Source organism: Ictalurus punctatus, chromosome 12 (assembly GCF_001660625.3).
Source record: "Ictalurus punctatus breed USDA103 chromosome 12, Coco_2.0, whole genome shotgun sequence".
Lineage (NCBI taxonomy): Eukaryota > Metazoa > Chordata > Actinopteri > Siluriformes > Ictaluridae > Ictalurus > Ictalurus punctatus.
Genome location: NC_030427.2, coordinates 6811211 through 7047909, shown reverse-complemented (window position 1 = coordinate 7047909; position 236699 = coordinate 6811211). Strand labels below are relative to the sequence as shown.

General features: G+C 39.1%; 5 protein-coding genes across 17 annotated transcripts; 3 read left to right on the top strand and 2 right to left on the bottom strand.

Annotated features, from left to right (window-relative positions):
- Positions 1-315: 315 nt before the first annotated feature.
- cldn10d (claudin 10d) lies at positions 316-11489 on the top strand. 2 transcript variants are annotated; one of them, XM_053684199.1, is made up of 5 exons: positions 316-722; positions 3964-4077; positions 4155-4236; positions 10626-10733; positions 10888-11489. In XM_053684199.1, the coding sequence occupies exons 1-5, from the start codon at positions 494-496 to the stop codon at positions 11126-11128; spliced, it is 774 nt and encodes a 257-aa protein (XP_053540174.1). In that variant the 5' UTR covers positions 316-493; the 3' UTR covers positions 11129-11489. The 2 variants fall into 2 exon arrangements, with proteins under 2 accessions (XP_053540174.1, XP_017337861.1); XM_017482372.3 differs by having other exon boundaries at positions 3916-4077.
- On the bottom strand, positions 11483-63030 carry dzip1 (DAZ interacting zinc finger protein 1). The gene is made up of 21 exons (XM_053684061.1): positions 62981-63030; positions 61596-61752; positions 60627-60711; positions 58255-58850; positions 54777-54861; positions 50080-50210; positions 49311-49469; positions 48759-48896; positions 41922-42059; positions 41341-41403; positions 41115-41243; positions 40461-40509; positions 40210-40263; positions 36354-36413; positions 35833-35984; positions 35534-35720; positions 28692-28845; positions 26263-26561; positions 18020-18153; positions 15890-16058; positions 11483-12897 (listed from the first exon to the last, which is right to left on the bottom strand). The coding sequence occupies exons 1-21, from the start codon at positions 63028-63030 to the stop codon at positions 12827-12829; spliced, it is 3060 nt and encodes a 1019-aa protein (XP_053540036.1). The 3' UTR covers positions 11483-12826.
- Positions 63031-73312: 10282 nt separating this feature from the next.
- Positions 73313-114003, top strand: stx16 (syntaxin 16). 6 transcript variants are annotated; one of them, XM_053684263.1, is made up of 9 exons: positions 73313-73786; positions 79198-79209; positions 79344-79451; positions 79932-80072; positions 80535-80697; positions 82866-82954; positions 87618-87761; positions 90926-91006; positions 112578-114003. In XM_053684263.1, the coding sequence occupies exons 1-9, from the start codon at positions 73655-73657 to the stop codon at positions 112686-112688; spliced, it is 981 nt and encodes a 326-aa protein (XP_053540238.1). In that variant the 5' UTR covers positions 73313-73654; the 3' UTR covers positions 112689-114003. The 6 variants fall into 6 exon arrangements, with proteins under 6 accessions (XP_053540238.1, XP_053540240.1, XP_053540239.1 ...); XM_017482216.3 differs by lacking the exon at positions 112578-114003 and adding an exon at positions 91162-94339 and having other exon boundaries at positions 73314-73786; XM_053684265.1 differs by lacking the exon at positions 79198-79209 and having other exon boundaries at positions 73313-73735.
- On the bottom strand, positions 102504-197734 carry gnas (GNAS complex locus). Of its 4 annotated transcripts, XM_053684261.1 has the most exons (13): positions 196237-196311; positions 187161-187197; positions 170437-170509; positions 158561-158615; positions 158336-158455; positions 150810-150907; positions 124630-124684; positions 124398-124471; positions 123995-124053; positions 114472-114592; positions 114207-114337; positions 114015-114082; positions 102504-103961 (listed from the first exon to the last, which is right to left on the bottom strand). In XM_053684261.1, exons 2-13 carry the CDS (start codon positions 187180-187182, stop codon positions 103815-103817), a joined length of 1023 nt encoding a protein of 340 aa, XP_053540236.1. In that variant the 5' UTR covers positions 187183-187197; positions 196237-196311; the 3' UTR covers positions 102504-103814. The 4 variants fall into 4 exon arrangements, with proteins under 4 accessions (XP_053540236.1, XP_053540235.1, XP_017336693.1 ...); XM_053684260.1 differs by lacking the exons at positions 187161-187197; positions 196237-196311 and adding an exon at positions 197566-197734; XM_017481204.3 differs by lacking the exon at positions 187161-187197 and having other exon boundaries at positions 196237-196696.
- A 16047-nt stretch (positions 197735-213781) lies between these two features.
- Positions 213782-221412, top strand: tubb1 (tubulin, beta 1 class VI). Of its 4 annotated transcripts, XM_053684259.1 has the most exons (5): positions 213782-213872; positions 214153-214261; positions 215759-215803; positions 217743-217853; positions 218186-221412. In XM_053684259.1, the coding sequence occupies exon 5, from the start codon at positions 218347-218349 to the stop codon at positions 219304-219306; it is 960 nt and encodes a 319-aa protein (XP_053540234.1). In that variant the 5' UTR covers positions 213782-213872; positions 214153-214261; positions 215759-215803; positions 217743-217853; positions 218186-218346; the 3' UTR covers positions 219307-221412. The 4 variants fall into 4 exon arrangements, with proteins under 4 accessions (XP_053540234.1, XP_017336691.1, XP_047014944.1 ...); XM_017481202.3 differs by lacking the exon at positions 215759-215803; XM_053684258.1 differs by lacking the exon at positions 215759-215803 and having other exon boundaries at positions 213810-213872; positions 214188-214261.
- Positions 221413-236699: the final 15287 nt, after the last annotated feature.

The window sequence follows — 236699 nt, the reverse complement described above, 5'->3', positions numbered from 1 at the left end:
AACAAAAACTCAAGTCACAGCTTAACATATACTATCTAAAGCTGGGGCTGATATCCAAAATCAAACTATGTGCATAACTTTTCTTCTTAGAGGACACTGACGGGTTGGTTCCATGGGAAAGAAATAGGTAATCTTGGCCCCTTCTCTGACCCCTATGATATCCTATACGATAGGGGTAATGTCCTTTTGTCATACTAAACAAGTGGTAATTAGAGAAACTGCCCTCATCAGAAAGTCTAGCTCAGTTTTGGGTAGATACACCCAGATATGAGTATCTGCTTACTATGCAATACTACAGACAAAGTCCAGTTTCAGCTTAAGCATACATAACAACCTAAAGGAGGTTGTCTTTCAGAGCCAGATGCCTCAGTGTTCTTTTCTCTTCCATTATCATGCTTTTTTGGCAATTCATTTACAGCTTTGTTTGAAAAACTTAAGCAGGATATTTGCGTCTCTTGGAGTCTTTCTTAGATTGTAGTATGAAGCCAGCAAAATGAGTCGCACAGCTGTGATGTACATAGAAATTGGGTGTTTAGTGTGTTGCATTTGTGGATGGATACTGATCTGTTCTACTCTGCCTACTGAGTACTGGAATTTCTCTGAGGTAGGTGATGCTGTACTCACCACGGTCAACTACTACTCCAACCTGTGGATGGATTGTGCATCTGACACGACTGGTGTTTCTGACTGCAAGTACTATCCTTCCCTGATGGCCCTTCCAGGTAAAGACCTGCATAATACTTGAATTCTCACAATACATTATATTAGCATCTTATTCAAATGAAGTCTTAAAATAATATACATTCTGGTCCATAAATACTTGGACATCGACAAAGGTATTGTTATTTTAGCTATGTATCACAGTATATTGGTGTTTAAATAATTAATAAAAAATAAAGAAAGAATATGGCCCCAACATACATAAGTCTTTCAGCTTTAATTTAAGAGAATTCTAAAATTCTAACAGGGTGAACAGTGCAGGAATTACAGCACTTATTGTATGTGGTCTCCAACTTTTTAAGTGACCAAAAGTAATTGGACAACTAAGAATCATAAATGAAATTGTCATTTTCAATACTTGGTTGCCAATCCTGATGTCTGGAACCTGTAGGCATCACCAGATGCTGGGTGTTTTTCTTAGTGATGCTGTCAGGCATTTACGGAATAACTTGGGATATTTTTGAACTAGGCTTTGAGTCACTGTCCATCTACAGTCATGTTACTATGGCAACCAGTAGAAGTCATGCCTACTCTCCATCACAGATGTTTGCTCTACTCTGAGCAAGGTGAATGCACGGAAGGCAGCCGGCCCGGAAGGAATACCGGGGCGAGTGCTCAGAGCCTGTGCGGTGCAGCTGGCTGGGGTCTTTATGGACATTTTCAATCTGTCCCTGTCTCAGACAACGGTCCTCACCAGTTTGAAGACTGACACCATTGTGCCAGTACCAAAGCACTCCACTGCCTCAGACCTCAATGACTTCCGTCCGGTTGCACTCACCTCTATCATTGCAAAGTGCTTTGAGAAACTGGTCCAATCACACTTAAAATCCTGTCTCCCTGCCACATTGGATCCACATCAGTTTGTCTATCGACACAATAAGTCAACAGAGAACACCATCTCTACGGCACTCCACTCTGCATTGACCCATCTAGACAGTCGAAACTCATTCGTCAGAATGCTGTTCATTGACTTCAGTTCAGCATTTAAAACTGTAATACCCTCCAAGTTGATCTCCAAGCTCAGCCAGCTTGGTATCAGCACTTCACTCTGCAACTGGACTCTGGACTTTCTAACTAACAGGCCCCAGTCCGTTAAGTTAGACAACCTCTCCTCCTCCGTCATCACCCTGAATACCGGCGTGCCACAAGGCTGCGTGCTGAGCCCACTTCTGTACTCCCTGTTCACCCATGACTGTGCTACTGTTTATGGCTCCAACTCCATAATCAAGTTCGCAGATGACGCCACGGTGATAGGCCTGATCAAGGACGATAATGAGACGGCCTATAGGGATGAGGTTCAGCACTTGGCCAGATCGACTGCCACAAATAACCTGGAACTTAACATCAAGAAGATGAAAGAGATCATCGTGGACTTCAGGCAGACTGGAAGCGAAGCACTCACTCCCATCTACATCAACGGAGCTGTAGTGGAACATGTGCCTGGTTTCAAGTTATCACCTGGTCCCTTAACACCTCCACCATAGTCAAAAAGGCACGGCAGTGCCTTTACTTCCTAAGGTGCCTCAAGAAAGCACACCTGTGTCCTAGGATCCTGGTGGACTTCTATCGTTGTACCATTGAAAGCATACTCACTAACCGCATCTCAGTCTGGTACGGCAACTGCTCCGCTTCCGAGCGCAAAGCACTCCAGCGCAAGCGTTGCCTGGGACGGGCAAAAAACATCATTAAGGATGCCTCCTAATGGCATCCTAACAATGCACTTTTCACCCTCCTCCCTTCCGGCAGGCACTACAGGAGTCTACATTCCCGCACAAGTAGGCTCAGGAAGAGCTCCTTCCCCGAGGCTGTGACCCTGCTAAACTCAAACCCTCCACTCTAAAATTCCACATCTTGCACTATACTGCAGTGTTCAGTACTTTATTGGACAGTTATTTATTGGATAGTTACTTGCACTATTTATATTTGCACTTTCTGTACATTCACACTATTCAACAATGTTCTGTATATATAACATGTTACTTGCACTATTCATATTTGCACTATCTGAACAACCTCGCTGTTTAACTATGTTCTGTATATACGTTGATGTTCGTAGTGTACATACCTCTCATCTGCAATCCCTATTGTTTATATTTAATATATTCACTGATACTGTATTTTCATAACTCCACTGTACATATTACTTGTATTGCACTTACGCTGCAATACTTACTCCTGCACTTTCTGTATATATATATATATATATATATATATATATATATATATATATATATATATATATATATATATATATATATATATATATATATTCTTGCACTTCTGGTTAGATGCTAACTACATTTCATTAGCTCTGTACTTGTATTCTGCTTAATGACAATAAAGTTGAATCTGATCTAATCTAATCTCATCTAATCTACCTGCAACTTCATAGTACAACGACCGGCGACTTGCTGCGATAAAATCGCTGTATGTATGAACATAGCATAATGCACCATCCAATGCATTTTGAGGCATTTTGAGGCCTGCAGCTGAGCAGATAATACAATGCATAAAATATGCACTTCATCCTGCTGCTTGTGTTAGCAGTGACATCATCAAAAAAAATACAAGGGAACCACTGGCAGCCATACATGCCCACGCCATAAGATGAGGTGGAATGCTTCAGATCAAACACAGTTCCTTCCCCTCTCCATACTCTTCTCTTCCCACCATTCTGGTACATGTTGATCAGAAATGTATACAGAACTGTATATATATATATATATATATATATATATATATATATATATATATATATATATATATATATATAACATTTTTTATTTTATTTTTTATATTAACTCCCCTGGTGAAGAATTCTCTTGATTGTTGACACAGATATGCCTAGCTCCTGGAGGGTGTTCTTGATCTGGCCAACTGTTTTCTTTCACCATGGAAAAAATTGTTCTGTCATCCACCACAGTTTTTCTGTGCTCTTCTGGGCCTTTTGCTGTTCCACCTTTTTTGTGGCCGCGCTTGTCCAATTACTTTTGCTCCCTTAAAACTTGCCCAAATTACAGCTGAAAGTCTGCACTTTGAGCTCATATTCGTTACGTAATTTAAACTTAAATATACTGTGGTAAACAGTTAAAATAACGTTCACTGTACAAATATTCATGGGGCTGAAAATATATGTAATGTTATAATAGTTGTATTTTGTGGATTTCTTGCTTAAGCCCTGCACCCTTTCTTCAGTTTTCTTGCATGTCTGCCGTGCCCTGGCCATTGGCTCTGTAATTCTAGGATTTTGGGGGGCTGTGCTCACCTTTATTGGAATGAAGTGCACGAAGATTGGGGGTTCTGAACTTGTTAATGCAAGAATAACATTAGCAGCTGCCTTTACCTATATGGCATCAGGTAGGACATCGTATTTCATTTTAGATATTGTGCTATTCTGTTTATGAATACACTGATGCAAAACCTTTTTATCATAGGAGTCAGTGGTATGGCAGTGTACTCCATATGGGCAAATAGAATCCGGGATGAATTTCTGGATGCAAACTTTAAGCCACAGAAGTAAGTGATTGCAAAAACTTGGAAATAGTTTCAAGCTATTGTAATTAGTGGTTGAATTGATAGGCCAGGGCAATTAATTAGTCAGATCGCAAACATTTCATGGTAATAAGCATCAGCTGATCAGCCTGGCCGCAGTTGATTAATAAAAGTGCTTGAGCACCCCCTTTGTCCTCCCCTGCAATCGCATACTGCCTTCAAACGCAATGAAGAATCTCAGAGAAAGCACTGGCATTGGAGTTCCCAAAGAACAAATGGTAAGGCTAAATTCTTAGCTCTCAAAAAATTCATTGATTTAATTCATTTTACAACCCCTGGCAAAAATGATGGACTCACCAGACAGAGGATGTTCACTTTGCTTTTTTACTTTGTAGCAAATAAACAATTCACAGATATGACACAAAACTATTTTTGCTTAATAGCTGAACATTCTGGCTTCATAAAACATACCTCAAATGAGTTTAATTAATGGCAAAAAAAAATAATTCCAGACCAAGTAGAGGAAAAAAATATGGAATTACACAATGGAAAAAAATATGGAAGCACCTTGTAATAACCCAAAAAGAGTTGTCAACAGAAAGGATTATAAAACTCCTTCAAGAAGGAAATCCAACACAGAGTGTGGTAAAAGATGTCGATTGTTCCCAGTCAGCTGTGTCTAAACTTTGGCGCAAATATAAACAAAATGGGAAGGTTATAAAAGGAAAACATACCAAGGAAGACGGCAAACATCAGGATAGGAATCGTCGGGGTTACGCATGTAACCCTGTTCCCTGAGAAAGGAACGAGACGTTGTATTTAGCATAACAGTATAGGAGCGCCTTGTGTGCATGACCGGTATCTGAAGCTTGTGTAAGATCATGCCTCTACTTATAGGCCTGCCATGATCAGGTGACGTGGCAAGTAAGCATGTCGCATGATATATATAACCACGCCGCCAGCCTCTATTATCTGAATAAGACGCAATTCACAGGCCTGCCCTGGTATGACAGTGCTATGCATTGTCTCGTTCCCTTCTCAGGGAACAGGGTTACCCCGACGTTCCCTTTCAAAGGGAACTTCGACGTTGCATTTAGCATAACAGTATGGGAACGGGAATACCCACTCCGTCATACAGAGGGTACGGCCTGTTCAAAAATACCCAAACCCGAGGGTCACTGAAGACACTCGGTGGAATGAATATCCAGGCTATAATAACGAATGAATGTGTGTGGTGTAGACCACCCTGCCACCGCACACACATCCTGCAAGGATACCCTTTTGGAGGAAAGCCTTCGAGGAATGAGCTCTTATGCCCAGAGGCATGGCGAGACCACGCGCCTCGTAAGCCATAGAGATTGCTTCCACTATCCAATTCGAGATGCGCTTCTTTGACACAGCATCACCTTTACTGTTGCCACCAAAGCAGACCAGCAGCTGCTCCGACTTACGCCACTGGCCGGAGCGGTGGACGTAAGTACAGAGAGCCCTTACTGGACAGAGCAGGTGCATCCTCTCTCGTTCCGGTGTGAGGAACGGAGGAGTGCAGAAAGCCTGCAAGACCACAGGGTGGGCAGCCAATGTAGGCACTTTAGGAATATAATCCGGCCTAGGATACAGGAAGACCTTGGCTAATCCAGGGGCAAAGTCAAGGCAGGAGGGAGCAACAGAGAGAGCTTGTAGAGCTCCCACTTGCTTGAGAGATACCAGGGCCAGTAGGAGAGCTACCTTTAGAGTCAGAAGCTTCTCAGAGGCTGACTCTAAGGGCTCAAATGGGGCCCCTGACAGACCTTCCAAGACCACAGAAAGGTCCCAGGAAGGTATGCACGGACCTCAGCCGTCTGATACCACGCATGAACCTCGAAGTTAGAGGATGTTGCCCCACAGAGGCTCCATCAACTGGGGCATGGCTGGCCAAAACAGTGGCCACGTAAACCTTGACTGTAGAAGGAGCCAACCCTGCTGAGAAACGTTATTGTAAGAACTCCAGGACTGTAGCTATTGCGCAGTTCACTGGGTCTAGTTGACGTTCCTCACACCACAAGACAAAAAGCTGCCACTTGAGCGCATACAATTTGCTTGTGGATAGTGCTCTAGCGTTTAGTTTAACATGGTCTCTACAATCTCAGTTGTCTCCTCGGAGGCGAACACATCCACTTCCGCTTGTCCGAACCTCCGCCATATGGACTCCATCACTTTCGGATGGAGCCTCCAACCCCTGGGCCTCAGCCCCTGCCATGACAGGATGTCTGCCCCTACATTCCGGCTGCCCGGAATGTACATTGCACTCACTGACAAGAACTTTCCCTCTGCCCAGAAAAGGATTAGTTGCGCCTGCCTGAACAGGGAGCATGAATGTAACCCTCCCTGGTGGTTGATATGAGACCACCGCTGTGTTGTCTGACACAACTAGTACATGGTGACCTCTCAACTGAGGAAGAAAGAATTTCAGTGCCAGGAATATGGCCCGCATCTCTAGGTGATTTATATGCCACTCCAGATGAGGGCCGCTCCAAAGACCGTGAGCTGGACAGCCATTTAAGACTGCACCCAAGCCCGTGAGGGACGCATCTGTCATTACCGTCTTGCGGTAAGGAAACACCCCTAGAGTGTGACCCGAGGCTAGAAACTGCGGGCACCCCCAAATACTCAGAGCACCTAGGCATCTCCGCGTGACACTGATTACACTCAAAGTTTTCATCCTCGGATGAAACCCCCAACTTTTCAGCCATCACTGAAACGGTCTCATGTGCATTAGGTCCAACGGTATGACGTTGGCTGCTGCTGCCATAAGGCCCAACAGTCTCTCATAGAGACTGGAGGGGATGGCCAGACCAAGCTTTATCTTGCTCAAAGTTTATAGGATCGATCCTACGCGTGTTGGGGATAGAAACGCCCTCATCATAGTAGAATCCCATATAACAACTAGAAAAGTTGTCCTCTGCACTGGAGAAAGCATACTTTTCTTGAGGTTCAACCTGAGCCCCAAGCTCCTCATGTGGGCGAGAACAACATCTCGATGTTGAATCACCTGTTCCCTGGATCGTGCTAGAATTAACCAGTCATCCAGGTAGTTCAGTACATGGATGCCCTGGAATTGCAAGGGAGCCAGAGCAGCATCCATGCACTTTGTGAAGGCGTGAGGGATAAAGCTAGCCCGAAGGGAAAAACACGAAATTGGTATGTGTTGTCTCCAAACGCAAACCTCAGGAACTTCCTCTGACTGGGTGATATTCCTATGTGGAAATATGCATCTTTCAGATCTATCGTCACAAACCAGTCCTCGGACTGAATCTGTGTCACAATACGTTTGAGTGTCAGCATCTTGAACTTGTATGTCCGAAGAGTATGTTTCAGATCACGCAGATCTAAAATTGGCCGCATACTCCCATCTTTTTTGCAGGCCAGGAAATAACGGCTGTAAAAACCTCCCTCCCTTAGGGAATGGGGTACAAGTTCTATGGCCCCTTTGTCCAAAATGGAACTTACTTCCTGCGCTAACATTGGGCTCTGCTCTGTGCTAACAACTGTGGTGAGCACACCTCTGAACCGGGGGTGGTCGAGCTCTGAACTGGACCGGTAACCCTTTTCTATGGTAGACAGAACCCATGGAAACACATTTGGCAGTAGGTTCCATGCTGCCAAATGGTTTTTCAGTGATGTTAGCTTTTCCACATTTTGTTGGAGGGAAAGCATCAGATTTCTGTCGCCCTGTGACAGCTCGCTGACCAGAGAAGGCTGAAAACGTGGGATGGCCTTGGCCAGGGCAGGCCCTAAAGTAGCACTGGGGGCTAGTTGCCCTAACAACCTCATGTCCCCTGATACATCCCTCTGTGGCCCATCAGGACCGTTCCACCCTTGCCTGCTTTGCTTTTATGATCATTCTTAGATCAGGCCTCTTAGCAGGCTGTGGCTGTGGCCGCCTGGTCCCCCTGGCTTTCTGCGGGGGGAGGCGGGCCACCACACTCGCCTTCTACGCCTCCCTCGCATTAGTGTTGGCTCGGGCTACACTCATGGAGGCCCGGGTGAACTTGACAAGACAGGGAAGGAACTGGCTGAATGCTGCCGTTTACTGTTTTGCCTCGCGAAACCTGTCGGCGATGGCATTAACCGCGCCACCAAACAGGCTGGAAGGTTTAACAGGGGCATTCAGCAAGGAGACCTTATCTTTGTCCCCCGTCCCTGAGAGGCTGAGCCATAGGTGCCTCTCCGCCACAACCAGGCTACCCATTGAACAGCTGATATGACGGGCCGTTTGTTTGGTCGCCTGGAGAGATAAATCTGTGGCGCGGTGCATTTGGTGCAATGGCACCCTCTACCGACTCCTCGGAGTCAGTGAAAGTGTTTTGGCTTTCCATCGGGGAAGGAGGATTCGCGATGCAAGCTCCAAAGTCAGGCGGAGAGCCGGACCCGGAAGACAAAGCAAGAGATAGAGCAGTGCTCGTCTCCTGCTCCACTTCTGAATCCATATGAGAACCCCACGATCTTAGATCCGCGAGGCTCTGAAACCCAACTCCCTTTGGAAGAGAAGAGAGCAAGCCGAGAGCGGAGCTGCCTAATTGTGAAATGTTCACAGTCCTGACAGTCAGACCCCTCAAGGGCTGCTGTCACATGCTCTACACCCAAACACTTCACACAGAAAGCATATCCATCTCCTCCCGTGATGAACCGGAAGCAAGGCGTAACACACTTCCTGAAATCTTTCTCGCTTTTTATTTCCCTCTCTTTTCTTTTCTTTTTTCTAAAAAAGGGATACAAAAGTTTAGAGATTTTGAGAAAATATCAAGTACAAATGAAGCGTTTTGTGTCACACAAACAACAGACATGCAGTCTCGCTGAAGATAATAAGGCTGGCGGCGTGGTTCACAAGTGCCATATTTATATCATGCGACGCGCATAATTGCCACGTCACCTGATCATGGCAGGCCTATAAGTAGAGGCATGATTTTACACAAGCTTCAGATGCTGGTCACGCACGCAAGGCGTTCCCATACTGTTATGCTAAATGCAACATCGAAGTTCCCTTTGAAAGGGAACTCAAAGCAATAGGGCTTGAAAAATAGAAAATGCACAACAAAAATGAAAAACAAATGGTCAGAACAAAGAGTCAATGTTTGCGACAGAACTGTAAGAAATCAGCTGAATGAAATGGGATTTACATACAGAAAACCAGCACTAAAACCTAAATGAAAGAAAACAAGGTTATAGAGAAGCAATCATGGAGTGTGGAGGATTGGATGAAAGTGATATCAGTGATGAATCACGAATCTGCATTGGCTAAGGAGATGATGCTGGAACTTTTGTCTGGTGCCGTTCTAATGAAACATAATAAAGAAAACCATCAAATTTCCCTCCTCATGTATGATATGAGGTTACCTCTCAGGTAAAGGACCAGACGAGACCTCTACAGACCATGCACAGGTGTACACTGAAATTTTGGACACTTTTCTCATTCCATCAGTAGAAAATAGTTTTGGTGATGAAGTCATTTTTCAGGATGATGATGCATCTTGCTACAGAGCAAAAAGTGTTAAAGCTTTTCTTCAGGAAAGGCAGATTAACTCAATGACACGATCAGCAAACAGTCCAGATCTCAATCTGATTCAGATTTATGGGGGAAATTAAAAAAATCGGTCCACGATGAGGCCCCATACTGCAGAGCTGAGATGTCAACTGCTATTCAAGGAAGTTCAGAGAACTTGATGGAGATGGATATTGTTCATCACTAGTGAAGTCCATGCTTCAAAGAATTCAGGCCGTTATTAAAGCATGATGAGGAGCAACAAAGTGCTAATTGTAAAAAAAAATTTTTTAAAAATGATTCCATAACTTTTTTCCTCAACATTGAGTGATTCCATAATTTTCCCTCTACTTGAAAAAAATATGCCATTAATTAAATCAATTTAATTGAACTTGTTTGAGGTATGTTTCATGAAGAATGTTCAGCTATTAAACAATAATTGTTTTGTGACATATGTGTGATTTGTTTATTAGTTACGAAGTAAAAAAACCAGATGAACATCCTCCAAGTGTGGTGATTCCATAATTTTTGCCAGGGGTTATAAACTACCATTTATAATATAAGCAGTGTATACTCTAGCCTCTATATAATTTGTTTTAACCTTGTCTTTTAGTGAGATATTTCGTGAGTTTAATCTAAGATAGCTTACAACACCAAAGCAACAAAAGCATAAAGCTTTGCAGACGGCAGACCACATACTTGCATAGCACAGGCATGCTCATTGTAGATTAGGGCTGAGTGATAGCAGCTGCCATGAAAATAAAATATCTAATCCACATGAAAGCTCAATTAAACTGAAATTGAAATTAATAAGTGTCACTGGTTTTGCACAACCTGTGCATGCTCTTCATATGAACTCGTCTGAGACTTAATATTTTTCTTTTTTTTTCAGATTTGAACTTGGTGCAGCATTATATATAGGATGGGGAGGCTCCAGTTTGGTTATATGTGGAGGTGCAGTTTTGTGTTATTTCTCTGGGAGAGAGGGGTTCAGCTCAGGGTAAGGTTAATAGACAGTAAACTAAAGAACAGTAGTACACAGAAATAATATAACATTAATAAAACAGATATTCTTGGTGCATCTGACAATTCACCATGACAATTCCTTCATGACAAAAAGATTCCCTAATGGCACTTTTCAATACTCTCCTCAGATCAAATGACACACTGCTTCAGGCAGATGATTACACAAGAGCTCGATCAAGAGGGACATATGTGACAGCTCGAACCAGAGGGACCTATATGTTGTCCGCTTACTCCAAGCCCACTACAGCAATCATGCCCCCCTTATTCCATTCAGGCAGAGAGAGCAAGGGAACCAGGAGGACACAAAGGACATACAGAACCCGCAAGGCAACAGCCTCCATGCAGTTCAACATGGATTCATACGTGTGAAGCCCATGTTTCGGAAACAATATATTGAGTGTCTCTGATTTAGGTGCTTAAAGGTGTGATGCAGTCACAGAAAACTCATCAAGAACAGATATCCAGGAAAAGATAAAGGGGCAGTGGTGGCTTGGCGGTTCAGGCTTTGGATTACTGATCGGAAGGTCGGGGGTTCAAGCCCCAGCACTGCCAAACTGCCACTGTTGGGCCCTTGAGCAAGGCCCATAACCCTCTCTCCTCCAGGGGCGCTGTATCATAGTTGACCCTGTGGTCTGACCCCAGCTTCCTAACATGCTGGGGTATGTGAAGAAAATAACTTCACTATGCTGTATTGTATATGTGACCAATAAAGACTCATTATCATAACTTGGGATGAAATTTAATGGTGTTTTTATAGTAAACTCCAAAAAATTGTATAAAAGCATGCATCATTCTCTGAAAATATAATAAGCCCATTCAGTACAAACAAAAAACAAAACCCTCCATGTAGTGCATGCCATTCGATAGACAGACAGATAGACTTTTTAACATTTACAAAAAGAGTAAGTGTACTTTAATTGCACCACATACAGCATATGTAAGATGCAAGATGTTTAAACCGCTCTCCTTAAAGGGAGAACCCTCTCTTTTTCCCAGGCCTAACATCATTTTTAGTTGCCCTTACAAGACTTTACAAATTTCTGTTAATCACTTCTTGCTGCAGGTGACTAATAACTACAGCTCTTGTAATTAAAGAAGTGTTATGTTTTTTTTTTTTATCAGTACATGTATGTTGCCAAAGGGAAACAATGTACAATAAAAAGTTCACATAATCCATTCACAGAAATTTTTTTGATTTTTTTAAATATAATTGTTCCTGTGATGTTGAAATTATGGTAATAGCAGGATCTTTTCTTAAAAAAGATGTACATGACCATGTTCTGTGGCCAGTGGACTGGGATTCCATGGGACCCAGCAAAAGATTTGCACAATCGTATGTTTTTTCTTCTCACATGGCCAGGGAGATATGAAGCTTGCGGGACAAAGGGAGGGCACATTAACAAGAAAGCATATTAGTCACAGAGGCATGTTCACACAGTGCTGCACAATGCGTTTAAATGTTTACTCATTCATCTTTAGTAACTGCTTCATCCTGCTCAGGGTCACTGGGGTCTAAATTACTTGTTTGTTTACAGGTGCCAACAAAAAATACAACTGTGGGACAAATTTTTGCGAGAGCAGTGGGCGATAAGTCAGAATTCATTTTGGGAGTCAATGGGGTAAAAACAGTTCCATGTACACATCAACAGATACATAATATTATACCTGCATGGTCTTAGAAATAGAAAGTAAAGCACAATTTAACTGTTTACACACTTTTTCTATGGAAAAAAAAATCCCTTAATATACACTGTGAATTCACATGTTTCAATTTTATGTATAAAAAAAAAAAAAAGTTTAACAGTATATATATCAAGGACATTGTTGAGTACAAAGAAAAGATATTGCTTTTGTGGTCCCTGAATTGTTTTGAACTTCACCACACATATTAAGCATCTTGAGTATTATTACAGTTACTTGAATATTTATGTGTATGACTTGCAGCATATTAGCACAACATCTCCAAACATGCTCAATCAGCAGCATTCATAATAAAGAAATCTGTTTAGTCCATTTTATTCCATGTGTTAACTTTTGGAATTATCATTGTTTATTACTAAATGGTATTTATGTGCCATCTAAATCGTCCCAGTCACTAATTGTCTTCAGAGTGCTGCCAGTGCCAGTAGATTTAAGACCTGAAAAACATACAAAAGCACACAAAAACTCAAATGCATATAAATACAATCAAAATAGTCTCATGTGAGGGATTATAAATACTCGCTATAGTATTTATAACTAGCCCCCAAACACAACAACAAAAATTTACATTTGGGGTACAGGTATACAGGGGTCTACATTAATGATCCTGTACATACAGTAGGTAGTCAAAGAGAATACCTATTAACAAACCAGTCACATGTTTGTCAGTCACAAAATTACCACCAGGTGGCGAAAAGAGATAGCTTGCAAAAGACTGTGGTTGTGTCCCAAATGATGCACTATGCACTAATACACTTCGCACTAATACACTATACACTATGTACTCAACGGTGTAGTGTATGAGTTATATAAGGTTATTTTTTCATTCAACATTGAAATCAGATAGCCCCTCCCCCTACCGCTACGTAATTAAAGCTGCGACAGCCGAGTACATGAAGTGTTCAACACTCCACACTTCGTTTTTTCCGGTCTATTAAGTGCATCATCTGGGTATTTGAAGTGTACTTTTTCTATTTTGAATTTTCAGTGTGAACACACTATTCGTACTATTTATACTACAAAACGGCAAAGAATAGTGACTCGGGACGCAAATTGGGATGCACCTTGGAATTGTGACGCTTTCACGTTATGATGACTGTAAATGGAGGTAAAATATAACGGAATAAATTAATAGTAATAAAATGACTTATTTTGCCAAATAAAAAAATCAGCAGTGACTGGTTTCATGTTATTGTTATTTTCAATGCTTATTAGAACAACACAGTCGACTCAGAAGGAAAGTATGGCTTATATAAGTGTTACACAAGTTGACTTTTTTGGTTCAGTGTTGAGAAAACGGCTGTTAAAGATACTGATTGTAGAATTTCACCTTTGCTGATTAGAAATAACACTTTTTTGTAACAGTAACTAATTTATCATTATTTACCCGAAAACTCTACTACACAATTGACTACATATAAACTGGATGTGACTTCTTTGTGTGAATTATATTATAGACAGAGATGTGATGAGAGGAGGGCAGATAGTGGAGATATTCCTATTGTTCTTCATTGCACGTATTTTACACCTCAATGCATTAACGCTTCTTTTATCTTTTTTCATGTACTTTCCTTATTTAATCGAGCTATGGGTAGCTGGTTACGTCTGTTTTATATGGTTGGTAAATAATAATATGGCACGCTCTCCTTTACCTTAGCTAATGAGTTTATCTGAGTTCTCCCTCTCTGACACTGAACTTTTTCTCGTCTCTGACAATTTGGATCACAGGAATGCGTCGTTCTCTCCTAGTTTCTCTTATCTTGCAAAAACATGCTACCGATGTACCCAGAGCCCCACCGTTTTTACCTTGTACGATGATCACATTGTTGCTGAGGCACCTGACTGTCTGATAAATAAACTCGTCTTTTTAAATAAACTGAGAGACTTTGCTATCTGCCCTTGTGTATGTGTCTTATGTCAACTCTCCCGAGCGCTCGAAATAACGCTTTTTATTCTCATCCTCATCAATTTCATATTCGATATTATCTACAACCTCAAAAGACTTTCAAACAATGGTTTTGCACGGAATTTTCCCTCCATGTCTTTTTACTGTATTAATTTCTCTGTTGTAAGCTAGCGTAACACATCGTGTGACACATTCTGACGAATCACATTGCCAGAAATGAACTTTTAACTTCTTCAGTCAATGAAATTCTGTCTCCTTGTTTAGGTCGTCCTGTAGTTTCTCACTTTTGGTGAGCTCTAAAAAGGAAATGACCGTATTTAGACTAGCTATCATGATGCTCAATGATATCAAGAGCAGAGGTTCTCAACCTTTTGTAACTAACTCTAGTGTTGAGTCATGTCTTTGTGTAAGAACAAAGACACAGCATTTTCTCATTTGCACTGAATGAGCTGTTGTGTTGCTAATTCCTGTTGTTATTGGCTTCCTCTCACTCAGGTTTACTAGTGGGGTAGGGTAATTAGTTCATGCCTAACACAGTGAATAATACTTGATCAATGGTTTGATCAATGGCACACCGGTACACCTATACATTCATGCAATTATCTAATCAGCCAATCATGTGGTAGCAGTGCAATGCATAAAATCAGGTAGATATGGGCCAGCAGCTTCCGGTAATGTTAAAAATGTGCTCTCTGTGAGCACAGACGAGCTGGTTTGAGTATTTCTAGAACTGCTGATCTCCTGATATTTTCACGCACAACAGTCTCTAGACTTTAGAGAAATTAGAAATTAGAATTTAGTGAAAATTATGTCCATGTGCTACTGGGGACACCTGTGCACCCATTTCGGAGGATGACATGGAGCATGACTGAGATAAGTGTATGTGTGTTGCCAGTGCTGCTAACTTCATCACACCTTCCTTGTGTCAACAGTCCAGGCTGGTGAAGGTGGTGTAATGCTGTGGGGAATGTTTTCTTGAATGTTCACTTTGGGACCGTTATTATCAATCAGTTATCGACTGAATGCCACAGTCTATTTGAGTATCCTGCTGACCATGTGCATCCCTTCATGGCCACAATCTACCTAACTTCTAATACCTAACTTCTAGCATGACCATGCACCATGTCACAAAGCAAAAGGCATCTCAAACATGCTGTGTCTTTCCCAATTACCGGATCTGAACCCAATCGAACACCTCTTGGATGTAGTAGAATGGGAGATGCACAGCATAAAAGTGCACCTGAAAAATCTACAGGAATTGGGTGATGCAATCATGTCAGCATGGACCAGAATCTCAAACCAATGTTTCCAACATCATCTGGAATCCACGCCATGAAGAACTGAGGCTGTTTTAAGAGCACAGGGAGGCTCTACAGTGATTTACAATTCCTCACCGTTATAGCGTAATTATTTACAATTCCACTCTGTGAGAGTGCAATGATTTATCATTTTTTCTTAAAAACGTATCGACGTAGTCATTTTTTGTTTTTGCAATTATTTAATAAGTTATAAGCTGTACATACCTGACTCTTGTCCTTTGCCAGTGAGAGTTCCCCACACACTAGTACTGGTGTCAAGACTCTTGTCTATGCTCTTTCTCACAGGGGCAGGACTGGATGTGTGTGCAGCAGAAACATCCTCTAGAGAAGAAATTTCCCAGTCATCATTGTTATCATCCTCGAAATCAGTGCGCTGTAACACATGAAGTAACAAAGTTTTGTCCAATAGAATCACATTAAAACATCCTGCATAATAATAATAATAATAATATTTTATTATAGGTGCCTTTCATGGGACTCAAGGACACATTAATAGCAATAAAACATAAAATGACAGGAGGCCATCACTTTGGCCTAAAAACACAGAGGCCCTCAAAGCAGGCTTAAAAACACCACAAACAATAAAAAAAAATACATAGACACAGTCACTGGAAAGCCTGTCTGAAAAGGTGTGTTTTGAGGCCAGATTTAAAAACAGAAAGAGTTTCAAAGTTTCGGATATCCTGCGGAAGCAGGCTCCATAATTGAGGGGCTGTGTAGCAAAAGCTTGAGAAGCCATAGAGGGCAAACGCATGCGAGGGAGAAGTAAATTAAAAGAAGATGATGATCTAAGAGTACGGCTGGGAATATATATGGAACGAAGATCAGACAAATAGGAAGGAGCCAGGTTGTGCCTTATAGATAAGAAGTAAAATCTTAAATTCAATGTGGTGTTTAACAGGAAGCCAGTGCAAATGTTGAAGGACAGGGGAAATGTGCTCAACTGACAGAGTTCTATACATGAGTCGTGCAGCCAAGTTCTAAACTAACTGAAGTTTATGTAAAAGTTTGAGAGGAAGACCATAGAGTAGAGAATTACTGTAATCAATGCCTGATGTGACTAGGGCATGGACCATTATGGTAGTGCACCTTGTTGAGAGCTGGACGAAGATGGTTAATGTTATGTATATGGCAGTATGCTGTTCGAGTGATATTATTAATGTGAGCTTTAGATGACAAAGTATTGTCAAAGATAACACCCAAGCTCTTAACCTGTGTAGAGAGGGAGACTGGAGAGTTGTCAATAGATATAGAGAAACCATTTGACTTTGCAAGATTATTTTTTGAACCAACAAGTAGAATTTCAGTTTTGTTGTTTAAGGAAGTTTAAGGAAGTTGTTTGAAAACCAAGTTTTAATTTCAAACATACAATTAGAAAGAGAGGGCAGAGGAAGAACACAAGTGGGCTTAGTAGACAGGCAGAGCTGGGGGTCATCAGCGTAACTCTAGAAATGGATGCCAAATTTTCTGAAAATACTATAAAGCGGAAGGAGATAAATAATAAATAGCAGGGGGCTCAAGACTGATCTCTGCGGGACACCAGTAGTGACTTGGGATGGTTTTCATCTGAACTGCCTTAATTGTACAGATTGAGCGCAACCCGAGAGATAGGATTTAAACCAAGCCAAGGCAGTACCAATCATTCCTATAGATTGTAATTTATCTAATAGGATATTGTGAGAAATAGTGTAGAATGCCACAGTTAAATCCAGAAGAATTAATATACCATAGATAGAAGCCCTGAATCAGCTGTTACCAGTAAGTCATTAGAGATTTTAACAAGGGCAGTCTCAGTACTATTATATAAATGAAAACCAAATTGAAATTGTTCGTATAGGTTCATATGAACCTGAGTAGCAAAAACTTTGTCCAGAATTTTAGATAGAAACAAAAAATTTTAAATTGGGCAGAAATTATCAAAGCTATTTGGGTCAGCACCCGGCTTCTTGAGTACAGGAGTTACTATAGCAGTTTTAAGTGTATGTGGAGCTATAGCATTAATTATTGAAGAATGAATAATATCAGTGATTAAAGAAGAAAGAACTGATATTGTCTAAGTGGGTTGGGGTATTTCACTCTTTAAAAAAAAAAAAAAAACCCAAATAAGCCTCAGTAACTAGAACTCCAGACTAAAATGATGGTAATTTTCTTGAACAGACTAACTCTGATTTTGATTATTGCAGTTCCAGCCGAAACCTATTTTGACAAACATACTGGAATTTATTGATATACCTTTGCATTAAAGTACATCAAAATAATCAATATTTTTTGTAGATCTAATTATAGAGTTTGGTGCTGATGATATACCACTTAAAATAAACTAACAGGTCTTACTTTAATCTCCCACACTGCATCATTTGTTTTAGTGAGTCCAGTAGGTATATCTGGGATGGCAACTCCAGCTGTCTTTTTATGGCCTTGGTCTCCAGGCTGCTGCTTGAGATTATTGCTTAGTGCCTTCATATAACCTATGGAGAAAAACACTGGATTAGACACACATACATTTCAGCATCTGTGTCCCTCAACTCTGTCTTAATGAGGAATGTGTTGAATTTTGTATTACAAAGTTCCAGAAATTAATTGTTTCACATTCGCTTTAACACAGATGAGAATACTATACAATGCTGAAGCCACTTCCAGATATGATTGTAAATGGAATAAGGTATCTGCAATGCAAACATAGTACAGTGAGGGAAAAAAAGTATTTGATCCCCTGCTGATTTTGTACGTTTGCCCACTGACAAAGAAATGATCAGTCTATAATTTTAATGGTAGATTTATTTGAACAGTGAGAGACAGAATAACAACAAGAAAATCCAGAAAAACGCATGTCAAAAATGTTATGAATTGATTTGCATTTTAATGAGGGAAATAAGTATTTGACCCCGTCTCAATCAGAAAGATTTCTGGCTCCCAGGTGTCTTTTATACAGGTAACGAGCTGAGATTAGGAGCACACTCTTAAAGGGAGTTCTCCTAATCTCAGCTTGTTACCTGTATAAAAGACACCTGTCCACAGAAGCAATCGATCAATCAGATTCCAAACTCTCCACCATGGCCAAGACCAAAGAGCTCTCCAAGGATGTCAGGGACAAGATTGTAGACCTACACAAGTCTGGAATGGGCTACAAGACCATTGCCAAGCAGCTTGGAGAGAAGGTGACAACAGTTGGTGCGATTATTTGCAAATGGAAGAAACACAAAAGAACTGTTGATCTCCCTCGGCCTGGGGCTCCATGCAAGATCTCACCTCATGGAGTTGCAATAATCATGAGAACAGTGAGGAATCAGCCCAGAACTACACGGGAGGATCTTGTCAATGATCTCAAGGCAGCTGGGACCATAGTCACCAAGGAAACAATTGGTAACACATTACGCCGTGAAGGACTGAAATCCTGCAGCGCCCGCAAGATCCAATGCTCAAGAAAGCACATATACATGCCCGTCTGAAGTTTGCCAATGAACATCTGAATAATTCAGAGGACATCTGGGTGAAAGTGTTGTGGTCAGATGAGACCAAAATGGAGCTCTTTGGCATCAACTCAACTCGCCGTGCTTGGAGGAGGAGGAATGCTGCCTATGATCCCAAGAACACCATCCCCACCGTCAAACACGGAGGTGGAAACATTATGCTTTGGGGGTGTTTTTCTGCTAAGGGGACAGGACAACTTCACCGCATCAAAGGGACGATGGACGGGGCCATGCACCGTCAAATCTTGGGTGAGAACCTCCTTCCCTCAGCAAGGGCATTCAAAATGGGTCGTGGATGGGTATTCCAGCATGACAATGACCCAAAACACACGGCCAAGGCAACAAAGGAGTGGCTCAAGAAGAAGCACATTAAGGTCCTGGAGTGGCCTAGCCAGTCTCCAGACCTAAATCCCATAGAAAATCTGTGGAGGGAGCTGAAGGTTCGAGTTGCCAAACGTCAGCCTTGAAACCTTAATGACTTGGAGAAGATCTGCAAAGAGGAGTGGGACAAAATCCCTCCTGAGATGTGTGCAAACCTGGTGGCCAACTACAAGAAACGTCTGACCTCTGTGATTGCCAACAAGGGTTTTGCCACCAAGTACTAAGTCATGTTTTGCAGAGGGGTCAAATACTTATTTCCACTCATTAAAATGCAAATCAATTTATAACATTTTTGACATGCGTTTTTCTGGATTTTCTTGTTGTTATTCTGTCTCTCACTGTTCAAATAAATCTACCATTAAAATTATAGACTGATCATTTCTTTGTCAGTAGGCAAACATACAAAATCAGCAGGGGATCAAATACTTTTTTCCCTCACTGTAATGATTTAGAACTCAACACTGTTTCCGTGTAATTATATAGAACTCTGCACTGTTACAAGATAATAATTTAATACTCTGCACTGTTACGGCACGAACTACAACTCCACACTCTTAGAGGGTTATTATTAAGAAAGTTGCACAGTTACAGCATAATGATTTAGAATTCTGCATTGTTTAAAACTGACTGATTTAGAATTAAATTAGATCCTTCTGACACACTTACAGTTGCAATCAAAATTATTCAACCCCAACTGCAAATCAGGTTTATTTAAAAAATTTACAGACGTTCAGCTGTTTGCAATGAACAAATCAAACGAAAGTAATTGAAATAGTTCAACACAATGAATGCTTCAAGTGGTTTCCACAAATTCAACTAAAAATGCAACTTATGACTACTCCAGTCTCAAAATTATTCAACCCCCTGAGTAGAATCCCTCACAGAAGCACAAATATGTAAAACAGGTGTTGTCTCAAGCACACCTGATGCAACTAATCAATGACTTCATTAGTTGCACTAGGTGTGCTTGAGCTGGAAGACATGAAATACCTGAATTGGCTAGGAGTTTGTTCAGAGCACACTATCTGGACGGGGCAGAAAAAGGAAGCTATCAACGGCTGCAACCAGATTTCTGAGAAGGCAGGTTGCGAAAAACCCTCAAATAACTGTAAAAGACCTGCAGCAAGATTTTGTGGCAACAGGCACTGAGGTTTCAGTGAGCACAGTAAGGTGCGTAACTAAACACAGAAGGTTTCCATGCCAGAACTCCAAGACGAACACCACTACTGACCCAAAAGCACAAGAAAAGTCGCTCAAAATCATATAAATAAGCCACAGAAGTTTTGGGATTCTGTTCTGTGGAGCAATGAAATAAAACTGGAACTTTTTGGCATGATGGATCAGCAGTATGTCTGGAGGAAGAACAATGAAGAAAAGTACACTGTCCACAGTCAAGCATGACGGTGGCTTGGTGATGCTCTGGGGCTGCTTTGCATCCTCTGGCACTGGAAACCTGCAGCATGTGGAAGGTGAGATGGATTCACTGAAGTATCAGGAAATCCTAGGAGAAAACAGCATGTTGTCTGTGAGGAAGCTGAATCTTGGGCGTCATTGGAACTTCCGACAGGACAGTGATCCCAGCATACCTCAAATTACACCAAGGCTTGGTTACAGAAGAAGTCCTGCAAGATTCTACAGGGCCATCATAGTCACCTGACTTGAACCCCATAGAAAGTCTCTGGTGGGATTTGAAGAAGGGGGTTGCAGCACGCAAACCCAAGAATATTACTGGACTGGAGGCCATTGCTCATGAGGAATGGGTTAAGATTCCTCAGGAATGGTGTCAGAAGCTGGCTATGCATCAGGCTATGCATCTCGTTTGCAGCAGGTCATAACAGCAAAAGGGTGCTCTACTAAGTACTAAAGATGCTTGCCATGAAGGGGTTGAATAATTTTGAGACTAGAGAAGTCATTATAAGTTGCATTTTCAGTTGAATTTGGGGAAACCACTTGAAGAATTTGTTGTGTTGAACTATCTGTGAAATAGAAGCAGTATTTTGATATGAAAGTGATTTTATTTACACCTATATATATATATATATATATATATATATATATATATATATATATATATATATATATATATATATATATATATATATATATATATATATATATATACACACACACACATACATACACATATATATATATATACACACACACACACACACACACACACACACACACACACATATATATATATATATATATATATATATATATATATATATATATATATATATATATATATATATACATATATATATATATATATACATATACATACATATACATACACACACCCAGTATCTCACAGGAGTAGACCCCTCACATTTTTGTAAATATCTTTATATGTGACAACACTGAAGAAATGACACTTTGCTACAGTGTAAAGTAGTGAGTGTACAGCTTGTGTAACAGTGTAAATTTGCTGTCCCCTCAAAATAACTCAACACACAGCCATTAATGTCTAAACCGCTGGCAACAAAAGTGAGTACACCCCTGAGTTAACCCTCTTGGGCATGGAGTTCACCAGAGCTTCACAGGTTGCCACTGGAGTCCTCTTCCACTCCTCCATGATGACATCACGGAGCTGGTGGATGTTAGAGAACTTATGCTCCTCCACCTTCTGTTTGAGGATGCCCCACAGATGCTCAATAGGGTTTAGGTCTGGAGACATGCTTGGCCAGTCCATCACCTTCACCCTCAGCTTCTTTAGTAGGGCAGTGATCGTCTTGGAGGTGTGTTTGGGGTCATTATCATGCTGGAATACTGCATACTGATCATGCTCTGCTTCAGTATGTCACAGTACATGCTGGCATTCACGGTTCCCTCAATGAACTGTAGCTCCCCAGTGCCAGCGGCACTCATGCAGCCCCAGACCATGACACTCCCACCACCACGCTGTCTGTAGGCAAGACACACTTGTCTTTGTACTCCTCACCTGGTTGCCGCCACACGCTTGACACCATCTGAACCAAATAAGTTTATCTCGGTCTCATCAGACCACAGGACATGGTTCCAGTAAGCAATGTCCTTAGTCTGCTTGTCTTCAGCAAACTGTTTGTGGGCTTTCTTGTGCATCATCTTTAGAAGAGGCTTCCTTCTGGGACGACAGCCATGCAGACCAATTTGATGCAGTGTGCGGTGTATGGTCTGAGCACTGTCAGGCCGACCCCCCACCCCTTCAACCTCTGCAGCAATGCTAGCAGCACTCGTACGCCTATTTCCCAAAGACAACCTCTGGATATGACACTGAGCACGTGCACTCAACTTCTTTGGTCGACCATGGCGAGGCCTGTTCTGAGTGGAACCTGTCCTGTTAAACCACTGTGTGGTCTTGGCCACCGTGCTACAGCTCAATGTCAGGGTCTCGGCAATCTTCTTATAGCCTAGGCCATCTTTATGTAGAGCAACAATTCTTTTTTTCAGATCCTCAGAGTTCTTTGCCATGAGGTGCCATGATGAACTTCCAGTGACCAGTATGAGGGAGTGTGAGAGCGATGACACCAAATTTAACACACCTGCTCCCCATTCATACCTGAGACCTTGTAACACTAACAAGTCACATGACACCGGGGAGGGAAAATGGCTAATTGGGCCCAATTTGGACATTTTCACTTAGGGGTGTACTCACTTTTGTTGCCAGTGGTTTCAGGCCTGATAGGTGGAGTTCTGCAGAGATGGTTGTTCTTCTGGAAGGTTCTCATCTCTCCACAGAGACACGCTGGAGCTCTGTCAGAGTGACCATCGGGTTTTTGGTCACCTGCCCGACTAATGCCATTCTCCCCGATCGCTCAGTTTGGCTGGGCGGCCAGCTCTAGGAAGAGTCCTGCTGGTTCCAGACTTCTTCCATTTACGGTGATGGAGGCCACTGTGCTCGCTGGGACCTTCAATGCTGGAGAAATGTTTCTGTACCCTTCCCCAGATCTGTGCCTTGATACAATCCTATCTCGGCGGTCTCCAAACAATTCCTTGGACTTCATGGCTTGGTTTGTGCTCTGACATTAACTGTGGGACCTTATATAGACAGGTGTGTGCCTTTCCAAATCATGTCCGATCAACTGAATTTACCACAGGTGGACTCCAATCAAGTTGTAGAAACATCTCAAGGATGATCAGTGGAAACAGGATGCACCTGAGCTCAATTTTGAGTGTCATGGCAAAGGCTGTGAATACTTATGCACGTGTTTTTTTTGTTTTTTTTTAAAATAAATTTGCAAAGATTTCAAACAAACTTCTTTCACGTTGTCATTATGGGGTATTGTTTGTAGAATTGAGGAAAATAAAGAATTTAATGCATTTTGGAATAAGGCTGTAACATAATAAAATGTGGAAAAAGAGAAGCGCTGTGAATACTTTCCGTATGCACTGTATATATATATATATATATATATATATATATATATATATATATATATATATATATATATATATATATATATACACACACACACACACACACACACACACACACACACATACACAGTGCATATGGAAAGTATTCATATATATATTATATATATGATTATATATATTTATATATTTATATATATATATATATATAAAATGTATGTATGTTGTGGCAACAGGCCGGTAGCCGGCGCACAGGAAACAAAGATCGCTCCTCCCACGACTGCCGTGGTGGCGCTGAAGAGACAGCGTCGCTCCAGCGCCACCAATGTATTGGATGGCCAGAGAGCACGTGGCGGTGGGGCAGGGCCGCCGACACACGCACGGCTCATGAATGATGCACCACGCGGAAAAAATTCCACCATCCATCGGGCGAGGGGAGGATATAAAAGGGCGATATTCCACTCACAAGGGGAGAAGAAGATCTCTGAGCACGTGCGCAAGTAGCTGGCGTGTGTTACGCATTATTTTGCAACACGTGCATGTCCGCTAACCACAGCTGTGTGTTTTTCTGTTTTTTCAGATGAAGTCGACGTGAGTGAAGGCTCCGCCCCCTGGTTGTAACCGAAGATGGCTGAGGCCCTCACCGCACGATCGCACTTCAACACACACACACGCGCGCATAGGCACTTGACCCTCCTTCGGTGTTCCACGATACAGTTTCAGCGGCCTGGACTCCACCTGGGGTGTCTCGTAAGCGGGGTGGTCCGTGTGACCTCTTTTCCTTCGGCAGCATGCTGGCGGTTGGGCCGATGTGGCAGCCCCCTTCTGGGCAGGCTATGCCCATCCCGGCCCTCACCGTCTGTCTCAAATAAAGATCCCTCCACGAATAACCCTAAAACGGCCTCCTGTGTGTCATCCCACCGCGGGCTAAATTTCCTACAGTGTGAATAAAAACACTCTGATTTCAAAATACTGCTTCTATTTCACCAGCTGATCACCTGTCCACATATTTTGATTCTGGCACAAGATTTACACTGGATGCATTTCCTGATGCAACCCTCCCCATTGGCTTGGGGGAGGGTTGTAAATATAAGTTGCTCTGGATAAGGACATCTGCCAAATGCAATAAATGCAAATGGTTTTTGAGACTGTATCATCTGCTAGCTTCCTGATAAGTCACACAACCGCTTCCGTACACATGATGTCATGACCCAGTCTGTATCATGGTAAATGGTCTATGGTCTGCAGTTATATAGCACTTTTTTAACCTTAGCGGTTCCAAAGTTTCACCCATTGGTGCTAGCTTGCCTTTGGGAGCAACTTGGGGTTCAGTGTCTTGCCCCCCAAGAGTCCCAGTGACACTTCGGTGGAGTCATGTGGGCCGGGAATCGAGCCTCCAACCCTACAATTAGTGGACAACCCGCTCTACCACCTGAGCCACAGCCGCCCACAATCTACAGTCATCTACAGCACCCTGCAAAGCTGCCACCGATTGGCCCGTCCAGAGCACGACCTCCCTCTGAACTGAACCTGCCTGTTTCAACCTTTTTTTTGTATCTAGGCAGGGGAGCACAATGTGCCTGAGCCCTTAGACTTGACGCCAGCTCATTTTCCTTGGGGCCGCCACTTTGGTTGTGTCCTTTGTTTTTCCTAAGGATCTCACTTGGACAGCATGGATCTGGTATTAAAAACACTAATAGGTGAGTGGATTGTAGACCAAAGGAAATAAGAGTGCTTCTATCATATCTGTTAATAGCCATGGTGAAAAAAAGAGGGTTGTAATCTAAAGGGGAATGATATCTATAGGACATTGTTGACTTTGACACAGGTACGCCTACATCCTGGAGGGTGTTCTTGGCCAACTATTGTGAAGGGGTTTTTCTTCACCTGGGAAAGAATTATTTTGTCATGCACAACAGTTGTTTCTGTCATCATCATGAGCTCACCAGTGTGTTTTTCAAAATGTACCAAATGGCTGATCTGACCACACCTAATGTTTTTGCTTTCTTGCTGATGGATTTGCCAGCCTAACAAAGGCTTGCTTCACTGGCAGTGGCCACGCTATGGACTTCATAGTAAGAGTTAACAGCATTAGAGTCCAAATACCACACTCGAAATCAACCATAGACCTTTTTTTATGCTTCCTATTTTACAAAATATTGAGTGAATAACACAAACTTGGCAAAGTTATTATTTAAGTAGCTGGTTGTTTTCTTCTATTTTCCTGTTTCAATAAATGAACATGCCACCTTGTTGTGGTTTATTACTTTGATACTACAAAAAGCCTAATTATTTTAGAGCTCTAATCCTTCAGAACCCAAGCCACTGAAACAAGTTTCTTACTGCACTAAGTCTTTGGCATAATACCATTCTGGTTTGTGTGCTTCTGCAGTTGATCTAGGGAAATCTCCTCCATCTCGCTGCCTTCTGTCCACTCCTTCTCGCTTTCCAGCACAGTCCCTTTTATCTTGCTAATGCTAAACACTGGGGTCTGTTGAGAACCAGAGATCTGTGCTGCTTTCTGAATTGAGGCTGGAGCTGGGCAAGCAGTGCACTTCTGAACTCCTGGGGAGTGGCTTTTCACTGTGGCTTTCTGTGCCTGAGGAGAGTCTTTGGTAGACTCCTCTTCTTCTGAAGAGTCTTCATCAAGACTGAATTGAGAGATTCTGTTGAAGCAAGGGAGACGGTGGATAATAAATCTTTTATATTCTTATATATATATATATATATACACACACACACACACACACACACACACACACACACAGTATCTCACAAAAGTGAGTACACCCCTCACATTTTTGTAAATATTTGATTATATCTTTTCATGTGACAACACTGAAGAAATGACACTTTGCTACAATGTAAAGTAGTGAGTGTACAGCTTGTGTAACAGTGTAAATTTGCTGTCCGGTCAAAATAACTCAACACACAGCCATTAATGTCTAAACCGCTGGCAACATAAGTGAGTACACCCCTAAGTGAAAATGTCCAAATTGGGCCCAATTAGCCATTTTCCCTCCCTGATGTCATGTGACTTGTTAGTGTTACAAGGTCTCAGGTGTGAATGGGGAGCAGGTGTGATAAATTTGGTGTCATCGCTCTCACACTCCCTCATTCTGGTCACTGGAAGTTCAACATGGCACCTCATGGCAAAGAACTCTCTGAGGATCTGAAAAAAAGAATTGTTGCTCTACATAAAGATGGCCTAGGCTATAAGAAGATTGCCAAGACCCTGACACTGAGCTGCAGCACGGTGGCCAAGACCATACAGCGGTTTAACAGGACAGGTTCCACAGGACAGGCCTCGCCATGGTCGACCAAAGAAGTTGAGTGCACGTGCTCAGCGTCATATCCAGAGGTTGTGTTTGGGAAATAGGCGTATGAGTGCTGCCGGCATTGCTGCAGAGGTTGAAGGGGTGGGGGGTCGGCCTGTCAGTGCTCAGACCATATGCCGCACACTGCATCAAATTGGTCTGCATGGCTGTCGTCCCAGAAGGAAGCCTCTTCTAAAGATGATGCACAAGAAAGCCCGCAAACAGTTTGCTGAAGACAAGCAGACTAAGGACATGGATTACTGGAACCATGTCCTGTGGTCTGATGAGACCAAGGTAAACTTATTTGGTTCAGATGGTGTCACGCATGTGTGGTGGCAACCAGGTGAGGAGTACAAAGACAAGTGTGTCTTCTACAGTCAAGCATGCTGGTGGGAGTGTCATGGTCTGGGGCTGCATGAGTGCTGCCGGCACTGGGGAGCTACAGTTCATTGAGGGAACCGTGAATGCCAGCATGTACTGTGACATCCTGAAGCAGAGCATGATCAGTATGCAGTATTCCAGCATGATAACGACCCCAAACACACCTCCAAGACGATCACTGCCCTACTAAAGAAGCTGAGGGTGAAGGTGATGGACTGGCCGAGCACGTCTCCAGACCTAAACCCTATTGAGGATCTGTGGGGCATCCTCAAACCGAAGGTGGAGGAGCACAAGGTCTCTAACATCCACCAGCTCCGTGATGTCGTCATGGAGGAGTGGAAGAAGACTCTAGTGGCAACCTGTGAAGCTCTGGTGAACTCCATGCCCAAGAGGATTAAGGCAGTGCTGGAAAATAATGGTGGCCACACAAAATATTTACACTTTGGGCCCAATTTGGACATTTTCACTTAGGGGTGTACTCACTTTTGTTGCCAGCGGTTTAGACATTAATGGCTGTGTGTCGAGTTATTTTGAGCGGACAGCAAATTTACACTGTTACACAAGCTGTACACTCACTACTTTACATTGTAGCACAGTGTCATTTCTTCAGTGTTGTCACATGAAAAGATATAAAATATTTACAAAAATGTGAGGGGTCTACTCACTTTTGTGAGATACTGTGTGTGTGTGTGTGTGTGTGTGTGTGTGTGTATATATATATATATATATATATATATATATATATATATATATATATATATATATATATATATACACACACACACATACACATATATACACATACACACGTATACACACACACATACGTATATATACATACACATATATATATATATATATATATATATATATATATATATATATATATATATATATATATACACATATACATACATATATATATATATATATATTTTTATATATATATATATATATATATATATATATATTTATATATATATATATATATATATATATATATATATATATATATATATATATAAAATGATCTTTCTGACAACTTCCTCAAAAGAAAATCATGCATACTGTACACGTGCTGATGCCGAATCTGCTTACTTGTGAGGTGCCATTTGTGTGGGATGATTGGCAGTGTCGTTTTCATGAGCTGGCTGCATTGTGTACTGCTGTCTGGCAGGAGGACCTGACACTACTTGGGTGACTATAACAGGAAGACTGTTGGACTGTGGCCTGGATTGAGGTAGTGATGGAACTGAAAACAAAACAATTTTAAGTCAGAATTTTAAGTCTTCCCAAAGCCAAAAAAGAACCAGAGTGAATAAACGCAAAACTTACAAAACAATTTGTCATTTGCTAATGGGCATTCAGTATTGGTCTCCATGCTATTCATTTTTGAGATGGCTTCAATATGCAAAATAACACTAAGAAATCACAAAAATACTACTGTCTGCTATGAGCAAATCTTAAATGTTCATGAAAAATAAATTCCCTAGCAAAATATCGGCACATCAATGTACAATGCCATTAAGACCTAGATCAGGGCAAAGGGCCGCAGTGGCTGCAGGCTTTCATTACAGCCCAGGCTTGATAGTTGCTTTGATAGCACTCAATAGTTGTTGCGACACTAAGATGAACTGATAAGTGAAGTCAGGTGTGGCTCCTGCTTGGTGGGAATGAAAGTCTACAGCCACACCGGCCCTTTGAGGATAAGATTGAAGACCTGTAGCTGAACATACAGTGGTGCTTGATAGTTTGTGAACCCTTTAGAATTTCCTCTATATCTTCCGAAATACGACCTAAATCATCATCCCATTTTCATCAGAAGTCCTAAAAGTAGATAAAGAGCACCCAATTAAACAAATGAGACAAACATATTACATATCCATGAGTGGTAAAAGTATGCGAACCACATACTTTCCACATAATGTCTATTGGATTAAGGTCATGACTTTGACTTGGCCATTCAAAAACATTAACTTTATTCTTCTTTAAGCATTCTTTGGTAGAACGGTTGCTGCATGGCCCACCTTCTCTTCAGATTCAGTTCACAGACAGATGTCGACATTTTCCTTTAGAATTCACTGGTATAATTCAGAATTTGTTGTTCCATCAATGATGGCATAAAACTGGGCGGTCATTCGCACCTTATTGTCATCCCCTTGTATTGAAAACAACTGACTCTAATTTCACCTTCAAATTAACTGCTAATCCTAGAGGTTCACATACTTTTCACTTACAGATATGAATATTAGATCATTTCCTTCAATAAATAAATGACCAAATATATTTTTCATCTCTTTTGTTTAATTTGGTTCTCTTTGTCTACTTTTGGGACATCTGATGATGTTTTAGGTCATATTTATGAAAATATATAGAAAATTCACAAACTTTCAAGCACCACTGTACCTTTGTCTTAGGTTGTATTTTATGCTGCATGTGCAAGTATTCATTTGCTTTTGTTCTTCATGTTTACTCCCCTGGTGTAGGATGACAGTTGTAGAGTGCACATCTGTACAACTGTATGACCTGTTTCAGAGCATGACAGAACACTGGCATGCATTTGCTGGCCTGTAAATCAATGGACTTCAATCCTATAGAAAATGTGTAGGATTATTTGGAATAGCCATGAACTCTGAACTCTCAGAGTTCCCATGAACTCTGAAATGAAGCCTGAAATTGACAAGCATTCTTAGCTGACAGAATTGGCACTATTATTAAAGTATGGGTATAACCAAGGGAAAGAAATGTGATTTCACCTTCTGTTACTGAACGTTATATACACTGAGTCGCCACTTTATTAGTTACATTGACCTTACACTCATTATCAATGTTATCATGTACACCTACAGTATTCCTTAAATGTTCAAGTTACAAAGTTGTCACTCTTTTGCTATGTACAATTTGTCAGCCACCCGGTACCATGTTCATCAGTGGGTAGGAATCACCTCAAGACTATTGCTGACATACACTAACCATCCACTTATCATGCAGATACAGGTATATTTAATTAAAATACAGTTGCGCTGTTATTCGTAGTGGGTCAATAATACAGTCAGCATGTGAAGACCTCATGTTTGAGAAGTCTGTATACACCCACTAGAAATGCAGTGCTCAGTCATTATAGAGAATATAGAGACCAGAAGACAGTCCATTAATTCAAATTTGTCTGAAATTGAAACAAAGATGTTCTCATAAGAAGAATAAGATAATGAGAGCATAAAACATAAGAAACTATGACCAAATGCATACAGTATCCATTAGTAAAACAAAAATAAGGCATTTACTCTAATATGAAAGGCCATGGTTTGGGAATACATGCACACAAAATAAAAAGTATTTCACATAGTTTCCACATTTTCTTTTTAACATCCTAGCTCAATGTCTGATGAAAATGCTGATCTTTACTGATGTCAATTCATCTTTTGTATCTGCCTCAAAATGTCAGTTTGATGCTCATCACACCACCAATCCCATTTAACAATTATTTTAAATTGATTAAAATGAGTAACATCAACTGTTCTCCTGCACAGTCTTTTTACCCCAGATGGGACACATCATGACACAAACGTTCCTCCACAGAACACAGGCACTGATTTTGATTGTAAAGTATTCGGATATAAAGGTCACATGCATGCATGCTTGAATCATGATGCACTGATTCAATACAATGTCATACACAAAAACACAGTTCATCTTATTGACTTCAACAGGGCGAAGTTAGATTCAAATCACTGTTTCTCAGGCTGTAAGTCCAATAAAGTTGCAGTACTGCATTGTTGTGCTAATCTCTGAATGGATTTTTAGATTTTTACTATTGACTATGTTACATCAAAAACATGGGGGAATAAGCCAATCGTACAGCAACACATGTTTCACAATTTTGGCATAAAGCTACCATGACCAAATTTTAAAAGCACATTCATCTATGGTTCCTTAATGTTCTACACAATTGGCAATAACTAGCTACCTATGGTGCAGTCTGCACATGGTTCTTGGCTACTGCAGACTGCCACATGTGGTGCGCTATATAATTATACAGACGTACACCCCATATGGTGGGAGATTCTGTGACCTATTTGTGCTTGGGCAGATTTAGCTCCTCTTGAGCAGTTGCCAAATATTTCTGTTTTTACCATGGGATAGAGAAGGCATTGTCCAGTTTTGTTTTTTTTAAAACATACACCTAAGGCACTTACGTGAAACAAATATTTCAATGCACCGCTTTGTAGAACTTACCAATTGCTAGGTGATGGCAATGTCTAAAGCACTAGGTGGAGCTGCTTCGAAACTGTGCAGGTACCCTCAATTCATGATGGCTATGACATATACTAAGTTTGGTCTGAAAATGCTAAAGAGTTATGGAGATAGAGCCTGTTGAATCCGTTTGCATATTATTCGAGAACAGTTTGACTAATGAACTTGAATTCCATAAATTTTTTTCAGCCTGGACTGATGATGATCTGATTCGATTTTCATAAAAATTGGAATGGTCTAGGAGGAGATCAGAAAAGTAGGTTTTCAAAGCATTTCAAAATGGCGGACAGCAAGTTTGGCTTACCATGGCATAATTGTTCTTCGTATGATCGAAGGAATGTACCAGTATCATTATAATAAAAGTTTCTAAAAGATATTAGCATTTTTATAATTGCATTATAATTTTTTAATTATAATGAAACTTATGAATCTGTGCAGCTACACTCAAGCTATAGCTTATACTATGTTTGGTCTGAATATGATAAAGCGTTATGGAGATAAAATGCCACACTTATACAGCGCTTTTATCCAAAGCACTTTACACTGTGTCTCATCCACCCATTCACACACCAATGGTAGCAGAGCTGCCATGCAAGGCACTAACTTGCCATCAGGAGCAACTTGGGGTTCAGTGTCTTGCCCAAGGACAATTCGGCATGTGGAGTCATGCGGGCCGGGAATCGAACCGCCAACCCTACGATTAGTGGACAACCCACTCTATCAACTGAGCCACAGCCACCAGATATAGCCTCACGTCTATTTTGGTGTGCTTGCCATCAAATTCATTTGTGAATTATTTGAGAATGGTTTCACTAATCAACTTGAAATCCATAGCTTTTTGTCGGCATGCTCTGCTGATGATTTGGTTCGATTTTGGTGAAAATCGGACAGGAGTTTAAAAAAAAAGTAGGTTTTTTTTTTTAGATAATTCAAAATGGCAGAAAGAAATTAGGGCCGACCATGTAATGACTGGTATCAATGACCTCCTCATGACACAAGGAATCCATCAAGATCAGTCTCATTATAATACACAAAAGTAATTAAAAAAAAAATATAAGCAATTCGTAAAACTGCATCATAATTATTGAGCACAACGTGGTGCTGTTGCAAAGATACCCTCAGGTCATGATGGATATGGAAAAAGTTCCATCAAATCTAACGCAATCAGGTTCATGATTTTACAACAAACCATTCAGAAGTTATAAGCAAAAATGTGCTTTCACGTCTCGTGACCACTAGCTCGAAACTGTGCAGGTACCCTCATGTCATGATGGCTATGACATATACTAAGTTTGTACTGAATGCCCTAATGAGGTTCACTCAATCAGCACGAGCAAAGGAATCATCAGAAAAAAGAATTGTGTTTCTAACCCTTACGCTTCAAAAGTTATTAGCATAAACATGAGTGAAATTTTGACCTGTTGGTGGGACTAGAGGGTTTGAGACAGAAAATACAAATTTGCTATGGTAACATTTGAGACTGTCCTTTATCTGTGTGCCAAATTTCATAACTTTCCTATGTACGGTTCTATGGGCTTCCACAGTCTCAAGAGCGGAAGACGAAGAAGAAGATACTCAGATACTGTGAATTTTCATGTGTTTATTTTGCTGCTTATTTATTTAAAATGATCATTTTGTAGAAAGTTATGTTGCTTTGGTTGTGTAAGAGCTCACGGACGCTTGCTATCCACTTTCGATTTGAATTTGAATACCCTAAGCTTATCATTATCTAAAAAATCTTTATTGCAATACAAATCAAGATTGTTTAATCAACCAGCACTTGAATGTAATCCAAAGAACACTATCCCAACTGTGAAGCACATCAATGGGAACATTGTCTTGTGGGTTTTTTTTTTTCTTGCTGGAAAAGGGACTGGTGTACTTCAGAAAATAGATGACCTAATGAAGGAGGATGATTATCTAATATAGTTTTAATGTCTTTAGCCTAGATGTATGAACACCTTTCAAAGCAGCTGCAATGCTGACATGTTAGAAGCTAGTGAGCACATCAGGTGAAGTAGTGTTAATTAGTGGGATTTTTAAACACCTAAATGTCATTGCTAGGTTGAACACAAAACTGCTAAACCATCAGCAGTCCTGGGGTCACAAACTACTCACCGATAAAAGGTTGAACAAACAGAGCATGTAAAAAAGAGTCATTTGTCTCTAACTGTATACCCATTAAATGGATTAACAAATAAGACGTATCTAACAAAGTAGGCAATAAGAATACTCAATAAAAAAAACAAAACAGCATTGCTTCTTTGCCTTTAAAACGCAATGCAACATCCACTTAAACAAAAGTGCCATGTAAGGATTACTGTGATGCTGAGAATGGATCAACAACTACATAACATGCAACAACATTGGTCCAATGGTTGTCTCTGTACACTCATGTATGTGGTAGAGGAGGCTGACAATTTGTGTATGGCAAAAGGTAACCATCAGTGACTGCATCCATATGGTCACACGTGATTTTAAGTTGTATTATCTCCTACAGTATTTTGATCATTTCTAACTTACTGTTGTTGTTTTTTTTTTTAAATAAAACAGTTGAAGGTGAGTCACGAACCAACATCAACTCATCCAGGGAGAGTGGTCTCCATGCTTTCAAAACACTTCTTTATGTCGCACGAAATTAGATCTGAGATTTACAAAGAGCATTGTCTGATCACAATAAAACACAAAACATCCAATTCTAGCAACATAATTAGCTAGCATTAGGCGTACTAGGTAAAATATTTTCTTTTGAGGTTTTTCTTTTTACCTAGCACTCAGTAACTGTGAGAACTACAATGATGTTCACACTAAAGGTTTTATTCTCATAACACTTCTATTGAATACAGAGTAGACTTTACGTTAACTGCAGCAGATATGCTCTGGTAATATGCTCTGGTTTGGGGTGCTTTTCAAAATGCTTATTACCATAATAAATAGTACGTCAGTACATAAATGATGTGGTAAGGATTAGTGCGTAGAATGCAATTTGCAGTCCTAAATTAGAGGTATAAGTAAGCATAATGCAGCGTATTTTCTAACTTAGATATTTTCTAATGTAGGTAGTCCTATTTTCCAATATATAAACAAATTGTTCAGCTTAATATCTGGCAACATGCTCCCACCTTCAAGAAATTAAAAACCACCTGCTGTCATGACTTTTTCTTGGGGCCAGTGGGTTCCTAGTCCTGATATGCACCTCTACCCTGCATTCTCACTGGCAATACTGTTTGATTAATCCATATAATTGAGAAAGGACCCCATCAGCACACAAAATGAAATGTTCTTCTGCAAGTGGCTCACAATAGTATTTTAGACCACAAAATTCCAGAACCCTACCATCCAGCAGCATTAAAAAAAAAAAAAACAGTTTATGTTGTTCATGGGTAAATTTATCTTGTATTTTGATAGATACACTTTACCATAGTCAGGAATCTTTGACCCTTTCCTTTCTTGCCTCCTGACTACTACTGTAACTTTTCCTGGTTGCCCTGTAGCTATCCCTTAAGTGCCCGTGTGAACTAAGAAAGGAGCTTTAAATAAAATGTATTAGTATTTTATTATGTACAATGCTAAAAATATAAAATGCTATTTTTTTCAGTCTTGAAAAATATGTAGATAATAAATTAATGAAGTTCACATTTTAAAGCTCACTTCTCAGACATATACTCAAAATGCAGAATGCTGACCTTGTCCTGATTGCTTGGTCTTGGAGACTGGCTGTGTGGTCCTTTCCTTAACTCTCCTGTCTAGATTTTGGATGAGATCCTTCTGCATCTTACAGTACTTAGCATATTCCCTCTGCCTCTGCTGCCTCACAGAGACCACATGAGCCATGGCAGCCTCATATGTTGTCTTAGAGAGCCCATCAACAGTCTGAAGTGAGACCATAAACATACACATTTGTATACACATTTGAAGTAAAACACCAGAATGAAGATTTAGGCTAGTAGTGTCCATATGTATACAAGAGTAACAGAAGACTTACAGGCTCAATGCCTAAGTGTAACAGCTTGTCATGGAGGCTTTGCTGCAGCGCAAAGTGCATGTCCTTCTTGAGGCTGGTATTCTTCAATAGCTCATTCACTTTCTGCTGCCTTGACTGGCTGTCTTCAGGGTCTTCTGAGAAGTTTGATGAATCTGGGCAGAAAAAACAATGAACTGTCATTACTGCAAGACCAAATTTGACAAACGTATCTGTCACAGGAGAAGGCACAAACACCCAGAGCAAGGCACATACTCAGTTCTCGAACTTATGTTTCTTATAACGTATGCAAAGGAAGCATTTTCCCCCAAACATGCTCAAAACAGCTCTAAAGTTACAAAGCGTAAGGAAAGCGTTTGAATTCTGCTTCTCATGGAGTTGCATCTCGCTTTCCTGATTACAGCTTGAACATACTGGTACATGCATAATGACCGGACAACACAAACCGGAAAAAAAAACATGGCATCCATGCAGAGTACGTGCATGCATGCCAATGACATCTATGTGCCATCATTTGTTTTTACCTTTGTCCTCCTCTGAAAGCTCCATTATAGGATCCAATTTATAAACCAGGCTGGACTGCGCTAATAGCACATCACAAGGAGGCAAAGGATCAGACAAGATTGGTGGATTAAAGGTGGACTATTAGAAGCTAAATCCAGAACTATTACCTGAACCACTAAAGACTTTAGACATCACTAGACAAATTGTATGTACCTGTTTTAAGTGGATATATTCTCTCTTTCTCTAGCTCCCAAAGCATTGTCAAGATTTTACAGATTTAACATCATTAGTGTGATGATCTGTGTGAACATTTGAGCCCATCATGAAAAACAAGTTGATTTATATCATATCCATCAAGTAAATCATTAGAAAACAGTGCCCAAAATTTTACATGAGTCATTACTTTCAGTGCATTATTCTAGAACACTTTGGTCTATCAAAAAGCTTTTAATATATTTTTGCTAGCATGGTCTGGAGATAATCTTCATTGAAAATTGATTTTCGTAAAAAAAAAAAATCGGACGAACGGTCTAGGAGTTGGTAAAAGTTTTCAAATATTTCAAAATAGTGAACAGGAAGTTCGGCTGGATATAACATAATTGGAATCTTTGTTCTCGGCATGAGCCAAGGATGCTATGGTCGGCCAAACGTTTTGATATCTCAAACCATTTCCATATAACGCATCGATAGTGCCGCATTGTGTTTTATGCAATATCTTGACAACACTACTGCCTGTTGCACAGAAACCTGATATGTAAAATCATGACCATGCTCTGATGCTTACATAGCTCTTTATTTTACCTACATTGTGCCTCTAGTGTGCTTTTTATTTATTTTATTTAAATAAAATAAATATTTTTAATTATTATTATTATTTCTTGCAGAGTGGGGTCTTCACCACTCTAGCTGTGAGGGTAAATTGTCTGAATTCACATTTTCAACACATTTCCATTTAGAATCCTAAAAAATGCTTTCACCTAGAAACTCCATTCAAGCTTTATACAGTTGAGATACTCTCCCCTAGACAAGAGGTCAAATTTAAACAGGCAAAAATCAAGCGATTCTTGCTCCGTCAACACATTTTCTTTCTCCTTACACTAACTGTGCCTTTCGGTAAACAATGTGGTGAATGTTTTCTGGATTTTGAGCATAATTGGCACCCATTAAAAGTACATAAACCAGCTTTTTGTCAGTTAACAGTTCCAGAATTTCACAAAGGGCCAATCTCATACAAACACTGCATGGTGTGCAAGCCTGCACTTTATCGCAGGAAGGCATTTATCCTCAAAATTAATCGTCTGTCTATTGACTTGCATGCATGAAGATCAACGGTGCATGCTAGCTGCCCCAAACCCAGAAATCCCAAATTACTGCTAAATATACCTAAACCCCAAAATAAATATACCCCTCAATGCTTAACAACCCCATGACCCCTATTTACCACAAACCCAAATATAAATACCACCCTGGTTGTTAAAAATCATAAATTAAATTGCCATTTTTAATACTTGGTACCAAATCCTTAGCAGTCAATGACATCCCGAAGTCTGGAACCCATAGACATCACCAGACAGTGGGCTGGTGATGCTCTGGCAGGCCTTTACTGCAGCCGTCTTCAGTTTTTTTGCTGGTTATTGGGGCCTTCAGTTTCAGCAAGTGAAATGCATGCTCAAATAGATACTTGACCATTGTATTCCACTTATTTGTCTTGACAAATTTCGGTGGCTTTCAAAGTATGCCTCAGGTCATTGTCCAGTGTCAAGCACGGTCCAATGATGTTAGAAGCTTTTGGCTGAATCTGACTAGTTAGTTAGTTTGGAACATGGGTTTATATGATAGCAACAATTCAAAAGCAGAGGCCAAAGGATGCCTCTTGCCAATCACAATATTATTTGCCTTATTTAACACTCTCTATTTATACATATTTTCTATACCTGGGAACGTAATCCCTAATAATTGACTTGCCAATGTTACCACTTTCCTTACTGATTATATCTGTACCTTGGTTGCATTACCATACCAACAAATAAGACAGAATATCATAACACTTTCAATAAAAGCACCATAAAACATGAAAAGCATTCTGTTGTGGACATTAACGGAGGGTAAATTCCTTAGGAAATGCATTCTCTGTTGTGTCCTCTTACTCATATAATTGTTCCACATGTCCCACTTAAGCTTGTGATCAAGCACTTTTCCAAGGTATTTAGAATTTGTAACTAATTGAATTGGCTCCCCATTAATTAATGTACGATGTGATATTTTCTGCTCTATGAAATAAACATTCCTAAAAATTCCCTCTAAACTTCTCCTTTCAGAGAGCATACTCTGCTCTGATTGGTCAAATGTCTCAGACTGTTGTGATTGGTCTACTGCTGTTAGCGTGATTCATAAAGGAAACGCCCACTACCATAACGAAAATTATGGTAATACATTTACATGAGTCTAGACAAAAATGTATGTTATCAGTCACTGTCTCGACCTGTTCATTAATATCTACACTACTAAAGACACTGAACATTCAAAGCATCCCTGGAAAGTCATTGTACTGTCATCATCCCACCTCTGATAAACAGGATGCGGATAGACTACACTGTGATCAGACGCCCCCGGTGGAGGGAGATGAAATATAAGCTTTTTTTTTTTTTTTTTTTTTTACAGTTCCAGAACAAGTCTTAAGTCTTCTTTTTTTTCCCTAGTGGGACAGTCAACATATTGATAGTATACATGTACACAAACTCTTCTTAACATTGCAGTTATGAAAATCACCCAGAATAAGCTTAAGAGCATCAGGAGAAATGGTGTCAAGTCTGAGATGAATTGTAAGTAGCGTCATGCACCTTACTGAAATTTGCTTTAGGGTGAATATATACCACAGTAAAAAAAATCTGGGGAAACTCCCTTGGTAGATAATATGGTTGGAGTGAAATACACAACAGTTCAATGTCCGTGGTGCACAGGCTCTCTCACCGTGACTCCCCCAAACAAGAAGACATAACACCACCTCCACGAGTCTTCCCGGTGATGTTAGAATCTCGCTCAGTCCTAAACGACGCAAAACCAGAAGGTTCCACCTTGTTGGACATGACGTTGCTGTCCAGCCACATCTCAGTAATCGCCAGGATGCAGGAATTCTGGTACTCATATACGCAGTGAGTATTGGCTGACAATTCATCAGTTTTTGCTTGCAGGGATTGCACATTGATGAGGAAAGTAATAGCAAAGCAAAGCTTATTTTTATCTTTCAACCTTCTCAATTGATGACGAAGACCACCTCTACATCCCCATTTCCACTTAGTGTGAGCATTGACACCCTTCACGTTAGATTTAAAATGGTTCGGAATCAAATCCACTACAGTAGAAACACCCTGAGGATATAGAATTACAAAACAATTGTAAAAACTCTGTTGTAGCGGATTTCACTGACTACGATGCCAGCAGCATGGCCGAGGTTCAGACCGAGGAAAGATAGTTGTTTAAAACCACCATCAGCAGTCCAAACATGCACCATAATCCAGGATCCATAATCAATATCCACGTACAAGCAAGAACCAGCTGATACACAGAAAACAGTCACATATAAACAAACTATGCCAACGTGAAATGCTGTGTGGCAGCTATAGAGCAGCACCACCGGAAGTCTGACCAGACCATATAGCCATATACACTTAAAAATTCATCCTGCTGACTCATTTGGATGTAAATGCAAATTACAGCCGAAAGTCTGCACTTTGAGCTTACATTCATCACACAAATATACTATGGTAGACGGCATTGTCAATGGACCTGAATGTATAGTGATAGAAAACCAATAATTAACTCAGGGGCTTTGTGGAAAAATTAGGGGAAAAGAAATAAAAATAGGAAGAGGCATACCACTGTCCATCACTCTTGTTTTAGATTCTGGAGCTGCAGCAACAGCTGTAAACTCTACAAGAAAATGCAAGACACTTTATAAAACTCTGGGGTCAAAGCTAATTAGTAGTATTAGAAGTAAATATACAAAAAGAATATGTATAACTAGCTTTTATATATATATATATATATATATATATATATATATATATATATATATATATATATATATATATATACACACATCACTATAAATAATATATATATGTTACCTTCTTGTTGTACTGTTGATTTAGGTGAACTTGCAGTGAAATATTTTATCTGCAAAGCACACACAATTCAACAATAAATAATTTTTGTAAAAATGTTTCATAAGTGAAATAGAGCAATGAAGTATATAAACTACAGGGGTGGAAAATCAAATCTTGTGTGGAAACACTACTAGTATTGTTCTCTGCTTGATATATCGCTCTGCTTGTTTTTTCTCATTTGTAAGTGGCTTTGGATAAAAGAGTCTGCTAAATGAATAAATGTAAATGTAAATCTATCAGCTAGCTCACCGAGTATTTTGTTTAATTGAACATGCCAAATCAAACTTCTGTTCTGCAAAATCAATAGAACAGTTTTTTTTTCTCCCCTCCGGATATTGAATAAACCAATTTGTCCACGGTGGAACTATAAATAAACAACAAATAGTACGTATACGTAAATGTCTTGTCCTGGCCACAGATTCATTAGCTTCTGTACTATGTAAGGACAGGGAAAACAACCAAATGAAACTAAAAGTGCTACACTTGAACAAGTATCAGGAATATGGAAGCATTTGGAATCTAGTACAAAATAAAATGACTTCTTTCACTGTCCTACTGAAAACACCACAAATACTCAGAATAATGTGATTTCCTGAAATGCGCTACTGTACACACCTGCATGTTTTGGGATGTGATGAGCTGTTGCTGCTCTTCCAGCCTGAGTTCCAGTTCCTTCATCTGCCTCTCTATCATTTTCTTCTCCTTGAAGACAGTGGAGTGTGCCTGTGCCAGTGCTGTTTGGCGCTAAGCCATAAGCAAAGTGAAAACAAATTTTAAAAAGACAGACACTACACAGTAGACCATATTCAAACTAAAATAGTAAGATAGCTCTCGAACCTACCCGATTTTTCTCACTCTCATATTCTTCCTTTATTTTTTGCATTTTTGTTGTCCACCTAATTTCCTGTGAGAAATAAACACTTTATTTCAATGAGAGACAATCTGTGAAATAGACATATTTAACAGGGAGATATATATATATATGGAAACACACACACAAACATAGGAGTTCGTCCGTCGGTTTTGACGAAGACCGAAGTTTCCATTGCTGCCTCCATTATGGAGAACACAAACTGGGACTCGACTTGCGCGTGAATTGGATTATAGTGAGGAAGACTTGCGCAGCATCGGCTTCACGCTCACTTCCCGGTGACCGCCATGATGCAGTGGCAAGACTGAGTCAAGAGGACTGAAGATGGTTCCCGGGCACAGTGATTCATGTTTTTTAGTGTTTTAGTGATGTTTTAGTGTTAATGCGCTGCAGATGTTACAGGAATGGATTTGTGAATGGCAGCTGAAATTAAAGGTTAAGTCTAGTTAAATAGCAGATGGAACACTAGCTAAGCTTGGATGAAAAATAGAATCAAGTAGTAAACAAATGATTAATTTCCAATTCTACTCAGTGACCTTCATGAAGCTGACCTGACTGTGGACCTTCTGTCGGAGTTGAGCAACCTCCTGCTTTTGTTCGTCTTCACTGTTCTGCACAGAACTTGCCTGACCCTGCACAGACTGCATGTTCTCCTTCATCTTTCTACACTGCTGCAACTTCAATACTTGCTAGTGGACAAATGGAAATTAAATATTAACATTATTTCTGATAATTTGAGAGTATTCAGTTTTTGGTGGCCTAAAAAGGAAATCCTTTCTATATGACTTGGACATGTTCTAATAACATTTTATACAGTTATTTATATTACTGTTGTCATTCAGTAGACAAAGATCAATCAATCATGAAAACATATATATATGTTTTATATATTTATATATATATATTTTATACAGTGCATCCAGAAAGTATTCACAGTGCTTTACTTCTCCCACATTTTGGTATGGTACAGCCTTATTCCAAAAAGGATTAAATTCATTATTTTCCTCAAAATTCTACAAACAATACCCCATAATGACAACATGAAAGAAGTTTGTTTGAAATCTTTGCAAATTTATTAAAAATAAAACACAAAAAAGCACAGTTTCAGAAGTATTCTCAGCCTTTGCTCAATACTTTGTTGAAGCACCTTTGGCACCAATTACAGCCTCAAGTCTTTTTGAGTATGATGCTACAAGCTTGGCGCACCTATTTTTGGGCAGTTTCTCCCATTCTTCTTTGCAGGACCTCTCAAGCTCCATCAGGTTGGATGGGGAGCGTCGGTGCACAGCCATTTTCAGATCTCTCCAGAGATGTTCAATCGGGTTCAAGTCTGGGCTCTGGCTGGGCCACTCAAGGATATTCACAGAGTTGTCCTGTATCCACTCCTTCGTTATCTTGTCTGTGTGCTTAGGGTCGTTGTCCTGTTGGAAGATGAACCTTCGCCCCAGTCTGAGGTCCAGAGCGCTCTGGAGCAGGTTTTCTTCAAGGAAGTCTCTGTACATTGCTGCATTCATCTTTTCCTCGATCATGACTAGTCTCCCAGTTCCTGCCGCTGAAAAACATCCCCACAGCATGATGCTGCCTCCACCATGCTTCACTGTAGGGATGGTATTGGCCAGGTGATGACTGGTGCCTGGTTTCCTCCAGACATGATGCTTGCCATTCAGGCCAAAGAGTTCAATCTTTGTTCAATCTTTGGTCTGAGAGTCCTTCAGGTGCCTTTTGGCAAACTCCAGGCGGGCGGTCATGTGCCTTTTACTGAGGAGTGGCTTCTGTCTGGCCACTCTACCATTCAGGCCTGATTGGTGAAGTGCTGCAGAGATGGTTGTTCTTCTAAAAGGTTCTCCTCTCTCCACAGAGACACGCTGACCATCGGGTTTTTGGTCACCCCCCTGACTAAGGCCCTTCTCCCCCGATCGCTCAGTTTGGCTGGGCGGCCAGCTCTAGGAAGAGTCCTGCTGGTTCCAGACTTCTTCCATTTACGGATGATGGAGGCCACTGTGCTCATTGGGACCTTCAATGCTGCAGAAATGTTTCTGTACCCTTCCCCAGATCTGTGCCTCCATACAATCCGGTCTCGGAGGTCTACAGACAGTTCCTTGGACTTCATGGCTTGGTTTGTGCTCTGACATGCATTGTTAACTGTGGGACCTTATATAGACAGGTGTGTCCCTTTCCAAATGATGTCTAATCAACTGAATTTACCACAAGTGGACTCCAATCAAGTTGTAGAAACATCTGAAGGATGATCAGTGGAAACAGGATGCACCTGAGCTCAATTTTGAGTGTCATGGGAAAGGCTGTGAATACTTATATACATGTGCTTTTTTAGTTTTTTATTTTTAACAAATTTGCAAAGATTTCAAACAAACTTCTTTCACGTTGTCATTATGGGGTATTGTTTGTAGAATTTTGAGGAAAATAATGAATTTAATCCATTTTGGAATAAGGCTGTAACAACAAAATGTGGAAAAAGTGAAGCGCTGTGAATACTTTCCGGATGCACTGTGTGTGTGTGTGTGTGTGTGTGTGTGTGTGTGTGTGTGTGTGTAAATATATATATATATATATATATATATATATATATATATATATATATAGTGGCGGCCGGTGCACAGGAAACAAAGATCACTCCTCCCGTGACTGCCGCGGTGGCGCTGAAGAGACAGCTCCGCTTCAGAGCCACCAATGTTTTGGACAGCCAGAGAACACGTGGTGGCAGGGCGGGGCCGCCGACACACCTACGGCTCATGAATGGTGCACCGCGCGGAAGAATTCCACCATCCAGCGGGCGAGGGCAGAATATAAAAGGGCAATATTCCACCCGCAAGGGGAAAAGAAGGATCTCCGAGCATTTGCGCAAGTATCTGGCATGTGTTAGGTGATTTTTTTGCGACACGTGCCTGTCCACTAATCGCTGTTGTGTGTTTTTCTGGTTTTCAGACGAATCCGACGTGAGTGAAGGCTCCGCCCCCTGGCTGTAACCGCAGACGGATGAGACCCTCACCGCCCGATCGCACTTCAACACAAACATGCACGCATCCGCATTCCCTCACCGTCAGTCTTAAAAAAAGATCCCTCCACGAACAACACTAAAACGGCCTCCTATGTGTATGTGCTCCGCCCACCGCTGGCTAAATTCCCTACACTGGTGGAGGATGCAGGCATGGAAGCCTGGCTGCGCATCCTCGGCCGCTGAAACCGGGGGATGCCGAAGGAGGGTCAGGACTCCGAGCCTGCCAGAGGGGGCCCCCACACTCCAGACCCACCGAAACCAGCCCAGCGAAGGGCAAGAAGAACGCCCCGGCTGAAGGTAAGTCACACACACCCCCTAACCCACTCTCCTCTGTATTTCAACAGGTGAGCCGGCAAGGGAACTTCGGCCGGGAGCAGAAAGAGGATGACCGCCTGAAGCATTGCTGGGCCCAGGTGCGGCAGATTGACAGGGTCAACCAAAACCCAGAACTCAGGCTACCCACCTCCTACTTTTTAGTCAGGGGAGGCCTGCTATACCACTGAACCAAGCGCAGAGGGGAAAACATGGACCTGCTGGTAGTCCCCAAGACCCGAACCCAAACCCTGTTGTACCTGGCCCATACCCATCCGCTCGGGGGCCACCTGGGGAAAAACTGAAGAACCGTTTCACCTGGCCGGGGATGGACGCAGAGGTCCGGGCCTTTTGTCAACGGTGCCCTCAGTGTCAGCATACCACCCCCCGGAAGCCCCCACCGGCGCCCCTGATCCCACTTCCCATAATCAGCGTCCCCTTCGAAAGGATCAGCATGGACCTCGTAGGGCCGCTCCCCAAGTCCGCCCGGGGTCACGAGCACATACTCATCATCATGGACGATGCCACCTGGTACCCCGAGGCGGTGCCACTACGCAAAGCCACATCCCGCAACATCGCCAGAAAACTGGTACACCTGTTCAGTTGTGTGGGGATCCCAAAGGACATTCTGACCGACCAAGGTACGGCTAAATTCCCTAGAATATATATAATATATATGAATGTGTGTGTGTGTGTGTGTATATATATATATATATATATATATATATATATATATATATATATATATATATACACATATATACACACACACACCCAGAAATATAGAAAATTCTAAAGGATTCACAAACCTTCGACCACTACTGTATGTATTTCCTTTCCTGTTTGTCATGTAATCATTTATAATTCAGTTTAATTTGATCTTTATTTGACCAATAAGCATGAAGTCTTTTTTCTACTTCTAATAAATCACAACACACTAGCCCTTTCCAGTGAACTATTTAATTGCATGCAACACCTTGGTGGTGTTCTCCCTGGGCCCTGATGAGTTGTAATTTAATATCTGCATTTGATAGAGTCCATGATGCCATGTACAGTGAGGGAAAAAAAGTATTTGATCCCCTGCTGATTTTGTACGTTTGCCCACTGACAAAGAAATGATCAGTCTATAATTTTAATGGTAGATTTATTTGAACAGTGAGAGACAGAATAACAACAAGAAAATCCAGAAAAACGCATGTCAAAAATGTTATAAATTGATTTGCATTTTAATGAGGGAAATAAGTATTTGACCCCCTCTCAATCAGAAAGATTTCTGGCTCCCAGGTGTCTTTTATACAGGTAACGAGCTGAGATTAGGAGCACACTCTTAAAGGGAGTGTTCCTAATCTCAGCTTGTTACCTGTATAAAAGACACCTGTCCACAGAAGCAATCAATCAATCAGATTCCAAACTCTCCACCATGGCCAAGACCAAAGAGCTCTCCAAGGATGTCAGGGACAAGATTGTAGACCTACACAAGTCTGGAATGGGCTACAAGACCATTGCCAAGCAGCTTGGTGAGAAGGTGACAACAGTTGGTGCGATTATTCGCAAATGGAAGAAACACAAAAGAACTGTCGATCTCCCTCGTCCTGGGGCTCCATGCAAGATCTCACCTCGTGGAGTTGCAACGATCATGAGAACAGTGAGGAATCAGCCCAGAACTACACGGGAGGATCTTGTCAATGATCTCAAGGCAGCTGGGACCATAGTCACCAAGAAAACAATTGGTAACACACTACGCCGTGAAGGACTGAAATCCTGCAGCGCGCGCAAGGTCCGCTGCTCAAGAAAGCACATATACATGCCCGTCTGAAGTTTGCCAATGAACATGTGAATGATTCAGAGGACAACTGGGTGAAAGTGTTGTGGTCAGATGAGACCAAAATGGAGCTCTTTGGCATCAACTCAACTCGCCGTGTTTGGAGGAGGAGGAATGCTGCCTATGACCCCAAGAACACCATCCCCACCGTCAAACATGGAGGTGGAAACATTATGCTTTGGGGTGTTTTTCTGCTAAGGGCACAGGACAACTTCACTGCATCAAAGGGACGATGGACGGGGCCATGTACCGTCAAATCTTGGGTGAGAACCTCCTTCCCTCAGACAGGGCATTGAAAATGGGTCGTGGATGGGTATTCCAGCATGACAATGACCCAAAACAAAGGAGTGGCTCAAGAAGAAGCACATTAAGGTCCTGGAGTGGCCTAGCCAGTCTCCAGACCTTAATCCCATAGAAAATCTGTGGGGGGAGCTGAAGGTTCGAGTTGCCAAACGTCAGCCTCGAAACCTTAATGACTTGGAGAAGATCTGCAAAGAGGAGTGGGACAAAATCCCTCCGGAGATGTGTGCAAACCTGGTGGCCAACTACAAGAAACGTCTGACCTCTGTGATTGCCAACAAGGGTTTTGCCACCAAGTACTAAGTCATGTTTTGCAGAGGGGTCAAATACTTATTTCCCTCATTAAAATGCAAATCAATTTATAACATTTTTGACATGCGTTTTTCTGGATTTTCTTGTTGTTATTCTGTCTCTCACTGTTCAAATAAATCTACCATTAAAATTATAGACTGATCATTTCTTTGTCAGTGGCCAAACGTACAAAATCAGCAGGGGATCAAATACTTTTTTCCCTCACTGTATCCTAACAAAACGTCCAGGTCCTCTGGCAGAAAAAAACAGCCTCAAAACATTAAAGAGTCACCACGATGTTTAACCGTGGGCATGAGGTACTTTTCCACATGGCTACCTCTCTGTGTGCAACAAAACCACCTCTGGTGTTTATTGCCAAAAAGCTCGATGTTGGTTTCATCTGACCACAGAACCCGATCCCATTTGAAGTTCCAGTAGTGTCCGGGAAACTGAAGACGCTTGAGTTTGTTTTTGGATGAGAGTAGAGGCTTTTTTTCTTGAAACCCTTCCAAACAGCTTGTGGTGATGTCGGTGACTTCAGATTGTAGTTTTGGAGACTTTCTGACCCCAAGACACAACTAACATCTGCAGTTCTCCAGCTGTGATCTTCGGAAATTTTTTGGCCACTTGAACTGTCCTCTTGACAGTGTGAACACATCCTCTTCCAGGTTGATTCATAACACTTCCAGTTGACTGGAAATGGAAGAGACATCTTTACACACAGAATGAAATCGATGCGTTTTCCCGCCCTCTTTTGATTGACAGGATACAATTAGCCCTGATCATCGGATGTTTTTAAACTATCGGCCGATAGACGATAGCAGGAAAAACAGCCGATACATTGGTACATCTCTAGTAATAACATATCTAGTAATAACCAGCTCTATTATAAACTTTATTAGACCAATGAACCGCCACTCTAACGCTCAGTGGGAAGTAGCACTTTCACAAAATGTCAAATTATGACAAATGTACGGGCATCTGCAAGAAAGCGACAGGTTGAAATACTCATGAGAGGTTCTAGTCAGCACACTTCAGTATGAATATTGTATTATGTGGTGGTTCTACCTAGAAACAATTAGCATGCCATTCTTGATGAGCAACAAATTAGACTGTGAGTATAAAACAAAGCTTGTGTGACACTAAAGGACCTACAAGTATGCTAATGAAGCCAGGCTACCCTAGGATAAGACTATGTGCTTACCACATCGGGTACTTGAAAACTGGTAACTTTGTTAGCTAACAAAATGTGCTAACAAAGCTAGTTGTAAGCATGTTATCTGTACCTATCATAGGATGTAATATCATAGGAAACTTAGGTTAGCCAACTCTGGTACCAAGGCGAACAAAGTGAGCTAAGCTAAACAAGGAATTAAAAAAATTACTGGGACATAGTGATGTTTTAGTGTTAATGCTCTGCAGATGTTACACGACTGGATTTGTGAATGACAGCTGAAATTAAAGGTTAAGTCTAGTTAAATAGCAGATGGAACTAGCTAGCTAGTTAACTAATGCGGATGAACTCCACCTCCATGGCACATTCTGGGAGATGGCGTTTCGTGTACATGGGCTTGGATGAAAAATAGAATCAAGTAGTAAACAAATGATTAATTTCCAATTCTACTCAGTGACCTTCATGAAGCTGACCTGACTGTGGAGCTTCTGTCGGAGTTGAGCAACCTCCTGCTTTTGTTCGTCTTCACTGTTCTGCACAGAACTTGCCTGACCCTGCACAGGCTGCATGTTCTCCTTCATCTTTGTACATTGCTGCAACTTCAATACTTGCTAGTGGACAAAAGGAAATTAAATATTAACATTATTTCTGATAATTTGAGAGTATTCATTTTTGGTGGCCTAAAAAGGAAATCCTTTCTATATGACTTGGACATGTTCTAATAACATTTTATACAATTATTTATTTTACTGTTGTCATTCAGTAGACAAAGATTCAATCAATCATGAAAAAAAAATATATCATTTAAAACATTATTTCAATTTTCCAATCAACTAGAGAATCCAATATTCAAAATGGAAATACTGGATTCTCTAGTTGACGTTCATATAAAACATCAAATAATGTGTTTAATACAGGATGAATAGAATTTTTGTTTGTTTTTTTTGCATTTTCCATACTGTCCCAACTTTTTCAGAATCAGGGTTGTAAATTAACTGTCATTTTACATAAATATAAGAACTCACTTTCTCTAGGTTTCTGTTTTTCTGGTGCATGGAGTCCATTTCTCTTTGGCAGGCCTGCTTAACCTCATCTATTTTGCTGTTCATGCGCACATGCTCATTTTCCTTCCAGACTTCCAGCTGTTTCATAAAGTCCGCCTGTTTCCGAGTTAGATCGTTCTCCTGAATTACAAGGAACCAATATTGTTTAGATGACAATTTAAGCAATAGATGGATCTCCAATGTCATTCATGCATGTCTTCATACAAGTTATTATAACAATACATCAAGCAAAGATACACTCCTAGACGTACAAGCATGGCACAACCAGAAATATTTGCACTGTCATCCACTTGCTAGCTCATAGTAGGCAGACTGCTGTAGCTAGATAGCATTATTTATGCTATAGATTATTACAGTTGAGGCCGAAATTTAACATACACCTTGGCTAAAGACATTCAGACAAACCTTTTCACAATTCTGTATATATTTTGTTGCCATACATTTCCTGAGTCCCATGATGGCATTTATCACAATCATTATAAGATGAAAGAGAGATTGACTACAAAGGGGAAACCCCCCCACCAAAATTATATAGTTGATCGTTTGAAAAAGTCAACGATAAGTTAACCACCTGATCATACACAGACACACCATAACAACCCTATGTCCTGACAACCTACCATGTACACGTATCAAAAATGTGTAGTCAATCAGTAAGACTGGTCTTTGGAAAGATATGATGACATTAGGGAGTAAACCAGAGAATATACAAATCAGGCTATGGTCTGACCTGTTTGGTATTGTAATCTTTTTGCAGTGTCTCCATTTCAGATTTAGCCAAGGTTAGCTGATCCTGCAGCCTGATAATCTCTTCTTGTAACTTCATTGTCTGAAGATCCTTCTGATTATCAGTGATCAGTTCTAAGACAGAGAAATAGCAAAAACATTTTGAATGCAGTCAATGCCTATTAGGGATGGGTGATGTGACAAATTGTTGAACTTATATAACCACTATAAACTAAACATTACAAGTATCATTGTTACTTTTCTACCAATGACCAAATTCAGTGTTAAATCATAATGAATACCAGATGATAGGTTGTTAAAATATATTTTTGTACCCAACATTTCATATTCTATTACTTTCTTGTTTAATTAAATTTTTGTGATGTTAAACAATAGTACTGCTACGTTTATCTCTGCCATTCTAAATATCGTAAAAGTGTACTTGCGTATCAAAGTAGAGCAGCACAACGGAACTGTAATCGCAAATTGTGTTTTATGTGACCACTTATTTTGACCAATAAAGAAGCATTCTGTGAGTTTTGATAAATCAATCATGGCATTGGGCCAAAAAAGCAATTACTTTTGGTCAAAATATTTTTTGTTTGTTTGTTTGTAATTGAACATCATGCCAGCTACTATGGCTATTTTCATGGTGGGAAACAGGTTAAAATATAGTCAATTATAAAGAATTTACAAAAGTTTTTTTTTTTTTTTTTTTTAAGTTTATCTTCAATAAAACAAAACAAAAAATTAAATCTAAAACTAAATCTGGCTTCATTTCATTAAAAATCTTTTAATTTGAATCAGCCGAATACATTTATTTATTTATTTATTTTTCAATTAAGTCCTAGAGGAGTTGAAACCATCATAGTCCATTAAAATATGCTTCATACTGGACTTTGGCATAAGGGGCATAAAGGAGGCTCTTTACCCGTTAACAGAAACAAAAGAGTCTGGAGTGGCTTATTCAGCAACAGGTGTAGATGATCTGGCCCCAGCGATTATCCAAGTAGAAATGACATTTTCTGTCTACAACAGGGTTGATTTCATAAGTTTATCTGTATTGCATTGATGCCAATTAGTTTGCCATTTTTTGAAGACATAAGTATTTATAATGGCTCTGAGGTCTGAAGGTGGAATTAGGCATTTTTTGAGTTCTGAAGATGAGGCTTCCATAGCAGGAGCATCTGCTTGCCTAGGCCCTGAAATTCCACAATGCCCCAGTATCCAACAAAAAAAATCATTTTAAAATTCTGTGTCTCCTAAGACCGAAGTCCATTTAGGATTTATACAAAAGCTTGGTGTTCATTTTTATGGGATGCCAGAGTTTGAAAACACGACTGAGTCTGCTATTATTAGGAAATTCAGTTTTTGAGAAGTTTTAATATGATCCAGTACCAAAATAATATCATTGGCTTCTGCAGTAAAAACGGAATTATGGCTGGGAATCTGTATTCCACTTTTCTGATGGATGACCACAAAAGCGGCTGAGACATGATCTCCAAATTTTGATCCATCTGTACAGATCAAAGTGTATGAAAGTGCAGGGAAACTCTGATCTACAGTGCATCCAGAAAGTATTCACAGCACTTCACTTTTTCCACATTTTGTTATGTTACAGCCTTATTCCAAAATGGATTAAATTCATTATTTTCCTCAAAATTCTACAAACAATACCCCATAATGACAACGTTAAGTTGTCAACTTAAGTATTCCCAGCCTTTGCCATGACACTTAAAATTGAGCTCAGGTGCATCCTGTTTCCACTGATCATCCTTGAGATGTTTCTACAACTTGATTGGAGTCCACCTGTGCACACACCTGTCTATATAAGATCCCACAGTTAACAATGCATGTCAGAGCACAAACCAAGCCATGAAGTCCAAGGAATTGTCTGTAGACCTCCGAGACCGGATTGTATTGAGGCACAGATCTGGGGAAGGGTACAGAAACATTTCTGCAGCATTGAAGGTCCCAATGAGCACAGTGGCCGCCATCATCCGTAAATGGAAGAAGTCTGGAACCAGCAGGACTCTTCCTAGAGCTGGCCGCCTGGCCAAACTGAGCGACCGGGGGAGAAGGGCCTTAAGACAGGAAGGTGACCAAAAACCCAATGGTCACTCTGACAGAGCTCCAGCGTGTCTCTGTGGAGAGAGGAGAACCTTCCAGAAGAACAACCATCTCTGCAGAACTTCATAAATCAGGCCTGAATGGTAGAGTGGCCAGACAGAAGCCACTCCTCAGTAAAAGGCATGTGACCGCCCGCCTGGAGTTTGCCAAAAGGCACCTGAAGGACTCTCAAACCAAAGATTGAACAAAGATTGAACTCTTTGCCCTGAATGGTAAGCCTCATGTCTGGAGGAAACCAGGCACCAGTCATAACCTGGCCAATACCATCCCTACAGTGAAGCATGGTGGTGGCAGCATCATGCTGTGGGGATGTTTTTCAGCGGCAGGAACTGGGAGACTAGTCAGGATCGAGGAAAAGATGAATGCAGCAATGTACAGAGACTTCCTTGAGGAAAATCTGCTCCAGAGCACTCTGGACCTCTGACTGGGGTGAAGGTTCATCTTCCAACAGGACAACAACCCTAAGCACACAGAGAAGATAACAAAGGAGTGTCTACAGAACAACTCTGTGAATGTCCTTGAGTGGCCCAGCCAGAGCCCAGACTTGAACCCGATTGAACATCTCTGGAGAGATCTGAAAATGGCTGTGCACTGACGCTCCCCATCCAACCTGATGGAGCTTGAGAGGTCCTGCAAAGAATAATGGGAGAAACTGCCCAAAAATAGGTGTGCCAAGCTTGTAGCATCATTCTCAAAAAGACTTGAGGCTGTAATTGGTGCCAAAGGTGCTTCATCAAAGTATTGAGCAAAGGCTGTGAATACTTATGTACATGTGCTTTTTTTGTTATTTATTTTAAATAAATGTGCAAAGATTTCAAACAAACTTCTTTCATGTTGTCATTATGGGGTATTGTTTGTAGAATTTTGAGGAAAATAATTAATTTAATCCATTTTGGAATAAGGCTGTAACAACAAAATGTGGGAGAAGTGAAGCGATGTGAATACTTTCCGGATGCACTATAAGTGCCCATTACACAACAGAATGCTGTAACCCTAGAATGGGAGGCTCAATGGTTATTCTTTTTCTAGGGAGATGACCTAGCACTATGAAAGGAAGGAATGTGCCACTGTTCCTTTCACAAGCTGCCACAAAAAAGGTAGATCTTGTGGCGTACTCTGAATTTTGGTCAAAATAAAGTAGGGCAACTATAAAGCATTACAGGTTGCACTACAGGTTTAACCAGCTTGTTTCATTATATTGCACATCACAGTCACTGTATAGCAATATAGGACATTCACGAAGAAAACAGAATTTTTAAAATAAATAAATAAACATAAAATTTAAAAATAAAAAGGTACTGCGCATGTACATTCCTAAAACATTTCAGGCTGTGCCATTTTTAAATGTAAAGCTGCCAAAACATCCATCTCCCGACAAGCAAACAACAAAGATATATACAGAAATGAACAATAATCTATCGTTTAAATAATTTGAAAAAAAAAGTTTTTTTTTCTACAGACTTAAAACTTATGCCTGAAGTGACTTACACTGATGTGTATAATTACTTTGTTGATGGAGTGTGTTTAGACCGGAGAAGCATTGAAAGCGTATCACAGCATTCATTTTTCCACAGCTCTCTCAAAATCATTGTCCTTGGGATCACTGTCCTGTTGCAGGACCCATTTTTGGCCCAGCTTAAACTGCTGGACAGATGGCCTCACAGGATTGTCTCAAGAATATTCTGGCATAAAGTTGAATACATCATTGTCCCAATGACTGCAAGTAACCCCAGGTCATGTGGCCCAAATCATCACCCATCCACCACCATGCCTGGTAGTTGGTATGAGATGTTTGTGATGATACATTGTGCTTGGGTTTTGCCAAACATAGTGCTGTGTATGATGACCAAACATCTCTACTTTGGTCTCATCAGTCCAAAGAATAGTTTCAGAACTTTTGTGGTTTGTTCAAATGCAATTTTGCAAACCTAAGTCATGCTGCCATATTCTTCTTGGAGAGAAGGGGCTTTTTCCTAGTTACCCTTCCATGAAAGCCATACTTGTTCTGTATTTTTCTGATTGTGCTGTCATGAACAAACATTTATTGTGCTTACAGAAGGCCTGTCATGATAACTACTTTTGTTTGGGTGAGCCTGTGCCCATGATAGCCTCAGATTCCTGTTCTTGGCTGACAGGAGTGGAACCCAATGTGGTCTTCTGCTGTTATTGTGAATCCACCTCAAGGTATCAATGTTTTGTGCATGCTGAGATGGTTTTTTTTTTTGCTCACCAAAGTTGTAAATAGTGATCATATGAGTTACAATATCCTTCCTGGCAGGTCAAACTAATCTGTCACTCACTCAATGTTTTTTGTTTTCACACCATTCTGTGTAAACTCTGAGAAAAATCGCAGGAGATCAGCAGTTTCTGAAATTCTCATACCAGCTGATCTGGCACCAACAACCATGCCATGGTTCAAGTCACAAAGATTATTATTATTATTTTTATTTTTATTTTTTTACAAATGAATGTGTACATTTGTTCCTGTTAAAGTGACCAATAGGTGTATTTTCCCATACTTGCCACCCTTAGAACATGCTGTAAAGTTTGAAATATGCCACTGAAACTCACTAGTGTCATGCTCCACAGGATGCCTACGTTGCACGTGACTTTGCAGGAATGCAGTGCTCATGAAGGCCTTATCACAATGTTGGCACTGGAAGTCAAGAATATTGAAACATTGTCAAAAGCATCACAGGTAATAAATCACAGGTAATGTTTTATATTGTCCGAGCTAACAAGCAAAGTAGAGATGATACCCAGAATTAGCATCAGGTCGATGCTGATGTTGATAATGCTGATATTGAAGGAAAAAATAGGGGCTGGAAATTCAATCAGTTTCTATAACAAACTAGCATGAAATATCGCAATTACTTGTAGCATAATGGAACACAACAGCAAGTAGCTAGTAATTCAGCACTATTTTACAATAATAAGTTATTTTATTTTTAATTCTGTACTTTTGCAAACACGTGCACTGTGATATTTGAGGTTTTTCTCTTTTGTTTGTAAGAGTTTATTTGACTTTTTTTTTTTAAAAAACTGTGGTTTTGTGTTTTATGTTGTTGGCTACATATTGTTTATGGTAGGAGAGTATGGCAATTTTTAGCCATCTTAAGAGAAATTATCACTCATTTTAAAGCTTACTACTTAAATCAGGTGACTATCTGTGTCAGCTGTTAGTCAAGGTTTTAGTACTTGTATAGGTTTGGAAAAATGGTAGTGCAAAGCAGCAAAAACAATGTCTCTGAGCAGGTGATGGGGTCACAGCACAGGTTCATAAAGCCATCACTCATGACAAACATTCAGTAATTAAGTACTGCATAAGCAGGAGAATGCATTGTCCACCCCTATTTCCTCGTTCACTGGATGCTAGTTAAAAGTGTCAGCATTTGAAAGATCAGATTTAGGGCATTTTCAGACCTGTAGGTCTGTGCTGTGCTCTGAAAGGGACTTAAACTGTTACAATGTTGCATTTTCTCCTGGGCTCAGTTCACTTTCACAAGGCAACATTTCAAAGCATCCCAAAATGTGTTTATGCAAGTCACATGTGAGTAAACCGTCCTCTCATTGGTGCTCCTGTTTACATTCTGCGTTCATACATCAAAATGCATAGACAGCAGCTCTGCGAACTTGTTCTGCCTTTCTTTTTAGCCTTGTTATCAGGGTTGGGTATTGTGACCAATTTGGTGATTCGATTCGATTCTTATTTATATGGTTTGGATTCGATTGATTTCGATTCAATATCGAATAGTTATCAATATTTCATTTAAAATGTTAGTTTTGCAGACATGGAATCCATGTTTTAATATAAATGCTGGTAACTGAAAACCCTCCTACTTAGCTATATTACTGAAATACACGTTTACATTAACAATAGAGCCCACACGAGTATGTTTAATTACTTTTTACTTTTACTTTGAGTAACAAACGTTGTAACAGGAAATCGTAAATATGTGCATACAAGGTAAGCACAAACTGCACACGGAACATTACTGTAAAAATAAATAAAAACGTTGTAAATGTGCAACAGTGAAGTTCATTAACAACTTGAAACATGTTTAAGAAATGAAACGATGGCGACATGTTCAGGACGAGAGGTGAACTACAGATAATATTCACATCCTCTCAAGTAAAGCACACGCATTAAGAATCGATTCGGGGATTTCCCAAATAGATATCGTTTCGTTAAATTGAAGATTGATTAAAATCGGAGAATCGATATTTTTTACCCAGCCCTAGTAGTTATTATATTTGATCTAATTTATATGTTCCAGGGAATGATTAAATCCCACCTCCTCGAGATGCTTGTTAAACACCTTGTAAAACTCAGTGTTTTTATGCATTTTTGAAAGATGTTCAGAAATATGTTGGTCAGACCAAATTTCAATGAGGCATTTTACCTCATCTTTAGTCTAAGTTAAACTGCAATTCATGTTGTGAGTCATTCGCAAAACAAACGCACTTTTTACATAACACAATTCCAATCATGCATTGCTATACAGGTTGGTTCATTGGTCCATTGGGACGGATTGCTTTCTTGCCACAAGCGAACCGCTCCAGATCTGGCTTGCAATTGGGCTGAGACCACGTTCACGTCACAAAACACTGTCATTCTTAAAAGTAGGTCACACACACAACAAGGTTAAGAACCTCTGGTCTAATGGCAATTTTCCACTGCACGGTACGGCTCGACTCGGCTCGCTTTTTGGGGGCTTTCCACTGTGGATTATACATGGAACGTTTTTAATACCACCTCGGTCAAGGTTCCAAGTGGTCTGAGCCAATACTAAATGTGAGCCATGCACTGAGGGAGTAAGGATTCTCCTTAACAAGTGGTTCTGTATTGTGCCTGAATAATTGGGTCATTTAATACATACTTTGCGCATGATAGAATTGTATTAATTGAAAATTATGTATAATTTATATAACTACAGATAAACTTTCAACAAAAGGTTTCCGTCTTAGATTTTTAAATCTTGCTTGTTTACAAACAGGTATTGATCAGTCACTCCTGTCGCAGCTGAATCTAACTTAGTCATATTGAGCATTATGTAGGTTGTACAACGCCGTTATTTTATATCCTTAATAGGGTCCGTGTTCAGTGAACAGGAAAGGCGTTTGGAATACGGCCTGATCGTGTACTTGTACAGGGCTTCGATAATACAACGTTATTCCTGCGTGAAGGCGAGTGGAAGATGGCACCAACGTTGAGGCGGCACAAAACTGCAGTGGAAAAGCAAGCTCAGAAATGTAAAACGATCCGATTCGAACCATACCGTGCAGTGGAAAAGTGGCTTAATGAACTGAACCAAGGAAGAAAACACACCAGGTTCTGAAACAAGAGCTCCAAACGAGCCAGGTGTGAAAACACCCTAAGAATGAGTCTTGTGTTGAACTGTCTCTTGAGCTACATAGAGCGGTGGCACTTAAACACAGCGGTTATCCAAGCCTTCCCAGCACCTAGCAACCACTCCCACTCAGTACTTATGGTTCATTGTTAAGTAAAAATGTAGACAAGCAGAAAGAGCAAATGTGGCCACACTGCAAATTGCAGTGGCAAACCCCTGATCTGAAGGAGTGCCTTTTGTATTGGTTATTGCTCTTGCGGCTTGTGGATTGATGTCACTGTCACCACCTGACAATATTTGCTTGCATGAACACTGTCACAAGTTTATCATAATTCTGATCAATTATTATTATTATTACTAGTAGTAGTAGTAGTAGTAGAAGTAGTAGTAGTAGTAGTAGTAATAGTAGTAGTACCTGCCCATGATATTTCCTAACAAACTTTCTATTTACATTCCCCAAAACATAAAAAATATTTGTAATTTAAACCAGAGTTTAGTAGCATGCAGTAATGAAAGCAAAGGTACCACAGGATCCCAGTCCCAATGCACCCCACACTTCAACCCACAAAAATGGACTGACCCTTCACTTTCCTCACACTCAACAGAACAACAACAAACTATAAATGGGGGACAACAATGATCATTAATTTTGAACATGATTAATGAAGTCTCACATCCCAGCACCAGTTTGCACCAACCTTATGGTAATTAGCCAGGCCTGCACTTATCATGGCTTGCTGAGAGGCAATAATCTTCTTCCGATGCTTTAGCTCTTCTTTTAAGGACTTGGAATCCTGGCTCTGCTTCTGCAGCTGCGCCTGGAGATTCTGCTTCTCTTTGGCATTAGTCTGAAGCTGCTCCTCAGCAGCCTGCAGGCTGAGAGCCAGGTAGTCCTGTGAGTGCAGCAAGTATTCAATTGTGAGTTGGGCTAGGCGGAATAGCTTGAGCAGCGCCGGGTCCACTAGGCTCTGACAGTTCAGGCACCGCTCTCCTTCTAAGCTGCAGAATGTCACCTCCGCAATGTGCTCCTGGAGCAGCTGAAAGTCCAGCTCACAGGCCACCCGGTCCACATCAATTGCATTAATCTGACGCCAATCCACACTCTCACGGCGGGTACGAAACTTGAATGGTGCAGTAATGAAGGCTCCTGACATGGCCAAGCCGGCGGGTCTGCTCTGGTGCCCTGAGGATGGCTTGCACTCAGGAGAGTTTGTCAAAGATGGGATTGCCTGCTGTGGCACAAGCTTTGTTGGGTTCTGATAAAAAATGGGTGGTAGACACTGCTGTAAAATGGCTGCAGAGTAAAAAGAAAAGCTTTGTGAAACATATATTATATACATATCTAAATATATGTGTAATCAAACATAATGAAATGCACTAAGATGCTCAGGTACAGTGGGGAAAAAATACTCAAGCTGCAAAAGATATCGAGTCAGAACAAGAGCCATCACTATAGTAACAGCTGCACTAACAAGGAAGTAGGAAGCGTTTATTAATCCAGTGTTTTTCAAAGTGGGGGCTGCCAGGGGGCGCCTGGGGGGCCTCAACAATTTGGTGTGAAAAATAAATTATCACTCTCAGACAACCACACACACTCACAATCAATTCCTAATGTAATGTAATGTAAAGATGTAAGATGCAATTATTCATTTAAAAAAGGGGGATATATTCAGAAGTCTGTATTTTTAATGTGTTTTAAAGACATCTTGCTAAAGGGGGGCCTCGGTCAAATGTTAATGCCACTTGGGGGGCCTTGCCCTGGAAAAGTTTGGGAACCCCTGTACTAATCAATATAAAGGTTGCTTTCAACCATCAGTTCACATTATTTTGGGTCGTCGGCCACTCTCCTTACCATACTGTATTCTGACGACGCTTCAGAAAAACAGAACCTGCACAACAACAGCGGTTCCTGTGCGTGTTGAGTGACTGAACCGAACCGAACCGAACCAGCACGTCCTGTCCGTGTCCGCGGGGGAGGGGAAACGCGTGGTCCATGTTGTTGGCAAACGAGGAAGAGAAATTGGAATACTCGGTTCTGTAAACTGGAATAAAGTTGGTCTTTTGGTTGTCGTATGTAACTGTCTCTAAAGTTACATACGACATTGTTATACACGTTTCAAACTTCAATAGCATTTGAAGGGAATGACCTACAGTCATATAACCAACTGAAAAGTGTTCATCTCGGTGTCTGGTATGACGCATACCTTTTAGATTTTTGATACTTGTTAAAATAAGCTATTTAATCATATGTAAAATAAGACTACAGAATGGGCTCATACACAAAAGTTTGTTGTATGTCACTTTAGAGACGGTCCCTGAATTCCCGCATATCTGTGAATATCGAATGTCCAACCAACTTTATTCCAGTGTTCTACAGTGTAAACATTGACGCACTAAACCCACTGTGATAAACCAAAGTACACACAAAGCTCTAAAATATGCCTTTGGATTAAGAGGCGAGTGAACTCTAACCCAATGTACATCATTTCACTTCCCCGACACGATTCTTCGCCTTAGACACCCAATTAAACTGTTACATTGTAAAGCACTATAGTTAGTTTAGCTATCAACAGTTCAAATGAAACTATACACTGGTTAACCTATAATAAACGAATTTAACCGTATTTATTTCCTGCTGTTAATTGCATCCCTTGAATTTTGAGATTTAAAAACTAGCCTTTACCATTGGGTACATTTACTTGTTTTAACCTAACATTCGTTAAAGAGCTAGCCAAAAGACTGCTTAACAATTTTCAGAGGGTATGGCGTCTTAAAAACAAACTAAAAATCATACTACGACCTTTCATAGATGTATTCATACAATACCAGCTACTGTTACATATACTAAGGTTATATATATTTATATATAAATAACCTGGCAAAGGTTTTAAACAACGCTAACTAATGGTGAATGAATTAGCCTAGCCTTGAACAAAAAAACGTCTTATCTATTTTTCAAAGAACAACCACCGACTTAAAGCTGGTTTGGATTATTAAAAAAAAGAATAACAGGATAATATGGCGGTGATGCCGTTAAAAAGTCTAGCAACGAAAAAAACAAAAAGCGTACCTCTGTTAAGTGAGGAAGTCCGTTTACCCGAGATGATGTGACGCGGCCATGACGTCAGAGAGGAGGAGGAGGAGGAAGAGAGCCGCTACAGCAGGATGGGGGGCGGGGAGGGATGGGGGGGGGGGGGGGGGGGGGGGTGTTATTCCCATTGTTCCCCAAATTACACTGTAGGGATAAACGTTTAAAAAGCTGTTCCATTATTTTTGGTATAATAATAATCAATATTATTTCCACCACCGCAAGGAAACGCACTGAACAATGTTGGCCTATGACTTTATGTTGTCAATAAAGTTTAAAACATAGGCTATATGCATTCACTGTCCACTTTATTAGGAACACATGTACACCTAGAATCACTGTATATGTCATACAGTGAAGTCTATTTTATTTCACATTTAATTGCTTCATTCAATTTCTGTAGTATTTCTTACTTGAACACTACTGATAGACCGACCTGAGTAAACGTATCGTTACCGTGAAATAAGATTGTAATCATATCACCCCGACCTAAACATTAGCACTCGGTGATTCCAGTCTTGAATTTCACGAAATATGTGAAATGTACTTCTTAATGTAGTAAATATCATAAACCCTGCTGATAGGGATTTATTTTATAGTCAGGAAGGGTACTGTGAAGTGTAAGAACTCAACCCCATCACATAAAATTGAGATGGAAAATGGTTACTTTTCAAATTTTTATTTTGATCCATAAATATATAAAATATACTTATTTTATTGCTGCCATATGGTAAACCTTTTAATTACCTCTTAATGTAGTACATATCATAAACCCTGCTGATAGGGTCTGTAAGACACAGGGACAACTCGGTTGGAACTATGCCTTCTAAGACATCATGCATGATGTCAGGAGGGTAACCAGTGACCACATGAAAGTGATCAAGATTCTACGTTAATGGACAGGCTCCTTTCACGCCATAAGTCCTGACTCAATCCTTGATTCTCTCTCACCTCCTGCACCTGCCTATCATGGGAGTCTTTGTCTCTGAGTTGAAAGAAACCAGAACATACCTCTTGTTGCTGAACGTCACCACTGCTTGCCAAACAGAATCTGCAGAACTTTTCAACAGAGAAGCTCTCCAGGAATATCTTGCAAGGGAGTGGGCACCTAGATTATCAGCAGCAACAAAAAAGACTGTGCCTCTCACAGTGGTACCTAGTTTCTCCAGGTAGACACCATTTTTCCTAATGACTTTAGATCATAGATAAGAGGTTGCAGAACGTTTGCACAACCACACTTTTTGACTGTGGAGGTATTGCATAGTAGAGCAAGCTGGACTGAGTTGAGGGTTGACCTATATTTTGCAGGTATGTTGGCAATGACCCAGTTTACGACACACATTTTATGTTTCAGCTTTGATGTTCCTAGAGGTTTGCCGATTTCAAAGTCATCAGTGTAAAGGTCAAGCTCAATTGTGAACTCATCCCTTGTAAGAAGAGGGTTTTCATTAAAGTACTGCCCATCTACATATGATTGGTATTCCTGTAGCGCATGTAGCGCATGGGCTTTTTCTGACATAACTGTTTAACACATCAGTTTTGTTAAGCAACCTCTGGAGCATGGGAAGAATGGGGACATACGCAACTGTTTTTTGCCCTTTTTCCTGTGGGGTTTACCAGTGGAAACTCTCTGTGTACATAGGCTGCTCTCCTTTTAGCAGTTCCTAAGGGTCCATCTTTGGCACAAAAAGTCACTGTGTTACTTTCTGACACAGCACTTGTAACCTCTCTCACAACTGTTTCATCCATATCAGCATATTTTTTAGCACGACCCTGACTCTATTATGCATAAGTGGCTGTGATAGCTTATTAATTTGACAAAGCTGTTCTATAACTTCTTGCACAGAACTCTCTGGTGTGTAGAACTGTTTGCAGCTTTAACAGAAGAGATGCCAAGTTTTTCTAAATCATGAAGATTATTCTCACTGGCTTCTTCACTCAGCTCTTCTAACTCTTCTCCATATTGTCAGAATGTGATATTTGCTATTGTGCAGCATCACTGTCATGGCTTACATAATCATGACTGATACAGGGCTCTCAAGTCTCACACGTTCACCGTGAGACACACGCATTTCAACCACTTCACACACCACACCTTGTATTTTTCTCACTGAGAAAGACGGGATAACTAGTCCCGCTATATATAATTAATGGACGAGGCACAAGTATATGGAGGGAAGTTTTCTGCAAGTTTTCATAGCTGTATCTAGTTATACAGCCAATCAGACATTAGAATTTGTTGTTTCCAGGTAAATTACGTGATCAAGCACGTTCGTTACCAGGCAACATGGATGCGCATGCACACACGGAGTGGCCAAAGATTTGGTCACACTTGCCTGTGATCAAAGATCACGGAGCTGATGTTGGGGAATATAGCCAAATTCATGTTAAATTATTATTTTATATGAAGAATAGGGTGCGGTTTCCTCCCCCAGTCCAAAGACATGCATGGTAGGCTGATCGGCTTGTCTAAAGTGTCCGTAGTGTATGAATGGGTGTGTGAATGTGTATGTGAGTATGCCCTGCGATGGATTGGGGTACACCCTGTCCAGGGTGTACCCTGCCTTGTGCCCCATGCTCCCTGGGATAGGCTCTAGGTTCCCCGTGACCCTGAAAAGGATAAGCGGTATAGAAGATGGATGGATGGATGGATGGATGGATGAAGAATAGGGTAAGGGAGTTATTCTACACCCTTTGACATTTACTTAATCAATTTAATGAATGCCAAAAAAAAAATTTAAGCGAGTAATTAAGCCTCCTTGGTTAATTTTTTTTAGTTTTAGTTATTTAGTTCTTGAATGCAGATGCGGAGAGCGTGTTCTCCAAGGTGGGTTTGAAGAAAACCAAAACTAGGAACAGTTTGGCTCTGGACGGAACGCTATCATCCGTCATGACGGTGAAAATAGCTGGCCTTTAGCCACAGTGCTTTAAGTGGGAGCCCCCTACCCCTGTCATCAAGGCATCAAAATGTGCAACAAACACAAAACACCATTCATAAGCTGAAATGTGTACACACACACACACACACACACACACACACACACACACACATACACACACACATTATTTTTGATACATTTGTATATTTTAAATATATAAAACAATTTATTTTATTTGGATGAATTTGTCTGTCTTTTATCAGATTTACCAATTTGTTATAATTTCTATTTATGCTGGTCAATTATGAATAATAGGTTTAATTGTATTGCTAGCAAAAACTTGAGAGAATTGGGTGGGGTCAAGGGGCCGCTGCTGCAATATTTGAGTGGCTCCTCCCCTAACAGATCATCTCACTCCAAACTTTTGATAAAACTTGAGAGCCCTGTCGATAATCTCTGACTTGAACTTTTTCCAGTTCTGTTCCTTGTGTACTTTACTCTTGTGCGCTTTGAAAGTGGAGTAGACATAGCTTTCAAAGTTCCAGTCTTTATAAGGGCACCTGACTCTATGGTTTACTTTTAAATGTGCAGTATGCAGGTGAATAAAGTAATCAGCCAATATCAGAACAATATTCAGCAAACCCACAGGACAGACAGCAAAACTTAACTGATACAGCTACACTTGTATCACACAGCTACAGACTTTTTGATGTGAAGACGGGATAAGTGTACTTGTAGTGCACTGAGTGTTTTAAATGTACATAGACATTCCTGATGTAAACAAGGAAATGGTTCTGTTCTTGCATAACTTCCATGTTTCCACACCCATTCATACACTGCGGACACTTTGGACACGCCAATCAGCCTACCATGCATGTCTTTGGACTGGGGGAGGAAACCGGAGTACCTGGAGGAAACCCCCGCAGCACGGGGAGAACATGCAAACTCCACACACACAGGGTCATGGTGGGAATCGAACGTGCTAACCAGTAAGCCACCGTGCGCCCCAACTTCAACTCATTCTATTTAAATTAATGGCCATGTCAAAATAAAAGGTGGTTTCTAACGTTAAACTAAATCAATGCTTTCAATGCTCACAAACAACCCCTCGATGAAAAAAGAAAGCAAAAATTAATAAACAGACAAATGTCCCCTGAGCTCACCTGGCAGGGGTTCAAGTGGAAGAAAACGTCCAAAATAGTTTAAAACAATGTTTTTCATTACTCACAAACAGCCTCTCAATGGAAACTAACCACTAACCACTCACCAACAGCTCCTTGAATTTAGTTGCAACCACGAGAAAATGGCATCGCCTGAAGCCTGGTTTATACTTGACATGTCCACAATAGTGCAAGTGGTGATTTATGATGCTTTATGATGGTTTTTCCTTTAATTTGTCACCCATCTCTCAGTGGCTGGGATAAAAGTAAGAGATTGACTTTCACTGTCAATTTTTGACTTTTCATTCCCAGCCCTGCAGTATGAAATAACAAAGCCTATAATGATTTAACCATGTGGTTTTGGTCTAGGAACTGCTTGACTTAAAAGTCAAGATACTTGCTGACAAATTGGAGTATTTTAAGAAGATGAAGAAATGATGCAACAAGTTATATCAGTTATATTCAGGTACCTGATATTCGCCCTCAAATTTCACTGTCTTTGCTTTGAAACACACAATCCTAATGCTGTTCGTGGTGTATGAAGAGACTTTTGAGACAAGTTTTCAGTCTGTTTCAAGTCAGTGGGAGCAGAAAAGCAAATCAGACAGGTGTTTGAGAAGCTCCATCAGATTCTAAAGAAGAAGCTTCCAGAATTGCAGCCCTAAAGAAAGAAGAGGAGGAGAAGAAAAAGATGCTGAATGAGAAGATTGAAAGCGTCGGCCATGATATCACCTCTCTCACTGTGCTGATTCAATGACTGAGGAAGGAGATGATTGCAGAGGATTTGGTTGTCCTACAAGTATGAAATTTGTGTCTTTAAATGGAAATTAGTTAAGAATAGGCCAACTCACATGCCAAACATCCAAACGTTATGGCTATGTAAAATTTGAGAGGCACAAGGATGCACAGAGGGTGAGTGTACAATGCAGCCAAGTGTGCTTGGGTACAACCTTGCTGAAAGCTTCTTTACAGCAGGAAAACCTCTGGTTAATTTTGTGTGTGTGTGTGTTTTCCAGTCTCTCCATGGCTGTGTCACATACTACTGTACTATATAGTGTCTTAGCTTGCTAAATCAGGGTTTAGCATCCAGGTCACTCTGACTGAACCCCCCCCGAGGCTACTGAATGCTAGTGTACAGTGTACATACTGTTTTTCAAAACAGACAGGGTATTATGTGGGTAAATACCCTTTAGCAATCAGTGTTCGTTCCAAATGTGGTGTTTATGTGACTGAACTTTTTTATCCCTGTGTAAACTGTGTAAATTGTGATGTAATGATAAAATGAAACAAAATATTGTTGTGTATCAAATAAGCGATTATCATTTTCATTAAAGATCCTCACCGGCTTGTGTCTCGCCTTCAGGAGAGCATCCATTTCATCCACCTTCAAACAAAAACACATGAGGGATGAGGGATTGGTGTGTCCGGTTCTGCTTCCACATGGCCAAAGCTAATTTATCATCCATCCATCCATCCATCCATCCATCCATCCATCTTCTATACCGCTTATCCTTTCTTCAGGGTCACAGGGAACCTGGAGCCTATCCCAGGAAGCATAGGGCACAAGGCGGGGTACACCCTGAACAGGGTGCCAATCTATCGCAGGGCACACACCCATTCATACACTACAGACACTTTAGACACGCCAATCAGCCTACCATGCAAGTCTTTGGACTGGGGGAGGAAACCGGAGTACCCGGAGGAACCCCCGGAGCACAGGGAGAACATGCAAACACCGCATACACAGGGCCACGGTGGGAATCGAACCCCCGACCCTGGAGGAAGTGGGATTGAATCCCCCCAGTGGGATTGAAAATCGGGGTGCCGTCCTCGGCAGGACTGGAAAGCTGGGCGACATCACAATTATTGTTGAATGGTAAAACAATGAATTCAAATGTCTTTTTCAGTTTAAATGGTCTATAGAAACAGGTTTATAAAATTACAGGTGTTAAATTAGTGTGATGGTCATCGTTTTAAAACCATGTTTATATGATTTAGAAAAGCAGACTGCACTGAATAGTTTGAAATCACAGTTGTGAAGATAGATCAAGAATACTAGGAGGAGATGTCAAATGTAGTTTATGTGCATTGTGCAAATTAGCAACAACAAAAAAAAGTCAGAAATTAATGGACGGGATCAAGGTAAATACATATAAAGCCAAGAGATGAGCGGGATAAAGAATTTTTATTGTAGACATTATGGTTCTTGAGACATGGACCAAACCGTAAAAGCTTGTGCTCTAGCACCACCAAGAGGCACAATGCAATGATTTTTCTGAGGAGCAGTAAAAGTAGTAGCAGATACTGCACCTTGGTTAAAGTTTGATCCTAGGACTTGTTATGGTTTCATGCAGGATTTGTCTTAACAGAGAAAATTATTAATAATTAAAGCTGCAAGCAGCTTTTCGGGGGCCAAGCACCCAGAGTCAGTGAGCCACACATTCACAGAAGTGATACAATTGTTGCCTAAGCAATCACAGGAAAGCAGAGCCATAACTTTAGGCAAAGGGATTCAAGAGTGATTTGTAGTTTCACTAATGATGTGTCTGTTTTGACCACGGATAGTGGTGGAATTTTCTGACTGTAGCAGGAAGGTTCTAGATAAACAAATGAGCAGCAGGGTGGCATTTTTGCTGCAGCTGCCATTACTGCTGTAACCTGCATTGTTTTCTGTTTGGTCATGATTGCTACTGCTCTGACCTGAAAATTATTTTCTTCTTGTGCTTTAAAAACATCTAAGGTATTTATGTTTTTCCTCATCAGTTTGGGCCTTTTACCAAGTTTATGCAAGTATCTGCACCAAACATATATCTGTCTTTATATCTGTCATTATTTGTTTTTTTAATTGGAAATTGCACAATAAAATGCTTTTTTGATATTAAACCCTGTCAGTAGTGTGTTGTCTTTATAATAGCACACCGAATGACTAGAATGGCAGTAGACAGTTGTGAAGACACATCTCAAGATGATTTGAGTCAAATTTGGTGAAGATTGTACAAAATTCAGTGGAGGGGTATCAAGAATGGCACTTTTGGTATGGTAATGGAAGTATGTTATTGTAACTTTTGACCAGTAAGTGATGCTGTCATGAAATTTGTTGCATAGCCTCAGGGCATGGTCCTGAAGATGCCTACCAGATTTGTTGCTTAGTGTGCAGGTTGTTGCTGAGATATAGCCTTACCTCCTGATTGGCAGCTTTGCTGTCAGCTTTGCTGTCGGATTTGTTGGCCCATTACAGTCAAACTGGTTGGAGTATTCAAAATTCTTTTGACAACTTTTGTGAGGCTTACTCTGAAGATGATGGGTGCCACATTTGGTGATGATTGGACAATATTTGTAGGAGGAGTAACAACAAAATCTAAGATGACAGTGTTGGCAGCACTTAGCCCAAATTTGGTGAGAATGTTCCTTAGTCCCTCCCAATCAGTGTGCCAAATTTCACAACTTTTTACCAGACAGTTCTATGGGCTGCCATGTACAGCCTAGCCAGAAGTAGAAGAAATATAGCTGCAAGCAGCAATTATCAGGGTTCAAGTGCCTTTAAGGACATGCATAAAAAATGTTAAGTAATAGTGTGCAAATATATATTCAATTCAATTTTATTTGTATAGCGCTTTTTACAATAGACATTGTCTCAAAGCAGCTTTACAGAAATATCAACACGGTATACAGATATTAAAGGTGCGAATTTATCCCAACTGAGCAAGCCACTGAGTGGCGACGGTGGCAAGGAAAAACTCCCTAAGATGTTTTAAGAGGAAGAAACCTTGAGAGGAACCCGACTCAGAAGGGAACCCATGCTCATCTGGGTAACAACAAATAGTGTGAAAAAGTTCATTATGGATTTATATGAAGTCTGTATGGCCTTAGAAGCAGCCGTAGTCCCAGCAGTCTGGAATTAGAGAAGATTTGAGCTCCATCCAGAGGCAGGACATCCGAAACGGATAAGGCAGATCTGGAGATCAGAAAGGATCTGGATCTCTAGTATCTCCATAAAATCGTATGTGGCTCGGCAGAAGGAGAGAGGGAGAGAAAAGATTATTAGGACTGGGAATTAGCATAATAGAGAGATTAGTCAGGGTAGGCGTGAGTAAACAAATACGTTTTAAGCCTAGACTTAAACACTGAGACTGTGTCTGAGTCCCGAACACTAATTGGAAGACTGTTAAGCTCTCCCCCCTGCTGTAGCCTTCGCTATTCGAGGTACCATCAAATAGCCTGCATCTTTTGATCTAAGTAGGTGTAGCGGATCATAGAAAACCAAAAGGTCGATTATATACTATGATGCGAGACCGTTTAATGCTTTATAAAATACTTTTATTAACTTATAATCAATGCGAGATTTAACTGGGAGCCAATGCAGTATTGATAATATTGGTGTGATATGGTCGTATCTTCTGGTTCTAGTTAGGACTCTAGCAGCTGCATTCTGGACTAACTGGAGTTTATTTATATTCCTACTGGAACATCCAGACAGTAAGGCATTACAGTAATCTAATCTAGAGGTGACGAATGCATGAACTAGTATTTCTGCATCATGTAGTGACAATATGTTTCTTATTTTAGAAATATTTCTGAGATGAAAGAAGACTATCCTAGTAATATTATCTACATGAGCATCAAATGATAGACTGGAGTCAATAATCACTCCAAGGTCTTTTACTGCTGCACATGATGAAACAGAAAGACCATCCAGAGTAACCATGTGATCAGAAAGATTATTTCTAGCTACACATGGTCCTAATAAAAGTATTTCTGTTTTATCAGAATTAAGTAGAAGGAAGTTAGATAACATCCAACGTCTAATGTCCTTTACACAATCCTCAACTTTACTAAGCTTCTGTCTGTCCTCTGGCTTCGCTGAAACTCATAACTGTGTATCATCAGCATAACAGTGGAAGTTAATTCCATGTTTACAAATAATTTCACCCAGAGGTAGCATATATAAAGTAAAGAGCAGTGGGCCTAAAACAGAACCCTGTGGAACTCCAAAGGTAACCTCGGTATGCGCAGAGAAGTCTCCATTTACATCTATGAATTGATAACGATCGGTCAGATAAGACCTGAGCCAGGAGAGGACTGTTCCCTTAATGCCAATAACATTTTCTAATCTATCAAGGAGAATAGTATGATCTGTAGTATCAGAAGCTGCACGAAGGTCGAGAAACACAAGCAGCGAGACACAACCCTGAGGATCTCCGGGTGAATTTTTTTTTTGCACAGACCTCTGGGGCAGTAAGTCAAACGTTATATATATATAAACTTGGTTCTCACCAAGTTTTGTTCTGATCAGCTTTCATTAACTGGTGGAGTACTACTATGCCTCAAAGTTTCAGCTCTCCAGGCATGACAGTTTGGTTTGCTTTAGGTGATCAGATGTAGGGCAGAAAAAATATATATAATTATATATATATAATCCCAAATATAAATAATATATAATTATCAGGGTTCAAGCACTTTAAGAACTTTAATTGCATGCATAAAAAGATATTATGTACTATTTAGCAAGCATGTTAGCACTCAAATTGGAGATGAAACAAGACAATTTTCAGCTCTTCCATTTAACTTAAGAAAGGATAAAAATTATCATCAGAGCAGCAGAAAAATACTTAAAAGTAGAGGATGTTACAGTAGAATCAGTGAATGAAGCACTCAAAGGCGGAATAGCGGGAACTCAAGGAACGTATGGGGAAAGTATATGAAAGGATTAGGCATACTACAATGGAATGCACAAAGTCTTATAGCAAATGGACAAGAGTTGAAAAAGTTTATTCAGGATCTACAGCGGAAACCAGATGTTATATGTATACAGGAGACATGGCTTAAACCACATCTTGATTTTGGTATACTAGGATATGAGGGTATACGGAAGGATAAGAAATCAGGAAATGGGGGAGGAGTAACTTCTTTTATAAAAACAAGGCTTGAACTACAGAGAAATGAATAATAATGAAGAGGTGATATCTGTGGAAACATCCTTTGATAATAGGAGTATTAATGTTATCAAATATTATAATCAAAGCAATAAACTAAGGAAAGAAACCCTTGAAAACATTGGGAGTTTTAATGATAACGATACTTTGGTGTGGTGATTTTAATGGTGCTTTCACCGATGTTAATGGTAATACAATTGAGAAAGTGATGGGTGAACTTGGATTAGTTTGTCTAAATGATGGTAGGAGTACTAGACTGTATGTAGTTATGCGAAGAGAATCTGTGCGTGACCTTACTATAGCTTCTGAGGATGTGGTTTAAATCAGTTTTAAATCAGTCTACATTAGGTAGTGATCATTATCCTATGTATTGCACACTATGTTTGGAAGTACAAATGATTGAAGAAGAGCGTATGCCTAGATGGAAGATGAGAAATGTGGACTGGGATAAGTTTAGCACAATATGCAGTAATAGATTAATTTAATTCTCTGAATTACAAGGTGAAGTAAAGGAATGCAACTCAAGGATAAGCAATATAATATATAATACAGCAGAGGAGATCATTGGTAAGGTGTCAAAAGGTAGGAAATGGAAAGCAGTTACATGGTGGAATGATGAGTATGGAACAGCTGTTAGAAACAGAAACAGTGCATATAGGAAGGTGAAAACATCTCATTCACTCCCAGAGCTAATTAATTATAGGAGAGCACAAGCTATAGTCAGGAAAACTATAAGAATGGCAAAGCAAAATTACTGTAGAGAATTTTGCAACACAATAGGAAGGGAAACTTAGATCTCAGATATATGCGGTATGATAAGAAAGATGGGAGGTAATAGAAAGAATACCAATATGCCTGCTCTTCATAATGGAGTGGAGGTGGCAATTTCAAATAAAGAAAAAGCAGAAATGTTGGTGAAACTTTTTCGTTAAAGTGCATAGCAATAGTAATCTAACAGAGGAAGCTAGGGAAAGTAGAGAATCGGTCAGAAGAGAAAATCCTGGAGTATTGGAGAAAAGAAGCACAAACGAAAGGCCATTAGATATGACCTTCTCTAGATTTGAACTAAAAAGTGCTATTGCTAGGTAAAGAAAACATCTGCCAGTGAAGATGATATGCTATAGTATGATTGAACATCTGTCTGATGAGGCACTAACAGTTATACTGCAAGTGATTAACAAGGTGTGGATAACAGGCACACTACTCACATCATGGAAACACTCAATAATTATTCCAATCGTGAAACCAGGTAAAAATCATGCAGAAGCAACTAGTTACAGACCAATAGCATTCATTTCTTTAAACCTTTTGTAACTAAAGCACCCCCAAGCCTCCCTTATCCTTTGGCACCCCCACCAGGATTAATGATTATCTGTCTATCTATCTATATATATATATATATATATATATATATATATATATATATATATATATATATATAGATATAGATATATATATATAGATAGATAGATAGATAGATAGATAGATAGAGAGAGATATATATAGATAGATAGATAGAGAGAGAGAGAGAGATTTTTTGTACTTTTTAAATTACTTCTAACTTTTATTATTTAAAAAAAAATGTTTTATGACTTTTATAAAACTGTATAACGGACAGGTGTGGAACATGAATGATGAAAAATGTTTCTGAACACTAGAACTACTCTGATCAAGAGAACTAGGCTGTAATAACGTGTTCTATTTAACATGTAAAACATCTTGCATTCCATTCGTCTTGCGTTATATAAACATCCGCATAAGAATGATGTAGATTGGGAGGCAGGGCGCGTCTCGTTATCCACGACGGTGTTATCAATCTGCCCCCCCCAATATACAGCACAAAATATTTTCTATATGTGCCCATTTAATAAACCCTGCCAACGGATCTGTCTTTTTTCGTCTATTCTATTTATTTATGTTTATTCCTTTTTAATATATTTCCGTTTGGTAAGGAAAATAGGTGTGTTCCCCCCCCTCCAATTGTACACTTGGTTGCGTCCATACTCACTGCAAGTTGGTTGATCTATTTGAGCAGCTCAGTCTGTAAGAAATGGAGACCGCAGCCAAGCATAGAAAAGTGCAGCAGAACATACGAGCTTTTTTCCAGACAGTCAGTAACTAGATACCTAAATAGTAAGTGACCTTACTATGGCTTGGTTTGTTCTTAAGAACGTCAATTAACTGGTGATATTTGCACACCCACGAAGTAGGCTAGGCTAACGTCAGGTCCAGTTTTTGACCATTAACGTTACATTCACTTGCACCCCCCCCCAAAGTCCATACCATGGTTACGCTTTTGAGTACTGCCGACATTTGGAAAGTTGCTAAGTTTTGTCCAAAAAGTCGCTTTTTTCTCTGGGGAAAAAAAGTGACTAAGTTGGTAACACTGGTCTACATTGACAGCTAGATAAAAGTCAGACTAAGCTCCGCCTCTCCACAGCAAAAACAAAACAGAGGGAGAGGGAACGCGGGGTTTTTCATTTATGCACATTCTATTTGAAAAGCAATAAAATACACCGAGTACACAAATGATGCCCTGTCTGTGTTTTTCCTCTTGAAAACAATTTGCGCCCTCCTTCCGATCTCTCCACACGCCCCCCGTGTTAAGAACCACTGGAATAATTTAATATCCCATCGGTGCTCCACACTCCAGTCCACCAGGTGGCGCTAATGCACCAACAGTTGGTCTGCCAAACCCCAATAAACAAAAGAAGAGGAAGAAGAAGAAGGATATGATTGTGATCTCGTGTTTACGTGTTACACACCTTAGTGCTCTTTGCTCGATTTAATTTGAAAGGGACATTAGACCTGTTATATAATCGTTCTTTATTATTGTTTTAGTGTAGAAACTGCGGCACAGACGACGCCAGTGAGACTACCGCGGACATATTGTTAATCGGTGGCTGTCTGTTCTATTGCAGGCTAGGTCGCTAGCTTTGGGTAGCTACCTGCCCAAATCCGTAGCCCGAAAGCGAGCCAGAGGCAGTCAGCCATTATTTGATCGCGCGTACCTGCCCTCTTATGCACTGACAGTAGTCATGGCAACTAGGCGCCTGACCGATGCCTTCTTATTAATGCGGAACAATGCGATCCAAAACCGACAAATATTGGCTGAGCAAGTGAGTACATATGAGCCCCGTCGTACTCTGAATACACGTAGCAATGCTGCGGTGAGTCTCATGTTAATTGTCTGAATTGATTTGGTTTGATTGCGATTGTCATAGCTTGCTAGCTAGTAAAATCCTAGCTGGGTGCTTTGTTGAAAGGTGACACTGCTTTCAGAGAAGAACGCTGCCTAATATATTATTTACAATGTAGTACAACCAGCCAATGATCTGTCTGTCGTGTTGACCCTTTATTTACTTTTACGGGACATTTAGCTTTACCCTTAACCACCATGGTTTGAGGTCCAGTAGTGTGGAATGTGGCGAGGAATAATTGGTATTTGGATATATTTGACCTACCCACGATACATACCTATTACTTATAGGCAGGGGCGCGATGAACAGTTTTAAACGGGGTGTTGAAGACGGAATTGTGGACCCCCTCCTTTCAGATAAATGTGTTTTTTATTGTTATTTTTTTTGTAATAAAATAAAATAATTCATACTTTTTGCGAAATTAGATTCTTTGCTATTATACAACAATGCGCTACTTTAATGGTTTTCAAAGTGGGGGCCGCCAGGGGGCGCCCGGGGGCCTCAACAATTTGGTGTGAAAAGTAAATTTAAAAAAATTGAGAAATGATTCTCACGCTCAGACAACCCCCCCCCCCCCCCCCCCACACACACACACACACACACAATCAATTCCTAATGTAGTGTAATGTAAAGATGAAAGATGTAATTATTAATAATAAAAAAAGGGGGGGGGTATATTCAGAAGTCTGTATTTTTAATGTGTTTTAAAGACATCTTGCTAAAGGGCGGCCTCGGTCAAATGTTAATGCCATTTGGGGGGGCCTTGCCCTGGAAAAGTTTGGGAACCCCTGGGCTGGTCTCACTCAACTATATAATTCGTTGCCTTTTATTCAAATGTAAACACTTCCACCATTACAAAATTTCATATTTACCAACAACTTTTCCTATTTTCAAGAAGACATTACATTTCAGAAGAAATACTGATCAGAAGGTCGTGAGTTCAAACCCTAGTACCACCACTGTTGGGCCCCTGAGCAAGGCCCTTAACCCTCAACTCCTCAGTTTAAATAAATGTAAGTCGCTCTGGATAAGGGCATCTGCAAATGCCCTAAATGTAAATATACACTATCTAGCTAGACAAACCTCATTCTTTACATGGCCGGGAGGGCAAAAAAAGAACATGGTAATATATTTAGCAGGCATAAAAGATATTGCAGCTTGTCCTAAACTTTTCAGCCATAGAAAAGGTAACTCACGATTAAATTCGGACACGTCTTGATTTCATGATTGCCCATTTGTCTAAAATTTCCTCAAATGAATGGTGTAACTTTGTGCTCTATTGAATGGAATTTTTCATCCTTTTGAATTTTGAAGTGATGTGAGAGTGAGTTTACTTTCACTTATCGCAAGGGTTGTAGTAATGAGTTAACCGGTATACCCCAGTATGGAAAGTGGTATGAAATTTGTATGTATGAAAATTGACAATTATCATGCCATGTACATTTGCTTAATACTACAGTATTGAGGGGGAAAAAAGCAACTGGACGGAGAATCTCACCTGCGCATCTCCTTTACTCCTTGACTGCCTGTCAGACTCGTCATCTTGCTCCACACACACACACACACACACACACACACACATATATACATATACAGTGGAAAAAATGTCTGAGAGAAGCGAGGCTGGTATCACCAATCTCTATCCCCTGCCGAAAAAAAAAATTAAAATAAGTGTGGGATGTGTTCAAAACTGTCACTTCCAGGGAAACTAGCACAAAGTATCAATATAAATGGCCGTTGTTGAAAGCAGGGAAGCCACTGTGGCTCTTTTTTCCAATATAATAAATGACGTGCTTCAGAATGCGCAGACTAAATGCTATCACAAACCATGTTATTTTGGAATGGAATCATGTGAGACAGTTCTGGGAGGTAATTATATCAAATCATTTTGATGTCAGACTTTGGCTCAGGCATTTCAGAATGACAAAAACATTTGGGATGCTGTGCAATGAGCCTGGTCTGCTGGTTAGTCCAGTTATGCCGACCCACCGCACCCACAGTTCCCACAGAAAAACGCATTGCCATTGCGCTGTATAAGTTGGCCACATGAGGAATTAATTAGGTAAATGAGTTTACGTTGTAGTTTATGTGCACGTCTTCCTTAGGGGTGTATTTATTTTGGAGTTTGGGTGTATTTAACAGTCATGGGGGTGTTCATATGTAGGGTTTGTGGCAGTTAGCACTTGGGCTATTTATTGTTGGGGTTTGTGGCCAAAAGCAGTCAGGGGTATTTGAGTTTGGGTCAGTTAGAGGTCACTGGGATTTTCATTTTTGGATTTGGGGCAATTAGCAGTCAGGTGGTATTTTAATTTGTGTTTGTTTATATTTGGGGTTTGGGAAAATTGACAGTCAATGCTTGTGAGTGAATAGAGGATTTTCAAACATTAATTTTGATTAATTTTGCGGAGAAATTCCTGTATGTCAAAATGCAGGCCTGTGTACCTGTGCAATGTGTGTGAAATTGGCCCTTTGTGACATCACTTTAAAACATTTTTAAACTTGAATAGTCTAAAAACTATGAATGTCATCCAAGGCAAATATATATATATATATATATATATATATATATATATATATATATATATATATATATATATATATATAATCTCTTATCTCTTGTGCCAGAGAGAAACAGTTTGGACGGAGTCTGTATGTTAAGTGGTTTGGGTTGTATTCATTGAAATTGTTGAAGCATAAGAAGACGTATATTAGGTGCTATTAGGTGTTTTCACACTTGAGTCCTCTTTAAAAAAATCGAACTCAGACCACGTGAAGTGGACCATGAGGAGAACCAAGTGAAAAAGGACCCAGCTCTCTTTACATTCACATTGTCCCAGTTCCTTAAAGAGGAATCTGATCCTTTTTTTGGTCCACTTAAGCAGTAATGGGGTCTCAGACCTCTTTGTGTTCATACTGTTGCTTTTTGGCTACTAGTCCTCTTGCAATGCTGTGCATTGTGGGTACAGCAATATTGTGCAGCTAAATAGGTATAGCAAATTTCCAGTTATTGTACCATTATCATCCTCGCTGATGTCAACCCTTCCACCCTCTACAACATCCACTGGGTTCGCACAGAGGCTTGTACCAAGAATCTCAGCAGTCTATCCGCTGTTTTGGGGAGGAGTATAATCGATATTTATGGATTTTACAAGCAAATATGCCTGTATGTTGCTTGATTGTGTATATACTTCTATACTTGTATTTAAAAATAGAAGTTTACAGCTTATGTGTTGCACAGCCATGTTGCTTTGATGTCACTTGATGAACTAAGGATTCTTAGTTGAGGGGGTGTTTTCTTTTCTACTTTTTTTTTTACGGAGCCACTTCATAGTTAAACTCGCATAATCACTTACATTATATAGTCCGAATATGTCAAAATACCCCAACAATTTCCATTGGGTGTACTTATTTTTTCACATGACTGTATGGTTGTAAGGTTTAGGTGTCCACATACCTTTCAACATATAGTGTATGTTTTACATATGATCTTATTTATGATGCCCGGCATAGACTGTCAAATAATCCAGGAAAAAAGCTCTATAGTAGAAAGCATCATTGCCAAAAGAACACAAATAATAGTTTAAAACCCCTTTGCATATGTCTGTAAATGCAAATGTGTTTAACAAACATTTGAATGCTAAGCCCATTAATTGACCGTTTTTTAAAATGATTTTCCACTATTAAACATGTTAAACATAGTAAAAATTAACAGTTTAATTTCACTTATAGCTTGTAAGCACATTAATAATTAAGTAAAGCCAGAGAAACATTGAATACAGGGTAAAATAAAAATAAAGGGTAAAAGTGCAACCCAGTCACTAGCATTTAAGATGAGGCTTTGTTGTATTTATTTTCAATAAACTTCTATATATATATATATATATATATATATATATATATATATATATATATATATATATATATATATATATATATAAATATGGCTTTTATCTTTGCCTATATCCTCCTTGGTTCTAATGCCTATATGCTCTTGCTCTAATGTTCTTTTTGCTACAATCACGAAAGTCAGTAAAATCTTCAATAAAAGGCTACAACACTTCCAACACAACATTTCTCTGTTCCTTGAGTAGGCTATTGCAGTCAAGTTTAGGCTTAACATTTCTAGTTTCTACTACAGAGAGAAAGCGTTCTGCAGTATTTGTACAGTGCCAAAATTGTTATGATGATACAATAACCTTCAGGGCTTTAAAAAGCAAAGTTTACTGCAGAGGGCTTTACCCAGGTTTTGTATGTAAACCCTTACCCAGGTTTTTGTATGTAAATTGTTAATTTCATATTGTAATGTACAATGTTCATTTGCTTATCTGTCCTGTGTGTCATATTCAGTGAAGACAGTGTATCTCTAGCATTTAAAATTAGGTTACAATGAGTAATTTACAGTCATGTGAAAAAATAAGTAATGTTGGCTTTTTTGACATTTGGACAAGCAAACCTTGTGTTAATAGGCACAGTTTCAAAGATCAAATGTTTGCTTGTCCAAATATGTAAAAAAAAATAAATAAAAATAATAATAAAAAAGTAGCTACTGTCCTAAATGTGATAAGTATGTTCATGTATGTTCTCTTTATTGTTCTATGTCTCTCCCAATAGTTAAACCAGGCCTGCTTAGACGTGAACCAAATATTGACCTTGAAGCTTTATAAGTAAAAAATTCACTGTCATTTAAAGAGATTTTGTTGTGTGACCTTTCAAGTTAGTTTCAATCGGTTTCACTGTATTTTACCAAATTAAAAACAAACAAACAAAAAAGCTTTAGACCCTTAAATAATGGTTAAGGTGGCCATGCTTTGATAATTCCCGACCGAGGCTTTAACTTGAGTAGTTTTGTATGTCCGTGGTAATGGTGCTCTAGCAGCTCCTTCGCTTACTTCTGTGTGCTTGCTGCCTTTTTTTTTCCATAGGCACCCGCGTGGATCTTTTTGGAATTAGTTAGTTATGTGCTTGAAAATTGCGTGTCAATTGATCAGTATGTCATTTTTTTGGGGAAAAAAAAGTTTCGTTGTTTCTATTTTTTGATGTAGTTTGTTTCTTTAACATATGATTATAACAAAATTTCAAAGGTAGCAAAGATCTTCAGTATTTTTTCCATGATTTAGATGTTTTGGAATTTGATGAATATTTTGAATCTTTTGATTGAATCTTTTTTACATCACTAATAAACTGCAGGTGTTTTGTGATGTTTTTTTTTTGCATAGTAAATGATTTGCCTAATCATGATGCTGTTTGTGTGTTTTTGATGCTGATCGATCTCTTTTGCATTGGACTCATTTGCTGTCACTTCTCCACCTGTCCCCACCTGTCTACTTTCTCTTTCTTATCTCATTGGATGGGACTCTATTGCACTCTGTCAATCAAATTAGGAGTATGATGAGGTATCGTTCCACCATTTTGCCTCTCAATAGGAGTAATTTTGATATTGTTTAAGAATCAGTACAGTAAACTTCAGAACTAAAATTGATTGTTCAGATCACAAACTGACTCCCCTTCCCATGTCTTTTGTTAATAGCTGGTTGATGATCGAATGGCTCTGGTGTCTGGAATTAGTTTGGATCCAGAGGCTGGCATCAGTGTTACAAAAAGGCTATCACCCAAATGGATAGAGGGTGTGGATGAGGTAAAGTAGCTTTTTCTAAACAAACAAAAATGTGAAATGAGAGTATAATATTTTCTCTTTCCCAGAATGCCTTGTACATAGAATTCCATGCAAATTATTATACTCTGTAACATTTGTCATTATTGTGCAGTAATTGAAGTTCTACCCTTCAGCGCCTTCTTTTCCATGCTGTCTCAATGCTTTTATATAACCATTAGCCTTGCTGTATTTTGGTGTGCATGCACAATAATTGTGCACCTGCGTCAGGACATTATTTCAAGTTCCCTGTACACAATCCCCATTTTCGAGGACTACAGTCCTTAATATGTTGTTTATTATTGTTATGGCATGTCGTAGATTTAATTGAAGTAAAAATAAGAGGTAGTGTAAAATACTGTCTACTCATGTACTCAACCAAAGAATATTTCAGATGAATACAGTGGAAAGCTATTTGAAGACGTGGTAAAAATGGAGTTAATTTATGGCATTTTCTGCCCTCAGATTCAGTATGAGATCATACGTATACGGCAGAAAATGAAAGAGCTAGCAAGTCTGCATGATAGACACATGAACCGGCCGACACTGGATGACAGCACCAAGGAAGAGCATGCCATCGAGATCACTACACAGGAAATCACACAGGTTTAATCCCACTTACACAGAGGTTGCAATGGCTTTGTGTTTCCACAAATGATAGTTTGAGTGATAAGCAAATGCAGTAAATGAATTCAGCATAAATAATTTATTTGGTCATTAATCAAGAAGTTCTTATATATCTTATATAGCATGATAAATGGAAGTTGTTTGGATTTGTGCACTCAGGCATTTTGTTTTCTTTATAATGATCAACCAGTTTGCTGTTTCAAATTAATCACAGAGAATGCTCTCATTATTTTGTTCATAATTTAGTTATTAGAGCATGAAGTCTCGGCCAGCTATTCGCTGCTCAGCTATTTCTAATATAACATGCTGATGGAAAACTAATATTAATATTCCATTTTACTTCAGTTTCTCTGGATTAAGAATTATAAGCAGCTGATAGTAAATATTTCTTATTCATTTATGTGCGATAATGTGTTTGTGTGTTTGTTTGTGTGTGTGTAGATGTTCCATCGTTGTCAGCGTGCAATAGTGGGGCTGCAGTCTCGGTCTGGTCACTGTACAGAACAGGAGGGGAAGCTGCTCAGAAATGTCATCTCCTCATTGGCTCAGAGCCTTCAGGAGCTCTCAACCAACTTTAGACACACACAGTCCAGTTACCTGAAACGTAAGTGTGCATGCACACATTAACATAAATCTTCAATACTTAGAGAGAGTTCACCCAGAAATGAAAATTCTGTCATCAATTCCTCACCCTCATGTCGTTCCAAACCCATAAGACTTTCGTTCATCTTCGGAACACAAATGAAGATATTTTGAATGAAACCTGGGAGATTTCTGTCCCTCCGCTTATAGTCCAGTGACCAAAACTTTCAAGCTCCAGAAAGTTCATAAAGGCACCGTAACAGTAATCCATGTGACTCCAGTGGTTTATTCCCAATTTTATGAAGCGATACGAATGGTTCATAAATGCAAACTTGTCAGTTTATGCTCTAAACTGTTTAGCTAGTGTGCAAAAATAGGAAAGCTAGTGGCTTAGATGTGTTTTGGTGTGTTTTTCTTCACTTTCTATGTGTCAAGGGCATAGGTTTGATTTTGATATTGCTGGTGACAAAAAAGCATTCCGGAAGGGGCAACAACATGTGTCTATTCAAAGCTTTCATTTCATTCACACATGGGTGAATCATACAGCACATCAGCCTAACATTTGTCACAATACTGAATCTCACTACTAACACATCACCATGTCATCGTTTGACCTCACCTGTGACCCTGCCTCTCCACCTGCCTGTCTGAGATATTACCTGGCAGGACTGCTTCTGTGACCTGACAAAATAACACATTCCGATGCATGCCACATGAACACTGAGGAAAAACATGTATGGCTTAGTTAAGTATTATTATTACAATTATTGTTGACTCTTCACATTAGAAATTGAGAACATATTTTAAGTGATTTACACTTTGACTTGTTGTAAAGTAGCTCCTAATGTGCGTGCATGTGTGTGTTTGGCAGTTAGGCTAATTTGGTGATATGCTGAATCAGGATGGTGGCCAAAAAAGAAAGGTGGGCAATAGGAGCTACTTTACAAGTCAAAGTATACACACACACACACACACACACACACACACACACACACACACACACAAACAAACTAACGTTTAGGCTTGCCACTCATCCCGTTAATACGGGATTGTCACGCATTGAAAAAATACACTGTCCCTGAATCAATATGAGACGCAATTGATTTGTCCTGTATTTTCGTGCACAGAACAGAACTGTTAGTATAAGGTTGGTGTCTTCATCACGTACCGGTAGCCTTCATGATGTATAAGTTGATGGAGCTTTGGCACGTCGTACAACCAGATGTAACTACAGCCTCTCATACGGTAGCAAGAAATGGCAAAGCCGATCCTATTAGCGACATGGGTTAGGGACGTGGGACTTGTAGTAGAGAAAGAGATCTGTTAACCGTTTGTGTAACACAAATTGTGCTGTTGCCTGTCTTGGCCAGGACGCTCTTGTAAAAGAGCTTCTTAATCTCAATGAGACTTTTCCTGGTTAAAGGTTAAATAAAAACATCTAATAAAACCACAAGACACTGACGGACAACGGTGGTTATTTATAAATGTATTTTAATTGTTTGAGCAAAATTATTACTATTCAGTAGTCGCTAGATATTCGTATGGACATGTCCCTAGCATCCCTACTAAATTCGACGCCCCTGCTTTACTTTTATTTTGGGTTAGAGTAATTCAGTCAGTGCTGCTTCAGTTTTCCTTCTACGGAGCCGTCTTTCATTTTAGGCTCTCTTATTTGTATAAGAGTCTTATATTCTCATGACACTTCTGTAAACCTGAGGGGACGACAATATCAGCATAGGCAGGAATACTTGGGGTGCATCCGAAACTACATTTTACCCTACTAAATCATACATTGGTACCCCTGTGCTGTTCCTGTATTTCAGTCACATTTTTAGTAGAAAAATAGAATGTTGTTTGGAATCCAGCATTGATCTCTTATTGAAGATATTAGTTACAGACAAATTTTTTACTGAATGATCTGCATATAGCTTGCACTAGTGTTTTTATTAGCAGAGAGGGCAAAATAGCTTGAATAAAACTAAATACACTTAGACAAAATTTTATGTCTTAAAAGGTGACATTTATTTGAAAGCTTTCTTTTGTACTTTACCATAAACAAAATGTTTCTCATTAGAGATTTTAGTATGATCGTAAGTGGTAGGTCCCAAAACAGAATAATACTTTTATACTCTACTTCAAAAATGCTTTGCTATGTGCAGTCTCATAAAACCATTTTGCCATCTACTTCAGGCATGAAGAATCGTGAAGAAAGGTCTAAACACTTCTTTGACTCTGGGCCTTTAATGGAGGAAGATGAAGGCATAGCACTACATGATAGGGTAAGAAGGATAAGCAACGAATGACACTGATAAGCAACAAAAGAGATGTCATGATACCAATACTGATACAGATACTGAAACCTTGAGTATCAGCCGATATTGATACCAATCTTATATTTTTTCTTTAAAAACTACTTTAAAGCTTTAAAATGATTTTTCTTTAACTGAAGGTCATAAAAAATACAGGAAAAAATACATTGCTAAAAACATGTCTTGCACAAAACAGCAGCTTTCACACAAAAAGGAAGAGTTTTCTCACATCCTTTTTTCTCTAGCCAAGTACTAAGGTCAAAGTCATTACCTTATTACTGTGACCTCATGTGTGCAGCCTATAAGTTACTCATCCTCTCACTACTTTCGTCAGACTGAGTGATCCAGGTGGCCTACTGATCCCCCACTTAAGCTGCATGTGCCTTTCCACTTGCTTATGTTTCAGATTACCAGGTTGGTTTCCTTCTGGAACTTGTAGAGATGTTATATCAAAGTTGTCACAAGGGTTCACAACATTTCCTGAAGTATATTCCCTGGACAGTAAGCGCTTATAATAAGTGCTGCTACATTTTTATGGGGAGTGATGACCACTCAGAGAATGAGAGTCACTCAGTCTATTAATACTGTGTAGGGATGTCACGATACCAAAAATCTAGTAGTCGGTACCGATACCACCAAAAGTACATGATATTCAATACCAAAGTCAATACCATGGTGTGGTTTAAAAAAAAAAAAAAATTAATTTAATTAAATTAAACTCTCCTGGAGGACATCCTCCTCTGGCAAAGAGTGAGAGAGAGATTTTAGTTATCAAACATTGTCTGACAATGACTAATAAAACAGTGGAAGCTACAAGTGCGAAGGTGTGCACTCCTAAACACACACACACACCTTATACTCTGAATGCAAGCATTAGTTTAACTTCACTGATATGGCGGCAGGCCAAAAAGATTTATTAAAAGCATGAACATGTGAATAATTATTAGTGACATTAGGCTACATTTATCTGACAGGACCCGGGCTGAATGGCGATGCATGGCGGCCCATTCGGAGGTAGTTTATAACACTGCAATGTGTTAACGTTGTTAACAAATACCTGTCTATCGCTAACATTACACGGAGCGTAACGTTAGCTGGTTTCACGGCAACAATGCAGCTGCCTCAAACAAACATAATATAGGACCGTCTTTCAGGTGCTTCGCCAAATTCCAGGTGTTTCCTCGCTTTTGTTTGAAATGAACGATAGCATGAGTTGCACACCGACTTCAGAGCATCGATTATATGTTTGATGTCATCCGCCTCGAATGCGAAGTATTTACATATTTGACTCTACCACCTTTCCTCTCTATGAGTCGCGGCGGAGCTAAACTTGTCGCCGTCTTCTGTAGTTTTCCTCGTGTGCTTGTAGGCGTTCTTCTTCTACTTCACCACTTGTGGACCGACTAAAACACTTACGTGTATTTGCTGCCCCCTTCAGTTCCGGAAGAATTGCAACCTTGGTACCATCGTTACCAACGGTATGTATGCTACTGCAGAAAAAACAAGTACAGTCACGTTTTAAGAATGTTGATACCGACTTGGTACCAAAGTATCGGTTCTCGTGACATCCCTAATACTGTTCCCTATTGAGGATAAGAATCAGTCAAGGTTTTGTTACTGGTTTATATAAGTGCTTTTGCTGATCTTGGTTGCAGACGAGACACATGAATGTTCCATTCATGTAATCTATTGAGGAATCACCTCACAGTACTGAAGCTATTTCCTATGGAGGGTAAGAATTATTCTGTCATATACTGTTCCTGTTTTGAAGGCAAGAGTCATATAAACTCACCACAAAAAAATGGTGAAGATGGTCTGTGCACTCCATGTTGCTGCATCACAAAAGTCTGCCAATGATACTGCTCTTAGTGCTGCCCAAGGTGGTCATAGCATGTGCAATGGTATTTAATGATGTTTTTGGACACTAGACCTTCACACCCATATGTGATTTGTGAACATCTTGTTCCAGTTTAAGACCTCCCCTTCCAATATCCTTGCATAAAATAGATTTCCATGTCTTTGCATACAACTGGTGCAATGACAAAGTGCACAAACTTATAAGCTGATGTCTGACTCCTCGTCAGCATCCTGTGTTTGCTTTCAGGGGTCAGATCCATAATTTCAGGGTGTGGGGTTCAAACAGTTTAAACAAGGAGGGGCATAAACTGTACTGATTGCATGGTCTGCAGGATATGGCACAGTGTCATCCATAACAGTGTTTGTGGCATAAAATCATAGTCTTGCTCTCTGGATACAGGCCGGCTGCAAGACAACACATCATCAATCTGATAGCAATGTCCTGGTATGTAAGCAGACTTGGGATAGAAGGAGTGCATCCACTCATTTCTGTCTTCCTTTCACTTTCATATTTTTGCATCTAGTCCCTGTCTGGTGTTATTGCTTCCCTTTTCACAGGGAGAAATCATGCACAGGACCAATGCCTCAGCGAACACACAAATGCTTGTCAAATTGTCACATGCATAATTCTCTGATATGGCTAATGAGCACTGAGCAACATTGATATGGTATTAGATGCAGTATTCCTCATTCCTCAGTTGCTGCTTCTAACATCCCTACCGGATGCAGAAAGTCTGCATATGGGCAATGTGTGGCCACATGTTCCCTGACTGCATTCAGAATCGAGGCTGAAATCAGGAACACTGTCTTTTCACTTGCTACTGAATCTGTTAGCATAGCAGCAGCCAACATTCTAGATAATGAAGTAAACACAAGCCGTAGTGTTGTGAAGGGCTTTAGCGTGATTCGCACACACTTGAACTAGAAGTGAGGGATCCTTTATTGGCATGTCACTCTACTTATGCGGAAGCAAAGCGATCGTATATTTCACAGCAGTTGGAATGTGGAAATGTGCATCTTTCAGATCGGTAGCCACAAAGCAGTCATATTTGTTCACCATGTTTGTATGTGCAGCATAGGGAGAAGATATTAAAGTCTCTCAATTCTCAGAAAATAATCAGAAAATACTGTATCTTGAAAAAAACTCTGACCAGGCATGTGTACTATCTCTGTTGCTTGTTTCTTTTGCATTCTTCACTGCACTTCTGCAATCAATATGGCCAAATGCTTTGGGTCTTGCACCTCTGTGGCACAGATTCCTGTGTTCACTGGTGGTTGACGGGAGAAACTATACCCTGTGGACTGTGGCTTCCCAGCCACTGATCTTATTTTATCGACCACAATTGCTTTAATTACAGAGGGGTCTCTGCTTGTACTACTGACAAGGACATCTGTCTCTCTACTGGTGGCATTGATTTCAGCCCTATGGTTTCTGCTTCTGCCATTGTAGTCATTTTGTATGCACTTGTATAAGGTTCTATATATAACTTTTATGAATCTGGCCACTTGGTTGAGCTGATATACAACATAAAGGGTCATAAAATTCTCTGCGTTAGGTGGAAGATTAAGCTTTATTTTTGCCATAGTGGGCTTCATGCTTGTGTGTAGTGCATCTGTCTTTGCTGTGTCGAAGGTCTTGTACCTGCGGTTAACAGCTCTTGCATTTCCCCCATGTGCACTCATCTACATTCCAATGCAGTAAGAGCTCTCATTCTCAACTCTCCATGGGGTTTAGCTAGGCATGTGAGATTGTGTGCAACATGCCTTCAAACTATCGGTGATTGACCATAGTATTGCCTGTTGCTCTCAGGGGAGAAAAGATCTACATGTCATGTACACTTTGTCATAACAGCGGAAATAAAATACCAGAAGCTGGTTACAAGTCTGCTGTAGCAGCTAGTTGCTAACATACTGTCATTTAGTCTATTTTTTATTTTTTTTTAATTATTATTAATTACCTGTTACCAAAGTCAGGAACGCTGGCAAAACTGAAGTTGAAACCGTAAGTAAACCTAACGGGTTATTAGCTGTAATTAAGCTCATTATAAAATAAAATTATATAAACTATTCATGCATGTGCTCTGTGTGGAACATTAGTGGAGATACTAATTTAATTCTTGTATGGCGAAATAGGCTTGATAAACAACACATTGTTTCACTTCTTTAATTTAAGCCCCTGCTCATGTTTTGTGAGTGAAAACTTTCACATTGTACTGGGGAGGAAACCAGAGTCACCTGGCTCTAGTTTCTTAAAGTACAGGATATTAAGGTTGACAAAAATTTAAACAATTCAAAGTTAGAATTTATTAACTTAAGGTGTGATATTAATTATTCTGTGTTCACAAACGCTAGGCCATGTGTCTGCTTTCTGAGTAGGTGGAAAATATTGATTAATTAAAACTAAAGTTACCATCACCCATGGGGCATGTCAATGCGCTGTCCTTGATGATGACGACGATGATCTTACCACAGCAATTTAATGAAATCTTTTTTCAAGAATTATTGAGTCACTTGGTCTTGCTCCTAGGCAAGACGAGAAGGAGAAAGAGGATGAACATGGCATAATATTTTAAATGCTACACACGTATGGTCACGATCACAAGTTGACAATTTTGCCCTTAGTAATCATCTAGGAAATGAGTACGTGGGAAAACTCGACAGGTTACAGAAGGAAACAACCTTGGTGGTCGGGAATGTAAAAATGTATAACTATTGCTTTTTTTTCTCTTGTGTCCTTTGTTTTCCATGTCATACACATACCCTTGCTCTCTCTCAGGGTTTTACAGATGACCAGCTTGCTCTGGTGGAGCAAAACACAGTAATGGTAGAAGAGAGGGAGCGAGACATCCAGCAAATTGTACAGTCCATCTCTGATCTTAATGAGATTTTTCGAGACCTTGCTGGTATGGTGGTAGAACAGGTCAGTTTTTTTTTATTTTTTTTTTCTTTTGATGGAGAATGTTTTGCCTCTGAGTAAATTTAATAATGTTTTACTTTTACTGTGAAGCACCTCATGAACATGCATGTAACTCACTGTTGAAAGGCAGCTGAGTAAAAATGGACACTGACAACAAGGTTCTGATGCCTGATCGGGTTTTATTTGCTCCAAAGTGCTACACAAAATAAAAATAAAAGTAAAAAAAAAAAAACAGGAAAAACTAAGGAGAACAAAAACACTACTAAATTATTCCAACATGTAATCAAACAAACTCAAAATATATCAAAGTAACATGCTCTCAATTATAGCACAAAGTTACTGCTTATTCACAAGAAGACTACCAACAGGTCTTCTCTCTTAACAAGCCAAGCAACAAATGACTCAAGTCCAGCCCCTTAAATAGTGCATGAGCTCCTTGAACCAAACCATTAATTCAATTATTTAATAAATAAACTAAATCAGTCCCTGGTTTGATATCAACTTTCAATATTATAATAAAAAAAGCTTTTAATGATTAAATGAAAAAATTTAATAACCTAAAATACAAATACAAATCAGACCCCCCTTATCAAAAACACCATCTGCTCCTCCATCCCTGACACTATCGACCCACTCCAGTTTGCCTACCACCCCATTAGGTCTACTGAGGATGCCATCTCACCCACACCAACAGAAACAACGGGAACTATGTGAGGCTGCTGTTTATAGACTATAGATCAGCCTTTAATAACATAGACCCACACAGGTTGCCCTCCAAGCTCAGGGACCTCGGACTTAACGCCCCCCTCTGTGACTGGTTCCTGGACTTCCTCACAGGCAGACCCCCAGGTAGTGAAAGTTGGCCAGTTTAACTCCAACACCATCACCCTGAGCTCACAAGGTTGAGTCCTGAGCCCCCTGGTCTATTCTCTCTGCACATATGTCTGTTTTTCCTCTCACAATTCCACTTCTATGGTCAAGTTTGCTGATGCCACAGTGGTTATAGGCCTCATCTCCAACAACAATGAGGCAGCCTACCTTGATGAGGTGGAGAAATTAATAACGTGGTGCCAGGCTAACTGTCTCTCTCTGAATGTCAGCAAAACCAAGTTGCTGGTTGTGGACTTCAGGAAGAGGCAGCGGGAGGCAGCAAACACCCCACTTGAGTTTGGAAGGACTGCCGTGGAGAGAGGGAGCTTGTTCAGGTACCTTGGAGTACACATGTCTGAGGACCTGATCTGGACTAATCACATCCAAGTTCAGGTGAACAAAGCCAGACAACGGTTGTACCATCTAAGACTGTTGAGGAAACTCAGGGTCTATAGAAAGTTTAATGACTCAGTGCATCTCATTGTGGTAAGAAAACCGCTCAACCCAGGACTGCAAAGCCCTACAGAGAGTGGTGCACTTAGCTGAGCGCCATCCCTGGGTCTCCTCTTCCCTCCATGCATGACATCACCAGACGATGCAGTACCAGAGCTGCTAAAATCATAATGGACTCCACGCCCCCTGGTAACTGTCTGATCAGCCTGCTGCGATCAGGCAAGCTCTTCTGTTGTCTGATGGCTAAAACTGAGAGGCTCAGGAGGAGCTTCTTCCCTCAGGTCATCAGACTCCTTAATAAGGATATGTCCACCACTCAAATCCCTTCGGACTCCATAAAGACACTCCAGTCACTCTGCACTCTATTGACATTCCACACACTGCACTTTGCACATTGTATTGTAACTACACATAACATACGTGCATATTTTGCACATCCCTTTTTGCACATTCCTGTACATATTTCATATTTATCTTATTTCTTATTCATTTCTGATTTTTAATTTAGTCTTTAATTGCACAGTCTAAAGAAGAGTAGACCAAGTTTTAATTTCAGTGGAAGTTATATAATGTATATAACTGTATGTGAGACCAATAAAAATCTTGCTCCATCACACTCAGTCAATTATCACTTGCTTAGCTCATGTTCATACATTCAGAGGGACTACCACCCTTCGAAAAAAAATAAGCTTGGCCAGTGCAGCTCTACAATACATGTGAATACGTGACAATATACAGCAAATCTAAAAAGTCTACACAGACGTGTTAAAAATGTCATTTTTTTGTGATGTAAATAATTAAACCAAGATGAGTTATGCCAGATCTTTTTTCACCTTTAATGTGATGTAGCAACCAACAGAATTCAAGTGAAAAATAAATAAAAATGCTTTAGGGGGGAAAAAATAAAAAATTTGGAATAACCTGATTTGTTCTGGAGATTCCAAAACATTAGATTACATAGGAAACTTTAGACTTGCAGTGATCAAAAAGTGGAGAAAATCGGGCACCTCACTGTTGCCTCCCAAAGTGATGTAACAGAAGAACATTCACTCTGTTGATTGACATCATCGAGATTCACAATCCACAGATCCACAGTCACCTATGGCTAGGAGTCCAAGCAAGCAAAATTGGTCATGCTCACTTGGTGGGGAGGGTGCCATACTCTTTGTCCCACAATCACAGTGATACTAGTCAATCATGGGCATCTGTGAGTTCATGCATGCAGAAGGGGGCAGATAGTGCTTTCCTCCAAGTGTTTCACCACCCCATGATGCAGCACGAGCAGCAGTTTGAAAAGATATGTTTGGCTGGCTTCCATCTGGCTTTTGCAGAAAGCATGTGATAACCAGCACATGATTGCACACTTTTGCAACCAGTTCTTTTTTTCTTTTCTTTTTTTATTGCCATTAAAATGTTTCTTTTTGGTATTTTTTACTTCAATTTTGTTGGCTGCTATATCACATTAAAGGTGAAAAAAGGTTTAATTTATTATCTTGGTTTAATTTATTGAAATTTTTTTACATCACAAAAACCTGCGATTTTAATAGCGGTGTGTAGACTTTTTTTTATATAGATCATATGCTGTTGAAATTTGTTTTTCACTGACATTATAAATAATGGTGATAGAATTACTTAATATTTCACCCTTGCTATCCTTACACTATGATATTTGATCACTTTCCCATTGCTCCTACAAGTTCATTCAGTGGTGTATGACTGTTATAAATTGGTTTCGTGTGGTTAAGACAAAATGCGCAGAATCTTATCATTTGTGTCACCGGACGCATCATATTGAAAAACATTACGACCGAATGAAAGGCAGCTTATCTGTGTATTTGAAACAGGGTACAGTTCTTGACCGAATTGACTTCAATGTGGAGCAGTCCTGCATCAAAACTGAGGAGGGACTGAAACAGTTGCAAAAGGTAATGGCCATCTTTCTCTATTAATTGCTCTTTTTATTCAGTAAAAATGACAGTCACTTAAATATCCACTGTTGCCTTTTTATCAACAGTATCATTGAAAATACATTCAGTGCTTTCAGTGCAAATATTAACAGTAGCTTTTCCTGTCCCTTTAGGCTGAACAGTACCAAAAAAAAAATCGAAAGATGCTGGTGATTTTAATCCTGTTTGTCATAGTCATCATTCTAATACTTGTTCTGTTTATGACAAAGTTTTAATCATACCATGTATGTGTACCCAATTGAAGAAGCAAGGTGTTTTGTGTGAACTTCCTGTGCGCCATCTATTCTCACATAAATGCAATATAAAGAAACAGCACCCACTAATGTTCTTCTTGTGCAGATTTTGGAGTTTATATAAATCCAGTGACACAAGCAGGGTGCAGTTTCCCCTCCTGTTACACAGGCTTGGAAGCAATCCAGTGCTTGAGCATGAATTGTTGTCCATAATTGTTTTCAAGTGGTGTTGTTCACAGTAAGGACTGGATATGTAAGTAAAATGACAGTGTCTTCTTTAATACTGTTGCTATACAGACAAGCAACTGTCCGATCCACCCAAAAGCTAGAAGCCTAGTTTTGTCTGTCTTTTTCTTACCCAAAAGTTTATTTTTACTTCCATTCCTTGCCCTCAATTTAATTTGTCATGAACAACAGCAGAAAACAAATGAAGATGCTAAAACAACAATTCTTTAGTTGTCGGCCCTTTTAAAATGAGTCGTAGTTTACGGTTATAACGTGCACTCCAGCATGCTTTCACAGCGTTCTTGAACTTGATTCCAGAATTTGTTTAATGAGAAGGAAAAACAGGGAGATACCATGAAAAGTGAAACATTTGTTCTAGTGGTTCAGAAACATGAGGGAAATTATTTCCCAAGTGACCAAATTTTCTCTTGATCATGAGAGAATTATGATCCAAATAAATGTCATTGTGAATAGTTGAGCTTAATGTGCAACTTATTGTACACCATAGCTTTATTTCAATTTGTTTTGCGTGTTGTCATTTTGCCTGTCTCAGTTAAATGATGTTTTTGATAACCACACATTTATGTATATTAAAATTTACCCAGTTCAATCCAATTCACCCCCACCCACCATTATTTTAGTTTGGCAAGCTATTTGTAAGGGTTGAAAATGTGACTGTGATTGTATTTATTGCACCTGTCTGTCTCTGATTAAAGACCCTGCCAGTTTTGTCAAGCTGACCTTTGACCAAACACAACTCAGGTCGATGTATGTGACCGTACTACTGCTGTGTTCTGTAAAATATGAAATTAGCATGCAATTTCAGTTATTTATTTTAAAAACAAATTATTCTAGATGGCCAAAACTATGTGGACACCTGACCATCGTACCCACATATGCTTGTTAAACATCCCAGTCCAGATTTATTCTCCTCATTGCTATAACAGCCTCCACTCTTTTTTCAAGGCTTTCCACTAGATTTTGGAATGTGCCTGTTGGAATTTCTCCTCATTCAACCACAAGAGGATTAGGGATGTTGGGCAAGAAGGCTTGATAGCACAGTCAAGCAATTCACCTAAAGGTGTTCAGTGGGGTTCAGTCAGGGCTCTGTGATGGCCACTGAGGATGTCACGATACCAAAAATCTAGTAGTCGGTACCGATACCACCAAAAGTACATGATACTCGATACCAAAGTCAATACCACGGTGTGTAAAAAAACAAAAAAAACCTCTCCTGACTCCTGGTGGACATCCTCCTCTGGCTGATACTGGCAAAGAAAGAGAGAGAGAGAGAGATTTTAATTATCAAACACTACTGTCTGACAATGACTAATAAAACAGTGGAGGCTAAAGGTGCTAAGGTGCACTCCTAAACACACACACACACACACACACACACACACACACCTTATACTCTGAATGCAAGCATTAGTTTAAATTCACTGATATGGTGGCAGGCCAAAAACGTGTTAAAAGCATGAACGTTTGAATAATTATTAGTGACATTAGACTACGTTTATCTGACAGGACTCGGGCTGAATGGCGATGCATGGTGGCCATTCGGAGGTAGTTTATAACATTGCAGTGTGTTAGCCAATTATTTGTTAATGACGCTAACGCAAACATTACATGGAGCATAACCTTAGCTGGTTTCCTGGCAATGCCAGCTGCCTCAAACAAACATAATATAGGGCCTGTGTTTCAGGATAAGGATTAGAAGTTTTACAGTTTGTATGTGATGTTAATACGACTTGAAACTCACTCACCTGGAATTCTTTGAAGAGATCGGGGTGCGTGTCTTTCAGGTGCTTTGCCAAATTCGAGGTGTTTCCTCACTTTGAAATGAACGATAGCATCGGCTGCACACCGGCTTCAGAGCATCGATTATATGTTTCCTGTCATCCGCCTCGAAAGCAAAGTATTTCCATATTCGACTCTACCACCTTTCCTCTCAACGAGTCAGGGCGGAGCTTAACTTGTCTCAATCTTCTGTAGTTTTTCCCGTGTGCTTGTAGGCGTTCTTCTTTACCACTTGTGGACCGACTAAAACACATATTTGCTGCCCCCTTCTGTTCCGGAAGAATTGCAACCGCCGTACCTTCATTACCAATGGTACCTACACTACTGCAGAAAAACAGTCACGTTTTAAGAATGTTGGTACCGATGTATCGGTTCTCGTGACATCCCTATTTGCCACGCGTTCTTCCACACCAGCCTTGGCAAACCTTTGTTTATGGAGCTCAATTTGTGCACACGGGCATTATCATGCTGGAACAGGTTTGGGTTAGACCACTTGGTTCCAGTGAAGGGAAATCTTAAAGCTACTTCATACAAAGACATTCTAGACAATTGTGTGCCTTTAACTTTGTGGCACAGGGAAGGCCCACATGCAGATGTGCTGGTCAGATGTCCACATACTTTTGGCCATATCGTATTTGTAGAGTGCGAATGTTGAAGATACAGGGTCTGTCTTCAGTGTATGCAGGGAAAGAAGGCTTTTAAGTTTGCCTATTCAGTGATTTTAGATGTTTTTTTGTTGTTGTTTGTTTGTTTGTTTCAAGAATTTCGTATTCTTTTATGAAGGTCTGTGCACACAGACTTTATGAAATTCCCACATAGGTTGAAAAGGATGGATATAAACTAGTATAAATACAGCAGATCTTTATTTTAAGAAGAGGTGGACTAATTATTAATCATGGTTGCAGCATCCTGGTAAGCATTTGTTGATTTTTGAGGTTGTGAAGAACTGCTGCATCAGTGTGGAAATATATCTGATATTTTCTAAGAACTGTATATTGGACAGTTTGTAAGGAAATTAAACATATTGAAGTAATTTTGTGTGGTTATTTCTAAGATACTTCTAATTGAGTTCTAATTATTTCGTGTACTACAGTAAAATGATTCAAATATTTTACTCTTTATTTGTTCAGGGTTAGGATAGGTGGGGTTATGTGTGTGTGTTATTATAAGAATATATTATTTTTTTTAGAACTATAAGTACAGAAGGGTGATGATAGGGTCAACATAAAATAAGGATAATATGAAAGATTTTGGGGGACACGGTGGCTTAGGGGTTAGCATGTTTTCCTCGCACCCCTGGGGTTGGGGGTTTGATTCCCTCCTCTGCTCTGTGTACACAGAGCCTGCATGTTCACCCCATGCTTTGGGGGTTTCCTCCAGGCACACTGCTTTCCTCCCCCACTCCAAAAACATGCACTGTAGGCATTTCCAAATTGTCCATAGCGTGTAGATGTGTGTGATTGTCCCGTACCTCAAGCCCCGAGTCCCCCGGGATAGGCATCAGGCTCCCTATGACCCTGTGTAGAATAAGTGGTACAGAAAATAGATAGATGGATGGATGGATGGATTTGTCATTAGGTCTTTACATTTCACGTAAATAACAACACCTATTTAAGGATGGTTTCCACATTTAGTTAATTTGATATTATTTTGCATACTTAATTAGGCAGGTTTATTTCCAATATTTTTGGGCTTCACTCTTATTCGTTCAAGATTTTCTCTAGAATATATGAAGATATTTCTTAAAGTGAATTTTAAAATGGCTGTTTAAATTATTAAATTTGTCTTTGCTGGTTGTTGGTGTCACCTATCTTAAAAGATAATCTAGTAAAATGGCACCACATTAAAGCATAATGGAGTCGTTCTTTTTTTTTTTTTTTTTTTTTTTTTTTTTAAATATTCAGATAATGTGAAGTATGTAGTGAGAAGATATAAATTCTTCATTGATTATGCACATGTATGACAAATGTACACAGCATGTTTTTTTTAAGGTATTAAACACGCTTAAAATTTGGAAACTGCAATGTAAAGTACATGAACTGTGAGTTTAAAACAAGACAAAATAGCTTTCTCACACAATTCTATTTCAATGCCACACACTCACTGGTCACTTTATTTTGAACGTCGGTAATCATTCATGCATTTATCCCATCAGCCAATCATGTGACAGCAGCATGATAACTGCCATATATTTAGTGGCTATCTTTTTGTTTTGCAGTATTTTGATAGAAATCAAGAGACTTGTGTTATCTATTTATTTTAACACTCATGATGGTAGTTTTCCGTAAAAAAAAAACAAAAACCCAGCACTTCTACAATAATGTGATCACTTCGCTGTCTGTGAAGCGAACATGAAACGCAGGGGAAAATCTTGCTTCTGTTCATTTATACTAACTGTTCTGTGTTCATAGACATTTTTTTTTATTAAAAACACCAGTTTAAGAAACTAACTAGTGTTTGAATTGAGATTTTTACAGAGCAGTTCATCTGTTTCTGTTGCACGCAGGTTTAAGGCTTTTAACAGACTACACAAAGCAGTTCTGGAGCATGAACTCGTCTATAGAACACAAAGTATTGGAAGTGATGAGGGAAAATTGTTTATACTTTAGATGTTCTGTAAATAGTATTACTCTGATTTAAACAGAATTAATCTGAATTTGATTAAAAATGGGACAGAAATGTCACATCATCAAACCATTTCCAGGTACACAGACACACCTCCCAGCCAACCAATCAGCATTCGCCCAATGCATAGCATGGAAGTTATATACAACATGTAGTTAAGTCATGGGAGGACTGTGTGCTAGCACATCTCTAGCCGTTTCTCAATATGCGTTCTTAAGTGAACTTGCATCCTTGTGTACTCGTTCTACATCGTCAACATCCACTGCCGAAGTTCAATTCCAATACTCAAGAACACAAATAGCAGGGATGCATGAAATTACCCGTATGTGTTTTTGATATTGAGGATGCAGCGAATGCAGACCTGAGCACACCGAACCCACCTGAAGTCCAAGAAGTCATTGCGGCAAAACAATAGTGGATGATAGAAGCCTGACCCATAACTGTAGTTTTAACATCTTTTTAACAACAATAATCTAAATTTGCATCTCAAAAGAGTGACTTTGATCTATATATATATATATATATATATATATATATATATATATATATATATATATATATATATATATATATATGTGTGTGTGTGTGTGTGTGTGTGTGTGTGTGTGTGTGTGTGTGTATATTTATAAATATATGTATATATTTTTGTAAATATTTGATGATATCTTTTCATGAGACAACACTGAAGAAATGACACTTTGCTCCAATGTAAAGTAGTGAGTGTACAGCTTGTGTAACAGTGTAAATTTGCTGCAACACACAGCCATTAATGTCTAAACAAGTGAGTACACCCCTTATTATTATCATATAAGTAGTTGACTATTACAAAGTGGCTGATTTTAGAGAGGGAAAAACAGGAAAGGAAAAATGGTCTGGACATTATAAGTAAGTGGTTAATTATAGGAGAGAAAACTAATTTCTGTTAAAGCAATATGAGTTGGTAATGGTTATATGTTAAAATAATAATTTTATGCATTTCATGCATTACCACATCTTATTACTATTATCATTAACATTTCATAGCATAAGAAGGAATCATTCAGTATATATTTTTTTCCTTGTAAAATATGTAATACAGAGTGTTGTGCATTTGTCTTTTTGTTGTTTAAAAAGGTTATGACAAATCTTGCTGCTGATTGGTTTGGCTAATCACTTACAATTTTCTGAAATGTTTATGACTATAAATGACTGTATGATGAATAATTCTGCAACCAAAGTGAAAAACTGAGTGATCACAGTTTTGACTTTGGCTTTGGATGGACTCTTGTTTAAAAAATGTATCTTTGTTTTAAAAGGATGTAATTCCTAAATGGTTAATGCAATATTTTTGTGAAACAAGGGCAAAATTATGAAGATTGTGTCACTGTCCAAATACTTATGGGCCTGACTATATAGGCATTTCCAATTATCCATCCATCTTATATCTTCGAGTAAGCGGTTGAAGATGGATGGATGGGTTCAGTCAGAAAATTAAATATGAAAAGAGATGGCCTTGGCAACATCACTATAGTAGTGTTCTGCTGAAGCTATTAACTTGATGTATACATGTTTCAGTTGGGTTGAGGTCAGTGCACTTTAAAATGACTACTTAATATTTAGTGGTAAATCTTTGCTTTGAGAAATTGTCAAATCTTGCAATAGAACAATTACTTTTTCTTTTATAAACAAAAAACAACATTGTTGGTAGTAGTCAAGAAGGAATATATAAATATTGCTGCTAACATGCAAGTGCTTCCAAATGGACCCACACTCAAATAGACACACCCACACAATTATATTTTGATTTGAAGACTTATAGAAATAACACCAGATTTCAGCCCATTTGCAGTTAATTACTTCCCCTAGGATTCACAGGGAATTCACAGTCCACCACTTCATATAGCCATAACCGACAAAATTTAATGATGTAACCAGATTTTGTTGATTACATTTTGTTCATATTGGTGTTCAAGCTGTGTAATTTATCTACCTAAATACCTTTGTGGTAAAATAATTAAACCAGAATGATGAAACTTGAAGTAAATCATTCAATTTTTTTAAAGGTGGATCATTTAAGGTGGACACGTTTTTTATGTTTAGATTCCATAGCAATTCTGATTAAGCAGACAATATGATACAGTTAGATATTATTTCAACACGAATAATGTGACATGGAGGAACAAATAAGCTCCATAAGGTATGAAAAGCAATTTCCGCAGAAACACACAGAAATAACCAATTTGTGCATATCCATGTACAGAAATATATTGGCCATAATATGTATGATACGTGGTGATCAAATTGAAATCAGTGGTTAAATAGTATAATTAAAACAAGTATAATTTAACCCAGTTACAGTTCTTAGGAAAACCAAATTCAGTATGTAAAAAGTAAGTTAGTGAACCTACAAGAACCACTAACCGAATTTCTGATTTTGACCTTTTTTGGGGTGGGGGTGGAAGGGGCGTGCATTTACACAAAAGTGCGTATGTGTATGTAACTGAGACAGTTGCACTTTTTTTACGGCTAGAATTTGATCCTTTGTACAAAATGTACAGTAAGTGTGAGACATGGAAGGAAAAGCAACATGAAACCATGTATTATAGAAAGAGTCAGGCAGGAGGGCATTTTGATACTCAAAATCTCTCTCACTTATTGCTGCAGCAAGTTTGGATAGGAAACAAAAGCAAGAGGGGGGGAAAAGACAAAGTCGGAGTGTAACATCTTGCAGAAGACATGACCGTCTCAGACTGGTCAGTAGTTCTCAAGAGGGTTGTTTTTTTTACTCAAAAAAAGTTGCTTTGCAAAAACCAAACAAAGTATAAAATGACAAATAAATAAAAAGAATAAATACAACACTGGTGTTACAAGCTGGACCAATAGAGCACCAAGAGGCTGGCCCCTGCAACTCTGTGATGGCTAGTTGGGTTAGTTCATTGTTGTTTTCTAAAGCAGCTCTTGTCAGACAGAAGGACATATAACCACATCTGAGTTCTCTGAACAAGTTCAACACTTAAATAGCACTTACTATTTCTCCCTCTTTTTTTGTCTTTTTACTATTTTTTAGCAAAGTGATTTGATTTGTCAGAAAAATAAGAAAGATTTTGCATTTGGATTTTTTTTTTTTATCTCCTAAGAGTTAAAGCTATAAAAACAGTTATGCCCAATTCCCGACCTCCAAAATTGTAGTCTATTGGTGACAAAAACACAAAACAATAAACACGCTATATGGCCAAAAGTAGGTGGACACCTAATTATTGAGTTCAGGTGCTTCAGTCACACCTATTGCTAACAGGTGCATAAAATCAAGTACATGCAGTGTCACAGAGAAATAATAGTTGTAGAATTGGTTGGACTGAAGAGCTAAGTGGCTTTAAAAGTAGGATAGTCGTAGGATGCCACCTTAATCATAAGTTAGTTTGTGAAATTTCTGCCCTGGTCAATTGTAAGTGCTAATATTGTGAAATGGAAGCATCTAGGAGCAACAATCTCATCCGCAAAGCAGAAGACCACGCAAACTCACAGAGCCGGACCGCAGAGTGCTGAAGTGCGTAGTGCAAAAAAAATGGCCTGTTCTTTGTTGCATTACTCACTACAGAGTACCAAACTGCAAGCAGCTGCACACAAGCCTAAGACCACTATGTGCAATGCCAAGCATCAGTTAAAGTGGGGTGAAGCACGGCATTACTAGACTCTGAAGCAGTGCAAAGATATTCTGTGGATTGATGAATAATGCCTCACTGTCAGGCAGGCTGATGGATCAATCTGGGGGATGAATGGCATCTTAACATCAAAGCTCATATAGGTGTGATGGTCAGGTGTCCACATACTTTTGGCCATATAGTTTTTTTTTTTTTAACACACACACACACACACACACACACACGCACAGTGTTGCTTGGAAGTTTGGGAACCCTTTAAACTTTTATATATTTCTGCATAAATATGACCTAAAACAATATCAGATTTTCACGCAAGTCCGAAAAGTAGACAAGAACCCAGTTAAACAAACGAGAGACAAATATTATACTTTGTCATTTAGTATCATGGTTTAGGCCTGTTTTTCTGTATCTGGGCCAGGATCGCTTGCCATCATTGATGGAACAACGAATTCTGAATTATACCAGTGATTTCTAAAGGAAAATGTTAGGACATGCACTGAATCTCAAGAAAAAGTGAGTCATGCGGCAAGACGACGTCCCTAAACATGCAAGTTGTTCTACCAAAAAATGGTTAAAGAAGAATAAAGTTAATGTTTTGGTATGGCCAAATAAAAGTCCTGATCTTAATCCAATAGAAATGTTCCTAAAATTCCTCCAAGCGATGTGCAGGACTGATCAACAGTTACTGGAAACGTTTAGTTGCAGTTATTTCTGTACAAGGGGGTCACAGCAGATACTGGGGTTCACATACTTTTGCCACTCACAGATATGTAATATTTTCCTCAATAATTAAAGGACCAAGTATAATATTTTGTCTCATTTGTTTAACTGGGTTCTCTTTATCTACATTTAGGACTTGTGTGAAAATCTGATGATGTTTTAGGGCATATTTATGCAGATATTTAGAAAATTCTAAAGGGTTCAAAAACTTATATATAGGTCCATAAATATTTGGACACTGACAATTGTATTGTTATTTTTGCTATCTACCACAAAATACTGGCGTTTAAATTAAATAATGCTCAAAATGCAGACTTTGAGTTTTTATTTTTGGGTATATACATCCAAAATCAGATGAGCATAGGAACTACAGCATTTTTTATATGTGGTCTATTGTAATTGGACAAACTAATAAAAATAGTCATTTTTAATACTTGGTTGCAAATCCTTTGCAGTTAATGACTGGCTGAAGCCTGGAACCCATAGACATCACCAGACAATAGGTTTCTTCCCGGGTGATGCTCTGCCAGGAATTTACTACATGTTTTTTTCAGCTCCTGTTTCTTCTTGGGGCATTTTGCCTTCAGCAAGTGAAATGTGTGTACTCCTAAAAGTCTTGTTTTTGAAGTATACTTTGGGTCATTGTCCTGCCGTGTGAGGTGCCATCCAGTGAATTTTGAAGTATTTGAATTAATCTGGGCAAATACAACAGCCCTATATACTTCAGAATAAACACTGCTGCTTTTGTCAGCAGTCAACTCATCAATAAATACAAGGGAACCAGTTCCACCATATATGTTCATGCCATAAGATGAGGTGATATGCATCTGATCATGAGTATCTCCTACCCTTGTCCATACGCTTCTCTTCAAATCATTCTGGTACAAGTTGATCTCTTCTGTCTGTAGAATGTTGTTCCATAATTGTATGGGCTTTTTAAAAGATGGTTTTGGTCAACTCTAATCTGGTCTTCCTGTTTTACCAATGGATTACATCTTGTGGTAAATCCTTTGTATTTACCTTGATGAAGTCTTCTCTTGATTTTGACTTTGGCAGAGATATGCCTACCTCTTGGAGGGTGTTCTTGATCTGGCCAACTGTTGTGAAAGAGTTTTTCTTCACCAGTGAAAGATTTCTACCCTAGTTGTCATTCACCACAGTTGTTTTCTGTGGTCTTTCTGAGCTTTTGGTGTTTCTGAGCTCATGAGTGTGTTCTTTCTTTTTAAGAACATACCAAGTAGTTGATTTGGCCACATCTAATGTTTTTGCTATCTCTCTCATAGGTTTGTTTTGATTTTTGAGCCTAATGATGGCTTGTTTCATTGACAGTGACAGCTTTTTGGACTTAACAGCTACACATTCCAAATGCAAATGCCAAACTAGCCTGGCCACTGAACAGCTGGGTCAATTGTCCAATTACGGTACTTTAAGAAGGGGACCAATAAAAAGTGCCATCATTCCTTCAGTGTGTAACCAATTTGGGTGTAAATACCCTCTGTGCCCACTGTGAGTTCATGCTCATTACTTAATTTCAACTCTGCCTACTTTAGTAGACAGCTGAACAACAATAACAAATCCCCAAATTCTCCAAATTCTTCTTCTTTTTTTTTTTTAAATAAGGTAATATTCAGGTAATATAAGGTAATTATTTAATACCCGACTTTTTATATATATATATATATATATATATATATATATATATATATATATATATATATATATATATATATATATATAATGAGTTCTACATAGCATCATTTGGTTCTTTTTTTGAATCCTAAAATACTGTATATATAAAGGTCTGGGCAAAAACACATAAAAGAGACAAAGGATGACAGGAGATGCATCAAAACAAAAAGTTGACAGTGACAGACAGCAGCTCCCCACACTCCTCTGATGAGGGCCTCCACATGGAATCCTCTGCTTTTGACCTAATACCAGTTTGCCATTTTTTTTTCTATTAATTAATATCCAGTTTGAGACGAAATTAAAGAAATTTGTAGAAATTTAAAGAAATAAGTTTGGTTTTAGTTCAGTACAAAAATGCCCAATATTAAGCAACAGTGTGAAGAGACTGAAGAGTTTTCAGGTCACATGTGGAACAGTGAGAGAGGAATGAAGGAGGTAGGGTGGAGCTGAACAGCGCAATGTAACATTACCTTACTTATATCTTAGCTCATTTTACACGTACAATCATGATCAAGGCACAGGGAGCTTCTACAATTATTTTTTTCTTCAATAAAGTTGTACAAAATATTACATTTTACAGTCTGTACAAGAATAATGATCCAGCAAAGAAATAAAGATAAAGACAAAAAGCCAAGCCGAAGAGAGTAAGGGGAAGAGAGAGAGAGTAAAAATAGGAGCGACGAGTTGCTTGAATTTTGTGCCCCTTTTCCATATCATGGCTTTTTTTTTTTTTTTTTAAACTTAACTAGATTTTTTTACTCGCTCCTTTTTTTTTACTACACATTTTCCCCACATGTCAGTGTACAAGATGACTATAGAGACAGAGAGACAGACTGAGTGAGTGGGAGAGAATGTATAGTTATGGCATCTTGGAAAATGGAAGGTTAAAATTGTGAATAAAGGCATTATTTGCACACACATTGCATAACACTCAACAGATGAAACCAGGAAACAGAAGAGCTGACGTGCTGTTACCAGAATACACAGATATATATCTGTGTGCACGCGCATATAAATTTTTTGCACTGTAATTGGCTGTTCTGCATGAATCTATGCATTGTATGTTCTCACTATTTCTCCATGTTGCATTTGGAGAAAAGAATCATGTGATGGTTCTTGTGTTTGAGTCATTCTCCGCTCTACAAGCACAGCAACCTGGGGCTGAAAATACTCCATAATTCTACCCCCTTTTTAATCCTTTCAAGCAAACCATAAAGGTCTACATTCTTTCACGATGTCTTTGCAACAATCCATCATTTTCTCTTCTTCATGGGTTAGTCCATTTTTGACAGAACAGGAGAGACAACAGGCTCACTCAGGCAAAGAGTGGATTTTCACAATAGTGGTGTGCATGTGCGTGGTAAGTACATCATCAGAAACACATGGCTAATGTTTAACATACATAGGACAGAGGTTGTGGAGCAGAATTGTACACGTGTGTCTTTGTGAATGCCATACAAATATCTTCCTCATCCTGAGCAGAGCCTCAACAAGTGTGCAGGTATCTGGCAGTCCTGGTCAAACTTTTATTTTTTCCTTCTCTCTCAGCATATGTGTATGTATTCACTCTCTTTCTCATTTAACATTGGTGGTCATTGGCTATATTGTCTTTTCTGGATTGCACAGTCACCCTTGTTCATTAACAATACAGTATTCTCCTTGCCCCTCAGCTATCTCAGGATGGAGAAAGCCTATGTTTTTGTGTCTCTTATATGTTGCTGTGTGTCCTGGAAACTCATAAATAGTAAGTTTCATGGTAGCATTTTTTGGGGCATAAGTAGGACAGGAAGCCTGTAGAAAGTTCTAGACTGGGTTCCAGTGATGCTGTGGCAATCACAAGAGCTCATATTGCCGGAGATGCATGCGCTGGATGATGTCACGACAGTCATTGAACACTCGGCGGATGTTTTCTGTGTCCACAGCACAAGTGAAGTGTGGATAGCAGTAGTGGCGACCGTCCCCACTTGCTGTACTGATCCTCTGATGGACAGATCCAGTTTCAGATTAGGTATACACAGAGACAGTTATCCACAATTAATGGCTACATGAAAAAAGTAATTGTCAAAAACTGTGAAAACATATTTCATTCATGCGCTCATTTATTCATTCAGTCGATAGACAGACAGACAGACAGACAGACAGATAGATAGACAGATAGATAGATAAGCAGTCAAACCATGCTGACTACTGGAGACCTACATATTAGACATATAATTTAAAGTTACCTAAAATGGTCACTGCAGATGGTGTGCCATGTTATTTTAAGAAACAGGAGAAGATAGAAACCCCATTGAAATGTGAGGAACTGAGTTGTAATAACGTATAATGGCCTGTGAGCTTCACTATGCAAATGCAGATCATGGAATTTACAGTGTATATAATACCTATCTATGGTAGTTATGCAGGTAGCCACTGTTATGGCAGAAATAGATTGATTTTCTTCCCCCAAAAAACTAAAAACAAACAAAAAAAAACCTTTACGAGTACATATCACACCCTCAACTAAATGACATTAAGAGTGATTGTGTAACTTCAAAAAGTGGGGAGAACACTGATAAGTTCAGCTTTGGCTTCAGCTTTGCACCCTGACCCCCACCCAAAACCAAAGACTTGGGTAGTGGTAGGGAGCATAGTAGAGAGATCATGGAGAGGAGCAGATACCTCATCACTAGTGTAGAACGAGAGACATAGTTATTTATAAGAAATAAACTAGGAGCTTCATGCATGGTCTTTCACCCAAACTTCAGTTATTTCATAACTCCATATAGTGCCTAAAATTTATATCAGTTGAGGATATTTAGCATTTATTTTACTGAGGACAGCTTTATAGATTTTTGGCAGAATATCATGAGCTTAATTCTATAGACTCATGAGGAAACAGACAGCATAAAATGTAGCAGGAGTTTCAGTCTCAAGACTTTCCACTCACGAGATATCGATTGTCTGATATCTTTGTACTATTTTTTGGCCACAATCTTCAAAATGCTGAAGGCTTCAATCTGACTTGCTCTATGAACTTCCATACAGTGATTTTCAGTGCGGAAAAACAACAACAAAAAACTTTTGTGCTTTTCGGAGAAAATACGCTGTATGGCCAAAGGTTTGTGGACACCTAACCATCACAACCACATGCTTTTTGAACATCCTGTTTCAATTCCCGGAGCGTGGCTGTTGGGGTTTACCCATTCAGCCACAAGAGCATTACTGGGGTCAGACAATTATATCAGGCAAGAAGGCCTGGGGACAGTGAATACTCCAGTTCATCCTAAAGGTATTCAGTGTGGTTAAGGTTATGGCTCTGTGCAGGCCAATCGTGTTCTTCCACTCCACCTGTGGCAAACCATGTCTTCATTGACCTCGCTTTGTGCACAGGGGCATTGTTATGTTGGAACAAGTTTGGGCCTCTTAGTTCCAGTAAAAGGGAATCTTCATGCTACAGCATACAAAAACATTCTATACAATAGTATACTTCCAACTTTGTTGCAACAGTTTAGGGAAGGCCCACATATGGGTGTGATGGTCAGGTGTCCACAAATTTTTGGTCATATAGTGTCTGTGTCTAGCTATAGGATACAGGAATTGGTCTGTGGTATGCCATCTTCTATGTCAGTCAATATGCTCTTTCTTTGTCTGTGGGCATTTACTGGCTATGTTTGTTGATGAAGCATATCGGATACTCTAGCAGATGCTAGAGGTCTGCCTTGCAGAGACTTTTACCTAAGTAAAAGTCTCCCAGCTGGCTTCTAGGTATAGCTATTAACTATTGTCTATAGCTCATCTATTGATGGTTCTTTGTGGATATTGTTTGCAATCTATTAAAACACTGAGCACTGACATTGAAATGTATTTGTTCACTTTACATCGTCTGATGTGTAACATGCTTATGTTGCACATCAGACGATGTGAAGAAAGTGAACAAGTACATTTCAGATTTTTGTCCAAAGCATGTCTGTACATACTACATATACTTTAGCTTTAAAGTATTTGTAGTATGTACAGACATGCTTTGGACAAAAATCTCAAAGTTAGGGAGCAAGCTAACACTTCATGCTTGTTTGAAACCTGAAATTGATAATAATTGTATACTAATATTACTTAAGGATGTCGTTATTTCATATCATTTAGTCCCGGTCTACAGTTGATGCCCAAAGTTTATATACACCTAGGCTACATATATTCAATCTCATTTTTTCACAACTCCACACATTTCATGCTACCATACATTTCCTTTTCCTTTGGCAGGTCAATTAGAGGTACTATATCAGAATTCCCTTGGGTCAAAAGTTTGTAAAGATTGTCTCTTTAAAAAGTCTGAAAAATTCCACAAATTGATGTAATGATTTTTAGAAGTGTCTGATTGACCAATTATTACATTTAGGAGTTAATGGGAGCAGCGTGACTGTAAAATGGCCTATCTTTAGAGACTGTGCCTTTTTGACCTTGATACCATGGTAAAATCCAAGCAATTCAGCTAATGCCTCAAAAACAATTGTGGACTTTCCAGCAATTTCCAAACAACTGGAGGTAACAAGAGCATCTGTACAAACACCTATATGTAAATATAATATTCTTGGGATATCCAAATAGACACTTATGCAGTAAAAAGGCACTAATTAACTCCCAGAGATGAAGGAACTTTGGTTCGATAGGTTCAACTGAACCTCAAGACAACAACAAAAACAACTGGTGAAGAAGCCAGGGGCATCAGGTACCAAAGTATGCACATCATACATTAAGAGAGTCCTACATCGCCATGGCCTGGCTGTCATGCAAGGAAGATGCTCCCATTCTAAGACTAGCATAAAAAAAAGCCAGACTGAAGTTTGCAGGTGATCAGCCTTTTGGAGGAGTGTTCTCTGGTCAGAAACAGAAACTGTCTGCCCATAATAATGAGTGTTCTGTGAAGGAGTAAAATGGGTGAGAATCTGCAGAACACCATCCTAACTGTGAAGCATGTGGGTGGCAGCATCATGATGTCAGGGTGAAGGGACTGGTGCACTTAAGAAAATAGATAGAATCATGGGGAAGAATGATTATTTAGAAATACTGAAGCAACACCTGAAGACATCAGCCAGAAAGTTAAAACTTGATTGCAACTGGGTCTTCCATGAGGACAATGATCCTAAGCATACCTTCAAAGTAATAATATGCCTTAAAGACAACAACTGAAAGTGACCATCACAAATACCTGACCTGAATCCCATAGAAAATTTGTGTATTGAACTGAAAAACCATGTCTGAGCAAGAAGGCCCAAAAACCTAACTGACTCACACTAGTTTGTTCAGGAGAAATGGGCAAAAATTGTGGCAACATATCGTGAGAAGTTTGTGGAAGGCAATCCCAATATGATTCAAGTTCAAGCAATTAGCCGGAGCAAAAAGCTGAAATAAATCTGTCTCATAGCGACATTTTTGAAATGACTTCTTATGGAAATAAAGCAGATACCCAAATCGACTTAACACTGGAAATGTATGGTAACAGGAAATGTGTGGACTTGAAAAATTTAGTTTGAATGTCTTTAGCCTAGGTATATATAAACGTTTGGCCCCAACTTTACTTTATTTGTACAAGGTTATCAGTAGCATGCTAACTGAGGTAAATGAACCCTTATTCCTACTCTCTGATCCCATTTCTGCTCGTCAAATGTCTGTGAAACTTGTTCAGTTGTTGAATGTTTTTATGTTAATACAAATATTTACATGTTAAGAAATTTGCTGGAAATAAAAGCAGTTGAATGTTAGAGGACGTTTCTTTTTTTGTTGTGTTTATTTGGACAGTGTCAGTTTTAGTAATTTTGCCTCTCTATACCACCACAATGGATTTGAAATGAAGCAATCAAGATGTTATTGAAGTGTAGAGGTTCAACTTTAATTCAAGGAGTTTAACAAAAGTACTGCATTAGTGGTTTAGGAATTACAGCCATTTTTTCATACTTCACAGGCTCATAAGTAATTGGACAATTGACTGATAAGCAGTTTCATGGCCAGCTGTGGTCTGTTTCCTCGTTAATTCATGAAAAATTAAGGAGATAAAAGGTCTGGAGTTGATTCATTGTTCATGGGAACTTTCAAAATGCAGTCCAAAGAGGTATCGATGCAAGTGAACAGACCTATCAAAGAGATAGCAGAAACTTTAGGAGTGGCCAAATCAACAATTTGGTACATTCTTAAAAAGAAGGAATGCATTGGCAAGCTCAGCAACACCAAAAGGCCTGGAAGACCATGGAAGACAACTAAATCACAGAATTATTTCCTTGTAGAAGAAAACCCCCTTCACAACATCTAGTCAAGTCAAGTCAGGCACATCGTCAAAGTCTGCAATCAAGAGACACCTCATTGAATGTAAATACACATGCGTGGCTGTGGCTCAGATGGTAGAGCGGGTTGTCCACTAATCGTAAGGTTGGCAGTTCCGATTCCGATGGCGGTGGCGATTCCCAGCCCACATGCCGAATTGCAAGACACTGAACCATAAGTTGCTCCCGATTGCAAGTTAGCGCCTTGCATGGCAGCTCTGCTACCATTGGGGTGTGTGTGTGAATGGGTGAATAAGACGCAGTGTAAATTGCTTTGGAACCGCTAAAAAGCGCTATATAAGTGCAGACCAGACCATTTACATATGGTTAACCTCAAGATGCTTACCACTGGTAACACTGAAGAACAGAAAGGCCAGATTAGGCTTTGCTAAAAACCTCTAAAAAAGCCTGCCCAGTTCTGTATGCCTCAGCATACCACACCATCTTTCAAACTTGGTGGAGGACATGGCATGGGCTGCTAATGGAATTGGGACACTGCTGTTTATTTTCTGCTCAGATTCAGTCAAATACTGCAAAACAGATAGGATGATGCTTTACAGTATACAGTGCCCTCCACTAATATTGCCACCCTTGGTAAATATGAGCAAAGAAGGCTGTGAAAAATTGTCTTTATTGTTTAACTTTTTGATCTTTTGTTTAAAAAAATTCACAAACATACTCTGCTCTCATGGATATCAAACAATTGGAAATAAACACAGGTTTATCAAAAAAAAAAAAATCTTTGTTAAATATAGGTGTGCAACAATTATCGGCACCCTTTCAGTCAATACTTTGTGCTACCTCCCTTTGCCAAGATAACAGCTCTGAGTCTTCTCCTATAATACCTGATGAGGTTCAAGAATACATGGCAATGGTTCTGAAATCATACAAACTCTCTCCAGATCTTTAAATTTCCTGAATGAGCCTTTACATTTCCTGAATGAATCCTCCATACAGAATCTCTCCAGACTCTTCAAATTTTGATATCCATGCTGGTGGAGTCTCCTCTTCAGTTCACTCCACAGGTTTTCTATGGGGTTCAGGTCAGGGGACTGGGATGGCCATGGCAGGACCTTGATTTTGTGGTCAGTAAACCATTTTTGCGTTGATTTTGATGATGTTTTGGATCATTGTCCTGCTGGAAGATCCAACCACGGCCCATTTGAATCTTTCTGGCAGAGGCAGTCAGGTTTTCATTTAATATCTGTTGATATTTGATAGATTCCATGATGCCATGTATCCTAACAAAATGTCCCGGTCCTCTGGCAGAAAAACAGACCGAAAACATTAAGCAGCCATTACCATATCTGGGCATGAGGTACTTTTCCATCTGGCTACCTCTCTGTGTGTGCCAAAACCACCTCTATTGTTTATGGCCAAAAAGCTTTATTTTGGTTTCATAGACCCCGACCCCATTTGAAGTTCCAGTAGTGTCTGCACACTGAAGATTCTTGAATTTGTTTTTGGATGAGAGTAGAGACTTTTTTCTTTAAGCCCTTCCAAAAAACTTGTGGTGATGTAGGTGACATCGGATTGTAGTTTTGGAGACTTTCTGACCCCAAGACGTTAACTAACTTCTACAATTCTCCAGCTGTGATCCTTGGAGATTTTTTGGCTGCTTGAACCTTCTTCTTCACGGTGTGTTGAGACGATATAGACACACGTCCTCTTCCAGGTTGATTCATGATATTTCCTGTTGACTGGAACTTCTTAATTATTGCCCTGATGGTGGAAACGGGTATTTTCAATGCTTGTGCTATTTTCTTATAGCCATTTCTCATTTTGTGAAGCTCAAAAACCTTTTGCTGCACATCACAGCTATATTCCTTGGTCTTATTCATTGTTATGAATGACTAACGGAATTTGGCCTAGGTGTTACCTCATATTTATACACCCGTGAGACAGGAAGTCATGGTTGAACAATTTCCTGTTCCTAGTCACCCAGATGTACTAAAAAAAATGTAAAATATCAATGGGAAAATACTTCAGTTATATTTTTATCATATGAATTAATAGGGGTGCCAATAATTGTTGCACACATATATTTAATAAAGCTCTTTTTTTTATAAACCTGTGTTGTGTTTGCAATTGTGATATCCATTGGAGCAAAGTTTTTTTGTCAATTTTTTAAACAAAATATCAAAAGGTTAAACAATATAGACAATTTTCACAGCCTTCTTTGCTCATATTTACCAAGGGTGTCAATATTAGTGGAGGACACTGTAGATGGATAATGACCCAAAACATACTGCGAGACGTTTAGCAACCCAAGCACGTCTTAAGGCAAATAAAAGGAATGTTCTTTTATGGCCGAGTCAATCACCTTTCCTCAACCCAAATGAGCATGCTTTTCAAGGCAAAAGGCAGAAAGACCCACAAACAAGCAGCTACTGAAGTGACAGTAATGGCCTGGCAAATTAACAGGGAGTCACTGACTGCAAAGAATTCTAATATTTATGATTGTTAGGTTGTCCAATTACTTTTGACCTTGTAAAAATCGAAGGACTTTGTAACAGGTAATGCAATTTTTTAAAACCTCGAGTTAAAGCTTAAAGTCTACACTTCAATATAGATTGCTTCATTTCAAATCCACAATTGCGTCACTGTCCAAATACTTATGGACCTCTGTATGTGCAGTGCATCCGGAAAGTATTCACAGCACTTCACTTTTCCCACATTTTGCTATGTTACAGCCTTATTCCAAAATGGATTAAATTCATTATTTTCCTCAAAATTCTACAAACAATACCCCATAATGACAATATGAAAGAAGTTTGTTTGAAATCTTTGCAAATTTATTAAAAGTAAAAAACAAAAAAAAACACATGTACATAAGTATTCACAGCCTTTGCTCAATACTTTGTTGCCACTGAAAAACATCCCCACAGCATGATGCTGCCACCACCATGCTTCACTGTAGGGATGGTATTGGCCAGGTGATGACTGGTGCCTGGTTTCCTCCAGACATGATGCTTGCCATTCAGGCCAAAGAGTTCAATCTTTGTTTCACCATGGTCTGAGAGTCCTCCAGGTGCCTTTTGGCAAACTCCAGGTGGACTGTCATGTGCCTTTTACTGAGGAGTGGCTTCCGTCTGGCCACTCTACCATTCAGGCCTGATTTATGAAGTTCTGCAGAGATGGTTGTTCTTCTGGAAGGTTCTCCTCTCTCCACAGAGACACGCTGGAGCTCTGTCAGAGTGACCATCGGTTTTTTCGTCACCTCCCTGTCTAAGGCCCTTCTCCCCCGGTCGCTCAGTTTGGGCGGTCAGCTCTAGGAAGAGTCCTGCTGGTTCCAGACTTCTTCCATTTACGGATGATGGAGGCCACTGTGCTCATTGGGACCTTCAATGCTGCAGAAATGTTTCTGTGCCCTTCCCCAGATCTGTGCCTCGATACAATCCTGTCTCGGAGGTCTCCAGACAATTCCTTGGACTTCATGGCTTGGTTTGTGCTCTAACATGCATTGTTAACTGTGGGACCTTATATAGTCAGGTGTGTGCCTTTCCAAATCATGTCCAATCCGCTGAATTGACGACAGGTGGACTCCAATCAAGTTGTAGAAACATCTCAAGGATGATCAGTGGAAACAGGATGCACCTGAGCTCAATTTTGAGAGTCATGGGAAAGGCTGTGAATACTTATGTACAAGTGCTTTTTTTGTTTTTTATTTTTAATAAATTTGCAAAGATTTCAAACAAACTTCTTTCATGTTGTCATTATGGGGTATTGTTTGTAGAATTTTGAGGAAAATAATTAATTTAATCCATTTTGGAATAAGGCTGTAACAACAAAATGTGGGAAAAGTGAAGCGCTGTGAATACTTTCCGGATGCACTGTGTGTGTGTGTAATATATAATATATATACACACACACACAGCGTGGGGGAAATAAGTATCGAATGCGTTAATATTTTAGTCAGTAAATATATTTCCAATGAGGTTATTCACATGAAATTTTGACCAGACTTTGGTATAAACTCAAGACATCCACACATATAAAGAAATCCAAACATTAAAGTCCATAAATGAAGTTGTGTGTAATAAAGTGGATTGACACAGGAAAAAAAGTATTTGACACGCTAACTAAAATGTATTTAATACTTAGTGGAGAAGCCTTTGTTTGTAATGACGCTTCAAGATGCTTCCTGAAATTAAGAAATTAATGTTCTGCAGTATTCAGGTGTGATTTTGGTCCGTTCTTCTAAACATATTGTCTTTAAATCTTGTTCAGTTGGATTCGAGTCAGGTGATTGACCGGGCCATTCTAACACCTTCATTTTTTTTCTCTGAAACCATTTCAGAGTTTCCTTTGCTGTATGCTTTGGATCGTTGTCCTGCTGGAAGTCCACCCACGTCTCATCTTCATCATCCTGGTGGATGGCAGCAGATTCTTCTCAAGAATCTTCCAGTAAAGGGCTCTATTCATCGTTCCTTCAGTTATATGAGGTCTGCCAGTACCATGTGATGAAAAACAGCCCCACACCATGATGCTTCACCTCCAAACTTCACTGTTGGTGTAGTGTTTTTAGGGTGATGTGCAGTGACATTTCTTCTCCAAACATGGTGTGTAGTATGACAGCCAAAAAATTTAATTTTGCTCTCGTCTGACCAGACTACACTCTCCCAGTATTTCATAGGCTTGTCCAAATTATTTGTAGTCAACTTTAAACTAGCTTCGACATGCCTTTTCTTTAGTAATGGAGTCTTGCGGGTGAGCGTGAGCAGTGGAGTGCATTGCCTATTGTTTTCTCTGTGACGATGGCACCTGCTGCCTCCAAGTGTTTCTGGAGCTCTTTCCGAGTGGTCCTTGGCTCTTGGGCTCCTCTTCTGACTATTCTTCTGACTCCCTGTCAGAAATCTTGTGAGGAGCTCCTGTGCGTGGCCGGATGATGACAGTGATGTTGCTTCCACTTGTGGATAATGACCCCAATGGTGCTTATTGGAGGATTCAGAAGTTTTGAAATATTTCTGTATCCGATTCCATCAATATGTTTCGCAACAATAAGGCTGCGAAGGTCTTGGGAGAGCTCTGTGCTTTTACCCATCATGAGATGTTTCTTGTGTTACACTTTTGTAACGAAAAGCTTTTTATATACCATAAATTTACTAACCCAGCTGATATTAATTTGCACAGATAGGGGGTATAATTACTTATGGATTTCAGCTGGTTCCTTGCCTTAGCTTGCCTTGGAGAACTGCTTTTTCTTAGCATGTTCAATACTTTTTTTCCTGTGTCATTCCACTTTATTACACATAACTTTATTTATGGACTTTAATGTTGTGACTTCTTTATAGTTGCAGATTTCTTGAGTTAATACTGATGTCTGGTGAAAACTTCATGTGAATAACATCAGTGGAAATATATTTACTGAAAAAAATGCTGATGTGTTCAAAACTTATTTCCCCCACTGTATACACTAACACACACACACACACACACACACACACACACACACACACACACACAAATACATATATAGGGGAATGTGTTGGGCTGGGATTGTTTCCAAATGAGATACTCATAGAATCCTTGAACCTCCACAGAGCAATATTAGTCCACAGAACATTAGTCGATATAACCTATGGAATATAGAATGTATAAAAGCAAGTTCTCTGTGATCAAAAGTATATGACCAACTGAGGAAAAACATTTAAATTAAAATCTGTGTGCGTGTGTGTATATGCATAGTGGAGTAGCAGTGTGTTCATGCTGTATTAGAGCAGCTGAATCCACTCACCAGGAACTCATCCCGGATGAAATATTTTGCTCTTGTAACTCGAGGGTCCTCCCCAAGTTCAGGTGTAGCTAGAAACAGAAAACGTTTAGCAGGAAATGCACAATGCATTTTGGGTATTTTATGCATTTGCGGAAGAGAAAAAAAAGAGAAGGAACAAGAGACAGTCAAATGTAGTGTGTGGTTTTTACTGACCATCATCTGGTGTAGTGTAGCGTGAAAACTCTGGGAAATACTCCTCTATTTTCGATTTTCCAGCCAGAACCTTCTCGGCTAGCAGGTCTTGCTTATTTAGGAAAAGAATAACAGAAATGGTTCGAAGCCATCTGGAGATGGTAGGGTTGGTGGGGTGAAAATGTAAAAAAGAATTGTCAATGCAAAGGAGATAAGATACAACCACATATTATTATCAAACAGATTTTCATAAATGAAGACTAATAAAAACAACAATATGCCCTACCTATTGTTCCATATGTTCTTGAACAGGTTCAATGCCTCCTGTAGACGGTTGGTTTGATTGTCTTCTCGGATGACCATATTGTAGCTACTGCTGGCCACCACAAATATAATGGCAGTCACATCTACAACCACACAGATATTAAATCACACAGCAATCCACAATAATCAGCTCCACACTAAAGGCATGACAGGTTTTGCTGTATTTGGAAAATAGTATACATCTTTAGACAATTAGTCATTTAGAAAATAATGAATGGCATGGAAAAGATTACATTAAAGATTACAAGAAATGTGTGAAATGTGTCATGTGTTTACTTCTAAATACATACTTATTTAGGAGCACTAAATAATAAACTCTATATATAATATCCTGATCATATATACTGGCATCATTAAGCGTTTGTGGTATGTCTGTCATTACAATTACAATGATTACAAATTACTTTCAGTCGCCTTCCTAAGGAAAATGATAAAATGCTATATGATTAACACAACACAGAGGAACTGGAAAAAACTCGTTCATCAACCTTGCTTACACATAGTTTGGTGCATAAACTGTGCCTATGAATATTTGTACACATCAAATGTGATTTATCAAGTCCTTCTTGTGTGTCAGGACGTGTGTACTCATGCACTCATTATGAGGGCCTCCCATCTTGGTTATTATCAATTGTATCGGCATAACTGACAGCGTAATTATTGATTTCATTGCACACAAGAAGGTGCAACCAGGTAACAGGTGATATCCTATAACACGCACATCTGAAGATTGGCTGGAATGATTCATTGCTTGAAGATGTGGCACACTCAGAATTGCAATGTGTTTTTAAGAAGCAGGAACCTCTTTGCTGAGAGTGATGTGTGGCTCATCAGTCGATTTCTATTGCCCAGTGCAATTTTAGTTGATCTCGGTTTTAGGGCTTTTAGCCACATTTCAATGAGAAATTGGAGACAGGTCTGGCATTTCCCAACCTTGAGCTGAATAATGTCGTCATACAAGACATATATGACGTACATTACATTTACAAACATGGCAACAGAAAAGACCACACTAATAATGAGGGATTTACACACCATAAGAGTATTTAGAAATGTAACTGGGGCAATAGAATGTACACATGCAGCCATAAAATCTAAAACAAGCCATTTTGGTTTCATTCTACTTCATGCAACTGTATCTTTATTGGTATTCATCTTCCTAGACCTTTTAACATGCTCCATGTCATCTTCAACAAGCACTGCCACGAGTAGGCTACTGGGCCTTTTAATGGTAAGTTGTTTGGAGGCGTTTCTTTAAGCAAATGCATGTGGCTGTGCATGAGCAGAGCATTTTAGAAGATTATTATTATTTATTATTAAGATGATTATTATTATTAGATTATGTGCGAGATTATTCAACGCCCAATAAATCATAAATGCCAATTCCCTTTTGCACTCTGGTAGTTCTTATGTGCACAAATTCAAAGCTTCTTGTTAAATGAGCTGAATTTATTTAGACAGTTGCCTCCAAAAGTATTGGAACAGTAAGGCCAATTCTTTTGTTTTTGCTATACACTGAAGACATTTGCATTTGCAATCAAAAATTGGTTTGTTTGAACCCACCCAAGTGATCAAAAATATTGGAACATGTGACGACAGCTGTTACTTGTTGCTTAGGTGTGCTCTGTTAAATTGATTGTTTAAACAATTAATAGCTCTGAATGTGTATGCATCACAATCCCCCATTTGAATAAGACTTCAAGAGCAGTCTTATTTTCTCCCTGGTCATGGTCAATTCCCCTCTTTCACATCAGTCAGCTCTCCCCTTTCACACGACAGCTATCAACCAAGATTTTTATTTGTCATATATACAGTTATATACAGTATAAAACTTGCAGTGAAATGAAAACCTGGCCTATTTCTCTTTAGACTGAGCATTAAATACTACAACCCAATTCCAAAAAAGTTGCGCCAGTATGAAAAATAGTAATAAAACCAAAGACTGATTTGTACATGTACTTTGACTTGTATTTAATCAAAAAACGTATAAAGACAAGGTATTTGATGTTTTACCTGATCAACTACATAGTTTTTTGAAGGTAAACATTTATTTTTAAATCGATGCATGCAGCATGTTCCAAAAAAGTTGTGACGGGGCAGTTTGGGACTAATAGTGATATGGCAAGTTGAAATAAGAAAGTGATGTGAAAAAGGTGAGGCAATCATCTAATCGTAGTATATAAGGAACCTCCAAAACAGGCCTAGTTCTTCAAGAGCAAGGATGGGTCGAGGCTCTGTTATAATAATCCAACCCCTTCTACAGTGCACAATATAATTAAAAGATTCAGGGAATCTGGTCAAATCTCTGTGTGTAAAGGGGAAGGCCAAAAACCACTTCTGAATGCACGTGATCTCCGCACCCTCAGACGTCACGGTCTTAAAAAACCATTGTGAACCTGTAATGGATATCCTGACACGAGAATACTTTTATAAACCTTTGTCATGTCAACACCTTTCGCCGCTGCATCCACAGATGCAAGTTAAAGCTTTACTATGTAAAGCAGAAGCCATACATCAACACTGTCCAGAAGTGCCGCCGACTTCTCTGGGCTTGGTCTCATCTGAGAAGGACAGTAGCACAGTGGAATCATGTTTTATGGTCTGATGACTCGACATTTCAAATAGTTTTTGGAAAAAACAACCGTCGTGTTCTCCGGGCCAAAGAGTAAAAGGACCATCCAAGCTGTTATCAGTATCAGGTCCAAAAGCCAGCGTCTGTCATGGTATGGGGGTGTGTCAGTGCCCATGGCATGGGTAACTTGCACATCTGGGAGGACACCATTAATGCAGAAAGAAATGTGTGCATTTTGGAGTAACATATGCTGCCATCCAGACGTCGTCTTTTCCAGGGACGTCCCTGCATTTTCCAGCAGAACAACGGCAAACTACATTCTGCAAGAATTACAAGCGAATAGATTCGTAAGCAGAGTGTGGGTGCTAGCATGGCCTGCCTGCAGTCCTGCAGCCAAAATAAGGCAACGAAGGCCCTGTACAGCTGTGCAGCTGAAGAAAAGCATAACGGATTAACGGGGGAAATTCCACTTGCTAAACTTCACCAACTGGTGTCTTCAGTGCCCAAATGCTTAATAAGTGTTATTAAAAGAAAAGTTGATGTTACCCAGTGGTAAACAGTCACAACTTTTTTGGAGTGTGTTGCAGTGTTGCATCAGATTTGAAATGAGAGTATATTTTCAAAAATAAATCAAATTCACAAAGTAAAACATCAAATAATGTGTTAATAATGTGTTTTCAATATAGTACAGGGTGAATTTAACTTTCACAGGGTGTAATGACTTTTTGTTTGTTCTTTTGCATTTTCCATACTGTCCCAACTTTTTTATTACGTTAAAATAAAAAAATTATAAATCAGATATTAACAAGAAATAAGAACTAATAAGAAATAAGAAATATGAAATGTATGTACAGGAATGTGCAAAAAGGTGTACAAAATAAGCAGGGAATGTAAAAATAATGGATGTATAAAATATGCAGTATGTTACATGTAGTAACAATACAAAGTACAAAGTGTAGTGTGGAATGTCAGTTGAGTGCAGAGTGACTGTAGAGTCCTCTGATCCTAAGGGATCTGTATGGTGGACATGTCTGTGTTGAGGACTCTGATGGCCTGAGGGAAGACGCTCCTCCTGAGCCTGTACTGCATTGCCTTGTGTAGATGTCAGGCAGAAAGCGGAGAGAACACCTGGAAATGCGCTCAGCTAAGCACACCACTCTCTGCTTTGAGGTCCTGAGTTGAGCAGTTTCTGTACCACACTGAAGTGCACTGAGTCAGTAAACTTCCTCTAGCCTCAGTACAAAAAGTTTTCAGGACTGCTGGAGAGACCCTGAATTTCCTCAGCAGTCTCAGATGGTACAACCGTTGTTTGACTTTGTTCACCTGAGCTTGAATGTGATGAGTCCAGGTCAGGTCCTCAGACATGCCCATATAGCAGATGGACTTGGGCCGAATGTGGCCTCAAGAAGGCACTGCTTCATGGCATGCATCTTGTCAGCCAAGTGGGTGGGTGGTGTGTGTCCCACTCACATAGGCCTTGGGCCATGTGTGGCAATGATGGCACTGCAAATGTGACAGCAGACAACGTTTGGGCCGATTGTGGTGTGATTTAGAATCAGATTCCAATTCTGGACATGAATTTACAGTCCTGCTATGTACAAGCCAAGATTCTCTCATGCTCTCTCTCTCTTTCACACACACACACACACACACACACACACACACACTTTTTCATGATTTTAAAATGTGTTTATCTTTGAATTAGAAAGTAGCTTTCATTTACTGATTTATAGGGTCAGTGAAAATAAGGTGTGTCCAGATTAAAAAAGGAGAAATAATTTAAACAGAACTAGTTTTATGTGCCAAGTTCTCAGAAATGTAATTCAAGAAATTTCCATAAGGTTTCCCACACAACCTGAACATAACATGCATTTTTCATAACAAGACTGTCATATCACAGCAAACCAATGACTACATTTCCCATACTGCACGACCTACAAACATGGCCGGCATGGATTGCAATTCCCAGAACACTCACATTCATTCTAATCACACACGCCTGCATCCAATCTCACAAACACTCACACCACAGTGTATAAGAGACTGTTCAAACACTAGGACTTTGCGAAGTATTACGCGAGTTTTCCGTATACCAAGTGTTTGTTATCGGTTCACGTGTTTTTGTTTTGATCTCGTCCTCGTTCTTGATTCTGGTTTTGCCTCGTTTATGCCTGTTTGACAATCGCCTGAACCACTGCCTGTTTTTTTTGACCACGCTATTGTCTGATGTTTTGATTTTGTCTGCCTGCCTCTCTTTAAGTAAAAGCTCTTAACTGCACTTGCATCCATCCTAGTGTCCTTTACGTTTATTACGTGACAAAGATCAAATGTTGTATTTAAAAAAATTTTTTAAATAAAATTAAAGAAAGTATCTTTTAATTTTAAAATAACACTTTTAAAATATTCACATCTTATTTCTTTAAAGCAGAGGTTCTCAAACTTTTGTAACTAAAGCCCCCCCAAGCCTTCCCTATCTTGTGGCACAGATGTGTGTGTGTGTGTGTGTGTGTGTGTATATATATATATATATATATATATATATATATATATATATATATATATATATATATGACTGTTTTGAACAGGCTCACACCTGCAAGAAGGTCTGCACTCCAGATGGGGGTGGGGGGGTATGAGCCATTCAGAGCCTTGACACTGGCTACACTGCTGGGCCCAAGGTTCAAAAGCCCAGGAGGGTGAAAAGCACCTCACACTGGAGTGTGCTTTGCTGATGCATTCAAACACAGCAACTCCTGGTGAGCAGTTTCAGTCTTCATCTAACTTTATGGAGTTATGTCATCTGAATAATTATGTAACTTATACTTCATATATGCCGTCAGTTTAGGCTTTATTACTATTTACTGTTTTCATTTGCATTCAGAGCCACAAATGTCAACATCAGTCTCATCATCATCAACACCAACAGAAACCCAGAACAGTTTATGGGAACTTTTTGATAATCATATCCATAAAAGCCAGATGATACACAGCTGTATCACGGTGCTACACGGTGCTGCATGGTGCTACAGCTGATGCCACAGTAGAAGTGAAAAAGTACCCCCCAGACGTGTTTTTGCCCAGAAGGCATGATTCCCAAAGTTACTGGAACGAGAGAACAGTAATTTTTCCTCATTTGTATGTCCTTGCTAAAAAATCTGACGGCAACAAGTGTCCCTTGTGAGGGAAGCTGGAGAAATTAATATGTAAAAAATGAAGTAGGCTAAGTCATTTGACTTAATATTTTCGAATACAAATCTTGATATGTAACAAATGTGAGACATCATGGCTTGATTTATTTTATTAATCTTCATTGTTCATGACCCAAATAACCTATAGTTATTCACAATGAGGAGCCTATAGGTTACAAAACCAAGCTCATGTAGTTGTCAGACAGATGTTAAAAACTCATCACATTAAAAAAAACAACAACAAAAAAAACACAACAATAAAACAAACATAAATTTTTAAATGGTTCTTACAACAATGTGGACAGGGACATTTCACCCAGGATTCAAACCCAAGGCTCCTCCACACACTTCCTTAAGTGTGTACATGTAGGTTATAATTAGTCAACACTTGTCTGAATTGTTGTCAAGATTGTTTCAGATGAACACCTGCAAGTGTGTTTGTCGGATTGTTTCGAAGCCTCGACACAATATGGCACATTTTCTTCAACTGTTTCAGTGTTCCATGAAGCCTCGCTCTGCCCACCACTAACAGCATGAAGTTAAAATGATGCCAAAAAGATCTGCATGCGTGGGGTAAGATTTGTGAAATTGTACATAAGATTACAAGCGGTGTGAGTGTACGTGTGAGTGTACGTGATTGTTCCAGCTTCCAGTGCGGTATACTTCCGGGCCTACTTGTGTTTTCTTTCCATTATTGTGAATGTTTTTCCTTCTTCCATTGTCCTGTGCTCATCATGTGTTTTTATCACCTCGTGTTCCAAGTCCACTCCTCACACTGCCTGTCTGCTCACTCTCCGATCACGTCCTGCTACGCCCAGACCTCCCCCGTGGTGCATTTGCTGAGCGTCCGACCCTCACACTGTGGACCCTAGTTCAACTCTTGACCTTGACCACTCTATTAAACTCACATCTCTCATGTTCTTTAATAAAACCCATTTTCACCTTGGATCCCTGTGTCTGTGTTCTGCATTTGGGTCCCCTTATTTCTGTGTCTTTAACAATATAACTGGCAGCTAGAATAACTATTGTGTCTTTCCCACAAAAACATTAGCAGTCATATTGTTTTTTTTACTTTCATAGTAAAAAAAAAACAAAAAAACAGCTTACATTTATGGCATTTGCTCATATCCAGCTAAACTTACATCCATCTCATCTATAACTGAGCAGCAGACAGTCAAGCTTTGCTCAAGGGCCTAGCAGTGGCTACTTGGCAGTACTGGGATTTGAATTCCTGACCTTCAGATCCATAGGCCAGTGTCTTAACTACTGAGCTACTGCTGCCACTGAAAAGGCAGTTTTCTTGTGACTGATGATTTGGGCTAGATTAGGCTGGGCTGTAGCTCAGTTTTGGGGTTTCTGGTTACAGGCTGGTGTTGATATGGTTAAGACTGGGATTCCGGTATTGAAACTTATTCTGGCCCAGTGCAGGGCCATGTATGGGCTTTTTACTGGCTGACATTTATGCCAGTTATGGCCTATGTGTGGCCCTTGTTTGTAAACCAAATCTTGGACATCCATGGGTCATTCTTTGCAGTATGTGTGCCGAAGGAGAATTGGATGTGTGGTCCAGAGCTGGGCCAGAAAAAATTGCTATGTGGGTGTGTACTCCAAGCTACCTGAAGCTGCTCACTCGCTCCACAGGGGTCCCGCCAGTCTCAAGAGGGGTGTAGTTCCTCTGCTGCCGCTTCCTGATGTCCACAACCAGCTCCTTGGTTTTACTGACATTCAGAGAGAGACAGTTAGCCTGGCACCAAGCTATTAGTTTCTCCACATCATCAAGGTAGGTGGCCTCATTGTTGTTGGAGATGAGGCCCATAACCACTGTGGCATCAGCAAACTTGACGACAGAAGTGGAGCTCTGAGAGGACACAGTCAAATGTGCAGAGAGAGTAGAGCAGGGGGCTCAGGACACAACCTTGTGGGGCTCAAGGTGATGGTGTTGGAGGTAAACTGGCCTACTCTCACTACCTGGGGTCTGCCTGTGAGGAAGTCCAGGACTTAAGTCCAAGGCATTAAGTCCAAGGTCCCTGAGCTTGGAGGCCAGCCTGTGTGGGTCTATGGTATTGATGGCTGATCTGTGGTCTATAAACAGCAGCCTCACATAGTTCCCTTTGTTGCTGTCAGTGTGGGTGAGGTTAGTGTGTAGTGCATGAGAGATTACATCCTTACTACACCTATTGGGACAGTAGACAAACTGGAGTGGGTCAATGGTATCACGGATGGAGGAGTAGATGGAGTTTTTGGTAAGCCGGCCACTTTCCTGATGTTCACACGCTTCAGAGTCCTCCAAACGTCGTCCTCCGAGATGGAGATCGCATTCTCATCTCTAACAGAGCTGCTTCCTTCTGTAGTGCTAGTTGGTGGGTTAGTGTTAGTGGCCAGAGAAGAGTCAGCTCCCACCACGGCAGTGGATTTGCCTTCGAAGGAGTTCTCAGTCCCTGACGCATATGTCAGGAGTCATGGAGCTGGAAATGAGACTCCACCCGCTCCCTGTCTGAAGTTTAGCGGCTTACACTGTGCATCAGAGAGTGTAGCACAGTGCTTTGTACTCAATCATATTCCCCGACATGAGCCCCGCATTGTAAGTGGTTGTGTGCAAATTCACCACAGCTCGGATAGTTTTATTTACCCATGGTTTGTGGTTTGAGAAAGTCCTTATCGTGATGGTGTGTGTTGTATTCTCAATTAGCATGCTAACAAAGATAATTGCTACATCCATAAACTCGCTGATGTCAGCAGAACTTGACCAGAAAATGTCCCAGTCAACATCATAGAGCGCATCCTGTAGCAAAGCTTCTGAACTTCTCAGGAAACTGGGCATTGGTGAGCAGAACATTGGGGAGGGGAGGACCATGTGCTCTGTTCCCCAGCCTGTAACGAACCTCAGCACTTTTTCCTCTGTTTTTCTTTTTTCATCACCTCGGGGGAGCTCTCGCGTGGCCATTGTTCCCCTATGTGCCACGTAGTATCTCAGATGGCCACGTTGGGTCGGTGGATAAAACGTTGCGAAATAGCTGAGTATAATGAGGGACTGATGTAAAAGTAGGTAAAAAATACAGTGGCACTATCTTAATCACATCATGCAGTAAGACAATGACCCAAAACACAATTCCAACACAACAAAGGACTCATCAGGGGAAAGAATGGAAGGTTTTGGATTGGTCACATCAATCATCAGACCTTAATACAATTGAGCATGGAATTCTCCTCCTGAAGATGAGACTGAAAGGAGAAACCCCCCAAAACAAACAACTGAAAGAAGCTGTGGTACAAGCCTAGAAACGCATCACAAAAGAATAATGCAACAGGCAACAGTTTGGTGATGTCAGTGGACACCAGCTTGATGCAGTTATTGTAAGAGATATGCGATATTAGATTAGATATTTTTTTAATGTAATATTCTTTAAAACGATCTGTTCCAATACTTTTGTTCACATAAAAACTGGGTGGTCTGCCACCAAAGGTGCCATGTTCTAAGTTGTCTAACACATCTAGATGTACATAGCAGTAAATGAAAACTGAAATTCTGTTCTATCATCTCATATTCATCCTTTGATCTCAAATACAAGTGTCTTCAGTGTATTGCAAAAACAATAGAATTGGCTGTGCCTTTCCAGTACTTTTGGAGGTGACTGTAATTATCCAATAAGACACCTGACATCCTCTAGAAATTTACAACCAGCTATGAATGATACTCATACACTAAAAGCATTCAAAACATTTACCATTAAAACACTGGATCCATTTCCTTCGTTCATCTCTTTGACCGCCAACGTCAAACATGCTGTAAGGAGAGAATAGGAGTTGATGACAGGAGAATGCGAGTATACAAAAAATTTAAATTGCCACCATGTAAACTCCTCCTTCTTATTGCCAAATTAAATACTGCTGATTGCCACATTTGATATATGTACAATATTTGCCATGGGTTACTGTTAGTTAACAATCACGCTATCACTCTATGCAAAACTTGGTTTGTAGCCAAATAGAATCAGTAATATGAGTAAATAAAAAATCTTATTGTTCTATTTGAATTTACACAATCACTGCAGTGCATACTGTCTCATACATGAGCTCAACAACTATGGCTACATAGACTATAGGCTTTCCCCCCACTCTTCAACTCACTGAAAATTAACTTTGTCCACTTGGAACCTCGTCTCAAAGATCCCTGAGGTCAGCACTCTGCATCTCAACAAGTCCTAATATGGAAGAAGAGAGAAAATCAGCAAGAAATACATTTACATAAGGATTTTTTTTTTTTGCTTATATCATGGAAAACCATTAATACTACGACTGCTACTAACAACAACAACAACAACAACAATAATAATAATAATAATTTAGACTTGCATTTTACCTGATCAGTAGGTGTATAGTCACTTTGCTTTATAGTGTCAATCTTATCTAGGAAACTGAATGAAAGGGACAGGAAGAGTTAATTAATAATGCCACATTAAAAGAAGAAATAAAGCATCTCTGCATAATGATTAGAATCTTATTTTCTGTTAATTCATGGTAGAGTTTATTTCTTGAACAATCCAAACTTCTATAATCAAAAATGATTTGACTATATGGCCAAAACTATGTGGACCCTTGATAATTGAACATCCCATTCCAAAACCAGGGGCAATAATATTATATTTGTATATTGTTACATTTGTATATTGTTACAATTTTGGAACTTGGCTGAGAGTATTTGTGCCCAATCAGCCATAAGAGCACAAGGAGTTGGGCACTGATGTCAATGTAAGAAGGCCTGATGTGTCTGTGCACCAAGCTGTCATTCCGACTAATCCAACTAAGTTGTTCAGTGCAGCTAAGTTCAGGGTTCTGTGCAGGACACTCAAGTTCTTCCACTCCAAACTTCGCAAACCATGTAAACTTGGTAAATCTTAATGCTAAGCATATAAAGGTGTTCTAGACAATTGTGTGCTCCCAACTTTATAGTATGAATAGACTGGACTTGTGCCATAACTGTAAACAGTATATGTCTAGAAGGGGTTAATGGTGTTGAGAAGACAGGTTGTTTCAAATAAGGAGGAGTACAACCTGCCTACTTGCTCTAACTGTTGGAAGACAACATAAAAACCCATGTCATGATTGTATGGTTCAGACCTTCTGCACAGGTCTCAGCTTTATTTTGAATTAAATAAAGTTTGATTTTTGACAACCATAACTCCTTGCCTCTTTAAATTTATGACTTAGGTTGAAGAGATTTTCTATAACAATGGCAACAGTATGGGGAAGGCCACAGATGGCTGTGAGGGTCAGGTGTCCACATACCTTTGGCCATATAGTGCATCATGGTTGAAGGTTTGACCAACAAGAAAGATCTGATCTGAACCAGCTGAGCAAACCACAAATCAGACATTAAATAACCAAATAAGTACACAGCATTAAATCAAGCTAGTCCTCCTGGATACAGTTATATATATCAGCCCTGTCTAACTGGCAGAGGAGTAGGTGTCACACTCATTTAAAATGATAATCTAGGAGTCACACAAAAACCTAGTAATAAATTCAACACTTTTGAAGTTCTTTCTTTAGACAAAGCATTAACTGTTGGTGACTTTAATATTCATTTTGATAACCCAGAAGACCCACTAAGAACAGCGGTGGTGTCGATTCTAGATTCCTTAGGGGCCAATCAGAATGTAATAGGACCCACTCACAATAGTGGTTACACTCTTGCAGAGGTGGCTAGTAACACGCTACATTTACTTAGTTACATTTAATTGAGTAACTTTTTGAAAAGAATTTACTTTCAAGAGTAGGTTTAACTGGCCTTAATTATATTCTTACTCAAGTTCATTTTTAATCACACAAATGTACTTTTACTTCATGAAATTCAGTGGCGTTCCTCTGTTACTCTTAAATATTAATTAATATACGTAGTTTTAATCATTCTCTTATATCATGTATAATGATGTCACGAGTCTCACGATACGCTGCAGTGGTCTGAATACGGATGCAACAACCACTCAATTTTTTAGTGGCTCAGACCTAGAAGATACACACACTCTCTCTACACACACTTTCTCTTCTGTTCTGTTCTATAGTCTGTTCTTTTCTTCTCTGTTGTCTTGTTTAAATGCAGATGCTGACAAGTTTGTGTTGTTAACATGTGGAAATAAAGACAGTCTACTTTGGGGAAAATGTTTGTTTTTTCGGTTGTGTGTGGGATTTTGCGTTGAAAATGAGAATTTCTGTGATATTGTAGCCATCACAGGACCTGCTTCATCTTGAATCCAGGTTTTATATCATATAAACAGAACAGACAGACTTTCAAGGAGAGATGTGATGTTCTCCATGTAGTCTGAGCTTCAGCATTTTCCCTTCATTTTAATCAGATCTGAAATAACTAGTAACTTGCTACTTGAGTAGTCTTCTCATTCGATACATCATTATTCTTACTCAAGTAATTATTAACTTTATTACTTTTACTCTAACTTGAATAATAATTTTTATATGTAGCTTTACTTTTTTGGCTACTCTACTCACCTCTACACTCTTGTCCTTATACTAACATATGGATTAAATATAGAAAGTATAGTCGCATTTCCACAGTCTGAAGCTATCTCAGATCATTATCTCATCTCATTTAAATTGTGTATTAATCATAATATATGCTCCTTGTCAGGTTACCACGCAAATGTACAATGTACCATGTCAGCTACTGCACAGTGGTTTATCAATAACCTCAGAGTTATCACGTATGATTAGATCACCGTCCGATCCTAAAGAACTTGATCAGGTGACCGAATGCTTAGAGTCAACGCTCCACTACACGCTAGATAAGGTAACTCCACTTAAAAGAAAAATAATTATAGAGAAAAGCTAGCACCCTGGTATAAACATCAAATTCATACCTTAAAACAGACCACTCGAAAATTTGAAGGTAAATGGCCTAAAATCAAATTGGTAGTATTTCAAACAGTATGGAACAAGAGCCTCCTGAACTATAGAAAATCTCTTCGTGCAGCTACTTCAGTCTATCTCGCCACCTTAATTGATGATAACAAAAATAATCCTAAATTCTTTTTTAATACTGTAGCAAAATTAACTAGGAATAAGACCACGACAGAAACATGCACACAATCATTATATAGAAACAAAAATATCATGAATTGGAAAAATGTAAAATATTAGACGAAAAACTCAGACTGTTAATTTAAAACCAGACAGTCTTATAACTAACCCTGTAGATAATAATATAACAATATCAGATCATCGATTAGAATGTTTTACTCCCCTTCGAGAGACCAAATTAATTTCTTGATCAAAATCACCAACTTGTATACTAGATCCCTTACCTATTTCTTCAAAGAGATTTGTCCTGGAGTAATTGAACCCCTTCTAAATATATCAATTTTTCCCTTAGCACTGGCTGTGTACCAAAATCATTTAAACTAGCAGTTATTACACCCCTGATTAAAAATCCTGACCTCAACCCCTGTCAATAATCCAACTATAGGCCAATATCAAATCTGCCCTTTATCTCCAAGATCTTAGAAAAGGTTGTAGCACAGCAGCTGTGCTCGTACCTACATAGGAATAACATTCATGAAATGTATCAGTCAGGATTTAGACCTCATCATAACACAGAGACAGCGTTAGTTAAAGTATTAAACAATCCACTACTGGCCTCTGATCAGGGTTGTGTCTCCTTGCTTGTGTTACTTGACCTTAGTGCAGCTTTTGACACTATAGATCATACTATTCTCCTTGATAGACTAGAAAACGTCCTTATTTGGTTTTATTTGACTGATCGTTATCAGTTCATAGATATGGTGGTTGGTTATTTCTCTATGCATACTGAGGTAAAGTTTAGTGTTCAGCAAGGGTTAGTTTTAGGTCCACTCCTCTTTTCTTTATATATATATATATATATATGTTACCTTTCGGTCAAATGATCTGTAAACATGGTATTAACTTCCACTGTTATGCTGATGGCACACAGTTGTATGTTTCACCAAAGCCAGATGACATACACCAGCTTTATAAAGTTGAGGAATGTGTAAAGGACATTAGACACTGGATGCTTATTAACTTCCTTTTACTTAATTCTGACAAGACAGAAGTACCAAGACCACTAGAACCACATGCAGCTATAAATAATCTTTCTGATCATGGTTACTCTGGATGGCCTTTCTGTTTCATCATGTACAGCAATAAAAGACCTTGGTGCGATTATTGACTCCAGTCTTTCATTTGACATTCATGTAGATAATATTACTAGGATAGATTTATTTCATCTCAGAAATATTGCTAAAATAATAAATATAATGTCACTACAAGATGCAAAAAAATAAGTTAATTCTTTCGTTACCTCAAGGTTGGATTACTGTAATGCCTTACTGTCTGGTTGTTCCAGTAGGTGCATAAACAAGCTCCAGTTAGTCCAGAATACAACTGCAACTGTCCTTACTAGAACCAGAAGTCATAAAATACTACTATCGATCTATAAAGCACTAAATGGTCTCAAGCCACAGTACCTGAGTGAACTTTTGGTCCTTTATGATCTACCATGCCTACTTCGATCAAAAGGTTCAGGCTATTTGTTGGTACCTTAAATACAGCAGGGAGAAGAGCTTTCTCTTACAAGGCCCCACAGTTATGGAACAGCCTTCCAAATAGTGTTCGGGACTAAGACACAGTCTCAGTATTTAAGTCCAGGCTGAAACCACATTTGCTTACTCAAGCCTATTGTGAATAGTTTTTTCTTAGGTAAAGGAGCAGCTCTAGAACAGTGAACAGTGAACAGTGGTGAACAGGGATGTTTGGATGCTGTCTACCCCCCACTTTCATGCATTCACCCAGGGCACCCTTGATGTCTGTGTTACCTTCTGGCTCGCCCTTTTAGTTATGCTGTCATAGCTAGCCTTGCCGGAGTCCCTGCTTGCACTCACACAAAGTACATTGTCCTTAACCATTACGGGGCAATAAGCAGATCTAATAATCTTTCCCTCTCCTGACCTGCCCGATCCATGCTGATGCCCTACTTCTGGTTGGAATTCTCATCAATTGAAAGTTATATGCTGCTACTGAGAATGGCCCCACATGGTGCAGCCTAAAGATCATTGAGACTGCTGAGGATGGACCTCAATTCAGTTGAACAGTTATGGTATGATGACCAGGACTACAATTGCTATGATAGTTTTAGGACTGCGATTGCCACAAACAGTTTTGCACTTAAATCTCCATCAGTGAACAGTGGATAAGTAAAAAAGAAAAACAGACTTCATGTAAAAACTGTAATGAATTCCCTAGTTACATAACTGCACTATTTGACCATGTAGTATTAGCACATTTATAGAAGGGATTTTATTTATAATTCCACTATCTGGTGTCACCAAGATGAGGATGGGTTCCCTTTTGAGTCTGGTTCCTTTCAAGGTTTCTTCCTCATTTTGTCTCAGGAAATTTTTCCTTGCCACCATCACCTCTGGCACCATACATTAAATCTATATCCTGAATTTATATATTTCTGTAAAGTTGCTTTGGGACAATGTCCATTGTTTTACAAATAAATAAAACTGAAATAAAAACCCTGGTAGCTGCAGTGCTGGAGAGAGACAGCAGGTGGCACATGTTTATGCTGGAGATGAAGGCAGGCAGTGTTCTGAGTCATAATGATTAGAGTGTGTTCAGTCAGATGCCACTCTAGTCAATGGATCTTCCCTAGTGGGAGGAAACAGTGACATAGAGAGTGAAAGAGCGCAAGAAAGAAAGAGAGGAAGGGAAGGAACTGCAGTTCAGACACTTCGATGCTGAAGAGTATAGCTACATAGGGTACAACAAAACAGAGGTAAAGACTAAATGTAATGGTAGTCTATTAATGGCTCTAAAAACCAGTAGTAAATATTAAAACCTAAATTCCAGCAGACAGCATACTCAAACTGCATAGCCCTGCAACCCATAACCAAGACCCAACAGGATAACGGATTTTATTTGAGGGGAACACAGGAAAAATGACTATAACTTATACTATATACTTTATATACTATGACTATATAATGCAACAGCCCAGTACACCAAGAATGTGACACAGAGGGTTGAAATGTGACATCCGGACTGTAGGTCCCACACATACACATAAATATTGGTCTGATATAACATCTGTGTCTGTTCACAGTGTGTGTGTGTGTGTGTGTGTATCAAACAGATATTACCAGAAGCAATCAAATTTCTATTAAAAATAATAAATTCCTCCCTCAACACTCGCTACATACCTAATAAATCATTTAAACTAGCAGTTATAAACCTGACCTGGGGGTTTGCCCTATCTTGTCAACTGTCTATATTCAGTGACCGTCCACTTTATAAGGAACACCTGTACACTTGCTCATTTATGCAGTTTTCCAACCAGCTAATCATGTGGCAGCAGCACAATGCATAAAGTCATGTAGATACAGGTCAAGAGCTTCAGTTAATGTACACATCAAATCTCATCATGGGGAAAAGTGTGATCTCTGTGACTTTAACCATGGCATGGATGTTGGTACAAGATGGGCGGGTTTGAATATTTCAGAAACAATTTCAATTTCAGAAACAATAATGTCTGAAAACAAATGGTGCCAGGCTAGATGTAATTAGCATAAGGTACACTCCCTAAAACCTGGCATGATGTATATTCGGCTCCTTTCAAAGCAGCATAGCCTACAGTGAATAAATGTACATGATAATCCACATTTCATGTCAATACAAAAAGTAAGATGGATTCACAGCATTGTGCTATTTTTGAGGATGCTGCAGACACCTCACATCTTCAATACAGACTTTTAGATGAGCATGAAAGAGAAGAAAAGAAAATGAATGAATATCAAGAACAAGAAAAGACGTGACAATGATGAAGCCCACAGTAATACTTGAATATGGACCAGTAGAAATTATGAAAAGACTCGCACAGACAGGCAGATAGACGGGCAGGCCAGTGGAACACCCACCTTTGTTGTGCCCACAGCCCTTGTCCAACATCACATCTCAATTCTAGTATTTCTACCTATTATTTGGGGAGTGTCAATATTAGCACAAGCAACTCAGTCACACAAAGTCAGATGCCATAATAAGCCCTGCATTTCTGAGTACAAAAGACCCAACAGCCATGACTGCAGTGCATCAAGCACCATTTAAACTCTTAAAACTCTTTGGGCACCAAATTAAACAGGTCTAAGGAACAGGCATGAAAGGTTTTTTGTTTTGTTTAATTTTGTTTTGTTTTAGATTTAGATGATCAAGCAATCAACATCGGATTATTTTATTTTGCAGAAATATTAACTGGACCTTTAGGATCCCTGTAAAAATTTAATTCTTGAGCTGCTCCACTGAGTAGACATGATGCATCACTAAAAAATTACAGAACATTTGGAAACGTTACAATTGTTTTACATTTTGAAGACCGTTACGATCAAAGAAAGCACTTCATTGTTTAAAATAAAGTCCAAATATTTCAACAGATACATACAGCAACGAATACACTCCAAGTTCAATAACCTCAAGTGGCATGTGTGCAGGCCCATGCTCTTTCTCTCTCACTCACACACACACACACACACGCGCACAGCATCACATGAGGCATATGACTTGTACAACAGAGAATCTTTCTGTTCAACATAATGCAAGCAGTTATCCACTCAGCTTACAAGTTAGGCACATCAACAATTTGCAGAAAAACAAAACAGAAAAACAGCTGTTTAATATTAATCCTAGAACAAATAAGACACCAACACACCAACTAAAATACCACAGACTACACAATCAGGCTATTATCAAAAAACAAACTAACAAAAAAAAAACAACACGAGTGTTAAAACGCACACTGCAACTCAGAAAAATCTGATCAGGCATAGTTACATTTGAACACATACTAATAAAACACATTTTAAATAAGACAATGTTCAATATGATCCATACTCCTTCACACACATACACCATTGTCACAGAAGAGCAGAAAAGTAGAAGAGCGCTGGAGAGAGGGAGCGGTGAAAAAGAAAGAGAACAGGCTGTGTGTCTGACATAACAGCAGCTCTCCAAAAATAGCTCTCCGGCACCCTGGCCTCCAGTGCGGTTGTCATAGTGACAGAACCAAAGGCACTATAAATAGACTATCAGCTCCAAATCTTGTGTGGCTACAGAGAAGCTAGAGGGAGCAAGGGAGAGAAGAGAGAGAGATAAAGAGGATCAAGGAAAGGCAGAGAGAGAGAGAGCGAGAGAAAGAGAGAGAGAGAGAGAGAGAGAGAGAAAACAGTGGAAAGGAGAGAACGAGAGGGGGTTGGGCTTTTAGGAAAGAAAACAGATTTGAGCCTAGAGAATGGGAGGAGACAAAAAGAGAAAGAATGCAGCAAAGGGAAAGAGGTATAAGTGCAGGATTTACACAGCTGCACCATGCAAAAGTTGAATGTGAAATATGTTTTCAATACAACGCAGACACAGTTAAATAAAAACTACATAATTTAGTAAACAGTTATATGTTTCCACAAAAAATTGATCAGTTGGTCTTCATAAGAAGACCTGTCTTCTCCTGTCATTCACAATGATGATGGGAAACGGTATGCTAGTTACTACATAACTGTGGGTCTATGAAACCCAGATGACCTCCAGGGACTGTGTGAAACAGTCGGGCACTTTGTATTCATGCGGACACAGCACGAGATTATCCAAAAAGGTCAAGTAGTGACTAAGGATGGGAGGATCGATCGGTTAGAGATCGGAATTGGCCTATTTTTGCATTAAACACGTGATCTGTGATTGGCCAATATATATATATATATATATATATATATATATATATATATATATATATATATTATTTAACATATATGGCAAGCCGATCAATGAAAAAATGTAAGCCAAATCTCACTATGTGCACTGAAGATAGCCACCAGAAAGAAAACTCATGACCAATGTAAAGACATTTATTGTGCTAGATAACCAGGCATTCTTGGTCACTGAGGATGTGAGATTCTGTCTCTTAATATCGGACTTGGAGCACTCTATAATGCTTCCTAGTAAGAAATAGTTTTCAGATACTGCCCTTCCCAAAATCTCATAAAGTGAAATATTTCAGGCCTTTTTTTTGTTTAAATCTCGGTGATCACGGCTTACAGCGCATGGAAATCAAAAATCCAGTATCTCAAAATATTCGAATAAAGAATTTATAATACAGAAATGTCGACCTGAGAAGAGTTCTGATCAGCGAATTAACTCAAAACACCTGCAAAGGTTTCGTGAGTCTTTAATCTGTCAGTCTGGTTCAGTACACACACAATCACGGGGAAGATGGAAGTCAATGCTGCATTTCATTTGGAAATCAAGGTCCCAGAGTCTGGAGGAAGAGTGGAGAGGAACAGAATCCACACTGCTTGAAGTCCAGTGTGAAGTTTCCACAGTCAGTGATGATTTGGGTTGCCGTGTCATCTGCTGGTGTCGGTCCAGTGTGTTTTCTCAAGTCGAGAGTCGATGCAGCGTCTACCGGGAGATTTTAGAGAGCTTCATGCTTCCATCTGCTGATGAGCTTTATGCAGATTTACTTTTCCAGCAGGACTCGGCACCTGCCCAGAGTGCCAAAACTTCTACTAACTGGTTTTCTGACCGTGGTGTTACTGTGCTCGATCGTCCAGCCGACTCTCCTGACCCGAACCCCATAGAGAATCTATGAGAGACCCCAGACCCGACAATACAGACGAGCTGAAGTCCGCTATCAAAGCAACCTGGACTTCCAGAACACCTCAGCAGTTCCACAGGCTGATCGCCTCCATGCCACGCCGCACCGATGCAGTAATTCCTGCAAAAGGATTCAAACCCAGACCGAGTATCGCGTGCATAAATTAACATTCTCTTCAGACGGTCGACATTTCTGCATTATAAATTCTTTATTCTAATATTTTGAGATACTGATTTCCATGTGCTGTAAGCTGTAATCATCAAGATTAAAACAAAAAAGGCATGAAATATTTCACTTTATGTGTAATGAATCTAAAATATATGAAAAGTTCCACTTTTTGAATTAAATAACGGAAAAAAAATTAACTTGTCCACGATATTCTACATTTTTGAGATGCACCTGTATATGGAGCTCCAATGTCAGCCCACGTCCATATTAAGCTTAACAGCTCAGTGAATCTCCTGTCACTGCTTAATAAGCCCCAAGTCAGCTGCACAGCCATGCAGTTATGGCTCTGTTTTGCCCCGACTGTTCAATTAAAATGGTCCCATTTTAGCTTGATGTATTTTTCAATTCAGACCTATTGTGTTTTATATGTCACATGAAATTGCAGTATGCATACCTGTTAGTTTCAACAATTGCTGCCAATATTAAAAATAATATTTACTAATTATTTAAGGCACATAGCCTTATTGGTCATGAAAGCTTAATGCAAGTTAGTTACAGCAATTGTTTTAATTGTTAATACAGCCCATTCCTAATCGTTATAGGCATCAGTATCGTGCACAATAACAATTGTGAAAGCTGATTGGGCCATCACTGGTAGTGAGGTATGATGCAGTATTTGCAATCGTTAGCCGTTTATAAAAGCGTTTTATAGGCCAGCATATAAAAATCATTCGCCACGTAGGTACAGAAAGAAAATGGTTCTTGGGAAAAAGAAAATACACCCTCTAATTCTGCTTTTATTTATCAAGACCTAAATAACAACTGTATGGTCCTGTACAATTTCTTTAATAAAAAAATAACCTCTGGTGACAAACCCCCCCCCCCCCCAGATTTTAATATGTATTCATTTTAGCCCAAATAGTAAACCAAAACACCTTTAGCAACAACAATTTAAAGTAAATGTTTTCTGAAGGAGTTTATCAGTCCCTCACATCAATTTGGAGAAATTGTGGCCCATTCTTCTTTACAACACTGCTTCAGTTCATTGATGTTTGAGGGCTTTCTTTTATGCACAGCTCTCTGAAGATCCTGCCATAGCATCTCAGTGGGGTTGTGGTCTGGACTTTGACTTGGCCATTCCAACACTCATCAGTGCAATTGACACTGTTCCAAAACATTTGTGGTTTGTTCAGATGAAATCTTGCAAACTTAAGTCATGCTGTCATATTCTTTTTTTTTTTTCAGGGGGGGGGCTTTTTCCTAGCCACCCTTCTATGAAAGCCATACTTGTTCAGTCTTTTTCTGATTGTGCTGCCATGAATATAAACATTTAATGTGCTTACTCTTACAAAGGCTTGTAGGTCACATGAAGTAGCTCTTGGGATTTTGTTTTTATATCTCTGAGCATGAAATGGTCTGACCTTGGACTGAATTTGCTGGAACACCCACTCCTGGGAAGATAGGCAATTGTCTTGAAAGCTCTCCATTTGTAAACAATCCTTTGGAGATTGGAGATGGGCTTGCAACCCTTCCCAAATTGATGAACAACAACAATTGTTCTCTGAGGTCATGGCTGATGTCCTTACTTCTTGCCATGATTTAGACACACAACTGAATGCTCCAAAATGCCAAAAAATATCCTTTTGTAGAGGTAGTCAGAATTCTTGATGATTAACTAATCTTGTGTATTTCATTAGTAACACCTGGCTGCTAATTACTCTGTTGATGAGTGTGGAAGGGTGTACATATTTTTCCCCATCTGGATTTGGAATATTGGTTTACTTTTTTAGGGGAAAATGACTGTGGAGGAGGGGGGCGTGTGCGAGCGCCAGTTTGTGAATAGAGGGCGGAGACGGAGAAGGAAACAGGTAAGGAATGCACACCTGTGGGGTATTCTCTTAATGAGTGTTCTCTGTTGCAGTGAGATGAGGGAAGTACAAGAGAGAGACATGCACCTCAAGAGAGAGAGCCACCAGCATAGAACTGTGTGTGTGCGCATGTTTGTGTGAAAAAGAGATTGCTGACATTTAAAACAAGGAGAAAATAAAGAGCGTTTTGAGTTGGTTCAAGCCTGCCTCACCTTCCTCCTTACTGCGCAACTGAGAGAACATTACAATGGTGGGGAGGCGGTGCCAGGGCCTCAGCATCAGCCCATGTCAGGGAGACATCAAGAGCGGGGAGGGGTGGAGCTTTGCTTAGCAATGGATTTTCCCTTGGAGCTGTCGCACGACGAGACACACCTGCCTTTGACCAAGCAAGAGTAATCGATGGTCAGCCTCTTCAGCCCAATGTTGTGCTCTTCCACCCCTACTTTTCAATTATTAAAGATAGGTTATATTGAGTAATGCAGGACACTCATATGCATAAAGAAACGGCTCAGTTGTTGGTTCCGAGGAGCCGTTGGGCACTGCTATTCCAGGCAGCTCACCATAATCCAATGGCGGGGCACTTAGGGTAGGTTAAGACAATGGACTGTCTCATGGCCTGCTTTTATTGGCCGGGCATTCACTGCGATGTTCGCAGGTGGCATGTGGCATGTCGCGAATGTCAGCTGGTGAATCCGCTGGCCACCCCAAAAGTACCGTTGTGCCCAATCCCATTAGTTGAGGTCCCTTTCAAGGAATTAGTATGGGTCTTATCCAGCCATTAGATCGATCTACACAAGCTTTGTGTTAGTGTCAGCGGACTACCCAGAAGCTGTGCCTCTTTTGCGGAGGCACTCTTCCCCATTATCTCCTGAGTCGGGATCCCGAAAGAGATCCTGACTGATCAGGGCACATATTTTATGTCATGAACACTATGCAAGCTTCACAAATTGCTGGAGATTAAATCGATTTGCACCAGCATTTATCATCTGCAAAAGGTTGGGCTGGTTGAATGATTAAATCAAACGCTTAAAAAAATGAATCGTAAATTCATTCACAATGATGCGCGGAATTGGGATAAGTAGTTAGAGCCCCTGTTATCTGCAGTATGAGAGGTCCCGCAAGCCTCCACAGGATTCTCCCCATTGTAATTATTGTACAGATACAGCTGCACGGTACGTTCAACATAATTCGGGAAAATTGGGAGGAGTGACCTTGAAACAGTTAAAACGAAATACAGTACGTTCTTGACCTCAGAGCAAAACTCCACCCCTTAAGCCACATAACACAGGAGAATTTGCTACAGGCGCAAGAATGTCAGTCACAGCTATATAAGAGGGGTACTTGGCAACGAGATAAAGTGCTTGTTTTGCTACTCATGTCGAGCCCTAATTTACTCACCAAGTGGCAAGGGCCCTTTGAGGTCACACAGAGAGTTGGGGACGTTACCTATAAAGTAAGGTGAACAGATAGAAGCGGGGTATGGCAGGTTTACCACCTTAACCTCCTTGAACCATCTAGGGAGGCAGTTTCCATGGCTTTGACGATGGTCATTCCCGAGAGGGAGGAGCTAGGACCGGAGGTGAATCTAAAAATGGCAGTTCAGTCCACCCCGGTGCCTTATGGTGACCACCTTGCTCCATCCCAAATCCTGGACATTACTAAATTGCAGGTGGAATTTTCCAACATGTTCTTGCCTCTCCCCAGTCTCACTATTCTCATAGAGCACCACATTGAGACAACCTCAGGGGTGGTGGTACGCAGCCACCCCTATTGGCTGCCCGAAGACAAAAAAAATGCTAAACATGTGAGTACTCAAGGAGTCCCACAGTAAATGGAGCAGCCTGGTGGTTTTGGTTCCAAAGACCAACGGGGACGGTTGCTATGTTTTTCGTTATGAATAATAATGAACCCACCATTCAAGCAATTCAAGTATTTTGAAAGCAAATATGAAATGCGCATGGCTGCACGGGCATTCATAAGCGAGGTGGAAAAGACCCCTCCCCCCCTCCCTGTCGGCAGCAGTCCGGATGGCTCCCTGGCCTGTGTCGGGTGGTGGGGGTATGTGGAGGCGTGGAGGTGTGTGAGCGCCGGTTTATGAATGGAGGGCGGAGCTGGAGAAGGTGAGTGGTAAGGAATGCATACCTGTGGGGAATTCTCTTAATGATTGTTCTCTGTTGCAATGAGACATGAGACAAGGTGTGAATGAGGGGGAGAGAGACACATGCCTCGAGAGAGAGAGCCACCAGCACAGAGCCGTGTGTGCATGTGTGTGAAAAAGAGAACGCTGAAAAGCAGGGAAAAAAGGAGAAAATAAAGAGCTTTCTGAGTTGGTTCAGGCCTGCCTCCACCTTCCTCCTTTTTGCCAGGAGAATATTACAACTACATACTGAAATTGGTTGGGTTTTTTTCCTTTCATTTTTTATTTTTGCTGTCATCTGAGGTTGATTGTTGATAGAAATTGGTGAGGATGACACAATTGTTATTTAGGAACTTATAAATAAAAACACAGAATTGAAGGAGGGTGTACTGTATCTTTTTCCCATAACTGTACAGATATATACAGTATACAAAGGCTAGATTAACCCCTCATAACCAGTGAGTCTTTGACAAACCTGGATAACATATAGTATCAAAAACATGAGGGGTGACGTTAACCTTTTGAATCTGGAGAAAGTGAAAAGACATTCAGATAGCAGCAGCACAGACATCCTGGAACAGCATTCCTCTATTCGCTTCTTCACAGCAGGGACTATGTGTTCAACCTGTCTATAAGCCAAGCTGACTTTGTTGGTATATATTATCCAGATGTTTCACACCACTAGGAACGTGTCATTTTGGTAGTGGTATTGTCGCCCATTCAGAACACCCCCATCGCCCATTGTGTGGGTCAGACACAGCACCCTAGAGATGTTGAATTCCAAGACAGTGAGCACATAGCAGGTGCCCATCTTCTGTTTCCAACAGATTCAGGCATTAACTGCATGAGCACATGTCTTGTAGCATGTTTGTGGTTTCCTACTTAATATAGAGTGAACTATGGGGGCAATCTGAGCAAAGTGTAGAGAAAATTTGTATGTGGAGTGTGCCAACCTTCAAAACAAGGAGCTGCTAATTAACTATAGTTAACCTAAATTATCCAACTCATCAACAGACAGTGCATAGTATGTACATTGTATGCCACAAATAAGCTCTGCTAGCTAGATAGTTGGATAAGAATCTGGAATAATCAAAAGCAAAAACACTGAGAAGGGAACCAACTCTGTGTTAAGAAAAAAAAAAATATATAAATGCATCTAAAAGAAAGATGCTTACTATACACAGCCCATAAAGATGAATGCTCATATACAAGCACAGTGCATGGCTAATTAAATATAGGACAGTAATGCTAATGATGGAAAATATTACATATCTGTGAGTGGCAAAAGTATGCAAACCTTTGCCTTCAGTATCTGCTGTGAGCCCCTTGTCCAGCAACAACTGCAACTAAACGTTTGCGGTAACTGTTGATCAGTCCTGCACATCGGCTTGGAGAAATTTTAGTCAGTTCCTCAGTACAGAACAGCTTCAACTCTGGGATGTTGGTGGGTTTCCTCACATGAACTGCTTGCTTCAGGTCCTTCCACAACATTTCTATTGGATTAAGGTCAGGACTTTGACTTGGCCGTTCTAAAACATTCACTTTATTCTTCTTTAACCGTTCTTTGATAGACAACTTTAGTGTACGGACTGATGTCCTGATATTTTCCTTTAGAATTCGCTGGTATAACTCAGAATTTATTGTTCCATCAATTATAGCATGGCATCCTGGCCCAGATGCAGCAAAACAGACCCAAACCATGATACTACCACCACAATGTTTCATTGATGAGATAAGGTTCTTATGATGGAATGCAGTGTTTTTCTTTCTACAAACATAACGCTTCTCATTTAAACCAAAAATTCTATTTTGGTCTCATGAATTTTTCCAATAGCCTTTTGGCTTGTCCATGTTAGCAAACTGCAGAAGGGCAGAAATGTTCTTGTTGGAGAGCAGTGGTTTTCTCCTTGCAACCCTGCCATGCACACAATTGTTGTTCAGTGTTCTCCTCATGGTGGACTCATTAACATTAACGTTAGGCAATGTGAGAGAGGCCTTTAGTTGCTTAGAAGTTATTCTCAGTTCTTTTGTGATCTCATGGACTACTACACGTATTACTCTTGGTTTATTTTTTTTCTGTAAATGATCTTTGTGGTTCGACCACTCCTGGGGAGGGTAACAATTGTCTTGAATTTCCTCCAAATGTACTACTCAACTACTCTTTTTCAGAGGTCCTCAGAAATCTCCTTTGTTCGTGCCATGATACACTTCCACAAACATGGTTGTGAAGATTCTTCATGAAGATTCTTCGAAGATCAGACTTTGATAGATCCCTGTTCTTTAAATAAAACAAATAAAAAACTCTCACACCTGATTTCATCTCATTGATTGAAAACACCTGACTCTAATTTCACCTTCAAATTAACTGCTAATCCTAGAGGTTCACATACTTTTACCATTCACAGATATGTAATATTGGATCATTTTCCTTAATAAATAAATGACCAAGTATAATATTTTTGTCTTATTTGTTTAAGTGGCTTCTCTCTTCTCTTTGAAAATCTAATGTTTCAGGTAATATTTATTCAGATATACAGAAAATTCTAAAGGGTTCACAAACATTCAAACATGACAGTAGAAGAAAGCACACTCATCGAGGTAGAAAAGAATTTGTGGAAGTTAATACTGGCCCCATACACGCCTGCCTCACATTCACAACTGTACCTCAACATACTCTTGTGTTTCAAGAGAAAACTTGCACTGAAAGCCATTTTTAAGAACTGTGAATCTTTCTCCCCCAACTGGGGCAATGATCTGCCTTTCAAAATAATTTTCACTGTAGACCTTGTTTTCCGGGAGATACACTTGGTTGTGTGTGCACAAATATGAATAGAACTCCCCCAGTGGCCAATCTCCGTAATCCCTACCCTACCATTCAAGTTTCGTGACGATAGCTCAATGCTAATCCTGATTATCAAATCAGGCTCAAATCACAACTGGACAGCAAAAGACTGGAGAAAGTGTTTTTTCCCTAATCTTCAACTGTCCAGTTTCAATGAGCCTGTGCCCATGACAGCTTCTGAATGCTGTTCTTGGTTGACATGAGTGGAACCCAATGTAGTTTTCTGCTGTTGTAGCTTATCCACCTGTATCCTTCTTGGCAGCTTGAACCAATCTGGCTATTTTCCTCTGACCTCTTTTAGCAACAAGGCATTTCCACCCACAGAACTGTCACTTACTCAATGTTTTTTGTTTTTCACACCATTCTGTGTAAGCTCTAGAGACTGTTTGTGTAAAATTCCCAGGAGATCAGCAGTTTCTGAAATGCTCAAACCAGCCCTTCTGGTACCAACATCCATGCTACGGTCCAAGTCACAGAGATCACACTTTTTCTTCATTGTGATGTTTGATGTAAAAAGTATCTTAAGCTCTTGATCTGTATCTGCATGATTTTTTTTATTGTGCTGCTGCCATATGATTGGCTGACTAGATAACTGCATGAATGTACAGGTGTTGCCAATACAACTACAGTGTAGTATAGTGTTCCTTATTCACTGGGTTACTTGTTAAATGCTAAATATATTAACACAGTTAGACTCAAAATAAATATATAAATATGCCACGACAATATGTAATCATTGCTATCTAGCCTACCTTGTCTAGTGATTTGTAGTTTTGCCTGTGTTGCTTAATGAATTCTGTTTTACCTGGGTTTCAGTTTCAGGTTGTTTAGCACAATGTGAGTGGTCTGACAGTGACACTGTTCTGATTGTCATGGAGTTTGTAATTAATGTATGAAAGAATCCTGTTATGTTAGTAAGTATAATATTTAATCAATTAAGGAACATAAAAAATGTAAATGTCATTAATTGTGCTTCCACGCCTGCTTTCTTTAACAAGATTTTAAAAAAAGAAAAAATAATGTGCTGTTTTAATATACACACTTTTATCTGTAAATGATGATTATATTATGTAATGCATATGTGATACATACAATTGTTTACATTTACTGGAGCTGCTGAAAAGTAATGAATTAGTCCTCCTCTACTTGTTACTTACACTGCAGTCATGCCTTTTGGGGCCATGTTAGAAGACATCATATTGGATAATGGTTATTACTGCAAAATTATTAAAGTTAAAAGTTATTTCATATCAGTGTTAGAAAAAGATTTTAATATTCCAAAATATTAAAAATGTAAAATTAACTTTAAATTTTAGGCATCATTAAACAATTAGCATTCAGTCAAACTGACAACAGAGGAGAGACACACACACACACACACACACACACACACTCCTCCATACAGAATCTCTCCAGACCCTTCAAATTTCGAGGTCCATGCTGGTGGTCTCTCCTCTGCAGTTCACCCCACAGGTTTTCTATGGGTTTCAAGTCAGGGGACTGGGATGGTCATGGCAGGACCTTGATTTTGTGGTCAGTAAACCATTTTTGTGCTGATTTTGATGATGTTTTGGATCACTGTCCTGCTTGAAGGTCCAACCATGGCTCATTTGAAGCTTTCTGGCAGAGGCAGTCAGGTTTTCATTTAATATCTGTTGATATTTGTCCATGATGCCATGTACCCTAACAAAATGTCCACATCCTCTGGGAGAAAAACAGCCCCAAAACATTAAAAATCCACCTCCATATTTAACCGTGGGCATGAGGTACTTTTCCATATGGTTACCTCTCTGTGTGCGCCAAAACCACCTCTGGTGTTTATTGCCAAAAAGCTCTATTTTTGTTTCATCTGACCATAGAACCCGATCCCATTTGAAGTTCTAGTAGTGTCTGCACACTGAAGACGCTCGAGTTTGTTTTTGGATGAGAGTAGAGGCTTTTTTCTTAAAACCCTTCTAAACAACTTATGGTGATGTAGGGGATGTCAGATTGCAGTTTGGGGGATTTTCTGTCCAACTAACCTCTGCAGTTCTGCATATATTTAATTGTTTGTCTAATGTATATGTATGAGAGCCAAATATTGTTGTGAATTTTTTTGAAAGGTTAAACAATAAAGACAATTTTTCACAGCATTCTTTGCTCATATTTACCAAGGGTGTCAATATTAGTGGAGGGCACTGTATACAGTGCATCTGGAAAGTATTCACAGCGCTTCACTTTTCCCACATTTTGTTATGTTACAGCCTTATTCCAAAATGGATTAAATTCATTATTTTCCTCAAAATTCTACAAACAATACCCCATAATGACAACTTGAAAGAAGTTTGTTTGAAATCTTTGCAAATTTATTAAAAATAAAAAACAAAAAAAGCACATGTACATAAGTATTCACAGCCTTTGCTCAATACTTTGTTGAAGCACCTTTGGCACCAATTACAGCCTCAAGTCTTTTTGAGTATGATGCTACAAGCTTGGCACACCTATTTTTGGGCAGTTTCTCCCATTCTTCTTTGCAGGACCTCTCAAGCTCCATCAGGTTGGATGGGGAGCGTCGGTGCACAGCCATTTTCAGATCTCTCCAGAGATGTTCAATTGGGTTCAAGTCTGGGCTCTGGCTGGGCCACTCAAGCACATTCACAGAGTTGTCCTGTAGCCACTCCTTCGTTATCTTGTCTGTGTGCTTAGGGTCGTTGTCCTGCTGGAAGATGAACCTTCACCCCAGTCTGAGGTCCAGAGCGCTCTGGAGCAGGTTTTCATCAAGGATGTCTCTGTACATTGCTGCATTCATGTTTCCCTCGATCCTGACTAGTCTCCCAGTTCCTGCCGCTGAAAAACATCCCCACAGCATGATGCTGCCTCCACCATGCTTCACTGTAGGGATGGTATTGGCCAGGTGATTGGTGCCTGGTTTCCTCCAGACATGACGCTTGCCATTCAGGCCAAAGAGTTCAATCTTTGTTTCATCATGGTCTGAGAGTCCTTCAGGTGCCTTTTGGCAAACTCCAGGCAGGATGTCATGTGCCTTTTACTGAGGAGTGGCTTCCATCTGGTCACTCTACCATACAGGCCTGATTAGTGGAGTTCTGCAGAGATGGTTGTTCTTCTGGAAGGTTCTCATCTCTCCACAGAGACACGCTGGAGCTCTGTCAGAGTGACCATCAGGTTTTTGGTCACCTCCCTGACTAAGGCCCTTCTCACCCGATCACTCAGTTTGGCTGGGCGGTCAGCTCTAGGAAGAGTCCTGGTGGTTCCAAACTTCTCCCATTTACGGATGATGGAGGCCACTGTGCTCATTGGGACCTTCAATGCTGCAGAAATGTTTCTGTACCCTTCCCCAGATCTGAGCCTCAATACTGTCTTGGAATCCTGTCTTGGAGGTCTACAGACAGTTCCTTGGACGTCATGGCTTGGTTTGTGCTCTGACATGCATTGTTAACTGTGGGATCTTATATAGACAGGTGTGTGCCTTTCCAAACCATGTCCAATCAACTGAATTTACCACAGGTGGACTCCAATCAAGTTGTAGAAACAATGTACATTTATGTACATGTAAATGAAAGATCAGAATTTTTTTGTGTTATTATTTTAGACACATTATATTTGTCAATACCCTTGACTTAGATGAAGATCAGATCACATTTTATGACAAATTTATGCAGAAAACCATAAAATTCCAAAAGGTTCACATACTTTTTCTTGCCACTGTATGTGTGATTATTTGCATAATATGTATGAGGTTGCGAGGGCGTGATCAAGCGTCAGCTGTGGACAAAGAGGAGGCGGGTCAAACTGGCAGGTAATGCGTGATGATTCTCACTTATATCTGATTACCGCCAGTCTATTTATTTGTGCTTATTTGTGCTTTCACTGACTCTCTTAACTGGCAAGACAGAGTGATATAGCTGTTGGAGCTTGAGAGACACGCGCACACACACACATACACACACACAAAAAGCACAGACTGAATAAACACGAGCCCGTAGCTCAGCTGAAATTCTGCCTGCCTCCCGAGTCTTCCTCCACAACTTCACACACCAGGTTCTACAATGCAAATACTACTTTTTTTAAACTAGTCCTAGGATTTTTGATCTTCACAAAATTTGTCAAACTACTCATGAGACTGTGAATCTCAATAACTATGAAAAATTTACTGGCATTTGTAAACAATACTTCAATCAATTCTAAGGAGGTTAAGCTTGTTTTAATCAAACAGATGTAATTCAATATTGCTGATATGGATTTAAACCAAACTTGAAAGACATGTTCAGGGCAAGGTTCTGAGGACCTCTGCAAAGGTTGGGGCATGGCCATTGAAAAGAGACCAAGAAAAAAATAAAAGATTTAAGTCCTAATAGCTTTTTCTCAGGAACCAAAGGTCCAACTGAGCTGAAATAAGGTGTGCTGCATCAGTCTGCTAATCTGTAACTGGATGTTTAATAAACCAATTAATTACTTCAAAAACATGGCCATCTTCAGCCAATCAGCTTTCAGTAGGTATTTCACACAACTAGAATTGAGCTATGACAAAACTTGATTGGTATGTTCATCTATACTCTCTTTCTTGTTCTATGTATCTTGGAAAGAACTGGCCACTGGGGGCGCCATTTGCGAGTAGTGCTTGGACCCCACAGATCGCTGCTTGCTGCTATATTTATTGTTTTCCTTTGATAAAATGAATTATGCAGGCTAAACTGTAAAACATATCGACATGAAACTTGATAAGTAGATGCAGTTTCACAAGATACTCAGAAAAATGAAATGACCAGATTGCACCTCTTGGTGGTGCTTTAGCGCAAGTGTTTATGTTTTGGTCTATATACTTTTTCTTTTTCTGTTCAATCACCTTTTCTACTTATTCCTTGGGTTCTTCCCAAAATCCAGCCTCAACTATAGCTATTTCTACCCAGGTCCCTTTTTTTTTTTGCTAATTTGCATAATACGCTAAACCTACTTTTGTGAACTAATCCTAGGATTTTTTATTCAAATTTGGTTTCAAATTACTCAGTATAGGTTGTAGCTAAATAATTATCAAAACATGTTGAGATTTGTAACAATATGGCCACCACAGTTCAATAAATGAAAATGAGGCAAAGTAAAGATATAAAGAAACCTATATAAATAAAATTTGGGTTTAAAATTATGCCAGGCAAACACATGAACCTGATAGTCTTCTTTATTTTGCAAGTCTTTGCACTATTTAGTGCTATTTCAGTAGTAAGTGAGACCTAAGAACTATCATTGCAGATATACTGTACAGTGGATAAAAAAGTCTAAACACCTCTTTTAAAATGGCAGGTTTTTATGATGTAAAAAAACCCCAAACAATTAAACTAAGTTAAAACATGTCAAAACTTTATAATTTTTTTTTTTACCTTTATTGCAACATATAGAAAAAAAGTGACAAACAAACAGAAAGGTTTTTTTTTTTTTTTTTGGGGGGGGGGGGTTCAGTGTTCAGAATCAACCAGTCACATTCAAACTCATGTTAAATACTGATTATTATACACCTGCAATCAATTAAAATAAGTGATTAACCCCAAATAAAGTACAGCTGTTCCTATTTGATTTTCCTGACGTCTTGGTAATATACAACTGGAAAAGCCATGGGCCACAAAGAGCTTATAAAGAGCTTACAAGATCTCAATGTTGAAAAATATCAATCAGGAGAGGGTTACAAAAAATTTCCAAGGTACTGGATATGCAATGGAACACTATAAAGACAATAATCAACAAGTAGAGAAAATATGGCATGACAGTGACACTACTAAGAACAGGACGTCCCTCTAAAATTGATGAGAAGACCAGGAGAAAACAGGTCAGGGAGGCTGCCAAGAGGCCTACTGTACAGGACCATTAAAAGAATTTCTAGCAAGTACTAGCTGCTCCCTACATGTAACAACAATCTCCTGAATTCTTCATATGTCTGGGCTATGGGGTTGAGTGGCAAGAATGAAGCCTTCTTTTAACTAAAATAAACAAAACTAAAATCGAAGCCTGGCTAAAGTAAAAAACAACAACAACAACAACAACAACAACAACAACAATAACATATCCAAGCTCCCAAAAGCATGTGGAATAATGTGTTATGGTTTGATGAGACCAAAGTTTTCACCAAAAGAACACCAATCCTCAAAGTGAAGCATGGTGGTGGCAGCATCATGCTTTGTGGCTGCTTTTCTTCAACTGGACTCAGGGATTTAATCAGGGTGGAGGCAATAATTAATAGCTCCAAATACCAGTAAATTTTGGCACAAAACCTTAAGGCTTCTGCTAAAACACTTAATTTCACCTTTCAGCATGACAATGACCGGAAGCACACCTCCAAATCAACAAAGAAATGGCTTCAGCAAAACAAGGTCAAGGTTTTAGAATGATAGTTCACAGACTAGAGTCCAGCTCTAAATCCAATCGAAAATCTTTGGGGTGACCTAAAGAGCGCTGTGCACAGGAGATGCCCAGCCAATTTACAGAGTTAGCGGTGTGCACACTTTCTGAAAATGATTTCTATTATTTTTCACTTTCATTTATAGGTTGCATTTTCACAATAAAAGTAGAAAATGTTCTGACATGATTTATCTTGGTTTCATATTTTTACAACCCCAAATCCAAAAAGTTGGAATGCAGTGTAAAATGTAAATAGAAACAGAATACAATGATTAGCAAATCTCATAAATGCATATGTTATTCGCAATTAGGGTTGCAACTAACAATTATTTTGATAATCGATTAATCTGTCGATTATTTCTTTGATTAATCGATTAGTTTGGATTAAAAGGCCAATTTTTCTTTTCTGTATTTCAAAAATAAACACGTTACTTCACATTCTGCCCATTGTTGTCCTTCAAATATTGTACAAATTGAAGGCTATGAAAAATGTATTAAATGTATATATGGAGGCTATGCTATACATTGTGTAAAGGATGTTTTTTTTAAATTATTTTTTATTTTGAAAACAAAAAAAACAACTTATTGTCCACAAGCTTTAAAGCAGAAGTTAAATCATTATATTAAAAATGCTAAAAAAGGAAAACAAAAAGCACAAACTAAGTGTTAACTGGTAAGAGGTTGAATGTTCTGCAGTAACACATACATTCACTCATCTGAACACAGTAACGTTACTTTATTCTGTAAATGTATGATACTTCTTACATTTCTATACAATTACATGTTATAACCCCATTACAGTTACTGCTCTCATAAACACAATTATTTTTGTTTGTAAATATAGCTAAATATAGCATCAAACAATATATTAGAGCAAAATTATTATTTTAGACAGAGTTATTGTGCTTCCTTTCTATTGCGTGCAGTTTGATTGATGCGCATGCTCGGACTCTCGGACATTAAACTTCGCTTATTCAGTGAAGTTTAATGGAGACTCACTTGTTGAGGACGAGCCTTTATATAAAATGGAAATACTGGCATGAATTTCTAACATTTACAGGAAAGAAGGAAATGTACCATTTTAAGAAAAAAATACGGTAATTTTGAATTTGATGGCTGCAACGCGTCTCAAAAAAGTTGGGACGGGGCAACAAAAGGCTGGAAAAGTAAGTGTAACTAAAAAGAAACAGCTGGAGGAACTAATTTTGCAAGTGATTAGGTTAATTGGCAACAGGTCAGTAACATGATTAGATATAAAAAGAGTATCTTAGAGAGGTAGAGTCTCTCAGAAGTAAAGATGGGATGGAATCTGGATGGAAGCAGATGTTGCTCTAAAACCTGTATATACCTTTCAGCATTGATGGTGCCTTTCCAGGTGTGCAAGCTGTCCATTTCATAGGTACTAATGCACCCCAATACCATCAGAGATGCAGGCTTTTGAACTGAGCACTGATAAAAAGCCGGATGGTCCCTCTCCTCTTTAGTCCTCTTTAGTTTAGAGGATGCGGCATCCATGGCTTCCAAAAAGAATTAAAAATTTCGATAAGTCTGACCACAGAACAGTTTTCCACTTTGACTCAGTCCATTTTAAATGAGCTTTGGCCCAGAGAAGACGGTGGCGTTTCTGGATCAGGTTCACATATTCTTTGCATGATAGAGCTTTAACCAGCATCTGTGGATGGCACGGTGAACTGTGTTCACAGTGAGTTCTGGAGGTGTTTCTGAGCCTATGCAGTGATTTCCAGTACAGAATCGTGCCTGTTTTTAATACAGTGCCGCCTGAGGGCCTGAAGGTCACGGGCATGCAGTATTGATTTTCACCCTTGTCTCTTGCGCACTGAGATATATCCAGATTCTCAGAATCTTTTGATGATATTAAATACTGTAGATGAGGAGATATTCATAGTCTTGGCAATTTTACGTTTTGGAACATTATTCTGAAATCGTTCCACAAATTGTATACGCAGTTTTTCGCAGATTGGTGAACCTCTGCCCATCTTTACTTCTGAAAGACTCTGCCTCTCTAAGATACTCTTTTTATACCTATGTTTATGTTACTGACCTGTTCCCAATTAACCTCCAGCTGTTTCTGTAACACTTACTTTTCCAGACCTTTGTTGCCCCGTCCCAACTTTTTTGAGACCTGTCGCTGCCATCAAACACAAAATGACCTTATTTTTTCCTTGAAATGGTACATTTACTCAGTTTAAAACATTTGATATGTTTTCTATGTTATATTGTGAATAATATATACAATTTACTATAAAAACAGGGACACATTATATAAAACAGTTATGAAAATATTTATCCAATTTCCATTACATGGAGCATACTAATATATTAAAATAAATGTTATTCAAGTTGTTCAAATGCATATACTATTTTTCAGTTAATAGCAATTTGTTATAAATGCTTTGTGGGAAGCTTTAGCACCAGTACAACATAATAAAAGTTAGCCAGCTAGTAAGCAAAAACTCTTTACAAATATTTAACAGCTGTGTAAATAGGCCAGCTGATCTGCCTGGGTTTATTTCAAATTAATTTAAGTCCAGATATTACATCAATTTTAAGGTCCTTAATGGTCATCTAGGTCCATGATTCTTACAGTGGGATCTGGGGACTCCCTGGAGTCTCCAAAGCATAGTCAGGAGGTTTGCTTTTTTAATTTTTTTCTATATTTTGTCTTTTGTTAATAGTAGAAATCACAACCTACCATTATAAAAGTTAATAGAAATATGATAGAGTACTTAGATATTATGCTGTTTGATTGGTTAATTGAATTTAATAAGTTTAATCCAAACATCAATAACTTATATAGGCCTATAAAAACATGTAGGTCTATAAATAATGTCAACTTAATTATAATGAAAGGTTTTAATAAAAATGAAGTGAAAAGTTCAGAAATAAAAAAAACTCCATGTCTCCAATAAATGGCCAATATAGTATTGTACACATGCAAATAATGCCTAATATTTAAATGACTGATTATTAATGTGTGTGTGTGTGTGTATATATATATATATATATATATATATATATATATATATATATATATATATATATTATATATATATATATATATATACATATATTTATATAACATAAATCTGTAATGTGGGGTCCATTGAGGGGGGTTCATCCTTTTTTGCAAATAGCAACCCAATCTAGATCACAGTGTTATGTAATGAGAATTATTTAAACCAATACTGCATTGACAGCTCAGCTGCATCTGTCTTGGATGTAATTTCATGAAATAACAACAGTGACCTGTACTTCAAACAATACAACAATACAAGGAAGAGAGAACAATGGATGAAGTTAAAAATGATCTAATTTCCTTACCAATGTGGATTTTAAACTTTATTAAATAATGATTAGTCAGGTTAACCAATGCCCACCATTTAGCAACAGAGAAAGAAACAGAGAGAGAAAGAGAGAGAGAGTGAAAGAGAGAGTGTCAAAAGTCTATACTCACTACTGAGCACAGTCAATCAGCTGATACTCATTGGATCTGTCGAAGCAGGCTCTTACTCCCTCGTCGTGCCACAGGGTCTTTGTGTGTTCATAAAATTCCTGCCAAAATGATTGGAACAAAATTGAGCATGAGAAAAGGCGGAAACAAGAATAAACTAGGATTTCGCAAATAATTTAGTATTTGTCATGCTGTGTAATATCACAAAATGCACTTCATGAAGTAGTCTGGTCTTTTGAGGTAAAAGGTTTAAGGTGCCAATCAACTGGATGCTTGAAAATGTGTGACTTACAGACAAGTGTAATTCCGAAACCAGCTGTAGGTCATAATTTCAGTATCAGCTTATTGATAGATAGCGTTATTTATTTATTTTTTAAATATATTTTTTAGGCAATCAGCAAAGCAGCATTTATGAGACATGAAAGTCAGTTGACAACTGAATGAATGAAAGAAATGTAATAGCTGCCCCCCCCCCCCCCCCCAAGAAATATACCTTGCCTGATTGCTGTCTGTAATGAGATTTTATTCAAATTAGCTATCAATGTTGAGATTAATGCTGCACTTGCCTACTTTCACTTTTCTTTATGTGATCTGTGTGATAAACATGCTGTTTAGAGGCATTTGCAAACATACACAAACTGTGCTTTAAATGCATAGCTGGATTTCTTTTTCTATTTGTTTTTCAAATGTTACTATCAAACCAATATTTCGAATCCGTGTCCCTAGACTATGGAGGTTAAGTGGGCTTTTACCTATTTATAAAATATTTCATATTTTAATGGTGCTATCTGACAAATTTTGTTTGCAATTCCAATTATATTTGAGTGACTCAAGTAAAATATACATTCCCTGTCCACTTTATTAGGAACACCTGTACACCTGTGCACATTCATGCATCTAATCACCCAATCTTGCAACAAATCATGCAGATACAGTGGTGCTTGAAAGTCTGTAAATGTTCTATATTTCTGCATAAATATGACCTAAAACCATCAGATTTTCACAAGTCCTAAAAATAATCAAAGAGATCCCAATTAAACAAATGAGGCAAAAATTCTTGGTCATCTATTTATTGAGAAAAATTATTCAATATTTCATATCTGTGAGTGGGAAAAGTATGTGAACCTCTAGGATTAGCAATTAACTTGAAGGTGAAATTAAAGTCAGGTGTTTTCAATCAGTGGGATGAGAATTAGGTGTGAGTGAGGGCCCTGTTTTATTTAAGGAACTGGGATCTATCAAAGTCTGATCTTCACAACACATGTTTATGGAAGTGTATTATGGCACGAGCAGAGGAGATCTAAAGAGTTTGGACTCCACTAATCAATAGTCAGATAGACTGTGTACAAATGGAGGAAATTCAAGACCATTGTTACCCTTCCCAGGAGTGGAGACCAACAAAGATCACTCCAAGTACAAGACATGTAAAAGTCTGCGAGGTTACAAAGGAACCCGGGGTAACTTATAAGCAACTAAAGGCCTCTCTCAAATTGGCTAATGTTAATGTTCATGAGTCCACCATGAGGAGAACACTGAACAATGGTGTGCATGGTAACGTTGCAAACTCTCCAAAACGAACACTGTTGCCCATCTGCAGTTTGCAGATCATGTGGACAAGTCAGAAGGCCATTGGAAAAATGTTTTGTGGATTCAAAATAGAACTTTTGGTTTAAATGAGAAGCATTACTGTATATTTGGAGAAAGTAAAATGCTGCATTTCCAGCATTTTTTTTTTGCTGCATTTGGGCCAGGCTGACTTGCCATCATTGGTGGAACAACGAATTTTGAATTATACCAGCGAATTCTAAAGAAAAATATCAGGACATCTGTTAATGAACTGAATCTCAAGAGAAAGTGAGTCATACAGCAAGACAATGACCGTAAGCACACAAGTCACTCTACCAAAGAATGGTTAAAGAAGAATAAAGTGAATGTTTTGGAATGGCCAAGTCCAAGTCCTGACCTTAATCCAATAGAAATGTTGTGGAAGGTCCTGAAGCAAGCAGTTCATGTGAGGAAACCCACCAACATCCCAGAACTGAGGCTGTACTCTACTGAGGAATGGGCTAAAAATCCTCCAAGCTAATGTGCAGGACTGATCAACAGTTACCAGAAACTTTTTGCTGCAGTTATTGCTACACAAGGGGGTCACATCAGATACTGAAAGCAAAAGTTCATGTACTTTTGCCACTCACAGATATATATATATATATGAAAATCTGTTTTTGATAGATAGATAGACAGATGGATAGATGGATTTTTTGCTTTTGTTTTTTTTTTGTACTTTTTTAATTACTTTTCATAACTTTTATGACTTTTATGAAACTATATAAAGGACAGGTGTGGAACATGAATGATCAAAAATGTTTCTGAACACTAGAACTACTTTGAACAAGAGAACTAGGCTGTAATAACGTTTTACATGTAAAACATGTTTCATTACATTCGTCTTGTATTCTAAAAACATTCGCATACGAATGATGTAAATTGGGAAGAAGGGCAATCAGTGGGACACCTGTGCTTGCTTCTTTTTACATTCACCTCTATGTCAACTGCCGTGGGTTCACCGGGACGTGCTGCTCCGGCTCTCAGACCCTCACTGAACGCAGAGAGAGGTGAGAGTGCAGCGGGAATGCAAGACCTCGCGCTTGCAGGACAGTACTGGTGATATTTAGAAAGTTTCTAAGGTTTGTCCAAAAAGTTGCTAGATTTGTCGCTTTTTTTGGCTAAACAAGGTCGCTAAAGGGGTCTGAAAAGTGGCTAAGTTGGTAACACTGGTCTTAACTGACAGCTAGATAAAAGTCAGCTAAACTCCGCCTCTCCCCAGCAAAAAGAAAATACAGAGGGAGAGGGAACACAGAGTTTTTACACTTATGCACATCCTATTTGAAAAGCAATAAAATACACCAAGTACCCAAATGATGTGTGTTTTTTTCCTTGATAACAATTTGCACCCCCTTCCCATCTTTCTGCGCCCCGCAAAAAAAAAGTTATCCAACCCCTATCACCCAAGTGAAAAACTAATTTCCCCCTTAAACTTAAAATCTGGGGATCTCACCTTTAGCAGCAATAACTGCAACCAAACGCTTCTGATAACTGGAGATCAGTCTTTCACAGCACTGTGGTGGAATTTTGGCCCACTCTTCATTGCAGAACTGCTTTAGTTCAGCCACACTGGAGGGTTTTCGAGCATGAACTGCCCGTTTAAGGTCGTGCCACAGCATCTCAATTGGTTCATGTCAGGACGTTGACTAGGCCACTCCAAATTTTAATTTTGCTTTGTTTGAGTCATTCATTGAGGTGGACTTACTGCAATGCTTTGAATCATTTTCTTGCTGCATAATCTAATTGCGCTTAATCTAATTGTGCTAATTGCGCTTCAGTATGGACTGAAGACCGGATATTTTCCTTTAGGAGTTTCTGAACAGAATTCATGTTTTGCTCATTTACTGCACATTGCCCAGGCCCTGAAGCAGAAAAGCATCCCTACACCATCACACTACCACCACCATACTTGACCGTGGATGTGATGTTCTTTTTGTGGAATTTGGTGTTTGGTTTACGCCAGATGTAACGGGACCCATCTTCCAAACACTTACATTTTCGACTCATCAGTCCCAAGCTCATTCTCCCAAAAGGTTTGAGGATCATCAAGGTGTGTTTTGGCAAAATTCAGACGAGCCTTAATGTTCTTCTGGGTTAGCAGTGGTTTTCATCTCACCACTCTTCCATGGATTCCATTTTTGCCCAGTGTCTTTCTGATCTTGGAGTCATGAACAGTGACCTTTATTGATGTAAGAGAGGCCTGTAGGTCTTTTGATGTTGTCCTTGGCTCTTTTACACATGCATCATAATAAAATTCCAGGACTTTCAAGGACTTTTCAAGCATATCCAATTTTTTTAAGGACTACACAAGAGATTCCATTCAAGCATGTTGTTTATTTGTTCTTTTAAAATGCTAAAAAATTAATTATTAATAATAATAAAACAACCAATTTTATATGGCACCTTTTCCTATATGACAACATATATGAACAATAAAGAGACCTTATAAGAAATATAAGAATATACACCAATTAGCCATAACATTAAAACCACTGACAGGTGACTTGACATTAAAGTAACATTGAATATCTCATTACAATCGCACCTGTCAAGGGGTGGGATGTATTAGGCAGCAAGTGAACAATCAGTTCTTGAAGTTGATGTGTTGGAAGCCGGAAAAATGGGCAAGCGTAAGGATCTGAGCGACTTTGACAAGGGCCAAAAAAAAAGAGCTACTGTAGCACAAATTGCAGAAAATGTTTATGCTGGCTATGATAGAAAGGTGTCAGAACACACAGTGCATCACAGTTTGCTGCACATGTGTAGCTGTAGACCGGTCATGCTGACCCTGTCCACCACTGAAATCACTTACAACAGGCACACGAGCATCAGAACTGGACCATGGAGCAATACAAAAGGTGGCCTGGTCTGATTAATAATGTTTTTGTTTACATCATGTTGATGATACAGGATTTAAAGTACCTCCGCTAATGTCTTTGTGCCAGATACCACAGCACACCTTTGGAGGTCTTGTGGAGTCCATGTCTTGACAGGTCAGAGCTGTTTTAGCAGCACAAGGGGGACCTACACAATATTAGGCAGGTTGTTTTAATGTTAAGGCTGATTGGTGCATTTATCAAGTTTTGTGATGATATTTTAATTCAAGTTGAGTAAAATGCCTGCTGAAATCTGATTGGCTGAAGGCGGCCATGTTTTTACAGTAATTCGGTGATGATTAAAAATCCAGTTTCAGATTAATCCAGATGATGCAGCACACCAAATTTCAGCTCAAACTTTTGGTTCCCGATAAACAGCTATTTGAACCTAACTACACCCCCTTTCAATGTCCATGCCCCAAACTTTGCAGACATGGTCAGAACTAGGCCTGCAACAACTAATCAATTAAAATCGAGAATAAACGATAATTAAAATAATCCACACAAATTTCATTATGGATTAGTTTGGTCTGTGACATCACTGTGGATAATCCTCATCAGTGAGGTCACTTCATAAAAATGCATTTCTATGAATAAAACGCATCTGAAAAACAGACTGAGCTGCTGTGGGAAAAACTGCACGATCCGGGTCATCCAAAACATGAGAATGTTTTATATTAAGTGCTTCAGACAAACTCGTGAGTGTATTGACGTGGCTTATCGAGTCAGACGCTGTGACAGCGCGTGTGCTGTTTAATGTGTTCCAGACGTGTTTTCTTCGGCGCAGTAATGACATTTTTACCTTTATATCCTCATCTGTAAATGTTAAAAATTCATGCCAGGATTTCCATTTTACATACACGCTCGTCCTGACAGCGAGCGAGTCTGCGTTAAACCGCACTGGATGAGCGCGAGTCCGAGCATGCGCGTCAATCAAACAGCGCGCGAGAGAAAGGAAGCGCAATACGTGTGTGTTACTGCGGAACATTCAACCTCTTACCAGTTAACACTTTTTTAAGCATTTGTAATATAGTGATTTAGCTTCTGCTTTAAAGATTGTAGACAATCAGTTGTTTGTTGTTTTCAAAATATAATGTTGATGGACATTTTTAAAATCCTTTGCCCAATGTATAGCATCACCTACATAGATACAGTTAATAAATTTTTCATAGCCTTCAATTTGCACTATGTTTGAAGGACAACAATGGGCAGAATGTGAAGTGTTTTTTCGAAAAAAATACAGAAAATAATAATTGTCCTTTTAAGCCAACTAATTGATTAATCGAATAATTAATCGACAGATTAATCAATTATCAAAATAACCATTAGTTACAGCCCTATTCAGAACCTTGTACGGAGTTGGGTTCATGAATTACAACTGTTTGAGTAAACCAGCTCCACCTCCTTAAAACTGATTGATGTATGGCGTCCATACTGTTAACGATTAACAACATGTTTTTGTTCATTATTAAGATTCACACTCTGCTGAGTACCACCAGCAATTGTGAAGACAGACCGTGTGTGTGTGTGTGTGTGTGTCTGTGTGTGTGTGTGTGTGTGTGTGTGTGTGTGTGTGTGTGTGTGCGCGTGCGCGTTTAGGAGTGCTGCACCTCCACTGTAGCCTCCACTCATTGTCAGATAGTGTTTGATAACTAAAATCTCTCTCTCTCTCTGTCTCTCTCGCTCTCTCTCTTTGCCAGTATCAGCCAGAAGAGGATGTCCTCCAGGAGAGTTTTTATCTGAATTTTTAAAAAATTTTATTTGATTTTTATACCACACCGTGGTATCGACTTTGGTATCGAGTATTGTGTACTTTTGGTGGTATCGGTACAGACTACTAGATTTTTGGTATCGTGACATCCCTAGTGCATGCACAAACAGGCACCCTCACAGGCTAAATTGAGTAAGTTCTCATTAGATAGAGTCCCTACCCAAACCTACCATGTTTTGTGATGATAGTTCAGTGTTAGCCCTTTCAAATGCATGTTGAAAGCTGATGGGATGATGGCAGCTATGTTTTTAAAGTAATTAGCTCCTAATCAAAGATCCACTTACAGCACATTTCAGCACATAAAAAGCCTCAGTGTAATCCTGTTAGTTTAGTGCATGGTAGCTATGTGATTAGTCTTAGCTAAAAACTGCTGTGAAGTATGGCAATACAATATAATGGTTTGCTAGGCTCCAATTTCTGTCCATCACAGTCAGAAAAAATCAGCACTTTCATGTAACAAACATGCACATTGCTTTACTCCGCGGTTCACTTAGCTAAATTAAGTATCTGTTAGCAGTCAACACCCTCCTCACTTCCATGGATGGTATGAGTATGTCTCACATAATTGCAGCTCTTTATATTTGGCAAAGTTCTAGTTATACTATCTGTACATGAGTAACTGTAATAGGTCTAGTGATTCATATATAGTATGTCACTGTACTATGAAATAAATAAACCACCCAGTTTCCATTATGATATAGTTAACAACAAAGAGATTAACCTTCAAATGTGTCAAAAAGTACATTCGATACATATACGTATGAGCAGAGCACTGTAAAACAGTCCTTAATATTTATTATACAACTAGATTTTAACCATGCACATAAAGTCATAATAAAGCTGCTTCCCATTGCTCCAAAATGTAATTTATGTTGACCACCTAAATCAAAATTATTTTCTTATAACAACACAGTAGTAAGACAAAATTTTAAATTAGATTAGAACCAATAAGGGAGATTAGGGTCGCTGCCCTCTGTCTTCTCAGGAAACGAGTACCTGCATAGGTAGGCAAAGTGCAAGAAGGCGTTGACTAACACTCTGAAATTCCCTGGGAAGTGTTTAGAGGTTATTATCAGTGCTAATAACTGCAGTGGCATGACACCTCAATAGTATACAGTACACTGTTCCCTCAGGTTGGAAGATTTGTTTAATTCACTCGTGTGACATCCCAAAGGATGGAATAGGAAAGGATGGAGAACACAACAACGTCAAGGCATTCTGTCTCTCTCTCTCTCTGTCCAACCCTCACCCCTAAAATAAATGATCATGATACGTACCGGAGTGAATTCAACGTCTTTTTGATTGGTTAAATTGAGGATGTACTCGATTCGAAACTGGTTTGCTGGACAGGCTAACTGAACTGGAGGTACCAAGCTATTCATTGCTGTCACGATAGTCTGTAGAAAGAACAGGGTTTTCACATGACTAAAGCACATCTTTAAAAATAGCATTTCTTATAGCACTTGTAAGCTCATTAATGTTCTGTGAGGATCAACACTTACCTCTATAGCTTCTTTTATATTATTCTTAATATCCTGAATTTTCTGTTTTTTCTCTCTGTGAAACAAACAGACTGTCAGTCACGAACAGTGTATTCAAGACACCCATTTTATGTTGTTATCCAATTAATATACACATGCAAAATGGGACTTGCTATTTGCTGTTCATGAGATTCTAGGGTTTAATGTGTACATGATTTCTGGATTTTAAAAAAGCACTATTCAGGTTCAAGCAAACAGTGACCATCTGTGAAAAGCATGATATAATTGTTCAACAAAGTAGTCTAAAGGTTAAAATAAATAAAACAAGCATAAATCTTTAAACAACTTGTACCTCTTTTGTGCCAAATGCATAATAGCCTGTTCTACCTCTTGTCACTAACTGTCAATTCAATGTATATGAACATCTCAACACTAGCTGTAACCAAAAATAACTTAATACCACCTTTAGTGCTATAAAGGTGTGATGGTATATTATCCTACGATAATGCGAGTTAAACCAATATAATTCATTGTATTTAATTTTATCAATTAAAATGTACTTATATAGCACTTTTAACAGTAGACACAATCACAAAGCATTTTTTAAGAAATAGATTTATATCCAATTTAGATGAGATATAGATTTAGATCCTAATCAACAAGCCAAAATAAGGGAAAAGCCTTGAGAGGAAACAGACAAAAGGGAACCCATCCTCTTCTGGGTGACTCCAGATACTGGGATATAAGTCATTACTCTTCCACAAATGTACTGTGAAGTAAACAGTAAAGAGTATGTTGAGAGGATGCTCAGTATGAGCATCAGGGTCTTTATAATTACAACAGAATTCGACAGTACCCAAGTGAAACTGGAGTATAGGTGATTTCCAACAGTGGCACTAAAAATGCACGGTTAAAAAAACCTCACAAAAATAAATGTAATCAATAGTTCTACATTCTGTTAATATATCATGTTTAAAAATATTCCATCAGGTTCCCTAAACAAATATTATGTATTACTTGACAGCAGGCCACTCAAATGGATACCACCACATCCAGAGCACATTTGAAGTCTAGCGCGCCAAACAAAAACAAAAAAGCAAGTGTGCCCGAAGTGTAGCAGGCACAAATTGTTCAGGGCTGTAGGCTGTTGAGTACACCAAGCAGAATTCACTTCTTCACACCTGTTTTCAGTCTATGTTTTCTGAAGCACAGTACAGGCAAAAAAAAAGTGTCAAAGGAGTGAGTGATACAGCAGCCTAGGGTCTATGAAGAACATCAGATCTGTATTACTGATGAATCTAAAACATGTTGCATCAGACAGTTACATGGTGTTAAATGATCTGTTTAAATAAAGTGCATCCTTAATATACTGGAAGTGTTCAGTCTTTAAGCTATGGTCGATAGCTTAAACCGCAACGCTGACTCCATTTCCCAGCATACACAGCGGCTTACAAACATGGCCACCGGACTCCATTTCCCACAACACACATACACACTCACAGTCGCCAGTCTTTTAATGATACACACCTGTTTGCAATCACTCATTCATCACTGTGCACTATATAAACCTCATTTTGTTACAGTCTCACTCCAAAGTAATTGCTCAGTTTCCCTTGTGTTCTGTCATTACCAAGCTATTGTTATTGTTCTTTGCTTCCTGGTTTTGATCTTTGCCTTTGCCCACATTTCTCTGATTGTTTGACCCTGGACTGTTTATCATGCTGTTTTTTGCCTTAAATTTTGATTTGTCTGCCTTCATATTAAACTGTCCTTTTACCTGCACTTGCACCAGCTCAGAGTCTGTGTTCTAACAGTCGAGCATTAAGTGAACACAATTGATCAACCTATATGCTTTACTACTGTCTCAGATCCCCCATTTAAACGGATCCTTTTGTCAACCTCAGAAATTGCAGCAGAATTTCATGTCATTGCTTGTGTTTTATTTATTTATTTATTTATTTTACATAGATTAGAAAACTGAATTGTCCAATGGGAAAACTAAGATTAAGACTTATTTTGAAAAACAAAATATTACCATAATCAACATCCCACACCAGTATTAACAAGTCACCTACGTGTAAATATTACATCTCAATCTATGTAGCTAAAATTACAGAAAACAAACAAAGCTATCTAGTTTTTATTATAAAATATCCTAAAACAAACAAGCTATCTATGTTAAATTGTAATTCTTGGATTGTATCCATCTGAATAATTAGCTATTAATAGACATGTGCCAAATTACATCTTTAGACACAAATTAGGTGTCTAAGTATTTTCTAATCTAGTAAGGCCTAAGATGACCAGTACTCAAAACAAAACAAACCTTTTGGTAGGTTTGAAAGCTATGAGAAAATTCAAACAACCTCAGGATTTGCTTTGAAGCCATCTTGTGTAAGCACAGTTAAAAGCAAGTATACTTCAGCCTTTACAGGGAAGGGTCACTGTCATGTCCAGTGTCATGTCCAGACCAGGTAAGTTGTATTATGATTGACAAGATAAATTACCAGTAAATTAATTACATACATCCTAGTGTTTGTTTAGCTCCAATAGTGCGAAGTGGTTATTAAATATTTTGGTTACAAAACAATTGTATCAATGTAAATCCCTGTCAATTACCATAAATGACAAGATGGCTGACAATGAAATTCAGGTGATTCACTTCCTGGTTGACGGCTTTGCTGTCAGATTCATTGGCACATTATTTTTAGCAAACCGTTTGGAATATTAACATTCTCTTGATAATTTTTGCCCAGGTTGGTCTGAAGATGATGTATGCCAAATTTAGTGTTCACTGGACATAATCTATAGGAGGAGTAGTGAAAAGTGATTTTGACAAAATCCAAGATGGTCAACAGGACACTTTCAGCACACTCAAGGGAATTACAGGAAAAAAGAATTGTGAATTTAGCACAAATTTTTCAAATGATATAAAAATTTTTTTAAAGTTGTTACAGTTATTGACCACAAGGTGGCACAATCACGAAACCTCTTGGGTACATTCAGGGCATGGTCCTGAAGACACTTATCAAGTTTTGTGATGATATGTAGATGAATTGCTGAGATACACTCTGACTCCTGTTTTTTTGGCATTTGCCAGCACGTTACAGAAGAACAGTTTTGAAAATCTAAATTCCATCTTTTGTACAGACATGTCTCAAGATGATGTGAGCCAAATTTGGTGAAGACTGGACAAAATTTGGAGGAGGAGTAGCAAAAATGGCAGTTAGATGTGAGAATTTTTAGCATGTTGTAACATTTGACCACTATGTGGCGCACAAAATTTATTGCAAAGCCTCAGACCACGGTCCTGAAGCCTACCTAGTTTTGGTGTCAGTTGCCAAAGTCGTTACTGAGATACATCCCCACGTTTTGTTTAGTGGCTTGACCATCAGATTTGCTGGCCCATTGCAGACAAACTATTAGGAGTATTCAAAATTCTTTTGGATGACTTTTGGGAGAGCTTGCTCAAGAGATTTCATGTGCCAAATTTGTTGATGATTGGACAAACTTTGTAGGAGGAGTAGCGAAAAAAATGTTTTTGATGAAATCCAAGATGGTAGAAAATCTAATTAGGAATTTGGTGTCATAGGGTGGAACTCATCTCGACAAAGGAAATCCAGGGATGCCAGGCTTTTAAATTTTGGACACATGATTCAAAAGTTATGACCATGAAAGTACCTCCAAATTAGGCCCAAATTTGACCCCAATAGTGTGGTTAGAGCATTGGCAGCACTTGGCCCAAATTTAGTCAGAATGTTCCTTAGACCCTCCACTAATCATTGTGCCTAATTTCACCAATTTTGGTGCTTGGCCCCCTTATTAACTCAGTTCATTCTATTTTATCATTATATTACAAATATTTTCCTGTGAATCAAAATGAAACCACCAAGTTTGTCACAGTTCGCAGTAACGATTTCTTCTCTAATTGGTCACTGAATAGACCTATAATATTAACAATGTAATGAATAAACTAATAATATGACCTTAAACAGGAAGGTTTGTTACTTGCAAATCAGATTTGGCTACAGAGTGAGAGAGTGAGCTAAAGCACTAGAATTTTGTGATTTCGAAAGCCACTGAATTATGGATAAATTTGGATGCATGCTTAACACGTCTGAAGATTGGTGAATTTGACTGACAAACTCTTTTTTATTATTTTGCTATAGAAGATAAAAGATATACTGCACTCTTGTTAGAATGGCCTGTTTTATTCAGCCTCCAATTGACCATGGCTCTAATAGAGTTTTGTTGTAATAGTTATTTGGACTCAAAGCTCAGCACTTAGTGTCTGCTTAAGACGAGCTGGGGAAAAGTTAAGTTATATTCAATAACCCCTGACACATGTGGCAAGGCATTCAAGCTGCCACAGACTACAAAGTCATGATGACCAGCCTATACACAATAGCCTCTCCATAGCAGAGGAACTCAATTTGTTCTTTGCCTGTTTTGACAGAGAGAACAATAACAGGAATACAGTTAGGCCTACTTTGCCACCTGACCAACACCTACTGCCGACACTGAACACTAATGGGGTCAGAAGGGTTCTGCACAGCATCAATGTGAGGAAAGCAGCTGGTCCTGATGGTATCCTAGGGAGTATAGTTCATGCATGCGCCGACCAGGTGAAAGAGGTCTTCACCAGCATTTTCAACCTCTCCTTGACCAGCGCCATTCTCCCTAAATTCCTCAAAACTACATGACTGTGCCCATCCCCAAACAGCAAAATGTGAGTTGTGTGAATGACTATAGTCCAATTGCATTCATGCTTTTGATATCCAAGTGCTTTGAGAAGCTGATTCTGGCACATATTAAAAGTATCATCCCTGCCACTCTGAACCAGTATCAGTTTGCTTATCAGGCAAACAGATCAACAGAGGATGCATTCAACCTCGCCCTCCACACTGCCTTGGAACACCTCGAAGGGCCAAACGCATATGTCAGAATGCTCTTTGTTCACTTCAGTTTGGCCTTCAACACAGTCATCCTCCATGTGCTGGTGTCCAAACTCCACAGCCTAGGCCTAAGCACAGCAGTCTGCAGCTGGATTCTAGACTTCCTGACCACATCAGCACGTCAGGTTAAGAAAGCACACATTCTCCACTCAGACCCTGAATACTGGTGTTCTGCAGGGATGTGTGTTAAACCCTCTGCTATATGCCCTCTTCACCCATGACTGTCTACCTGCACATCCAACAAATACCATTGTGAAGTTTGTGGATGACCCAACAGTCATTGGGCTGACTACAAACAACGATGAGACTTCATACAGGGATAAGGTATGGAACCTGACAACCTCATCCTTAACACCAGGTTTACAAAGGAGATTGTGTTGAACTTCAGGAAGAAAAGGAGAACTGACCTTAAACCTCTGCTCATAAATGGCAAGACTGTGGAGAGAGTCCCCAGTACAAATTCTTGGCGGTGCTTCTGCTGTCGTTGGAAAGGCACAACAACGCCTCTACTTCCTGAGAAGACTGAGGAATGTGAGAAAACGACTGATGTACAGCGGAGAGTGTACTGACGTACTGCTTTACAGCATGGTACACCAGCTGCACAAGAGAAAACCAGAAGGCTCTGCAACAGGTCATCAGGACTGCTCAGAAAATCATTGGCACACTGCTACCGGCAATTGAGGACATTTATCTGTCCAGATGTCAGAGCAGGACCTCCAAAATCATCAGAGATAGCACCCACCCACCCTGTACACAACCTTTTCAAACTGCTCCCCTCTGGCATGCAATACAGGACAATTCACACCACAAGGATGAAAAACAGCTTTCTCCCCAGAGCTGAACACTGCCTGATTCCCTCCCCCCAACAACCACCAAAGACACACACACACACACACACACACATGCAATTGCACATGCACCTTTGCACATCCTGTCTTACTGTCTGTCCTACTATCTACTGTCTTACTGTAGCACACTGTTGAACTTTCAATTGTTTCATACATGCAATTGCATATAAGTAAACAATTGAGCATCTTGTCTGTCTGTCCTACTATCTTATTGTCTTACTGTAGCACTTTGTTTAATTTATCTTTCTTTAATTTACTATTTTATACTTATTAGTCTGTTTTTTATATTGTTGCTTTATGTTGTTGTCTGAAGAACCCCTTGAATACCATTATAATCTCATTGTTTTGCACAGCAGGACAATGACAATAAAGTCTTCTTATCTTATCTTAAAGGATAAGATCACCCAGAAATGAAAATTCTGTCATCAATTACTCACCCTCATGTTGTTCCAAACCCATAAGATTTTCATTCATCTTTGGAACACAAATGAAGACATTTTTAATGAAACCTGGGAGATTCTTGTCCTGCAATTTATAGTCCAAGTAACCAAAACTTTCAAGCTCCAAAAAGTTCATAAACTAATCCAAGTGCCTCCAGTTGGTAAATCCCAATTTTATGAAGTGATACAAATGCTTTGTGAAAAAAAAAAAAAGTTTTTTTCCACAAAATATCTCCACTTCTGCATAGATCTCTGACGATGCATATGTGTTATGTTGAAGCGAGAGCGGACAAAAAATGTAAATACTCCTCTATGTTGAAAACACTCCTCTGCAGACATCTTTGTTACAAATTGTCTATGTAACATAAACTTATGGATTAAGTTTTTGTACAGCGTCCCTCTTCCTCTGCTGTAAACAGTGCAGTGTTTTCGGTTTCGGTTGTGTCACGAGATACAATAGGATACTCATTTGTCATAACACATTCCATGTAAATGTCATATAAGCTCCCATCAGTGGAGGTGACAAAATGTGCATCAATTCTAAGGCTAACACCATAATAAATGTATCAACTGCCAATGTTAGTGTGCGTGCGTATTTGCATCTTCATTTGCATTTTGTTTACACGAACGTACAATGTCTGCCAAATTTCAAATGGGAACACAAAGTCCATTTGCAATTGCATTTCCCATGTCTTACAAGTTATGGCCCTGTCATATATAAATAGCAATAACAATTACCCCATTTGCTATTTCGTTTCCTCGGCGCTGCGTACGGAGCTTGCCAAAATTCAGATGGAATCGCAATCCCTTTTGCATTTGCATTTCCGATGACTTGCACAGAAACCTGTTGATCAGTGTTGGGGTGAGAGTATACTATGGAGCGTGTTTGTATTTGGAAGTGATGTCAGACACAGTCGACGTCCAAGAAGTAGTGATGGTAGTTCCAGCTCTTTTTATTAGGCCGGATCATTTGGCTCAGCTCAGCAATAAGAGTCGGCTCTTTCAGCTCCCAAATGGCTCTTCATTTAGTATCACTTCTGTTTTTTATAATTCAGCCAAATTTAGCAATATTTTGACCTGTGTGAACATATATCACTTCAATTATTCAGTGAAATTATACTAAACCTTGTAATTTCCAGAATACCATAATTTTACATTATGTTTGTTATAAAAACCTTAAACAATGTAAAAACATCAAACACTTGTGTATTGAATGTTTTATTTATATATTTAATTATCCAAAACACACACCATTAAAAAAAATACACTCAAAATGGAACACAGTGTGTCATATAACAAATAAAAATAAATAACAATGTGGAAATTTACATGTACAATTTTAATATGCCTGTGAATGTTTTTAGTGGACCCTGCTCAATATGATATTTTTACCTTACAAATTCTACATACTGCCTTTATGTTGTCTATGTCAGAGGTTCTCAACCCCATATTGGAGGAGACCAGGTTATAATGATTATCTATTCTATATAAAATCTATCTATCTATATATAGTGTATATATATCTATATATGCTGTATGTGTGTGTATGTATATATATATATATATATATATATATATATATATATATATATATATATATATATATAAAATCTGTTTTTGATAGATAGATAGATAGATAGATAGATTTTTTTTTGCTTTTGTGTTTTATTACTTTTTTAATTACTTTTCATAACATGATTTTTTCAATTTTTTTCAACTTTTATAAAACTATATAACGGACAGGTATTAAATATGAATAATATAAAATGTTTGTGAACACTATAACTACTTTGAACAAGAGAACTAGACTGTAATAACATGTACTATTTAACACTGCATTACATTCGTCTTGCGTTCTAAAAAACATTGGCATGTGAATGATGTAGATTGGGAGGAAGGGCGCGTCTCGTTATCCATGACATTGTTAAATCTCCGGCTCTCAGACCCTCACTGTACAGAGCAGACGCAGAGAGAGGTGAGAGTGCCCGGAAAGCAAGACCTCGCGCTTGCAGGACAGCACTGGTGATATTTGGGAAGTCGCTAAAAAAGTTTGTCCAAAAAGTCGCTAGATTTGTCGCTAGGCGTATTTTATTTATTTTTTTTGGCAAAAAAATGTCGCTAAAGGGGTCTGAAAAGTGTCTAAGTTGGTAACACTGGTCTGCACTGACAACTAGATAAAAGGCAGGCTAAACTCCGCCTCTACCCAAATGATGCCCTGTCTGTTTTTTTCTTAAAAAAATTCGCGCCCTCCTTCCGATCTCTCCAAGCCCCCTCAGGAGGGCACGCACCCCTTTTTGAGAACCACTGGTCTATGTTATTAAAATGCACCCAAATGCTACTTCATTTTCGACCGTCACTCATATAATTTTCTGACTCGAAATTAAGGATAATCTGTCTGCCACACTGCTCAGCCATGCGCACTCCATGCAGGAGTGAAGCATCAGCACAATCAGTTGTGTATTGAAGTTCAGCACATTTACACTGTAGTGAAGTTCAGCACATTTTCCTTCTTGCCTGTTGACTGTGACTGACGTCACTTCCAAATACAAACACGCCTCATAGAATACTCCCACCCCAACACTAATTGACAGGTTCCTGTGCAAAACATCATAAATGCAAATGCAAAGGGAATTGTGATGCCATTTTAATTTTGGAAGGCTCCATAAGTGAGGCTGAAAAAGTGAAATAGCAAACGGGTTAGGGTCAGCTAATTGCTATCGCTATTTCTATACGACAACTGCAAATGAGCTTTGCGTTTCCACTTAAAATTGGTCAGACATTGTATCTTCGTGTACACAAAAATGCAAACAGTAGTACACAATTTGCATTTTCATTTGAATTATGTCCCAATTTGTGCAGCCACAAACAGAAAACACAACTGCAAATACAATTTGCAATTAGTTTTGAAAATTGTCTGTAGAATACTTCCATAGCTGGCAATTAAGCAGATTTCGTTTAGTTCAGCTTTACTTCCACAAACTTCACTACTTCCATAAGCAGTAACAGGTGTTCTGATAGAAAAACAAAAAAGACATTTAGATTGGACCTTTAGAAATTTACTTCAAGTTGAAGTGAGAGACACATACAGTGGTGCTTGAAAGTTTGTGATCCCTTTGGAATTTTCTGCGTAAATATGACATAAAACAACATCAGATTTTCACACAGTAGATAAAGAAAGGCCAATTAAACAAATAAGACAAAAATATTTTACTTGGTCATTTACTTATTGAGGAAAATGAGCCAAAATTTAGATATACATTTCTGTGAGTGGCAAAAGTAGGTGCAACTTAGGTGCAACATTTCCGGTAAATGTTGATCAGTCCTGCAGATCGGCTTGGAGGAATTTTAGCCCATTTCTTTTACAGAACAGATTAAACTCTGGGACGTTGGTGGGTTTCCTCACATGAACTGCTTGCTTCAGGTCCTTCCACAACATTTCTATTGGATTAAGGTCAGTACTTTGACTGGGCCATTCCAAATCATTAACTTTATTCTTCTTATGACCCAATAGTTCCAAGGTTGCCCTGGCCCAGATGCAGCAAAACAGGCACAAACCATGATACAACTACCACCATGTTTCACAGATGGGATAAGGTTCTTATGCTGGAATGCAGTGGGTTTTTTTCGCCAAACATAACGCTTCTCATTTAAACCAAATAATTCTATTTTGGTCTCATCCATCCACAAAACATTTTTACAACAACCTTCTGGCTTGCCCGTGTGATCTTTAGCAAACCGCAGATGGGCAGCAGTGATCTTTTTGGAGAGCAGTGGTTTTCTCCTTGCTACCCTGCCACACACACCATTGTTGTTCAGTCTTTGCCTGACTCATGAACATTAACATTAGCCAATGTGAGAGAGACCTTTAGTTGCTTAGATGTTACCCCGGGTTCCTTTGTGACCTCGCAGACAATTACTCATCTTGCTCTTAGAGTGATCTTTGTTGGTCCCCACTCCTGGGGAGAGTAACAATGGTCTTGTATTTCCTCCATTTGCACACAACCAGTCTGATTTGGATTGGTGTAGTCCAAACTCTTTAGACATAGTTTTGCAACCCTTTCCAGCCTGATGAGCATCACCAACACTTTCTCCTTTGTTCAAGCCATGATACACTTCCACAAATGTGTTGTAAAGATCAGACTTTGATAGATCTCTGTTCTTTAAATAACAGAGGGTGCTCACTCACACCGAATGTCATCTCATTTATTGAAAACACCTTCAAACTAACTGCACATAGTTTCACATACTTTTGCTACTCACAGATGTAATGTAATATTGGATCATTTTCCTCAGTAAATATATAACCAAGTATAATAATTTTATCTCATTTGTTTAAGTGGGTTCTCTTTGTCTACTTTTAGGACTCGTGTGAAAATCTGATGATGTTTGAGGTCATATTTATGCAGAAATATAGAAAATTATATAGGTACTCCGGTTTCCTCCCCCAGTCCAAAGACATGTATAGTAGGCTGATTGGCATGTCCAAAGTGTCCGTAGTGTATGAATGGGTGTGTGAGTGTGTGTGTGATTGTGCCCTGCAATGGATTGGCACCCTGTCCAGGGTGTACCCCGCCTTGTGCCCGATGCTCCCTGGGATAGACTCCAGGTTCCCCGCGACCCTGAAGGATAAGCGGTATAGAAGATGGATGGATGGATAAAGGTTTCACAAATTTTCAAGCACCACTGTATGAATGCCATAATAACAAAATTACTATTACTAAAAGATATAAATTTAAATAATAAATCAACAGTGTCTCTAATAGTGTTTATGTCCTAAAGAAAAACAAACTGCCGTTAAAAGCCCTGAAAATACATAATAAAAATACATAATTAGTTAGGGTCGTTTTTGATTCACTGATGATTCTTTACACAAACAAAACTAAAAACATTGTACAAGATCACCAGTTGTCAAACTCAAAGCCCACTGTCTCATTCCATTTAGCCTGCCCAAACTTGCAAAAAATAATGGAAAATTGTAGTGTAGTACATTACACACCATTTTCACACTGGAGCAGTACTGAAATCTTACCGGAGGAGTTGCATGAGCATATACAACCATCCATCTAATCCACATCGCACTTGTTCTGTCTGCACCACTGACGCAACTGTGTGATCAATTTTTTATATTTAATATTATAATTTCAATATATGTTTGTGAAGTCCAAAAACATAACCATGCCCATGGGGACAGTCAACAACTGATACTGATCCAAAATGGACATCCTTACAATGATCAGCCTGCTCTCTGCCAGCTTCTGTTAAGCTACTTAAAACATCACAGGTACAATGGCAACATGTTTTAAGACAATTTGTGTCCTATATTCAGGTGCAAGACATTTACTGTGTAAAATATGTATATGTCGCTGGATCAGATCAGAAAGTATGTCCTATCCAACCCTATACTGCACCAGCATTTGAGTCCAATATCAGCACAATAACAATATTCAGGGTCAGATCTGTGCAACCCTACCCTAAAAAATCTAGACAAAAAAGAAGAAAGTAATAACTGTATGGAGCTTGGTGTGTGAACTGCTATGATGTTAACAGGACATGTTGGCATTGAAAGTTATAATACAATGACAGTTTCTCATTGTTTGCCACATGTTTGTCATAACATAGATCATGCATAAAGTAGACATGGAAATGGCACTTACTCAGCATTGAAGCCATTGACATGTAAAATGCGCATCTGTTTGACTATAGTGCTTTTGCCCGATTCTCCAGCTCCTAAAAGAAAAAAAAAGGAGATTCAAAGCATGGGTGAAGAAAAGGGGAGATCATGTCATTGAATAAATTAACAGTACAATTTACAGTTCATTCAATCCCCAGTCTAAAAGTACACTTAATGCCATAGGTAGCATATTACAAAACATTTGTATGGTACCAAACATGTGTACTATATTAAGGATCCATCAAAATTTCAATGAAAAAAAAAAAATCAAGATATCCTAAAACACTTTTATTCACTGATCATACTGATCTGAGAACAGTCTGGGGTATGCTACACCAGTCAAGCAGAACCATACACAATGGTGCAAGCTGTGAGAATTTGGATTGTTTAACCCATCCTATGTGAAAGATATAAGACAAATTAAAGAATAGACTAGTCTTTGTTATGGTGAGGCAGGCCTTTTGCTGCCATGGTTTGCCTCGACTTGGACTGATGTGTTAAACAGCATTTTCCACCAACATCATCAAAACACCAATTGACAGAATATCATTTGAAATTATGGCAGTCAGTAGAATCTATGCCAAGGCATACTGAAGCTCTACTGGTGATGGCGGTCCAACAAGTAACTTGAGTAACTAAGACATCCATCCATCCATTTTCTAGACCGCTTATCCTACAGGGCCGCAGGGAACCTGGAGTCTATCCCAGGGAGCATAGGCACAAGGCGGGGTACACCCTGGACAGGGTTCCAATCTATCACAGGTGACAATCACATACACATTCACACACTGCAGACACACCAATCAGCCTACCATGCGTGTCTTTGGACAAGGAAGGAAACTGGAGCAACTGGAGGAAACCCCCGCAGCACAGTGAGAACATGCAAACCTCGCACACACAGGGCAGCGACGGGAATCAAACCCCCGACCTTGGCGGTGTGAGGTGAACGTCCTAACCACTAAGCCACCATGCATCCTCACACTAAGACATTTTTTTTATTTAATTTGCCATCTACGTGGCTGGACACAAATTTACATTTGTCAGGTTAGCACTCACCCAGTTATTTAAATAAAAGCCAAGGAAGTGACGAGCAACATCAGCCTAGAGAATAAGGCATACACAAGTTTATCTAAAGATTAGGACAGGGCATTTTGTATATAAATGGGTAGAACTTCTGCCAAAATACATGTAAACCTTGAAAAAGTCACCAAATATTCCTATTTTATACATTCACATTTTGTGCTTATATGACAAACATAAACCTTACTCGCCAATCACATATTTAGACTCCCTTGTGGGATCGCCTCTAAATATGCTAAATATAGTATATCTATTTAGTGATAACTCAAAGGGAATATAAAATGTTTTATGTCTTGCTAAAGACAAAGAAGCAGCATTGCCAACTCTTTTCAGCAGAAAGTAGTTAATACAACTCAAAAAGTCAATAGATCTTGGCACATGCATATTTGTTGAATTTTTATGATCATTTGCATACCAAGTTGTGTTCTGAAGACACTTCAAAAAATAGAACAAACTTGACTAGACTAAATTGAACTAGAATATAATAGAGTTTTATCAGAATAGAAAATAATAGATTTTTTTATTAGAATTATTTCTTATAGAATGAAGTCATCTTTGGTCATGACACCACAAATCATTATGGTCTTCAACTATTTATTTCTTTATAAAAAAAAATATTTATTTCAAGAGTGCAGACAAATTGTGGTAGTGAGTAGTAGGGAAATAGACAGAAATGAAATCGCTTTAATTACTATACGTAGAAAAGTTTGCCACCTAAGTAATTCCCTGGTGTTGCTAAGAGGTTGCTAGGACATTGACAGTCAGTTGCTATGGTATAACAGGTGGTTCCTAGGTGTTGTTTAGGTGGTTGCTAGAGAGCATCAGCTTGATCTGACTTATGGTGTATGAAAAACATGTACGTAAATTTAACCCCACACCCTATGGATGACCATGGCCCCTTCCTTAACAATGAGCCTCAGAATCTAGTCTTTAATACACCTTGTTACATTTTGTGCTAGTACATCTACTCTATCATGTGTTATTGCTGTTTTAGTAAATTAGGCTCCACTTGTAATGACTGGTACATAGCAGCCATCTTGTTTGGAAATGTCAACATGTTTATAATTATTGTAGGTCAGACAATAATGAACTACACACCACATTTTGGAGATTCAGCAAAATCCTTGAACTAATTAGCAAAACTAGGTTTTGCTTATTTTGCACACTGTCATAAATTTGAGTGGGCAGGACTAAATACAACAAAAGGCAAATTTTTATGATATAAACCAAAGAATCAGGAAAAAGAAGTTTCATCTTACACCTTATTTTACAAGAGAGATACTTGTTTATAAGTGGGAAAAAACATGAATATTGCTGCCAGTGGCTAATTTGAGTGAAACTGTATCAGTTACTAGCAGGTCCTTAGAGAGACCTAAGATTCGAGTTTCATGATGATTACTCATTGGTAACCCTATCAAATGATTTGATAGAGTTGATTATTAGGTGGATCCATATTGTTTATAAAACTCAACATATTTTTGACAAGTATCGAGTATCAAACAGTCACGACTTAGTTGACACCACATTGACTACGTTTACATGGACAGCAGTAATCTAATTATTGACCTTACTCTGAGTAAGATAATAATGTGATTAAGGTGTGTACATGAGTCGCTTTTAGAATACTCCTATCATGTACCCGTTTTACATGTTATAGAACATAGTTCGATTAACAGCCCGCGTCATTACGTCACCACCGTCTGCCGTCCCTCCAGAATTTCACGTATCAACATACAGTTCGTCTTCGTTATTGTACCGTATACAGTTTTCGGTGTTTCTATTACATTCTTTTACGAACGCTTAAAGCGCGGTTAATTATTTGTCATGCTGTACGTGCAAATAGATAACTGCTTGAAGCCGTGGGCTGTGTCTCAAACCACGTACTTACCGTCTATATATTAGCCGAGATACATGTTTTTCTCCTACTACAGGCCTATAGTAGGTAAGTACGCGGTTTGGGACGCAGACGTGCGCTCTTCTTTGCTGTAAAATGGTTGAGCACTGTCGTGTGTGAACGTGTAATGTCGCAAAATGCGGTGAAAACTCCCACACGATGTTAATAATGTGATTAAGGTGTTTACATGTCTGTAATACACATCGATAATGCGACTAAAACAGGAATACTCCACATGTCTTAATTCGATTTGTGTTTACTTCGAGTATGACTTTAATCGGATTAAGGTAATTACAAATTGATGTTTACATGGTAGTTTCTTAATCAGAGTATTGTCTTAATCGGGTTAATAGTGGATTATTGTTGTCCATGTAAACGCACTGATTGTGAAGTTGCTACAAAAATCCTAGAACTAAAGTAGCTTTTGCAAATTATGCAAATCGGCTCAAAATCTAAGATTTTAATATTCTTGCTTTTTTTACAATAGGAGATTGATGTACTAAGTAAGCATTGTTAAAGTTAATGCTGCAACAACAGCCATTTAATTATTCACTGTTGTGAAAAACCACCTTTCAGGCCATAGCAGTATAGACACACCCATTTCTGCTGAAGTAATAATACATTTTTTCATACTAGACTAATTGTTGTTTGTTTTTTTGTTTGTTTGTATTTTTAAACGATGTCAAAAATATGTAGTTCAACTACCTACAAGCCAACTGATTCAAATAGCTTCGCTACCTGGGCTAGTAGCAATGAGTACACTTACGCTTGCTACGGACGTGGAATCTTTGTACTTCTCCATTTTAAGGTTACGAGCTATTACTTAACTTCATCATATAGCCATGTGCTGACGATAAATGACATGCGGTAAGATGCGCACTGATGCATGATCGTGAGTGGATGCAGTTTTGACCGCGAAAGACAGGATAATTTGATTGGATGTCATGTATTTGACTTTTAGAACACTGCAATTTTGCTGTTTGTATACTGGAGGGGGCACAAGTTTATTTTTTGGTTGTGAGAAAAACATGGATTAGAATTTTAATGTTATTTAGTGAGGCGGAATTAAATGAATAGTAAATCTCAGCCTTTTGCTCCTGTACCCCCTCCGTCACCTCACATACCGGGAGCTACTGCTGTAGCTGAACACATTGCAATAAAAATTGAATGTGTGGTTGAAGGGTTGACATAAAAATATTAGGTTTCTCATCAAAACTTATGATGAACCTAATTTAATTAAGTTTCTAATTATGAGATTTATGCATATAAAGTGAGCGTGATCGAGTCTCAAAGTGTCTTGAAGTACAGATACAATAGCTATGGTATTTAAATTAACATAGTTACAGCATGTGTACTAGAGTAGTGCAGCGGTAACATGCAGATTTTATACACTAGTGACTGGGGCTCGAGCCTCAGCTCAATTTAGTGTTTTATAAATAAGCAAGGTTTTTTTTCACTGTAGAAAGTTCCTTGTAATAACCTTGAATGAATTCCATCTTCTCTTTTCTTGCCAATGGAACCCTATCCCTAACCCAATTCTACGGAAGCCCTAAGCGACCATGCATTTTAATTTTTTTCACTGCCTTTATCATTCCCATAACAAGTGTCAAACCACCCTGCATAATATGTTCAGAGACCGTGGCGCTAATAAAAAGTGCCAACGTGAAGCGCCACTACAAGACAAAGCACAGATCTTTTGAGCAAACATAACCACAGCAGACTGAGGTGAGGGCACGCAAAATAAACGAACTCAAAGCCCAGTATGACTGGTCTACCGGAGTCCTCTCCCATGCATTCACTGCCCAACAAGCACTTTTTATTTTATTTTATGTGAAGATGCAGCCTTGTTTTGCTTGAAATGCGAACTTTTGTGATAGGCTTATGTTTATTAATGATTAGGCTGCATATTTAATTTACCTCATTTTTAATGTGTCTGCATTGAAAATGTGCAATAAATACTGCTGAAATGTTATTGAAATGTAGTACTTGGTTTATTAGCTATATATATATATATATATATATATATATATATATATATATATATATATATATATATATATATATATACAAGAATGACATATGCCCCTAAATCATAGCACACGTTAAACACTTTAATGGTTTGGACCTTTGGGGGAAGAAAATATTAGTCACTGGACCTCTTTGAATTCTGATTGTGCACCCCTGGTATAGAGAGAGACGGTCTCTCTGAGCTGTACCAGTTCCCGTTCCAGCACTGTGAATCTTTCTCTCATGTCAATGCAGTAATAGTATGGAGGGGGGTCTTTGGTTTGTTCAGTGCTGGGGGGATCTCTATACTCATCTGAGGGGGAGGTGGAAGCAAGTAGTCCGTAACAGGAGTTGGTCATTGGTAATAGGCTCCTGCTGTGCTCTATCCTTGAGTTTGAGGACGTTTTGTTCAAAGAGCCCATGGATGAAATGTAACATTTTACATGAAAAAATAAGGTAATTTTGAATTTACCTTCGCAACATGTCTCATAAAAGTTGGGGCGGGGTAACAAAAGGCTGGAAAAGTAAGTGTTATGAAAAAGAAATAGCTGGAGGAATCATTTTGCAACTAATTAGGTTAATTGTTAATAGGTCAGTAACATGATTGGGTATGAAAGGATCTGAGACATGTTGCGGCCATCAAATTCTAAATTACCTTATTTTCCCCTTAAAATAGTACATTTCCTTAGTTTAAGCATTTGACATATTTTCTAAATTCTATTGTGAATAACATATGGGTTTATGAGATTTGCAAATCACTGCATTCTGTTTTATTTACATTTTACACAGCGTCCCAACTGTTTTGGAACTGGGGTTGTATATGATAGTTGTTGTATATAAGTTGTGTCTTCCTCATTTTTTATTTTTAGCTGGAAACACCCACAGATGCCTTTCAGCAGAGGGAAAGTTTGAAATTATGGCCCCGTGCCATGCATGGGGTTTATTCATGTAATGTTGCTGGTGCTGCCAACCTTTTGGAGGTCTGCAAACAGAGTCTCTGGATTTTCTGTCAGTCTCTTTTTTTTGTAAACTTTTCATGCAGTTTCATTTGAAATATCTTTTACGTAGCTCAGTGGAATGGCCTCCGTACATTGGGTTTGTGTGGGCCTAGGGTTATGGGTCATTTGAACCTGTACTTGGGGTTGGGTGCAGATAATTCCTGCTATTGTTTTGGCCCAGATGTTTTCACACCTTCTTTTTCACACCTCCAACATGTAGGTTAGCTAGTCAGGTACAGCACGTAGAGCAACTGTTTAGTGGGGATAAAGTTGTAGTGGTTGAAAGTAAAAGTAATAATATGAATCATTACTTGACTAAGAGTAATAAAGTATACGATGAGAAGACTACTCAAGTTACTAGTTACTTCAGCTCTGATTAAAATCAAGGGAAAATCCTGAATTTCAAACTACATGGACAACTGTGTGTGTCTGTCCTGACACGCTCGCTTCTTACCCCTCTCCAGGACACTAAAAACGTGAATGGTTGTTGTGTCAGACCACTGCAGCGTATCGCAAGGCTTGCGACGTCATCATACTTCACTTAAACTAATTATTAAAACTACATATATTCATTAACATTTAACAGTAATGGAGGAATGGCACCGAATGAAGCAAAGTAAAAGTACATTTCTGTGCTTAAAAATGAACTTGAGTAAAAGTATAAGTATGGCCAGTTAACTATTAAAAGTTTTTTTTTTTTTTTCAAAAAGTTACTGAAGTAAATGTAACAAAGTAAATGTAGCGCGTTACTACCCACCTCTGAGTATCCGTGATAATCAGGATGTGTAAATCACGTTGTGAATATGCTCTTTATGTAACAACACATGATAAATGTTGCCACATGTTTAAATAATTACATAAATTTTTTAAATATTTGGTTTCATTTTGATCAATTCACACAGTACAGGTACTACAACTATAGTATTTCAATAATCATGGGTAAACACTGTGTGTGTTGTGCTGTGTGTGTTGCTGTCCCACTGCCCTGTCCTGCTGAGGAGGCTGTCCTGCTGCTCTGTCCTGCTGAGGAAGCTTTCCCGCTACCCTGTTCTGCTGAGGAAGCTGTTCCACTGCCCTGTTCTGCTGAGGAAGCAGTCCCGCTGCCCTGTTCTGTTGAGGAAGCTGTCCCGCTACCCTGTTCTGCTGAGGAAGCTGTCCCGCTGCCCTGTCCTGCTGAGGAAGCTGTCCCGCTACCCTGTTCTGCGGAGGAAGCTGTCCTGCTGCCCTGTCCTGCTGAGGAAGCTGTCCCGCTGCCCTGTCCTGCTGAGGAAGCTATTACACTGCCCTGTCCTGCTGAGGAAGCTGTCCCGCTGCTCTGTTCTGCTGAAGAAGCTGTCCCGTTGCTCTGTCCTGCTGAGGAAGCTGTCCTGCTGCCCTGTCCTGCTGAAGAGGCTGTCCTGCTGCTCTGTCCTGCTGAGGAAGCTGTCCCGCTGCCCTGTCCAGCCGAGGAAGCTGTCCTGTTGTCCTGCCCAGCCGAGGAAGCTGTCCCACTTTCCTGCCCAGCCGAGGAAGCTGTCCCGCCCCGCTGGGGACGTCGCCCAGCGTTCCAGCCCCGCCGGGGACGTCGCCCCGAGTTTCAATCCCACTGGGGATGGCGCTCCGCCTGTCTACAGCCCGGCGAAGGTCACCTTGTTTTCAGATGCATCGCAAGACAGCTCACACAGGAGCCCCGGACCGCAGTTGGAGGGGAGTGCTCATTGGTGCTCCGGGAGGAGCGCCTTTGGCGGGGGGTTCTGTTACGCTCCCACCAGCAGATGGCACTGCGGCATCGACATGCACGAGCGGCTTTAGAGAGCGCACGAGGACGAGATTCTTGTATATGGCCATGCACCTTTGTTTGTTTTGGTTCTCCCCCTGTTTAAGCACTGTTTGATGTTCGAGGGTGTGTCTTGATTTACTCCAGGTGTCGATGCTTTAGTTTGATTGAGATTGTTATTTAAACCCCTCGTGTTGCGGTGCACTTGGGGCAGTATTGTTTGAATGTAATGGTGAATGCATTACGCATGCTGAGCGGTCTTCTTTTCGTGTCCTGTTCTGTTCCCTACCTCGCATCCAGTTTCTTGTTTTAACCTCGTTAATCTTGCTCAGTATAGACCGCGTTTCCTGTGTTTCGTCTGCTGTGTAAAAATAAAGACGTTGATCTGCACCTGCTTCCACCTCCCTGTTTCATAACAGTGTGGTAGAATAACGCAGTGGTTATGTGCTGTTGCAGAACACCAGCAACTGGGGTTCAATCCTCAGTTCAGGTGAAGTTTAATTTTATTCAGGGCATTGAAAATATATGCGACCCCGTCTGTGAAATCCCTGCTAAAGTCACATAATCTTATTATGAGATTAAGAGTGTCAAAAGTACTCATAGTCATAAAAATTATGAAAATAGTTAATGTGTGTTTATTGCTGTAAATGATAGACTGTACCAAGGGATTTGAAATACAATACTCAAATTTTCATTTAAAACATGATAAATACTGAAATTAACGATTTTATTGGCACTACATTTTATAATTGTGCGCAAAACAAAAACTGGACATGGGCTTCCTAAACATTGATTTCAATCATCTCTGAGTTTATTTCGATGCAAAAACACCTGCTGATTCTTCTATCATTCAGTTCAGGAACTTCTTTTCTACCATTAGAAAGTGTAAATAGACCTTAATATTAATCCAGACAAGCGTCAATCAGGTCAACACCAGTTAAGGCAAAAAATGCATGGTGTCTCCAAGCTGCTGGAGTCTGGGAACAGTGGGAACAGTGATTATGAGATCAAGTGATTATGAGATCAAATGATTTTGAGGGTTTTTTTTTTTCCATTTCCTTTCCATTAGTTATCAATTAGTAATTCACAGATTGAATGCATGGACATTCTTGAAGTGACAACTGTGGTTGAATAATAAAAGTTAGTACATTACAGAAAGCTATTCAAAGTACTATACAGTAACATTATTTACATTATACTACTCTCTGCAGTTACTAAAATAGTAAAGTCATCAATCAGCTATTGAAAAAATGACCTGCAATCTTGTGATATCTTCCATCTCTACCATTAAGCACTAACATGAGGCATTCATCTATTTTTGAATGGATTTTAATTTTTACAGGAAACATGGTACATTGACAAATTGAGTAAACACTGCACATACTTTTTCAGGTTCATTACAGCTTTGAGTTTGCTCAACAGCTGCATTATCCCCATGACCCCATGCAGCCAGGACATGTTCTTCAAGACATCTCACAAGTGTTCGGCATTGTAACAGAAGGGCTACCACAGATGGTGAACTTTCTTGAAGGCCATCACTGGCAAAGGGGCCAACTGTGTGATCAGTCTCATGGACTACTTTTTTAATAAATATGGTGTGAAGGAGACCCGCTTGGACTTACATGCAGACAATTTCACAGGACAAAATAAAAACAATGCACTGGTTAAATCCATTTTTGGGGGGGTTACAACAGGCAATCATCCTCTATTACTCTTTCATTCATGGTAGCTGGTCACACAAAGTGACTATGTTTGGCCTGTTCAAGTGCAAGTACAGGAATTCAAAGGTGGACTGCTTGGCTGATATTGAAAATGCGCCAGGCTTCTCCAAGTGGTATGCTGATTCACAGTCAGAGCCAGTCACATACAAGCTGCTGAAGTGTGACCCAGATGACGTGCCTTGTGAGAAACCTGCCACTCTGGTACAAGAAGGACTAAGCAACGAGAGGAAATGTACCTCTTCAATGAGATTTGTGAATTTGTGGCAGAAAGATATAGAGATCTGGTATGCCCTAATCCAACAATGCAGAACAAGGTTCCGATTGATGAAAATAACAATGTTGTCCATGCAGAGGTGCTGACCCTTGCTCCACCCCACACCCATGGTGCTAGAAGACCAAAAAAGTCCTCATGTGGTCTTACCAAAAGAATGAATCTGGCTTAGAACATTGACTGTGTAGTCTCTTGGTTGCTTATATACATATTCCCATGATAGTCACTTAGCTGTGAGCAAGTATTTCTAATTTGAATGCTAATTTTATACTTTTTAATACCAAAATTGACATTGTGAATAGAATCCCTGAAATTATCAAATATTTAGCATCTAGACAATTTTAGAATGTGTGATTCTGTGTGTACAAAGTTTGAGACTGACCTGTTAAAGGGATAATTCACCCAAAAATCATTTTGAAAAAATACAATTTCAGTAGAAAATTTCATTCTCTTCCTGGGCCACTGTGTAACATTTGGAGTAAATCTGGAGTAAAAAAACAAAAAAAACAAAAACAAAATAAAGAAAAATGTTGGTAACCAGACAATTGATGGTAACCATTGATTTCCATAGTATTTTTTCCTACTATGGTAGTCAATGACTACCTTCGACTGTTTGATTACCAACATTCTTCAAAATATCTTCTTTTGTGTTCAACGGAAGAAAAAAACTCATGCAGATTTGGAAAAACTTGAGGGTGAGTAAATGATGACAACATTTTCATTTTTGGGTGAACTATCCCTTGACCTTCCTTTTTTTTTTTTTAACTCCAGGATTACTCCAAATGTTAAACCGTAGCCCAGTAAGAGAATGAGATTTTCTACCGAACTTTTATATATTAATTAATTTTCTACTGATATTTCATTTTACTAATAAAGTTATACAAATCATTCCACTGAATTGACTTGGTAATTGCTGCTACGATCAAGCTCTTGTGGTACCTCTATTTCTTTTAAATGTTTTTATACTTTTTGGACATGCGCATCATAATAAATAGGCCTGTTTTACAAAACTTTAAGAATTTTCTTATATATGTGTCATATATCATTGGAGACAATGGGAGAATCTCAGCTTTAAGTTGGTATATGGCACATAGTCAGGGTAATTATGGTTCAAATGTGTTGCAGTTTTAAAAACAAGCTTGTTTTTAGAAATCAGAATTTCTCAAAAACATGATTTTCTGAGCCTGAAATTCAACAAATTTTTGACACTTACTCAGTCAATATTTAAGATATCAAGGTTATATTTTCACTGAATGTTCTTTACATTATGTTGGATGATTTTATGTAGAAAACAGTGAATAGCAAAAAAAGACTTTAGCTGGGTTTTTCCCTCATATGATCAAATCATGTTTGATGTATGAAAACAAATTATGTTAATGTAACTCAGTTCGATCACGTGGAACCAATATACGAATCTGAATTAAGTAAATTCAATGAGCTTTTTTTCAGTGTGTGGACTTCTGTCTTCACTTTAAATAGTAAAACATTGAATCTATGAAAAGAAGATGTTTCCATTGGCAAGAAAGGAGAAGATGGAATTCATTCAACGTTACGTTGAGGAACTTTCTACAGTGAAAAAAATCTGCTCACTAAATTGAGCTCAGGTTCGATCCCCAGTCGCTGACATACTAAAACCTGCATATTACCACAGCACTATTCTAGTATACATACTAGGCAGTGGTGGCTTGACGGTTAAGGCTCTGGGTTACTGATTGGAAGGTCAGGGGTTCAAGCTGCATCACTGCCAGGCTGCCACTATTGGGTCTTTGAGCAAGGCCTTTAACCCTCTGTATCATGTCTGACCTCAGCTTCCTGACATGTTGGAGTATGTGAAGAAAAGCGTTTCACTATGTATATGTGATCAATAAAGATATTAATATAGATAAAGATATCAACAAAAAGATCATTATATGGTTTCCACATTAAACACTATAGTTATATAGTCTATATGACTCGACTATATATATATATATATATATATATATATATATATATATATATATATATATGACTATAAATATTATATGACTCAACCACACTCATTCTTGTAATTAGAAACTAAGTTTACCGTAAGTGTTGATGAGAAACGTAATATTTTTATGTAAACCATACATAATATTTTTTCTTAAATCTAACCAACCCCACATTCCATTTTTTTCAGGCTCAACAACATTTAATGTGCTCTGCTACTTGTTGTAAAATAGTTCTGAGAGAGGTTCACAGATCCACGTGCCAAGCACAAGCAGATCGTGGGCTTCAGTACAAGAAACAGCACCGTTCGGTTGGTAAAAGAATACATGTGTATACAGTATATGTCCTGGCAGAACTACTGTATCTGCTAGCAAGCCGTGTTTATTCAAATGAAACATAACTGCCCCTTACTGGTCTTGTATTTCCTTCGCCCACAGCATGCACGTGATTCTGCATGATACCACATGAAATCGTAGGATCCCGTTTCCTTTGACGCACGCTTGTAATGGCCACATCTATAGATGTTATGTTATGTCACTGGACCAACAGTCTAGTGTAATGTAAAGTTTTACCACACTTCTGAGGAAGTAATTTCCATCAATTGCATTTTAAGTCTAAATGAATTGATCAAAACTAACAGAAAAATTTTTGGTAAAATTCCCAAATTACCCCTCCAGCAGGTCAACTAGTCCATTGCATCATGTTTTTGGCTGTTGGTAAGATTCTGTCAATTGATTAAATTGCTTTTGTATTTATATATTTACTAAGTTGTTTATTTTAACAATAAAAATGCTATATATTTCTGCAAATACAAGTTTGGACCGTTTAAGTAGAGTTTCGTTCTAAATATTGTATTTTATTGAATGTATTGTCCATATCCATTAGTTATGCAGAGAACTGGATACTGAAGAGTAAGGAAGATGCAATAGGGAAAAATATTGACAAAATCTCTTTGTCAATAGGTTTCAGCAAACTTGTAAAGATGATTCCAAAAAAGTAGAACCCAATCTCTGTAAACAGCTTATATTTACCAAAAATTACTTCAAATACCACTATCTTTCAATTTCAGAGTTATTGCCACCCTTTGTGAAAATGAGCAAACAGGCACATATAAAATGAATAATAAACAAGCTGAGATATTATGAACTTAAACCTATACTCATTGAACACTATACTAATACTAGGTAGGGCCTTCCTTTGCTCTCACAACAGCCTCAATTCTTCATGGCATGGATTCTACAAGATATTGGAAACATTCCTTTGAGATTCTGGTCCATGCTGACATGATTGCATCATGTAATTCCTGCAGATTTTTAAGGTGCACTTTCATACTGCGAATCTCCCATTCTACCACATCCCAAAGGTGTTCTTTTGGATTCAGATCCGGTAACTGGGAAGGCCATCGAAGAACACAGAACTCACCATCATGTTCATGAAACCATTTGAGACAACTTATGATGGGTAAATAATGGCCATGAACAGATGCATATGGTCAGCAACAATACTCAAATAAGCTCTGGCATTAATGCGATGATTGGTATTAACAGGCCCAAAGTGTGCCAAGAAAACATTCCCCACACCATTACACCACCTCCACCAGCCAGGACTACTGACACAAGGCAGGCTGGGTCCATGGATTCATACTGTTGGCGCCAAATTCTGACCCTTCCATCTGTGTGCCTCAGCAGATATCGAGATTCATCAGACATTTATTTCAGTCTTCAACTGTCCAGTTTTAGTGAGCCTGTGCCCACTGCAGCCACAGGTTTCTGTTCTTGGCTGGCCGAAGTGGAACCTGATATGGTCTTCTGCTGTTCTAGCCTATCCGCTTTTTGTCCATTAAGAGATGCTTTTCTGCTCACCACAATCGAGTGGTTATCTGAGTTACTGTAGCCTTTTTGTCAGCTCAAATCAGTCTGGCCATTCTCCATTGACCTCTTGAGCTCTGTGATCGATGCTTGGGTTCTGAGAGCACGTTATGTCATATGTTCTGGACATGCCCAAAGGTATCTAGTTTCTTTTGTTGGTACCCTATGCTGTATGGCATGGAGATTGCTACTAATATTGAATTTGTCCTTCTTGGCTGCTCAACTTCTAAACTGTCTTTCTCCCATGCTGAAACAACTATTTTTAATGTTTGACATAGTTACAGCCAAGAGGATAATTCTGAAGGAATGGAAATCTACAGCTTCTCCTAGTTTTCATGACTGGCTGAACAAGATGCTCCTTTTTCTTTATCCGGAAATTATGTCTTACCAAGGATGGTGCTTATTAGAAAATTTTTACATTTGAGGCCCTTTCCTTAGACATTTAGAAAGTAGTTGAATTTTGTAGTGTTTCCACTTGTGTGCAATTTTCATTTTCACTTCATCATACTTTTTCATACTTCATTTTCTTTTTACCCTAATCTAGTCCATAGGTTAACATTAGTTATTATAGTTATTATTACCATGTTGTCTGGCATTCTGTTTTTTGTTGGGGGTTTTTTGGAAAATTGTACTGGAAAATTGTATGTAAATATAGATTCAAAATATGAAACACACAAATTGTGCCAAATTGTGATGCCCAGACTAATGGGTCAGAATATCTCCAATACAGCAGGTCTTGTGGGGTGTTCCCAATATGCAGTGGTTAGTTCCTACAAAAAGAGATCCAAGGAAGGATGACCAGTAAACTGGCAACATGGCCATGCGCACTCAAGGCTCATCGATGCATGTCGGGAGTGAAGGCTAGCCTGTCTGGGCCAATCCCACAGAACAGCTACTGTAGCACAAATTGCTGAAAAATTCATGGTAACTATGGTAGAAAGTTGTAAGAACACAGTGCATCACAGCTTTCTCAGACCAGTCAGAGTGCCCATGCTGACATACTATGTGGATGTTACTTTGACATGTACCACCTACCTAAACACTGTTGCAGACCAAGAACACCCTTTCATGGCAGCGGTATTCCCTAATGGCAGTGACCTCTTTCAGCTGGATGATGCGCCCTGCCACACTGCAAAAATTATTCAGGAATGGTTTGAGGAACATGACAAAGAGTTCAAGGTGTTGACTTGGCCTCCATATTCCCCAGATCTCAATCCATTCAAGCAACTATGGGATGTGCTGGACAAATAAGTCCAATCCATGGAGGTCCCACCTAGCAGTTTACAGGGCTTAAAGGATCAGCTGCTAATGTCTTGGTGCCAGATACCACAGCACACCTTCAGAGGTCTTGTGGAGGCCACGCCTTGATGGGTCAGAGCGGTTTTGACCCCCAAAAAAATTTTCTTTGAATGGGATTTTGGGTAAAAGCCTGAAATAAGGTCTGTGGTGAACACAAGCTCAAAATATTTTCACGTTTTATTCTACGTCATAAAATACGGCAGTAAAACCCCATTCATGATTTTTTAAAAGCTTTTACATGTATTGAAAAAGGCGGTTGCTAACTGTCACGTAATGAAGGTTTACGACAGATGCAAATGCAGATCAGAGCTTTATTGAAGAGAGGCAGACAAATCCAGAAAATGAGACAATAGCGTGGTCAAAAACAAGCAAAAGATCAGGCTTTCAGCAAACGGGCACAAACAAGACAAAACAAGAATCAAACAACGAGGTCGAGAACAAGATCAAAACTGTGAGACCTGAAACTATGAACAAATGCTCGGTACACGGAAAACTCACACAATACTTTGCGTCGAACAATGAGACAAAAGGGGTTTAAATGACAAACATAATTAAGGGTGAACACAAAACAGCTGAGACTAATGATGACACATAAGGGAACAACCAATGACAATACAGGGGCAGAGACAGGACAGAAATCATAACAAACGCACATGTAGAAAGTAAACAAAGTCAATGTCACTGAAAGACCACACTGTGAGCTCCAGTGCTTGTGCGAGGGGAAATTAAACGTTTAACATATAATGTCGGGGAAATTAAACGTCATCAAGACAAAACTTTGCAGATAAACTGGTTCAGGTCTGCTCTGCACAATTCCCCAAAAAAACGTGGATGAAGATTCATCCACAGGGTAAATAAATCTGTATTATGGAAAATGATTTAAATCAAGTTTGGAAAAGTAGTTGGAAGCTTGGTGATGGTGACGTTGAAGGGGAGCAACCATGGTGTAGTTTGTTTATAGCATACACTTAGCTGTTGATTTCTGGAGATTGTATGTAGTTTTCAAACTTCATAAAAGTCGTGTTCATTTGTGAAAATTGTCTTGATGGACAAAACGTGTTAGTGTTGTAAACTTTTGTTCATCACAGAGTTTATTTTTTGCAATAATCCAAAAGCCTATGTGAAAATCCTATTGGGTTTTTGTCGAGGGAACCGGTGTGATGTTAACTTCCGGGTTCCGGTACAAAATGACGTCGTCCCTGCGTCACCGCTCTATTGGGTGATTTGTCTGCATCTCTCCTCCTGTAAACACTGTTGTTGCCTTTTCTGCATACGCCTGAATTGTTTTCATTTGGTTGATGGCGTTTTTCATTTTATTTATCCTATATTTTGGTACAATTTTATTAATATTTTGCTTCTATGAGATGATGAACTTTAAGGATCAGTCTAATTTGATGCAAAGATTTGTACATTAGCAGGAATGTAGCACAGGTGAAAGTAAAAAGTGAAAGTAAAAAGTTTATTTAAATGTGAAAGTGCAATAAAAATGTTGTCCCTAAAATCAATGAATAATCGTGATAAATAATCGAGATCTCAATATAATCATAATTATCATTTAATTATGCCCTAGCCCTAGCGCACACCATGCATGTTAGAACACTTAAAGAGGAAGCGTGCCAGGATGGAAGCAATGAAAGTGAGTGTGCTCCAGCTGGAGCAAACTAGTTAATATTAAAACTTTGCAAGTTAGCATAGTTAAACGCTTGACCTAGCTCTGGTCTAGTCTTGTGTTTATCGTAATGCTAAGGAATTCCAAGAGTGAAGCTTGTAAAAATGAATAAATAAATGAACATTAATGCAATAGTTTAGACAAAAATAAAAGCTCTGTCATCATTTACTCACCTTTTTGTTGTTCCAAACCCATATGACTTGCTTTTTTCTATGGAACACAAAAGGAGATGTGAGGCAGAATGACAGCATCAGTCAGTCAGTTACTTTGTCATAGAATTGAAGAGAATGGTAAAAGAGACTGTCATTTTGCCTGTCATCTCAGTTTGCGTGCCATGGAAGAAAATCATACAGATTGGGTGAATGCTTTAATTAACTGTTCATATAAATGTTGCTTAAATGTCGAAATTTATGTATTATAAATTCTTTATTTTAATATTTTGAGATACTGGATTTTTTATTTCTATGAGCTGTAAGCCATAATCATCAAGATTAAAACAAAAAACCATACAGAAACCATTCAAGACGCAAGAAGCTGCTTTGCATTGGTGGCAAACAGTTGGACTAGCCTTGCTACAGAAGCATACCTTGGTGTCACATGTTAGTGAAGACTGGCAAATGAAGACTCTAATCCTTGCAACAATGCCTTTTGAAGAAAGTCATACTGATGCCAACATTTCAACATAGCTAGAAGAGTTTACTGAAAAATTCAATATTTCACCAACAAACATAAAAGCAGTCGTCCATGACAATGGATCCAATGTTGTGGCAGCAATGAAATTTCTAGAGGACAAACACAACTGGGTCTCTGTCTGTGGCACTGGACACACACTTCAGCTAATTGTAAACAATTCTCTTAAAGAGCCCAGCATCTGTAAAACTTTAGGAGCTGCTAGGAGCTTGGTTGAACATTTCAGGAGAATTACCCTGACCAATACCAATCTACAGGAAAAACAGCAGAAGATGAACACACCACAGCATAAGCTGATACAAGATGTCAGTACCCGGTGAAACAGCTCCTATTATAGGTTTGAGAGACTCCTGGAGCAGCACTGGGCAATTACTAGGCCTGTCACAATAACAAATTTGATTGGACGATATATATTGTCCCAGAAATAATCGCGATAAATGATATTGCTGTCATTTTAAGACCACTTAATGCCACCAATATAACTATAGTATAATAGTGCAGTTTTTATCTTCTGACAAAAATATTCTTTAAATTTAGTCAATATTTCATCATTTCATATTTATTCATTTTAGTCAGTTTTACTCTGACTAAAATGGCATCAAATTTTAGTCAATGGCATTTTAGTTGACAATAAAATGCAAAAATGACACCAAATATTCACACATTTTATACATTAAAGCTGAAGTATCTACCTTTTTTTGGTTAAAAATGAACAAAAATCCATTATTGAGCAAATACGTAAAAAAAAATCAGTGCGCAAAACTGTAAACTGTAAGCTTATAATAATAAGCTGATTTTTAATTTGAGCTGTTGGGCCGGATTTCACAGGAAACCTCAGTTTGACGTCATTTCGTGGCCTTTGATGTCACCACACATTTGCATAAACAGAAAGAAGAAGACCTGTCCACTATATAGTGTATGTGGGTGCTGAGGATGGTGGAGTGTTTGTAGCTTGTCCTTACAACAGTTGCTTAGAATTTAAAATATGTCATATATGTCATATAAGCTGCTTTTAATATTGATATCTCTAAAAGGCAATCATCGTTGACATCTGGGGAATCACTGTTGTCAAAACCAAAAAACCTCAAACTGCTGAGAGCCTGCAGTCAAAAATGGAAAGCGTCAGAGCCCGTGCTAAAAGAATAAATAGTGATGTCTTTTGAGAGGTGGCAAAAAAGGGATTGAAGACTGATGCAGAGATGGCTTTTTTCTGCTGAACAAGTAAGACATTTCAGTGGCTCAATAGATAGCTAGCTAACATTAGCGCACTTGTTCACTTGATTCAGCTAGGTATTGAGTTTCCTATGTTGTTCGTTTGGGTTTTTTTGGCTATGGTCAATGTGGTAAACTGATGGCAATAGAGAGCCAAAAGTTCAGTACTGCAGCTTTAAATTAAGCATGTATCAACAAAAACATGTGAAAACTGCCCTTGTTGTGAAAACCTGATCTGCTGAAATAATAACATTACAATGCGTACACTATCGAAAAACAATATTGTGAATTCTTCATCCTTTAGTTATTCGTTGTCCGTGGCTGCATCCGAATATCCCTACTGCACAGTAGGCGAAAAGCAGTACGCCATAGGAGTAGTATGTCCAAATTCTCAGTATGCATAAAACAGTAGGCGAGAAATATCTGGATGACCTACTGCATCCACCGAAATTCTGCAGCATGGAACCACTACACACACTGTGGATACTGTGCTATCCCATAATGCAACTGGACTGGCATGGAAGAGCTGTCAGAATCATGCATGTTATTCATGCTTACCACTTATACTGTTCAGTACGTACTGTATCAATGGCCAAGCAGTAGGTAATGAATCGAATGCAGTAGGTACTGTCATAGCATACGATTTCAGACACAGCCTATCTTTTAGTGCAATGTTACGTTAAAAGCGTATTCACAACATGACTTACCATTCTACCTAGCACCTTATTTAAGTTCAAGTTCAGTTGTGCATTTGTGTCATTTTGTGCAGAAACAAGTTGTAATATTACATTTATGTTGTGTATGTGTCTGATTAATCTTATATGTGTAAAGGATGAGTTTAGGTGAGTTAATTAACTTGCTAGTAACGTGCTTCAGTTCACCGGTGTTCGTTCACTCTTCTGTTTCACCTTAAACAGCTTCTACGGCTTAATCCCCGACATTATTTACTATGACTAGATTATTTGAACTACTAGAACTATTCTTTCTAGATTTTTCTTCTTCAAAAAACATTATTAGTGCATTGATAATATCTTGCGTCATTTTTTTTTTCCACAGTATGATTTAATTAAAATCAGAGCTAGTGCTTGCTACATAGGTTTTGCATTTGAATGTGTATTTTTATCTTAAATTCGAAGATCTAATGTTAATTTAACAGCACTAGAGAAGATGAAAGGACAGAATCAGCACACATTTAATTTGTATTTCCTCATTTGTAAGTCACTTTGGATAAAAGCGTTTGCTAAATTAATAAATGTAAATGTAAATGAATGGCTACAATGACTACGTTTACATGGACAGCAGTAATCTAATTATTGAGCTTACTCTGAGTAAGATAATAATGTGATTAAGGTGTTTACATGAGTCGCTTTTAGAATACTCCTGTCATGTACCCGTTTAACATGTTATAGAACATAATTAAATTAACAGCGCACGTCATAACGTCGCCGCGCCACGCTGTCCGACGTCCCTCCGGAATTTCACGTATCAACATACAGTTGGTGTTCGATATGGTACCGTATACAGTTTTGGGTGTTTTTATTTTTAATTTTTACGAATGCTTTAAGTGTGCTTAATGTTTTAATAAACATTAAATTATTTGTACATTATAATAAAATAATTATTTGTTGTGCTGTACGTACAAATAGACAACTGCTTGAAGCCGTGGGCTGTGTCCCAAACCGTGTACCTACTGTATAGTAGCCGAGATACATGTATTTCTCCTACTACAGGCCTATAGTAGGTAAGTACGTGGCTTGGGACGCAGCCGTGTTCTCTTGCTTGCCGTAAAACGGTTGAGCGCTGCCGTGTGTGATCGTGTCCTGTCGCAAAATGCGGTGAAAACTCTCACACGGTGTTAATAGTGTGATTAAGGTGTTTACATGTCTGTAATACACGTCGATAATGCAACTAAAGCAGGAGTACTCCACCTGTATTAATTCGATTCGTGTTTACTTCGAGTATGACCTTAATAGATTAAGGTAATTAAAAATTGCTGTTTACATGCCGGTTTCTTGATCAGAGTATTGTCTTAATCGGGTTAATAGTGGATCATTGTTGTCCATGTAAACTCACTGAGTGTTTGTGTTAGGAATCTCCCCCTAGCACCAGGCAGTGTGTGCAGAAGCCTTTCAGCACACAGCTTGTTTTTGTTTTGATTCATGTTTTGTCTCCACCCGTGTCCTGTCACTGGTTGTCTACCTCGTGTGTCGCACCTGTTTTTTCAGTTTACCTTTAATTAGTTTGTATATTTAAACCCTTGTGTCTCTGTTTTCAGTGCTTAGTAATATTCAGTATTTGGTGTCTTTTTTTATGTTGCTATTCACCAAGACATTGATCTAACTTTATCATTTGTGTATTTTGGATTATCCCTACTTTTACTGTTCTCTGATCGCCTGACCTGTGCCTGTGTTCTGTTTAATGATTTTGATTCACAATTTGGATTTGTCTGCATGCCCCCAACTAAAACGCTTAAAGGGCATTTGCATCAGTCTCTACTTGCCAAACATGACATGGTGACATTCATTCTTGTGTAAACAAACGTGCATGTAAACACAATGGGAACTACTGAGGTCAGCAAAAATTTTTGAGGTCACATCCATATATCGTATGATAAGTCGATAAAGTAATTATCATGAGAGGCCTAGCAATTACTGCCACACTTTCTGATCCTGAGGTGACACCAATGGGCAAACATTTATTTGACTTGAAGCCTGTGCAGTTGTCACTGCTTGAAGAACTGACACAGGGCCTGCAACCTTTTCACTGTGCCACTGTTTTCCTTAGTGGTCAAGTGTATGCAAGGTTGTCATGCCTTCCACAACTTGTTAAAAGGCTACAGTGGTCTGTGCAACAAACCCTTAGTTTGAAACAACACCCAGCTAAGATTTTTTAGCCAAAGCTAACAAAGAGATAACAGAGAGGTGGAGAAATGTCAACACTTCGTTTAAGGACAAAGACAACGCAGGTATTCTGTCAGCAGCCCTAGACCCAAGGTTTAGCAAGCTTAAGTTTATGACAGCTGAACAGGGAATAAGGGTATAAAGCACTGTCAATGTCCTTGCTATTAAAGCAGCAAAAGAGACCTGGAAATGTACACCACTGGAGCAGAGTGTCATTGTTCCTAGGAGAGAGGAAAAATCCGCACTAGATAACCTCCTCCAGTCTGACACAGACAGCCTCAGTGAAGAAGAGGAGTCCCAGGATGACCAAAAGTGAAGTATAAATGTCCTTTTCAGAATCATAAATATATTTAAAAATAAATAAATAAATAAATAAAATAAAAAAATACGAGGACCCCCTTAGTTGGTGAAAGGAAAATGAGGGACTTTACCCTACACTATCAAAGATCGCAAGATCCTTTCTTTGCATTCCTGCCACATCTCCATCTGAATGGATTTGCTCACAAAAACATCGGTCACATAAGTATGGGGATATGCTGACCTTTCTTTATTTTAATTCTGTGTGTATTTGACATAATGATGATAATGACATTGCTACTTACTGTTTTTCATTAACAGAATCCTTTTTTCTTTTCAAATGAAGCACTTAATAGTAGCTTTTATTTAAGATACATTTCTTAATATTCAAACCTGTAGGTTTTGCTATTGTTTGTAATGCAGCGGATATTTATTCATTTGAATTGATTTTTTAAATATTTTAATTAATGGAACAAAAAGGTTTAAACGATGGTAAGAGTCCGTATTTGTGATTTTTAGTTGGATAAAATTGGTTGAACAATTGCAGAAGTTGAATAATCGATTAAAATCGATTAGTCAATTAATCGTTCTAATAATCGTTAAATGAGTCAATCAAAATAAGAATATAAGACAACAGATCAGAATTTCAGATTGTGTTTTCTGATATTTAATGTTATAAACAACTTAGAACATGGCACCTTTGGTGGCAGACCACTCAATTATTAGGGGAGTAAAAGTATAGGAACAGATATTAAAGAAAATAAGAAACATGAAGAAAATAGCCCTTTATAACACTATATTTGGTTATATATCCTTTGGTTGCAATTCAAAACTGTATCAGCCAGTGACTCACTGACATCACTAAACTTTTGCATTCTTCTTTTGAGATTCTTTTCTAGGCTTGTGCCGCAGCTTCTTTCAGTTGTTGTTTGTTTTGGGGGTTTCTTCCTTCGGTCTCTTCTTCAGGAGGTCAAATGCTGCTCAATTAGGTTAAGGTCAGGTGATTGATTTGACCAGTCTAAAACCTTCCACTTTTTTCCACTGATGAAGTCCTTTGTTGAGTTGGCAGTGTGTTTGTGGTCACTGTCTTGCTGCATGATGAAGTTCCTCCCAATTAGACTGGATGCATTTCTCTGTAAATTGGCAGACATAATATTCCTGTAGACTTCTGAATTCATTCTGCTATTACCATCATGAGTTACCTCACCGGTAAGGATTCGACAGCAATGCAAGCCCAAGCCATGACCTGAACCGTGCTTGACCAATGAGCTTGTATATTTTGGATCATGAGCAGATCCTTTCTTTCTCCACATTTTGGCCTTTCCATTACTTTGGTAAAGGTTAATATTGGTTCATCTCTGTATCATTTTGCAAATTCCAATCTGGTCTTCTGATTATTGGTGGATCTTCACCCATACCCTTTGAGGGTTGTTGGAGTTGTCAATGACTGCTGGGGTATTTTTTGTTGTTGTTTTTTTTTGTTTGTTTTTTTAAGAGTTTTCCTCTCAACTTTAACAGTGTTTCTGTCATGAACAGCTGTCGTCTTCCTTGGCTGACCTGTTTGATGTCCTGTTAATAAACCAGGTTTCTTTCTTTTTCAGGACATACCAAATTGTTTTAATGGCTATGCTTCTGCAATAGTCCGATCTTCCTTCTTTCTCAGCTTCAAAATACTTAGACAGCTCTCTAGTCTTCATGATGGTTTATCATTTTTAACAACAAATACAGTCTTCACAGAGACTTTAGAGCTACTCAGACATTCAGAGCTATTAATTGTTTAAACAAGCAATCTAACTGTCAGTCACATGTTCCAATATTTTTGACCACCCAAAAATGGGCAGGTTCAAACAAAAAAGTGTCATGTTCTAAGTTGTTTAGCACATCTAAAGGGCCTTTCATACTGAGCAGGATTAAACGACGCGAATGTATGATGCAATAGCGCTCTAGAATCGAAACAATAGATCCCTATGGAGCTATTCACACCGGGCACGATTTTTTTTAACCAGTGTGTAGATTTTTCCCTGTTGCTTTGTGATGAAACAGGCCAACCAGTATTGGATGTTCTTGTTGTCATTGGTGTCTGAGAACAGAGAACTTTTTTTTTACTTATCTTGCACAAATAAATGGGTTTTGTCCTACTACTGTGTTATTGCATTATATTTCACATTACTTCATTCATACTAAAACAGCTTGATGGTGCTGTTAAAAAAAAAATTAAAAAATTCTGCCACCCTTTCTGGGTAGAATACACATAAAATAGAAAAGTTAGATTATGAAAAGTTAAGATTCTGTGCTTCTCAAAAGTTTGTGTTGTGGTGCTATGCACCAACATTTAAGTGATTCTTCTTCTCAGTGGTCAAAGACAATCAGCCGATCAGCTGAATAGAGGGTATGCACATGACATTACAGAACTTGCCGCGGTCACACCCACTGAGTGGCAAAAAGATTGAGCGGCCACATTAATGTACGGCGTGAATTCCACGAAAAACAGAAAAAAACGCATCTAAAATGGGAAAAAGCTGTTGTGAGATGGACTTCAGAGCAATCTTTTTACAGAGTGCCAGAAAACCATTCAGTCCTTTTTGACTAAGTGGAGCAGTGTAAGTGTAAGCTCTTCCGGCATGTGATGTTCATGTACAATGATGAATAAATTGCTACAGATTTCTTTTTAAACGCTGCCTATTTCCAGTGATGAATAACGGGGGCTCATACATTCTCTGACTGTGTTTCACCTTCACAAATAGATCACCTTAGTAAGTGGAAGCAGTGTTCGCTACAAACTAACTAGGACTAGCTAGCTTACGGTTTAGCGGATAAAATGATATCATAAGATAAAGATATTCGTACATACCTGTCCACATACAACTAGAATGTTTACTGATGTTCTTGTAACTTTAATTTCTCCAACAAATCCCGCCTTGAAGTAGGACCAAGCGTCAAGGCTTTTGTATTCCTTCAGGCTTCAGGTACATATAAATGTGGGGAAAACCGATTTCTGGCCACATGCCAATGTCCATGGACCTCAGGTTCTTGGGCAAGTTGTAAGGGTCACTATCGAGTCCAACTGCCTTTAATTTAACCTGATGATCTTTATTTATGCCAGCGCTTTCGCAGCTTCCCCTATTAAAACCAGCCTTTTAGCTAGAAGTTTTGGCACTCAGACCAGCCGAGGGGAAAGTGACGTCAATGCATACCCTGTATAGTAGGTTGCTCCACCTAGTGTGCAGGTGTAAAATGCATTCTCGGTCAGCACCACCTATCGTGCAGGTGTGAATTAGCTGAAGGCGATTAACTGTTTTGCATTAAGTGTGAACGCGTCTGGCTTACGCATGTAACCTTGTTCCCTGAGAAGGGAACTCAACGTTGCGTTTAGCATAACAGCATGGGTGCTTCCACACTGTTATGCTAAACGCAACGTCGAGTTCCCTTTGAAAGGGAACGTCTGCATGTAACCCTGTTCACTGAGAAGGGAACGAGTTCCCCTTGAAAGGGAACACCGTTCGTCTGCGATTCGCTTTGCTTTATAGCGTCGCGCTCAGTGTTAAAGGGCCTTAAATGTAAACATCAGGAAATGAAAGCTGAAAATCTGATCTATTGTCTCCTTCAGCTATTGATCTCACACACAAGTGTATATATACATATACTCAGCAAAAAAAGAAACGTCCCATTTTCAGGAGACTGTATTTTAAAGATAATTTTTTAAAATCCAAATACGCTTTAGAGATCTTTATTGGAAAGGGTTTAAACGATGTTTTTCAATGAACCATAAACAATTATTCCACATGCACCTGTAGAACAGTCCTTACGACATGAACAGTTTACAGGCGGTAGGCAATTAAGATCACAGTTACAATAACTGTGGACACTAAAGAGACATTTCCACTGACTCTGAAAATGTTCCGAATGCACACACCTCTTCACTAGAAGAAGTGCTGGTTATCTACGCAGATAATAATCACAGTGAACACAATGATTCGGTATACAGCTCTGTCTCCTGTGTTCTCTCTCACACACACACACACACACACCTGAGTCACCTCAGATAAATTAGGTAATCAGAAAGCCATCAGCAGTTGATCAGAGAAAAAAAAACATCATTACATATATGTTTGGAGCAATAAGCAGGACTATTGTATTTGAACAAACCTACCTAAAAGTAGTAGCCGATGGGTCGCTCTGTATATCTGTTTGTCTTTCTGTAACTGTTTCTCTATCTTTTTATTTGCTTCTCTCTGGGCCTTCTCCTCATTACGCTGGTCTTCTGTTTTACTGTTGCCCAAACAACCCATCTTCCAAACGTCCCAATAAAAAAAGATTTTTTTTGTGGATAGGGGATGAATGTAAAGTATAATCAAATTGCAAAAATTCCTTGATTGGCACGTGTTCAAATCCCAAAGAATGGGAATTCTGACATTTCTCTGTGCATATGCACACTCTGGAAGAACAGCACACGGGGACGGATGGGGCAATCGTTTAAAGGGATGAGGGGAGCAATGTGAACGCGATGCCTTTGGGTGAGTGCTCAGTAGGAGCTTCAGGAAAGAAACGGAGGGCTTGTGATGATGGTGGTGAAAACACCAAGGCCTGCCTACACACAAGGCCGAGTCCTCCTAAGCTTTTTGGTGCAGTAATATCCGAGCGGGATTTGTTTTACACTTCGCGTTGGATATGTGTGTGTGTGTGTGTGTGTGTGTGTGTGTGTGTGTGTGTGTGTGTGTGTGCGCGCGCCTCTACGGCGTTACATGAAGGTCTTTGTCTTGCTGTTCCAGAAATCTGAGGGCGATTTAACGCATTTCTCTTCGACAATCCATAGTCGCTTTCCCAAAATGACAGTCGCGGCCGGCGCTCCTCGCAAAATCATCGATAACTCTACGAAACAGGTTTTATTTTTCTTTCCTGTCACATCCGTTCACCGACACAGGGAAAAGGGATATAAGAACGTGTATTCTTTAGGAAAAAAATCCCAGAAGAGATAAATATCTTTCCCAAATTGACGGCCTGCGGTTCATTCCGCCTCCAGCCGTGGCCGACATCAACCTTTTTGAAACTCCGTTATGAAATGATGTGTCAGATAAAAGGCTTTCTTTTTTTTAATGCAATCCCAAAGATAAATGTTTATTTTCCTCCTGTTCTGTAATAATAACCGATGGCTTTGTGGCTATTCAAATCAAAAGAGGCGCTTTTTGTCTTCTCCGTTAGCGGCTGTAATTTGAATTTCTCCTCACATCCGTAGGCTCGCTTCACGAGAACAACAATCCGTACGGCTCCGCTAACGGCGCACGCGGCGACACGCAGCTGTTCCGAACAACGCGATTCTTCGATATATTTCACTGCATTTCGTAGGCAGAGTCCGCTGTCAGGCTACGCATTGTATTACCCATTTTGAATCCGCCTTGCAGAAAGACAGGGTTATACATGTGCATTGACAACCGCGAAGAGAACCCGTTAAAAAAAAAAAAAAAAAAATTAAGACAAATACCGCAGTGACAGCAAGCTCTTGGCGGACGGAACGTGTCACTTCTCGGATGGACGCGATCGGATCCGCTCGCCGAGAGTATTTTTTGGCGATTTTTCCCCTTTCTCACTGAATAGTACATTGAGCTAGATAGCGCTGAAGAGATGGGTGGGGCAAACAGCTCCCATTGAACCCTGTATACGGACCGCGGCTAATCACATGACATTCAAAAAAACGTCAGCAACTGGGTTTTCTGAGGACCGAAGGCGCCCTCTTTAAACACACAGTACAGTGGAGTTGAATGTACATACAGACTTTAGTGATATATCGTGTTATTTGAGCTAGTTTGAAGCGACAAAAACAGAAAGCCTAAAGACGTTGACTTCTGGAAGAATCATGAATTTAAAGACAACCATACAGTAAATTATATCGGGTTTAACGTGGGGTTTTTTTTTTACACAAGAAATGCTCGTTTCGATGGATAATCTTAACAGAAATTACTACGTTCGTAAAAATGTCGTGAGAATATGTCTTTTGTGGTCTTACGCTATCACGATAGCCCAGTGGTTTTCAAAGTGGGGGCCGCCAGGGGGCGCCCGAGGGGCCTCAACAATTTGGTGTGAAAAATATATTCTCACTCAAACAACCACACACACACAGTCAATTCCTAATGTAATGTAAGGTAAAGATGTAAGATGTAATTATTAATTTAAAAAAGGGGGATATATTCTGAAGTCTGTCTTTTTAATGTGTTTTAAAGACATCTTGCAAAAGGGGGGCCTCGGTCAAATGTTAATGCCAGGGCTTTGCCCTGCAAAAGTTTGGGAACCCCTGCTATAGCCGTAATACCTTCACCCCTCTCTCTCTCTCTCTCTCTCTCTCTCTCTCTCTCTCTCTCTCTCTCTCTCTTTCTCTCTCTCTCTCTAGCAGCCTATTTCCCATACTTGAAAACTCTTTTATTATTCTTTTACTATTACAAAACGATAACAACCGATAAATGTTCAATAAATATCTCCTAAAAAGGTCACCGCATCAACGATTATACGTTTTACTTAGTCTTAGATTATGTGAAGCGTCCGCCATATCAGTGCCTGTGAAAGAGCTGAACAACGTATTAGAGCGAGCGCATTGATATACACCCATCGTTCATGTTACAGCCTGAACTATTGTTCGAGCCATGCTGTCGCTTAAAGTGTCATGAAACACTAAACTACATTTTCTGAGATTTTTACAGAGGTGTTCGTATCGCCCGCCATAAAAGACAATCTTAGCATCTGTTCATTTTAATTGTAGGAGAAAGCTGGTTAATTTTGAGCTTTTGTCCTCTATTTTCATGTTCCTGGTTTAAAATCTAGATCACTGACAGTGACGTGGCAATGTACTATAGTACTTCGATGACTTGTAAGGTTCTCATAATTATTCATGAACTTGCGTGTTGTTATCCTATGAGAAGATGCTGTCTCTTAATTATTCATGACAGCACGTGGTGCTTTCCTACAGATGTAATAGATGAGAGAGGCGTTCAAATGGGTTGGAGGTGTTTGTTTCAGTGGTGTAAGAGTTCAAATGTGTTTATTCTGGAGAGCTATGATTCAATGATTCAAATAGACAGGGTGTAGGACCTGCAATGCTATCTATTGTGTCTCCATTTAGCCCTGGGGATTCAGGAGGACAGAAGTCTTGCGCCTCATCTTCAAACTTTGTCACTATCCATCTTTTTTTTTGAGTGTTCTGAAGGCTCACCCCCTGTTCCTTGTCTGCCTTTCCCAGTCACGCTGACTCCCCATTCCTTCTTCGCACAGCCATCCATGTCCATTTAAGCTGCATTTTTCAAAAACATTGAGAGGTAGACTTGAGCTGAAAGAGGGAAGTTTCATGACCCTTGAGAATGTTGCTCGAGCAGGAGTGCGGTTGTTATGATTATACTGGCACAGATGTGATTCAGCTGTGGGTAATATTCAGTATAACAGCATGATTGCGATTGTGATATTGCTTCTATACAACAGTTTTATAAATAGCAAAGTAATATAGAGTAACTGACATGTCTGCTGATGATGTCTCTAGCATAGTAATGGTTTTAGTGGGACTTTTGCTAGAATTTGAATTTTACGTGGCGAACACAAACAGTGATACAAGCAGTGGAGCATCCCGGTGTGGTTATACTAAATATAAGCACTGCTTATCTGGATGATGCTGGTCATGCTGGTCTTTGTCATGTTCCTTTGTCATGTTCCTTAACCCATTCCTGAACAATTTTTCAGTGTGGCAAGGCACATTATCCTGCTGAAAGAGGCCACTGCCATTAGGCAATACTGTTGTCATGAAGGGGTGTACTTGGTCTGCACCAATGTTTAGGTGGTATGTGTCAAATTAACATCCACATGAATGCCAGGACCCAAGGTTTCCCATTGACCAGAGCATCACTCTGCCTGCGCCAACTTGTCTTCTTCCCACAGTGCATCCTGGTGCCATATCTCTTCCCCAAGTAAGCAATGCACAAACACCCGGCCGTCCATGTGATGTAAAAGAAAACATGATTCATCCAACCAGGCACCTTCTTCCCTTGCTCCAAGGTCCAGTTTTGATACTCACATACCTGTTGTAGGTGCATTTGTCGGTGGACAGGGGTTAGCATGAACACTGAAGACAAGACTGATACTGAAGTCAACTTAGAAAATAAAAGTCAACTTTAAAAATAATTAAGTCAACTTTAAATAACAGAAGTCAACTTTGAAAATAATGAAGCAGTCATACAGATTAAAACTTGATATAGATTAAGATTCATTTTTATCATTTGCGGGCAGCCACAGCTTATTACAAAGGAAAAACATTCAAAATATAACACAAGAATTTGAAAGGTTAAAAATGGGATACAAAATGCAAATTCATTATAATAACTTGTGTGACAGACAGAAAGAAATCATGGTCACATGTGTTAACTGCAGCGCTTTGCTGTCCCTATGTGGTTTCTTCAGCAGCCTATGTCTTAATGATGTGTCGCTGAAAATTAGACAACATCTACACCACAAACCATATCTGATTTATATTTCCTAAACATGGATTTAAGGATCCTACCAGATACTATCTTACATTTTTTTATTTTGGTTATTGCTCTTTCTACATGCACCGGGTGTTTAGCTATTTTCTTTCTTATCTCAACATCTGGGACTGGCATTTGAAGATTTGACTTTGCAGACGGAGGAATGCTTAGTTTGAGGCCAAGCTACTTCACATCTTTCTCAATGAGAAACCCCTTATCCACCATGAGCCTATCAACTCCCTTAAGGTAGCCACACTGAAGCAGACCTTTCAGTAAATCTTTGATTTTGCATTGTCTAAATATCTCTTGGTCAGAAATTGATCCTGTGTAAAGTGTAGATCCAAACACAATGGAGCCACGAGGATCAGAGACTTAAGTGTGTTAGTAGACTTATAGTTAGAATACATCTGACTTTGTACTAACAGTGAGCTGGGTTTCTCTATCTTTATCTCTGTGCAAACAAGAATTGCAAAAGTTGTTGGAAACTCTGCTTTCTAGTTGTCAGGAATGTTTCCTGCAATAATGTCCCTGTGTGGCCAGACACACTACCTAGCCTGCCATACATGAAGCCAATCCATGAACTGAATGAAGTGCACTGTGCATATCAATTTGAAATTTGAAAGTGAGCTGTTTCAGGTCGAAGTTTGTCTTAGACTCATAAGTACAGTAGAAATTGTTAACGTAAAGGCGTATCGTGGATGTGCCTGTTAAATTTCTCATATGTCAAGGGGATGTATGTGTGTGGGACTGTTTCATTATCTGGTAGTCTGAAATATCTGCAGTTTGTTAAATTGATCGTAAGTGAACCCAGTGCAGTATCTGAAGTAGTTAGAGACACTGCTGTTATTTGTAGTCTCTGGTGTTAGTGGGAAAGGAGCCTGACAAGTTTGTATTTTCTCCCTTAGAAGTCCATTTCTTATTCTTTTTGAGCAAGTAGAGTCTTCAGTTTTCCACTTCCTCCTGTGTTTCTTTCATCTGGGGTTGGTCATCTGTGCACTCTGCAAACATAAGAATAAAATGATTAAAACTAGTGTTTTATTAACACAGGACATAAACACAATGTAAATAAGTTACAAACATTGCAATATTTTTTTTCTTTTCTTAGTGTGTCTCTCTGTGTGTGTGTGTGTGTGTGTGTGTGTGTGTGTGTGTGTGTGTGTGTGTGTGTGTGTGTGTGTGTGTGTGTGTGTGTGTGTGTGTGTGTGTGTAGCTCCCATTATTGGACAACACTTGGCCAAGATCCTCCCTATCAAACCCCACTGATGATTTTCCAGCATTACCTTTGCCACCATAGCCAAGCACTTTCTTTACAGTCCTAACAAAAGATCAGATGGAATGCTACAATGCCACGATGGTGTCAAAGTCTGAATCAGAGGCACTGGAGAAAGAAACCAGAAAACAGAGCATCAATAACATCTAGCGTTGTGTCTGCTCTACTTGTCTTACTTCATCCTCTTTCAAGAGAATATAGTTCAAGAAAGCAGACTACGAGCAGCTTGCCACCAGCATGCTGAAAAAGAAGAAGACACTGCAAACCAAAGCAATGAAGAGAGGCCTGGATTTTGACCCAGTTGCTGCAGCCCAATACACAGAAATTACTGGAAACCAAGTCTACATGTGTGGCTTTGTCATCAATCCCAACACCAGCCATTTAGGTACAGCCCCTGATAGAAAAGTTCTTCAGAGCAGCTACGACATAAGCTATGGACTTTTAGAAATAAAGTGCCCAGACCAATACCTCCAGAAGCACAATGGTGACACCTACAGTCTCAAACGTAATCATGAATACTATTACCAAGTTATAGGACAGATGAGGATAAGTGGGATGCTATGGTGTGACTTTTTTGTGAAGTGTGACAATGAAGGAGCTTCCCACGTTATATGACTTGATCTACAGCACACAACATGATGGCTTGAGTGAGTGTGCGCTCATTTGAATGTTTAATATGATTGTAACAGGAGCCTGTGTGTGTGGAGGAATCGGAGCGTAGGCTTCAGCAGCGACCACATCACTACCTCTCTGTAATACAGGCCATCTCTGTGCATCTACCACACCACTTTCTGAACTGCCGTGGTTTACATACGCCTTACGGAATCTGCAAAATGTTCATCTTTTCTTTTTCTTTTTTTTTTGAAATCATAGAGATCATTAGTGCTCTAGAGAACATCTGGAACACATTCACTTTGATGCAGAAATGTGGGGGGAAAATGTAACTAAACTAGACTGGTTCTTTTTTGAGTATTTCCTACTAGCCCTGTGCAGTTAGAGAGATCACTATAATGAAAAACAAGACTCATACCCATTTTCTGTGACCAGATTAGTGCTCTCCTCCTAATGGTAGGTTAAGGTTTTCACCATTGCCTGGCATGCTGATGTTTTCAGCAGTGTCTGGCATGCTGTCAACTCGTAGTCTTTTCCTTGCTGGCACCGACACTGCTTGCAACTTTGGCAGACGTCTTGCAGGTGTAACGTTACTACGGTCATATGTCAAGGCTGGCAGAGGATCAGGGTAAGCCCGTGTCAGCTGGCCGTCAAGGAAGTGCTGTAGTTTAATGACAGTGGAATGGACTTAGTCATCCTAAATTATGTCTTAAGTATCTTAAAGGGAAATTCATACAGTACAGGACAGAGGGCAGAAATGTCAGGCAAAACTGCTTTAGGCTTGCTAATGTTTGGCTAACTAATGTTTGGCTAACTGTCACCTATCCTGGTAACATTAGGCTTTTAACAATACATTTCTCCGGTTATGACAACTTGTAAAACATGTACAAAATAAAACAAGAATTGTGCTACACAGTTAAAAAGGTGCAGTATATATAATTTTATATATATATATATATATATATATATATATATATATACTATTGACTGTGGAATGATTTCTCAGCTTGTCCAAACTCAGTTGCTGGTGAGGCTGTCCACAAAAACAAAAAGGTTTAGGGAACGGGTGAAGCTGTATATTGCCCAGCCTGTCTGGGTACCTGCTGTCTGTGTTACATGTCCCATATGAGCACCCTTTCACCATTTTTCAAGTTCACCGATGTTAGTCTACTACACCTGGTTTGTTTGTTGGACTGGTTTGTGTGTCGGACAAAATGGTGGATAGCAACGGGGGCACATAATATTGCCGTTATGATTGGTCAGATCGCCTGTCAGTCAAACTGCAAGCAAAGGGTGAATTCATAATTAAAATCTACAAAATTAACCAAATTTACAGGAATACATATAAATGAAAACAGACCAACCAGATTTTCATCTCAATACTTTATTAATGAGAATGAATAACTGGCTCTTGGAAAAACTCAAGAACAATAACATAGTTGGCAAGCAACTAATTCACAGTGTCACATATTTAATCTATTGTTCCCTAGAGCCAGGGGCACAACTGCACATTTGCTGAGGGGTGTGCAAGATCAGTGTGTCGCCCCCAAATCCCTCCCCCCACCCAACACCCCCAGGAACATTGAAGGTGAAGTAAATACGAGAGACATATGCTACATGTAAAAAGTAGTATATAATCCTATCATTTTAGCATACTCTGATTTTTCCACACAATTGTATTAGTGCCTGTAAATTAAAAGTACTAAATATTTATTTAAACAATATTACCAGACCATAACACATGCATACACACGTTGGTATTTGTAGTTTATGAGGACTCTCCATAATATATTCTGCATTCTACAAACTATACAGTGGCAAGAAAAGTATGTGAACCATTTGGAATTAGTTGGTTTCCTGCATTAATTTGTCATAAAATGACATCTGATCTTCATCAAAGCCACAAGTAGACAAACACAATGTGCTTCAGCTAACAACACAAACAATTATAATCATTCATGACTTTATTGAATACATCCCATTAAACATTCACAGTGCTGTGGAAATAGTAAGTGAACTTTGTAAGTGACTACCTTGTTGTTGTTACCTGGATGATCCACAACTGTTTTTATATTTTTTGATAGTTGTTCATGTGTCCTTGTTTGTCCTGAGCAGTTAAACTGCCCACTGTCCTTCAGAAACATCCTCTAAGTCCTGTGCATTCTTTGGTTTTCCAGCATCTTCTGCATATTTGACCCCTTTCCAACAGAAACTGTATGATTTTCAGATCCTTCTTTTCACACTGAGGACAACTGATGGACTCGTACACAACTATTACAAAAGGTGAAAAGAGTCACTGATGATCAAGAAGACAACATGATGCATCAAGAGCTGGGGGGTGTAAACTTTTCACTTACTTTTTCCACAGCACTGTGAATGTTTAAAGGGATGTGTTCAATAAAGACATGAAAGATTATAATTGTTTGTATGTTATCTTAAGCACATTGTGTTTGTCTATAGGCTACTTGTGATGAAATGAAATTTTATGACCAATTAATGCAGTAAACCAATTAATTCCTAATGGTTCACATACTTTTTCTTGCCACTATATATTCTATCCCCTAATGCTAATCCTCACAGAAAAATTTCTGCATTTTTACATTACAAAATCCTTTTTTTAAGCATTTTGTTTTGTGAGGATGCTTAAGTGTTTGTTTATATAATTATATGTGTATAATATAGAATAGGCCTAGTGAATAGTCTTCATAAAATATAATATCCCGTGTGGCCCATTCTCTTACCTGTTATCTTCACCTGCTTTGTCATTTTCTATCATCTCTTCAGTGTTCTCTCCATCTTCATGGCCAAGTAAACAGATCTTAGTGTTACACATAATGGTAAATTTCAGTATGAAATTACTTGCATATATAATGTGAAAGAGTGGTTAAAAACTACCAAAAATATATGTTTTAAAAGTGCTTAAAACTATTAAAAACTACCATATATGGTAGATCAGGTCTTTCAGACACATCTTATTTTTATATTTTATTTTTATTTTTTATGAACAGCCATGTACAAAGCAATAAAATGGTTTTATTTGCTAAACAGTAAATTATTAATTTAATTTTATCTGCACCTTTATTTTCAATAGAAACAGAAGCAGAAAAAATGCTTAATTGTTCCATACGATTGGCTCAGCAACCTCTCCATCACAAGAAAGTCAATAACTTAGCCTCTGGAATTATTAAATTGGATCTCGATTAAGTAATTTACTCACACCACATCCAATGGTTTCTGATATTGTGTTTGACTGCATGCTGCAACACAATACGTGCTCGTCTAAATTAACTGAGGATGAGGCGAAAAGCCCAATAACCAGGTTGTGTTTGGTGGGGAGGCTGTCAAATGTAAATCAAATGCCCATTCACAAACATACCGCAAATTTTTTTTTGAGAGAGACGGAGATACTCGGAAATGAACGGATATTAACGTTAATCACTTTGCCCTCTCAGCCAACAAATGTTAAATATTAACTTCAAGACTTGACAGTTATAAAAAATTTGACAGTGATAAAAAATTATAGCTTAAGTTTACCAATTTCTGTCAATCCACTTGGACATTGCTGTCCTCATTTTAATGCACTGTTTTTCATTTTCCCTTTTCCTTTTTCTGTTCTCCACTCCAGGATGCTTCCCTCCATTTTGGTCATGTATCTGTGAGAGACTTAGTGTAATGTTGGAGGGTGAGCGGTTGATATGCAATCACTTGATATAATAAAATATGTTTTTTTTAACTCATTTAAAATGGTAAACAAAAGCTAAATAAAAATGATTCCTTTCATTATTTTTTAACAGTGGCATTGGCGGTATTTTGAATCTTTAGTATCGCAATACTACCGTAGTACCGGTATACCGTGCAACCATACTCTATTTATAATGTAGAATATCTTTCTGATATTCAGTAATTAGAAAAATTAACAATGACAGCAACAGTCTTAAGACAGTAAGTGTCTCTTTAGAACTGCAACACAAATCCAACAAAATAGAGAGACCATGGACAGATATGACCATATACCTGGATATGGAAATTGGTTACACCATTAACGTCAGGCTGTACCAGCATAGATAATGATGTTACAAACAAACATAACAGGTAAAATTCAGAGTGAACTGTATTTTACGTTGTATTGATAAACTTCTGAGAGCTATCATTTTCTCTGCCTTAAAATATATTTCTAATACTTTCCCTTGTGTGATGATTTCTTAGTCATAGTTTTATATGACATGTAATGTTATGTTCTTTGAAAAGATAAATTATGTTAAAAACCATAATTAGTAGGTTGAAAAATCATACAGCAAATAGTTAATAATTTTCACACCATTCCAACCATTACACAAAAACACATACTCTAAAATTTTTATTAGTGTTGTTGAAAAGTTTACATAACCAATGTAATAAATTTAAACTACTTTAAAATCCTTTAATCACATCAAGGGTGTGTAAACAGAATAGGAATATTGAGCTGTGGATTTACATTTTGCAAAAATAATCACATATTACATTAAGTACAGATTAATGTACTACCAGGAGGTGGCAGCATTTCTTTAAAAATTTGTCTTAGAAGACCATCCGTTGCTTCATCACTTGTTTCGTGTGTATGTAAGTTTATTTATGTCAATGTTAATTTCCTAATGACATTCCATCATTTGAGAGAATTATCATCAGTTTTAAACTAAGGCCATGTTTATTTAAGACTCTACGAACATAAAGAAAATAAAGAACATATACTTGAGTAATATATCCAATATGGCATTAGTATGATACTACAAGCTTGAGAAAATTAATGATATTATGTAACAATCTTTTGTTGTTGTTGTTCCTGGGTAGTAAGTGTAATTTCCTAATTGCTTATACTGCAAAAGTATAGAAAATGGCTATTATTACGCTCATAATTTGCTTTTGTGATCAAGACTATTTTCATGGAGAAAATGGGCAAATTTGCACATTTCTACTCATATAAAGTCAGAAAAAAGTAAATATCAAAATCAGCTTTTTTCTGACCTCAAAGAGAATTACAATAGCATCACTGCTGGATGCCTTGAAGTGTAATGAGTATGCCCGGGAAGTCATCAGAGACTTTATTACCATGTTTCCCTGCTATCTTTGTCTTTTGGACAACAGGGACACCAAGGCGCACTAGCAAATGGGGAGGAATATTGTCAAGTGGGAGCCATTGGTGGACCCCTGGAAGGTGCTGATGCCACCACTGCAGATGAAATTGGGCCTTATGAAACAATTTGTCACAGCTCTAGATAAGGAGTCGGCAGCCTTCAAATACCTTTAAGACTCCTAAGGCTGTCTGAGGCAAAGGTCAAAGCCGATGTCTTTAAAGGACCATAGATAAAGAGGATCCTGGAGTGCAAGGAATTCCCCAAGAAGCTCACTAGGAAGCAGAAAGCGTCTTGGAACTGCTTTGTTGCAGTGGTTCAGGGCTTTCTGGGCAATAACAAAGCCAAAAACTATGTGTATCTCGTGGGGGTGGGAGGGGATGCTTTCTTGAGTATCAAGACAAGGCACATAAAAGGTCAATGAACAACATGAACATGAATGTGTGGCACAAAACAAACACTGTTCATTCATCCTTATCTTCCATATCACGACCCTCTGCCCTCTCACTCTTAACTTTTTAACCAAGTGGTCCATAGTAATTTGATATAACCTAGCTTTTTTTCATCCGACCCAACTGACTGTCTCTCTCCCTTTCAAACCCTTCTTTCTCTTTCTTGCCTTCTAGCCTTTTTTGTGCAATTAAAAAAATGAAAGGGGTACAGTAAAACCATATAGTGGCTTGAGAATCTGCATAAATGACGGCTAAAACACTTTACAAACATTACATATCTCTCTACTTGTAATAAACATGTAGGCTAACATAACTGTGGATGTAATACTTAGCAAGCTATGATAGTGAAAACTATTTAAGACGAATAAGGGCGTTCAAAATAGATTAAACCTGGATCTTTTCAGGTACGTGCACGCAGCTTTATCCATATCAACGTTTCTACAATTAAAAAAATGAAAGGGGTACAGTAAAACCATATAGTGGCTTGAGAATCACTGTCTGCCATTCCAGATGTGTTTTGTGTTTTGACTGAATATAACTTCAGCGTTGACCTAGAGCCAATCAGAGAGCATGAAACGGGGCACGGCCCAGGAAGTTTCTTCAGCAGGACTGCCTGTATGAAGTGTATGGACAGTGTGAAGGGAATTACATACACCACAGGACTCATAAGATTTACACCAGTGTCTCTTTTGTCGTTTAACCTTAGCAGCTTACTATTCAATAAATGTTTTAAACTTTTGATGTAATAGCTGGTCCTGATTTCCACGCGCTCTGGCTGTGGAATTGTTTGTCCAGAGCGACCTGCTCGCACATGCCAGAACCACATTGAGCCCCAAAATACTACTTAATATTTAGCTATCAAAAATATTTTCCACGATCTAAAGGTGACCATACATCAAGTAGCCTAGGTCAGTGGTTTTCAAAGTGAGGGCCACCAGGGGGCGCCCGGGGGCCTCAACAATTTGATGTGTAAAATAAATACATGATTTTTTCTTTCTCAAAAGGGGGGCCTCGGTCAAATGTTAATGCCATTTGGGGGGCCTCGCCCTGGAAAAGTTTGGGAACCCCTGGCCTAGCTACTTTATTCTCCACTTCAAACTATGTAAGCTATTGCAAAAAAAAAAAGTGTTTTTTTTTTTTTTTTTTTTTTTCCCCAGCGGTCTGGTGCTTTATGTTTCCCCAGTGTTCAGATAAATGCTGCAATTATCCATCTCCATGAAAACACTCAATACTACAGAACTTTTAAATAGAATATATGCAGAGTGTCGTAACACGCTAAATATAATCTAGATATAATCCATCAAAATGCGTCCATTTACGGTCAAGAACAAATGTGAACTGAAGTGCACGTATTTGGGCGTGCCTTTAAAAAGTCTGATTATTTTTGTTCGACGTCATTTACAGCAGTGGTTCCCAACCTGGGTCCGTTCACAGGGAGGGCGTGATCACATTTGCTTTGAGGTCAAACATGCATTAAATTTTCCACTATAATTTAATTGTAAGATTAATACATTTTAAAATGTCATTAAAAATCATATGCTTGCAATGCCTATATTATATATATATATATATATAATGGCAGAGAAAAAGAGTAAAAGCAGTAATTCCCCGAAAATAATGTGTGCACGTCAATGACCCGCGCTCAATCAGTTTCAGCTAGCAGCTTGTTTTCCCTGCAGTCAGATCATCGCCATTTTATGAACACAATAACATGTCTAAGAAACGTAAAAGTGCTGATGAGTCATCATGAAAAAACGAAATTAAGACTATATCTCGAGAGGCACTGTGCCTGCGTCTTTACGCACCGAGTTTACCCGACACATGAACATACTTCGGGAGGAAAGCTGACGTTGACGAATACTTATCAAAGGCATCATGGGTGATGGGCCCTTACATTTACAGTTTCGTGGACGTGAAGATGAGCTTGCTGACCTTCAAGCCGATTCTGTGTCAAAGGACTATTTCCACAAGAACGGATACAAAAAGCTTTGGATTGTAAAAGGACACGCTGTTGCACCCAGACTGGCCAAACACGCAGCTACAAGGGTCATTCTACCATTCAGCACTACAGTATGTACCTGTCTGAGACGGCCTTCAGTGCGCTTGGAACAATAACAAAAGCCTGTAACAGGCTCGATGTCCACCAGGTAATAGGCTGGCTGTCACTAGCATCACATCTGACATCCCATCCCTGCTCAGAGCTATGCAGGCCCAAGGTGGCCATTAGTTTTTTTAAGGAAGGAAAAAGTTATTGATTGTAACTTACTGTTTGTTATTGTTACTTATTTAGATTTTTTATAACACATACATTAAAGCTGTGTCAAAACCAATGTTTACATGATGTGCATGTGTGTATGCAACAAACTGCCCCGTTTCAGTTAATTGCTCTGAGGGAGATCTATGACAGAGTGCTATATAGGTGCTGTTAATCACTTATTACGCTGATAATGAATCATTATGATTCTTTTGGTAACAATTTTGTATAAGCCTACAGTTAATTATACACAAATATAACCAGGGCGAACCAAATAGAAAAGTAAAGAAAAACTATAATTGAAAAAAAAAAAAAAAGAAAAGAAAAAGAAAGTGGGTATGGGGGGGGGGTTATTGGGGGAGATTGGGAACCACTGATTTACAGGTATAAGGGCATCTGCCAAATGATTTAATTGATACTGTAACATTGGGATCCCTCCTTGGTATCTAGCATCACAAACTTTTACTTTTATGTTGGTCCTTAGGCCAGGGGGTGCAGATGGAGATGGAAGAATTCCTCTTCTGGTGGACATGGATGTCTCTAATAGATTAGGGTGTGGTTTAGTGCAGGGATCTTCAAATATTATCCACTTCATTCCACTTATTTCATCAGATCATCTTATTCTCCAATCAACTATTAAGTGTGCCTCCTATTTGAGTGGAATGAAAGCCTGCAGTCACACCACCCCTTTGTCAATAAGATCAGTGACACCTGGTTTAGTGTGAGTGTGTAGCTGGACGGTGTAAGATGGCGGACTAGCTAAAAGGGTGATGGCTGATGAAGATTTTACGTCCGATGCCCTATTTAAGTTCTCTGACTTATTTAAATTATCTGACTGTGTGTGTGGCCATGAGCTGAGCAAAGCTGAAACTGAGCAGGGTAAGAGTTACTGCCCATGCAAAGGGACACGAGCACTAATTATCTGTGTCTATTGCTTACATCACATTTGTTCTTGACCTTTTACTCATTCCTGTGTACGATTTTGGATTTAGGAAGCTTCTTAATGGTTCCGAACTGCCTCCACACAATCCTGCTTCAGAAGTTTATGGGCAATTCCATTGACCTCTTGGCTTGTTTTACTGACATGCTGTCAGCTTTGTGGGCTTATACAGTCCCCTCTGAAACTGTAAGGCCTATTCATTTGTGTGTTTGTGCTATACACCAAAAACAAATTGGGGGTTGAGATCAAAAAATGGATATGAGACAAGGGTTTAGGATTTTATCTTTTATTTACTTTTGTATCAGACCACCCAATTTTTAGGTGAGCAAAAGTATAGGACCAGATAAGTCTTGAAGTAAATTAAAGTAAACAACATTTAATATTTGGTTACATATCCCTTGCTGGCAATAACTGCATCAAGCCTGTGTCATTGATCTAATTGTTGGTTTCTTCTTTTGTGATGCTTTTCCATGCTTTTACCGCAGCCTCTTTCAGATGTTGTCTGTTTCTCCCTCCAGTCTCCTCTTCAGGAGGTGAAATGCCTGCTCAGTTGTGGTAAGGTCTGGTGACTGGTGACCAGTCTAAAATCTTTCACTTTTTCCTCTGATAAAGTTCTTTGTTGAGTTGGCAATATGTTTTGGATCATTGTCTTGCTGCATGATAAAGTTCCTCCAGATTCATTTGGATTAATTTCTCTGTAAATTGGCAAGCATGAGTTCCATCATCAATAAAGACTAGTGAGCCCATTCCAGAAGCAGCCATGCAAGCCCAAGCCATGACAGTACCTCCACTATTTTTCACACATGAGCCTGTATGTTTTGGATCATGAGTATATCGGTATTTTTCCTCCACACTTTGGCCTTTCCATCACTTTTGTAGAGGTTAATCTTGGTTTCAGAACTGTTGTGGCTCATCTGTGTATTTCATTGCAAATTCCAATCTGGCTTTCCAATTCTTACTGCTGTTGAGTGGTTTGCATCTTGTGGTATGGCCTCTATATTTCTGCTCTCTAAGTCTTCTTCAAATGGTGGATTGTTATACCTTCACTCCTGCCTTGTGGGTGTTGTTGGTGATGACACTGACTTTTGTTTTTGGGGTTTTCTTCACAGCTCTCACAGTGTTTCTGTTATCAGCTGTTGTTGTATTCCTTGACCAACCTGTTCAGTGTCTTTTGCTCAGCACACCATTGGTTCTTTCTTTTTCAGGACATTCCAAATTGTTGTATTAGCTATGCCCAATGTTTGTGCAATGCTTCTGATTAATTTCCCTCTTTTCTCAGCTTCAAAATGGTTTGCTTTTCAGACAGCTCTCAGATCATCATGTTGGCTTATACTTTTTAACAACAGATGCAGTCTTCACAGGTGAAACTGAAGGCTAAAACCAAGAGTAGATGTTTCGCGCTATTAACTGTTTAAACAATCAATCTAACAGTGCACCTGGACAACAAGAAATACCTGTCAGCCACGTGTTCCAATATTTTTGCTTGCCTACAAATTGGGTGATCTGATGCAAAATGTGCTATGTTCTATCTCGTTTAACACATCTACATAAATGCATAAAACCAGGAACTAGAAGCTGAATTTCTAAACTCTCTTTTCATATTCATCTTGTGATCTCAACCCCAAATTTTTCAGTCTACAGCAGAAAAAAAACTAATTGGCCTTGCTGGTCCAATAGTTTCAGAGGGGACTGTATGGTGTACCTTGGTCATGTCCTATTAATTAAATTGACCACAGCTGAACTTTAATGAAATAGAAACATTTCAAGGATGAGCAGTATAAGTTTGATGTAGCTGTATTCAACCATCATACAGGTCTGCATATCATGTAGAGTTTTTTTATTTCATTTTTGGAAAACATAGTTATGCTTTAATGTTATGAAGTATTTTAGCAGATTGTTGAGGAAAATTAATTCAGTGCTATAATATAATAAAATTGGATAAAAGTTGAAGGGTTAGAATACTTTCTGAATGCACTGTAGATGTGGTGAAAGCAATTAATAACCATAGCAAAAAGTTCAGAACTCCAGAAACTGAGATCTCTGGTGAAAAGTGGGGGTATTGTGGTGAATGAATGTGACACCAGTTTGTGTCTGAATGTCCCAGATAGTCTTATCATACTCAGACATGATGGGCAGGAAGTCATCTCATGTGCGTACTTGTCAACATTTTCTTCATGTTGTATTCACTTAAAAAGCATAAATGTCAGGGCATCAGTATTATTTTTTGCTCTCATTTATAAAGACTAACAGCATTATAATATCACTTACATTATAAGCTGTGATGCACTTTAACAACACACTTTTAATAATGTGGATGACTTCAATTAGCACAGGTGTAACATTGCTTATTAATATTATGTCAGTAATTCACAAGTATCACCATTTTAGAAATGGTAAACTATGCATTCATGATATACCACTATAATAAAATGTCATTATCTCTTAATAAACAAAAGTGACTACAATAGCCTACAATTGTCAATATGTAAATTGACAGGAGAGTGGAGTAGACTCCCTGATAATGACATCATCATTGGTATAATACTCACAGTGGGCTCTTGCAGTTATCTTCTGCTTAGGAGTGTGAGTCTGATCACCATGCGCGAGATTGTTCATCTTCAGATCGGACAGTGTGGGAATCAGATCAGTTCAAAGGTATGTGATAGCAAGATTATTATTTTAATTTCACCTACATTTTCCCCATGAGTAAGATATAATGGGTTAAAAGATTAACATATTCAAATACACTGTCTAAACACAGCTAAAGACATTTGGCCCTTTTTGAAAACATGCAAACTGTTGCACTTTTATGTTTTAGTGTACATTCATTGTACATTTAATTGTACATTCTCTTCATTTTAGTTGTAAAAAATTCAGTGCCTGAAGTTGATGCACTCATTTCAATTCTTGTATTTAAACATTATTTTGTGTAAAGTTTTGGGAAGTTATCAGTGACGAACATGGTATCAGTGCAGTGGGAACCTATGAGGGGGACATGGACGTTCAGCTGGAGAGAGTCAATGTCTACTTTAATGAAGCAAATGGTAAGAGATTTGAATTCAGAAGAGTTTATGTTGTTCTGTAATTAAATATTTGGGTAAAGTGTCTGTATCTGTGTCCAGCTGTAATACTGCAGACATTTACAGACACATGTTTATTTTTAGGATTGTTAAAATTATTCCTGAGTATCTGAGAAAAACAATTTGAGTAATTTTTCTTTTTCTGAAATGCAATTTCTGCTCCTCAAACTCATCATTTGTTTTCCTGACACCCACTCCCTCTAGGTTAATGCATTTTTCCCCGAAAGAGCCATTGCAAAAACCTCTTCCCTCTCTTTGTGTGTGTGTGTGTGTGTGTGTGTGTGTGTGTGTGTGTGTGTGTGTGTGTGTGTGTGTGTGTGTGTGTGTGTGTGTACTCAGCCAGCGAAAGAAAAAAAAATCCGCTAAAGTTATACTTGTGCTCCTTTCCCTCTCTGTCTCACGTGCCATTTTGGCATGTACTGTTCGAGCTGACAGGGGCATGTCATTTATTTTATGAGTGATTGGCACAAAAGTGACTTTTCCCTTATTCGGGAAATCCGCAGACAGTTCAGTTGCCACACTCAACATGCATGACTTTACATATCCTCCAACAGTAAAAGGTTTTCCTTGTCTTTTGATCTCCAAAGCTGGCAGCATGCAGGCTTCCAGTTAGGGCTGTGCGACTGATCGAATTTTCAATTTCAATTTCGATTATGGCCTCCAACGATCATGAAAACAAAATAATTGAGATAAAATGATTATTGAGCTGCATTCCATTTTTCAATGCTCTCGTTTTTTCTTTTTAAAAACCCCACACCATTTTTCTTTACAGCGGTGTGCTTTCGCACCTCCCTAAAAACCAAACTCACTACCCGCCAATCCGTGACATTTTTACTTCAGCTCGAGCCAAGATGACAGAAAGAGAGTCTTTAGTTAACAAGAAAGATAAGACCATTTCAGCCGTTTGGAAACAATTTGGTTTCAAGGAGTCTGGTGTGGAACAAAAAGAAATAACACTTGGTATCATTGGAAAGCCATTTCCTCTATTGTCATGACAGTTGGTGTAAAATACGGTCATTTCCTCGATAGAACTTACTAATAGTGAGAAACTACAGGCTGATCTAAACCAGGAGACAGAATTTCATTGGCTAAGGAAGTTTACAGTTTATTTCTGGCAATGCGATGCCGAAATGTGTCACATGACGCGCTCCAGCTTACAAGAGAAACATCAATACAGTAAAAAGAGATGCGGAATATATATATATATATATATATATATATATATATATATATATATATATATATATATATATATATATATATATATATATAAAATGTGTGTGTGTGTAATGTCTTTTAACAGTGGATTTATTTAAATGAGGGAATACGTTCTGTGCAAATCAGATACAGCAGAGCACCAGAGTTTTCAATAAAAGCATATGTTTCAGTCTATCCACTTTCATGCTCCTCTTTTTTTGATGCTCCTCTGAATTCTCTCTTTTTGCCATCTCCACAAACTAGCTAGGTAGCTGCTTGAATCTGAACATGGGAGGTTACCATAGAAATGTAAGTGGTTTGCTGTTGATTGGTGACATGTGCGCACAGTATGGTATATGTGCACTGGCTGGAACAAATCGAGATATATTATTGTAAACTGACTTTTCATTAACTTCAGTAGGCTGTACAACAAAGAAATTGTAATTGACTTTGCATTTTCTGCAGGAAACTGAACTCTAGTGATGTGTCTAAGTTTTTAATGATGAAATATTGTTGAAGGGTGAGACACCTGGTGAGCCACATGACTTTTGTTAAAGAGTCGCATGTGGCTTGTGAGCCATAGGTTACTGACCACTGCTCTAGTCATTAATATTTATAAAGCAAGACCCCCAATGCCAATTTCACTGTCCGTGTCATTTTCATAAACTGGCTAATCACCACCTCAAATAAGAAGCATTTTGCATATCAGTGTTAGCAGGGGTGTAAATGAATACGTGTACATTAATCAGATTGAAATAATACAGATTCTGATATAGACAGGAGTATTCATTTTTCTGTCTATCATCAGTGGTTTACTCCAGTATCCTAACTGCTATACTGAGGTCCAAAATAAACCATATTTCTAGCATATTTCTTTTACAATCTGGCCTGAAACTCACAAACAAATTATTCTTTCATTTATACAGCTGTCACTCCATATAGCCCACACAGACCATGCACTGTGCACAGGGCAGCATATCTCTGCTGGAGTTTCCCCAAAATAATGAATTAATTATTAATATTAACTTGTAACATTAGAACAATCTAACAATCTAATTAACATTAAGCACTATAGAAGTTCAGTAGTTGAATAATGTTATGTTCTGCAAACTGCTGTTTTGTTCTTATATTTTGTGAATGAAAAATATTTCTTTTTCCAATAGCCCTGTTTTATTCAGTGTTTTTCAGTGTTTACAAGGGCATAGTGATAGACATGATAGTTAATAAAGTGTTTCACATCCATTTCAGATCTGAATACAGATATTTGAGCAAAAAGGAGATGCATAAAATCCCCCTGAAAGTACTGCAATAGCAAGGCCAATTCTTTTGTTTTTGCTATATACTGACCACATTTTGGTTTGCGATCAAAAGAATGTGAGATGATAGATCAGCTTTCATATCCTTATATTTACATCTAAATGTATACTGTTGGTTTAAGCTCTGGGTTCTGCCTGTGCATTTGTTGTTAGAAGGGGTAATCCAACATGAAGACCAAAGAGCTGTCTATGGGAGAAAAAAAAGCCATTTGATGCTGAGAAAAGATGGAAAATCAATCAGAGACATTGCACAAGCAGTAGACATAGCCAATACAACAATTTGGAATGTCCTGAAAAAGAGAGAAACTACTGGTATACTATTGACCAGAACAGGTCGGCCAAGGAAAACCACAGCAATTGATGACAGAAACATTGTGAGAGCTGTGAAGTAAACCTCCAAAACAACAGGTTTTAGACTGACTAATTCAATCACCAGACCTTAATCCAATTGGGCATTCATTTCACAGGAGAATGAAGGGGAAAACCCCTAAAACAACCAACAACTGAAAGAAGCTGCAGAACACGCCTGGAAGAAAAAATAATATCTGTTCCCATACTTAAAAATTTCATCTAAAATCACTTAAAAATTGGGTTGTCACTTAAAAATTGTGTTGATATTTACATCTAGATGTAACAATCAGGAAATGCTATCTGAAATTCTGATCTGTCATCCCATATTCATCTTTTGATCTCAAACCCAAATGTCTTCCATGTATAGCAAAAACAAAATAATTGGCCTTGCTATTCCAATACTGTATATAATTACAAAAAAAGTATTTTTTCCTGGTCCATAACAGCTCAGTAAAGCCTTTACTGTTTTCTTAAGAATCAAATGTTTTTGCAAGAAATTAGTAATTCAACAATAAAACTACATAGTAAATACTCTAATTAAGATTCTACGCATTAATATTTTTTGCTGTGTGCCCACATAGGTGGGAAGTATGTCCCCCGGGCACTGTTGGTGGATTTGGAACCAGGAACATTAGACAGTGTGAGGGGAAGTCACATTGGAGAACTCTTCAGACCTGACAACTTCATACATGGTGAGACCAAGTGAAAAAGCCCTCTATTTACAAAGAGATTTCTCAATGGCAGTAAAATCTAATGATGAGAATAAATCAGTATGTATGATACATTGTTTTAACTCAAACCAGTTAACTCAAACCAGTTGCACAGGTATTAAGGCTGAGGCATAATGCACCAAATAATGTATACAGAACTGAATAAGCTATAAAATTCTGTTTTGTTTTGACCATATTATGTATGTTTAGATATATAATACCTAACGATTACCATACAATTATGTATTACAAAGTAGAAGCCTTGATTTCTGTTTCTGTCAGTGTAACTGATTTCCTTATGCATTAATTGACAGGGAATTCTGGAGCTGGAAATAACTGGGCAAAAGGTCACTACACAGAGGGGGCAGAGTTGGTTGAGCAAGTAATAGACCGTGTCCGTAATGAAGCTGAAAACTGTGACTGCCTGCAGGGCTTCCAGTTTGTTCACTCTTTGGGTGGTGGTACTGGCTCAGGCATGGGCACCCTGCTCATCAACAAAATCCGTGAAGAGTTCCCAGACAGAATCATGAATAGCTTTAGTGTCATGCCCTCTCCTAAAGTCTCGGACACAGTAGTGGAGCCATATAATGCCACACTGTCCATTCACCAACTGATTGAGAATACAGACGAGACATTCTGCCTTGACAACGAAGCTCTTTATGATATCTGTTTCCGTACACTCAAGCTCACCATGCCAACATATGGAGATCTCAATCACCTTGTGTCTATGACTATGAGTGGGGTCACAACCTCTCTGCGCTTTCCTGGTCAGCTGAATGCTGATCTCCGCAAGCTGGCTGTCAACATGGTGCCCTTTCCTCGCCTTCACTTCTTTATGTCTGGCTTTGCTCCCCTCACACCACGAGGAAGTCAGCAATACCAGGCCCTCTCTGTTCCTGAACTCACCCAGCAGATGTTTGATGCCCGAAACATGATGACAGCATGTGACCCCCGGCATGGCCGCTACCTCACTGCTGCAGGAGTTTTCCGTGGTCGCATGTCCACTAAAGAGGTAGAAGAACAAATGCTCATTGTTCAGCAGAAGAACAGCAACTACTTTGTGGAATGGATTCCCCACAATGTTAAAGTGGCTGTTTGTGACATCCCACCACGTGGCCTTAAAATGGCATCTACCTTCATTGGAAACAATACAGCCATCCAAGAGATTTTCCGGCGAGTCGGGGAGCAGTTTGCCATGATGTTCCGCCGCAAGGCTTTTCTGCACTGGTACACAGGAGAGGGCATGGATGAGATGGAGTTCACAGAAGCTGAGAGCAACCTGAATGATCTTGTGTCTGAGTATCAGCAATATCAGGATGCCACAGCTGAGCTGGATTGGGAGCCAGAGGAAGAAATGACAGAGGTAGAGGGAAATGCGTCGACAGTAGTAAATACCAGAGTCGACCTAAAAAATGAGACCATGAGTGAAGATTAGACCAGTGAACAATTCTAGTGAAGAGTCTTGTGTTACCAATAGTGGTATATCTTGAATTTTGACAAATGTTAATTTAAAATGTGATACTATGACTAGAATTTATTGAGATGAACACATTGGAGTGACATTAATGCTCTTGTTTTCATTAAAAATAAATATATAAATTTCAACTTAATAATAACCAAGAATTCTTTGTAGATTTTGTGTTTAGCATATTTTGAGTAATGTTTGTAGCATGTAATGTTTCAAAACAACATTGTTTTGAAATAATGTTCCAAAATGTAGTAGATTATATTGTATAAAGACAATAAATGTTACTGTTACATATATTGTTCATTTAACAGAAATTTTGCATCAATGCATGTGTAAAATCTGAAAAAAAATTCTTCCTTTTTCAGCCAATGTATTAGATTAATACCTAGCTTTTCTCCTTTTGCTAAGTCAGTATACATATTTCTCATTTTGAATAGACTAAATATCTTAAAATACTATACATGCTAATACCCCAGTGAAGGTCTGAAAGGCAACCCTAGCCTTCCTAACGGGCGGTCTGACAGGACATGATTAAACTCAAGCAGCTCTGTAGATATTGATAAGCAGCTCAGGGGGAAAAAACCACCATGAACTGTAGATGACCGTGAAAGCCACTGTAAGTGATATTGGCAACTTGCTAACTTCCTGAAAAAGATCACCCCTCCCTTCAGTCCCATGCCTTCCTTTCGCTCAGAGCATGACATAATGACGTAGCACCACAATGCAGAAAGTGCTGATGCATGCACGATTTTGGCACACTTGGATTCTAAGTTGGAAAATGTATTACACTGACTAAATTTGCATAGTTAGGCAGGTATGCAACTTGGTTGAATCAAAAATCTGCATCCACCACACTTCTTTTTTGTAACCAACATTCAAGCAAATGATAATCATAGCTATCTAGAACCAATAAAAACAGTATGAAATGTGTAAATATTTTATTTGTAATATTGTAGTTTAATAGTTACCTGCGCAAATAAATGTGGACCTATATGACCTAGCCATTTTGAAGCTGAGAAAAGAGGGAAAATCAATCAGAGGCATTGCACAAACATTGTGAATAGCCAATACAACAATTTGGAATGTCCTGAAAAAGAAAGAAACCACTGGTTTACTGAGCAACAGACACCAAATGGGTCAGCCAAGGAAAAGAACAACAGCTGATGACAGAAACATTGTGAGAGCTGTAAAAAAAAAAAAAAAAAAAACAACAACGACCCCAAAACAGCAGTTGGTGACATTACCAACAACCTCCACAGGACATAGGTGACTCATGATGGTAGCAACAGAATCAATTCAGAAGTTTACAGGAACATTTTGTCTGCCAATTTACAGAGAAATGCATCCGAATTAATCAGGAGGAACTTTATCATGCAGCACAACAATGATCCAAAACACAGTGCCACCTCAACAAAGGACTTCATCAGGGGGAAAACACTATGGACAGTTTGGGCTTGGCAATCAGTAAAGCATGTCTTTGGACTGGGGGACAAAACTGGAGTACCAGAAGGAAGCCCCCGAAGCATGGTGAAATCATGCAAATTCCATGCACACAGGGTGGAGGTGGGATTTGAACTCCCAACCCTGGAGGTGCGAGGCGATGCTGCTAACCACTAAATATCTAATACTAAAGAAATTTTATATGTCATTTAATTTAATTGAAAGAGAATTGATTTAATTGAAATTCACATTAGCCAAAACTGTGAGGAGAATGAACTTGTTCAGAATGATACAGCTATAATTTTAACTAGAATAAATGTGTTGATCTTCATTTATAACTCACTAATTGGAATAAATGCATCTCAGATATTTACAAAGAATATAAAACTTGCTGTTATTTAAGATCAGGAGAGATATGTACTACCCAGAGTCAGACCTAAATATGGAAACATGGTGTTTTGTTTTTCTTAATCAGCCTTTAAAAATGCAAACATTGCTGAAGGTACTATCTAAATAGATCTTGATTATTTATTAAAGCAGATCTTAGTAAAGCAGAAAACTATCATGTATATATGTGGTATCATGTATATAATATGTGGTACATAAATAAATTTAATCTGTGTTTTGTTTGTTTTTTTTGTAGCAGTTTTTTGGTCAGCCTAAGCAGTTAGGAAAAAGACAACTGAGTTTGAGTTCAGGTAAAAGCAATTTTTGTATGAAAAATACTAATACTGATACTGATACTAATGTTGAGAAGATCAGAATTACATATAGTTTGTTTTTAAATGCACTGAATGCTTTATTAGGAACACTCTAAACAGTCTTAAGTCTTCATGGCATAGATTCCACAAGATGTTGGAAACGGTCCTTTGCGATTTTGTCCCCTATTGACATGATTGCATCACGCAATTCCTACAGATTTTTCAGGTGCACTTTCATGCTGCAAATCTCCAGTTCTACCACATTCCAAAGGAGTTCTATTCAATTCAGATCCAGTGACTGGAAAGGTACTTTGAACTAATTGTCAAAGTTAACCAGGGAGATGGAGAAGATGTAGGGATGACCATAACAACTGTAATACAATGAACATAATAACATAATAAATTTCCTAGTGACTCTGGGAGGTCTGTGATAAAGTCAACGGTTAGGTGAGACCAGGATTATTGGGGTGTGGGTAAGAGCATGAGTTCAGCGCCTGATAGGGTGTGAACTTTGGCTTGGGCACATGCAGTGCATGAAGAGATGAATGTCACTCACCATGTTAGGCCACCGATATCTCACCTTTAACAGATGGTATGTATTGTGTGTGCCTGGATGTCCTGTGTCACTGTGTGCCCATGTGATGAGTTTGCCCCTTAGATTTGGTGGAACATACGTTTTCTCTTTATTTTAGGACAGGCAGGGGAAATTTCTTGAGCTGGTGTGTGGGCTATTCCCCTGTTTATGTCCCAAGAGATAGTTACATTTACATTTATTCATTTAGCAGATGCTTTTATCCAATGCGACTTACAAATGAGGAAATACAAGCAAAGCACAAAGCAAGAGGGAGTTAATACCTTATACGCACTACACTTTGTTCTTGGAGTTGTTTTGGATGCAGGAATGGCAGGGAATCAAATCTGCTTTGGTGTTCTTGGAGCCTGGCCTATATGAGAGCGTGAAATCAAAGCATTTTTATGATCTGTGAAGATAGTGAAAGGGTAAGCAACTTCACATAACTAAGATGTCACTCTTCTAGGGTGAGGTTTACAGTCAACAACTCTCAATTACCAATATCATAATTTTGTTCTGCAGGGGAGTGCTTCTTAGGAGAGTAGAACAAAATGGGGTGGAGTTTTGGTCTGTCTCTGAACCTTTGTTACAGGACTGCTCTCACTCCAGATTTGGAGGTGATCACCTCAACTATAAATGGCATTGAGGTGGTGAATGTTTCTTGAGCCTCTCAAAGGCTTCATTCAGTAAAAAGCCAAGGAATCTTTGGAGGTCTTTGACTGTCTTGGAAGTGGGCCATTCTGTGACAACAGAAATGTTTTCTTTTGTCCATGGCTAGTCCTTCTGGGCCTATGATGTACCCGAGGAAGGAGATGATCTTCACATGGAATTCCCATTTCTCTCCTTTTACATAGAGGTGGTTCTCAAGACAACATTCAAATACTTGCATGACATGCTGAACTCGGGTCTCGGAAGTGGGAGAATAGATTATGCTGCCAATGTATGCTTTCACAAATTTTCCAAACGTGTTCCTCAAGATACCATTTATTAGACACTGGAAGACTTAGGTGCAAGAGAGCCCATTTGGCATGACACAGTACTCTAAGTAGCCAAAGATGGTGCTAAAGGCAGTCTTCCACTTGTTGCCCTCTCTGATGTGAACAAGGTTATAGAAACTGCGTAGATCAAGTTTAGTGAAAATCATTGCAGAACAAAGTGATGGGACAAGCTGATGGGATGAGTGGGAGATGGTAGTGGTACTGTACTGTGATCTGGTTGAGTCCTCAGTAGTCAATACATGTCCAGAGACACCTCTTTTTTCTCCACAAAAAAGAATCCAGCAATTGCCGGAGAGGTGGAAGGTCAAATCTACCTTATTGCAACTCTTGGATATATGCCCCCATTGATTGTTGTTCAGCTAAGGACAGTGTGTAGATTCAAAATGTGCAGTGGGGTGGTACCTGGCATGAGCTCTATGGCACAGTCTTAGGAGTGGTCATGGATATTGAGGAATGTTGAGTTTCTCTACGGTGGCGTGGTCCATGATATTTAAGGGCAGCTCCAAAGTCAATCAGTGCTGAGAGAACAGAGACACAGTCTGAGTGTTTTATTTGCACATTTAGAGTAAAGGACTAGTGAGATAAAAACTGAGATGGACTTTCCCTAGAGGAACAGGTGAATGAAGTGCATGTCTTTGTCCCTGGGTCACAGCGAGGAGCTCCACAATTTTCTTGCCTTCAGGAGGAATGATCGCAAACTCAGTGAAAGAGTTCCATGAAGCAGTTATATGATGACAGGTGTTCTCCTCCTTGAACCACATCGCTCTAGTCCAATTCAAGCCTTTTCCTGTTAGCAGGCTGAGGAATTGGGTGATTTTTTTTGGTGTTTGGAAGCTCCCTCTTGACTCTAGAAGTAGAATTCTCAGTTGAGGATGCTAAATTAGCTGGCTCTGGGGTTGAAGCCGACAAAGCAGATGCTTTAAGTCCTGTAAGTTTTGAGGTGGGGCCTCCATGGATAGGATTTGTTTGTCAAGCACACCCCACTGATGCTCAATCAGATTGAGATCTGGAAAATGTCAACACTTTTTGTAATGTTCATCCATCCATTCCTGAACATTTTTTGCAGTGTGGCATGGTGCATTATCCTGCTGAAAGAGGCCAGTACCATTAGTGAATACCATTGCTACGAAGGGACATTCTTGGTCTGCAACAATGTTTAGGTAGGTTGTATGTGGCAAAGTAACATCCAAATGAATGCAAGGACCCAAGGTTTCCCAGCAGAAGGCACCATCTTCTCAGGTGCCATCTTTTGCCACCATCCTGGTCATTCTGCTGTGTTTTTATTTACCTTCTTACCTACTTTTAATCTCTCCTTTTGCACACATAACATCTGCGATCATCTATGACAGCAGAACACTTTTTAACATTGAAAACCACTATACTCAATTATTTTACAACATTTTATCCACCCATACATCATGGCTCTCTGAGATACTCACGGTAGGGATGGAGAAATGAAGACTCATAAAGCACTGATGCTTTCCCCTGACTGTTCCGGGAAAAGATTCAAAGCTTCGATAGTGTCGAAAACAGTGCCCTCTGGTGCTTAGTAAAAAATAAAGCAGACAAAAGCCTGTGGAAGGAGCTCTGTCTGATGAAACAACTACCACACACTCCATAGATGTTATGTTCACAAATAAAAGCTATGTTTTCTATTTGTTATGTTCACATAACAGCAGAGGCCAGAAATCCACAGGTGGTGGGGTCTGTTTCATGGTCAACAACAAATGTGACTTCAGCAACATTACCACTGTCGCATTACCTCACCCTGTGAGTTTATATCGGTCATCACCACTGCTGTGTACATCCCACCTCAGGCAGACACAAGCATGGTTCTATCTAAGCTCCACGATATGCTCATTGTCTATCTAAACAAACATCTGAATACTGCCTTCATCGTGGCTGGGGACTTTAATAACGCCAACCTCAGCAGGTCATGCCGAACTTTTATCAACACGCCTCCTATCCAACAAGAGGAGTAAACACACTGGACCACCACTATACTCAGTTTAGGAATAGCTATAAAGTTAACCAGTTTTGGTCAATTGGACCATGATGCCATTTTCCCCATACCCAAATATAAACAAGGACTCATATAGGAAGCTCTGGAGAGGAGAGCAGTGAAGTGCTGATCTGCCCAACCAGAAGCTACACTACAGGATGTGCTTGACGACGTTGACTGGAACATGTTCCGGGAGAATTCTGCTGATGTGAACAAGTTTGTGGATGTAGTAGTTATCTTTGTTAGCATACTAATTGAGGAAACAACACACGCTGTCAATATACGGACTTTCTCCAACCAGAAACCGTGGGTGGATAAAATCATCTGAGCTGAATGAATGACTGCATGAATATGAGCAAGTACTATGCTCTCCAACATGCAGGGAGAGATGCTAAATTCCAGTACATGGAGCGGGTGGGTGGACTCATTAATGACTCTGGATGCATGTGGCAGGGACTGAGGACTATCAGCACCTTCATGATAACAAACATAACAAAATATGTTTTCTCATGATCATGACTTAATTTTCTCATGATCTTGACATAACCAAAAGCTGTTTTCTCACAACGTAGTTTTATCCTAAGAAAAGCTTGCACTTTGTGAATAGGAATGGTGTTACAGGCACGTTGACATCTTCACCATCATAAATGTAATAATTGCCCGCTGTAAAGATTGACTTTATCTCCGCATTAAGAGAGAGAGGTGTCCCCTTCTTAAGTGTCGGACACTAATGTGGAAGTCGTCAATCCTGCAGGGATGATGTGTTTTTTTAGGCCACCCCAGAAGTTAGCATAACCCTGGTTCCATCGACAAAAAGCCAAAAGGATTTTTCCACTGGCTTTTGGATTATTGCAGATTCAGAAGATTTTGTAGCCTACACACTCACCAGAAGTAAAAAGCTAATGTTAGGCTATAAACGAACTACACCACAGTCACATGACTTCAACATCACCACCGCTAAGCATAAGACAACTCTTACAATCTTTATTTTAAAAAAACGATACAATTGGAAAATACTATAAATTGATAAATCTACAAGTTGGAAAGTTTGAGTTGCAAGAGCGTGAGTATAAACACAACAAGGCTGTAGTAGATGAGATTTCCTGTTCAGCGTGATGACATTTAATGTCCCCGACAATCTCTGTAGTCCCATTTAATCACTTGTTAGCAACCATCTTTTTCAAGACACGTAAAACCTTTTTAAAAAATTCTGAATGGGGTATTAGTGATGTATTTTATGTCGTAGTATAAAACATGAACATATCTTGAGCTTGTGTTAACCACAGACCTTATTTCAGGCATTTAACCAAAACCCATTCAAAAACGGGATGTCGAGTTCAGAGAAAAATTAAGCCTGTATGGAAATCGATGTTTAATACAGTGAGGGAAATAAGTATTGAACTTATCAACATTTTTTTCAGTAAATATATTTCCAATGAGGTTATTCACATGAGATATAAAAAATTACCAAGTCCATAGATAAAGTTGTGTGTAATAAAGTGGAATGAGACAGGAAAAAAGTATTGAATGCGCTAAGAAAAAGCAGTTCTCCAAGGCAAGGTATGGAAGGAACCAGCTGAAATCCATAAGTAAATATACCTCCTATCTGTGGAAATTAATATCAGCTGGGTTAGTAAATTGATGGTCTACAAAAAGGCTTTTCGTTACCAAGGTGTTACACAAGAAACATCTCATGATTGGTAAACGCAAAGAGCTATATCAAGACCTTCGCAACCTTATTGTTGCAAAACATATTGATGGAATCAGATACAGACATATTTCAAAACTAAACTTCTGAATCCTCCAATAAGCACCATTGGGGCTATAATTCGCAAGTGGAAGCAACATCACTCCGTCATCAACTGGACACACACAGGAGCTCCTCGCAAGATTTCTGACCAGGGAGTCAGAAGAATAGTCAGAAGAGGAGCCCAAGAGCCCACGACCACTCGGAAAGAGCTCCAGAAACACTTGGAGGCAGCAGGTGCCATCGTCACAGGGAAAACAAGAGACAATGCACTCTACTGCTCACGCTCACCCTGCAAGACTCCATTACTAAAGAAAAGGCATGTCGAAGCTCGTTTAAAGTTTGCTACAAATCATTTGGACAAGCCTATGAAATACTGGGAGAGTGTAGTCTGGTCAGATGAGTGCAAAATTTTTTGGCTGTCATACTGCACACCATGTTTGGAGACGAAATGGCACTGCACATCACCCTAAAAACACTACACCAACAGTGAAGTTTGGAGGTGAAGCATCATGGTGTGGGGCTGTTTTTCATCACATGGTACTGGCAGACCTCATATAACTGAAGGAACGATGAATGGAGCCCTTTACTGGGAGATTCTTGAGAAGAATCTGCTGCCATCCACCAGGATGATGAAGATGAGACGTGGGTGGAGCTTCCAGCAGGACAACGATCCAAAGCATACAGCAAAGGAAACTCTCAGTTGGTTTCAGAGAAAAAAAATCAAGGTGTTAGAATGGCCCAGTCAATCACCTGACTCGAATCCAACTGAACAAGATTTAAAGACAGTATGTTTAGAAGAACGGACCAAAATCACACCTGAATACTGCGGCCCATTAATTTCTTAATTTCAGGAAGCATCTTGAAGCTGTCATTACAAACAAAGGCTTCTCCACTAAGTTTTAAATAAATTTCAATTAGTGTGTTCAATACTTTTTTCCGGTGTCATTCCGCTTTATTACACATAACTTTATTTATGGACTTTAATGTTGTGAATTCTTTATATTTCCAGATATCTTGAGTTAATACTGATGTTTGGTGAAAATTTAATGTGAATAGCCTCAAAGGGAAATATATGTACTGAAAAAAATGTTGATGCGTCAAATACTTATTTCCCCTGTATGTTATAATCTGAATGCAATAATTGAATTATGATGCAGAAGACATTATTTGAAATTTTCTTTATTGGTATGTTCAGTTTTACAGTGCTTCCTTCAAGTAAACCAAACATATTTCGAAGTCTGGCATCTGAGTCTTTCTTGGAGGAATCTGTTAGCTATCTGCCAAGCTAGTCAGGCTCAAGCTCTTCAGCACTCATAAAAGTAAGCGCAGAACATAAAAAGACACAGCTTCAGATGGCCTTAGGATCTGATCTCAACGGGAAATACAAGCCACCAGCAAACTCCAACTTTTTGGCGTAAAATGCAAGAAAAGTAGTTACATTTGACCCAACCTGCTAATGATGAAGACTTGAGTGAATAATTACAAACAAGATCATGTTGCTCACGTTCAAGTCAGTTTTCATCAGCCAGTGGAGTGGCTATCAGAGCATGTGCAAAGGCAGAAGCAGCACAGGCGCAATTGGCATTCGCTAAGAAAGAAGCAGAGATGATGAAAGAAGCAGCATACATTGTGGAAGAAGCAGCTAGAAAGAAAGCGGAATTTAAGTCTACTTACACACGTTGCAGCTAGAAAGAGTAGCTGCTGTTGCTGAAGCAGAGGTGTTGGAAAGCAGCCACTGATGAACAGCTTGGAGACAGATCGTAAAAACTCAGTAAGGTTGTCACTACAGAACCTAGTACAGTTTTCCCGTGAAAGTGTTACAAATCCTCTCTTGCAGTACTCAGTCACAAATCCACATCCAGACTTATAGACACTTGAGCTCGCTTGTCCACCAGGGAAAAAAAAAAAAAAGGCAGTGGTGGGACAATGAGAAGCTATATGAGAAAGAGTAATGCTCAGTCGAATTAAATCAGTGACTGGGTCATTCCACAAAATCAGTGCCTTTTCAACTCTGAAAAATGAAAATGTAAAATAAGTTTAATAAATTTTTGTAAATATCCATGAAATGAAGACAGCTTAAAATGATAAGAAATTGTATTGTGCTATCTCAGGCTATGTAATTTTTTAAATTTTATTTATTTACTTCATGTTTTGATATTTGTCATTCCTGTTACAGACACAAGCGTTAATATATACTATAGTTTTAATTAGAACTATGTAATAGTTTTCACATACATGAGCAGTATTTTAGATGCATTGCCCAGCAGGAATCAGCGACTGTTTTGAAATGAGAGCAGGAGTTCATCAAGGTTCGGCACTCAGCCCCCTACTTTTTAACCTGGTGATGAACTACGTAACGGCGGAGGGGCAACATTCAACACCCTGGGACATTCTCTACGCAGACGATGTCGTCCTTATCAGCGAAGACCCAAGAGAGCTCCAACAACACCTGGAAGAATGGAGAGCTGTGCTGGAAAATGCTGGCCTTAGAATAAGCAGACAGAAGACCGAATATATGCACTGCAACTTTTCAAACAGCAACGAACATTACCCAATTTCGCTCCAAAACTCAGCACTTAACTCAGTCACCAATTTTAAATACCTCGGTAGCATTCTATCTAGCGAAGGTACTATTGATGCCAATATCACAAGTCGCATGAATGCAGGGTGACTGAAATGGAGAAGTTTAACAGGAGTGCTCTGTGACAAAAGAATTCCAGTGCAAATCAAAGGCAAGATTTATAAGTCTGCTGTGAGACCTGCTTTAACATACGGTGCTGAATGCTGGCCACTTAAAAAACAGCAGACAGAAAAGCTAAGTGCAAATGTAATGAGAATGCTGAGATGGTCTGCAGGAGTGAAACTCCTAGATAAGGTTCCAAACCAATCCATCAGGGGCAGTTTTAAAGTCAGATCACTACCTGAAAAATTGACTGAAGCACGGCTATGATGATACGGACATGTGACAAGAAAACCAGAATACCACATGACCAGAAAAGTGCTGGAGCTTGGTACAGGAAAGAGAAGCCGTGGAAGACTCCGCCTAACATGGATGGATGTTATGAATAAAGACCTCGCTAGAGACAATATAGACCCAATGACGACCCAGAATAGAGTAATATGGAGGAAAACGATTAGGAGAGCCGACCCATAGTAGATATGGGAAAACGCCGGACAAAGAAGATGAGCAGTATTTTAGAACTTTTTTCACTGGGATTGTTTAAAATTGTGGATTTTTTTTTTCAATCTAATATTTGTTATTCAGATGACCAAGAGCATCCTAAATTTGGAGGGTGATCACATGTCAATTAAGAAAAAATTTTGTAAAAATTTTTACAAAAGAGATTATAATGGCAAACTTGGAAGGCCATTTCAAATATCATTTTACATTTTTATGAAATTAATGACAGCAACAGGATTGATGTCATAGTAACAGGACTGACCAGAGTAACAGGGATGACAGGACATATTCTTCAGCATACACTGCACATATTTGTTTACATACTATTGTAAAGTTTTGCCTTTTTAAATGGCCTTATATTGTTTTTGCACTTACTTGACAAGATCTTGAAGCTGAAATTTGGTTTCACTTTCTTGAACATTGCAAGATTGAGACAAGGGTCTGCAGTCACCTTACTGCTCTTGTTTGTACATGGATGCATTATTGAAAATGAGTTATTGAAGATTTTTTTTTTTGAGAGCATTCATCTTAACCTGCTCATTAAAACCAACCAACAACAACCAGCACATAAAATAAGCCCACATTTCACCAAAGGCAATAAAGGTAAAACTGGTTCCTTATGGTAAGCATAAAATTTTTTGTAGCTGTTAAAATTGAATGAGAACAGCCATACAAACATGTTTTCACATTGAATTAGGGAACAAATTTGAAAACTTACAATGTAACCATTATATTTCGCAGCAGATAAAACAAACTGAGAATAGTCATTCAAAACAGACTGAGAACAGCCACACAAATGAAAGTGAAAAAACTATGAAGGAGATAAGAAATTTCAGCAAGGCAATTTTGTTCAACAGAGAAATCATCAAAAATCAGAGTCTCATTATACTGAGTAAGATCCAACCATATGTCTCTGTGGATCTCCATATGGCAGGCAGTGACTGGCAGGGGGGCAGGGATGAAACAAACTACATCATCATACAGGTAGCAGAGTACATCATCTCCATTAGGCCAAAATAATCTATTTAGACTGCGCTGTGCATGCATTTCACCTGGGTGTAGGACCTAAAACCTGCTATTCCTCAGGAATGCTGACATAAGCTGGTGTCTGGCTATGCATCTCATTTGCAGCAGGTCATAACAGAAAAAACGGGTGCTCTACTAAGCACTAAAGATGCTTGCCATGAGTTGAATAATTTTGAGACTGGAGAAGTTGTGAGGCCGTCTTTTTTCGATCTCGATCAGGAACGTGACTGGGGAGGCCGCCTGTTTGACCTCGGACAGGAACTTGGCTTGAGAGGCCGCCTTGTCGACCTCGGATAGGAACATGGCTTGGGAGGCCGTCTCGTTGACCTCTAGCAGGAACTTGATTTTATGCTGGAGCTGGAGATGGAACAACCTCATGGGTCTAGTGCTGGAGCTCTGAGGAGGAGGTCGCCATGTTGAACTCCAACTGGGGCTCTGGAGATGAGGTCGCCATGTTGACCTCTGGCGGGAGCTCTGCAGGTGAGACCCACGAGGTGGTCTCAGGTTGGAGCTCTGGGGAGGGGGTTGCCACGGTGACCTCTGGCTGGAGCTCTGCAGGTAAGACCACTTCATTGGTTGCAGGTTGGAGCTCTGGAGATGAGGTCGCCAGGTTGACCTCTGGCTGGAGCGCTGCAGGTGAGACCACCTTGTGGGTCTCAGGTTGGAGCTCTGGAGATGAGGTCACCATGTTGACTTCCGGCTGGAGCTCAGCTGGAGCTCAGCTGGAGCCCCCCCCCCCCCAAGTTCCCAAGTTCCATGGCTCCTTGGGTCCCTAGGAGCCGCACCCACTGGCGGGCTGGTCCAAATAACCTGGACCACATGAACTTGAGCCACTGCTTCTCCTCCAGCTTGCGGTCTGCAAGGCTAGCAAAATAAAGCTGGCAGTCCACAAGAAAAAAATCCATCATAAGGATCTGGGAGCTCCATGGCAGTCCATCGAGGAAACTGGATCGAATCCATGGCTGGCACAGTTTCCTTGGTTTCTCTGGCACGATGTCTGCTTAGCTTTCCTGTTGCTTCCATGTTATCGGCAAAGTATTTTGTCACGTATCTGAATTTAATGGAGGTTAGGGCGGATGCAAATGCAGATAAGAGTTTTATTAAAGAGAGGCAGGCAGACAATCCAAAACATGAGACAATAGCATGGTCAAAAAACAGGCAATAGAGTCAGGCGATCGGCAAACAGGCATCAAAGAGACAAAACAGGAATCGAGAACAAGGGCGAGAACAAGATCAAAATTGTAACACATGAATCGAGAAACAAACACTAGGTATATGGAAAACTCATATAATAATGGGGCAGCTGTGGCTAAGGTGGTAGAGCGGGTTGTCCACTAATCGCAGGGTTGGGGGGGGTTCAATTCCCGGTTCAAATGACTCCACATGCCGAAGTGTCCTTGGGACACTGAACCCCAAGTTGCTCCCCTAGGGTTAGTTAGGGTTATGGCAAGTTAGCGCCTTGCATGGCAGCTCAGCTACCATAGGTGTGTGAGTGTGTGTGTGAATGAGACAGTGTAAAGCGCTTTGGATAAAAAGCATTATATAAGTGCAGATCATTTACCATTCATCATTTAATACTTCGATACAAAGATACACGAGGGGTTTAGAAGACAAACGTAATCAAGGGTGAACACAAACAGCTGAGACTAATGATGACACATATGGGGCGGAGACAGGACAAACCATAACAAATGCACGTGCAGATAGTAAACAAAGTCAGTGTCAATGACAAACCCGGAAGCACGCCGCGTGCTCCAGTGCTATAGCGTGAGGGGTAATTGTGACACAATTGGAAAGCAGATATTTCATATACCCATTTTAAAATCAAGTATTATTTTGTGAAATTATACATATATATATATATATATATATATATATATATATATATATATATATATATATATATATATATATATATATATATATATATATATCTTATAACTTTGTTGAGCGGTAGTACCCAGCTGACATATGCCATATGGAATCAGTGGCACTGAGCAAGCATTAATGTGCCAGTGGGGATTGTCACAGCCTTAGTCACTGGGAAGGTCTGTTTGGCTCTGGTTGTGTTCGGCAAGCATGCCTGAGTGGTATTAGATGTAACAAGCAGGGGCGGCACTACATGGTGGCCAGGAGTGGCACTGGCTCCCACTGAAATCCAGTAGGCCACACCAGGTGCCCTCCTAACAGATGTCTTGTGATTGGCTTATTTTAATGCCAATTTTTTCTTGAAAAAAAAAAATTCACACCCCTCTTACAATCTCTCCGCATCCCCAGTGTTGAGAACCACAGAGCTAATGTACAGCTACCTTACTAAAGACAAGTAGACTATATAGACTATTTCTCTGCTACTTCTCACAATTTAACACTGCACACCATTAAAAAGAAAAATGTATGTTATTTGAAATGCATGAAAAAAAGAAAGATACTTCCTGAACACAGAAAACACGCATGCCTTAGTCGTCATCTTTGCCATCCCGTCCTGAGTAGACTATGGGTCTGTCTCGATCAGCACCCTAGGTCGTGAATTGGGCTCACTACACATTGGGACACTCAACTCAATTTCTGTCATCATGACTACAGACTCGTGTTGTAATACTTTAATAAAATATTTTTAGAAATTAACAATTTTTAAGTTTTATATCATAAATTTGTTAGCTGTTAGGATATCTTTTGTGTAGATGATGAATCAAGAGTGTCTTCTACGAGAGCTTGGAGAGAGACCAGACCCACGAGGTATAATCAAAATCTCTCAGTTTAATGACTATCAGCTATAGTTTCCTCCAAGCAAAGAGCACAAAAAGGAGGGGGAAAAGCAGTTGTAATTTTCACATTTCAAATAAGTGATACAACTAACTGGGGAGTCTTCTACTCCGGAGGGCGGCGTAGGAGACGTAGAGCTCTAACGATAGCTACGACAGTTGTTAGAGGTCCAGAAGCGGATATTCTGACCTTCCTAGGGTTCAAATTTTCACCAGGATCAGGTCACCTTGAACAAAAGGGTGAGTCTGCTTTTTCTGCAAGAAGAGAACGAGAACAAGAGACATTACCATGAACATTACAGTTTTGTATTAAGGCCTTGGTGTAAACATTGATGACAGTGCTCAGATCCCCAGTAAAACAAACACCAGGATTACCTTTTACCCATGGGGTGGGAAATAGCCTGCCCATGACTACCTCAAAACGGGATAACACTGTAGTTTTGTTAGGGTACATTCTGAGCTCACAAAGTACAGCAGGAAGAAGGTCCATACAACTTTTCTCTGTTTCCACACTAACTTTTGCTAGCCAGTCTTTTAGTGTCCTATTGGTACGTTCCACAGAACCTGAGGATTGTGGGTGGCAAGGAATGTGCAGCATCCATTCAAAATTGAGATAGCTTCACAGTTTCTGAGTGGCACGTGAAGTGAATGGTGTGCCATTATCGCTGTCAATAAATATCCTGGAATGATTTCTTTAGTCAATGATTTCTTTAGTCATTTTGACTATTGTGTTGGCATTTTCCTGAGCACAAGGAAATGCTTTGACCCATTTTGAGAAATGATCCACTATAACCAGCATGCATTTCAGTGGCCCTTGTGGTGGCATGTGTGTAAAATCAATTTGTAGATGTGTCAAAGGCACAGTAGGTGGTGGCAGAGCGCTATGTTTTGCCAAATGAGTAGTATTGTTCACACATGCTCAAAATAGGCAAGAATTGAGTATTAATTTTACCATTGCTTTTGTTTTGGGGATACAGAAATGTTTGATCTGTTGTATATTAGATGAAACATAGAATTTGATGAACAATTAAATTAATAAATAAACTTTGCTATAGAGGCCTTTAATATGATGAAATTTACGCATGGCCATGTCTAGTGGTCTGACATTATACTCAACACATACAAAAAAAACCCAGAAATCTTCCTTAAAATATAAATTAACATGAAAAGCAAATATGCATTGGATTCTAAGACTTGTCTTGTGTATTTTGTCAAATCTTTTAAAGATTTACATGTTGTTGTGGATAAAAATGTCATAAAATAAACATGAGGGAGACCTAGTATCCAGTAAAGGGGAGAAGAAGAAAAGACGGGCACCAAGACACACAGAAGCGGTGTGAGGCGGATATTGACTGATATTGAATATTGAATTGGATTCACACTTTAAAGATCTTAGATCTTTAAGAGTAATACACTATGGTTTATTAGTCAAAAAGTAGTATACGAGCTGAGGAGTGCTAACACACACACACACACACACACACACACACACACACACACACACACTCTCGTACAGTCAAGGGCGGGCATGTAGACATACACACACTCTCTCTCTCTCTCTCTCTCTCTCTCTCTCTCTCTCACATACTACTATAACTTTATAAGAATAATGAAAAGGAGTATTAAGATATTATAAGGGTAATATCTTATAATAGAAAAACTCTATAAAAAACAGAATAATAGGATATGTAGGACAGTAGAAGGGTAATATAAGGATATTATGAAGTAGGAAGTACAGTAAACCGTTTTTCAAGCAGTATAACTATATATAAAATAAGAAATATAGAGCAAATATGAAAATAAATTATAAACTAAAATACAGAATAATGTAACTTACTCATAATTCAGATGGTGAAGATTCTTGTCTCGCAAGGAAGGCCTTAATTTTAAGAGAAAACCATGAGGAGCCATTTATAAGGGTGGCTGAATCAAGCTGCCCCCAACCCCCCCTCCACTTTTGTCTCTCCACTTTGATTCTATGGGTTATTCAAAACCCTTGGTTTTGATTCTATGGGTTATTCAAAACCCTTGGTTTTGATTCTATGGGTTATTCGAAAACCTTTGGTTTTGATTCTATGTGTAAGTTGAAAAGCCCTGTTTTTTGAGCTATTGGTAAATTTTTTTGAACATAATAGTAAGGTAGATGAGCTCTTTTTTTAACCCTATTGGTAGTGAGATCATAGTCTTCTTGAAACATATGGGTTATTTACTGTGTAAATACAGTATAAATACTGGAGCTTAAGCTCAGGGTATCAGATCACTTCTGAGAATTCTCATCGGTGTGGATCTCGTGTGGTGGAACGGAACCAATAAAGCTGGACCCTTGCTTCTTCTCACTCACGGCTGGTGTCTTTTTTCTATCTCCAACTGGGCTCAGAGGTAGATGTGAGTATTGGCTTCTAAGTTGAATTTTAAGTGTTTTTGGGTAATAGGCTAAATTTGAGCCAGCAATGTTTATACATAAAAAAAAAAAAAATACATAGATTATAGCTCAAGTGCAGCTTCACAGAATTAAGTGATTTTGATATTTACTTGAGCTGATATTTTAGTTTAAATATATACAAAACATGCAAACCATTATTTAATAAAAGCAGATCTCCCTCTTCTCACACTAACTGTTCTTACGGTCAGCGACAGGCAGGCTGGGCTTCTTTTTGGTCAGAAAAAACTACCTCTAACAAACTCTGTAGTTAAAACTAGAGTGTGACCGTGGCTGTGTGGCATGACCAAACATAGGTTTTACTTGTAAGCTGCTATATTTTGCTTCCCTGAACTGTGCAACTGTGAAATAATGTGTGAAACCTAACTAATTAGCCAGCTTGCTAGCTATCATCCAACATTGCTTAGCCTAGGTAACTAGCTATTAAATTAACTAGTGTGGTGTTGTAGCTAACTAGTTTTCTAATGTTAGACAAAGTTAATTGACAGT

What these genes read in the sequence shown, in the direction of transcription:
- gnas (XM_017481204.3), bottom strand. Translation starts at nt 196,375, where the DNA reads ATGGGTTGTTTGGGCAACAGTAAAACAGAAGACCAGCGTAATGAGGAG. An exon ending in CTGATTGACTGTGCTCAGTA is followed by an intron (nt 124,685 to 150,809) that starts GTGAGTATAGAC and finishes CCTTTCATTCAG; the next exon opens with TTTCCTAGATAAGATTGACA. An exon ending in GTGGACAAAGTTAATTTTCA is followed by an intron (nt 124,054 to 124,397) that starts GTGAGTTGAAGA and finishes CTCTCCTTACAG; the next exon opens with CATGTTTGACGTTGGCGGTC.
- dzip1 (XM_053684061.1), bottom strand. Translation starts at nt 63,030, where the DNA reads ATGAATTTGGCTATATTCCCCAACATCAGCTCCGTGATCTTTGATCAC. An exon ending in GACAGAAGCTCCACAGTCAG is followed by an intron (nt 42,060 to 48,758) that starts GTCAGCTTCATG and finishes TTTGTCCACTAG; the next exon opens with CAAGTATTGAAGTTGCAGCA. An exon ending in ATCAACAGTACAACAAGAAG is followed by an intron (nt 40,264 to 40,460) that starts GTAACATATATA and finishes ATTTTCTTGTAG; the next exon opens with AGTTTACAGCTGTTGCTGCA.
- cldn10d (XM_017482372.3), top strand. Translation starts at nt 494, where the DNA reads ATGAGTCGCACAGCTGTGATGTACATAGAAATTGGGTGTTTAGTGTGT. An exon ending in GCAAACTTTAAGCCACAGAA is followed by an intron (nt 4,237 to 10,625) that starts GTAAGTGATTGC and finishes TTTTTTTTTCAG; the next exon opens with ATTTGAACTTGGTGCAGCAT. An exon ending in AGAGAGGGGTTCAGCTCAGG is followed by an intron (nt 10,734 to 10,887) that starts GTAAGGTTAATA and finishes TACTCTCCTCAG; the next exon opens with ATCAAATGACACACTGCTTC.
- tubb1 (XM_017481202.3), top strand. Translation starts at nt 213,816, where the DNA reads ATGCGCGAGATTGTTCATCTTCAGATCGGACAGTGTGGGAATCAGATC. An exon ending in GGAATCAGATCAGTTCAAAG is followed by an intron (nt 213,873 to 214,152) that starts GTATGTGATAGC and finishes TTTTGTGTAAAG; the next exon opens with TTTTGGGAAGTTATCAGTGA. An exon ending in ACCTGACAACTTCATACATG is followed by an intron (nt 217,854 to 218,185) that starts GTGAGACCAAGT and finishes ATTAATTGACAG; the next exon opens with GGAATTCTGGAGCTGGAAAT.
- stx16 (XM_053684263.1), top strand. Translation starts at nt 73,655, where the DNA reads ATGGCAACTAGGCGCCTGACCGATGCCTTCTTATTAATGCGGAACAAT. An exon ending in ACAGTCCAGTTACCTGAAAC is followed by an intron (nt 80,698 to 82,865) that starts GTAAGTGTGCAT and finishes CATCTACTTCAG; the next exon opens with GCATGAAGAATCGTGAAGAA. An exon ending in GCATAGCACTACATGATAGG is followed by an intron (nt 82,955 to 87,617) that starts GTAAGAAGGATA and finishes GCTCTCTCTCAG; the next exon opens with GGTTTTACAGATGACCAGCT.